General features: G+C 37.9%; 2 protein-coding genes, 1 long non-coding RNA gene and 1 pseudogene across 4 annotated transcripts; 2 read left to right on the top strand and 2 right to left on the bottom strand.

Annotated features, from left to right (window-relative positions):
- Window positions 1-34784: 34784 nt before the first annotated feature.
- Window positions 34785-208900, top strand: LOC110567207 (uncharacterized). The gene is made up of 5 exons (XR_002477654.2): window positions 34785-34875; window positions 89902-90049; window positions 95998-96145; window positions 150032-150275; window positions 208681-208900. It is a non-coding gene; the product is annotated as an uncharacterized LOC110567207 (long non-coding RNA).
- LOC105709491 (6-phosphogluconate dehydrogenase, decarboxylating-like) lies at window positions 124288-125843 on the bottom strand (annotated as a pseudogene).
- A 120-nt stretch (window positions 208901-209020) lies between the features above and the next one.
- Window positions 209021-226598, top strand: KRR1 (KRR1 small subunit processome component homolog). Of its 2 annotated transcripts, none has more exons than XM_021665945.2 (10): window positions 209021-209124; window positions 212181-212353; window positions 213136-213270; window positions 213446-213571; window positions 213655-213738; window positions 214713-214769; window positions 215858-216028; window positions 217794-217871; window positions 217967-218060; window positions 219749-226598. In XM_021665945.2, the coding sequence occupies exons 1-10, from the start codon at window positions 209079-209081 to the stop codon at window positions 219886-219888; spliced, it is 1104 nt and encodes a 367-aa protein (XP_021521620.1). In that variant the 5' UTR covers window positions 209021-209078; the 3' UTR covers window positions 219889-226598. The 2 variants fall into 2 exon arrangements, with proteins under 2 accessions (XP_021521620.1, XP_021521619.1); XM_021665944.2 differs by having other exon boundaries at window positions 209028-209163; window positions 219749-226597.
- Window positions 217596-240055, bottom strand: GLIPR1 (GLI pathogenesis related 1). Its single transcript, XM_012441408.3, has 6 exons — window positions 239655-240055; window positions 238613-238858; window positions 229779-229891; window positions 224227-224312; window positions 221002-221028; window positions 217596-220904 (listed from the first exon to the last, which is right to left on the bottom strand). The coding sequence occupies exons 1-6, from the start codon at window positions 239826-239828 to the stop codon at window positions 220750-220752; spliced, it is 801 nt and encodes a 266-aa protein (XP_012296831.1). The 5' UTR covers window positions 239829-240055; the 3' UTR covers window positions 217596-220749.
- Between the last annotated feature and the right edge of the window lie 3738 nt (window positions 240056-243793).

Genomic DNA, 243793 nt, shown 5'->3' on the forward strand with positions numbered 1-243793 from the left:
ACAAAAACAGAAATCATCAAAACATAACCTTTAATAAGGTGCCTTAGAAATAATTAAACTTGCGTTGTCTAATACAGTAGCCAGTAGCCACAAGTTTGTTTTAAATTTAAATTGGTTAAAATTAAATAAAAGTAAAAATCCAGTTCTTCAGTCATAATGCCTACATTTCACATATGCAATAGTGCTCAATATGGCTAGGGCTACCACAGAGGATAGTGCAGATATGGAACATTTCCTTCATTGCCGAGGGTCCTATTGGACAGTGCTGATCTAGACTAATCCCCTCCTGTTTTTAGTGCTAAAAACATACTTTTAAACTGAATTTAACTTTAGAGCTGGAGAATTTGAGGCCCACAGGAGTTAGTGATTTAGACAAGGTCACACAGGAACCTGAAAATGGCCCAAATTTCCTCACTTCCACAAGAGTGATCATTTTAGCACCTCATACCACTTAACTTTTATTTTTAATTCTGCTCTTCAATAAAAGAGGATTGGATACTCTAAGCTATCAAGTAATCAAACACTCATTTAGTTTTTTGTTTGTAATTCACACGTATATTTGAAGTTAGGCAGAGCTATAGTCCAAAAACTTTACGTCAAACAATATTGGTGTTGTCATGCTATAAAGACATGATGCAGAAGAGCTTGGAAGCATTGCAGTTTCTCTGCTCTGTTTCTTTTTACACATCCTTGTTCAAGCCACTCTACTCCATGCTGGGACCAGACCGTTTGTTCTTAGGTTAACAGAAAAACAGGCAGAGTTGCCTCCTCTTAAAGCATCTCTGGAGCACCAGGTGGGAAAGGGCTCAGATTTTTAAAGGTTGCTCAGTGGGGCTTTGAAAATTAAAGAGAGCCCAGAAGAGATGTGGAGAAAGCATGCAATTACATTTGAGAATGTGCGGCCTTTCCACTGGGTGCATTCTTGATGAGACAGCAAAGTGAGTTATTAAACAGTAGGCTGTCAATAAAGCTGAGACCCAGATTTGCCATGGATCAGCTGCAATGCCAAAAATTTAACCATCTAAAAAAAATCCCATGGGCAGATCCTTGGTGAACCCTTGGACCTGTTTGCATTACAAGCTTATAATCGTTATTTTTCTGAAAAGAAATAGAGAAAGGAGTAGATGTATATCAAAGAATTGCTGATGAAATGAAAGAATTCCTTGTCAAAATTATGCAGGGACATTTTGGAAGATCAATAATTTATAGCCTTTTTACTGGCTTCGGAGAAAAATGATCACTTCCACATTTGAATTTTAGTAAAACTTGTTTTTCCTGGATCTCCATTAAATTTCATCCAGTTTTTGGCAGAAATTGCTTTCCTGGACCCTACTGGAGTGCTGGCTGACAAGTTACATCTTCCATGGGGCCACAACTCCCTAACGAATTCTGGGAGAGCAGCCTATTTTTGTTACCAGACGCTGGAGGATGCGTGACATGTCATTAACCTTCAAAACTGGCTCTGCACAAGAGTATTGTCAACAGATGGTGACTCTGATTCTCTCTCTCTCTCTCTCCCCCATCCTTCCCTTCCTCCTCCATCCCCAGGATATCTTCTGGCACAGAATGCTCACTGGTTTCAAAGGGAAATTCATGTGTGACAGAGACATTGTGGAATGTAGAACAAAGACTGAAGCAAAATTCCTTATATTTATAATGGCGGACTATAGGAATTAAATGCACAGAGTAAACCATCAATAGTATTTATATGTGAAACCGGCATACACTTGTGATGAAATGGATATGTATGCTGAGAGGCAGGCTATTTAGTCTGGGTGCTGGCTGGAAGAGCTCAAAGCCAGCATTGGACTTAGAATTTTGGCCTAGCCATTGAATTCTTCAATCTCTCACTTTGCCTTCTCAGTTTTTATCAGTGGAAGTCAATAGTGATTAGGGCATTATTTATCAGTTACCCCAAAAAATGTATACTTGAAAAGAGAAAGTTAATTCATATATTATATTTAGCAAATATTTATAGGATGTTTACAATATACCAAGCACTATGCTAGGCTCTAGGAAGAAACCAGATGTAAAGCAAAGTGCCTTTCAGGAAGAGGCAGACCAGGAATCAGATGATTATAAAACAGCTTCTGAGAGCTTCCTATGGAAACACATATGAGGAAAGGAGAGGTCTACAACCCAGGATACCATGGGGTGCAGTTCCAAGGGCACAAAAAGCCATGCGGTAATCATATCACAGCGTCCCAGATCATCAATGTTATTTAACAGGAAGTTTAAACTATTTATCTTAAATATACATTACAGAGTAGAAATAAATTTTCCAATAAATTTCTTTTATTTAGCCTACGAATACCTGGTTCTTTCACCTTTCTCTTTTGTTGATCTTTTTTTTTTTTTGAGACGAACTTTCGCTCATGTTGCCCAGGCTTGAGTGCAGTGGCACGATCTCAGCTCACCGCAGCCTCCGCCTCCCAGGTTCAAGCTATTCTCCTGCCTCAGCCTCCCGAGTAGCTTGGATTACAGGTGCATATCACCACACCCAGCTAATTTTTGTATTTTTAGTAGAGATGGGGTTTCTCCATGTTGGTCAGGCTGGTCTTGAACTCCCGACCTCAGGTGATCTGCCTGCCTCAGCCTCCCAAAGTGCTGAGATTGCAGGCATGAACCACCATGCCCGGCCCACCTGTCTCTTGATGAAGCCTTCCAGGGAAAAGTGAGGACATAAGTATTGGCTTTTGTGTGGGAGTCCGTGAGGCCTCACAAGCCCTTTCAGTGCCACTTCGCCATTAGGGCTAGAGGAATCCACATCATACTATTTACATTCATGTGGCACCATGTGGTTTATAAAGGCATTTGATGAATTTTGCACCTCACGGTAAACAACTGTGCTATCCTGCTTTACTGATGAGGATATTGAAGTTCTATGAGATTAATCCATTTTGGTGAGTTGTTCAGAGTCACAGAGCTGATAAGTGGCAGAATCAGACTTCATCTCATTTTCTGACACCAAATCCATTATTCTTTCTCCTATAATGCGTTCTTTATCTTTCCAGTGATTAAAAATTAAAAGACTTAGGTAAAGGATCTCTAGTCTTTCTGGTGCATATCCATCTTCTTGCTGTTTGGGAATGGAAAGTGGAAGTGAGGAAGGTAGACTTTGGCAGATGCTGACAGTGAAGCTCTTGAGAGGCTGGGTGAGACAGAAGGCTCTGCTTGATATCCGAGAAAACTTAGGGAAAGGGGCATGGGAATTAATAAAGGTGAAACTTGGTTAAGTAGGGAGCACAGTGGCGACAAGTTAAGGATCTATCATGGGAGTTTTGGAGATCCGCCTGTCATTAGATTTTCGGTCTTTTGCTAGTTGTGCTTGACATAGATTATACTCTTCATTCTCTCATTGATGCCTCGTGACCTTAGACTTGCTGTTTTGACTTTTCCATCCATCAAAACGAAACTAGCTAATGTTGCAACATTTTGGAAGATAGAACATCAAGAGAATGTTTAAGATGTCCCATCTTCAATTAGGCATTCGAGAAATACCACAAACCATGCTGATGCTTCTTGGAAAACAAGTAGGGCTAAGCCACATATGTTACTTGGGAATGGTAAATTCCTGAATTGCTTATATATATATTTCACATGTAACCTCTGTCTTTAAACTAAACAAAGTATTTGCTTATAATAATTACAGATTTGATGAAAATCATACACCAGGATTCAAGATTTAAAAATTAAATGGCTGAGACAAAGAAATGACAAACTAAAGGAAGCCACAGTGGGCTGGCCAATTGTTCTTGGCAGGAAATGGATGACTCATCCTGAACATGTGCTTTCATTGCTGAGACAATGGGGCACAATGAAAATGTTCAACTTACTGAACAGTGTGGACATTTTCATCATCCGTTTGTAGGAGACTGATGAAATACAACTACAGATTAGTAAGAACCCCAAAGTAACCTATGCTTTTGTGTGAGAAAACTTTGATAAACATTAAGAAAAAGACATGGACTGTCAAAATAATCAATAGGTTTTCTATGCGCTAAAAGAGATGGTGTACGGCAGATCCCAGGAAAGTAGAGGTGGAGATATTCCAGAAGTTAGGAGAACATATTGCCAATAGGAGACATAATTTATTGCCAGGAAGGAGGAAATAGGATTAGTTGCTTGGGGACAAGTAAACAAGTATGTTTTGGTTGCCCGAGGATGGGACCATTTCTGAAGTCCTTCCTAACGTGACCCTGAAAGGCTCCTGTCTGGTAGTCTGTAAAATGTCTGACAGGTAGACAGGGAAAGGGTATTAAGTTGGTTTAACCTTCAAGAACTGGCCCAGAGTTCCTAAGCACTTAAAAGGACTGAGGGGCTGTGTGGGGGCAGGAATATATGGGAACTTTCTGTACCTTCTCCTTGATATTGCTGTGAACCTAAAACTGCCTTTAAAACATTGAATCTGTTTAAAAAACGCTTTGTTGACAAAGTATCAGTGATCAAGGGAGTCCTAGTTTGGCTAGCGGATGTGAACTGAAGCTCAGGTTTTATCCCTAACTGGCTCTGTAACCTGGGGTTAGTTTGCCTTTCTGGACCTGTTTCTATATCTATTAACGAGAAGCTTCCCTAGATTATCTTCAAGGCTTTTTCCACCTGGAAAATGCTATAATTCATGTGAGCAGAAATATACGTGTACATACAACAGTCCCAGAGGAGAGCACAGTTTTGCCAACAGATAGATACCTTGAGATACCCCAGGGAAATTTACACTCTGTTATTATAGATTTGCAATAGCAGGTGTGTTGTCAGGAGTGAAGCATGAGCTGAAGGAAATGATTATTGTGAGTGGGGGAAAGGGCATTTTATAAGCTGGGGCAGATTAATAATGAAGGTTGTGCTGGGGATTACTTTTTACTGTAACCTTAGCCATACTGCCCACGGGGAGATCCTAGATTTGCATTTTCTCATTTTGTTTGCTCAGTGAGAGCCCCCCTTTATCAAAGGACTGCTTCCTAAGTCCAGAATTCAGAATCGTAAAAGGAAAACTAAAGAGGTGGTTAACAGAGTCCTGCGGTTTGTTCTACAGCATGTGGACATTGCATAGCCTCCCCAAGTCTGCAAAAATGCAGGCAGAAGATGCCTTCTAAGTAAAGTATACTTGCCTTTTCCTGCATACGGCCCTGTGGACACAACAATGAATGATGCCAAGAAAAGGAGGCAGTGTAATATAACACCAGCGCAGAAGGAGATTTTAGCACACACATCCTTGCAGCAATCTTGGACCGGCTCTAAATGTTCTCTCAATTCATTCTCTCAAACATTAGAGCATCTGTTTGTGAGCCGGCAGAGCTTTTCATTCAGAATCATGACACTCTGCAGGCAGTTACACAGAAGAAAATCTTTTATCTCAGCTTTCAAAAAGCTCCATTAGGCAGATTCCTTTTCTTCTTTTCAGAACAGACCCCTGCTTATTTTGGAGGAGGTAGGTTCTTGACAAGCGCTCTTCCCAAATGCACTGCATTGTAATTCAACCTCCAGTAACTTGACCAGCTCTTTGACTTAATCAGATTGGAGGGAGGAGTCCTGCTGCCTGAGGCTCTTGGCCACAAAGGTGAATGTTGAGAGCAGTGCCTGCTGCACGCCTCTCAGCAGGTTCTCACCTCCCAGTGGCTTATTACAATTTTTGTGTTAGAGCTGCCTGAAGAGACCTACCTGTTAGCACAAGAAACAGATGTTGCCTCAAATCTCCAAGGTTTCAGAGTTTGAATACTGGTATTTGTGGCATTCATTTCACATTTCCTGGGATAGTCTTGATTCCAAATTATTTTTCTGAGTCTTTGATATTGAAAATGTACTTTTATAGATCAGTCATTCTCAAGCTTCAGGGCACATTAGAATCATCTGAGGGTACTTACTAAACAATAAAGATTCACATGCCCTGCTCTCAGAGATTCTGATTCAAAAGGCCTGAGGTGAGGGCAAATCTTTGAATTGTCACATACTCAGAGAGTAAAGTGCTCTCACCTTAAGTGCACAGTTCAGTGATGTATGTATCCATCTGTGTAACCACCACCCAGATGGTTACAGAGATGAAGCTGGAGAGCATTTCCAATAGCTCAGAATATTTCCTTGTGCCCCTTCCCAGGCCACCCATTCCCCCACCCTGCCCCCACCCCCATCACCACCATTCCTGCCATTCCAAGATGTCTGCTTTGTTTCTTTTGTTTTTTTTTTTTTTTCAGATGAAGTCTGGCCCTGCCTCACAGGCTGCAGTGCAATGACAGAATTTTGGCTCACTGCAACCTCTGCCTCCCAGGTTCAAGCGATTCTCTGCCTCAGCCTTCCGAGCAGCTGGGATTACAGGTATACGCCACCATGCCTGGCTACTTTTTTGTATCTTTAGTAGAGATGGGGTTTCACCATGTTGGCCAGGCTGATCTCGAACTCCTGACCTCGTGTTCCATCCGCCTTGACCTCCCAAAGTGCTGGGACTACAGGCATGAGCCACTGCACCTGGCCAGATGTCGCATTTTTAACCAGATTATGCTCAAGTGATCTGGATGCAGATGTTTTTCTTCATCTTTTGAAAATCAATGTCCAGGAAAAAAACCCACCTGCAAGTTTTGAAGCTGAAACTAGTAGCCTGTAATGGATAATCTTACCCGTGTCAAAGCAATCTGCTTGAGAGATTAGGGAAACTCCCAAACACAGGGGCTGCCAGCCATAGAAAGATGTGCCTGGAATGTGTCTGATGAAAAAAGCTACTGTGGTCCCATTCAACTGGATTGCAACTTGCCTGTGGTGATGCTGGGGTGTTTAGTAGTTCCTTATGGAAACAATCTTGAGTTTTAGTGTCTGTTAAGCACTACCACCCAGGTGTAGGAGTTTTGACTCCATAGAAGCTATCCTAGTTCTTCATCTAGAAACTCAGTTAATATTCTTTAAGCATCCTAATTAATTCCCATAACAACTCTATTAAGATAGATTTTTATTCCAGATAGCCAGTGTCAATTCTTTGGATAGGAGTATAATAATACTAAACATTTATTGAATGCTTCCTATTGCCACTGTACTAACTGCTTTGAAAGAATTCTTCATTTTCCTTCATCCTCACATTCAAAAGAGTAAACTGAACAATAGTAGGCTTTCCCAAGATCACCAGAGGTAGTAAATGAGATCTGAAGTCAACCTTAGTCTCACTCAGATCCTGATCTCTTAGCTCTGTGCTGGAATATTTCCCTAGAGAAATACAATTAATTTCTTTCTTGGCTTGGTGGAATCCTCTTGTCTTGCAATCATGCAACTTCCTTGGCTTTTATTTAAGCTTAAAAATGTATAATTTGGAGGTCTGAATACTCATGCTCATCAGAAGGCATAAACTCCTACTGCAAAATAACTTCTAACAACGCTTCATAAAATGGCATTTTGGTTTATATATCAGAATGTTGTGAGTTTGGTCAGTGTCTAACTGGGTGCCTAAAGGCCTGAATAGTTATATGTGCCATGGCAAAAATTAGTTTCAGAACTTGAAAACCCAAGGACAATAAGTTGCTCAATAATTTTACCATGGGATTAGCAGCAAGCCCAGCTTCATCTTCTAGGTAGCTCCCTATACTTCATGCCCTCCAGCCCCAAAAGAGTTCCTGTCTTAAAGGAGCTACACACTCCATTTTTCTTACTTTACCTAAAAATCCCAAAGAAGGAATGCAGGTTCAAGAGAAACATTTACTATTTCTTTACCTTTGTCATTAAGATGTATATACAATGATGTGAATATTAGTGTTTGAAGGTCTGGTCCCAATGTTTTATTGATTGTATCATACATTACAGTGGAAAAAAAAAATTGCCTCAGCGATGTTTTTCTAGGCAGGCCCAATTTCTTTCAGAAATGAGAGTGACAGGTGCCACAGTCTACATTCATGAACAATTTCATTTGCTTATTTATAGTAAGCAAAATTCAACTGTATTCCCATGAATGCCCTGACCAATACCAGTCTTCTTTAGCTTTGCAGACACAGTTGTGCACAGAACATACTTGGCACTTTTTAGATATGTTTATTATCCCTTACATGGAAGGAACAAAATGTACTTTTCATTTTAATACCTTCCCTTAGTTTTAATTTTGGGATCCATCCATGGATATGTCATTCATCAGTATAGAGGGCAGTTTGATCTCAATGACAGCAATAATTCCATAGTATGGGGATACTACTTCTCAAGAGTCTGTTCAGGTTAAGACAAATGCACTCTATGGTTTGTGAAACAATAGGGACTTAGGAGCTCTCATACCCACCTGGAATTTATTCAAGCATCTCTCTAACATTTCACTAGAATATATGCTCCATAAGTACAGGGATTTTTATCTTTGATGACTTTGTGTCCCTAGTACCCAATAAAAAATGCTCAATAAATAGTTAGTGAATGAATTGATTTATCCATCCATCCATCCATCCATCCATCCAGTCATCCATCTACCTATTCATCCATTGTTTACCACTCCACCTCAGCTAAGGTACCTGCATCTTTAGGTGCATGGAAAGAAAAATAACCTGCCTCTTCCAAGATGACTGGAAAGCAGCTCCCTGCTTCTTTAGTTCAAATAAGTACTCAAGTATATCAGACTGCTACATTTAAAAAAAAAAAAAAAGTCTTAGCCAGGCACAGCTCATGCCTATAATCCCAGCACTTTGGGAGGCTGAGGCGGGCAGACTGCCTGAACTCAGGAGTTCGAAACCACCCTGGGCAATGTGGTGAAACCCTGTCTCTACTAAAATAAAAAATTAGCTGGGCATGTGGCATGTACCTGTAATCCCAAATACTCAGAATTCTGAGACGGGAGACTCGCTTAAGCCCGGGAGGCAGAGGTTACAGTGAGTTGAGATTGTGCCACTGTACTCCAGCTTGGGCGACAGTGAGACTCTGTCTCAAAAAAAAAAACTTACCATCCTGCTGCCCAGGAAACTAAATTGGCATTTTTCTGATGTAGATCATTTAAGCGATTGCTCGTTTTTGCTTATTTGCCTAAAAACACTTTTTAATAAACTTTTGCTCAGCAGCTCCAGTTTATTCTTTTAATTCCAGCTTTTATTTATGGAAATACCAATCTATATTTATTCAATAATTGAGGGAATTGTAAAACATTTTATTAAGTACAAAAATACTTATTTTATATGTATGTATATAAAATATTTTTTAAAAATTAAGTTCCTGACTTAACTTTGATTTATTAATAGAAATAGGTAAGGAGGAACAGGGGCATTAATCCTTACAATGCCACATTTTCACTGAATGAGTAAGGTGAGTTGGATTAAAGGAAGCATGGAAAGATAATGACAGGGAGAACTCTCCTGCAGTTCAGTCTCATCCGGAATCCCCTGCCTGCTGAGTAGCAATGGTGGGGATGGAATTCCCGATCTGTAATTGTATCACTATCATGTCATAAACAAATAGAGAGAGCCAAACTAGCTGTTTCTGAGTCTCTGTGGGACAACTTTGATCATTAACCATCTCAACATTCGCCATACAACTTCAATTCCAGCACATCCTCTCTGGAATGTTTCTTTAAGAAAGCTCCTTGCCTGGGGGCTCTAGGATACCACTCTAATACATACCACCTTGTGTTGTTGAATCCTACACAGGCCTGTAAAATGCATATTCTCAGATATAATAATAATTCTGCTTAGAGTGATCCGGACGTGCCCAAGGCTAGACAAGGATGACGGGAGTTCAATGTCTCCGTGCCTTGACTGGTTGTCATTAAAGCCACAGTTACCACAGAAACTGGGAAATGCATAAATCCCAGATCTCATTTCCAAATCCCATGAGCTTCTCCTTCATGACTAGTGGAATTAATTATTCCAATCATTCAGATACATAATCTTACAGAACCTTGCAGCCATAGGTAGTCAAACTTCTTGCAAAGCCAAATCTTCATGAAGCCTTCAAGTTACTTACTATTGAGTGGTAAATGCTGCTAAAAATTCATGGCCTCATGTGTGGCAGAATTTGCAATATTTCATTTTATCATTACTCTGGGGTTTGGCTGTTAGATTAGAATGCACTGGGATATGTTATTCATGATGGCAGAGTAAATGCAATGAACTGGAAGATAGTAACATTATTACCATAAAATCCATTTTAGCATGCTGGCAAACATAGATGGCCTCGGTTTCATTTGACTGACTCTGTGGGGACTCTGTTCTCAGTGTGTGCAGATAAAAACATCTCCTCTGGGACTGGGTCATTTCCTTAGGACTCAGTTTCCATCTTCCATGGAAGGGCCACTGTGCCAGGCCCGGAGTCACATTTGGAGAGCTCAGATGCCACATGAGACTAGCTCAGGGCTCTAACCTGGCTTTCTATTTAAACTATCTGTGTAACTTCAGACAAGTGCCTTAACCTCTCTGAGCCTCTGTAAAATGAAGAGAACAATTGTACTCATATTTGACCCTTGAACTAGAAGGTTAAAGCTGCAGACCCTTGTGCAGTTGGAAATCCACGTATCACTTGACTCCCCAAAAGCTTAACTATCAATAGCTTATTGTTGACTGGAAGCTTTGCTAATAACATAAACTGTTTGTCCCAGAGAACCATAGATTAACACGTTATTTGTATGTTGTATGTATTATGTACTGTATTCTTACAATAAAGTAAGCTAGAGAAAAAAATGTTATTAAGAAAATCATAAGAAAGAAAAAAACATTTAGTATTTATTAAATGGAAGTAGGTCATCATAAAGGTCTTTATTATCATTGTTTTCAGGTTGATTGGGCTGAAGAGGAGGAAAAGGAGGTATTGGTGTGTGTTGATGTCTCAAGGGTGGTAGAGGCAGAAAAAAATCTATGTATAAGTGGACCTGCATGGTTAAAACCCTCATTGTTCAAAGCTCAACTGTTTTCACAGGATTAAATGAGATGATGCATTTTTCATGCAGGATACATTACCTGGAATTCAGGAAGTGCCCCAAAATATTAGTCATTATATCATTTTTCTTGTTCATTGAAGAATAGACTTGAAAGCGGAGTGAAAGTCTGGAGAAAAATGAAATATGAAGGCAATTTTGAGAAAGATATTTGACAAATTATCTTTATATTCATTCTTAGCCAATACTTACTGAGCAATTACTCTGTGCTATGCATTGCTCTTTGTGTCTGAAATATAGTAGTGGACAAAACAGATATTTCTGCCCTTGTAGAGCTTATGTTCTACTTGGGATAGGAAGTGGGTACAGAGTCCTTAATAAGCAATAAATAAATTATATAGGGAAGTTAGAGTGTAAATGTTATGAAAAAAGAAAAAAAAGTGAAATCAAGTAAGGGGAATTTGGAGCATTCAGGGATGAGGGGCAGGGCTAGATTAAATCTACCATTCTTATAACCAAAGTGTTACGGAATAACCCTGCCATTCAGACTGTGACTCCTTCAAATGATTGGATTTGTTTCTACTAATACTAACAGCATCAGACAAAAACCCAACATTGACTGAAAGCTTATTCTGTGCCTGGCACTGTTCTAAGAGCATCATGTTTAAGACCTTTTAGAATCCTTATAAAAGGTAGACGTTATTATTTTCTCCATACAGAAGAGGAATCTAAAGAACAGAGGAGTTAAGTAAATTGCCAAAGGTCACACAATTAATCAGCATCAGAGCTATGATTCAGCACCAGCATTGTTTACCACTAACCTATACCATCCTCACAAAGCATGAGTCGAAGTTAGAATGTAGACATCTCAAGATAAATTCAGGCTGCTTGGGCAACTCTGATTTTCAAAATAACAAAGGAGGGCCGGGCGCAGTGGCTCACGCTTGTAATCCCAGCACTTTGGGAGGCCGAGGCAGGTGGATCACGAGGTCAAGATCGAGACCATCCTGGTCAACATGGTGAAACCCTGTCTCTACTAAAAATACAAAAAATTAGCTGGGTATGGTGGCGCGTGCCTGTAATCCCAGGTACTCAGGAGGCTGAGGCAGGAGAATTGCCTGAACCCAGGAGGCGGAGGTTGCGGTGAGCCGAGATCGCGCCATTGCACTCCAGCCTGGGTAACAAGAGCGAAACTCCGTATAAAAAAAAAAAAAAAAAAAAAAAAAAAAAAAAAAAAAAAGGAAGCCTCATATCCAATCATATCTACATCCCTATTTTCCGAGTCTAAATACTTTTAAGATATGTTGTCATGAATTCATGTAATTGACTTACTTTAGTCATCTATTGATAGAGAAGATGAAAAATGATTACAAATGATGAAATGATTATAAAATCAGTAAATTTAAACAATTCATTTGTATTACTATTCCTCTCAACTGCTTCTATTTAGTTACTCAGAAAACAGACTTGTACTCTGCTTGTACTCTACTTGTACTTGTACATATGGATTTGGGAATTCTTTGCAGTAAATCAATTGTGCCCCCGGCTTTGTGACCCACAGGTAGGATGTTTAAAATAAACTCCTACTTGGATTTTTGTGGTTGTCTCTAAACTGAATATGGATAACAGAGTTCAATAGGAAGAGACAGGCAGATTTTATTTACTTATATATATATTTTCTTAAATGGCCACTGTTTTTATTAAACAGGAGATCTCAATTGAGAAGCTTTTGATTCAAAGCTTAATCAGCCCAGAGGACGTCTTACTAACAAATTTATAAGAAATAGCATAAGTGTATTGAGTTAAGGGCTAAGACTTTTAAGCAAGACTGATGAGTTATTGTGCCCTAATCACTTAATAGCTGGATAACCTCTATGAGCCTTAGATTATTTTTCTATGAAATGGGAGTTATCACTGTCCCCTCCACCACCACCATTATTATTGTCTCCTGGGATTGCGGTGAGAAGTAAATGAGATACTACAAGTAAAATACTCAGCTCCATACTGGCACCCCCTCAACATGCAGTGAACGTAGCAATCATTATTAATGCACAAATAGTCATTGACATTTTTAGCAGTTGCGTGAGAGATGGACTTGCAGAACAAGCAGAAAAGATAGAAGTGAGTAGCTGACTTTGATTATGACTTTTGGCATTAGATATAGCAAAACCTCAGGCAAGCAATGACCAAGTCTACTTTCACCCTCAAGCATTCTGAATAGGAAGAGAGACAAGAGTGATTTGCGGTAGAAAGAAAGTTTTTAAGAACGGAAAATGTCAGTTCTCTGATTAGAAGGAAAAGGAGGTAAAGGATATGCTAATTGGTGATGTGTATATGCAAAGAAGCCAAGGAAAACAGGAAAAAAGGAGCAAAAGAAAGAAGAAAAGGGGGAAAGAACCAGTAGGAAATAGAAGCTTTGAGGGTGGTAGGGTAGAGGCCGCTGGATGGCAGGCAGAAGGTGTCTGATGGTGGGAGAATGGAACAGGCAATGAAGGCAAAGATGACGGGCAGTGCTTCTGTTTGGCAGCTCTTTCATCAGTCATTATAGGAACAGGCACTAGGCATTTTCTACTCTAAAGGCTGGACAGTATCTGGTGGGAGAGGTAGAACACACCTTTGTAACAATAAGATGATTTTGTAATCCATGTTTATTATGAGCCAGATGTTTTCCTTATTTCACAAAGTGGATTCAATTTTATAAATGCAAAAACTAAAGCTTAGAGAGGTGAAGACTACTCAATAAATAAGTAGAAAAGATGGACTCCAGGATCTTCTGCATATTTCTTCCTGTTATAGTTTTTGAAGCTTCAAATTGTCAACTTGCTGGTATCAGAAACTGTCAACTGGAATAACTCATAATTGTGCCAGATAACTGGCATATTATGGATTTTCTTTAAAAAAGAAAAAGTACTGCTCTTTTTTTTTCTAATCGTAAATCAACTTTAAAAGAGTCAAAAAGGCATCAAGTGCTACAAATACGGCATTTCACAATTTTCAGTTAATTATAGATGGCATTTGCTTAACATTTAGGCAATTTGAAAAGGAATTATTGAGTATTAGCAGCATCAGCAGCAAAGGTTTTTGTAAGCTCCTGGAACCATGAGTCAAGGTAAATAAAAGTTCCTTGGTTAGAAAAGGGCATCAAAAAAGCCTTTGAAAGTAGTTCAACTTGACTTCGACTTATGATATCTTTGGGAACTTGCCCAGTTGCAAGATGGGGCTATTGAGACAGGAAATACACCTGACAGTACAAAGAAATTACAGGGTTCCAGTTAGATCCTCATAGAGAAAGGTTGAAACTATGGGAAGTTAACCACAGACTCTAAAGATAAATTAAGCAAAAGTTAGAATCGACTGGTGGTTTGAAATTCTCTAGCCCTTCCTATTAGTTCTTTATACAAAGGAATAGCCCACATAATAAACATATCCACTTTGAATATTACCTAGCAAGTTGTCTTGTATACATTTAAATAAAAACCTCAAATAGCTATAGTATTGAAGGGGTAGAATATGTGGCAAATATGTAAGTTCCACAACCCAACTTTTATCTTCCCTTTGTTCCCAGTTTTATTTTTCTGACATTAATCTTGAGTTCTATTTTTGTTGGCTAGACAAAAAGAACTGGGGGTTTGGTGGACAATGAGAGTGAGAAAGTAGAGCATTTGGAAAAATAGGTAGGAAGCGCTTGACCTCAAGTCCATCCTGCTCAGTTTTTCCTTCTGAGCAAAGCGCGCATCAGCGCCTGCACTCCCTAACTGATTTCAAAGCGATATTCTAAACATTTAGTTTTGAAATAACATCTTTCCTATTCCCCAGTGAAATAAGGCTGGGTCAGAGATGCTACAGCAGACTTCTTTTCTCTCTTCACATAGTTAGAAGAGCCAGACTTTCTCATAAGTAGATAATTCAGCTCTAGTGGTTGGCTTGATTCAATTAGTGATGGAGCGATCTTCAGTTTCCACATTCCAGGAGGAGGGGTTGCCCTTTTCACATTAAGACAACAGACTATGGTCCTGACTAGTTCCATCACTTGCTTCACTGTAATTAATGCGTGGGCCCAGATAGTGATCCTTGAGTAAGGAGTCAAATGCCCACAATACACAAATAAATTTGTCAAACTGACCTCTGGCCAGCAGAGAGCATCTGAGTGAGGAAATATTTAGCAGGTGTACATTTGCCAATCCCTAAATCAGGATGTTTCTTTTTTTTTTTGAGACAGAGTTTCGCTCTTGTTACCCAGGCTGGAGTGCAATGGCACGATCTCGGCTCACCGCAACCTACGTCTCCTGGGTTCAGGCAATTCTCCTGCCTCAGCCTCCCAAGTAGCTGGGACTACAGGTGTGTGCCACCACACCCAGCTAATTTTTGTATTTTTAGTAGAGACGGGGTTTCACCATGTTGACCAGGATGGTCTCGATCTCCTGACCTCACAATCCACCCATCTTGGCCTCCCAAAGTGCTGGGATTATAGGCGTGAGCCACCGCGCCCGGCCATGTGTTTCTTTAATAAGTAGGGGACTAATTCACTGAACTTGGTGCTTAATGTCTACAGACACATGTCTCATGTCCTTTGGGACATTGAAATCATTGCTAAACTATTGGGCTATCACAGATTCTTAGTGTCTTCTACCCTTTGTGTAGACAATAGCTATTCTTTGGATATACAGGAAATCAGTGACTCTTTTCAGCATTAGTAGATATCAGTGCTTGGGTAGCAACTCAAGGTAGGAAAATATAGCTAGACAACCATGCCACAGTGGAAGACGGGCCAGAGACAGGAAGTTAGGATGTGCAGGTCCCATCAGCATTTGGAATGCTTAACCAGACAACCAAGCTCCTTGGAGATCAACTGTTGGCTACAAATGTACGTGTGCGAATATATGTATTAAGAAGGAAAGGCAGGAAGTAAGGCTGTATGTTTTAGGCTATAGAACCTAAGAGCTTCAATATTAATTTCCAGAGCAGGTAACTAATAATAATAATTATTATTTTTTAAGTTTAAAGACACTGGCCTTATATGATCTGGGTGTGAAAAAGAACCCAGAACTCTTCTTGTACCCATTGTCAGAAAATCTAAGAAGGCCAGTGGTCTCCTTCAGAGATTAGCCCTTTTTTAGGGCAAAATACTGAGCCAGTATAATTGCAATCACCTGGAAATAAACTGCAAACAGAGCTGCTTTTGTTCCCAACTGAAATCTTGCAAAAGAGATGCATTACTTTGCTAGCTCCACTTCCAAAAAGGAAAACAGTCTTGTATATTTGCTGCACTGTTTTGTTGTAATTTTCTGAAAAATATCAATTGTGATTTTTATTAACATATAAAAATAAAAGCTAATGCCCTGCTGTACCCTCCATTCTATGAGGACATTCATCACTTGACCTTTTTCCATTAGCGTGAAAGCTAAAAAGAGAACAGACATTTCCAATCTAATAGACATTCTTTCTACTAGATCTAAAGTCTTAGCTCCTTTTCCTTTTTTTCAAAGGTCCTTCTCTGAAGTAACCTGTCACTTAAAAAAAATTCAAAATCTTATGCAGTTTATTCTGAACTCAGTATTTCTGAAGCAAATACTAATCATTTTTTTTTTTTTAGTGCTGCTGTATGTTATGGTCGAGTGGCCTATATCTTCTGTTGTATATCTCAAGCTGGACCAAGTTCACAGCACAGGGAACTCTGTGCCCCTACAGGAACAGAATGGGCACAGAGGGGAATAGAATCCCTGCAGGGGCAGCACAGAGAAGTATGTTTTCTTCATGAGCGCTGACGTTTATATCAGCCATTCTAAGCAGCTTTGCATCTGATAGAATCCACAGATGAAGTTCATGTTGTTTGTTACTCTGCCCGATATAAAAGGCTCTCTTTTGAATAGAATATGAAGCTAGTGGCTCTGACCTGCCAGCTATAGGGCACATGCTTGGACCTTGTTTTTCTGGCAGCGATAGCAAGTGTGCTGACTTGTGCTGTCTTAGTGGGTCCTGCCTGTGACCAACAGGGTGAGTTTCTGAGTTGGCTGTGTAGTGGACACTCTGCATTTTGGCTCTAGATCAGAGAAAAGTTGGGCAGTCTGGAGTCCTGACCCTAACCTCATTAGCACAGTGCTCCTGTCCATTGAAATAACTGCGCAGTGATTTCAACTTTAATTTGGTCCTAGTTCTGGGATGATTCCAACTCAGCTACTCAAGGCTGTAGAAAAACAAAATAATGAATGTTCTGAAATCTGCTGTTTTCTTTAACACGTCAAGCTCATTCTTGTCCGGCATAATATAGACACAGGCCCAGAATTTCCTCCTGACTTTCCTCTATCTTCCCTCTTTGTCCCTGCCTTTAAAAGGATATATAATAATTTTGCTATAGATGAAGGAACATGGAACTCCAAAATCAAAAAGACTTAGGTTTGAATTTCAGCTTTGCCATATATTGACTATGTAATTTTAGGTAAAAATTTCAATCACTTAGAGCCTCTATTTACACATTTGTAAAAATGGAACAAGTAGTATGGCATGAAGAAGAGAGAGTTTTAGAAGCAGAAGAAATGAGTTTAAATCTTAGAGCCTAAAAATACTAGTGCCCACTTCATTTGGTGATAATAAAGATAAGGCACCATCTCTGCATTGTGAATTTATAAGAGTTAATGGAATAAATGCACATAAGTTTCTAGTATTATGTGTAGTGTACAGCAAGGACAACACAGATATTAACTTCCTTGTTTATTCTGGGAATTTTTATAGAGGTCAAAAACCCCTTTGTTTTTCAGGAGTCAAGGACTTCTCATATTGTTGATAAGCTTTTTGAGCTGGAAGGCCAGAGTAGGTCATGACACATTTACTTGTATTGCTTAATGGAAGAGGATTCTACAGGGTGCATATAAAATCTCAAAGCTTAGAAAAATACACATAAGTAGTTTATGGATATTCTCTTTTAATACAGTGTTCGCTGTGCTATCCTCATCCACAATGTGTAGTTCCATGTGCTGTGCAAAATTACAATAAAAATGGGGCCAGCCTCGGTGGCTCATGCCTATAATCCCAGCACTTTGGGAGGCTAAAGTGGATGGATCACCTGAGGTCGGGAGTTCGAGACCTGCCTGGCCAACATGGTGAAACCTCGTTTCTACTAAAAATACAAAAATTAGCCAAGCATGGTGGCGGGCACTAGCAATTCTAGCTACTCGGGAGACTGAGGCAGGAGAATTGCTTGAACCCAGGAGGCAGAAGTTGCAGTGAGCTGAGATCACACCATTGCATTACACTCCAGCCTGAGTGACAAGAGCGAGACTCTGTCTCAAGAAAAAAAATTAAAAAAAGACAACGCAGCTTCTCCCATCAGTGTCTGCACAGGCATCCAATCCTGCCGCTGTGGTGCAATGGGGTGGTGCACCAGCCTGATAGCATCACTCTGGACCACCTCTCCTAGTCCACCAACTAACGCATTATTTAGTCACTTTAAAATTGCAAACATTTTCCTATGTTTCCAAACTTTATGGCCACTCTATGGTTAAATTCTAACATTTGATTAAGATAAAGGGCCTCCAGGGAGAACTTTATTCTGCTTTCCATATTGCACAAGTCACATGATTATAAGAACAGCCTACTTTCCTAGAGGTTTGTGGGAGCAGAGTCCATTCATGATCTTGTTTTCTGATAAAGCCACTAAAAGGACTTAACTGCTAAGAAATATTTTTCCCAATATATCCAATTTATACATAGTCATTTTCTTTTTGTTTTTCCCTAAGCTGATGAATTACTGAGCATTCTTATACATTCACTTTAATATTTAGAGGTTACATAGAAGAAGAAGAATGAAGAGACAATGAGAAAGGGTAGGGAAGTAGAAGAACCAAGAGAGTATGATGTTCCAGAACCAAGTGAAGACAGTGTTGCAGGAAGGAGAGCATGATCAGCTATGCCAGATACTGTTGACAGGTCAAGTAAATGAAGATTGAGAACTGAGTGTGTATTTGGTAACATGACTATCAGAGCCGATAATGAGGCAGTTATTAGTGTGGGGACCAAGAGACACACTGGAGTGAATTGAAGAGAAAAGACGATATTGATTATAGACAACTGTTTCAGCCGGGCCTGGTGGCTCACGCCTGTAATCCCAGCACTTTGTGAGACTGAGGCAGGTGAATCATCTGAGGTTAGGAGTTTGAGATCAGCCTGGCCGACATGGTGAAACTCCCTCTCTACTAAAAATACAAAAATTAGCCAGGCGTGGTGGTGGGCACCTGTAATCCCAGCTACTTGGGAGGCTGAGGCAAGAGAATCTCTTGAACCTGGGAGGCTGAGGTTGCAGTGAGCCGAGATCACGCCATTGCACTCCAGCCTGGGCAACAGAGTGAGTCTCCGACTCAAAAAAAACAAAACAAAACAGGCAACTGTCTTGAGTTTTGCTGTTCTTTTATTTATGTTGTTGTACTCAGTGTAAGGTAGTTTATGAAAATCATTATGTCTCTAGACATTCTGTTTGTGATATTAGAACTCACTTTATCTCTGACCTCTATTTTCTGTGATTATTGCATAAACCTAGAACAAATGGCTTCCAAGGCCCCTCCCAGTTGAATAATTCTGGTGAATTCCTTTTCCATGCACTTCCTGCCAGATGTTCTCATGACTGCTCTTATTTCCTTTATGCTTATGAAAGTGAGGCATAGTTTTTTACAAAATTACTTACGTGTATGTTATCAGAATGCAGCAGAGCAAAGCAAAGACCGCATAACTTGACACAGTCATGGCTAGAAAAGGAAACTTATCCAGGACGGATATTTTTAGTTGCCACTATTTTCTACCCTACTAAGCCTCATTATTTTAGGCTAGTTGGAAATGGGTAATCTGAGGGGCTGTTCTTCATAACAGCCTCACTTTTCACATGAGAAACCTACTTTAGAGAAAGCTTTTAAGATGTATCTTTATATACTTACTCAGGAGATGACCACTTTTATTTTTTCCAGGCAAAGAAAGTTCTTTCTTCGATTCCCTGAAAAATACTGTTAAGGAGGCTCATGTTATTGAGGGAAAAAACCCATATTCCCTTATTTATATTGTACTTGCTTCTCTACATTTCTGCAAACATTTCAATCTTTCTCCCCCTAGCATTTTTTACATCAGCCTTTCTAAATACAGTTCATAGTGTTCTGTTTTATGTCATTATAACCCTGACTGCTGTGTGGAAGTGGGTCCTGCAGTGCAGGAAGCCTGCTTATAATCAACAGATGGATCTGTTTTCTAGAAACTCTGCATTCCACAGCAGCCCCAGCATATATGATTCTTAAATAAACACTTTGTTTATTCCTCAAACAGAAGGCAGTCCAATCAACTAGTTTATCTTTCCAGCATTGCAAGAGGACTGCCATTCATTTTCCAACGTTTCCATTTTTTTTTAAGCTGCGGTTGTAAAAACTTGGTGTGCTTTGGGATGTGTCATCTCTTATTTCTTAAGGGTCAACTGGGCTAAGAGAGAGAAGGTCAACCTAAACAGTTCTTGGATTTCATTTCGGGAAATTCCAGGCCTCAGTTCAGCTTGTTCTATGCATGTCCACCTACCAAGGCTCGGCCCTCTGTTGTTGCAGCTGTTGCTGAGTACAGAGCTCATTTATCCCCAATCAGCTGGAGCTTCCTGTAAGTGTTGGATGCTTTTCCCTATTGCTACTCAATTGAGATTTCTTTTTTTTTTTTAACAAGATTTATTACAACAGTTCCAGCTACACAGGGCTCTGGAATACATACCTCCAAAGTTCAATGACTTTTCAAAACATAGATGCAACGCTAGTGGCAAACTATTAGAGATGTCAACTGCCTCCTTGGTGCAACCTCTACCATGTTGTAGGTGCCTCCATGCAGAATGGAGAAATGGAATGAGGAGTTTGAAGGAACACATGGAAAGTCTCTTTCAGTGTACCTCTCACCCCAACCATGCCATATTGGAATATACAAGACTGAAGGAGAATTCAGAGTCAGTTTTGACTCCAACTCCCTTGTTCTAAGAAGAATCTTAGTGATTTACCCAAGGTCATATGGCTGATTATGGCATTAGCCTCTTTTAATACTTTTGATACATATGATCTTGAAAAAAAATCTCGAAACGGTAGACAAGGAGTTCCTTTTCACAAAGAAATATTATTCTTGTAATTAATTTTCCTAGTGGCCTTGGATCATTGTGTTCAATGGCAATAGTTTTGTTTATTTTTGTTTTTGTTTTTTGAGATGGAGTCTCGCTCTGTCACCCAGGCTGGAGTGCAGTGGCACAACCTTGACTCACTGCAACCTCTGCCTCCCAGGTTCAAGTGATTCTCCTGTGATGGCAATAGTTTTAATATGGCCAATTCTTTCTGACCTTGTCCAAAGTCTGTATTTTGATAAGATAGAAATACGTATTTATAACATATCTGTATAAACAGTCATACACATGCATGTGCATTCTGCTTCTATCAATAGCTCTTTGTCTTAGGGATAGGAAATAAATGTGTCTGAATTTATTAAAAAGAAACACCATCAAAGTAGTAAAATAAACTAATTCACTGTATACTACATAAGGCATTTAAATTCTGATAATTCATGTCTGATGTAAGCAGTAAGAATATGAAATGGTACCCATTCATCCCTTTTCTTCATAAAAACGGGGGCAAAAATGATAATGTTCTAATATAAAGGAGAATGTCATTTAAAAATTCTAGTCTCATGTTTCACTCTTTCTACTCCCTTTGCCTGAAAACACGCAGAGCTCTTTGATACTCTTGAATTTGATTCTTTTGCTTTAAAAATGTCTGGCCAGTGTCATTCGCAAAGTACAGACTTCTGGAGGACTGTGGACTGAGTGCATAGCACAGCTCAGTCCTGAGCAGCAGCAAGCCACCATTCAGGAGCTCCCGAACGCTGCGTGAAGGGCCTTAATGTCATCCACCAGAAAACTAACGCCAAATAAGCGTTTGCCCTTTTGTTTAAAACAAACAAACAAACGATATATATGTATATCCACTAGTTTCTCAGGCCAGTCATTCTTCATTCTAACAAAAGTCGACCTCAATTTTGTTTTCATTATCCGTTAAAGACATTGGATTGTTAAACAGGTTTGGGCCAAAATCCATCAGCTGCATTTCTTTTAGCTTGTTGGCTAAGACCGTCCATAAGGAAGGATACTCACACTTGGCTGACATTTCCTCCCTAGGTCTCTACATCACATCAGTTTACTTGCCCGTGGTTAATAACATGCACTCTGGAGTCAGATTACACGGGTTGGAATTCAGGCTCTACATCTTGCTAGCGAGGCAAATTTGAGCTAATTATTCAAGCTATCTGAGCCTCATTTCCCACCCCTACCCACCATAGGATTTTTGGGAAGGTCATATGAGATAATCCACGGTGCAAATTAAAAATTCTATAAATAGTAACTATTACTATTATTACACATGAAATTAAGTATTTTTAACCTTCAGAGAGATGGAGAGGGTCAGATTACATAGATTTTCCAAAAAGTGCTCCTGAATGGAACTTCGGGCCTCAAGGCCAGCCCGCACAGGTGTTCAGAACTATTCCGTGAACCTGTCAGTCATGGAGTTGTTGTTCTCTCCTGTTCTCTTGTCCTTCAAAGGACTAAGAGGAAGGCCTATTGTTATTCATGGAAGGATATTCATTGGCCAGGGTATATCTGACCATAGCTTCTTATGGAACAAAAAAAATCATTCTTTGTTCATATTCTAACTTCCCCTCCAGGAAATACAACAACGTAATAGACAACCTTTTATAAGGAGAGTTCAGGCTAGATAAACAGATAAACAGAACTGTGCCTATTTTTTTCTTCTTCCTTTCTACCATTCTTGAGAATGTAAAGTAAGATTGTTGGATCTGGAGTTCCTGTTTCCCAGAGTAAATGCTCTCTGTATATTTGTAAAATTCATTCATGTCCCTTCTCAGCTGAGTTTTTTCCATTTTGTATTAGTTTCCTAGAACTTCATATACATTAAATCGTGTAGTAGATATTTTCTTACATCTAGCCCTCTTCAGACTGTTGGGGGAATTTTTTGTCAAGACTTACGCAGAGGTACCAAAATTTGTAATTTACAGTATATCTTTCTCTCCTTCCCCAGATGTCACTGCTAGATAGAACTACTGCTATTGAAAGACTGAAATGTGTGCAAATGAGTACTCAGGATACATTCTCCAGTAGACAAAATGATGACATTTTAGTTAGGTTTAGTTGAAGCATATCTATAGTATGTTTTTAGGTAAAGTTGAGGTTAATAGACTTCTATGAAACAATTTAGGACTCTAATAGTAATAGACAGTGGCCAGTGTCTATGATATAGGGAATAGGGAGTGTCAGCTAATCCAGCATGCCTGGGAAATGATTAGAAAGGTTCTGTGCACAGTGGCACCCCTGCATATCAACTGAGTTGTGGAGTTGTTCTTTCTTACTCAGCGTTCCTTGATTTTGAGTTTGAGTTTTTTCTCAAACATGTATACATCAGATATAATAGTATTTTAATTATACGCTTTAAAAATTATATAAACCAATGAACATAAGAGCAAAAAGAAAGTGGATTATTGATTTTATGTCAACTAAATTTAATGTTATGGACAGGCACAGCCAATTTAGTTGGCAAAACCTGTCTAGCTAGTTATAAATAAAGGTGTGTTAAAGGGAAAAACTGTATGGGAAAAATTGTAACAGTCTAGAATTTTGCACAATGATGGCTTTATATGTGTCCTTAAGCTTTCTTTCCACTTTAAAGGCAAAACAACTAGAAATGTGTGGGGCGGTTTACACAACAAAGACAAGAATACTCATGATCAAAGAAAAGATCATGCGCACGGTGGCTCATGCTTGTAATCCCAGCACTTTGGGAGGCTGAAGCGGGTGGATCACCTGAGATCTGGAGTTCAAGACCAGCCTGGTCAACATGGTGAAACCCTGTCTCTACTAAAATTACAAAAAAATTAGTTGGGTGTGGTGGCAGGTACCTGTTGTCCCAGATACTCAGGAGGCTGAATCAGGAGAATCACTTGAACCTGAGAGGCAGAGCTTGCAGTGAGCTGAGATTGTGCATTGCATTCCAGCCTAGGCAACAAGAGCAAAACTCCATCTCAAAAAAAAAAAAAAAAAAAAAAAACAGAAAAACAAAGAAAAGACTATGGTTAGTGAATGAAAAATTGGTAAATCTATGTTCATCTACATGTAAGTTTTTTTTAAACATTTCACTGCACAAAATTTTAAACATTTATGAAGTAAAGGGAGTGTAATTAACCTCCATATACCCATCACCCAGCTTCAATGATTTATCAACTTTCTGCCTTTTCTGTACTTCTATCCCCACTCCCCTACTCAATTAATCTCATAACATTTTTACAGTCCCTTCCCTTCCCTCCCCTTCCTTCCCCTCTCCTCCCCTCCCCTCCCCTCCCTTCCCTTCTTTTTTGAGGTGAAGTTTATATGCTTTGAAAGGTATGAGTCTTAGCTGTACAATTTTGACAAATGGATGTACCTATGTAATACACAACCTTATCACAACACTATGGAACATTTCCATCTTCCCATAAAATTCCCTCCTACTTCTTCCCAGAGAATCCCTCACCCCAGCTACCCAGATGGGACCACTTTTCTGCTTTTTTTTTTTTTTTTCATTTTAAATTAGTTTTCTAGGACTTCATATAAATGAAGTCACATAATGTGTACTCTTGTGTCTGGCCTTTTGCACAGCTTAATGTCTGCAAGAGTCATCTAGTGTCATGCTAGAGCCAGCTCAAACTAGGTTGAGAAAGCCAATTGTGTGCATCTATTCCCAAATGTACATGCAGTGACTTCAGTTTGGTAGCTTGAAATTGGCCATGGTGGGAATATTTGCCTCATGGAAATTGGCAAGTGCTATAAATCAGGGTTTCCCTACCCTAAAGAGCCAATAGTCAGCACATCACTGGATTCATTCATGTGGTTGGACTGAGTAGCATTTCTTTGTATAGGTACACTACAAATTGTGCATTGATATATCATATAGATTGTATTGATGTACATTTGTGCTGTTTCCCGTTTGGTGCTATTGTGAATAAAGTATGAACATTCTTGTATAAGTCTTTTTGTGGACTTATGTTTTCATGTTGTTGCATGTAACATGTTAATTTTAATTGGTTTATGCTACTCTGTTCTATTAATAGTCTTTATTTGTTGTAATATTTGTAAAAATTTTGAAGTTCTCAACTTTGGGTAATTATGAATGATGCTACTATGATCATTGTTGTATATGAATCATATGAATCCCAATGCATATTTACATACTTCTCTGCATCTGTGAGTATGTAATAGGGGATATTTCTTCATCGTTAGCAGACAACACCAGAATATCTTCTAAATGTACTTACTTACACTCCCATTCAGAATGCACAAGTATTCTCATTGTACCATATTCTTCTTTACTTCACTTCTTAATTTGAGCCATCCCATGTGTGTACAGTTGTTGATCAACAAAAGAGAATACCAGAAAGTGAATAACCCAGAAAGCAGTATACAGATGGGCAGTTTTCCACAGGTCCATTACATCCTAGGAAAGCACATAGAAACAGGAGGGGCCAGACATGAAGCTCTGGGATGGTTACCTTGACACTTGAAACTTTTAAGCCATATTGATTGGTGTTTTAGTTATTTATTCCTGCCCTAATAAATTACCCCAAAACTCAGTGGCCTACATAAACAACGATTTTAAGTTTTCTTATGACTTAAAAATTTCTTATAAATTAAGAACAGATTAGACTTTTTTTCTTTTGTAGTTTTGTCAATCATGCTTTATCTATTTTGAGGCAATGTTATTAGGTCCATAATAGTTTAGAATTGTTAAACATTCTTGGTCAGTTGCACTTTTGAAACTTTTATTACTGTGAAATGTGTCTTTTAATTTTTATAATGCATTTTGCCTTAAAAATGTATTTAATTAGGTATTAATATAGCTAAATTAGTTTCCTTTGGTTGAAGTCCTTTTGTTAATTTTTTTTATTCTTTTGTTTTATTTTTTTCTTGCCTTCTCCCCATTCTTTATTTAATTTTTTTCTATACTTTTGTTTAGATATGTCTCGTATATATAGCATATAGTTGCATTTTGTTTTTTTTAAGTCCAGTATAATAATTCATCTTTTGATTTGAACTTTAGTATTTATATTTAATATGATTCAGATCTGCTTGGATTTAAATCTATCGTCTTTTTATGTGCTTTTAGTTGTACTGACTTTTTTATTTCTTTTCCTCTCCTTTTAGATTAATAGTTTTTATTTTTCCATTTCCCTCATCCATCAGTTTAGATATATACTCTTTTAATGTCAACCTAAGGATTAGAAATGCATCCTTGACATATCAAAGTCTAATACTAATTGTTACTTTTAATCTATTGCCAAAATTTTAATAATCTTAGAGCATTTGAACGCCACTTACCACACCCCAAACTTAAATGCTACTTTGTTATTACCTTATATGATCCATTTTGAATACATTTACACACAAATTTACTATTTTATTTGCTATTTCTTCTTCTTCTTCCTCTCCTCCTCTCCCCCTCCTCCTCTTCTTCCTCTTCTTCTTCTTCATCATCTTCAACTTTTGCCTTTCATCTGGTTTCCTTTCCTTCCACCTAAAAATGCCTTTGGATATTTCCTTTCCAGCAGTATTAACCTACTGATAATGAATTCTCTCACTCACTCTTTATTTACCCCTAAATGTTTTTATTTTACTTTTACCAGAATTTTAAATTGGCATTTATGAGAATTCCAAGATCAAGTTGCTGGCCAGTTCAGTTTCTGGTGAGAGGTCCCTTCTTGGCTTATGGATAACTGCCTTCTCACTGTGACCTCACATGACGGAGAGAGAGAGCTCTGTTATCTTTTCCTTTTCTTACAAGGTCACCAGCCCTATTGGATTATGGCCCCACTCTTATGATCTCATTTAACCATATTCTCACAGGCCTCATGTGCAAGTACAGTCACACTGGAGATTAAGGCTTTAACATATGAATTTCAGGGGAATAAAAACATTCAGGTAACATTATATTGTAGCACTTTAAATATTCATCATCTCTGGTTTTTATTTAACCTGCTTGGGTTTGCAGGGTTTTTCAAATCTATGTCTAGAACATTCAGTTTTGGAATATTCTTAGCCATTATTCAAATATTGCTTCTGCCACATATATTTTCTGCTGTCTTTCTGGGACTATAATTTACACATAGTTTAGACCTTCTTATTCTATTCTCTACATCTTTTACCCTTGCTTCTGTATTTTTTTTATCTTTTTCTCTCTTTGTACTATATTCTAGATTGTTTCTTTGGATTTACATATCACTTCGTGAATTCTCTCTTCAGTTGCATCTAAGCTAGTATTAAACCCATCATTGAGTTCTTAATTTTGTTAGTTGTATTTTTTATTTCTAGAATTTCTATGTGTTCTTAAGAATGTAGTATGTCTTTTTAAAATTGTTTTCAGCTCTGTTGTAATTGAAATTCTTAATTATACCTTTATAAACTTAGTCATGGTCAACATAGTTATTTGAAAGTCTGTGTTTGATAACATCAGCATCTACAGGCCTTTTAAATATCCCGTTTTTTCTGTTGGTTCTCATTTATTTTATTTTATCCTTTTATATGCATGGATGATTTTTATTGTGAGACAGACAATATACTTACAAATTGCTTGTAGAAATTGAGACCTAGTATAATATCTTTCTCTAGAGATTATTTACTTTTGCTTCAACAGTTGCCTCTGTACACTAGTAATCTGATCACCTCAATTTAATTTCTGAGACTAAGAGAAATTGCACGTGTCAAGCTCTAAAGACACAGTACATGGGATGAAAGAAAAAGAAAGCTTAGCTGTTGTTCCAGTGATGAACAACTTCTGGTTCACGTTTATTCCCTGGATACAGTTCTTCAGAGTCCTAATCCAAAGTGCATGAGATTTATCCACACCTCTCTGTATTGTCAAGCAGGTTCTGGCCTCCAGCTTTTGTCTACTTATTCCTGGGATGCTGTTAAGAGCACACCTCACCCCCTCAGCCCCTCAGCAGCCTCTTCCAGTATTAGCCAGTGCCCCAGGGAAAGAGTAAGCCTAATTCTTGACCTTGCCTCTATTGATTTTCTTCTTCTTCAGGACCGTGGCCTGATAATTACTTACTATTTTGTTGAGCCTTCAATGCCTTTATAGCAGATTCTTATTTATATTATGTACAGGGTTATATGAATTAAAGACTTTATAATTACTGTAATTGAAAGTGCAGAGTTCTTCTAGCATCTAACTGTGTATTACATATGGTTGAAGAAAGAAATACATGTCCTTGAAAACCTCATAAGATGTTTAGGGATACAAAACATGTGATATAGATTTAAGGGAAGAGTACATATACATGATCTCTGAAGCTACAGAAGAAAGAAGTAGGGGTGGGCTGAAGGACTGGTTTATCTATGTGACCATGGTTGTCTTTCATCCTGTGTACAGTACTTGTCTGATCTCATTCACTGGCCATCGCTTTAGCTGCTGTTGCTAAGTCTGACCACTTTATCTCTTTTGAGCTTGACATGTACAAGCCTAGCTGCCTATTTAGATATTACCACCAGGTTTTTACAGGTCCTTCAAATGCAATATGTTTAAACCTATGCCCATTCTAGATTTTTCCTCCATTTAATGGTTTGTATTATTTTTTTTTATCTGTATGGTTCTACCCATGCTGCCCTACTAAACTTAATTAGGTCTAATAATTTGCAGATTTTCTAAGACATTTTTAAATGATCATGTCCTGAAAGTGTTAAACATTTATGTAAACTATTTTACTTGAAGATTGGGTAAGAAGTGTTTAGTGATACTAAAGCACACTCCTTTTTAAGCTATTCTGTGGGCTTCAATCTTGTTCAACTGTATATGTCTGTTTTGCACATAATTGTGGTAGAAACTTAATAATTTTATTATTTCATCTGAGGGTTATAATGTATTAAATATTCTTATTAAGAATTCTGGAAATAATTTTAATAATAAGTGATTACTTTTCTATTTTTTGAAATACCCATTTGTTGAACTATATACAATTATGAAATGCTAAGTAGTTGAAAAAATTTTAACAACATGGCTAAATATCCTTGATTATAATGCTAAGTGAAAAAGGCTAAAATCTATGCCTTCTATAATTACAGAGTTCTGTGTGTATGTTCATGGAAGAAAAGATGGAAAGAAATGCATCCAGTTTTTATGATTGATTTTTTTCTGGATGATGGGACTATGGAGATTTAAATACTTATTGTCATGTTTTCCAAATTTCTAAAACTGAACATATCTTAATTAATTAACTTAAACAGTACAAGAATAATACAAGTCTGTTGTAAAAAAGTGTATAAGTGCATAATGTAAAATGTGATAGTCCCTCATTCCCTTTCCTTTTTTATTTAGTCTTATTATCTTGAGATAATCACTATTATAAATGTTGAGCATATATTTCCAGGCCTTTATTTCTGTGTGTGTGTGTGTGTGTGTGTGTGTGTGTGTGTGTATGCATGTTTATCTTTCTGACAGAACAAGCCTTTTAATTCTTAGATTTACTTGAAAATGAGGATATATACTTCCCTTTTGAATTCAGAGATTAATTGAGAATACTGTAAAATGCTTGGTACAATGATTTCACTTGGACCAAAAAGTAAAGATAGAAAAAGCTGAGGCGTGGGGCTGAAGAGCAGATAATTCTATAATGAATTTTGCTGATTATTCACTGATGGATTCCAGGGTACAATCTGCACATTGGATGTAGAGCAAAATGGATTTAAACTGCAGGCTGAAACCCATGATTAGATAAACTAATCAGTTCATGAAAATTGCCATTAAAAATAAAATAGATAACAGCAGAATATATCTTATGTATTGGGATAATTATTGTGTGCAATGGTGCAATCTCGGCTCACAGCAACCTCTGCCTCCTGGGCTCAAGCGATTCTCCTACCTCAGCCTCCTGAGTAGCTTTGATTACAGGCATGTGCCACCACACCTGGCTAATTTTGTATTTCTAGCAGAGATGGGGTTTCTCCATGTTGGTCAGGCTGGTTTCAAACTCCCTACCTCAGGTGATCTGCCCACTTCAGCCTCCCAAAGTGCTGGGATTACAGGCGTAAGTCACCGCGCCCAGCTGATCTTGAACTTTTTAGACCTCATTCATACTACCTTAAAATTTGAGAATAATTACTGAAATGATTGCAAAAACTTGCTTGGCAAACCATGCCACCTAAATCTTACATTCAAATTTTGTTTTCAGTTTCTTGCTCCATCACTGGTGCCATGTTACGTCATAGCCTCAAGTTATATAGTTGTAAATAGGCAACAAACACATTCTTACTCCACTATTTTTAATTGGTGTGGCAAAAGGTCTGAAAGCATGGTAAACACGGCTATGCCACACCTCAGAGGCAAAGCCCCACCTTGGACCGAAGTCTTCCATCCATTCTCCTTGTGGTCTAGTCGGTACAGCCCAGAGTTCAGAAATGTACTGCTGAGGATGTTGTATTCTACAGGTTGTCTAGTAGGAGAGGGAGATGTATTCTTACACTCCTGACTGGGAAAGAAATGGAGTTTCCTGAGAATGATGAGGAATTATATATGTGGAGGAACAGCTGTATTCAAAGTTTCATTGACTCATATTCCTTTTCCTAAATGTATTCACTCAGCCCTCTATTTTTCTTTCTTTCTCTGTTTCTTTTTTTTTCTTTTTTTTTGAGACAGAGTATTGCTCTTGTCGCTGAGGCCAGAGTGCAATGGCTCGATCTCAGCTCACAGCAACCTCTGCCTCCCAGGTTCAAGCGATTTTCCTGCCTTAGCCTCCCGAGTAGCTGGGATTATAGCCATGCACCACTACGCCTGGTTAATTTTGTATTTTTAGTAGAGACAGGGTTTCTCCATGTTGGTCAGGCTGGTCTTGAACTCCTGACCTCAGGTGATCTGCCCACCACGCCCTCCCAAAGTTCTGAGATTACAGGCATGAGTCACCGCAGCCAGCCAGGCCCTCTATTTTGTTAGGCTACCTTCTGTAATGTTAGATCTGCAATCCCCTGCCCTTCCCTTTCCTTTCTCCTTGCTCATAATTTTTCTTTGTTCCATCTCACTTTCCTTCAATTCCAAATACACATTAATAAGGAAGGCTTTGTAAAGCAGGAGTCTCTGAGGTTAGCATAGACTGTTGACAATGTTATCGCACGTTCAGTTGTGTGCAAACATGCTTGGATAGCTGGAGCAGGGGGCGGAGGGTGTTCTAACAGAGCTTTATTTTCATAAAGGGTCAAAGAACCACTGGTGAAAAGAAGTTATCCTAACAGAAAAGATTGTTGGGGATCTGAAGTCTGGGCAAAGAACATGGGACTATGTCAAGTGTAGAGGCCATCTTTAGTTCAGCAGAATATTTGCCACTTAGCCGTCCTTTAGCTTTTGGCCACACCTAATGTATATGAAACACTAGCAAATATTTTTTTGTGGGACTCCTGTCTATAAAAACAATTCTTTAAAAAATGTATTGTAACATTTATGGGCTCATGTGAGGTGTAGTGATTTATCTTAATTGGTGAAAACCTAGAGAAGTACTTAGGTGTTTGCATATTGTCCAGTCACCGCACAAGAAGATTCTTTGAAGTGTTAAGGCATTGTCTCTTTCAGTTCAGATCCAGGAATTCTCTCTTTATATTCTTTACAGTCTACTTCTTGGCAATTTTATATCTCCCACTGTGAGAAAAAGCAGTGCTGTGATGACTCACTCTGCCATGACTCTTCAGGACTCAACTGTATAGAAATAGTATAGATCTTGCTTCTGCAATTCTCTACTACAACTTATTTAATGTTGATTACCTCATTACTCATAACAGTGTATCATCTTTCATACTGCCCTTAAAGAATGGTGTCCAGTGAATATTTCAAAGATTGATACTGAGTTTCATTGTTGATGAACAAAAATGCTAATCTCACCCAGAGCATGCAAGAACACCTGAGCAATAACTCTTTTATTCAGCATGTCAAATTTAATCATTAAGAAAGCAGATCTTCAAACCATGTCTTCTCTTGACCTTTGTAGGCTGTAATCACTACACTCCTAGAATGTGATCTCTTTCAGTATTGACTGCATCCCTGCCTTCCACACACTTTCACCAGTGGTGGGGGATGGAGCTGTGCTCTGGGCAGAGGGAGAAGAGTGGTACATTCACAGAGGTCTATCCTTCTTATGATATGTTCTCTCTGTCAACCTAGGTGAGTACTTTAAGTCCCCAATATGGCATCACTAAACGCAGAGTTAGGAAGAAATATATGCAATCTTGCAAGTTAGTATAAGCAGATGTAGCACACCACTGACTATCTGTGTTACCTAAGAATTACCTGAAAAATGCTGTGGTCTGCCCATGTTTTCATCAAGGGACGGGGAAGGACAATCCCCCAGATACTGAATAAATATATAAACAGCAGAAAGAACAAAACGAAATGGCTTTCTAATTTCTTACAAACCATAGTTGTTCAACATCATAGTTACACATTTGAAAAAAGAAAGCTGTTTTATTGCAGTGCCTTAAGGTGTTTTGAACATACAGATTTTACAGCAGGACAGTTCAAGAGGCATGAGGAATGTTTCTTTTCTCTATCTGTTGGAGCACTGAAGTGTGAGCTGAAGCAGACTAAGCCTGACTTGGAGAAATGGGGAGGACATGATTGACTGGAATTGTTCATGGAATTGGTTTGGCTGATTCTTATTGATTCTGTCATTTTTCCAGAAGCCATTACTACAGCTGTTGAAACAGGGGTAGAGAAACATGATAGGCACTAAGTGGTATCTAGGAGGTTAATATTGAGCATATTTAAAATAATCTCTGGAGATTCTGGAATTTTCTAAGAGGAATCTTAAGAAATGCTTTAGATTTTGTCTCACGCCTGTAATCCCAGCACTTTGGGAGGCCGAGGCGGGTGGATCACAAGGTCAAGAGATCAAGACCATCCTGGTCAACAGATCAAGACCATCCTGGTCAACATGGTGAAACCCCGTCTCTACTAAAAAATACAAAAATTAGCTGGGCATGGTGGTGCACGCCTGTAGTCTCAGCTACTCTGGAGGCTGAGGCAGGAGAATTGCTTGAACCCAGGAGGCAGAGATTGCAGTGAGCCGAGATTGCGCCACTGCACTCCAGCCTGGCGACTGGTGACAAATCAACTCTGTCTCAAACAAACAAACAAACAAACAAAAAAAACAAAGAAATGCTTTAGATTTTGTAACAGCTAATATTATAAATACTATAATGCTGGTGCTGACAGTGGTGACCCTGATCTACCCTGAAAAACTTGGCTTTTATTGTTTATTCTGCTGTATCTCATCATTAATTCCTACTTTGTATTCTTTATTTTAAGAATTGTTTTATTTTAGCATAGGGACAGTTATGCATTTTTATTCTTGGGGCCTATAACATTCAATGAACATCTTAAAAAGGTGATGATCATGTCTAGACCAAACCAAAGAAGAATAGGAACGTAAAAATGATAGTCTGTCCTCTTTTAGAGTTGTTGTGCTCAGAGGTGAAGTTTTCCCCTCACATAGCTAATACAAACTATGATTTGCATTATAAACTCCCTGCTACATGGGTTTCTAAGGGGTGGACCATCTTGACCTTTTAATTGTTATTGCTTTTCCTCAAATTACAATTATATTCTTAATCCCTGTCTGCTAACTGGCAATTTTCTAATAGAGTTTTCATTCTTCCGTATTTCATTAATTGCAACTTGTGTACCGTAGAATGATAGAATCTTCAGAACAGCACCTTACTAACTGGAAAGGTTATGAAATGCTAATGAGCTCTTTTAAATGGCTAACTCATTACAAGACTTTCCAGATTCCTTATTTTCTTTAATATTTCTTTATATTTTTAGACATTCTTCCTTGAAAAGTATTCTTCAAGATTATTTTAAATACTCTTGAAAAGAAATTAACATATTTGCTGCCCTTCTGTATGTTGAACATACTCACATAATTATTTTTTTATTTTTTTCAACAAACCCCGTGAGTAAGGCATTCCTACTCCTCTTCAGTAAAGGGAAACAAGGATTAAAAAAAAAAAATGTTATTGGCTCAAGGTCAATGGTGGAGCAATGATTTAAGTTCAAGTTTTCCATCTTCAAATCTTGTGTTCTTTCTTTTATAGAACTCAAAGGGCTACGTAAAAGGTTTACTGTGGGAAAAAAATAAATTGAAAAAAATTGTCACTAAGTAGCAATGGAAGGACGTTTCCCACTAAGGTGCCATTATTATCTGTCTTCATCGTTATTGTCTTATTTCACTTCTCTTCTACTTACTTCTTGCCTTTATTCCTTTAATCAGACTCAACATTGTTTATTTTCTTCTTCTTCTAATTTTATAAGAATCATTCAATTACACAGATAAAAGTATCTATAATCATTTATTATTATAATGATAATATATGATTTATATGATAATATTTAAAGGGAACCAGTTTACCAGTTCCTTTTCTATCGTCACTGGATTTTACACAATTTGAATTTAAGCATAATGGAAACAACACATTTAAGTGGCTTTTGTGTCATTTTCATTCATTTTTCAATGGGTTGCTCAAGATGCCCCTTTTACTGTTCAGCAGAATATTCTGTAGCTTTTTATTAACCCTCCATTGCACTCCTCCCTCAAATTGCCCAAGGATTCTGAGGTTTACTAATTGTTAGAGGTTAGACCCATTTACGAATAGAAGGTGAAATGAGAACTAAAGTCGGATCTGGCTACTAGAGGTCATTGCATCTGCCTCTGTCTCAGCGTTGTTTTAGACTATTCCACTAATCAGAATGCCCTACTTCTCCAGATTCTGAATGTTCTACATCTGGGCACAAGATTACAGTTCTTTCATTGTACCATCTCATGCTCAGTCATTGTTACTTAAGCAGACCACCGTGCTGCGGGGCTGGTGGCGATGAGCTTGCAGGTTCAGTTGTCAGTGTGAGAATGTGCCCTTTCCTATGACCTTCCAGATGAGGAACTGCTCAGATCACCAGCTGCTTCAGGTTACCAGTCCACACCTGTCTGTCTCACCTCTGATAACCTTGGTAAGATTTCCTGCCACTGGGACTGATTATTAGCATTTCTATGAATAGATATGGTACAACATTTCAGAATATTGACAATAACAATTATTTTTCATGATTTTTATTAAAGGTGCTAATTATTTCACATTAGTTGTTATTGTTTTAGGAAGTAGTTATTAAAATTATGTTTTTAATTTCCTGGTCATCTGTCGTCAATAAAGTAGTTATAATTTAAAGGCATGCAAGTTTCTTTTAGCTTAGTTGTCATATCTTGGTCATATATTTTAGCATATTTAGGTTTATGATCTTTATTTGTGAAATGAAGGAATTGAATTAAAATGGCACAATCTAGTTTAGCTTCCTTTTCTGCCTTAAATTCTACAGTAAAAATCATCTCATCATCTTATGTGTTACATAATAAATAAATGTTATAAAAAGTCAATATGTTATTGTGGATCATATCCTTACCAGTATTACCAAAAGTTCCATTTCCTTAGGCTAGCCCTGGATTTTATATATTATCCTGGGATGGTGATTATTAGTAGGCCCTTTCATTCTCAAAACTGTTCTAGTTTGGATGATAAATGATATGAGTATCTAAATTATTTGATTGTTTAAATATAATGTTAATGATAATTATATAAAATACATTTTAACTTTTTCCCACTTAACATGTAACATTTGCTGTTCAATTTTTTAAAATTTTATTAAAAAATTAAAAGATCTGAAATGTAAAATAATATCTATAATGTTTGGTTGGGGCCTAAATGTATATTAAAATGTAGATATGAATGTAACTGCTTGTGGCAACATCAACAAAACGGCTTATTTTATGTTTAGATTTCTTGCATTTCACTTTTAAAAACATGAAGTGTTTTATTTAAATAACTTTTATGTTTTTGTTCCTAAAATATGGGTTCAGAGAAAAGATTTAAGTTGTCATTTTTCTAGCCTATGCTCAAATAAAACATTTTCTTATGGATAATATTTAATCCCATTAGTCAAAAAACCCAAATTGCATATTATTGGCAAAATAGCTTCCCTTTTCACACTCTAAAAGTAGAAATAGAAATAGCATGATGTGCTGTATATGTATTTTGATTAGTTTAATGCAACTGGTAGGTTTGGTTAAAGAAACTCTTAAGGGAATTTATAGAATTATCTCCTTTATGTGTCTTATAAATTTTTATTTCAACATCAGTGTTCTTTTGCTTCCTGTCTTTAAACAATGATCTACCATAGATATAAATTAAACAATGAATAAGAACAAAAACAATTTAAAACTACATAATGGTCCAAACCACCATGGATGGTGTTCTGACGATGATACACAGGGTGAGGTCTGACTCATGAGCCACTGTCCGTGATGACTTGACATTCTCAAGAAGTATTCCCAAATGTTCTCACTGCATGCTGCTGCAGGCCCATGGCAGGGGTCCACACCACTGGCTCAGGTGTTAGTTGCTGCAGAATCTCTCTTCAGCTGACATTTTGCTACTGGACTGTCTCTGTCTCTGTGATAGCATCACTGCAGGCAGTTTCTCCAACCATAATTACTGCCGCCAAAGCCACCCTGGACCCGGGAAAGGGTAAACAACTCCACTGAACCTGCGCACTTCAGCAGTGGGCGTCTCCTTTTTCTTTAATTTCTCTTAGTAAAGCAGAGGCCAGGAGCCACATTTCATCATTTTAAGATTTTTAGGATTGGAGCATTTTAAAAACGATTGTTTGAGGATAATAGAAGGGAGGTACAACCTGTACAGAACATCTGAAAATTACTGCCTCTGTTTCAGATCCTTTGGGGGTTCCTCATCAGGCAGGTCCTTGCTTTACTGTGGGTTATTAGGGGCAGCTCACCCCATGCCCAGTCACTGGCACTGGCTGTTACAGTATTGAGGCTTCTGTGCTCATTAAGATGAGTCCTTCATCTAGAAAAGGGAGAGGTGCTCTGTTCTTGGGAACTGAGATATGTTTCCCAAGCCCTCCTTTCTCGTCTCAGGATTTACTTCCTTGTGGGGTGATTGACAACAGGAACATCAATTTTCTTTTAGGGAAACTTTATTTCCACCCACTGCAGTATCTAAAGATCCTGTGGCTGTACTATGTGCATTGGCTTCCTAGTGTCAGAGTAATGTGGTTTTAAATAACACCACTTTTGAGATGCTAAAAATTCAGTCCAGATGGGACTTGTTCAAACTCAGTTTCCGTTCATCAAAAAGGCAAACTGTTTTAAGATCTAGTCTTACCCATGAAAACTTTAATAATGGTAGATGTCTAGAACATGAGTTATTCACCCCCAAACATTTCAGTTTTCCATTGTTACATTGCCAAAAACTTTCTGGATATATATATATTTTAAAAAGAAGCCATTTGCATGTCCTTTTGTGGTAAAATATGAATTTGGTTAAAACTGGGTGATATTTACTTTAATTATCTTCAAAGTATGATGAATTTTTCATGTGTGGAACTGTGGTCCGATAAGTTTTTCGGAAACAACACTCCACTAGAGAGCATGGAATCTTAGAATCCATCCACTCCATTCTCCTTCTGGTACTCTACTTTCTTCTGTAACATCCCAGCTGACATGAGGTGTGAGCTGTGCTGTGCAAGGCTGTCCCATGTGAATACAGATGCAGACTCTGTGAGGGTAACTGAGGGAACTGTGAGCCCAGGGGAAGAAGAAAAACTTGTGGACATATGTGCAAAGAGCAGTTGTAATTATATTGCACTACCCAAACTCATGATCTGTAACTCCTTTGTGAATCAAAAGAATGTTATATGTATGTCAGACTTGCATTTCAGAAAGCAGAGGTCAAAATAATGAGTCCTGGGGAATGCAAACCTATGTTAAGAAAATGTGTAGAAAACTTAGGGCTAAAGGAGAAGACAAGTATGTTGGATCTAGGAAAAAATCCAAAAGAAGCCATCTAGGCTGGAGACAGACGGGGCGGGAGTTACAGAATGAAAGTGAAGTAATTCAGCTAGACCAGCTCCCAGCATGTCATCTGTCAGAGGAGCAGAAGGCCAGTAGGATTCAGGAGAACGTGCAATTCTGGGGGCTCCACTCCCTGAAATATCTCTGCATTTGCTTGCTTATGTTTCAAAATTTTCAGCAGCAAACATTTTCTATGACACGAGATAAAGAATGTAAAATCAAAGCATGGAATTCTGTTAGTCAAATGGTTTGTGAAAACCATTTTAGACCACTGTTACCTCTTTCACCTGGATTACAGGAACAAGCTCCTAATTGGTTCCCTAACTGGCATGAATGATTTTACTGGAGAATAATATTTATTCATGTCTTCCCTAATGAACCCTTTAACTTTCCTCCAGTTGCTTAAGATTGAGTTCAAGCCCTTGACACGGCTGCCAGCACTCAGTGAGATATGGCCCTGGTGGAGTGTTGTTTCCTAAGCCACGCCCACCTTTTTCCTCTGCTCCCCCTTCCACTAACTTCTTTCAGTTCTTTGAACAGGAAACGCTTTGTTTTTACTCCTTTGCATCAGTGGCTCCCTTAAAACCTTTTTTTTCCATTCCCTACCCTGCCCTATTTAGGTTTCAGCTTACAGTAATTTTCTCCAGGAGGTTTCCTGCTGACTTCCCCAGTGGGAGTTAGAGGCAGCCAGGCATGCTGTTCTCATCATAGCCCTTAGAGCACTGTACTGTAAGAGCCACTTCAGTTGTCTACGTCTTCTACTAGGTTGAGAGTTTCTTGGTCTTTCTTGTTTACCATTGTATCCACCGCACCTAGCATAGTTCTAGCTTGGATTAGGCACTTAATAAAAACCTGATGAATGGTCAGATAGATGAATGAAAGAAGGTTTTCCTTTTCTGACAAGAGAAAGTGGTGAACAGAATAGTTGGAAAAAAAATGTAGTGGCTAAAAATAAAGCAAACAGACTTTTCTTACCTTTGATCAGCTATATTTTTCTTAAAATAGGGGAAAAAACAAAAACAAAATACTGAGAAAGGTGTTTGCTGATTGGTTGATTTTAAATTTTGTCACCAATGAAAGCTTACTGCTACGGACCTGTTGCTTCTGTTTTCTTTTCTATTAATATCATGGGCTTTCTTTCTTTTTTTTTTACAAAGGAATTTGTTATAAAAAGAATATTATTTCAAGGTATCACTGTATAGAACCTGACATAACAAGTATTTGTAAATGGTAACATTCACTAGATATAAGCACTTAATCTCCAGAGTAGATAACATACATATATGTCGAAACCTAGAGGCCTGGGGTTTGGTCTTGCTTATATCATTAACCATGTAACTAGCACTAGGACATTAAACTTTCTATATTTAATTGCATTTAAGTAAATGCATCATCTTTAAAATAAACAGACACCAGCTGGGCATGGTGGCTCATGCCTGTAATCTCAGCACTTTGGGAGGCAAAGGCAGGCAAATCATAAGGTCAAGAGATCGAGACTATTTTGGCCAACATGATGAAACCCTATCTCTACTAAAAATACAAAAATTAGCTGGACATGGGGGTGCACGCCTGTAGTCCCAGCTACTTGGGAGGCTGAGGCAGGAGAATCGCTTGAACCCGGGAGGCAGAGGTTGCAGTGAGCCAAGATTGTGCCATTGCACTCCAGCCTGGCGACAAAGCGAGACTTCATCTCAAAAAAATAAATAAATAAAATAAAATAAAAACTGATGCCTTTTCTGACATCACACATGTGAAGATATAGTGAAATGACTTATTTAACAGTACTGTAAGCTACTCTATAAAACACAGGTACTAAGAAGTGTGATAGGAAGGGTAATGGCCCAGAAGTTAGGTTGCCAGTAGGTAGTCCCATTCATACTGATAATTACTACTTTTTCTCTATTGTCCTCTTGTTAGACAAAATAAAACATAAGATAAGAAAGTTATGCCGAGTGTTGTTTTGAGATTCCTTTTATCTTTTATCTTTTTTAAAATTATTATTATTTTAAGTTCTGGGATACATGTGCAGAATGTGCAGGCTTGCTACATAGGTATACATGTGCCATGGTGGTTTGCTGCACCCATTAACACATCATCTACATTAGGTATTTCTCATAATGCTATCCCTCCCCTAGCCCCCAATCTCCTGACAGGCCCCAGTGTGTGATGTTCCCCTCCCTGTGTCCATGTGTTCTCATTGTTCAACTCCCATTTACGAGTGAGAACATGTGGTGTTTGGTTTTCTGTTCCTGTGTTAGTTTGCTGAGAATGATGGTTTCCAATTTTATCCATGTTCCTGCAAAGGACATGAATGCATTCTATTTTATGACTGCATAGTATTCCATGGTATATTTTCTTTATCCAGTCAATCATTGATGGGCATTTGGGTTGGTTCCGAGTCTTTTCTGTTGTGAACAGTGCTGCAACAAACATACGCGTGCATGTGTCTCTGTAGTAGAATGATTTCTAATCCTTTGGGTATATACCCAGTAATGGGATTGCTGGGTCAAATGGTGTTTCTGGTTCTAGATCCTTGAGGAATCACCACACTGTCTTCCACAATGACTGAACTAATTTACACTCCCACCAACAGTGTAAAAGAGTTCCTATTTCTCCACATCCTCTCCAGCATCTGTTGTTTCCTGACTTTTTTAATGATCGCTATTCTAATGACATGAGATGATATCTCGTGGTTTTGATTTGCAATTCTCTAACAACCAGTGATGATAGCCTTTATCATTCTAGGAAATGAAATGAGTACTATATTCTGTAAATAATCCTATTAAATTCTTAAAGAATTTATTGCTGTTTAATCCATCCTTGTGTTTCATGTGTTGTTGTAGTTCAGTGACTGTTGTAGGAAATTTTTCTTCCTTCTTTTTCTATCTCAGTTATTTTGTGATTTTTTTTTCTAGATATGCACATTCTCTTTTGATATATCTGTACATTGTCTTAGAATGTTTAAAATCTACCCAGGAACCTATAATGGCTAACAGCTCTTTGAGTTTCCCTTCACAGCTATACAAGGTGTTTTTAGTAATTGTGCTCTATAGAGTTCAGCAGCTGTTTTGTTACCCAAAATATTTTTTTTTCTTTCTTGGCTTTTAAGTTAATGTTTGGTAGTCTATTCCCAAGTGCTCAGCCTGAAGGAGAGACAGTTTCTATTCTCCCTGCAAATGCTAAACAAACAAATGAACAAAATAGAACAAAACAAAAATTCCAATTAAACAGTCTGGAAGATTCTAGTTGAATGGTGGATATTAGCAAGACCAAGCTAGACCACCTGCCTTTATGCAATTTGTGGCTTTCTGTTCTTATGTAATACAAGGGATAGATGTCTGGCAAAACTAAAAGGACTTTAGAAAGTAGGGATGAAACACGATTCCTTCTGAGGGAGGTAAATCACTTCATTCAAGTACCAGCTTAGTTTCATTGCTGCATTTGAACCTCCAAAGAGAGACATGTGGAGCAGCTGATCCACAGTTGTACCTTTCATTGTTGGTTTATTAAGTGGCTTCTGTGTGTGTGTGTGTGCAATTTCATTCAGACAGTTAATCATTTCTTGAAGTATTTGTTCTTAGCTTTCTACAAATTGATAAGCATAGCTATAGGGAAATCTATGTGGACATTCTGTTTTTCAAAGGTTTGACAGTTCTTCTTTAATGAGTCCTCAGAGTATCTCAGGTTTCACTAATCTGTGTTTAACTAGAGGGGAAAAATTTGGGCAGTAAGCTACAATAACCTTCTGCCTCATAAAATGGAGAAAACCACTCAGGTGCTTAAGTAAGCCTCTTCCAAATACATAATATAATACATTCAGTCCAGAACAGGGTATGAGCCCTAAAGCATTATTCAAACATAGAAACAAAAATTGCTGTTGGAAGATAAAGAATTATCAGTGGATGGGTTTTTGCTTGCTGCTTTGACGTTGCTGTGACAGGCAGGAACAAAGGAAGAAATGATGCACTGAGCTGATGAAAACAAATTCCAGAAGCATTTATGACCAAGCTGTGTGTGGTTAGAGGAAAAGAATGAAACATAATTTTTCAAAGTTTCCAGAAGGGCTTGTGCATGCTGAAACATAACCAGAAACAATATAACATGCTCCAGGGGGAATCAGTGATGCAAGTGACATTCCCCATACAGACCTAGTTATTTACAAAAGCTATAAGATTGAAGGGCTCAGAAGCCTTTAAGATGTACAATGTTGTTACAGGAAAGGTGTCCTGGTTCAGACCCCCAGAGAGGGTTCTTGGATGTTGTGCAAGAAAGAATTCAGGGAAAGCCCATAATGTAAAGTGAAAGCAAGTTTATTAAGAAAGAAAAAAAATAAAAGAATGGCTACTCCATAGACAGAGCAGCCCTGAGGGCTGCTAATTACCTATTTTTATGGTTATTTCTGGATGATATGATGAACAAGGGGTGGATTACTCATACCTCCCCCTTTTGGACCACATAAAGTTCATTGCCTGTCAATGCCATGGCATTTGTAGGCTGTCATGGCACTGGTGGGAGTATAGCAGTGAGGATGACCAGAGGTCATTCTTGTTGCCATCTTGGTTTTGGTGGGTTTTGGTTGGCTTCTTTACTGCAACCTGTTTTATCAGCAACATCTTTATGACCTGTGCTGACCTCCTATCTCATCCCATGAATTAGAATGCCTTAACCTTCTGGGAATGCAGCCCAGTAGATCTAAGCCTTGTTTTACCCAGCTCCTATACAAGATGGAGTTACACTGGTTCACATGCTTCTGACAGTGTTGTATATAGAGTCAGTACAGCTTCAGGATTAAGAAACTAGACTCCAGAGTCAGACAGACACAGTTGATATCAAATCTTGCTTCCACTGACCATGCTCAACTTACTTGAAAATTTTGTGCCACAGTTTTCTTGTTAGTAAAATGGGATCATGATTAGCCCTTTATCATAGCATCGATTTGAGGAATTAGGTAATGCTTGTAAGACATTGGTAAGTATTCATTAGTGTGTGTCAACAAATGATGTCTATTATTGATACTGTTATCAACAAGATATTCTGGCTGTGGACTTTATGTAGTTCCAGAACATTTGGTCACACACTGAACATATCCAAAACTGTAGCCTGTTAAAGCCTAGAACTGGCTTAGAAATTGCATTTTCCAAAAAATTTAAACATTGCAGATTGTACTTTCCAAAGATGGATGCTACAATAGTTCCTATCCCACATGCTATGTGATAATGTGAACTTGCCACTTCTCCCATGAAGAGATGGGGTTTATATTTTCTCCACTTTGAATCTGTGACTACTTCAACCAATAGAGTATGGTGGGAGTGACACTATGTCACTTTAAAGGTGAGGTCCAAAAATGCTTTCACTTGGTACATACACTTAAATACTCCTTCTGGGAGTCCTGTCCGATTCCCCTGGGGCTGCCATGCTAAGAAGAAGCCAAGCCACACAGAGAAGCCACAGATGGGTGCTCAGCGTGGCAGTCTTAACCTTTGAGCCATTCCCTCTAAAACACCAGATATGAGTTATTAGTCTTCTCATCTGAGACCCCAGACCTCATGGCAGAGAGAAGCCAGCCCTAATGTCTCCTTTCCAAATTCCCAATCAATCCTTGAACATAATAAAATGCTTGTTTGAAGCCACCTAGTTTTCGGGTAATTTGTTATATAGCAAAGATAACTGGGATAGAAATTCTTCCTGGTCTGGCCAGTTCTCCCATCTATGGATTTTCCAACTTTTCTTGATCAAGTAATTAGCATATACCGTGGCCTTTTAATGCAAGTCACTGTGTTAGAACAGGGATAAGCCAACATAGTTAAACAGAAATATACACAAGGATTAAGAATACTTAGGAATTCTATGGTAAGGAGTGTGTAGCATAGAGTAATGCAGGCGTGACCATGGTATAAACTTAAAAGAGGCTGAGACAGTCTGGGAAGTCTTCATGGTAAAGAGGCTTGCATAGGGCCTTGGATAGGTGGTACTTGGATAAATAGAAAAGGGAGAAAATGAATTCCTGGCAAAAGTTTAAAAAAATATTTTGGAAAAGATTTGGGCATTGCATCTTGAAATCAGTCTGTTAATATATGACTATATCTGTCTTGCTTGCAAAATAATATTTACAAGAAAGAATGCTTTTAGATATGTTGCTAATTCTAAGAGAATTTACTTAGTGCTTTATATAGGTTGAATTATGTCAGTGGTGTCTTACATTGGACTAATTTCCATAGGATTGATCAGCAAACTTTGCCTCCTATGTAAACATAATTTACAACTTTATTAGAACACACAGAATTTTCAACTAATTCCAACAAATATAATGTCTTATAAATATTTATCATTTCAAAGTTATACATCAGTTGTCTTTAGAACTGTTAAATCACAAAATATATGGAAAAGCTCTTTGCCCTTTTTAGAAAACGTATTTAGATATCCAAATTTTAATGACAAGATAAAGCATAGATACAGCTATAACTTACATTTTATAAGTAAGGTATAAATATTGACAAAACACTGTCCTTTTTTTTTTTTTTTGGAAGAAAGAGAGAAAGAAAAAAAGAATGAAGGAGAGGAAGAAAAAGGAAGAGAAAGAGGGAGAGAGAATGGGAGTATTGCTTTATTGCCCAGGCTAGAATGCAGTCTAGAAATGGGTATTGAAAACCTCTTTTATGCCAATAATTATGCTTAACTATGGAGACAGGAAGGAATAAGGGAAGAAAATAACAAACAAGCAGCCAACCAATATTTCATTTAAACCTATGAAATGCTATGTGATTACTGAGGAGTGATTTACTTCCAATTATGTAGTCACTTTTGGAATAGGTGTGATGTGGTACTAATAAGAATGTATGTTTTGTGTATTTGAAGTGGAGAGTTCTATAAATGTTTATTAAGTTTACTTGTTCCAGGTCTGAGTTCAAGTCCTAGATGTCTTTGTTAATTTTCTGTCTCGTTGATCTGTCTAATATTGACAATGTGATGTTACAGTCTCCCACTATTATTGTGTGGGAGGCTAAGTCTCTTTATAAGTAACTTGTCTTATGTATCTGGGTGCTCCTGTATTGGGTGTGTGTATATGTAGGATCGTTAGCTCTTCTTGTTGCATTGATCCTTTTACCATTATGTAATGTCCTTCTTTGCCTCTTTTGATCTTTGTTGCTTTAAAGTCTATTTTATCAGAGGCGAGAATTGCAACTCCTGCTTTTTATTTATTTGTTTATTTTTGCTCTCTGTTTGGTTGGTAAATCTTCCTCCATCCCTTTGTTTTGAGTCTTTGTGTATCATTGCATGTGAGATGGGTCTGGATGCAGCATACCGATGGGTTTTGGCTTTTTATCCAATTTGAATAATAATATATATGAGTTTAATACTGCCATTTGATGCTAGCTGGCTGTTTTGCCCATTAGTTGGTGTAAATTTTTCATTGTGTTGATGCTCTTTACTTTTTGATATGTTTTTGGAAAGGCTGATACTGGTTGTTCCTTTATATGTGTAGTGCTTCTTTCAGAAGTTCTTGCAAAGCAAGTCTGGTGGTGGTGAAATCTCTAAGTACTTGCTTGTTTGCAAAAGATTTTATTTTTCCTTCGCTTGTAAAGCTTAGTTTGGCTGGATATGAAATTCTGGGTTGAAAGTTCTTTCCTTTAAGGATGTTGAATATTGGCCCCCACTCTTTTCTGGCTTGTAGGATTTCTGCTGAGAGATCTGCTGTAAGTCTGATAGGCTTCCCTTTATGGGTAACCTGACCTTTCTCTCTGGCTGCCCTTAGTATTTTCTCCTTCATTTCAACCCTAATGAATCTGACGATTATGTGCCTTGGGGTTGGTCTTCTTGAGGAATATCTTTGTGGTGTTCTCTGTATTACCTGGAGTTGAATATTACCCTGCCTTACTAGGTTGGGAAAGTTTTCCTGAATGATATCCTGAAGAGTATTTTCCAACTTGGATTCATTCTCTTCGTCACATTCAGGTACACCTATCAAACGTAGATTAGGTCTTTTCACATAGTCCCATATTTCTTGGAGACTTTGCTCATTCCTTTTTATCCTTTTTTCTCTAATCTTGTCTTCTTGTTTCACTTCATTAAGTTGGTCTTCGACACCTGATATCCTTTCTTCTGCTTGATCAATTCGACTGTTAAACTTGTGCGAAGATCTCGTGTTGTGTTTTTCAGCTCCATTAATTCACTTATATTCCTCTCTAAATTGTCTATTCTCGTTAGCATTTCGTCAAACCTTTTTTCAAAATTCTTAGTTTCTTTGCATTGGGTTAAAACAAATTCTTTTAATTCACAGAAATTTCTTATCATCCACCTTTTGAAACCTACTTCTGTTAATGGAATGCACTTGTTCTCCATCAGGCCTTGTTCCGTTGCTGATGAGGAACTGTGATCCCCTGTAGAGGGAGAGGCATTCTGATTTTGAGTATTCTCTGCCTTTTTAGGCTGGTTTCTTCCCTTCATTATATATTTATCTATCTGTCATCTTTATAATTACTGACTTTCTAATTAGGTCTGTGAGTGAACGTCCAACTTGTTGATTCCCAGCGCCGAAATCTGAGCAATCCACTGTGCCGGCCAAAACAGCAGTGTTAAGATTGATGGTGCTTTTCTGCCCAATATCTCCGGTCTGGCTCCCTTCGACTCTGCCTTCCTGGAGCTCCAAACAACATCGGCCAAAAGGGGATCCAGTCCCGCTCACTCTGCACCAAGAACTGCCGCGCCGAGGTGCCAGCAAAACCGCCGCACTGACCACAAGTGTCACCCTGGCCACCTGTGGGGCTCCTCCACTGGGAATCTCTTGGTCCGTGAGCAACAAAAATTCGTCTGAAAGTGTGGCATCCTCTCATTCTCTGCGCTTTCACTGGGAGCTACAATCCTGAGCTGCTAGTGATCAGCCATCTTGGATCTCTCTCCAAAACACTGTTCTTTAAAAAAAAATAAAATAAAATAAAGGAATGGCTAAACCAATCTTTTACATTTTTAAGGTCCCTGTGACAACTTCTCATTAAGTACCATAGAAATATATGTGCTCGCATTTTTTTTATGACAGAGGTTCGCTCTTCTCGCCTAGGCTGGAGTGCAATGGTGCAGTTTCAGCTCACTGCAACCTCCGCCTCCTGGGTTCAAGTGATTCTCCTGCCTCAGCCTCCTGAGTAGCTGGGACTACAGGCATACCCCACTAAGCCTGGCTAATTTTTGTTGTATTTTTGGAAGAGACAGTTTCACCATTGATGTCGAACTCCTGACCTCAGGTGATCCACCCACCTCAGCCTCCCAAAGTGCTGGGATTACAGATATGTAACACCACGCCCAGCCTGACTTGCATTTTAACTATAATTTTAAATTTTCTGCAATCTGTTTGAACATAATTAGTGGCTGGAGTGCATCACTACTTAAATAGTGAATTCTGCTGAACAGCTCAACTTCCTGCTCTTGCTTACATTGGGGTTTCCTATTTCCCAAGTCCTCTCTTTTGATCTTAGTCCTTCTCTTTGGATAGCATAGAATAAGACTCTCTCTCCTCCACGACAAGCATTCAATTGCTTGAGAGCGCAACTATACGACATCTGTGCCTTCTCTTTTGGCTAACAATTCCATGTCCTCTCATATGACCATCTTTTCAGAACCTTCTTTATCTTGATTGTCTTTTAAATTGTTTTCAGAATGACATTCTTAAAATGTTGCCTAGAACAAGTGAATGTTCTAGCTGTTGATAAGTGTCTTGATTATCAGATAGTAAATATTTAGCTCAATCTAAGTCTAACCACTGGGAAGTTATTCCTCTTTTTAATTTTGAAAAAAGGGTTTTATGACAATCACTTTGGTGATATAAAAATGTCCATCAGCTTGGATTCTGTGAGAACATCCCAAAATATATTGGAAATCCATATCCCTATATCCAAAGGAATCTTTGAAACTTTGGCATCATCCTAGATATTAGGTAGATTTTTGGGGGAAGGATTTTTGGCTGAAATGAGTCACTTACCTCCTCCTTAATCTAGAACTTTCTTTCTCAAGTAATCTAGAGTCTCTATTATGTGTGTGTGATATATGGTATACCTGGATTTGCCAATAGACAGATAGGCCAAGATAGGCCTGCAGTATCATCTTTGGTTATTCCAATGCCATAGCCACTAGCCCCATATGACCATTTAAGTTTGAAGTTAAATAAATTTAAATAAAATTCAAGTAAAAATTTAGTTCCTCCACTGCACCAGCCACATTTAAGTGCTCAGCAGTCACATGTGGCTAGTGACTACTATGCTGGTCAGCACAGATATAGATCATTTCCTTCATTGCGGAAAATTCCATTCCTGCCACCTAGATAAAAATAGAAAATGTGACCATTTCTGAATATTTAAAATGGAAAACAATATGATAAAAATGGATATTGGCATAAGCATAGATATTAAAAACATTAACTATTTTATTATTTTGTATAATGCCTAGTCCAATGTTTTACAAGGGAAGTCTATTGAATAAGACTTTAGGCTTTGTAGACAGGTTACCTTAGCTCAGGTTCTGCCTCCACCATTTTCTGTGTGATCTTACTCAAGTTATTTAACCTAGGCTTTGTTTCCTTAACTGTAAAATAGTTTTAATGAATTTCTTAAGATGATCACTAAACTCTAATGGAATAATGCTTGAAAAAGTATTTAGCACAATGTCTGACACGTATTAAGTTGTTAATATAAACATAAGGCATCATTGCAATTATTTAGAGAAATGTAGTTATTAGCTCCAAAGTACTAATTGCAGAATGTGTGCATAAACACTAACACAATACAATGCTTTATTAAATAAATTGGACTTGGTAAAAGCAAGCAGAAAGCACCTTTATTCTTCATTCCTATCACTTTAAACCTATTCTGCTGAATTGTTCTTCCCTTGCCTTAGGTGAAATTTCAGGCAGACTCTATAACTTTTCATGTTATAGTCAATCTCATTTCCAAGTTATAAAACAAGAGTAGGTGGGGTTTGGATAAAGAGAAAAGGAATAAGGAAGAATCCTTTGTAAAATATACAAACTTTAATGTGTAGTTCAATATGCAAGCTGTTCTCATTTTATTCATCCCATCTCAGTTCTGGCTAAAACTCTGCAATGGAAAAGTGGGCTTGGTGGTTTCTTTTATTATTCTTCTTAGTTTTTGCACTCCTTCCTTGTTGCCTCTGGATTCCCTGGGATTGGAGAGGGAAAAGATAGATGAGAAAAATTCAGACATTGAAAAGGTTTTCTCTAGCTTTCTTGGCTCTCCCCCTCTGCCAAGGCAGATATGCCAAAACTGGTTCATGGTGAGATTTTATGAGTTATTAGAAGAGCCCACAGCTGTGGCTTGTCCCTCTGCAGGTCCCTGACACAGGTGATACCTCCTAGAACTGGCCATTCACAGTTTCCTTTTAAGCCTCTCACTTCCAGTGACCCATGATCCTCAGACTTTTGTTTTTTTTAAAGAGTCTCACTGTCACCCAGGCTGGAGTGCAGTGGCATAATTGGGCTCGCTGCAGCCTCTGCCTCCTGTGTTCAAGCAATTCTCCTGCCTTAGCCTCCCAGGTAACTGGAATTACAGGCATGCACCATCATGCCTGGATAATTTTTATATTTTTGGTAGACACAGGGTTTCACCATATTGGCCAGGCTGGTCTCAAACTCCTGACCTCAAGTGATCCTCCCACCTTGGCCTCCCAAAGTGATGGGATGACAGGTGTGAGCCACTGCATCTGGCCTGCTCCTCAGGTTCTCTGTTGGTGTCACTTCATCTTTCCAGGTGGGCCTCTTGTTTAGGGTGGCTACAAATGTGAATAAAGTTCAGCTCTTTTCCATGGAATCCATACTTGGTTCTCAGAATACATATAATTTTGTCCCACCATTGGTGAGAGTACAGTTAATTTCCATTGTAGCCCTGTTTTTTCATTCCGTTCTCAAGGGTGTTGAATCAGTCTCTCATATTTACATTGTTTAGGTTTGAGTCACATACAACAGCTTGTGCCACCTAACTTCTAGGAGACACAGGTATAGTTCTGCCGGTAGGTTTCCAAAGCCTTCCTGATTTGGTGTGGTTGGTAGGGGAGCAGAAGCACTTCTTTCTCCTACACTAGTTTGTGCTGAGGGACTGCATAACCCACTGACAAGTCCCCAGAACATCTTCAACACTCATGTTCTTAGAGGTGATGAACCAAAACTCCATCTTTGTATGTGTCAGCAGCCCATATATCAAGATTTGCAGGGTCTTAGCTCTGAATTTATAATCTCCACTCTACAGTGTTTGGGCCTCTGCTAAAATTCTAAGACAATAAGAAAATCAGTTTAACGATCTGTTATAGTTGTTTTCATGGAACTTGTAAGATTGATATTTAAGTAGACAAAGTGGGAAACAGTCAGTTTTCAGGGTTCCAGGGGTCATCACTTTGTGCTCAGAGTATAGCTGTCAGCTAGTGATTTGCTGCATTTAGACAAGGAACAGGAGCAAAAGGCATATTTCAAGGGGGTCATCGACACTGCCTTGTGATAAGTGAATGGCTAGAGGGCTTCTTGGTAAACTGAAACCTTTTCACATCATAGCTTTTTCTGTGGCAACCTGTCTTTTACTGAAGCTACTCATGAACTCTGGCTTTTCATTTCCAGCACGGGTGTGAACATTCTTTTTTTTTTCAAGGCAGAGTCTCTTGCTCTGTCACCAAGGCCGGAGTAGAACGGTATAATCTTGGCTCATTGCAACCTGCATCTCCCAGGTTCAAGCGATTCTCCTACCTCAGCCTCCTGAGTAGTTGGGACTACAGGCACACACCATCACCACCAACTAACTTATGTAATTTTAATAGAGATGGGGTTTTGCCATGTTTGCCAGGCTGGTCTCAAGCTCATGACCTCAAGTGATCCACCCGCCTTGGCCTCCCAGTGTGCTAGGAGTATAGGCATGAGCCACCACTCCCAGCATTGGATATTCATCTTTGATTCACTGATCACACTGTGTATTAAAAGAAATGTTGCCAGGCATGGTGGCTCATGCCTGTAATCCTAGCACTTTGGGAAGCTGAGGCGGGCAGATCACAAGGTCAGGAGTTGGAGACAAGCCTGATCAACATGGTGAAACCCTGTCTCTACTAAAAATTAAAAAATTAGCCAGACGTGGTGGTGGGCACTTGTAATCTCAGCTACTCAGTAGGCCGAGGCAGGAGAATCACTTGAACCTGGGAGGCGGAGGCTGCAGTGAGCTGAGATCATGCCACTGTACTCCAGCCTGGGCGACAGAGTGAGACTCTGTCCCAAAAAAAAAAAAAAAAAAAAGAAAGAAATGTTGGTCCTTTGACAAAGGAAAATGACTGATTCTATCCCTCGCCATCACATAGCTACCAGATTTTAGAGTAAAGTATTCCAAAGTAATGCTTTGGGAGACACTCTCCCTGTCTGTGAGAGTGATGCCATGCACCACTGTCCTTGATTAACTATTTTTCATTTCCCCAAGATAGAGTTAGGTGAGTCTTCAAATTAATGACATTCTGTTCACACATAAAATTACCACCCAATTATTGATCTGCTTTCTTAATGCCCTTTCGACTAGCTAGAAACACTTAGAATTGGGCATTAAGATTGAAGAATTTACTTACAATTGTTTGAAAATCGTATGAAGAGAGATAGATGGTAATTCTTTTTGTAGGTAGGAATCCTGTTGAAATGATGATGGCAAGCATACTGGTGATGAGAGAGCAAGCCCAGAACATTCCTAGAAGCGCGTGGGAACACTTGGTATCTCCTCCAACCCTCTGCTTCAAATAAACAACTAGCTTTCCTTGGACCTATGGATAAGACTTTTCTTTAGGAATGAGCTGGGGAGCAGCTATCTGAATGAGTGATTTAATGATGTTACCCTGTTGGTATATATTCCCTATCTGTTGACTCATGCCAAAGATGCCACTAATAAAGCTTTATTCTTTCAGTTCTTCTTAAAATACAAAGTTCTCAGGATCTCAATTTTCTTACTTTTTAGCGTGATTATATTAGAATAGATGATCTATCAAAGTGGCTTTAATTCTGAAGTGTACAATTTTTTTTAAGCACTCCTGGGATTACTTCAGGCTGTAATCAGTTGAAAGTATTTAGTATATATTTGTTATTGAATGAATGCATTTACATCTTACTGCAAATAAATTCTAGGTCCATACTTAAAATCAGGCTTTACTATAAATGCATTGGTGTTATTGCAACTTGGAGACTAAGAACAAAAAAGACAAGCTTAGGCCAGATGCAGTGGTTCACACCTGTAATGCCAATACTTTGAGAGGCCGAAATGAGTGGATCACTTGAGGTCAGGAGTTCTAGACTACCCTGGCCAACATGGTGAAACCCTGTCTCTACTAAAAAATACAAAAATTAGCCCTGTGTGATGGCACATGCCTGTAGTCTCTGCTCCTTGGGAAGCTGAGGCAGGAGAATTATTTAAATCTGAGAGGTGGAGGTTGCAGTGATCTGAGATCGTGCCACTGTACTCCAGTCTGGGCAACAGAACGAGACTCCATTTAAAAGCAAAGCAAAAAAAAAAAAAAAGACAAGCTTTATCCACTTCATAGTTTTTCTATGGCTATGCCTACTCATGAACTTTGGAGAAGTTTTACCCAATAATCAACCATATGAAAGACAGAATAATCTACATGAGGAAAATCACTGAATGTTTATTTATGTATTAATTACCTTGATATATATTAGCCTTCTTTTTCTTTGATCATATTCAATACCTAGATCATCTGTATTTGGTTGCATAATGTAGCCTGAATTAAAGGAAAAAGGAAATATGAAAAAAATAGCATCTATTGAGGGTTTAATATAGTGCTAATCACTGTGCTAAACACCTCACATAGACATTTTCATTTAATCCCCACAATAATGCTATCAAATAGATACACTATTACCCCTTTTATAGATGAGGAAACAGAGACTCAAGGAAGTAATGTAACCTGCCGGAAGTCCCATACCTAGAGCCAGTATTATGGGATAGTTTAACTCTAGAACCAATAGCCACTATTGTAGAGGAAAAAAATCATTCATTGGGTGCTTATCATATGAGCTGCATATGTCATCTAACTCACACAGAGAAGAGAGTCATTTCTCTTCAAGCAACTGTAGGTGATATTTATAGTTCCAAGAATAGTTTAGATATATTCTAGAGTTCCACTTGGCTTCTGTGCAAGATAATCTTTTAATTTTGGAGGCCTTATTGGAAAGCATTTCCCAGAGATGATCCTGGAGTGGCCTGGTGAGATTAACCTGTGTTCAAGTCTTGGTTCTGTTGTTCAAATGTATGTAGATGTAGGCAGCATTCTATTTTATTCCTTTATCTATAAAATGGGACCGATGCTCATGGAGGTGTGGTGATTAATAGAGTTAATATATATACGCAGTGACCTATACAAGCATGGTGCAAATATGTAGTTTCAATAATAGTATAGGCAGAGATACTCAAGAGAAGACATTGTCATATCTTAGTACAATGACACATCTAGTTTGTATATCTGGACACCTTAGACGGGATCATCAGATCCTTGACCAAATAAGATGCTTGATAAAAGTTTGAAAATGAATTAAAAGATTGAACAAAGACCAAGGACACGTTATTTCTGGAGAAGTCTAAGATCGAATCCTTCTCCAGCAATCCAATAAATATATCTTGACAGATTATTTTGCATGACACTATTTCAGTACTAGGTTGCTTAGTAGTAATACAGAGATGGCCTCTGCATCTTTGCAGAAAAACTAGCTCAGAAAATGTCTTTCCAGAGGCGAGATGTCAAGGTTTCCATCTCAAAAGCCTGCTTCATTCTGGATTGTGCTCAACCATCATTCTTTCCTGTTTACCCTCAGCTCCAAAAGCTTGCAGCAGTGTTTCACAGTGGATTTTCCTTTGTGTGCTTACTGCACTTGATCCTGGAGAAGATCACTCTCCAGGACTTTTCCTAGTGTTCTAGCAATACAGGTCATCAGAAACCAGGTCTGAGTTTTAGACAAGACTGGTGGAATTTTTGATACCTCTCATTTATTTCTAAGAGAGGAAATGATCAGACCATCAAAAACCAAGGTCAATATTTAGAAATACTTTTTGCTTTTGGTTACTTCAAATATCCATGCCATCATGTAACACTAATGGTTAAAATTACTCCTTTTTCCTAATAAGGAACCCCTTTTGAGATTGGATGTTTATGCATATTTTGCAGAGGGTGTCTAGGAGAGACTCACCTAAGCTCCATAGCTGCTATGATTATGAATAGTTATGAGACTACTGCCATGCATCAGTGATGCACTCTACGACCCTCCACTCCTTCATGGTTGAATTTCAGTGGGTGGTTGTGGGACTCTTCTGCCTTAAGAGATCCTTTGCCAGAGCCTTAGGATTTCTCATCAGCCAAAATACTTTCAAAGTTTGAACTAAATTCACACAAAATTAAATGCTGCCTACTGGAACTATAATTGATTATCATGTGTCTTCTCTGCAGTGATTCTTCTCTGCTTTGAACGACTTTATGTCATTACCTTCTGAGGCTTTGCAAACCAAACGTATCATTTGTACAGAGCAATGTCAGGGCTTGGTAGCCTTGGACATTCAGAAGCAACTAACTGGTACTAGACTCTTGACTTCTAGTACATAATGGATCATTATGCAATCTACAATAAAGCCCAGAGTGCAAAATATAAATTTGAGCTTTTAAGATTTGAGCTCTCTAGCAAACACAGGTTTTCTAGAGAGAAAAGTATTTAAGATCTACTTACTGGCATCTCAGAGGTGAATCCATCTGTTTGCTGAGTGCATTGATCTCCACTGTGGTACCTTGGCATTTGCTTCACATGTTTCTTTTGATGTGCAAACCAAGCAGTAATCGCGTAATATTGATCTCCATCTTTTTTATACACCTAGGAGTGAACCCTTCCATTCATTTACTATTTTTGCATGCCTGCAATTATAATGCTTTGACATTTGGGTAAAAGTAAATGCTGCAGCAGAAATTATGTTAATGGTTTTCCATGATTTAAATATTTAATATTCTATATTTTCCATGCTTGAATGAGATTACATGAAAATATTCTATCTCTTTTAAATAATGTAATAGTGTAAAATTTCTTTTTGTTCTTGGCTATATTAGTTAATGTCTCATATATTTGACAAAGCCTAATTCTAAGAGTGATGAAATTTTTGATGCTTCTCCTTTATTTCTAAGAGAGGCAATATTGCATAGTAATTTAGAATGTGGACTCCATACTGGAGTTTGAATATTGGCTTTACCACTTAATAATGATGTGACCTCATTAATAAAATGGAAAAAATGATATTACCTCCCAGAGTTCATTGTTCTATAAACACTTGTTGAATGCCATCTGTGGGTCCATGTCAGAAAATTTGCTAACCACCCAGAATACAAAAGTGAATAACACCACATGGTCACTCTCTTTCTGGGATTTGCAGAATCTTACATGGGAATATTGTCTCCTGATCACCAGTTCACTTGGCTTTATTCTAAATTTAGTACTGAATTTACATTTGCTGAATTATTTAGTCTCTGGTAATCAATAACAAATTTGAATAAATGAATATGAACATACTAATTTATACAATGGGTTGGGAAATTTATAATGTATAAACATTAAATTTAAAAGGACACAAAGTTCAAAGCATAATGTGGGCTGTTAAATAGAAACAAATAAGCAAACAAAAGGATGGAAAGAAAAATGAATGTTGCAGGCAGAATAGGTAAAATGTAAGAGACTTGTATGGGGTATTTTGAGTGAGAGGAACTTTCAATTTAATATACAGAAAAATTATGAAGAAAGCATTCAGAAGAGTTGAGGTCTATGTTATCATGACAAAAATGAAAAACTAATATTCTTCTGATCTTAAGAGGCTGAAATTAAAAGAAAATTGCAGTAAAGAACAGAGAGAGTCTAAAAGTAAATCTTTGTATTTTAAGCAGTGCATTTGAAAATGAATAGAAATATGTGTTTGATGAAGTAAAAAATTAAAATAAGCATTTTATAAAATCAATTGCTTCATAAATTTGAAGTTAAAGAATATTAATCATTTTTTAAAAATGTATACAGCTCTTTTTTTTTTTTTTTTTGAGATGAAGTCTTACTCTGTTGCCCAGGCTGCAGTGTAGTGGCATGATCTTGGCTCACTGCAACCTCTGCCTCCCGGGTTCAAGCGATTCTCCTGCCTCAGCTTCCCAAGTAGCTGGCATTATGAGTACACGCCACCACGCCCAGCCAATTTTTTTTTTTTTTTTTTGTATTTTTAGTAGACACGGGGTTTCACCTTGTTGGTCAGGCTGGTCTCGAACTCCTGACCTCTTGATCCACCTGACTCGGCCTCCCAAAGTGCTGGGATTACAGGTGTGAGCCACTGTGTCTGGCCTATACAGCTCTTTAACAAAACTCTTCCCCTTTCTCCCAGTCTGGTCTCCACCAGATAAGTTGAATGATATAAAGATGGTTCCTGAATTCTTCAGATTTTGTACCATTTTATTATGTATATAAAAAATTATTTTAAAAAATAATTTAAAAAATCAAATAATAGGCCTCAAAGGGACTTACTTTAAAAATAATTCTGTTGATTGCATTATAAAGTAATTTTAGGTGAATCAAGGAACTTACCATTTAAAAATATTCCAAAGTGAATTATATTGACAAGTTAAATTTTAAGTGAATAAATTGTGTCCTATATACCTAAGGGTTAAAGGAGTAAACCACTAACCTCTTTTGAACATTAATCGGAGAATGATGACTATAAGTTGCAAATACTGTGCTATGTATATCTGCAACAATACATGTTGCAAATACGTTTGAAGGGTCTGTCTATTCTAGAAGCACTCTGCCTCTCTTGCTTCTGTGGAACTGTGCTGATAGGAAAGAGCCGAGCAATTTCAAACCCTCAGGGGACCTTAGGTTTCTTCCTCCACCGCCTCCTCCTCCTGCGTTGCACAGACATGCAGGCCTCACTAATTAGACTGCTTTTGCAGAATGGAAAGGCTGCGGCCTCCCAGATATCAATTACAAACCCTGGTTAGGACTGTGGCCTCTGCTGAACTCCATTAATTCTCCCAGCTGCTTAAGTATCATCAATCAAAAAAAAAAAAAAAAAAATCAAATCGTGACGCTGAATTGTAAACAGATTTTAGCTGGGAAGATGTGGGGATGGTGATGTGGTTGGATAGTTGGTGTCATAGGATTATGCGTTCTACAAGTGTAATTAGATGTACACAGTACAAAATTGAGAGACACAAGCTCAAAAACACTACTTGTTGATACTTTGAAAGTCTGGGGGGATGCTTGGTTATGTGTGTTTAAAATAGCTATGAAAGCACAAGTCCAGAGGATCTCAATACACTTTTTCGATTAGGCGAGGAAGATGGTAAATTTGTGTGCTTCTCTAAAGTAGTATATGAAAGACTATAAAATGAGCCATATCCTGCTAGGTGAGCAGAAAGCTTTTGAAACTCCTCGAGAATCTCTATGAAGAATTTTGTAACTAGCAGAGATTATGTAGAGAAAGCCTCCAGTGAAGATTAATTTCAAGATGTTCTTGAATGGATTTTCAAAGGGATTTCATGCTGGTAAATGTACCAAGTAAAAATTGTCTGTTCAAGTGCCATTTAAGCTACCCTAAATGAAATTACAAGCAGAAAGCTGTGTACAAATTAGACATAAATACGTATTTTGCAGCCATGTGGCCTTCTTCCAAACCCTGATGAATGAATGAGGATACTTCAAGCAAGTGGGGGGGGGTGGCGGGCGGGAAATGTAAGAATTTTTTCTGTACTGGAAAGAAATACAGAGAGTCACCACAATAGTCCACACATAGTAAAAATGCATACAATACTTTGTAGATGGCTTTAGTTTCTCAATTTCAATGATACATGGGTCTTCAAATTGCATTATAAAATGCAGTGAGCCATTTCAGAGCGACTCAATAGATAAGTAATCTTGAACGAACTGAGACATGATAAAAATACAGAAAGTTTTTACCTTTGGCCCAGTATTTAAAAGTATTAGATATGGAATGAGGAAGGTTTCAGAAAGGAAATTGAGACTGTATTATTTTTGGCATTGAGTCTGAATAATGTTTTAAAAAGTACCAACTCTTAGCCCTTTGCCCACAGTTCAAGGAGCTTCCCGATATGGAACAACCTACTTCTCCAGTTCTCTGTACCTGCATGTATCTTTTACCCTAAATGTGTCCTACCTGGAGTCAAAGAAATTGTTTATCATCTGTTGTACATGCCCACAATTCTCACCTCCATGTATTTGCTTATAAATGGTCCACTGTGTATCTTTATTTGCCCAACCTGCTTTTCAAGACACAATTCAATGCACTTCCACCACATATTCTTGATAGATCATCTCCAGCTATTCTTTGTGACTTAGCATGTAGCTTCTACCTTGTTTTAAATATTTGTGAGCACAACTTACCTACCTGTACTAGTCTTCTCGAGGAGAGGTCTTTCTCTGATTGATATTCCCAGCCTTTATATTAACTATAGCAACAATAATTGCACAAAACAGATTCTTAATAAATATTTGCTAAATGAATGCTTGAATTACAAATTAAAAGATTTGTTACAAAAAAGATTTGGGGGAAAAATGCAAGTGTATTATTAGTCCTAAATTAAATTAATTAGTTCTTGCTTTGTAAATATTACAACAAAATTTAGCAGCTTAAAACAGCACATATTTATTATCTTGCTGTTTCTGTGGGTCAGGAATACTGGCATGATTCTCTGAGTTAGAGTCCCTTGCAAGGCTGGAATCAATGTATCAACGTACTGGCAAGAACTGAGTTCTCATCTGAAGGCTCGAGTGTGAACGAGTGTGAAAGGCTATTAGACTGAGGGCCCGAGTTCCTTTCTGTCTATTGGTTAGAGACTATCTCAGTTTTTTGACACATGAGCTTTTCCAAATCACAGCTTTTTCATCAAAGCATACAAGCTGAGAAGGCAATAGAGAGTCTGTTAGCAAGACAGAAGTCATTGTCTGGGCGCAGTGGCTCACGCCTATAATCTCAGCACTTTGAGAGGCTAAGGCAGGTGGATCACCTGAGGTCAGGAGTTCGAGACCAGTCTGACCAATGTGGTGAAATCCCAGTCTCTACTAAAAATACAAAAATTAGCCAGGCATTGGGGCAAGAACCTGTAATCTCAGTTACTTGGGAAGCTGAGACAGGAGAATTGCTTGAACCAGGGAGGCAGAGGTTGCAGTGATCCGAGACTGTGCCACTACACTCCAGCCTGGGTGACAGAGTGAGACTCCATCTCAAAGCAAAAAAAAAAAGACAAGCTTTACCCATTTCATAGGCAGAAGTTGCAGTGATCTGAGATTGTGCCACTGCACTCCAGCCTGGGCAGCAATGAGACTCTGTCTCAAAAAAAAAAAGACAAAAGTCACGATCATGGAAGTGACATCCCACCTACCTTTGCCATATTCTGTTGGCTAGGAGTGAGTCAAAGTCCTACTCATATTCAAGTGGAGAGTATTAAACGATATAAACATGAGGAGGTGGAGATCAGTGGGGGCTGCCTTAGAAGCTCCCTACCACTTACAGAAAGGCTTCTTGCATACCATGCTCTTTAAGAGTTCTTTGTCTTTTCCTATCCTATAACTTACCTTGTATCAGACTTCTGAGTTTACAAAGCATGTCAATTATTTGAGGCCTAGATCAAGTGTTAGCTTCTAGTAAGGTCTTGGATTGTACATGTTGAGGTTAATTTCTCCTTTGATTATATATCCATAATGCTTTTTACATTTTTCATGAATTACATTTTATTTGAATTATTTAGGATAAATATGATCAGCTTGCCTTTACCTGCCATAATTATTTTCCTTATAGCCAGGAGTAAAAGCATATAACATCAAGATTAGCAAATTTCTTTTTTTTTTTTGAGACACAGTCTCACTCTGTCTCCCAGGCCGGAGTCCAGTGGCAAAATCCTGGCTCACTGCAACCTCCACCTCCTGGGTTCAAGCAATTCTCGTGCCTGGCCTCCTGAGTAGCTGGGATTACAGGCATGCACCACCATGCCCAGCTATTTTTTTTTTTTTTTTTTTGGTATTTTTAGTAGAGACCAGGTTTCACTGTGTTGGCCAGGCTGGTCTCAAACTTCTGACCTTAAATGATCCATCCCCCTCGGCTTCCTAAAGTGCTGGGATTGCAGGTGTGAGCCACTGCGCCTGGCCAGCAAATTTATTTCTGAAGTCCATGTCTCTTGCTAGCAAATAATACTATAGCTTGAATGAAAAGATAATAGATAATGGGTGATAAGTTTCAAAGAACCTACTAGAGCTGAAACATTTGTCTTATAATGTTTAGGATTAAAAGAGGTAACCCACGAGAGACATCTGGCACAGTGTCTGCATACAATGGTAGTCATTCGAGAGTTGACACCTTCCTTTTTACTTTTCTTTCCCCCACATCTTAACACCCTCATTTTATATACATTATTTGAAAATGCTGCTTGAACTATAATACTAGGATTTAAATCACTTATTTGATTATTCAGTGTCTTCAAACAATTATTGAGCATCTTCTAGTGTCATTAGAGATATAGACGTTAGAGATACAGCAAGAAAAAAATTGAAAAAAGTATCCTATCTTCTATTGGAGCTTGTATTAGGTTGGTGCAGAGGTTTTATTTCGAGGTGATGAAAATGTTTTGCAACTAGATAGAGGTCATGATTACACAACATGTGAATGTAATAAATTGATCTGACGTTCACTTTATAATGATTAATTTTTGTCGTGAATTTCGCCTCAATTATAAAAAAATATTAAGAATAAAAAATTCTGTTTTCTGAAAGAAAAAAGCTTACCTTCCATGTGAGTGATAATCATCTGGGCTTGAGATTATTGGGTTGAGGACTGTAGGTCAATTCTGGGCATGGGAGCAGGGGACTTCCTGACCATTGTTATGTTACAATGATTCCTTCATCTGAAATATAGGAGTCAGAGAAGTCTTCACAAGAAGAGCATGGCACAGCAAGGCTTAATTTGTTCTGTCCCCACAACGTAATCTGTATGAATTATAACCATGAATTCGAAGAGAATGAGACCGTTCTACAGTATTCATAATGTCTCAAGAAGTTCTATGGGTTTGCTCTTTTGTAATATGTCTATTGCCTACTACAAGCACACCTCATAGTTCCCTAAGTGGGAAAGGAAAGTCCATGTTTTTGCCACCACTGAAAATCATCTGAGATATAAAATGGGAGGTAAGTTGACATCAAGGAAGGATCCAATCATGTATTCAATGCTTGAAAATGGCAGTCTTCTGTCTATTGGCCCTTCTAGGATGAAGATAGTCTGAAAACTTTCCAGGAAGTTTAACAACAATGGAGAAGAGCTCTTTTATCATCAAAAGCCAAGAAAGCAATGCAGGTGATGACTTAATATCATCTTGCATATAAAACAAAGAGACTTTATAGAAAAACCCTACTCATGGATGCTTGTCTCTTAGAGTTCTAAACTTTTCACCCATTGAATTACAAAAGAAATCATTTATTACTTTTTGAACCTTATGTGGAAAAAGGACTCTACCTGATTTGGGGACCAAAATTCTCCTATAGTTATTTCCTTGTTAGTGTTCTTGGAAATTCCTTATTTAGAAAGTTCAGGTGGCTTCTAATTCCTGGCTGAGCTGAGATTTATGAAACAAAATAATCAAGATGAATCACAGATTTTAAGAAATAGAAAGTATGCAACTTCCTTCTTTTGGGGAGAGGATCCAGAAAATGAGGTTGCAAGAGGTTGACAGGCTTTTGCTGAAACAGAAGTGAAATAATGGCCAGAAACGTCCACTCTGTGGGTCTTGATGTCCCAGTAGACCACGAAGCCCAGAACTTGGGTCTCTTGATGTTCAATTTTTTTTTTTTTTTTTTGCCTGTTTAAATTGGGAGGAAATGAAAATATTTGAGAGGCGTAATGTCTTCTACACTATTTTAAAAAGCACAATTTTTTGTCCACAATTCAATAATATATTTCCTCAGATCATAGACCCATGCAGCTTTGAAATCTTTTCAGTGTTCACCCTGCCCAATGCTTTCTCTGTAATATCACTTCTCACATGCTGTTTCTTCTAAGAGGTTGTCTGACCTCTGCTTTAACCTTTGGAGGGACAGGAAACTCACCACCCCTTGAAGCAACACATTTTATTTGCATGTGTTTGTGCTTATATTCTCTCTCTCTTTCTTTCTGTTTCTCTCTATAGAGTGCCTATATTTTATAGTCTGCCTATGCATATATTTTATAGTCTGCTTTTTTGCAGTTGACATCCCACACATATTTTTCATATTGATACAAAGTCTTAATATGGTTGATATGGTCTGGCTGTGTCCCCACCCAAATCTCATCTCGTGAGATGAGAGGAATCCAGTGGTAGGTAATTGAATCATGGGGGCAGGTCTTTCCTGTGCTGTTCTCATGATAGTGAATAAGCCTCACAAGATCTGATGGTTTTATAAAGGGGAGTTATTCTGCACAAGCCCTCTTTTGTTTGCCGCCATGTGAGAAGTGCCTTTCACCTTCTGCCATGATTGTGAGGCTTCCTCAGCCATGTGGAACTGGGAGTTCCATTAAACCTCTTTCCTTTGTAAATTGCGTAGTCTTGGGTACGTCTTTATCAGCAGCATGAAAACAGACTAATACAATGATAATTGTAAAGGGCTTCATATATGATATAATTTCCCTCAAAAAATTTTATGCAAACATGACTTAAGTTTTTACTATTATAAGTAGAATTCAACCCTATTTTGGTTTGGGAAAGTTTGGTTATTAGATCATAAGGAGTTTAAGATTTAACTTTTACTCTTTAGCTTTAAATGTATATTCCAGAGTAACATTGAATAAATCAAATTCCTCTTCTACCAGACAGTTCTTTTCAGTGTTTTTTAAAAGCTATCATGTTCCTCTTAAAATGTGTCTTTTACAAGGTAAACATCCTCACCTCTTTGCATCATTCCTTACAAGTTGTAGTTTCCAGACCCTTCACAGGATTGTTTGTTCTCCTCTGGATAAGCTCCAATTTGTCAAAGCTCTTTGTAAAGTATGGTGCCAGAATTAATTACTGTAAAAACAGCCATAATAATAAACACTATTTATTGACTGCACACAATGTTCCAGGAACTGTGCTATAGACTTAGCTCCTTTAATCCTCACAAAACCCTCTAATATTGTATGCATTATTATCCTTGTATTTTTAGACAAGGAAACCAGTTTTAATACATCAGCTGACTTATCCAAGGTCACACAAGAAAGGAAGTAGCAAAGCTAGGATTAAAACACGCTTTGTGTTCTGAACCATTTTATAATGCTTCAGAATTTCCTGGTTATGCCAAATTTAGGGCTGAGATATCAAATTTATGTGAGAATACCTTAAGATTTCATTATCTTGTCTGTTAAATACTTTTCATACTTACGAAAAGTATGATAGAGCCCAGTTCTTCCAGAACAGACTTAAAAACATCAGTTTATCCATTTGTCAAATATTTGAGTGCCTACTTCATGCCAGGCACTATTTTAGGAGGTAACAATATTGAGATATGCAAAGTAGACAAAGTTCCTTCTTTCATAGGGCTGACATTCTGTTGAGAGAGACAGACATTCTGGAAGTAAACAAGTAAATAAAGATGATAATTTCAGATAGTGACAAATGATATAAAGAAAATAAGACAAAGTAATGTCCTATAAAGTGACAGTGTTAGGTTATAAGGGAGAGACAACATGAGATTTGGTGGCCAAGGGAGGCCTCTTGGAGGAGGTGACCTCTTGTCTTAGACTGAAATGATGAGAAGGAACCAATCATATAAAGATCTCTGGAAGGAACATCTAATTCTTAGGGAAGGGCAAGGGCAAAATGTGTAATGGGAAGCCTATGCCATGTTTTATGCAGGCAAGTGGACTGATCCAATTAATATTTTTAAAAGATGACATCACTACAGTGTAGAGAATGGGTTATAAATGGCAAGAATGAAAGCAGGGGAATGAGGAGGCTATGGCAATGGTCCTGGTAAGAAATGATGGTGGGTCTGATCACGTGGGAGCTGATCTAACTGTGACTCATATCAATGGGAAGACATGGATACATTCAGAAAAAATGAAGGAAAGGTGGACAAAATTCCTGGCATATTGAATGCAGTGGGGTGAGAGAGAGAGAGAGAGAAATTGATTTAACACTAGATTTAGAGGTAAGAGTGCTGTATATGATGTGTGCTAGGTATGGTATATACAGGCCATTTACATATATTAAGTGATTTCGTTCTCACAAGACTCCTATGATGTAGCTAGTATTCCTCCCAACCTATCTCTGACAAATCAAGATTTAGAGATGCTTAATAACTTGCCTTAGGTTATATAGGTAGTAAATTGGGAAGCCAAGATTTGAACCCAGGTGTGCCTGACATCAAAAGCAGTGCACATTTTTGTGTGACATAGCATTATCCCTGGAGCTCTGATAAAGATTGCATTTTGCCTCTAAGGTGCGATGGAATTCAAGAGTCTCACAGCAAAACATGTATGGAGTCACATGTGAGGACACGTTCTATTATCAACGGGCTTGACGTTGCCTGGCCTCTCTCTTGTTCCTTGAAGGACTATGTTTCAGTTCTGGAATCTCATGTCTAAGGGACGTAAGCACATTGGGTGGAGTGAGAAGTAAATGAAATGATTAAGCCGATGGAGAAAATGACTTCTGAGAAATGATTAAAAGATTGCAGCTTAGCTCAGCGATGACTAAAGAGGGCATCAGCCTATGAATATTTCGGGGGTGGAACCAGCAGGAAGGGGAGATTTTTCTGTAGAAAGTAGAAAGAAATTGCATGAAGGGACAGGCAGATAATACAGTTCAGTTCCTGAGTCTGCTCTTTATAATTTTGGTGGCTTATCATGACTTTATGTCTAAATTTTCTTATCTCAAAACAATGAGCTATGATTAAATGAAAAATAGGTAGTATCTCACTAGAAAGGCATCAAAATCCAAACAACACATTCTTTCATGCTTTTAACATTCATTTGATAAATATTTATTGACCTTGGCTGGGTATGGTGGCTCACGCCTGTAATCCCAGCACTTTGCGAGGCTGAGGTGGGTGAATCACGAGGTCAGGCGTTCAAGACCAGCCTGGCCAACATGGTGAAACCCCATCTCTACTAAAAATACAAAACTTAGCCAGGCATGCTGGCAGGTGCCTGTAATCCCAGCTACTCAGGAGGCTGAGGCAGGAGAATTGCTTGAACCCAGGAGGCAGGGGTTGTAGTTAGCCAAGATCGTGCCATTGCACTCCAGCCTGGGGGGAAAGAGTGAGACTTTGTCTCAAAAAATAAATAAATTAATTAATTAATTAAAAAAGGAAAAAATATATATATATATACCTCTACTTTACATAAGACACAGGAAAGGGGAGGATTTGGGGCCAAAATATGGACATCCATTTGAATATTCTTGTTTTGTAATAAAATATACATATTTTTATGAGATAACTAATATACGGACAATTCCTTCACAGTAATTGTCTAGCTGGGATCAGAATTATTCATGCACTGAAACATATCAGCTATTGTCGTATTCTGGAGTCTGGAGAGAAAGGGTAATACCAGTACCATGCATCCCTATTGCCTGAATACTGCTATACTCTGAAGAATGGGGAGGTTTAAGTTTCAAACACAGGCTAGTGATTTCCTTGCATTTGCCACAATGTGTGTTTGTCTGCACATTTGTTAGTGAAATAAGAGCACACACTGCTTGATAACACAGGGACAACTGTCCAATACATTGGACGCATTATCTTTCCATATACAGTATGAAAATTATATCTATCAGGCTGCAAAGTCAGAAAGCCTTGGTTTATCAGCTACATCTGGGCAGCATACAAAAGCTAAAGCCGCTGAGGGAAAGGCTTCTTGAAAAGCACACCTGTCCTTTTCAGGCATTTTTGAAGTATCATATTTGTTTTTGGATGATTTTGGCCTTCTGCCCTTGATTCTTTAGCACGTTTGGGAGGCTGTCCTGCAGCCTGAAGGTTAAAGAGAAATACAAGTGAATGTGTCATCTTAATGGGCTTTGAATGCACTCCCAAATGACACATTTTTTTTCTTTTCAGTCTTGCTTATAAAAGTTACACCTGCAAAAATGGGACTGAATCCAGTGAGGAAGGACATAACATTTTGCCTGAATGTGCAAAAAATGAGTGGGGTGTTGTCTGTATCCCTGCAGCTCTGAGCAGCCTAGTCGGTAAATGAGCATTTGTTTCCTGCACACCATCTTTGAGTTGAAAATGAGTCACACACTGGTGGAGCGAATAGTATTATCTTCTTTTGTCTAGCTCTGTATGCCTTTGTGGTTACTGAATTTGTCTTAATGGGAAGCTTGATTCTTTCTCTTTTTGAAGCAAACTATTAGAATTTATTTTTAATTTGGAATAAGATTACTTTAAATATATTTTTCTAGATTCATAGTTGGGGTCACAGCCAGTATATACAATTACAGAAAATTTCTATGGAGGAAAAAAAAAAAAAATCTCTCAGGTTCATGTAGTCATCTGGAAGCATAAACCAATTCCTAAATGTTTAAACTAATTTACTTTGAAATAATAATAAGTGTAACTTGTTGAATGTCTACTTTGTACCAGCCACTATGCTATGTGTTTTTAATAGATTATTCCTAATCCATATAACATGCCCAAAATGCAGGTATCATCAATAACCCCATACCTTTTTTTTTTTTTTTTGAGATAGAGTCTCGCTGGGTCGCCTAAGCTAGAGTGCAATGGCGCCATCTTGGCTCACCACAACCTCCTCTTCCTGAATTCGAGTGATTCTCTTGCCTCAGCCTGCCGAGTAGTTGAGATTACAGGCATGTGCTACCATGCCTGACTATTTTTTTAATTTTTACTAGAGATGAGGTTTCACCATGTTGACTAGGCTGGTCTTGAACTCCTGACCTCAGGTGATCTGCCTGCCTTGGCCTCCCAATATGCTGGGATTGCAGGCGTGAGCCACCTCACCTGGCCAATAACCCCTTTTTATAGCAAAGGAGAGCAAGGGTCAGAGCGATTAAGTAACTTGCCAGAAGGCATAGAGCTGATGAGCTAGGGAATTTGCATTCATCTCCATTTATGTCTAACTTCAGGGGCTGGGCCCCCTCCATTATGACATCCTACCTCTCTGAAAAGAGCATTTGATGACAAATTTGCCTCAATTCCTATTACGAAGAGGTAGGTCATAAAGTGAAAAGACCAACAATAATTTCCTTTTATCTTTCTAAGAAACTGATTTCATAGGTTAGAAAATACTTTCAGACTTCCCTGGATGTGCAAAGAGGCTCAGGTGCACTTGGATACTGGAGTAGTTTTTATGACTAGGGGACCCTGATTCCAGTTTTGTTTTATCCAGCTCTGCATGGCCTTGATCTTGAGACTCCCAGGTCCCAGATATCTGAGAGTATTCTGAGGCATACACTTATGAATTCTTACTCCATTACTGTGTTTTTAAAGAGATGGAGGGATAGCTCATGGATGAGGCTTGCACAAAGATTTTCAGACTGCTGGAAGAAGGAACAAAGACACCAGAGCAGATAAATTTAATGGAAAAAGTAAAAAGAGAAATTTATCATAAGGAAAACATCCAAAAAGTGTCAGCCAAGGCTGTGATATCTGAAATTATTGCTGGACTATCTGCAATTATAAATCAGTATTTCAGATAATCTGGCATACGAGGGCCCCAAACTAAGAGTCACGGTTTCAATGATTAAAGTCGGTTTCAGACATTTTATGAATGAGGATTTCCTTTTGAAAACTAGAGAGGAATCAAGGGGGCCACCTTCTAAGGAACTTACCATTTAAATTCTAGATTTTCATTAAGTTTTATTGATTTATTTATTTACCTACTTATTTACTTACTTACTTTGAGACAGAGTCACATTCTGTCACTCAGGCTGGCATGCAGTGATGCAATCTCAGCTCACTGCAATCTCCTCCTCCCAGGTTCAAGCTGTTCTCCTGCCATGGCCAGTTTTTTTCATTTTTAGTAGAGACAGGGTTTTACCATTTTGGCCAGGCTGGTCTTGAACTCTTGACCTCAAGTGATCCACCTATTTCAACCTCCCAAAGTGCTGGGATTACACGCATGAGCCACCACACCTGGCCCATTGAACCTTATCTTTCTGCTCTGTGAGCTGTTTCATGTTCACACAAAGGGGCCTTGTGGAGCCACCGAGGATGTGGGGCAAATGCCTGTTTGCAGAATTGTTGAAGAGTAGCATCTCCAGTTAGAGTATATCATACATCTCTGATTTTGATTGGTCCATATGGATATTAATTTGGATTATAGACATTTTTCTTAACTAATTATAGAACATCAAGGCAAAAGAAAACCGCCTTTGACAAGGCACATTTCTCAAAGAAAGTTGTTCACGACCATGTCATTCTGTGGCAAGCTCTGCCTGCTGTGTAGATTACTTAGCAATCTGGCTTTCTCATATCTATCACCCCTGGTTGCTCCAGGTGCAAACTGGAGAGAACTTCCCTTTACCTGTTCTTCTATTTTTACAACGTGGCATTCACTTGCCCTAGCTCCTATATCTGATTAAGGAGCGGACACCAGGCCAGCACAGCAAGCTGATGCAATGGGTAGAGCGTCTGCTCACCAGGAAATGAAAGAATTTCTTTTCATAACTGTCAGACGAGAGAAGGGAAGGGCCATGCTCAGCTGGTCCTAGCCCATTCCTGTATGGCTGGTCACACCCTCCTTGCAGATGGCAAGGCCTACTCTCTTCCTCATCCGCCACATCTACCTACCTTCCTAAAGTGCTTCTTTAGAGGTACTTCTAAAAATACTTGTGTAGTGTTCATTGGCTACACCAGCCACCTCTGACCTTTTACTTCCCTGGTGTCTCCAGCATGTTTTGCTAGGTTCTGTTCTCAATGAACACCTACCTGATCACTTTGAAGGTTGTCTCAGTTAGAATGCATCCAGTTACCTTATCAGAAAACACAATTTAAACTGGCTCAAGCCATAAAAGATTTATTGGCTCACATAACTGGAAATATAGGTGTCAGGACTGGGTTGATCCAGTCACACAATTGCATCACCAAGGACTTGGTTTCTGTCCTTTTCTCTGATACTCAGTGGTGAGTAATGCAGCTCTGTGTTAAAGCTGCTGTGCTCTTGTCCCAGCACGGCGGCCAACAGCTCCCAGGTCTACATCCGCTGCCCGAAGAACCAGTTACTATTTACCCCAAAGCTGCAGGCAAATCCTCCCTCCTGCCTTGCAGCCCAAATATTTATCTTGGGCCAGGTGGGAAAAATACTCTGATTTTGTCAGGCCCTAAGAGCATGCTTCATGTTTGGAGCCGGGGTGGAGGTCAGCATCCCCTGTGCTCTTGGTTTGCCTCAATGACAAAAATGTAGGTAAGAAAGGGGGTCTGGGTCTTGGCAAATCAACCTCAAGGTCTGTTTAATTAGTCAAGTGTAATCATTTGCCTATCCTACCCTGCAGATTCAAAACTCTCCATCTCTAGGATTAATTTCAGCCCTGTCTGGATATATAAGAAGATCTGTCTTCACATTAAGTTTGGGTCTACTTGAAAGTGGTTTGATTTCTGTTGCCACATACTGATTCTCATACAGGGATCTGCTTCTTGGTAACACTCATCCCTCGTCTACTCATCTGGGTTTCTTAGACTTCTCTATGACATGACTCTGATAACTTCATGCCTACTACGTGAATCACCTGGAGGGCTGCGGGACCACGTTTAAAATACAAGAATCAGTCCTTAAGGAGACAAGATTTTTAAAAATTCACTGTTTTCTGGAAATAGTTAGAAATTGAGGTGTTATAAAGGAGAATATATTCCAAAATCACACTGAACTGACAGAGGTATGCTGGAATCAGCTCATACTGGCTTATGAGAGCTGATCATTGAATTTTCAAGACTTTGTGAGCTGGTTGTTAAACACAGCCCTCATTAAATATTGTAGTATATAAATTTACAATTAAACAAATTATGTTCAAGGTAAAGTTAATAAAGATCCAAACTCATCATTTCCTAATTATTTTGCTACATTTTACTGTATGCTCTTGACTATTTTCATCCATTGTTTGTCTATGATAGAAGTAATATACAAGGGGATGCTACTATACAACCCTTTCAACTCTATTCAGTGACATCATGTTAGTAGTATTTCCATGGAGTATACACCATAGATCTTGGTAGACACTATCAATCAGAGTTTTTTCCGTATAAAATAATTACTAGCACATTCCTGGCTGGTTTTTAAATGTAAAATGAGAATGATAACTATAAGTGCATTATTAGCTTTGTATGAGGTTATAATAATGTGATTCATATAAGAAGCCTGGCTCGAGGCAAATCAGTTTGGCTATGACTATGTCCTTCCCTGCCTTGTTAATAAGAGCATATTAAATAGCATATTATCTTAGGGCAATATTAAATATCATATCATCCTATCAGGGCAATCCTTAGAAGTAGGAAGTAATATTGCATTGTGCTATCAGTACATTTAGAGGAAGAGATGAAGCCCTGTGGGGCATGGGATAGAATGACGTTGTTACTTGACTCTTGCATATGGCAAATGTGCCTCATCCTCCAGCCCCCAGACTCTGGGAAGGTCCTTGTATCACATCAATTTGCTCAGGGTTTTCTGCTGAGCCTTCATCTGTCTCTACCTTTCTCTCCTGTTTTCCTCTTCCACTTTTTGCTTCCAGTACTTTCTAGGGGTGGCCTCTCCCTTGGTCTTCAGAGATCATTGAGGTACTTGCTCGGGGTGGAGATCATTATTACCTCAGTGATCTCTGAAGACCAAGGAGAGGCCACCCCTAGTCTTTTATCTTCCCTTTTTGAGCGCGAACTGCCATCTCTCTGATACCAATGTGGTTCCTGCTTTTATACCACACCACTATAGTTTATTTCTGTGCCACCTGACACCGTTCCAACTTTTCATCTTTCTTCTCTCAGCTTCATTTTTCTTTTTCCGTTTTTGTCCCCATTGTCTTATAGACACCTCTTTCAAAGCAGAAACCATTTTGAAAAACCATTTCCCTGCTTGGCCAATGACTAATTTGAAACTCTTAAACCCCTACTATATACCTATATACAGAACACATGTACTTGATACTTATTCAGAATGAAGAAGCAATTTGTGGCAAGAGTTACAATATAGAGATATAAGAGCTAGAGAAGAGGTTACATCTCAGAGGGGGTGGTGAGGGGAAGGCACAAAAGGTCAAGAATAACCCCACTTATTTGCAGTTTTGGGATCTTTCTGGGTGCCTGGCAATGCTGATGGACAGATAACTGAAATTTTAGTTCATACAATGCCCTATGTATCCCAAATTATTTCTTAGACATCTAATTTCTTTAACTGTATTGTATTGTAATTTCATTAAGCACTTTACTCCTAAGGAGCACATGTGTTTAAAGGCAGCTCAGTGCCTCATCGATAAAAAGTTTGCATCAAATGCTTATTGAACAAAAGAATAAACAATCCATGACTTGAGCTGAGGTTCACATAACCTCTATTGAGGAAAATCCTAATTGTATTTTTAGAGATGCATAGAAATTCAGGAGTGAAAAATATCTTAGGCATTATTTGGTTTAGTAATTCCCAAATCTGGGATATATTATAATTGAATAGGGGTGTGTTGAGATGGGTTATTTTTAGAATGTAGACTCCTGACCTCTTCCCCAGACCAACTGAATTAGAATCTGTGTGTTTTGGGAACTAGAATCCTTGTGTTTTGGAAACTGTGTTCTAGCATTTACCAGGCCCCACTGCTTCTGCTGGGCTGTCAGGTTTTGGATCCACAAATGAAGTCTGACTTCATCTAGTCTCTGACAATTAATTTTTTTCTCCATAAGATTGTAATAATAACACATCTGCAAACATAATATGTTTTCTCGGTGTCCCCAAAGCTCCAGCAATCTGGGATTATCTTTGTTCTTAGTGGCAAAGGGAAATGACTTGTACCCCCTCCTCACATTTATGTGAGTGCCTAAAGGGAGATGGGTTTGTTTGAATCTTTCCATGCTTGAAATTTTTCCTTCTAACTCTCCAAGCTCGAATTATCCCTCAAGCTTGCAGGGCCATTCTCTTTCTCCCATTCTGCTGGTCACTGCTAATAAAAAATCACTAGAAAGGGTGTTTGTAAAAGTTTGGGGAGGCCAGGCACTTTGAGAAAAAATGGTTTATGCCTGTAATCCCAGCACTTTGAGAAGACAAGGTGGGCAGATTATGAGGTCAGGGGATTGAGATCATCCTGGCTAACACAGTGAAACCCCGTCTCTACTAAAAATACAAAAAATTAGCTGGGCGTGCTGGCACGTGCCTGTAGTCCCAGCTACTCAGGAGGCTGAGGCAGGAGAATCACTTGAGCCCGGGAGGTGGAGATTCCAGTGAGCCGAGATCGTGCCATTGCACTCCAGCCTGGGTGCCAGAGCAAGACTCCATCTCAAAAAAATAAATAAATAAATAAAATAAAAGTTTGAGGAAAACTATTTAACAAGTATGTACTGAGAATCATTCTGTGCCAGACAATGAGCAGACAATAAATGTAAGTTCCTCACAATCCAAAACAAAACAAAGCAAAACAAACATGATCCTTATCATCATGAAGTGTACAGTCAACTGAGGCTGATGCAGATATTATTAACCCAATAGTTACTGAAAACATGTACAAAACCTCAGATGATGCAGATGAAGCATCCAGAGTTGTTATAAAGGAGAGATACAGGGTGCAATAAAAGTAACAGTAAGAATTGACCTCTTTGACACTTAAGAAATGGCTTCCTCAAAGAAGTGATAACTAACCTGAAAGCCATCTACAGAAACAGCACGTGAAAAGTTTTGTGACGGGGAGGGTGGGAATTAAAAAAAGAGCTGTATGATGTACCTCAGAGAGAAAGTAGGAATGTGGTACAGGATGGGGCTGGTGAGGAGGATGAGCCTGCAAAAGAGACAGGAAAGGCTGGAGGCAATCTGAGATGGGATAGCTACAGAAGAGCCAAGCAAGGAGAAAACTCAAGGAGGAGCTGATCAATAAACCAAATGCTGGAGGGTCAAATAAATAAAGTGAGCTCTGAATAATTCTCATCGGATTTAGCGTCTTCAGGTCATTAATAACCTACAGAGCCAGGGCTGTTTTTGATGGTGTGCTGGAGATGAAAGTCAGATTGAAGCAGGTTGTGAGATGGATGTGTAGGGAGAACATGGAAAAAGAAAAAGAAAAAAAAAAAAAACCATAGTGGTTTTGAGATCCTTAACTGTGAAGGAGAGGAGGAAGATAAAGTGATGGCAGGGAAAGAGTGAAGTTGAAGGAACTTTTTAAAGATTGAAGTGCTGCTTATTTTATTTTATTTTACTTTATTTTGTTTTTCGAGATAGAATCTCACTGTGTCTCCCAGGCTGGAGTGCAGTGGCGTGATCTCGGCTCACTGCAACCTCTGCCTTCACGGTTCAAGCGATTCTTCTGCCTAAGTCTCCCGAGTAGGTGGGACTACAGGTGTGTGCCAGCACGTCTGGCTAATTTTTTTGTATTTTTAGTAGAGACGGGGTTTCACCATGTTAGCCAGGATGAGCTCATCTGGCTATCTTCTGACCTCATGAGCCACCCATCTCGGCCTCCCAAAGTTCTTAGCTCTTATTCGAAAGCTAATAGAAAGGTCCCAAATGGGAAAAGTTAAAGACACAAAAAGGAGGAGTGGTCAACACCAAAGTTACTGCAGTGGCGGAGCAGATGGAAGGATTGGCTCTGGAAAGCAAGCAGACAGCATCTTCACTGTAAAGTAGCAGAGGAGGTGATTGTGGGAGCAGAGAAGTAGGTAGGCAGCCAAGCCCAGCACACACCTTAAACCTCAGGATGGGACTGCTCTGTCCTAGAGCCTACCAGCCCCTGCTGCCTTGGGGAACTTCTTGTATCCAACTTTCTTTCCAGTTCCCACCTGCTGGTGTGCTGCTCATAAACACCACAGCCCTTCTTCTTTCTCATTTGCTCCTTCTGTCTTGTCTTTCCCTTCCTCCAGTCTTCTCCCCCTTCACCTTCTCTCCTTTCTTCATGTCTTTCCTCTTCTCATGCCTTTCTTTTTAGTTTTTGTGTCACTAATCCCTTTTCTTCCATGCTTCCCAGGAAGACTCATAACCCGTCACAACATGTAACATGTAGAAAAATGCAGTACCCTCTGTATTTAGCCCCGGTCCTTCCGATGGTGCCTGGCAAGCCCAGCCTTTTTCCACCAAAAGGTTCAAGGTCCAAGATCATATTTTATCTTAATAGAGCTGAGCCATGCCTCTCCCCAAGAAAGCAAAACTTCCTCTTTTCTTCTATTTATTTTAATAAAATTTATCCTTCCCAGTGTACTCACCTTACAGAGTTGCTGTAATGATAGTCAGAATATTTAAGTTGTGCGGTAAATCACTTCCCATTTTTAAATGGCATAATAAAATCATTTTGCCACATCATCCTCTCATAAATTACCCTAAAACAAGAAAAATGATCAAGAAAAGTAGAAATTTCATCTTTAATAAAACTAAGAGACAGCTATAACCCTGAACCACAATATATAAAAGTATACAGCAGATGGAAGGGTGATGATATGCAGTATCTGATTCACTTTCAATATTTGCATTTAGTTAAGTAACAATCTGAAAGCTTTTCTCTAAGCTATGGACCTATATTTTATTTATATCAGTAAAACTAACGGGTCTATTTAAACAGTTTTTCCAAAATAAGGGTTAGTCTGTTCAGATATAAAACCAGCTTTTATGTCTTAAGAGCTAGAAAATCTCTTGCTTTTTTGGTGATGGTAGCTTTTTATGGCAAACAATCTTCCAGGTTTCTAAAAATATCTTAGGGTTTGGTTTTAAAACACAGGGGCCCGGCCGGGCGCGGTGGCTCATGCTTGTAATCCCAGCACTTTGGGAGGCCAAGGCAGGCGGATCACGAGGTCAAGAGATCAAGACCATTCTGGTCAACATGGTGAAATCCTGTCTCTACTAAAAATACAAAAAATTAGCTGGGCATGGTGGCGCGTACCTGTAGTCCCAGCTACTTGGGAGGCTGAGGAAGGAGAATTGCCTGAACCCAGGAGGCGGAGGTTGCGGTAAGCCGAGATCATGCCATTGCACTCCAGCCTGGGTAACAAGAGAGAAACTCTGTCTCAAGAAAAAAAAAAAAACAGGGGCCCTATTTTTTCTTTTTCTTTTTTCCTGTTTTTTTTTTTTTTTTTTTTTTTTTTTTGAGATAGAGTCTTGCTTTGTTGCCTGGGCTGGAGTGCAGTGGCATGATCTTTGCTCACTACAACCTCCGCCTCTCGAGTTCGAGCGATTCTCCTGCCTCAGCCTCCTGAGTAGATGGGATTACAGACTCGCGCCACCATGCCCAACTAATTATTGTATTTTTAGTAGAGATGGGGTTTCACCATGTTGGCCAGACTGGTCTTGAACTCCTGACCTTGTGATCTGCCCACCTCGGCCTCCTAAAGTGCTGGGATTACAGGTGTGAGCCACTGTGCCCAGCAAGGGCCCTATTTTTTCTAAATACTCTGGATAATTCCCCGTTTAGAATGAGTCATCCACAAGATCATAACTCTTTCTTTGGTTTGTTTCTTAATATGAGAATGGAAAGCTTCCTGATGTCAAATACACTGTCCACAGACAATCAGATATTACATGTTTACCTTTTGGGTTAAATAAAGTAATTCAAGGGAAACATGGGCTTGACAACCCTAAGATTCTGCCTGACTTTTTCATCACTAGTGCCATTGGACATTTTTAGCTCAGGCATTGTACTTCTGTGGCACTTTTCACTGAGCTGATAACACAGTGAGGGAAGTGCCAAGTTGGCTTCATGTATAGGACATTTAGGAATTGTCTATTGAGGGAGTTTAATTGGTCTTCCCTGGCGTAACACAAGTCAGGGCAAGATGTTCTTACTCCTACATAATGAATATTGATACAGGAAGATGACTGATAAGTGATTCCACTACTCACCCCACAACCCAGTACTTGCCATAAAAAAGGTAAAGCCGACGTCCAGATACTCAGAACAAGGAGAGCTGCATGATTCACTCTCCTTTTGCTTTGTTTGTATATTAACAGTAATAAAAGAAGTTGAAGAATAGTTTTCCCTCACAGAGTTCCCTCCTGCAAAATAAACATGTGGACAAAATTATTTCTGATCTGCACCAAGCCTCTCTGATCACCCTCAGAGGGAGCTCCGCATGAGAACATTTGCAGAATATTTGATAACTAACTGTGCTGTGGTTTGCAGATATGTGGTGCGTATCCAAGCAAGAAAATTTAGCCTTTGCACTCTGGGAATTGACTGACCTAATTAGTCAATTCAGACCTTTCATCATGAGAAAACAATTTATGCCTCTCTCAGCCCCATTTATGGTTAATGGGACAAATGAGAAAACAGGAGATCAAGGTAAAGAAGGAGAATGAATTGAGCTGGGACATAAATTTCAGTTACCACTTTGGACTAATTAAGGGATAAGGCTGGTTTGAAACAGTGAAAATTCTAATTAAGGGACAATTTTAAAGAAATATAATGTTACTTTCAAACATGAATAATTACCATCAATAATGGTTGAAAACAGGCAGAGGTCATCCCAGGCCTATTTGGAAGAACAGGAAAGGTTGTTTTCAAATTTGTACATTGCTTGCAGAAACCACTGCTGAAGGGCTTGGACTACTTTGCATTCTTTAAAAGGTTATCAATAATAATGTGGACTCTCTTTTTGTGGCAACCAGAAGTTAACTTCTTCACTCCATTTATTTATTCATTCAACAGATATTTTTGGAGAACCTTTTAAATATCAGTATACAGAACTGAACAAAAAAGAAAAGAATCTTGTCCTTCATGGAGCTTTGAGAGAAGTAGGCAATACGCAAGTACATCATTAAAATGTATAGCATGTCAGATGCTGTTGAGTGATAGGGAGAACATAAACTGAGTGGGAGGAGAATAAGAACTAGTGGGAGGGGTAAAGAGACGTGGGATGGGTAAAGAGACAGGGCTGGGTTGCAGTTTCAAATAGCACGCTTGAAATAGGCTTTTTGGAGAAAGTTGTATTTGAGTAAAAACCTGAAGGCCATTGGGAAGCAAGCCATGAATTCACGGGAGAATAAGTATTTCAAGTAGAGGGAAGAGCCAATGCAAAGGCCCTGAGGCAGGAACACTTTGGGCAAGGACCAGAGGTAGTAAGAAGACTGGTGTGGATGGAGTAGAGTGAATCAGGAAGAGAGTTTTATGGATGAGAGAGGAAATCGGTAGAAATGGGGCAATCAGATTGCACAGGGCTGTCTAGGGGATTATAAAGACTTCACTGATGCTTCAGACCACAGAGGTATATGCATTAAGAAGTATAGCTTATGACTTTTTCTAAGTTAAAAGTTGGATTTGATCAAAGTCACTAGCCTTCGGGTAGTCTCAAACATGCTAAGGTGACTCCTAAAGTAACTACTTAAATAGCAGGTGATGAGAATTGCTCTGAATGTCTAAAGTTGCAGATCTCATTCCCAGTCAAAATTGCTAGTGAAAAGTAACCTAACTGACAAAGAATGATCAGAGAGGCTTGGTGCAGATCAGCAAGAATTTTGTCCACGTGTTTATTATGCAGGAGGGAACTCTGTGAGGGAAAACTATTCTTCAACTTCTTTTATTACTATTAATATACAAACAAAGCAAAAGAAGAGTGAATCATGCAGCTCTCCTTGTTCTGAGTATCTGGACGTCGGCTTTACCTTTTTTATGGCAAGTACTGGGTTGTGGGCTAAGGGGTGGAATCACTTATCACTCATCTTCCTGTATCAATATTCATTATGTAGGAGTAAGAACATCTTGCCCTTACTTGTATTTCTCCCCAAAGAAAAGCAGCATTTAACTATGGGAATGTTTAGAATTAGTATAAAAATGCTTAGAGGAATCAGAACCATAGTATTTATATTATGTTTAGAATTTATGCATAATTAGTATTACATATATCATTTCAAATATCTAACAGAATAGATTTTGGTGAATATTTCTAAGGTTATATATAGCACTAGAATATTAAAACAATCTAGTTGCACCATGTAAAGTTAATTTGATTTATCTGAATTTGGTATTTTGCAAGGGTCTATCATTCAGATATTTTATCTTAAAAGAAAATACAATGTATTAAATTTATAAACAATGTTTGCATATTGAAAACATTTAGGTTACCAAGTTTATAAGTGGAAATCAGCTGGTATTATTCAAATCTCTTATAACAAGCAGTTGTAAATTTGCTAGATTTTTAAATTAGAATAAGAAGCTGAACATAAAAACTCAAGGAAGAATTCAATTTCACCATCTGTAACTTTAATAAATGGTTATTAATAAAGTATATCGAATCATCTTTTCTGCACACAAAACTACCCTTAATTGTACCAGAATGCTTAAGTTTATCAGCAGTCGTTTACTGTGTTGTTTCTAAAACTCCATTTTCTTGCCTTGTTCCTTTCACTGCACTTTTTCCCACTCACACACCTTCAGCTGCGACATGTATTTTAATGAAATTACTATTTAGAAAAGAAAAGATTTCATGTAGGATCCTGAAAAATTTCTGGGTGCACCTAGAGGGAATTGTGCAGCAGTATTCATACTGTCTTTTATGCCGTTGGGTGGGTTTTCCTTTGTTAATAATTGTTCTTCTGGAAAACTGGAATGCAGCCCAGGCAGAATTAATTTACAAGATTACAAGTTATACATATCTCTTCCGGAGCAATTGGTCTTCCATTACACACCTAATTTCCTAAAATTTATCATTTTATAGCAAGAAATGTACCTTGTATGATAAAGAACATTGTGCTCCAGCTTGTGTCAGGCTAATGAGATATGAATTAAAGGATAATATGTATTCACCTGAATTAATTAGATAACTATGTTGCTCCGTTTGAGGGGAGGCATTTTTAAACAGTCTTGAAAATTACATTATAATCTACATCTTGAATTTCTGTTTTTGGTGCTCTTTGAAGCAAATCACTCCTTGTGGTGACTCACTCACTCTGTATACTTCTGGATCTTCAGCCATGTTTGGGCCAAACTTCAGAGCTTTTAGGATCTGGCTTTAAGAATGAAACAGGCCCCTAGAGTTTGTTTGCTTATACATATTTATTTTTTCTCCCCAAACATATTAAGCAAGAAAAGAATTGTAAACATTTAGAAAGATTAGCTTAAATAATGCTTGAAGACTTATACATTTAGCTTTTATATACATCTTCTTTTATTATGCTGCTTATTCTTTTTCTTTTATTTTTTATTTATTTATTTATTTTTGAGATGGAGTTTCGCTCTTGTTACCCAGGCTGGAGTGCAATGGCATGATCTCGGCTTACCGCAACCTCCGCCTCCTGGTTTCAGGCAATTCTCCTGCCTCAGCCTCCTGAGTAGCTGGGATTACAGGCACGCGCCACCATGCCCAGCTAATTTTTTGTATTTTTAGTAGAGATGGGGTTTCACCATGTTGACCAGGATGGTCTCTATCTCTTGACCTCGTGATCCACCTGCCTCGGCCTCCCAAAGTGCTGGGATTACAGGCGTGAGCCACCGCGCCCGGCCCGCTTATTCCTTATATAATTCATCAGTTCATGATTTTTGACATTACAATTTTATGGCTTTTTGGTTTTTTTATATATGTGTGTGTAGCGGGGAGTTTTCTGTAATAGCACATGTTTTTGCTAATATCTGCAGGGGGAACTGGAGAAGATGCCACCAAATGGAGAAATCACTACCTTAATGCATGCCAGTGAAATAAAACTCGAGAAACTACATGCACAGCAATGATAAAATGCTGTCAATTACTTGTTAGATCATTTTTTTGAGGAAAAAAAGGTTTGATAAAATTGAATGTTTTTTGTAATTGGAGTGAAAAGGTTTGGTCTTTCCTAAGTTTTACCTAGGCTTCTTCAAGAGGGCTTCCTGGCACCATCAACATTTTCACCCCGCAAAGGGCATTTCTTATGCTCCAAGCCCTCCAAATCCTGTCCCTGTCCCAACCTCCTCCTTTCCCAGCTCAGTAAGAGTGTTTCTCTCATAATTCCATGGAAACTTGTGCCTATCTCTATTCTGATACATCACAATATGTCAATATTGAAATATTTATTTTTCTTACTTCTCCACTAGATTAGATCCTTGAAGACAAGATATATTATACATATAACATGATAAAAATTATCAACAAGTGAAGGCTGTTGTGATAGGCTACGTGGAATGGAGGAGAAGGCAATCAAGAGCCGAAATATCAGGGATAGAGCAACAGAAATGAGAGAGGGTTCTATTGTGGCAAAGTGTGAGATATTCCTAGAAGGCTCAGGGTATCTGAATATAGCAAAGGACCAAGAAGCTTGATGAAAATTTACCAGGGTCAGTCAAGAATTTCTGTGAGCGATGGAAGTAAAAGTCACAATTTCTACTGATTTAAATGCAACACAATCCCAAGACTGGACTACCAAGGAGTTAATTTGCAGGGGGAATCATATGTGTCACACAGAGATCTTTGTTCCTGTTTTGCAAGATCTCAGTGCCTAGTGCAATGAAAAGCTTATAGTAGATGCTCAATTAATACTATTGATTGAATGTTGAATCGAAAGCTTTGTGCCATTCTCTGCTTTGCATGGGCTTATTTTTGTTCCTTGGAGTGGATGTTCCCCTTATAGGCTGTATATTCTGGCTTTGTAGTAAATATTAAGTGAAAATTAACTGTTATTAACCGTCTGTTCAAGAAATTTGTACAAATGATATTGAAGTTGCTTAACAAGCATTTTTTTCACTTGTTTTGAGGCATTTGAAGTTCGCATTTGTGTCAGCAGACCAAAGAGTTAAAAGTAATGCAAAACCATTTTATTATTAGACAAAGTGATTGAAATTGTGAATCCCTGGATGTTAATTTCATATTATTTTCCTTTTTACTATCTATACATCATCTAACATTTACTGATATGATTCTCTTTTCTATGTATTAGCAAATATTTTAGTGCTAGGAGGCAGGGGGAGAAAAAGTTTTGTAGACTAGTTGGTTGAAGGTCCATGCAGTCAAGAGAGAATCTTTAGGGTAACAGACAATGTGAGGAGTATGTACTCTCTGGAAGCACTTCTGGAGGCTTTCTTTAATTTGGCACAAATAGGGTCATTCATCCTTCCTTAACTGCTCTGACCATGCCAGCTACTCTGATTCTCACAGCTAAAATAGCTCAGTGGGAAAAGAGGGGGTGGTGACAAGGGCACCACAAGTGGAAATGACATAAAGGAAAGAGATTGCAGCGGAGGAGGGAGACATTGATGGGGTTATATGAAGCTAGGAAGAGAGATATGGAAAATAAACATAGCTATCTAAGCCCTCTGCTCTATAATTACAAGAATTAGCCTTAGAGCAAATGGTCAACTCTCTATTTACCCACTAATGGCCTTCTATAATGACCTCAAGGCCTCACCTTCACACTCTCAAGCTGTTTCCAGGCTACTGATAGGTTGGAGCCAGATAGATTGTAGAGAATTTGTGCCAGAGAATTTTCTAAAGTCAAATGCAAGTGCTTTGAGATTTTTCTTTTGCTTTATTTAAGTTGTCTCTTTTTCTCCTTTCCTGTGTGGTTAATTAAATATTGTCTCCACATTCCTGTTATAATCTGAAAGTTTCCTTACTATTCTCACTTTGAATTCTCTAATTCATAATCTCCCTGATACTTAAAGCTAAGGCTTGGAAAAAGTTTCAAAAGACTTCTGGTTTATTTTTTTTTTCCCTAGCAACTTCTGGCATATTGCATTTGGTATTACATCTTAAACGTTCAAAAAATGCTATAATAAAAATTGATCATGAGAGACACATTCATAATTCTAATATCATAATACTTTAATTTTTATTAAGAGCTCTTTCACTAGACCTTATTTTAGATGTACCCTAAATTCTTTGGGGCTTGAAGCTGGCAGTAGATTGCTAGTTCGGGGGACAATTACAGGAGCTCTTTAGAAAGTCATTAGATCTGAAAGGTTGTAATGTGTTTATGGTAGAACTGATAAATGGTCAGTCGGTTAGGATCATTTAGATCTGTTTATTTTACACTGTGATCTGTGGAGCTAGTGTCCAAGGAGACCCTGGGGAAGCAGGGTGAGGCTTCTAAGAAAAGACCACTGGGCAGGGTTTGATACCACCTCCCGTGTCCACCCATACCACAACTCCTATTTTTATCTGTTTTTAAATGTTAGGCTTTCATATAAATTTATTTTGAATAAAGTACCTCATGGCTTAACAAGTTGAAAGCCCCTAATATAAATGACTGGAGTAGCTCGAATATAACGATGTATCGAATCCATTTATTTGAGGCATTCAATAATCTCTGGCATTCTAATACTCTGGCATTCTAATAGCTAAAGGAGAAAACTGGACACATTTTGCTTTATGGTTAGATTTTAATCTAAATACCTGAGAACTTTACTTTTTCTTCCAAATGTTCATATAATTTGGGCATATGGATTTACAATAGCAGCACTTAGAAAAGCTTTTCTTCCTAGATCCTTTCGGTGATGATTTGAATATACTGCAGGGAGGGCACTATAGATATCTTCATAATTGAATCTGTTGGGATGTTTTCAACTGCAAATGATAAAAAGTTGAAACCTGGCTGGTCCAGGTAATTTGTGGATTCACATTCCTAAACTCAGCAGAGGTAAAGGTGGTTTGGGAATGAGTTCGGTGCCTCATTATCAGGTGGGTTCATCTCTAAAAGGTGGAAATGGTTTTAGACATTCATCTAACTTTCTCAACAACTCTGATAGAAAATACAGTTTCCCAACAATTAGGAAAATAATCTCAATTTTCATTCTTATTGGCTCTGAACATGCATGTCTCTGAAGCAGCAAGACTGACACTATTCAATTATATACCCAGTCCTGGGAGTTTGGGGTGTGGTTAGTCCCATCTAAAACAGAGATTGAGAATGGATGCCAGGTGGCTTACCCAAAGGGAAATTAGAATATTGTTGACAAAAGGTGAAAATCGTGGCAGAATGACAAATATAACAAATGTTCATTTCAGTTATGCATGACTTTTTGTTCTAAACAGCTATGTTTTCAATCAGCATTAAAAATTTGAGATAGTAACCTGCTTTTCTGTTCAAAGGTCTTTAAAAAAAGCAGAGTAAAAACAAAATACTACATTAAAAGAACTAAATCAAAATATAAAAAACTGAAGAAAGCTTTAGTCATAATTTGGTTCTCTGTCTTTTTCCTTCCATTTTTCCTCTGGGTAAACACATGAAAGGCACATTTCTGATGGGTTGAGAGGTAGGAGAGCCTGATTGGGAAATTAACTATTTAATTGCATAAGCCATGAAAATATCTTCTTTCTTCAGTCTTCCTGCTTTTTTCATACAAAGAAGAAACAGAAAAATGAATTTCAATAGTGACAGCCCAAGTGTTTCTTTTTCAGCAGTAGCCCTCTCTCCCTTTTCAGCTTCTTCTCTTTGCTGCTCCTTTTGATTCTACAAAAGACCTTGCCCAGGTTACCATTGGGATCAAGAAAATTAGGAAATCTTGCATAGAGGCGAGAAATGGCAAATGGGCATTCTAGCCTGTGGGATTATCTACATTATTGTAGAGGAAGGCGTCTTATGCCTCTTTGGGAAGAAAATTCCACAAGAGCAGCAGGAAGAGACTGTAATCTCATGACAGCCTGCTTGGGCTTTCCCATTATTTGTAATATAAATTCTCATATAAAGTAGACATTGGTATTTTTAAACTATTATCTGCCACTGTTTCTTGATTTTGTGCCCATGCCTGGGTGTCAACCTTCTCTGGGTCTTTAATTTCAAACCCTATGTCCCTGTATTTGGGAATCTCCCCCAAATTATGAATAACTTTCTTCTTTGGGCCTGACCCAAAGTTGACTGTATTAAATGCCACAAAATGAAAATGTCTGGATACCAAAGAGAGAAATAAGTCAAATGGTTAAACATTAAATTCCCTATTAAAAATAATTCTTATATCATTGTTATCAGTTTTGTATCTGAACATGGGAAACTACGTGTTGAAACCATACTGGGCCCCGAGGTGGTATTTTGATTCATGTTGGGGCACATAAACTAAAAGGACTGCCATAGTTTTCAGTTTAGTCTCTGCAGGAATATCTGGGCATCTACTATAGCCCCTGGAGGGAGGGTCCTTGCCCTTTCCACTCCATCCCAGAGCTCTGAGTGCAAATGTTGTGGCCGATAATAAAAACTACCAGATCCCCTGCAGGAATAATTGTATTAGCCCATGTGTAGACAAGGGCACAGTCTTAGATGCTTCAACAAAGGGATAGACCTTATTTTTTATTTTTAGTTTTTTGAGACAGAGTCTTGCTTTGTCACCCAGGCTAGAGTACTGTGGTGAAGTCTCTGCTCACTGCAGCCTCTGCTTCCTGGGTTCAAGCAATTCTCCTGCGTTAGCCTCCCGAGTAGTTGGGATTATAGGCACCTGCCACCACGCCCAGCCTGATTTTTGTATTTTTAGTAGAGACAGGGTTTCACCATGTTGGCCAGGCTGGTCTCGAACTCCTTATCTCAAGTGATCCACCTACCTCTACCTCCCAAAGTGTTGGGATTACAGGCCTGAACCACTGAGCCAGGCCAAAGGGATATACTTTAAATAGTTTAGTAAGACATGATTCCATAAGTGATGATGGAATCTCTGAAACAAAAGTGTGGAGTTTTCATATATTACAGAACAGTATTATCCAATCGACATGTAATGTGTAAAATTTAAAATTTTTATGGTGCCATATTTTTTTAAAAGTTAGAAAACAGATGAATTATGTTGCTATTTTATTTAACTACCATGTAAAAATAATATAAATTATATCATTTCAGCATATAATCAATATAAAACTTATTAATGAGTTGTTCCCCTCCAAACTAAACATTCAAAATCTGTTGTGAATTTAATTCTTACAGCTAATCTCAATTTGGACTAGCCAACCTTCAAGGGCTCAGTAGCCACATGTCACTAACGGCAATAAGTTGCTAATCTTGGATGGTGGAGTTATATAGTCCCTGAGAGTAAATATACAGAAATTCTTACATCTCAGGATGCAGTGATCTTTAGCATGACTTGCTTAAAAATAATGGTCACAAATTATTATTCTGTTCTCAAAAGAAGTCATTAAATATCAGGTTGATAGGACAATCAAGCTTCAAAGTTGAGCAGGGATGTATAGTTTTTTCCATAGATCTCCTATAACTTCTTTCAATACTTTGTTCATATTATTTTTACTTTGTTTTGTCTTGGGCTTTAAACCAATCTGATACCAAAACCATGTACTTATTTTTTTTTTCCTAAAATGAGACAGCATTACCTAAGTAATTTCAACTAATTTTTAAAAATGGACCGTAATTATTATTTTTAGATCTGCGTGCCCGTTTTCTTAGATATTATTAAAGAAACAGCTATGGGAGGTGAGAAAGAGCATGTCTATTTCTATTCCAGAAATATTTCAATTGTTGCCCTCATGGTGGATAAGATTATGATCAATTAGTCAGAATGCAAGCTACATGAAACCATGTGATAAATTGTTCCTCAATTAGAAAGTTGGTTTGCCTCCTTATTAACTTGCTGATTTTCCTTCTTCTTCTTCTAGCCTTCCTTCCTGATAGATATTTTTATTGTGGGTATTATAATATCAAACTTACATTTTAATTTTACAGAAAGGGCACATTATAGTAATAAGCTATTGGAAATACACACACACACACACACACACACATGCACACACTTAGATAATACATTGTGGTACAAAAGTTTTGTTAAATAACTGTTTTCATTTTCATTTTAAAATCTCAGTTTGTACCAGGGAGTAACCACTGAACAGTACCTGAATAGAAGTTAACAATGGTTTTAAGTGAAAATATAAATTACCTTTACTATAATTATTTTGCCTTTTGGAAATGCTTAACAAGATTACGGATTTTATTATCCAAGAATAAAATAAAAAATTATGGAATTTATTATCTAACATTGACACATGACATCTCTTGGAGTTGCCTGTCATTGGTGGATGCCTGGATTAATGTTATATTGCTGCATAACACGTTACCACCAGCTTAGTGGCTTAAAACTTAGCTTATTATCTTATAGTTTTGTTGGTTGGAATTCTGGGCAGGATATAACTAGGTTTGCTGTTTGGGGTCCTGTAAGGCTAAAATTAAGGTGTCACCTGGGGCTGGGGTCTTATCTGAGGCTTAGGACCCTCTTCCAAGCTCATGGGGTCATTAGCAGAATTTATTTCCCTGCAGCTGTAGAATGTGTGGATGTTGTGTCTTTAAGACCAGCAGGAAAATTCTCTTATCCTTCAAACCTCCTCTCAGAAAGGGCACATTGCCTTTTAAAGGTTCATCTGGTTAGGTCAAGCCCACCAAGGATAATCACCCTTTTGATTAACTCAAAGTAAACTATTTAGGGCCATTAATTACATCTACAAAATCCCTTTTGCCGTATAACTAAGCTTGGATATAACATCGGGGAGTGGAGATCGTGGAAGATCTTAAATTTTGCCTACCAAATTTTCCACATGCTTTGAACAGCCTCTATTCATTTGATACGTCTTCACATTGTGAGCTCTGTTTTCCAAGGGTAGTTTGGAAAGAAAAAAAAATCTGCATTCTCAGACTCCCTTGTGGCTAAGCTGCAGATGTGTAACTATGGCTTTGTAAGTTGGAGGCAGAAGTGGGACTTACCGTGGAGGTGAACTGTGGGAAGAAACAGATTAAGAATGATTCATTCCTTTTGCTATTGTGGGGGTGGTGGTGGCCGTGGTAACTTCCTGCTCAGACCAGTTCTTTGGTGTGGTTCTGAGGAATGGTTCCGGGGGGAGTAATCTTGAGACTATTCCTCAGCCCACCTAACAATTCTCTGAGCTGTATAATATCTTTCAATAAATTCATTTTCTACCTACCCTAGCTACAGTAATACCACAGTAGATTGTGGTGCTTACAAAATAGCCCCATCTGGTACAACTCCTAATATGCCTTGTATATACTTTATGACTCTGGAGGAAATAATGTCTTTCTAATAAGATGAAATTCAATTAAAGCATTTTCCCTGCTTAGAAAAAATGGCTGTGGTTTATTAAAGGAGCAATTTGATGTCTATTCCTTCTCTATTATTATTTTATTTGCATTTTCTGGAACAGGATTAGTTATAATGTACTTATGTTTTCATAAAACTGATGTGAAAATAATTATGCCTGAATTACATGCATTCCTTAAATATGATCTAGTTATCACCTCATTTAATATTACCTTCTTTCCCTCAATTGCAACAAAGCCATTAAGAGATATAAATAAATCATTATTACTTGATTTTCAGATAGATGCTCTTGCTATTGAGTTTGAGATATTAGAAAATCTTAGTTGACTATAATTTTTCTTGAAATGTTCTTCCCATTAAAGCATTTGACTTTTTTGGTTACTGTTGACTGTTAACAACAAGCTAATTGTTCATGCTAAATAATTGTGAGAAACTCTTTTCTACCTAATTTTCAAAATTCTAAACAAGCTGCATTTTTACTACTCTTGCCATTTTTTTTCTTTAGGTGTATGTTGTATGACTAATTACATTCTAAACTCCAGGGGAAAAGGTATATGAATGCCTGCAGAGTATTTTGTAAACAAATATTGACTAGGCAAAACATACCATATTTTCTTTCCTATGCTTTCAAACTGATTGTATTTTGCTGTTTTTATTTTATGTCTACCATGGTAATATTTTTAATGAGTATCATATGCCCAAACTTCCTTTTTATGGAAAATGACTTATTCCTGATGATAAATAATCTTGTCTTTAAAAACACACACACACACACACACACAAGACACACTCATTATTAAATATTTTGTACCTGAAAGTCAGTCTGTGATTTAGTGCTTAAATTGTTTAATAAATGATAAAATGCTTTGCAGATTGGCCTCAATATAAGGCAAATAGTGATTTTTCAATGATCTTTGTTCAGCTCTAGTGTTTCCTTCATACCAGTAAACTCACACTCTGCTTAACCGAGTTTTGCATCCTGGTACTCCGGCTAGCTCACTGAGCGGCAGTGTGGCATAGCGGATATTCTTTTGGCTTTCAGTTTTCTCATCTCTAAAATGAGGCTGCAGATTCTATGATTCTAAAATTTATCTACAAATGGTCATTATTTATGTAAAGTAATGTTAGTAGCTTTATTAAAGATATCGTTTTTATCATGACATCATTTATCATTATTTTTTCAAATGTAGTTTCTACCGAGAATCTCTACTATTCTACTATGTTTTCTTCTGTCTTATTTTATACTCAGGAAACATTTTAACTAGCGTATGTGTACATATGTGTGTGCATATGTGTACTTTTAGTGCTTTCCCTGTGGAGCTGTGTGAGCGATATCATCAAGCGGATCTTAGGGTTAATGACAGTTGTTTAATACAATTACTATATTTTACAAGTGATCAGTTTCATTTAACAAAGTGCTAGTAAACCACAGGGTTTGCACCATTTTTGAACCAGCTCCAGTCACTAGCCAATTCATAGAAATAAGGGTATATCTCTGGAATGGAGAGAGAAACTTATTTTACCTAAATGTTTCATTGGATGAATATTTCCTGTTCCCAAAGAACATTTTTTTTTTTTTGGATACTTTAATGATTGCCAACATTCTTTTAAATTTTCAATTCCAAATTATTAGGACATTCCATTGACAGGGCTAAGTGTCAGTGGGTCCTGAACTATAAAAAAAGAAATATTCATAAGCTTGGTATTTCCTGAATGTTTAAAAATCCAGGATCATTTATAAGGTAGCATCAATTAGGATTTGTTGGTGGTAAGCAACAGAAATTAACTTTTTACTAAATAAATTGAACTTATTAGAAAGACTGAATAGCTCAGAGAAGTAAAAGAAAAGCTTTAAGAACCAGCCTGGGCTGGGTGCTGTGGCTCATGCCTGTAATCCCAGCACTCTGGGAGGCCAAGGCTGGTTGATCACTTGAAGTCAGGAGTTTGAGTCCAGCCTGGCCAGCATAGCAAAACCCCATCTCTACTAAAAATACAAAAGTTAACTGGGTATGGTGGCACATGCTTGTAATCCCAGCTACTCTGGAGGCTGAGGCAGGAGAATTGCTTGAACCTGGGGGGCAGAGGTTGCAGTGTGTCAAGATCTTGCCACTGCGCTCCAGCCTGGCTGACAGAGTGAGACTCTGTCTCCAAAAAAAAAAAAAGATCCAGACTGAAGAAATGGAAGGAAACAAAGCAGTGCAGGGCATCTAGACGCAGGGATACCAATTATCTTAAGTGTTAAAGATGCACTGGGGATGAACTGGTTCCAAACATTCCAGTTGTGCAAACAGGTGTTCAATCAGTGCCCATTCCGATTCCTTCTTTCTTCTTTCACTATTGGAAGTTAGGAAATAAAAATACTGAATTTCCTAGTCTCCCAGTTAGAGGTGTCTATGGGACACAGTTACAGCCTTTGGCAGAATTTTCCCAACCTACACTTTCTAACTTCTTTTTATCTAGAAGGTAAAAGTGATGCCTCGAGCTGAATGACCAACCTATGACCATTAGAACTATAAGCACATAGTAAAGATGGTGGTGCAGGAAAATAGAAGGGGTGTGCCTCTCTGGTAACATCAATGAGCTGCACACCTGTCCTGGCCTACTGTCCCCAAAATTATTATTTTGGACCTAAAATCCCTTACTCAATTAAGCTGCTGAGTTGTGGTGGTTTTTTGTTTCTGTAATTAAACACAATTTTAACTGACTGTCTTTTTCAAGTTTGTATTCTGATTGACTTAATTTAGGTTATAACTGCAACCCTTGGCCAGGGGAGTCCTGGGTGCTATCGTTTTTATCAGTCTCACTGTGGCAGAAACAGCTAGATGGGCTTCTTGTCCATTTCCTGTATTTGTGAGCATGGTCAGACCACATTTCTAATCTCTTTTTCTCATTAGGTATAGTCATGAGACTGACATCCTGTCCTTAGAATACGAGCAGAAATGATATATGCCAGTTCCTGATGTGCCCTATAGAAATCTTCCCTACATGTTCATATTCTTTTCTGTTTCCAGAAGAACAAATTGAAGACGATTCCTAGATGACATTGCTAATTGTGTTTTGTGATGGAGAAGTTACAAGATGGAAGGAACCAGGGTCTTTGAGTCCTCTGAACTGCTCGAAGGAGAAAAGCCACACCAGAAATACTCATTGGACCTTTATGTGAGCAAGAAATCATTTAAAAAAATGTTTTTGAGGCAACTGAAATTTTGGGCACTATATATTACAGCAACTAGCATTACCTTAACTCATACACCCACTAAGGCTGTGTGAAGTTGGGGGAGAAGGAGCTCCTCTGGAAATATGAAGGTGTCATTACCATAAGAAAGAAAATAAACGATGGGCAGGCAAGCATCACGGCCGTCCACCACAGCAGCCCCTGTAATGATCCACTGGACACCTTATTTGCACATCAATTTATGAGGCATTAATGGGGGCTGTGGTAGCCTGAATAGTGGCCTCCCAAAGATGTCCATGTCCTAATCCCAGAAATCTATAAATATATTACCTTATATGGCAAAGGGGAATTAAGGTAGCAAATAGAATTAAGGTTGCTAATCAGACAATCTTAAAATAAGATTGTTCTGGATTACCCAGATGATATGTAACTATAAGGGACCTTAAAATGGAAGAGAGAGGCAAGGAGGAGGTCAGAGTGATTCCTCATGGGAAGGACTTCCCTGGCCTATTCTAGTTTTGAAAATAGAAAGAAGGCAGCTGCAAGTCAAGGAATGTGCATGGTCTCCAGAAGCTGGAAAAGGCAAGGAAATAGATCCCACCTAGACCCTACAGAAAGGAATGCAGGGCCCGGCGCGGTGGCTCACGCCTGTAATCCCAGCACTTTGGGAGGCTGAGACGGGTGGATCACGAAGTCAAGAGATGGAGACCATCCTGGTCAACATGGTGAAACCCCGTCTCTACTAAAAGTACATAAAATTAGCTGGGCATGGTGGCGCGTTCCTGTAATCCCAGCTACTCAGGAGGCTGAGGCAGGAGAATTGCCTGAACCCAGGAGGCGGAGGTTGCGGTGAGCCGAGATCATGCCATTGCACTCCAGCCTGGGTAACAAGAGCGAAACTCTGTCTCCAAAAAAAAAAAAAGAAAAAAAGAAAGGAATGCAACAATGCAGTGCAGTCCTGCTGGTGTCTTGATTTTAGCCAATACCTTGATTTTAACCTGATAAGACCTGTCACTTCTGGCTTGCAGAACATAAGATGGTACATTTATATTGTTCTAAGCCATTGTGTTTGTGACAATTTGATACAGCAGTATTAGGAAACAAATCCAGGGACCTAGGCATTTAACATTTAATGGGAATATGCCATTAAAGACATGTATCCTTTCTTAAAAGGAGAGAGTGAAGAAAATACACAATTTCAAAATGCACTTAATTGAAGGGTGGAAGTGTGTGGGATGGGAGGGGGTGGGGAATGTTGGAAGTAAGAAACGCAGGGAGAACAAAAAGATTTCCAGGCGGAAGAGTGATCTAGATAAAAGCCCAGAAGTAAGAGAGAAGCTTAAAAATTTATGCAAGTCATTCTAATTAACAAAAAGACAGAATTTGAGAACAGATGATGTTTGAGAGTTGAACAGGGCTAAGATCTCTGGTAAATCCACCAGGAGCTTTGACTTTTTACAGACAATGGAAAGTCCTTGAAGGGTTAGAAAATGAAGAGACATGACTTGATCCATTTTAGAAGGAGTCTGATTTCAATGTGAATGATGTATTAAGGGGATGAATCTCAAAGCAGAAAGGCCATTCAGGAGGTTGCCACAGAACCTTGGGCAAGTGATGGTAGGAATCTGGCATAGCACAATGATAGTAAGAGTGAAAAGTAGATGGATTTCAGAAATAATAGAGTAGAGCCTATAGACTAGATAGTTTCCTTTGCTTGGGCGACAGTGTGAAAGGTGATGTGATTTATCCAGCTAGAAATACAGGAGGAGAAGGAGGTAGGTGTAAGGAGAAAGAGTGGGGAAATAATGTGTTTATGGTTTTACTTTATCATCATCATCCTCATCCTCATCATTGTAACAACACTTACAACAATACGATATCAGCTGAAACTATGCTGTCATGTATGTATCTGTTTATGTGGTCACTGTCAGCAAACTCCACAAGGGCAAAGGACTTCATCTTATTCCCTAGAACCTGGGAACGCTACACACAAGTTCCTTCACTCAATAACATTAGAGGTTCTATTTAGTACCCAAGTACAACCAAGACCTCTCTGGGAATTGCCTGGTGGTTAGCTGGGGCAGGGAGAGCTCATGACACTCAGGAGACAAGAGAAGGCTTACTCACACTCAGCAGGAAGAAGGTCATTCTGTGGTCATAACTTAGTAAACTTCAAAGATGCTGTTTGAAAGGGGTGCTGATGGAATACATTTTAAAAGGATTACTGTCTGTATGCAGTAAAACATGAAGGGGATGTTTTGTTGATTTCAACTTTTTTCTCAAACTGCTGAAAAGCAGCATTGTCTTGTGTGGAGGGGCTGCATTTTCTCATCAGTTTCTAGTGCCTAGAAAAGTGCCTGGAACGTGGTGGGTGCTCAGGCAATATTTGTTTATTTTTGTTCTAAGGACGAATTCTTACGGCACTGTTTTGAGGTTTTAATTATTCTGACTTTAAGAATGAAAAAACAGGCGGAGAAATCCCACAATTCAAATTCGAATCTGTCTGACTACAAAGCCCGTTATTTTAATCATTCTATTACTGCATTTGAGGGATCTATGGAACATCCAAGTGGTAATATCTAGTAGATAATTGAAAATATGGGTCTGAGTTCAAAACAAAGATCTAGCCTATAGATGTGCTTTTCAAAACCATTGGCATTTAAATGGCATTTGGCACTAAGTGAGTAAAATAATGTTACCAAGGAAGTGACTTTCAAAGGTACTGTCTACAGTCAGGAGTAGAATGTTTTTGTTTATAGAGACTCACTACACACACACACACACACACACACACACGCACACACGTGTAGTCTCCTTTTACAATAACTACCCTTATTAAACGTAATAAATTCTGCTGTTTTCAGTTCCATGTTCTTCTAGGCAATTCTATTTCATTTAAAAATGCTGCTTGCAACCCATGAGACTGATTACATGAGCCATCAGTAGGTCATTCTCTGCAGTTTGAAAAGCACTGCCTTTAGTAATCTGTAGTAAAGAAGCCATGGACTGGCAACCCATTCACCCTTTCTGGTGTGGAGATGTGTTCTCTTTGGCATGCTATTTCTGGCACGTAGATATGTTATCCTCAAGCAAATTTTTAAATATCAGAGATTTCAGATGAAAGCCTGAATTTCAGATTCTCTTGAGAAATAGAAAAAATTTTGCTAATGGTGATATTACCTATTGGCTGACACTGGCTGAAGCTGAGAAACAGCTGCTTCCTGCTTTCCATAGACAACCACTCCTTATCTCTCTGACATTGAATACCGGCTGCCATTTAAGATTGTGCTTGTATTTGTTTTCTGTTGTGGTGGTGGTTTTGTTTTTCTAAGAGGAAAGGTATTTCTTTACTATATCAAAGATGGAAAAACTGAAGAGTAAGAGAGCCACATAATTTTTCTTTCCTACCACCTGCTTCATTTATTCATGTTATCTATGGATCTCTGTTATCAATTCGGTTTGTGAGCCACAGTCTAGAGTGTTAAAGAGAGAACCAAAGACGGGAGGCCGGCAATTCCCACAAGAAAAGAGAGAAAAGAGCCCTAGAAAGATACTGAAAAGGAATTCCCGGAGGGTTTACAGAAAATCCATAAGAATAGGACACCAGGGATTAACAGCATCCTGTTTAGGCTTTATGGTATTTTTAATGGAAAAGGCATTTGTTGATCTACTTGGCAAAAACTATCAAAGAAGATTCTCTTCTCTTTAGATGATTCACCTCAGTATCTGACCCCCAATATCAGGAAGATACATAAATAAAGGATTTTAGCAATGGAGACCTGTATTAATGTGCTAAGGCTTAATAAAAATGTTATCATGTCACATTAATAAGGTGAAGGTGAAGGCATGGGCAGATTTGGTGTCTGGTGAGGACCCACTTCTGGTTTATAGATGGCACCTTCTCACTGTGTCCTCACAGGGTAGAAAGTACCAGGGGTCTCTCTTGGGCCTTTTTTATAAGGGCACTAATTTTGTCCATGAGTGTTCCATGATCTAATCAGCTCACAAAAGTTCTACCTCTGAATCTCATCACTTATGGGTTAAAATTTCAACATAAAAATTTGGGGTGTGGGAATCACAAACATTCAGATCATAATAGCATGTAAGATGAGTTGAAGTCCTAGGACAGAGGCTCTGAGAGAAGGAGTTAGTTTGCATAAAAAAATCATTTACAATCAGCATTAACCAAGGGTACTCTTTATAGTGCCTGGAATAATATATCATTTGAATAAATTGGTGGTCTTCGATTTTGATTGCACCACAAAAGAATCAAAAGTTGCTCAAGAATTAACAACTGAATATCACCTTAGACAAATTGCAGGAGGAAAATAAAATAAGCTCTGCTACAATTTTCAAAAAACTAGTAAACTTTTAACACAAAAATAATTTCAAAAGATTTTCACCTTATTATTAGTCTTTTTTGTTTAAAAATAAAGGAAGGAGAAGAAACAAAAAGAAAAGATAGACTATTTTCGCCTAAATGTCATTCTTAGAAGCAGAGAAGTGTTTACTTTTCTTTTGTTCTTTCAAATCCTAGGAGAGCAATACAAGCTGGAGCTTCTCTGCCTTTTCATCTGCCAGGAAACAGCACACAAAGGCAAGGCTTCTCTTAGCAGGGCAGAGACATTTGTTTTCTCTTTTTCTATTCCCTGTTGAGCTGAGCCTTTAAAAAGAAATCTACCCACTGTGCTTCTATTGTGTTGTAAGCCCCATGGCTTATGTTTATTCTTTATATATCACATTTTCCATGTTTTGCCATGTTAGCAAGTTAAAATGAATTCGTATTTTGAAGTGTTCACAAGTGTAAAATCTATAATTCTTTGGTTATGAATAAAGGTTGAGCTGCTAAAATATCATAAAGAGAAATTTGCCTAGAATTAATTTATGTAAAATACTCTGTGTGTTAAGTAGCCAGCCATAGCACATAAACTAATCAAATCTCCAGGACCTGAGATTTTACAATGATTAAGATAATGCTTATAGGTAATACATTATAATGAGAATTTTATTTTCCTATGGAAGATTGGTCAAGTAACAGGAAAAAATTGCCAACATGATATATGGGGCAAAAATGACTTACTAGTATTCGTCAGTCTAAACAGGGTCACTTTCCTACCTCAAAGTCATCAATCAAATAAATCCTTCTTCCCCGTAGAGGGAGATCAACTAGTTTTTAGATGAAGCCTTTCCATTGTGAAGCAGTCAGCCAAGAGGAAAGGAAAGGGTCCAGAAACTGAGAGATGCTTGTACTTAAGTTAAGTTGGCAGAAGAAGACAGAATGAGAGAATGAGGAGCGATGCATGTTTAGAGAACTGAACAAGAGATAAATAAATAGTAGCAGCTGTGGTCTGGATGTGTCCCCTCCAAAATACGGGTGTTAAACCATAATGGGCAATGTAATGGTGTTAAGGGACCTTTAAGAGGTGATTAGGTCAATAAGCATTGTTTCTCTTGTGAACGGGATGAAGGCCCTAATAAAAGAGGCTTCGTTAATGCTTTGGCTCCCTTACCCTTCAGCCTTCCACCATGTGAGGACAACGCATTTCTCCCCTTGAAGGTGCCATCTTGGAAACAGAGCAGAGCTCACCAGATGACCAAATCTGTCAACACCTTGATCTTGGACTTCCTAGCCTCCTGCACTGTGAGAAAATAAATGCCTGTTTTTCACAAATTAGCCAATCTCAAGTATTTTTGTTACAGCATCACAAAACTAAGAGAGTAGGTCTTGTAATTAGAATGGATGTGGCTTTCAATTGCAATAGGGTCTTACTACTTACATAACAATACTATTGATATTTTACATGTATTTTGCATACCTTTCATTTGAGACCTACTCGTGTATTATCCTATATGATCCTCAGAAAAACTTGGTTAGGAAGTAGTGGAAGGATCTATTAATAATAATAATTTTGTTATTATTCTCATTTTCTAGATAAAGGAACCGAGGCTTAGAGACCTGCCCATAGTTGTTTAGTAAGAAAATGCAACATCTGGGTCTAGGGTCCAAATCTATCTCTGCAGTGAAGAGGAACTCATACAAGAGATCTACATAATTACAAATTCTTGGCCTTGCAGTGGAGGTAAGTCTTTTTATCAGCCTTTCAAAGCTGCCTGTAGATACCTAGGCATCTATAGGATTTTATAGAGATCGTTAGGATTTTATTGAACTCCTCATATTTGATGGCACTAATTTTAGCCAATCATGAGATTGTGGTCATGTTTCTGTAACTCTTTATTAACTCAGCAAATATCATAGAGGAAATTAGAAGATATTTAATATATGATTGTTGAATAAATGAAAAGATCAGTGACAATCATAGCAAGATCAATGTATTTCTAGGTCATAGCTAATGAAAAAATATAAAAATCAATGATGTGCTTTTCACATTTTATGATTTTATGGTGACAAGACCTATTTTTTATTACAAAAACCTCAAAGGCCAGACGCTGTTTTCTTTTTCTTAATAATTTAACCTCAAGTAGGGTTGTGGACATGTGGCCAAGACTGTTGCTGCAGGGAAACTTAAGCATAGAGAAAAGGAAATAAAGCAGCAAGGATAATGAGAGTTCAGCCTGGTGGTGAGAAGCACCAGCAGACAGCAGCAGCTATGGCAATGGCAACAGCAGTGGAGTGTCCAGTGGCCACGACTAGGAGGGCTAAAGGCAGCATTGTTCTAGCCAGACTTTTCCTTAGTGTTATTTCAGTTGTGGTTCTGGCCTTCTAAGGGCTTTGTTCCTCCCCATTTTCCAAGGCTCTTTCTCCAGTTATTCTGGCTATTCTGTAAGCCACTTGATATCCTTTTGTTTTAGTTAGGATTCTCCAGAGAAACAACCAATAGAACATGCATATGTACAGAGATCAAGTATTTAGTAGAGGGCATTGGCTCACATGACTGTGGAGTCTGGAAAGTCTCAAGATCTGCAGAACAAGTCGATAAGCTGGAGACCTGAGAGATCCCATGGTGTAGTTCCAGTCTAAAGCCTGGCAGGTGCGGGACCCAGGAAGAACCAATGTTTCTGTTCAAGTTTCAAAAAAGGAAAAAAGTCAATATCTAGTTCAAATGCAGTCAGGAAAGCAGAATTTTCTCTTATTCCAGGGAGGTCAGCCTTTTCATTCTATTTAGACCTTTCTTCAACCAACTGAATGATTGCCACTGAAATCAGGGCAATCTGTTTTACTCAGTCTACCAATTTAAATGTTAACCTCATCTAAAACTACCATTATAGAAACACTCAGAATAATGTTTGACCCAATATCTGGGTACCCAGTAACCCAATCAAGTTGACACATAAAATTAAACATATTTTCAGTAGGTACTTTTCTGCTCCAATTCACTAGAGTTAGTTTCTGTTGCTTGTAAATAAAAAACTTCAGTTGATTAGTTGCACAGATGAATGTTCATATAAAAAATATTTACCAACTGAACATTATGTGTTAATCACTATCCTAGATGTTAAGAATACTGCAGTACAATCAACAAGATATTTGCCTTCCTGGCAATTAAATTTTAGTGAAGAGTAGAAAACAATAAACAAGAAAATAAATGAATGAAATAATGCCAGCCAGTAATAAGTCATATGGGAACAACAATGGCTGGCCTACGGAAGATAATGAAGGAGCAGGGGTGTTCAACTTTGGATTAGAAAGTTAGAAGATCTCTTTGAAAAGATGATATTTGAGCCAAGACCTGCATGCAGATAAAGAAGGCAGATGTGGTACAGTCTAGGAGCAACGCATTCCTGGTGGAGGGAACAGCAAGGCCAAGGTCCTGCAGTGGGGATGAACTTGGTGTGATTCAGCAACAGTAAAAAGGAGAGCGTGGTTACAGCCCAGTGAGGAAAGGGTTAGTAGAACAAGATGAAGTCAGATGTGGAAGAGGTTCAGATTTTATTCTAATTACGATTGGCTGCCATTTGAGTGTTTTAACTAAGGAAGGAAGAGGATCTGATTTGCATTTTGTAAAGATGGCTCTGGTGCTCTGTGGAGAATAGATTATAAAATGGCAGGAGTGTAAGCCTGCAGAACTGTTGGGTTCCTGTTACAGGAGTCCAGGTGAGAAAAGACAAAGGATTTTTTTTTCAAGGCCTCTAAGTTGTGCTAGATGGGGAAGTTTAGCAGAGATGAGGTGAAAAAAGCATATGCCTTGAGCTGCTTATCTTATGCCTCTAGAAAAACAGTTTATATTAATCAAGGGCACCATGAGCCAGGGCCACCATGTAAATGCTTGAGTAAACACTTCCATTTCCAATCGAGAAGGTCAAAGCAGTTTCTGTGTTCAATTTTGTGTGATTTTCCATTCCATTCAGCTGAAAAGAATAAGCTGACAGGCATCACTGCTCAATTTTTCAGCTTTGTGTTGAAGAGAAATAAAACGTTATGCCCAAAAAAGCAAAATTCATTTTCCTTACACTGATATATTTTCTTTGTTTATTCAAGGACTCATGACAAAGAATGTTTGCTTGAGATAATAAAAATATAGGCCAGTACAAAGTCATTGTACAAACTGTTCTCTTAATCTAGATTATTTATGTATGAATGTATAGTTCTGTTTTGTGTATATTTAAACAAGCCAGATATTTTGGAAACATGGTGCCTAGTGTTCCTTTAAAGAACTTAAGTTCTTTGCTATCAACACAGTAAAATCAATAAAAATTTATCAACATCAAATACTGATTACATATCACTATTTATTGACTCTATTTATACCTCTGAAACTATTTCTAATTTTAAATAAAATTAGAACATACAAGAACAGTTTATGTAACAGTTCAATGAGAAGTGTTCTAATTTTGCCTTTCACAACAACATGGACATTTTTGTCCTTTACAAATTCCTGATAGGGAAGATAATGGGTAACTAGAGTTCATCTAATTAATAAATTGACTCACTTTAGTCATCTCCACATACAACTGATTTGACTTTTAAATGAAATGATTCGTAAGATTAGTCAAATAATTGTCAATTCAGGTAACATTCTTGTTCAGTCCTCTTTGAATAAATAATTTCCTGTCTTTATTAATTATGAAAGAAGATGTATTTTTGAATTTAGCTATACCAAATGTCATTTTAAATTCACCTTACATGGATAAGACCTTATGGAATCAAGTTTTAATTGATCGTAGTGGAAATACTGGCAACATTAACTTGATCTTAGGCAAAAGATTAAAGCTGAGCAATCAAAAGATAAGATCTAGGTATCAGTAATGGAACGTGGTGAAACTTTTATGGAAAATCTACTCTATGTTTGACATTGTGCCAGGCCCATTAAGTATGTAAGCTCATCAGTTTCAGACAAGGGTCATGCAAGGAAGGGTATTTCACCTGTAGGTAAGAAAGCTCCAAATATGATATGTTTAATAGGTAGTTAAATCAAGACTATGTTTAGGCTCGGTGTGGTAGCTCATGCCTGTAATCTCAGCACTTTGGGAGGCTGAGGCAGGTGAATCACTTGAGCCCAGGAGTTCAAGACCAGCCTGGGCAACATGGCAAAACCCTGTCTCTGAAAAAAAAATAAAGTGCAAAATTAGCCAGGTGTGGTAGTGCATGCCTATGGTCCCAGCTACTGGGAAGGCTGAGCTGGGAGGCCTGAGCCTGAGGAGGTCAAGGCTGCAGTGAGCCATGATCACCTCACTGTACTCCAGCCTGGGTGACAGAGTAAGACCCTATTTAAGAAAAAAAAAATCTATGTGTATTCAGCTCCAAATAGTTTGTGTTTTTTACTTATTCTTCTTAATTATCTTTCAATGTTTCCTAAAGTGATGTTAGTTTTTCCATTCATTCTATTTAACCTCTATTCTAGTTATAACCCCTACACCATAGATAAGTTTATCAGATCCTTAAAAAGACTTTTTTTCTTTTGGTTATAAAGTGATATATACTCACAGAAAACTTGGGGAAAACAAAGGAATTAAAAAAATCACATATGTTCTTAGCTACATAAAAATTATGTCGCTCTGTATTAGTCCATTCTCATGCTGCTAATAAAGACATACCCAAGACTGGGTAATTTATAAAGGAAAGAGGTTTGCTTGACTCATGGTTTCTCAGGAATGGGGAGGCCTCAGGAAACTTAACAATCATGGTGGAAGGGAATGCAAACACATCCTTCTTCACATGGCAGCAGCAAGAAGTGCTGAGCAAAAGGGGGAAAAACCCCTTATAAAATCATCAGATCTCGTGAGAACTCACTCACTATCACGAGGACAGCATGAGGGTAACCACACCTGGGATTAAATTACCTCCCATCAGGTCCCTCCCACAACACATGGGGATTATGGGAATTACAATTCAAGATGATATTTGTGGGGGAGACACAGCCAAACCATATGAACCTCTATCAATGTTTTGATGTCTTTAATCTTAATCTTCAGTGTTTTTCATATAAAGTTGGGATCATGTTTCACCTCTAGTTTTGTATTCCACTATGCATGTATAATATTGCGCCATTATCTTTTTTGTAGGTTGCTAAATATTCTTTGAATTATTTGAATTCTTTGTGTTACTTACATGATGCAAACCACTCTTTTGAATGAATATATTAGGATATACTTAATCATTCTCCCACATGTGAATATTATAATTTTAATTCTTATTTTTAATCATGTTGTAATAGACATCCCTATTTGCCCATATTTCTGATTATTTGCTAGTCACATTCTTATAAGTAGAATAAGTGTATTTAAAATATACATTTTAAATGGCTTTTGATGCATCTTGCCAGATTTCTCTGGTTGCTCTCTATAAAAGTTTTAACAATTTGTTTCCTTACTAGTCTTCAATGCACTACACTCACAAAGTTATTGCAAATTTGAGAAGCAGAACTGGCATCTAATTATGGTTTTAATTTGAATTTGTAGCTAGTAGTGCAGTTGGATCTTTTTTAATATGTCCATTTGTATTTTGCATTTCTTCTGCAGCTAGGCCCTCCATGTCCTTTGGTTTTTTCCCTGTGAATTTGATATGGAGAATGTTTGTTCCCTCTTTGTTCATTTTTTAAGGGTTTTAATAAGATTGGGATAACCTAGTTTTGAAAGTTTGGTGGAACTCGCCTTGTAAATTTATTTCAGCTCACTTATTCTTTGAATGTAGATTTTTAAATGCTTAGCCAACTTAACAGTTACAATACAAAGTATTTTTTGGCGAGTCAGTATTGGGAGGTTATATTTTTCTAAGGGTTTATCAGTTTCATCTAAGGTTTACATTTTATTGACATAGAGTTGAACACACATTATTTGGTTTTGATGATGGCTCCGTTTTAGGTAGGCTGATCAGTCGCATTGTTGTTGATCGTTTGTTTTATTTTACTTTTTGACTACCAAAAAAAAAAATTATGTTCCAATCAAGTTTCTCTTAAATTATTTCTTTTTTTTTTTTGATATAATATTAAATAGACATTTACCGTGGTGTTTGAGGAAAGAGCTTGTCCCATGCTTTTCTAGAGTACACAGAGGTGGATAGCTCCATCTTTGAGGAACTTGGCTCTGAGGATATGTGGATTATTACTCTGCAACTCTCTCACTCTCAGCAAAGGTGGAGGAGTGCTCCAAGAGTGGTTAGAAACTTGGGCCTTAAATGTAAATTGAAAAAAGCATGTTTTCAACATTATTACTTACGTTATTCAAAGCCTGTACCTCATTTATTTTTACTACTCTGTCTAAAATGGACTGACAATGGAATGAAGTATCTTACTATAATTATCTGTCAATTTCTTTGTGAATCTCTAAAAATTTCTATTTATTTCTAATGGTATAGCATTATATTAATAAGCTCATAAAATTGTGTGGCGACCTAATTTTAAGTTTAGAGGTAAAAGAATGTGCTGGAAGTTTAATAATTTATCTAGAATCCAATAATGACACTTTTTTTTTTTTTAGACAGAGTCTCTATTACTCAGGCTGGAGTGCAGTGGTACAATTATGGCTCACTGCAGCCTCTACCTCCCCACACTCAGGTGAACCTCCCACCTCAGCCTCCTGAGTAGCTGGGACTACAGGCATGTACCACCACACCCATCTAATTTTTATATTTTTTGTAGAGACAGGGTTTCACCGTGTTACCCAGACGGGTCTCAAACTTCTGGGCCCAATTATCTGTATGTCTCGGCCTTCCAAAATGCTGGGATTATAGGCATGGGCCACCGTGCCTGGCCTACCGATAATGATACAATTAAAAGCAATTTCCTCTGAACTTTTGATTCATGCTCTTTCTTATATTTACTTCTCATTGCCCTTGCTACTTTTTAAACTTTTGTTTTACTTTTTGTTTTGTAGGAATTTAAGTAGGTAATTTGTGGACACTGTAAGACATGCTCTTTATTTAGCTACAAGTTCCTTTTATCTAATACTTACTGAAGTGATCAATGCCACCTGGATATACACCGAAGACTTTTTCTGTCTTGCTGCCCATCATTATATCACCCCTAAAATCTTTAAGATTCCTCCTCATTTCCCCCTAACTCAGTCATAGTAAGACTGAACACTCCACCTACATTCTTCTTGCTGATGCCTCCCATCTCCCAGGGTACTCGTCTCCAATATAGATAGGGTTTAGGCTCCCTAGGAGGTGTTAGTAAACATTCTTTTGAGGAGTAGGGGAAAATGCTAGGACTACTAATTATGTTTATTTTTTTAACCTCACCTAAATTGTTTTTTGTTTATGCTTTATAGTGTTTATGATATAATTACAGTAGTACAGGTATAATTTACTAATAAATAAACACCTGCTTATTGAGTGAACTGAATCTGTTGGGGTGTGCTACAGACCTGGTGATTTGTATGCAGGAAGTTTATTGGGGAATGCTCTTAGGATCAGCGCCTCAGGGGTGTCAAAAGGGCAGGATCGCATCATGGTTCTCAACTGGGAGGGTTTGGAACCCCAGGATGTATTCAGTAACATCTGGAGACATACTGGCATCTAGTGGATAGAGACAAGGACACTGCTAAATACCCTGTAATATGCAGGGTGGCCAACGAAACAGAACCATCCAGCTCAAAATGTCAGCAGTGCTAATTTTGAGAAACCCTGGGGTAAAAGGATAAGCTGAGTGGCAGTCACAGCAAAGGCCTCATTTCATTCCATGGGGATCTCTGGAGTCAGGTGAGCCCTTCACAGTGTTCTACATGGGCCAGTCATGGGATACAGGAAGGAGGCGTGACCTCAGAAATGTGGTTGTCTTTGGCTTCAGACAACCCTGAGAATGCTAAGAGCAGACAGCTGCCAACACCCGTGATACTGGAGAAATGAGAGCTTCAGCCCTGAAAAGGTTATGGAGGGAGACTGGGTGGAAAACCACAGGGGAGATCATTAACCAGCTTTATTTCTCTCTCACTAATGTCTTTAAGTTTTTTCTAAATGTTATTTTTAATTGACAAATAATAATTTTGTATATTACGGAATACAAAGTGATATTTTGATCTATGTTTACATTGCGAAATGATTAAATCAAACCAATTAACAGATTCATCACCTCCCATACTTACTGTTTGTTTATGGTGTAAACGGGTAAAGTCTGCTCTCTGAGCAATTTTGAAATACGTAGTGCATTATTATTTACTATAGTCATCATTCTATGATGTGATCACTAAAGCTTATTCCTTTTGCCTAATTGTCTAAGTTTTGTTGAACCTTGGCTTCATCTTCCCCTTTTGCTTTACCACCAATGAATCTCATTGCTGCTTAGGGCAATTTCAGGCATAAGAAAACATTCCATTTTCAAGCCTTCCAAACTCTAGCTCAATTTATTTTAGAATGTTAATCCCTCATTCGGTGCAAAACTTCCCTTTCTCTTTACTCAAATCTATTCTTGGGTGGGAAACTGGTGATGGACAAAGGAGCACATGAGCTTTCTTTTATTTTTCTTATTTTGACTTCCTTTCCCACATACTCTGCTAAATGTAGGGCAAAGGGCAGGAGGGGATGTAAAAGGGTGAAAAGGTTTTGTGGCCATAGTGTAGAGGTTGTTGATCCGGTAATTATCACCTCTCTGTTAATTTTTTTACCATTTCCCTTTCTACTGGTTCATTTTCCTTTGTCCACTAAGGTACTTACAAATCCTTTCAGTTTTAACAGATACACACCAAGAAATAAAATGGTGGCATCATCCTTCCTTGCTATCATTGTGCCTTTTTCTTTTTCTTTTTTTTTTTTTTTTGAGACAGAGTTTCACTTGTTGCCCAGGCTGGAGTGCAATGGTGCTATCTCGGCTCACTGCAACCTCCTGGGTTCAAGTGATTCTCCTGCCTCAGCCTCCCGCATCGTGCCTTTTTCTTTCTTTCCCTCCAAAGTGGAGTAGGCGGGACTCACTGTCCTTGCTTCCTGTTATCTGCTTATCTTTAACTCGTGACTTCTGGCTCTTCAACTTCTCCCTACGACTTCCCTGAAACTTCTTCTAAAGGCTGTATATTACCTGTAACTATCAAATGTTAAAGCTTTTTTCCCCTCATTCCATTTGATCTTTTTGCAGCATTTTAAAACGAATTGACAGACTCTTTCATCTGCTTCTTTCATTTTTTAACTTTTCTCCACTATGAAATAATGCAGAAAGAAAAGTAGACAAAATTTAAAATACATAACTCAGTGATTACAGAGAAAACTCATGTGATTGTCACCTACCGCATGAATGTGTGCATTCCTTATATCCTAGAAGCCACCTCATGCAGCTTTCCAATCACTACCAATTCAAAAATAGCCACTACGCTAATTACTATGCTAATTACTTCTTTGATTTTCTTTATAGTTTTCCACCAAAGAATGCGTTTCTAGCACTATAATTTGATTTTGCCTATTTTTAAAAGCAATATAAATGCCTGCAATATATATTCTTCTGTGTATGGCTTCTTTTGATCAACATTATGTTTGTGAGACTAATTATTTCTGTCATGTGTATCTTGGATTAATTCCTTTTTACTGCTGTATACTATTCAATTTCATGAATATATCACATATATCCATTCTATTGTAGATGAACATTGGAGATGTTTCTAAATTTTGCCTATTTCCAGTAATATTGCTACAACCTTTCTTGTATACACCTTTGGCTAAACGCTGTATGCATTTATATTGGGTATATATCTAGGAGTAGAAGTAGGGAGTCATTGATTTTTGCATATTTTTAAATTTAGTGGACAATGGCAAATAGTATTCCAAAGTGGTTGTACCAGTTTATACTCTTGTCAGCATTATTAGAGTTTCAATTGTTTCATATCCTTGCAAACATCTGGTATTTTCAGTCTTCTTAATATAACCATTATAATGGTTTCACAATGTGATACTAATTGTGTTTCCTTAATGACTGATGAGGTCGAGCCTTTCTTTGTGTGTTTACAGGCCATTTAGATATCTTATTCTGTGAAATGCCTGTTTAAGTCTTTGCCCACTTTTTTGTTGTGTTGCCTGTTCTTTCTCTTATTGATTTGAAGAGATTTTTAAAAAACATTCTTTGGATTCAACCTCTTTGTTAGTTGTGTGTTTTGCAAACATCATCTCCAATTCCCATGTTCTTAAAGTGTCTTGATGAAAAGAAGTTATCTATCTAACTGCAATCCAAATTTTTCATCTTTTCCTACACAATTAGAAACTGGTTTTTGTTTCCTGTTTAAGACTAGCCTAGATGATGAAAATATTCTATTATGTTTTTCTCTAGAAAGTTTATTTTTCTGTCTGTCGTATTTATATCTAAGTTCTACTTGGAATGGCCTTTTGTGTAGAGTAGGAGGCAGGTAATTAAGATTCTATTCTGTTTCCAAACGGATATCCAGTCTTCCCAGAATCATTTATTCAAAATACTGAATTTTCCTCACTGTTCTTTAGTGGTTACTGTATTGTATATCAAGTTTCTATATAAACAATGGTCTTTTTCTTTTGTATTATATTCTGTTGGTATAGTTGTCTATATTTTTCTTACTTACTGTCTAATAAGTCTTGATATGCGGTATAGCAAATCATCCTACCTTGTTTCTCTTCTTAAAGAGTATATTGATGATTTTTGGTCCATTGCCATTTTCATTACAATTTTATAATCAGCTTGTCATGTTCCACAGAAAGTCATGTTATTTTGATTGAAGAAAACATATTTTTGCAATGTTGGAAGTTGCATTCATACACAATGTATCTCTCTCTCTTTATGCCATTCTAAATTTATCTCAATTAAGTTTTGTAGTTTTCTGCAAGAAAGTCTTGAGTATCTTATTCAAAGAAAGTTGATACTTTTATTTTTATTTTTAAAAATGTTTAAGTTTTTGTGGGTTCATGGTGGGTGTATATATTTAAGGGGTACATGAGATATTTCGATACAGGCATATAGTGTGTAGTAATCACATCATCAAGATAAATGGAGTACCCATCCCCTCAAGCATTTATCTTTGTGTTACAAAGAATCCAATTATACTCTTTTAGTTATTTTAAAATGTTTAATAAATTATTGTTGACTATAGTCACCCTGTTGGACAAATACTAGATCTTATTCATTCTCTCTAACGATATTTTCATACTCGTTAGCTATCCCCACTTCCCCCTACCTTCCCTCACCCTCCACAACAACTACCCTTCCCACTGTCTGGTAACCGTAGTTCTACTCCTTATCTCTGTGAGTTCAAATGTTTTAATTTTTAGCTCCCACAAATAAGTGAGAACATGCAAAGCTTGTCTTTCTGTGCCTGGCTTATTTCACTTAACATAATGACCTCCAGTTCCATCCATGCTGTTACAAATGACAGGATTTCATTCTTTTTTATGGCTAAATACTATTCCATTGTGTGTGTGTGTATATATATATATATATCACATTTTAAAAAATTAACTTATTTTATATTTGGAAATATATGTGAAAGTTTTATTTTATATAGGTAAACAGGTGTCACAAGGGTTTGCTGTACATATTATTACATCACCCAGCTATTAAGCCCAATACCCAATAGTTATCTTTTTGGCTCCTCTCCCTCCTCCCACTCATCCCCCTTAAGTAGACCCCAGTGTCTGTTGTTTCCTTATTTGAGTTCATTAGTTCTTATTATTTAACACTCACTTGTAAGTAAGAACGTGCATTATTTAGTTTTCTGTTCCTGTATTAATTTGCTAAGGATAATAGCTTCTAGCTCCATCCATGTTCCCGCAAAAGACACGATCTCATTCTTTTTTATGGCTACATGGTATTCCATGGTGTATATGTACCACATTTTCTTTATCTAGTCTATCATTGAATGGCATTTAGGTTGCTTCCATGACCTTGATATTGTGCATAGTGCTGCAATGAACATTTGCATGAATATATCTTTATAATGGAATTATTTAATTATTTCAATTGGTTTCTGGGGAACAGGTTGTGTTTGATTACATGAATAAGTTTTTCAGTAGTGATTTCTGAGATTTTGGTGCACCCATAACCCAAGCAGTGTACACTTTACCCAATGTATAGTCTTTATCCCTCACATCCCTGCCACTATTTCCCCCGAGTTTCCAAAGTACATTGTATCATTCTTATGCCTTTGCATTCTCATAGCTTAGCTCCCGCTTATGAGTGAGAACATTCAATGTTTGGTTTTCCATTTCTGAGTTACTTCACTTAGAATAATGGTCTCCAATTTCTTCCAGGTTGCTGTCAGTGCCATTATTTTGTTCCTTTTTAAGGTTGAGTAGTATTCCATGGTATATATACCACAGTTTCTTTATCCACTCATTGATTGATGGACACTTAAGCTAGTTTCAGATTTTTACAATTGCAAATTGTGCTGCTATAAACATGGGTGTGCAGGTATCTTTTTTGTATAATGACTTATTTTCCTCTGGGTAGATACCCAGCAGTGGAATTTCTGGATCAAATGGTAGTTCTACTTTTAGTTCTTTCACGAATCTCCACACTGTTTTCCATAGTGGTTGTACTAGTTTACATTCTCACCAGCAGTGTAAAAGTGTTCCCCTTTCACCACATCCATGCCAATATCTATTAGTTTTTGATTTTTTGATTATGGCCATTCTTTCAGGAGTAAGGTCATATCACATTATGGTTTTGATTTGCATTTCCCTGATAATTAGTGACATTAAGCATTTTTTTCATTTGTTTGTTGACCATTTGTATATCTTCTTTTGAGAATTGTCTATTCGTGTTCTTAGCCCACTTTTGATGGGATTTTTTTTCCTGACTTGTTTGAGGTCCTTTTAGATTCTGAATATTAGTTCTTTGTCAGATGTGCAGATTGCAGATTTTCTCCCACTCTGCGTGTTGCCTGTTTATTCTGCTGATTGTTTCTTTTGCTGTGCAGAAGCTTTTTAGTTTAACTAAGTCTCAGCTACTTATCTTTGTTTCTGTTTGTTTGTTTTTTGGAGATGGAGTCTTACTCTGTCACCCAGGCTGGAGTGCAGTGGTGTGGTCTCAGCTCACTGCAACTTCCACCTCCTGGGTTCAAGTGATTCTCCTGCCTCAGTCTCCCGAGTAGCTGGGATTACAGGTGTTCACCACCACACCCACCTAATTTTGTATTTTTAGTAGAGATGGGGTTTCACGATGTTAGCCAGGCTGGTCTTGAACTTCTGACCTCAGGTGATCCATCCATCTTGGCCTCCCAAAATGTTAGGATTACAGGCATGAGCCACTTTGCCTGGGCTTATCTTTGTTTTTGTTGCATTTGCTTTTGGGTTCTTGGTCATAAAGTCTTTGCCTAAGCCAATGTCTAGAAGGATTTTTCCAATGCTATCTTCTAGAATTTTTATAGTTTCAGGTCTTAGATTTAAGTCTTTGATCCATCTTGCATTGATTTTTATATAAGGTGAGAGATGAGGATCCAGTTTTGTTCATCTACATGTGGCTTGCTAATTATCCCAGTACCATTTGTTGAATAGGGCGTCCTTTCCCCACTTTATGTTTTGGTTTGCTTTGTTGAAGATCAGTTGACTGTAAATATTTGACTTCATTTCTGGGTTTTCTATTATGTTCCATTGGTCTCTATGCTTGTTTTTATACCAGTACCATGTTGTTTGGATGACTATGGCCTTATAGTACAGTTTGAAGTAGAGTAATGTGATACCTCCAGATTTGTTCTTTTTGCTTAGTCTTGCTTTGGCTTTGCAGGCTTTTTTGATTCCATATACGTTTCAGGATTGTTTTTCCCTAGTTCTGTGAAGCATGACAGTGGTATTTTGATGGGAATTTCATTTAATTTGTATATCGCTTTTGGCAGTCTGGTCATTTTTACAAAATTGACTCTACCCATCCATGATCATGGAATGTGTTTCCATTTATTTCCACTTATGATTTATTTCTGCAGTATTTCACAGTTGTCCTTGTAGAATCCTTTCACCTCCTTAGTTAGATATATTCCTAAGTATTTTATTTTATTTTATTTTTGCAGCTATTGTAAAAGGGGTTGAGTTCTTGATTTGATTTTCAGCTTGGTTGCTGTTGGTGTATAGCAGAGCTACTGATTTTTGTACATTAATTTTGTATCCTGAAACTTTGCTGAATTCATTTACCAGTTCTAGGAGCTTTTTGGATGAGTCTTCATGGTTTTCTAGGTATACAATCATGTCATCAGCAAACAGTGACAATATGACTTCCTCTTTATTAACTTGGATGTCCTTTATTTCTTTCTCTTGTCTGATTGCTCTGGCTAGGACTTCTAGTACTATGTTGAATAGAAGTGGTGAAAGTAGGCATCCTTGCTGTGTTCCAGTTCTCAGGGGGAGTGCTTTCAACTTTTCCCTTTTAGTATAATGTTGGTTGTGGGTTTGTCATAGATAGCTTTTGTTGCCTTTGGGTATGTCCCTTCTATGCCAATTTTATTGAGGGTTTTAATCTTAAAGGAATGTTGGATTGTGTCAGGTCTTTTTTTGCATCTATTGAGATGATCATGTGATTTTTGGTTTTAATTCTGTTTATGTGGTGCATCACATTTATTGACTTGCATGTGTTAAACCATCCCTGCATCCCTAGTATGAAACCCACTTGATCATGGTGGATTATCTTTTTAATATGCTGTTGAATTTGGTTAGCTAGTATTTTCTTGAGGATTTTTGCATCTATCTTCATTGGTCTGTAGTTTTCTTTTTTTGTTATGTACTCTCCTGGTTTTGATATTAGAATGATACCAGCTTCATAGAATGATTTAGGGAATGTTCCCTCTTTCTCTGTCTTCTGGAATAGTGTCAATAGGATTGGTACAAATTCTTTGACTATCTGATAGAATTCAGCTGTGAATCATCTGGTCCTGGAATTTTTTTCTTGGTAACTTTTAAATTACCATTTCAATCTTCCTGCTTGTTATTAGTCTGTTTAGAGCTTCTAGTTCTTTACCTGGTTTAATCTAGGAGGGTTGTATATTTCCAGGAATTTATCCATCTCCTCTAGGTTTTCTAGTTTATGCGTGAAAAGGTGTTCACAGTAGCTTTGAATAATCTCTTGTATTTCTGTGGTATTGGTTGTAATATCTCCCATTTTGTTTCTAAGTGAGCTTATTTGGATCTTCTCTCTTCTTGGTTAGTCTTGCTAATGGTCTTTTAATTTTATTTATCATTTCGAAGAACCAGCTTTTTGTTTCATTTATCTTTTGTATAGTTTTTTTATTGTTTCAAGTTCCTTTAGTTCTGCTCTGATCTTGGTTATTTCTTTTCTTCTGCTGGGTTTGGGTTTGGTTTGTTCTTGTTTCTCTAGTTTTTTGAGGTATGAACTTAGATTGTCTATTTGTGTTCTTTCAGATCTTTTGATACAGGCGTTTAATGCTTGCTATGAACTTTCCTCTTAGCACTGCTTTTGCTGTATCCCAGAGGCTTTGATAGGTTGTCTCACTATTACCATTCAGCTCAAAGAATATTATAGCTTCCATCTTGATTTCATTGTTGACCCAAAAATCATTCAGGAACAGGTTATTCAATTTCCATGTATTTACATGGTTTTGAGGGTGCCTTTTGGAGTTGATTTTCAATTTTGTTTCATTTAATTTGAATGATTTGAGAAAATATTTGCTATAATTTCAATTTTCTTAAATGTGTTAAGACATGTTTTGTGGCCTATCATATGGTCTATCTTGGAAAATGTTCCATGTACTGATTAATACAATGTATATTCTGGAGTTGGGTCGAATGTTCTGTGAATATCTGTTAAGTTCATTTGTTCTAGGGTATAGTTTAAGTTCATTGTTTATTTGCTGACGTCCTGTCTTGATGATCTATCTAGTGCTGTCAGTGGAGTATTAAAGTCCTCCACTATTATTGCCGTCTGTCTCATTTCTTAGGTCTAGTAGTAATTGTTTTATACATTTGGGAGTTCCAGCATTAGGTGCATATATATTTAGGACTGTGATATTTTACTGTTGGACTAGTCCTTTTATCATTATATAATGTCATTCTTTGTCTTTTTTAACTGCTGTTGCTTTAAAGTCTGCTTTTTCTGATGTAAGAATAGCTTCTCTTGCTCACTTTTGGTGTCCATTTGCATGGAATATTTTTTTCCACCTGTTTACCTTAAGTTTATATGATTCCTTATCAGTCAGGTGAGCCTCAAAGACAGCAGATACTTGATTGGTGAAATTTTAATCCATTCTGCCATTCTGTATTTTTTAAGTGGAACATTTAGGCCATTTACCTTCAATGTCGGTATTTAGATGTGAGGAATTATTCTATTCATTGTGCTATTTGTTGCCTGAATAACATGTTATTTTTTTCCCCTTGTGTTATTGTTTTATATGTCCTGTGAGGTTTATGTTTTAAGGAGACTTTATTTTGGTGTATATTGAGGATTTGTTTCAAGATGTAGAGCTCCTTCCAGCAGTTTTTGTAGTGCTGGCTTGGTGTTGGCAAATTCTCTCAGCATTTATTTGTCTGAGAAAGACTGTATCTTTTCTTCATTTATGAAGCTTAGTTTCACTGGATACAAAATTCTTGGCTGATAATTGTTTTGTTTAAGGAGGCAAAGTTATGACCATAATCCCTTCTAACTTGTAGGGTTTCTGCTGGGAAATCTGCTGTTAATTTGATATGTTTTCCTTTATAGGTTACCCGATGCTTTGGCCTCATAGCTCTTAAGATTCTTTTTTTCATCTTGACTTTAGATAACATAATGTCTATATGCCTGGACAATAATTTTTTTTGCAATTAATTTCCCAGATGTTCTTTGAGCTTCTTATGTTTGAATATCTAGATCTCTAGCAAGGCTGGGGAAGTTTTTCTTGATTATTACCTCAAATACATTTTCCATACTTTTAGATTTCTCTTCTTCAGGAACACCAATTTTTCTTAGATTTGACTGTTTAACATAATCCCAAACTTCTTGGAGGCTTTGCTCATTTTTAAAAATTATTTTTGCTTTGTCTTTTTTGGGTTGGGTTAATTCAAGAGCCTTGTCTTTGAGCTCTGAAGTTCATTCTTCTACTTGTTCAATACTATTGCTGAGACTTTCTAGTGTATTTTGTATTTCTCTAAGTATGTCCTTCATTTCCAGAAGTTTTTTTAAATTTAATGTTATTTATTTCACTGGAGATTTTTTTCATTCACGTCCTATATAATGTTTTTGATTTCTCTAAGTTGGACTTTACCTTTCTCTGGTGCCTTCTGATTAGCTTAGTAGTCAACCTTCTGATTTTTTTTTCTGGCAATTCAGAGAGATTTTGTCTTAGTTTTGATCCATTGTCGGTGAGCTAGTGTGATCATTTGGGGTTGTTAAAGAACCTTGGTTTTTTTTATATTACCAGATTTGTTTTTCTGATTTCTTCTCATTTGGGTAGACTATGTCAGTGGGAAGATCTGGGACTCAAGGGCTGCTATTTAAATTCTTTCGTCCTGATGGCCGAATAGGAACAGCTCTAGAGTGCAGTTCCCAGCAAGAAGAATGAAGAGGGTGAGTGATCACTGCATTTCCAAATGAGTTTTTACTGCTCACAGAACAGGAGATTCCCAGGCTGAAAAGCGCCACGAGTTTCCAGCACAGCTGTTTCAGCTGGCGCTGTAGGTCTCTGCACAAAAACTCGCACAAATCTGGGTGGCCGTTTCAACAGGTGCCTGGAGTGCCTGGGATGCAGAGCCCCCCATTCAACTGAAAAAAAGGGTGCTGAAACAGGGAGCCAGGCAATCTGGCTCAGTGGGTACCCCCCCTCAACAAAGACCAGCAATCTGAAACACTCTGGATTGAGAGTTTCACAACAAGTGCAGCTGGACCTGGGACAGTCCAGCTCAGTGAGGGGAAGGGCGTCAGCCATTACTGAGGCAATCCGCCATTACTGAGGCAGTCCACCATTACTGAGGCAGTCCACCATTACTGAGGCAGTCCACCATTACTGAGGCAGTCCACCATTACTGATGCACTTCTAACAGGAAGTTCACACAGCAGCTGGCAGTTCAGTAACACCTCTGCTGGCAGACTGTAGCTAGACTACCACCTTGTGGGGCAGGGCATCTCTGAAAAAAGGCAGCAGCATGTCAGGAACTTATAAATAAAGCCCCACCTTCCCAGGACAGAGCACCTGGGGGAAAAGGCATTTATCAGTTCTGCTGCAACAGACTTAAACATACCTGCCCAGAAGTTCTAAATGGAACAACAGAGCTCCCAGCTCAGCACTTGAGCTCCTATAAGGGACAGACTTGTCTCGTCAAGCAGCTCCCTGACCCCCATATATCCAAAGAGACACTCATAAAGGAGAGCTCAGGCTGACATCTGGTGGATATCCTTCTGGGACGAAGATAACAGAAGAAAAAACTGGCAAAAACCCTTACTGTTCTGCAGACCCCATGGGTGATCCCCAGGCAAGCAGGGTCTGGAGTGGACTTCCTGCAGTCCTACAGCAGAGGGGCCTGATGGTTAGAAGGAAAACTAAGAAACAGAAAGAAATAACTTCAGCATCAACAAAAAGGATGTCCACTCAGAGCCCCCTCCGAAAGTCACCAACTACAAAGACCACAAGTAGATAAATCCACAAAGATGGGAAGAAACCAGCACAAAAAGGATGAAAGCACCCAAAACTAGAACACTTCTGCTCCTCCAAGGGATCACAACTCCTCACCAGGAAGGGAGCAAAGCTGGATACAGAATGAGTCTGATGAATTGACAGAAACAGGCTTCAGAAGGTGGGTAATAACAAACTTTTCTGAGGTAAAAGAACATGTTCTTACCCAATGCAAAGAAACAAGAACCTTGAAAAAAGATTAGATGAAATGCTAACAAGAATAAACAACTTAGAGAAGAATATAAATGACCTGATGGAGCTGAAAAACACAAGAGAACTTTGCGAGGCATACACAAATTTCAATAGCTGAATTGACCAAGCAGAAGAAAGGATATCAGAGATTGAAGATCAACTCAATGAAATAAAATGAGAAAGAAAGATTAGAGAAATAAGAGTGAAAAGAAATGAACAAAGTCTCCAAGAAATATGGGATTATGTGAAAAGACCTAATCTACATTTAATAGGTGTACCTGAATGTGATGGAGAGAATGAATCCAAGCTGGAAAACACTCTTCAGGATATTATCCAGGAGAACTTCCCCAACCTAGCAGGGCAGGCCAATATGCAAGTCCAGGAAATACAGAGAACACCACAAAGATTTTCCTCAAGAAGAGCAACCCCAAGGCACATAATCCTCAGATTCACCAGGGTCGAAATGAGGAAAAAATGCTAAGGGCAGCCAGAGAGAAAGGTCGGGTTACCTGCAAAAGGAAGCCCATCAGACTCACAGCAGATCTCTCAGCAGAAACCCTACAAGCCAGAAGAGAGTGGGGTCCACTATTCAACATCATTAAAGAAAGAAACTTCAACCTAGAACCACTGCTCAAGAAAATAAGAGAGAACACAAACAGATGGAAAAACATTCCATGCTCATGGTTAGGAAGAATCAATATTGTGAAAATGGCCATACTGCCCAAAGTAATTTACAGATTCAATGCTATCCCCATCAAGCTACCTATGATCTTCTTCACAGAACTGTAAAAAAACACCTTAAATTTCATATGGAACCAAAAGAGAGCCCACATAGCCAAGACAATCCTAAGCAAAAAGAATAAAGCTGGAAGCAACATGCTACCTGACTTCAAACTATACTACAAGGCTACAGTAATCAAAACAGCCTGGTACTGGTGCCAAAACAGAGATATAGACCAATGGAACAGAACAGAGGCCTTGGAAGCAATGCCACACATCTACAGCCATCTGATGTTTGACAAACCTGTACTAAAAATACAAAAATTAGCTAGGCGTGGTGGCACACCTCTGTCATCCCAGTTACTTGGGAAGCTGAGGCAAAAGAATTGCTCAAACCCAGGAGGCAGAGTTTGCAGTGAGCCAAGATCACGCCATTGCATTACAGCCTCCAGCTTTAGTGACAGAGCAAGATTCCATTTTAAAAAAAGAGAAAGATACTGAAGCAGGAGCGGTCGCAAGAGACAGACCTCTTGGACACTGAACTAGGAAGGAAGGGGTGATTTATTTTGGCTGGAAGCAAGGTGGTGTAGCTGCCTAATGGCAAAGCTCATCTAACAAAGAGAAGCCCTGCCTTTATATAGGCTTACAACTCTAGAAATTAGACATGAAAGGGTCTTGGGTTTACAGCTTTAGAAATTACATGTGAAAGGATCTTGGGTTCATGGAGTAGGTGTGGGGTATGTGGCTTAGGTGAGAATTTGATCTTGTTTAGGTAAAAACAATGCCTTCTGGAAAGATTCGTCCATACCATGCCTGCCATTTGTAGAAGAGACTGTGGTACTCAGAAGAGGTCTTATATTCACCCTGGCTGGCGGCGCCAGCTGGTCCCCCTTCTGGCTGACTTCTAGCTTCTCCTTTTGAGATGCAATGCAGAAGGCTGAAGAGGATTAAGGGTCTCCTTCCTCAATACAATGCATAATTTAAAAATAAAATGTCTTTATCAGTTTATGGACTAAGTTATGCTGGTATCATAAAATGAATTGAGATTCTTCCCTGCTCTCTCTTTTCTGAAATAATGTATTTCAGAATGTTATCATTTTTTTCTTAAATATTTGTTAGAATTCATCAACGAAACCATGTGGGCCTGGAACAGTCTCTGAAGAAAGAGTTTGATAATGATTTTAGTTTTCCTTAATAGATATAGGACACTTCAGATTTTTATCTTGTGTCATTTTTTGTACTTTTCTTGTTTAAAAAAAAGTTCATTTCATCTGAATTGGTCAATTTGTTGGCATAAAACTGTTAATAACATACCCTCATTATCCTATTAATGTCTATTCTATCTTAGTAATAACCACTCTTGTTTGCAATAGTGACATCCTTACCTGTTTTTTCTTAAATTACTATAGCTAGGGCTTATAAATCTTTTTTATCTTTTCAAAGAACCAACTTTTGGCTGTGTTTTTCTATCATTTTTCTCTTTCATGGATTTCTTCTCTTAACTTTATTATTTTCTTCCTTCTGTATACTTTTCTTGTGCTTTCTCTTTTTATAATTTCTCAAGGGAGATCTTTAGTCATTGATTTTAGACCTTTCTTTTATTGTGATAGAATTATTTAAAGCCATACATTTCCCTGTAAGTACTGTTTTAGTTGCATTCTGCAGATTTTGGTATGTTGTGATTTTTAGTTGTTGTTATTCAATTCAAAGTATATTCCAATTCTTATTACAAGTTCTTTGTCCCCTAGCTTATTTAGCATTGTGTTAATTTTCATATTTTAGGGAGTTTTCCAGACACATTATTGTTTTCTAATTCATTTTCCTTTGTGGTCAGAGAACATACTCCATGTAATTTCAATCCTCTTGAAATAAACTTGCCTTATTTTATAGCTCAGAATACAGTTCCTTTATGAACATACCATGTGTACTTTAAATGAATGTGTATTCAGCTGATTCTGGATGTACTGTTCTATAAATGGCAATTAGAATAAGATGATTAATAATGTTGTTCAATTATCTTATGTGTTTATGGATTGTATGCTTAGTTATGTTATTGCTAAGAGTGGGATGGGAAGTCTTCAACTATGTTCTTGGAGTTATTTCTTCTTTTACTTTTGTCAATCTTTGTTTCATGTATTTTGTTGTCTTGTTATTAGATGCATATACATTTATGATTTTTTGTTTGTTTGTTTGTTTGTTTTTGTTTTTTAAGATGGGGTTTCACCATGTTGGTCTGGCTGGTCTTGAACTCCTGACCCTCAGGTGATCTGCCTGCCTTGGCCTCCAAAGTGCTTGGATTACAGGCGTGAGCCACCGTGCCCAGCACATTTATGATTGTTATATCTTCCTGATGGATTGACACTTTTATCAGATCAAATTGCCTTGTTTATCTCTGATAACACTTCCTGTCTTAAGTCTACTTTACTTGATATTAAATAGCCACTTCAGCCTTTCTGTTTGCATGCCATCTCTGTTTCCATTTAATTTCAACCTATCTACATCATCATATTTAAAATGGATCTCATATGGACAGAAAATAGTTGAGCTTTGCTTTGTTTTTAATTAATTCTAAAAGTTTCTGCCTTTTAAGTGGAGTTAAAAGGATTGGAGTGCATGAGTACACTATCCATACAACTGGAATGTATGAATTTTTAATATTTAATGTAATTGATAGGGTTAGATTAGGTCTGCAATATTATTATTTGTTTTCTGTATATCAATCTCTATATATTTTTCTTTCCTTTGTTTCTTTTTTCTTTTAGCTTATTTAAATAATTTTTAGAATTACATTTTAATTCACCCATTGCTTTTTAGCTGTCTCCTTGCATTAAATTTTAGTAGTTGCTGTAAGAATTAAAATATATATCGTTAACTTTTCATAGCATAGTTAAAATAAATTTGCCAATTCACATTAATGTAACAATTTTTATAGCAATGGGGATATTTCATTTATCATCACCTTACTCAGTCTTTTATGCTATGGTTTTCATATGTATTACATATATCTGTATCTATCTATCCATACTAAATTCCATAAGACTATGTCTTAATTTTTGCTTTAAACAGTCAGGTGTATTTTAAAGAAATTAGAGGAAACACTGATTTTTAAAATGTATCCACATATTTACCTATATAGCCAATCAGTTGCTGAGTCCTTTTGAGTCTTTCTTTTTAAATGTCTCCTATGACTTTATTTTTCTCTTTACTCCTATTGTCTTATTTGTCCCTATAATAACCCCATGACTAGACCAGGCTTATTAACTAATCACTTTTCCTTCAGACTTTTTTGTTTTTGTTTTTTTGAGACAGGGTCTCTGTCATTCAGGCTGGAGTGCAATGACATGATCAAGGCTGACTGCAGCCTCGACCTCCTGGGCTCAAGTGATTCTGCCACCTTAGCCTCCCAAGTTGCTGGGACTACAGGCACACAGTACCATGCCCAGCTAATTTTTATATTTTCAGTAAAGACAGGGTTTTGCCATGTTGCCCAGGCTGGTGTTGAACTCCTGGGCTCAATCGATCCACCCACCTCAGTCTCCCAAAGTGCTGTGATTACAGGTGTGAGCCTCTACACCTGGCCCACCTCCATTCAGACTTTCTATTATCAAATCCTCTCACCCAAAGATTGTGAAGGGGAAGTGGGGAGAAAAGGAAATGCAATGAAGAGTCCCTGAGGGTCAAAATGTATAAGTTACCTCAATAAATTGCCAGAAAATAGAGCCTGTCTTAGACAGTTTCATATTCTATGCATTGTCTTGTACGATGCCTTTCACAAAGAAGGCACTCGATGAATATTTATTAGATTGTTGAATGAACAAAGAAGCTGTTTTATTCTAACTCATAATGAGGGAGAACCTGTGTTGCTGAGACAAAGTTATCACTCTGCAAACTGATAATGACAACGAACAAGAGATGCAGTTAATGATGCATTATTGCTTGTCAGTGAAAACACATAAGTAACAAACAAACAAATCTCTTTTACTTTGTGCATAAAATAAAGAATGATTATAGCCAGTTAAGAGAATCCTATTGGAAAGGGGATGAAAAATTATGAATCTTCCAGAAACTTGTCCATCATATCATACCGTACCAATTACAAGGCAGTTTAATTTCAGAATGAAGAGAGGTAAAAAATAATTTGTATTTAAGACGTTAAATTTATCACGTAGTATTATTGCCATAAACATCATGTCAGCTTATGAATGTCTCCAAATACTAGTTTTATTTTCTAAAAGATGCCAACTGAGATACTACTTAGTATTTCCTTTCTTTTCTTTTTCCTGTTCTGCTTTTCATTTTCTTTTTGTGGAAGCAGGTACATTTTATACTCATCAGCTGCTGAACTTGTAAATTGACAGGAGATTTCTTAAAATGACAAATAGTAAGGGGTCTCAGATTATTTCAACAGCTGGATTTCTACAGTAACTATAACCTGCTAAAAAAAACAATCTATGTGTCACTAAAGAGAAAAGAAGTACGGTTTAATTAAAACTGGCTCAGGACAGAAACATTAATGAACTGCAGTTCCAGAGCAGAACAGAATTCAGGACCCAAAATTCCTGAGGGAACTTTCAATAGTAAGGATGCAATTATCTGAACTGCCTGCTCAGGAGAGCAAACTTGTTTTGATAATGCCATGTGCTGTTTCCCAGGGCGTAATGATTTGGCAGAGGAATAACCTGGCAGAGTGCATTGAAAATAGTTGCTTTATAGTTACGTTGTTACTTTCTACACATCGTGTAATGAGGTAATACCTGATCTGCAAAAATTAATCATGCATCCAGAGAGTCCTGTATCAAATGTCACATGAATGAAATCTCTACTCAGTAGATAGAGCCTAGTCACAAACTCCTCTTGGTAGCTGAGTTCAAAATTCAGTTTTGGATACAAGAAACCAAATTTGCCTTTAAGTCTACATTGCTATTTTTATTAGATCAAAATGGAAACTTTTAATCTGCTGAAAGGGCATGGCCGCATGCTGACCCCCACTGTGTCCTGAATGGATTTGAGGGGTGACTGGAGGTTGTGTGATTCTGTGGGGACGCTTTACAGAATCCAGTTGCATTTATACTGTTAATCAAATCCTCTATGTTAGTTTTCTATTGCTGCTGTAGCAAATTACAACACATTTAGTAGTATAACACACAAGTTTCATATTTTATAATTATGGAGGTCAGAAGTAAAAAAATGGGTCCACGGGGCTGCCTAGGAGGTGCTAGGTAAGAATCCATTTTCTTGCCTATTTCAGTTTTTAGAGGCTACCTCCACTCCTTGGCTCAAGGCCTCTTTTGTCTTCCAAGCCAGCAGGGTAGCGTCTTCTTTCCTCTCTGAACTCTGCTTCCCGCTCCTTTTCTTCTTTCCATGTCTCTGACCTACCTACCTCTCTGTTATAAGAACCCTTGTGAATACCCAGATAATTCAGGATAATCTTCCTATCTCAAGATACTTAATCACATCTACAGGGTCTCTTTAACCATGTATGTAACATATGTACAAGTTCTGGGGATTTGGATGTGGATATCTTTGGGAGGGCTATTATTCAACCTACCATACATCTCCCAAATAGTCAAGGTCCTCTAGAGAAAAAAAAATTAGAGAGACATTTACTATGAGGATTTGGCTGACATGATTATGGAGGCTGAGAAGTCTCCCATCTCAGCCCCCAGCACATGATCCCCTGTAAGCTGGGGACCCAGGAGAGTTGATAGTGTAGTTCCAGCCTGAATCCAAAGGTCTGAGAATCAGGAGAGCCAGTAGTGTAAGTTCCAGTCTTAAAGCAGGCAGTATTGAGACTCAGGGGTCTATTTTTCATTTCAAGTTCAAAACCAGGAAAAGATCAATGTCTCAGCTCATGCAGTCAGGCAGGAGATGTTCCCTCTTATTCAGTCTTTCTGTTCTACTCAGGTCTTTAACTGATTGGATGAGGCCCACCCACATTAGAGAAAGCAATCTGCTTTATTCAGTCTGTGGATTCAAAGTTAATCTCATCCAGAAACACCTTCACAGACACACCCAGAATAATGTTGGACCAAATATCTGGGCATCTTATACCCTAATCAAGTTGACACCTAAAATTAACCATCACAAGGGCAGAAAGATTTGCAGTAGAAATTGGCTACCTTAAGGTACCAAGGTTCAGTGATACTTGCCACTTTCCTGATGCTGGGATAGCTTATCCAGTGTGTTGTGCTCAGCTATGAGTTTCACAAAAACCCCACAGAGTAGCTTATACGAATTAAGGAGTATGTCTGGCTCATATAAGATGACTCCAAGCACAGACAGTCCATACTGTCATTTTCTCTTCTTTTCCTTCCTTCTCTGCCATCCTTAGGGGTGGCTGATGCACCTGAGGTATCCCTTCAGGATTTCAGTCAGGAAAAAGAACAGAAAGGGAAGCACCAATAGTCTTTCATTTATATCCCATTCACCAGAACCAAGTAACAGGACCACCTGGGGACCCCAGGGATTCAGGGATATAAGGAGGATTTCACTTTCTTGTTTCTGCAGGGCAGGAAAGCAAACATGAAAGGGTAAAGTCAGCAACTCAAGTGTCCTACAACAACCAAGAATTCGAAGCCTTCACCTTCTCTCCTTATCACTCAGTGACTGAATAAGACCAGCTGTCTTATTGTTTAAAAAATATGTCCCTTTGCTCACCTGATTTTTTATCTGAATTCCCAATAGGCAAATAAAAATAACCATAGTGTGTTTATGCATCACCAAAATAACAAAGATTTTAAAAACAAAATTGTTTAAACACACCCAAGTAATAGTTAGGGTTGTAGTTTTCTTCCAAGCAAATTGATTTTTTAAAGTTGATTTGTTTTAATTAAAGAGACTGAATTAAGTTATCACTCTGCAGGATAGTCTCTGGTATGTTGGTGTGTAGGTTCACATCACGTCCTCATCACAATGGCCGCAGATCCAGGGCAGCCATCATGCCCTACATGTCTCCATGGTGCCTGTCTCCTGTTGACAGGTTGAGTCAAACCCTGTTCTCCTCTGTGTACCCACTCCTTGACTCATCTAAGAATGAACAACTGATGAAAATGGCCAGTTTTTTGCCTAGGAATTTTAAAATTGAAACAGAAAGAGTATGTTTAGTTTCTTCCTGAATGACTGAATTCTAACACACAGAATCAGGGAGCTACTGTTCTCCATGTTTTGTATGTTGACTGGGAGCAGAGAAAGTTAGTCCTCAGAGAGAGAAAAAACCAAACAATGAAATGGAAAATGGAAGGGCAGAATGCAGCATGGACAAAACCTGAATCATTCTAGGTTATTCTTGGAGCCCAGCCACTTTCCTCGGCTTGCCTTGGTTACTGACCTTTAGTCATTGTAAGAATACTGGGGTTAGTTCAATGTAATGTTCTGCTAGTTATAGTTAGACATAACTCTATAAAATGTAGGATTATTGCCTATGCATAAAAATTATGTCTTTAAAAGGACCAGGCATGGTGGCTCACGCCTGTAATTCCAGCCCTTTGGTAGGCCAGGGCAGGTGGATCACCTAGGGTAAGGAGTTCAAGACCAGCCTGGCCAACATGGTGAAAATTCGTCTTTACTAAAAATACAAAAATTAGCCCAGCACAGTGGTGGGCACCTGTAGTCCCAGTTACTAGGGAGGTGGAGGCAGTAACAATCACTTGAACCTGGGAGACGGAGGTTGTAGTGAACGGAGATTGTGCCACTGCACTCCAGCCTGGGAGACAGAGTGAGACTTGTCTCAAAAAAATAAAATAATAAAATAAACCATGGCCACTATTTGCATTAAGTATTTCTAAACTTTAATTAGTAAATGATGGTGTAAAGGTAAGCCTAGGATTATAAAGCCTTTTTGTTTTTGTAAAGCCGAGATCGCACCATTGCGCTCCAGCTGGGTGATAGAGTAAGACTCCATCTCAAAAAAAAAAAAAAAAAAAAAAAAAAAAATTCTGTAAAAGGATTACTTCTGTTACAACAGAGGAAATTACTTTGATTAACTGAAAGGCATAATTAAAACCTCTGGCCTGTAATTAATCAAATTGTAGCCTTTTTTCTTCATCAATTTCTAATGCATCATACAGTATAACAAAATATGATGAAGTATTTGAAATAGCCATAGTAAAATTCAGAATATATACATAAAATCTAGATGAGTGCCATACATCAAGAAGGAAACATGAAATATTTTACAGAAATTAAATGTATTCATTTTACACTTTATTTAAAATGTCTGGGATAGACTAGAGAGCGCTTTTGTATAATATAGAGAGATTTATTACTATGGGAAGGTTTGGTTTCAGATTTGCTAAATTTGAAAATTAAGATAATGCCATATTTATATTTCTTATAGGAAACCATCATTTAATATTTGATGCAAAAATCATTTTATCCACTTTACTCTTAATATGTTATTTTAAGGTGCTGAAATCTGACAACTCTGACAGCAATGATCTTATTTAAAATATAACTATACCATAAAGCACTAAATCCGGGGTCTGTGGTGGTGAGAGATTGTACCATGTAACGTTACACTGCTAATTCATAACGTTTCTTTGTAAAACTGCAAGCAGAGCCATCTCAAGCATCTTGTTAATGAGCCTTATCCTGCCTCCCCTGGGAATGCAGATGGGGTTTGCTTGTAGCCCTTCTGGAGGCAAATAAAGAAATAGAACTTACTAGGTTATAAACCCAGATGAAATCCTCATATGAAAAGATTCTCATTTGTGCCATCTGTTCAGGCTGAGCTGGAGATGAAATATAAGGTGTCACTGGCACAATCCCTAGAGGACTGTCACCAAGTGATCTTCCTTCGAATTTGTCTTCAACTTATCACAAGCTGCTTTAATTCCTTTCCAGTATGTTCACCATAATGTCATCTGTCTTCAGTTTCCCCTTGGTTTTTAAATACATCCGTGATACAGCTGACTAGCTCTTTCCTTGAAATGTGTATCTCTGCCATGAAATGTTCTTGACACCCTTTCAGAATTTTTTTAATAAAATGTAACTCATATTGAGCAAAGGAAAAAGGGAATTCAGCTGCATAATAGAAAGATTCTAGTTTGGTCAAATTGTAACAATAGTTTTCCTATTTATGAGAAAGGCGCCTCACTAGTCCACAGGGAGCACTTGGGAACGACTGCTTCAAGGGGTTGGTTCTCACTCTCGTGCACATTATCAGCTCCTGGTAAGTCCCAAGAGACAAGGGCAGAGGGCATGATGGTTCTCACAGAGCTACTTTATAAATAAACTCTATGTGACTTTTCTGGGAGTCTCTTAAATCCCTTTATTTTAAAAAATCTGAGCACAAAATAGAACAAAGGACCAGTAAGTGGTGTTTTGTGGTTGGGTGATACATGAAACGTCCTGGACTATGGAGTTGTGAAGGGTAACAGAAACAGCATGATTAGGCATTATGTGAAGAGTGTGACACACTGCCACCATGGCCTGTCCAATTGGTGTGGGTAAACTGTCCCAGTTTTTCTAAGCATTCATAGGTGTGAGTCCTGAAGTTATCCCACTGAGTCTGGATGAGGTTGGCTGGGAGCATCTCGTGTCTGTATCCACCACAGTAGGAGAAAGCAGTGGTGAAACAGGGCACAGGAATGCTGGCTTGGACTCCAGTTCTGACCACCTGCCACCAGCAGTCCTGGCAGTTTTCAGCAGCCAGCTTAAAGAGGTTGTCTAATAGTAGGTTCTTAACTTCTGGGTGTTGATGAAATGCATCCTTTATCTTTCCTAGAAATACACTTCTGATGATGCAGCCTCCCTCCTCCACATCAGGGCAATACCACCATAATTGAGGGTCCAGCCAAATTCAGTGGCTACCTATCTTAGCAGCCTAAAGCCTTGGGCATAATAAATGGTCTTGAAGCATAGAGGTCATTCTGAATGTCTTCCAGGAATGATATCTTATCACCATCAAACTAGAACTTTTGGGGAACTTTCAGCTTTTTGCTAGCTTGAATTCTTTTATCCTTCAGAGATGATAAGCACTGAGCAAAGACAGCTTTTCCAGTGAGGGTGACAGGAATGCCGTCTTCCAGGGTGGAGATGGTGGTCCACTTCCTGGTGCCCTTTGGTCCTGTGCTGTCCCTAATCTTTGACAGCAGGCATTTGCCATCAGTATCTTAGAATATTGGCTGTGATTTCCATCAAGAATGAATTGAGCTCTGTCTTATTCCATTCCTCAAAGGTCTGTGCCATCTTGTTTTGATTTCAATCAAGAATGAGTCAAGCTCTGTCTTATCCCAGTCCTCAAAATCCTGTGCCATCTTGTTTTGCTCCATGCCTAGCACATGGTAACCATCAAGTGGTAAGCCCCAGAGATCAACTGCATATCCCCACACTCTATCCCATTGTACGCCATCTTTACAAAGTGTTCTGCTCCCTCCTCTCCCACCCAGTCAGAGCAAAGTTCTTCAGATCTTTCTTTTGCAGTGATGCCTTGGAAGACTGTCTTCATATGGAGCCAGCTTCTTTGTTCCCTCCTGGCATGAGTTATAGGCCATCCTGGGGATCCTTTTCCTCCACCACTAACTTTGTTCTCCACACATAAAATTCCCTTGGCCTTGTGGTCTCTACATCGTCTTGTGGCATCCCTATATTCAGAATTTCCTCCATCAATGATGATGTCACCAGTGTGCAGCAATGGTATTAGTTTGTTTATGAACCCATCAACAGCTTGACCAGCCTTCACAAGAAAGATGATCCACCCAAGGCCTTTTCAACTTGGAGACCATCTCCTTCAAGGACTGAACACCAACATCTTTGGTTCCCTTTGCCTCATTGCCCAAGGAATCATCAACTTGGAGACTGGACTATTAAAAGCAAAGGCCATGAAATCATGGTCAGAGACTGGACTATTAAAAGCACAGGCCATGAAATCATGGTCATTCATGCTCAAAATTAAGTTCTGGCCCATGACAACCAGTCCAGTTGTGCAATGCCAGCTTGGGCCATGGTGACAGCGGCAGACAGGGTAGAACTGGAGTGAGCAAAATGTGGAGGGCTCATGGCTCACAGGCAAGTGAAGGATATACCAGCTGCCAGAATTTTGTCTTTTTAGATGACTCTTTTTCCTCCCCCATCTGCTAAATAGAAATATTTTTGAAACTTTTATCCTTAGCCGTCATCAGAAGCTTAATCTCTATAATTTCTCCCATGAAGAATACTTCTTCAGTTTTGGTGACATCTTTGTGCCAATTCCCAAATCCTCCCTTGAGTTTTTTTTCCTATTCTCCCACAGGCCAACTTGACACCTCCAACTGGACTGGCCCTTCAAATTTAATAAACTGCAAACCTCACATATCTCTGAGCCGCAAACATTTATCTTTCTGACTTTCCTTTGCTATTAATGGCAATGCTATATTCACAGTCTCATAGGTTTCAAAAGGAAATACCTTTGATTTTGCCTTCTGTTTCTCTTCTCCTTGTTCTGGTTAGGTTTATTTATTTATTTATTTATTTCAATGTTGCCCCCATTTGTTTCTTCCTTCTTATTTTGCCACCATTATGTGGCCCTTATAACACTACATTTGGACTCTGGCAGTTGTTAGGGGGATGTCCTTTTGCTCCATGACTGCTCACTGCTGCCAGTGAGGCTGAAGCTGCAGTTGTACGTCGGTTGCCATGGCACTGCTCCATAACCCAGCCACTAAAAGGCAGATGCACTATAAGGCTTTCCAAGTCCAAGAAATGAGTCCCAGGAGATTTTTCCTTGACAAAATCCCATGCTTACTCTAGCATAACACTTCAGAGGCCAGATGCAGAAAACAATAGAGAGAACTTCTTGGTGTTGCTGGCCTTCTGCAAGGCAGAGGCTTTGCTGCCGTCTTGCAAATTGACCATAAATCAGACTAAATGTTTTTTAGTGGATAGGGGGTGGTTCTAATGGGATGAAGACACAAGTTACTTAATAGTCTTTAGAGATAGTCTACTATTTTTTGCTTTTCTGTCTACCTAAGTTTTTAAATATCACTTTTCAGAGATCTTTGGTGGGTAGGTAATGATTATTTGTAAGCTGAACAGATTACTGTATGATTATTTATAAGATTATTAAGTACTATAAGATATTTATTACTTATAATAAACAATATATTATTAAATAGATATAGCCAGGCATGGTGGCTCATGCCTGTAATCCCAGCACTTTGGGAGGCCAAGGTGGACGGGTCACTTGAGGTCAGGAGTTTAAGACCAGCCTGGCCAACGTGGTGAAACTCCATCTCTACTAAAAATACAAAAATTATTTGGATGTGGTGGCACACACCTGTAATTGCAGCTACTTGGGAGGCTGAGGCAGGAAAATCACTTGAACGTGGGAGGCAGAGGATCCAGTGAGCTGAGATCACACCACTGCACTCCAGCCTGGACAGAAGAGCAAGATACTGTCTCAAAAAAAAAAAAAAAAATATATATATATATATATATATAAAATAAATAATTAATAAACACTCATTCTTTATGAGATTATTTATAGAATGAATTATAAAGAAATTTTTGCATTCCTTCTATTCTTTGTACTATCTGTATTGGATAAGAATAACTTATCAGATGGTTCTTAACCTACCAAATAAAACAGGCATTGGCACATCTTATTAATAGCAACAGTCAATTCTTGAATATATTCTAAAGTTATCACTGTGGAGCATGCCCTTCCGAAATAAAAAAGGATGAGTTCATGTCCTTTTCAGGGACATGGATGAAGCTGGAAACCATCATTCTCAGCAAACTGACACAGGAACAGAAAACCAAACACCGCATGTTCTCACTCATAAGTGGGTGTTGAACAATGAGAACACATGGACAGAGGGAGGGAAACATCACACACCGGGGCCTGTCGGGGGTGGGAGGACTAGGGGAGGGCTAGCAGTGGATTGGGGGATTGGGGAGGGATAACATTAGGAGAAATACCTAATGTAGATGACGGAGGGATGGATGCAGCAAACCACTATGGTACATGTATACCTAAGTAACAAACCTGCACATTCTGCACATGTATCCTAAAACTTAAAGTATAATTTTTTTAAAAAAGAATAAATGAATAGCAAAAATAAAAAAGAAATTAAGCAGAGCTAAACAATTTCTGGTATTCATTTTGTTTACACACTTAATCCTATAGCTTTCTGTCTGATAAACCTTCTTCTGTATCTTCTAATTCTAAGGTTTGTCTAGGAATTGAAAGTTAAGTCTTAATTATTGAATTAGGTTATACATTTTTATTTACGAAACAAACACATCTACAAAAACCATGCTAATTATGGGTGCTAGCATTTGTGAGATGTAAATAGGAGCTCCATTAATTCAGAAATTTTAGTATTTCTTTCATGCAATAGTAAAATTTATTCCTTTTTCAAAATTCTGCTTAAGACACATTTTCAGTTGTTCAGATGAATCTAACTAATCATTTTAACATCTTGAAAAGCACACTGATTAGCAAAGTAAAGCTTAGGCTTAAAATCTTAGCTAGGAGAATTTCTCTTTTCCATTGTAAAATACCTTTTTAAAAATTGGTATAAACGAATTATGTACAAATGAAATTTTATTACATGCATAGATTGTGTAGTGGTTAATTCAGCACTTTAGGGTATCCATCACCCAGATAATGTACATTGTACCCACTAATTTCTCATTATTCCCCCTATAAAATACCCTTCCCTATATTTGATTATTTAAAAAAATCTAAATGTGGCCAGGCACAGTGGCTCATGCCTGTAATCTCAGCATTTTTGGAGGCCAAGGTAGGCAGGTCATGAGGTCAGGAGTTCAAGACCAGCCTGGCCAACATAGTGAAACCCCATCTCTACTAAAAAAATACAAAAATTATCCAGGTGTAGTGGCAGGTACCTGTAGTCCCAGCTACTTGGGAGGCTGAGGCAGGAGAATTGTTTGAACCCAGAAGGCAGAAGTTGCAGTGAGCCAAGACTGCACCATTGCACTCTAGCCTGGGCAACAAAGCAAGACTCTGTCTCAAATTAAAAAAAAGAATCTGAATGTATCTCACAATCAATGTCAAATGAAATTTGCTGCCACCAGGGAGAAGGTAAGTTGATAAGTAGTTGTCAATGACTAAACACATGCAAATTTAACAGGTGTACAGGCTATTAATCACCTCAATTAAGAGCCTTATATTCATAGCATCACATTCTGGTAAAGTTTTAATGAAATGCATATCTCTGTCATGTGATCATGTAATTTTTTTTATGGCTGCACAGTATTCCATGGCGTATATGTACCACATTTTCTTTATCCAGTCTGTTACTGATGGTCATTAGGTTGATTCTGTGTCTTTGCTATTGTGAATAGTACTACAGTGAACATATGTGTGCATGTATCTTTATGGCAGAATGACTTATATTTCTCTGGGTATATACCCATTAATTCTCATTTGCTGGACCAAATGGTAGTTCTGTTTTTAGCTCTTTGCAGAATCACCATACTGCTTTCCACAATGGTTGAACTAATTTACACTCCCACCAACAGTGTATAAGTGACAGCTCTTCTAAAGAAGACATACATGTGCCTAGCAAACATATAAAAAAAATGCTTAACATCACTAATCATTAGAGAAGTGCAAATCAAAACCACAATGAGATACCATCTCATACCAACCAAAATGGCTATTATTAAAAACTAAAAAAATAATAGTTGCTGGGAAGGTGGTAGAGAAAAGGGAACACTTATACACTGCTTGTGGGAATGTAAATTAATTTAACCATTGTGGAAAGCAGTAAGGCAACTTCTCAAATAACTTAAATCGGAACTAGCATTTGGCCCAGCAATCCCTTTACTGGATATGTATCTGAAGGAATATAAATCATTCTACCATAAAGATACATGCACACATGTGTTCATCACAGTACTAATCACAGTAGCAAAGACGTGAAATCAACATAAAAGCCCATCAACGGTAGGCTGGATAAAGAAAATTTGATATATATACACCATGGAATACCACTTAGTCATAAAAAAGAATGAGATCATGTCCTTTGCAGCAACATGGATAGAACTGGAAGCCATTATCCTAAGCAAACAGAAGGAACAGAAAATCAAACACTACATGTTTTCACTTATGAGTAAGAAGAAGGGAGAAATAGAGACTTTTTGAAGGTGGAGGAAGGGAGGAGGGAGAGGATAAAAAAGCTACTTATCACTCCTGGAACCAGTGGCAGTGAGGTGAGTTGAGAATCCAGTGGTCCAGCAGCCAACATCCATGATGGCAGTGTCAGCAGTGTATATCACATGGCAGTAGGGCGCAGCTTTGTGCCATAAGCAGATATTCCTGTCAGGGCCTTGTCTGTGTTCTCCTCTGGATAGGCCCCCAATTTCCATTCAGTTTTTAAAGCTTGATTCTCCAGCATTTTCATTACATCAATAAAATTCTTCTGTTTTTCCAAGAAGTTATTTTCATCTTAAATTAGCCAGGATTAGTTTCAGTGGTTTGCAAGCAAGAGGGCTGATTTCTTCAGGACTGGAAGGGGAAGATAGGCGAACTCTTCTGAGTTATATGTGGGGATTGGAATTTGAAATAAAATGTGAACAACTATCTCACCTCCCCTATTTCAGGGATTGCTGCTCTGACCATCAGGTGTTGTTTTCAAGCTAGGGATTCTGGAGTGAGGAGGAGAAAGGCAGAGGAGACGGAAATGACAGCAACCTAGATGATACTTATTTGGCATTCAATGGATTTACATTTCCTTAAAGTAAAGTATTTGTACTTTGTCTTTCACAATGTTTTATTATGCCCTTCCCCCACCCTGTGCATTCTTCCCCAGATTCTTCTCAAGTCCTCTTCCTCCTTGTCATCCTTGTCCAGCTCAAATGCCCCTTCCTCAGAGATGCCCTTTCTTACCACCTAAAGTCATTTCTCACGTTTCTATCTCTCACAAGTCCCATTTTATTTTCTCAATAGCACTGACCGTCCCAGATCTATCTAATTATTGTTTGTGTGTTTAAATCCCCCAGTCCTGTACCCTATCTTGTCTCCAGCTGTATCCCCAATGCCTCAGACAGACATAGCATGAAGTGAATATATTTTGGATGGATGGCCAGTGGATGAAGTCCAAACTTCTTAGCCTTTTAAATACTCTTCATACTTTCAAAATCACTGAAACTCATGTGTTTTTATATTCTTGTCATGTGGAGATTATTGGGGGAGGAGGAGTATGGACTATGTGTTTAGTTGGACAATAATCCACAATTTCTAAAGGCAGAGTCTTAAAAATTAAAGTAATATGCTATCTTATTATCTATAAGTTTAATTCTGTTAATATCAAGGAACTATCAAGGAACTTTTGAAAGAAGTTGAACTGTACAGAAAACCTAGTATATGACACTGGTCCCTTTCTCACAAACATGTTTTAATTTGATGCCAATAAAATATCTTCATATAAGTAATATAAAAATTGTTTTCTGAGCATATTCTGGGTATCATGTACTAGGTCCATTGCTGGAGAATTAGTTGTGAATAAGGTTAAACAGTCTTTGTGCTTGGGGTGCTGAAAATTTTGTGAAGGATCCAGGTAAGGAAACTATTCAAAACATATGTGATAAGTGATATGACAGATCAGTCCAGAGTGCCACAGGAACATACAGGAGTGGTGCTTACCAGAGGTTGGAATGGAAGGTGGTGATGGGTAGGGAGGCTGAGATCTTCTGGTGAGTTAGCTGAGAAGAGGGAAGAAGCAGGAGGGATGATGCAAGGGTGTAAAAATGAACCTGATGAAAAGGTCAGGCTGGAGCAGCACATGCTGACCACATCACACACACAGAACCAAGATCAGTTCACCGGTCCTGGGCCCCAGGTGTCAGACACAGCCTGTTTCCTCTAGTTGAGTTCCTCTACTGTCATTCCAACCCTTGGGTATATAAATCGTCTCAATCAATGCACAACCTACATTTCACTTCTTCCAGGAAACCTTTCCTGATCTTTCAGATGGAAGAGGCTACTCTCTCCTTTGAACTCCTGTTGTTTATTGCTTACTTAGAGGCTGTCCCAGATGGCCACGCAGGTTGTGCACTGCACAACTTATCCAAGCATGTGTGGCGGCTAGCTCTACCTACACATAGGTACTTATTAACACATCATTATCTTTCCTGCTAGTCTTTAAGCAACTCGAGGGCACTTTCCATTGGCTTTTTCTGTATTTCTTTTTGTGCCAAAAACACTTCATTGGATTAGTAATCCAGTTGTCTCTATCAGTATGAATTTGGAATGTCAGTGATATATTAGTTCAGTGAGAAACACAGAGAAAACCTATATATATATTTTGGAAAATGGTGAGAATTTGTTAAAGGTGTGTCCTGAATGGTATTTAGATGTGGTGGGAGTGAGAGACTGATCCTGCCCTGCCATGAAGCTCGGTTCAGCTCCTTTCTTTTTAAATTTTGAAATTCACTTTGTGTTATCTCGTGACTATTTTATGACTTCAAAGGACTCACAAGAACTCAGTCTGTTGAATTTACCATTGAGTACCCATTGTTGTTTTCTTTCTCTTTTCTGTTCTTCTTATTTTTAACAGCATGACAGTCATTTGAACTGTCCATCTGTTAACCAGAAGGCCAACCTGATTTCAACTTTTAACTGCTTTCCTAATAGCTATGTTGAAAAACTCTTACATCTTACTACCATCTGGTGCCACTAGCCTCTGAAATCTTTTAGACAGCCTGTGCTAAAGGGTGTGAGTGTGTTGAAAGACATATTCAGGAATTTTCTTTTATTGAAATCGCCTTCAGTAACTCAGAAGAGTTTGGTTTGTATCCCCACCGTGATTTTATTAAATTCACTTAGACCGTAAGGGTTATAGCTGTTTTAGATGGTGTCTATACTCCATAGAATTCTACTTTTCCCTCCTGGCTTTTTCACACACATACAGTTTCAAAACCAAAACCCCTTCTAACTCTCTTTATCTATCTTGGGGATTTGAGAGGCTCCAGGAAACATCCCCCTACCCTCCCACAAAATGATATCATTTTAGGGCTGGGAATTCCCACTTCTAGTTGATCTTTGAGGTTGCATCCCTGAAGGCAACTGTGAAAACACAAATGTAATCTAAAAGCAGCATCAAGTTAAGCCCAGAGAGCTTCAATTACTTCATTAAGGGGCACATGGCTGAGGAACGAGAAGCAGCACAATTTATTACTGATGGAAAGAAGGCAAAGGAAGTGAGTGTTGCCAGATGGTCTCAATGAAGGCTCTTGGCATAAAATAAAAATGTGTAGAAAGATATGTACCCAATATTGGAATCTTAACAGTTATCAACATTACATTTTACAGTTGCCAATCAATTATATAACACCGATCAACCTAAAATGTTTTTTCTTTTTTCCTAAGTAGCTACATTTTTAAAAAATTATAGATTTTCTTTCTTACTGATTTGGAATTAAATCTGCTGCATTCATAGAGAGACGGGCTACTCCGGATGCAACAAATCCCCTCTACTTCAGCAGTGCTCTGAAATTGCAACAATATGCAATTGATTTGACCACATTTGAAGAGGTGGTATCTGGGCTGAAAGGGAGAAAACTTACGATGAATGGTAAATTATCAAGACATGCTCTTACTGTAATTTTAGGGAATATCTTTTCCAAGGAAACAAATATCTAACAAAGGACAAAATCACCCAGATTTGGATTTGGATTTTTTGAGAGTTTATTCATATATGCAAGTATAGAGACACTGCTTGACTAAATTTGAAGCAAGATTTCACAGTGAGAAGAGCTGCTATATTTTCTGTCTTACCAAGAGTAGTGATTCATCAGATTTCGTAGAATTAGCCCAAATCAGAACATGACAAATGAATTTTCAATAGGAGAGCACTCTGTTTATTTAAAGGCCGTATGTATACATTCAGCATTTCAGAGGTAAATGCTTTAGATTATTGAACTGCTAAGTAGATCTCCTTTTTAGAATGACAAACTTAGTATCAATTTCTTTTCTCAAAATATTTTATTTCAACAAATCTTTCTCTTTCTTTCTTTCTTTCTCTCTCTCTCTCTCTCTCTCTCTCTCTCTCTCTCTCTTTCTTAGTAAAGATGAGATTTCACTGTGTTAGCCAGGATGGTCTCGATCTCGTGACCTCATGCTCCGCCTGCCTTGGCCTCCCAAAGTGCTGAGATTACAGGCATGAGCCACAACGCCTGGCCCACAAATCTTTTTCTTAAGTCTTTATGCACTGTAATGTGCCAGACGCTGTTCTGGGTTCTATATATGACACCAAAACATGGTACCTATTTATATAGTCAGAAAGATTATCCAAGGAAGAAACAAAGGTGATGAATGAAATGAGAATTTTAACACTAAAGATATTTAAATCTTTTTTGATAAAGTTACCCAATCATCTTATATTTTATGGGAATCAGAAAGATAATACTGATCTGAATTATGTGTTGATAAAAGAGAAATATTCAGTTTAACTGTGCACTCCTGTCCCACCTGGTTGGTGAACCACATTAACGCGAATGGGGAACCATGTCTTGTCTAGCTGCTCTGTACAGAGACACCCTTACTGAGGTGCCAGTAAGACTAACATCCAAACAGCAAATTGGTCTAGAAACATGGGGCTGGCATAGCAAGTAAGTAAGACAGCCTTCTCCTGTAAAAGTAAGTCTGTCCCTAAGGCATGTCAGAGAGTGAAAATAATGTAATTTGCTTAATTAGAAAAGTGAAATTTTATTAATTTTTTTCCCTGGTCGGAAACCTCTGATACCAAATGTCCAGATCATTATGAGGTACTTGCCCAACCTAAGTGAAATGTAGATAAAAATTGTGCATCAACCACCTGGCTATCTGTGTTGTTTATAGTCTTGAGCATCTAGGGAATGAATAAATTTACAATGTGCCCAAAAAAGGTGACATCTCATGGTGGGCACAGACAATGAAGAGAGATTTAAATAGAGAACTTAAAGACCAATGTGACCTACTTCACATTTTTAGTTGGGGTTTGCCCTGAATTCATTCTAACTACCTTTCAATCATTGAGCAGTTCTCAGAAATACTGAGTGTAGAGGAAACAAACTGTGAAATTTGGCTAGAAACATAGGGTTGTGAAAAGGGAGTAGTAGCCAGAAAAATAATTTGGTATCTTAACAGAAGGGTCTGTATGGCCAGTCAAGTTATTTGGACCTTATTCATTTATTGATTCAGTGAATATTTATTAAGCATTCATTATGTGTCAGGAGCTGTTTGGAGGAGTGAAAACTCAGCATTAAACAAGACAAGGGTAGAGAGAAAAAAATCAACAAGGAAACCAACAAGAAAATATCAGGTGGTGGTAAGAGCTATGAGGGAAAAACAATGGACAGTGATTGAGATGACGGGACTGATGGGACTTCTTGGTGGTCAAGGAAGACCTCTCTAAGTAGGTGACATTTAGGCTGAGACTCTGATGACAAGAAGCAAGCATCCATAAGGACGTCCAGGGAGAGGGAACAGGCTGTAAAGTGGGAAGTGGTTGTATGACTCGAGAATAATGATTAAGGGGGAAGGATAGTTGGAATGATGAGGTCAAGTGAGGTAGGCAGCAGATCAATTTACGGAAGGTCTCTTAGGCCATAGTAATGAGTTTGTATGTTTCCCTAAATGCAATGGAAGGTTTTAATGAGGGATGTGATAAGATATGATTGACAGATTTTTTTTTAAGTTCATTTTACTCCTGTATGCGAAAAATAGATTTGAGATGGGCAAGACTAGAAGCAGGGAGACCAGTTTTTGGTAATTAACAAGGATATTTTCATAAGCAAATGAGAGGGGCTGGTACCTTGGACAAGGAAGATAGAAAGTGGAGCAAAGAGACAGATTTTGGATATATTTTGAAGGCAGATCTGATAGGACGTGTTTATGAAGGTTACAAGGGAAAGAGAGGAATTAAAAATGACTCCTGAGTTTTTGGTTAATGACCGGGGGGAGACTGGGGTTGAGCAGATTTGATGGGAGTCCAGAGTTCTCTGAGTGATGGCGAGCCACTTAGGTTTCATTTATTTGACGTTAGATTGGAAAATGATGAAAGTTGCACTTTCAGGAGATGACACGTATCTGTGAGATTGTGTGTGGAAGGATCAGGGATGTAGTTCTAGTCTTAATTCTAACATTAGTTAACAATGTGACAGTAAAAGTTACATTTTGTTTTTCTCAATATCGTTCATGATTGTTTATTAAAGCTTTGTAAGTACCAGAAACTAGGCAAGGAGTTGTGAATAGCAAGATGAATGAGAAATTTCCTAGTGGAGGAGCTTGCACTATACCTGTCATTAGCAAGATCACATCTGACTCTAACACCAAGTTTCATTTTTTACAGTCATGTTTCTGGCGCAAGACCAAAGTAGAATGGGATTAACAAAATTGGAATGCTTATTTCTGCCTGGGAGTCTTTTGAGTGGGCTAGGAAGAGGAAGGATTTGTTCAAACTACTTAAAGTTACCCCAGGATCCCTCTGCGTGCTAATTAGATGTTGATATGGTTTGGCTGTGTCCCCACCCAAATCTCATCTTGAATTATAGCTCTCGTAATTCCCACGTGTTGTGGGAGGTACCTGATAGGACATAATTGAATTGTGGTGGCGGGTTCCTTCAGACTGTTCTCTTAGTAGTGAATAAGTCTCACGAGATCTGATGATTTCATAAGGGGCTTCCCTTTTCACTTGGCTTTCATTCTCTCTCTTTGCCGGCCACCACGCAAGATGTCCTGTTGCTCTTCTTTCGTCTTCCACTATGACTGTGAGGCCTCCCCAGCCATGTTGAACTGTGAGTCAGTGAAACCTCTTTTTCTTTATAAATTACCCAGTCTCAGGTGTGTCTTTATCAGCAGTGTGAAAACGGACTATTATAGATGTGGTCTATATACTCCTCACCATTCTCTAAATACATTTTAATTTTTCCTATCTTCTCCACAGTTGTTTCCTTTTTAGGTCGTCAACTATTACTAGGGGGAGGGACATTATTATATAAATTATCAACAGATGAGACACTGCGATGCATAGGGATGTTAAGCCACTTTGTGGGCAGAGGAAATATTCTGAAGAAGGCCACAGGGTATGGTGAGAAACAGAGTATCTGATATAAAAACTACTTCCGGTAAAGCCAACTTCATTTCTTTCTGTGACTCATCAGTTTGTATTTTAAAAGGCCCAGAGCTTTGCCATCAAAGATCTGAAATCATTCATCTCTAGTCCAGAGCCAAGCATAGTAAAGAATGGGTACTCAAGAAAGGTTTACTCTTTGTTTTGGGGGTTGGCAAACCTTATTTGTTGTGGTTGCTGTTGTTCGATTATGACACTAAAACTAAGACAACTGAATAGAAAGCAAAAATTAGAAAGGGTAATGGGAGAAAGCCATTAATCTTTGGCTTTTCTTGTCCCCAGAACCCTTAGGTCATTTTCTTCACTTTTCAGTCCTTCAAATTGTTACTCCTTTGATGTGAACAGATTCCTCAGGGCATAACTGAAAGCTGGCAGATGTCTACTCCCCTTTGGATAGATGAAAAAAAGCAACAAGGCCAACTGCAGGAGCACATTATAGGCAGAAGGGCTGCTGTAAGCCAAGGCAAAGAGGTGCCTGTAGGTCCCACATTGCTCAGAGGAAGGTGATGTTTTAAAGGAACCATTCCCACCTGATCTAGATCGAAGGCTACATATTATTATTCATTATCCAATTCCGTTTTCCATATTTACTTTTATTTCCCCAGAAACCCTTTATTTTCTGCCTAAACAGGAGACATTAGAGAGGAAGGCAGCAACCAAGGCAGACAAATCTGACAAAATAGTACCAGGCCAAGGATGAATGGCAACATGCAACAATATTTCAGGTGTTTCAGTGTGGTTTTTCAATTATTATTATTATTTTTCTCTTCAATGTTTTTAGGTGTTTTAGTGCATATAAATGAGGCTGTTCTAGGAAACTCACAACAAAATTCTGACCAAAGAGCATCTATCAGGGCATACTGCCAAAGGTTCTATCGGGGATCCCAATAGCTCTCAAACTTGCCCTCCATGGTGTCAATGGAAGAAAGGTCTTATAGGGAAAGAGAAAATGAAAAACCGGAGGCAATGGCTCCTCGTTGAAAGAGACCACACCAAGAGCAAAAAAAAAATCTCTCAAATCTAGACTGGCCTCACATCTCATACATGAGCTGAGAGTGGAACCGCTCACCTGCAGGAAAGAACCCAGGAAGCAGGAACTGTGCTATGGTGTTATCTTGCTTGGTCATCACGTTCCTGCTTTTATAAGTGACTCTGTGCTCACTTACTTTTTCTTCTCCATTCCTCAAGTAAAAACACTGAAGTAAGCATGATTTCTTTTTCCTTCCTTATCAGTTTTCAAAAGAAACACATCTTTAAAACTCTTGAAATGTTTATAAGGATTCCTTGTGCAATGAAGGGAAAATAGAAAATACAGATAAAGATATACATATCTTAAAATCACATTATCTCACTTCTCAAAAATAACTATTAATACTTTGAGTATTTGTAAGGAATTTCTGTTCTGACACCTTTCTTTCAAGGAAATAAGAGAAAAAAAAATCACCTGTCCTTTTCAACATGTACATACACATAGAGGCATTAATGTATATGTGCTCATCTATGAACTGCTTTTCTCACTTAGCAAGAGATCAGTTAATGTTTTTAAGGCTGATTGTAAAATCTTGAAATAAATTTATCCACGTTAAATTTCAACTTTTCTCAAAAATTTTCCAAATGGTCTTGAGAGTTTCCTGGGGCATCTCTATGAATTCTAAAAACAATCTTCTCTGCTATTTTCATCTGTCTTCTTCATTGCTTTGTCCTATTCCTATTAACAGCACAAATGTGGCTATGTCTTCCTCCCCCCACATCCCTTTCCAGCAACAGCATCTTTGCTGCTGCTGATGGCATCTGATGTCTGGGAAAATGTTCCTGATGCTTAGTACCTGAGATATAGTAGTCTCCCCTTATCTGCAGGGGATACATTCTAAGACCCCCCCAGTGGGTATCTGAAACCTTGGATAGGACAGGACCCAATTGCCATCCATTGGAACACATTTCTGTTCATGTCTTTTACCTACAAATTTAATTCCTTTTTCATCTTAACTAAGCACTTACTGTACACGGTGATAAATTTTTGCAGTGTGAGGTACATCAGCAAAACTAGTACAAATTTATTTTTCCTTCTTTACAATTTCCTGGATAGACGATTTGTTCTTATTATAGATCTTATTAACCTCTGCATTTGATTTTGTTTCTTTCCTTATTAAGTCAAGAATTTTCAACTTTCCACTCAAAGGAAGCACTTCACAGCTTCCCGTTGGCATATGTGAATTGCTAGCATCGCAACTCTTGCACTTTGGGGCCATTATTAAGTAAAATAAGGGTCACTTGAATGCAAGCACTGTGTACAACAGTTTTGATCTAATCACTGAGATGGCTACTAAGTGACTAATGGGCTGGTGGCATGTATAGCATGAAAACACTGGAAAAAGAGATGATTCACACCCCAGGCAGGATGGAAAATGGCGCACAGTGTAAAATTTATGAGTTGCTTATTTTTGGAATTTTTCCATTTAATATCTTTAGACTGTTATTGACCATGAATAACAGAAAGCACCAAAAGCTAAACTGGGGGTCGGGTGACTATGTATATATATCTGCACTAAGTGCCATGTCCTAGTCTTATTAATGTCATTGAAACTAACAGAGGAGGTTTTTTTTTTTTCACTCTTAATGTATCTGATTTTTTTTTTGTCCTTTATTCTTTTTATCGAAGCTTCCCCTTTCCCTAGAACTTGTGCATTCATCTGCTCATTCGGTCAACAAATACATGAACTAGGTGTTAGGAACAAAGTAGAGAGCAAGACAGACATGGTGCCTGGCCTCCTGAAACTGATAAAACAAAAACTTCAGCTGAATTAAATTGAAAGGGGTTTGCTTGACCAATGAACGATTCACGAATTGGGTGGCCTTCCCAGCCAGAGCAGGCTCAGGGACTCCAGCGCAGCCAAGTTGCGGAAGAATATTTATGGACTTAGAAAGGAAAGTGGCATATAGAGAATGGAAGTGAGGTACAGAAACAGCTGGATTAGTTATAGCTCGATGTTTGCCTTATTTGAACACGGTTTGAACATTTGGCTACATTTGATTGGTCCAAACTCGGTGACTGGCACAAGTGCGGGCTACAACCTGTTTATACCTCTATTTGTTATAGTTCATGATGTACAAAGAAGCCCTTAGGCCAAACTTAAAAATGTAAGGAGGCAGCTTTAGGCTAAACTGAACGGAGCCTATAGACAAGTAGAAGAAACAGCCATTAGCTGGTAAACACACCAACAAATGTGTGTTTTACTACGAAGGAAGACTGCAGATGCTATATGGAAGAATAATAAAGCACTACTGTGGATTTGAGGAGGCTGCCCTCTGGAAATGAGTCCGTGGGTGCTGGGAAAATCATAACCTGAGAATCAAGTACCATCTTGTCTGAAAATCATTTCCACCCTGGTGCTCTAGCCCATTTTCCTAGAGCTCACCTTCTGGACCCAGCTTCATCTCTTCCAGTGTGCTTTTTCTCCAAGATTCCTTGTCCTTCGATGAGTTGTGCAAGCTGTTCTCCCAAATCTAATTTTTCAGAATCTTAAAATAAACTCTGTTTTCAAACACAGTTTCAAGTCAATTCATTTTTATATACCTTGATGTACAGTGAGAGATAGAAATAGTTTCAAAGTGGCAATTCCTCAAGGATCTAGAACTAGAAATACCCTTTGACCCAGAAATCCCATTATTGGGTATATATCCAAAGGATTATAAAACATTCAATTATAAAAATACATGCACATGTATGTTTATTGCAGCACTGTTTACAATAGCAAAGACTTGGAACCAACCCAAATGCCCATCAATGATAGACTAGATAAAGAAAATGTGGCACATATACATTATGGAATACTATGCAGCCATAAAAAAGGATGAGTTCATGTCCTTTGCAGGGACATGTATGAAACGGAAAACCATCATTCTCAGCAAACTGACACAAGAACAGAAAACCAAACACCACATGTTCTCATAAGTGGGTGCTGAACAATGAGAACACATGGACACAGGAAGGGGAACATCACACACCAGGACCTGTTGGGGGGTGGAGGGGCTAGGGGAGGGATAGCAGTGGGTAGGGGGATTGAGGAGGCATAACATTAGGAGAAATATCTAATGTAGATGATGGGGGGATGGATGCAGCAAACCACCATGGCCTGTGTATACCTATGTAACAAACCTGCATGATCTGCACATGTACCCCAGAACTTAAAGTATATTAAAAAAGAAATAGCTTCTCAATAAAGAAAATCTAATTATCCAGTCTAGAAAATATTTATAATCAAAGAAACTGCTTGATGAGATATTTATTTGTTAGAGTGTTGCTTTTGTTTTGCTTGAGACAGGGTCTCACTCTGTTGCGGAGGCCGGAGTGCAGTGGCACAATCAGAGCTCACTGCAGCCTCCACGTCCCAGGCTCAAGCAGCCCTCCCACCCCAGTCTCCCAAGTAGCTGAGACCACAGGCATGTGCCACCATACCCAGCTAACTTTTGTATTTTTGGTAGAGACAGAGTTTTGCCATGTTGCCCAGGCTCTGTTAGAGCGCTTATACTACTCAGTGTTCCTATGCAATACAAGGTTCATATGATAGCTTTCACAACTGTAAAAGAATAATAGGTTAGAAAGAAAAATAACTTTTTCCTTAAACAGGTTTCCTTTTGTCCTTTGAATAATAGAGTTTTCACATGAGGGACAGAGGAAGACAGAGAAAGATGGGGAGAGGGAGGGAGAGAGCTCACAAAGCCTGCTCCCTGAGAGAGAGAGAGAAAGAGACAGAGACAGAAAGGAAGAGAGCACTAAATGATTATAGCATTTTAAGTACCAAGGTTCTTAGCGCTCCTCAGCTTTTTCTGGCTTAATGACCTAATATGAATGAGATAAAGTTATACTCCACTACCTTTACTTTTATGGAGTTAGGCAAATGTCTCCTCCATTTTTTTCAGCGATTTCATTTTGCTTTAATGACATTTCTCTCTCCTCTCCTTCTCTATACACAGACCGGGTGACAGGGACTGATAATGGGTAATGAGTTGTTTCATAATAGAAGTTTATGATAATGTTAGGCTCATAAAGACTTCCCCCATTCACAGGAGCCATTTATGTAAATACATGAAGAAATTATAGGTCTGCCATGTCTTAGGAGAACAGCACCTGGAAGCCTGATGCTTCAAAACAGCTTTTAGGTTCCTGAGTATAACTTCTGTGCAGAAATAAAAGGATGTGCATACACAGCTCAGTAAGTTGTCAGTGGCATGTCACGAATTAGAGCATCGCTCAAGAGGCTGTTTCGCTTCTCGTTATAAAATCTGCGATTGTTTGTTTGTTTTTTTTTTGAGACAGGGTCCTGCTCTGTTGCCCAGGCTGGAGTGCAGTGATGCGATCTCAGCTCACTGCAACCTCCACCTCTGTGGTTCAAGCAATTCCCTTGTCTCAGCCTCCTGAGTAGCTGGGATTACAGGTGTGTACCATCAAGTGCAGCTAATTTTTCTTTTTTTTTTTTGTATTTTTAGTAGAGACAAGGTTTCACCATGTTGGTCAAACTGGTCTTGAACTCCTGAGCTTAGGCAATCTGCCTGCCTCGGCCTCCCAAAGTGCTGGGATTACAGGCATGAACCACCACACCCACCCCTCCTGTAATTGTTTTTTTTACCATGGCACTTTATGATCTTAAATCATCAAGCTACTTCCAAAAAAAAATCTTATGAAACTATTTTTTCCTGTAATCCCAGCTACTTGGGAGACTGAAGTAGGAGAATTGCTTGAATATGGGAGGCAGAGGTTGCAGTGCGCTGAGATTACGCCACTGCACTCCAGCCTGAAACTACTTTTTTTCCTCAAACTACTTCGGATATAATTTCCTGTTTCTCAGGAGGCACTTCTTATGGTTTAAGTTACCTAAAATATTACCTTGTTATATGATTGGATTGTGCCACATTGTTGAATTTCTCATGTGCTTTCCCAGGCTTGCTCCTGCAGTGGTAGTGGAGTGAGGAGCCAAAAAAGGGGCCAGGGGCTGGGGTGCAGAAGAAGGTGATGTAAATACCTGTGCCAACCTGAAGCAGCCCCTTCAGTTCTAAGTTTATAATCCTTCAGCTGGGCAAGATGTTGCTTCAAGAACACTCTTGTATCCTTGCCAGAACAGCACGTTCTTTACCCTGCTCCTCTGAAAGTATAAGTCTATATTTAAGGCAATAATTATGTGGATTGTCAGTCTTTCATCAACAAGAGAGATGACATTAAGACTCACTGTGGTAATATTACTATTCCAGCATATGTAAAGCCTCGTGAAAAAGACTATATACTGCTTAAGCAAAATTTTGCCTTTCACACACAAAAAATTCCTCTGATTGTTCAATCAGTTGGTATTGTGGAAACCTGGAACCTCTTTATGAAATGCAGCATTCCCAAATGGACTTAAAATTGATCATTTTGCAGACATAATGGCAAGTGTATTTCATCAGAAATAATAATGGCTATATGATGAATTGATTATTTGTTCTCTGCCACACAATCATGCCATCTATGTGGTCTTTCTTAATCCTTACAGTGCCCTGTGAGTAAAGAAGCTGTTATTATTCTTGTATTGTAGGTGGAGAAGCTGAGGTTAGAAAGGTGAAGTCACATGTTCAATTTCATGTGCCTAGAAAGTGGTGGAGCCAGGATGTGACCTCTGTTCTGTGTGATCACAAAGCTCATGCCCTAATCACTAACTTCAACCTTACAGAATTCACATTAAAGGACCGATTTTGAAAATGAGTTGGTTGGCTCAAAAGTGAAAATGTTGCTGAAGTAAGAATATGGTAGAATTTTCTTTCAGAAACTTTCAGAAAGTATTCATACTTGCTATAAACTGAATGTTTGTGTTTCCCCCAAATATATATGTTAAAACTTAATCCCCAATATAATGGCATTTGTGGGTGAAGCCTTTGGGAGTTCAGGGTGAGGAGGAGCCTCATTGAATGAGATCAGTGTCATTATAAAAGAGACTTCAAAGAGCTCCTTTACCTTTTCCACCATGTGAGGACACAGCAAGAAGACAGCGGTGTCTACAAACTAGGAAGCAGGCCCTCACCACTCAGTCTGCCTGTGCCTTGATCTTGAACTTTCCAGCCTCCTGAACTGTAAAAAATAAGTGTCTGTTGTTTAAGCCACCTTCAACAACAGGTCTATGACATTTTTTTTGTTATAGCTGCCCAAATAGACTAAGACAATGCTCATTAACTTTCTGCCTGGTATACATACATTGGTTAGAAGATAAGTACGGTATGCAGTTTATATTTTGCCAGTTTTTTTCTTTAAAGCAAATACTTCATGATTCTCACCCTGGAAAAAAAAATGGCTTGAGATGAGCAAGAATCCAGGTCACCGTTAAAATGCCTGAGCACTTTTTAGCTATTTTTAAGTTAAGATATTTTTGTATGAACACAATGATATAACTAGAATGTATTCAATAGCCATAAGAGCTGAAAAATCTCACAGTGCTTCTAGGAGAAAACTTTCATCATTACCACCATTTTGTGTGCTAAAGAACAGGCATATTAAAATATTTCAGTACTGATTATAAAATAATGACAAACATTAAGCATTTAATATGTGCCAGATACTCAATATGTGCCAGACCTTTTTTTCCACATAACTCTACAAACTAGATACTTCCATTTAACAGATGAGAAATTTGAGACAGAAAGTCACATAACTTCCCCTAGCTCATATGAAGTGTCGGAGTTGCGATGAAAGGCAGGCATCAAGTAAAACCTCTAGAATTCGCACTCCTGATCAGTCTGTAACATGGCCTCTTCTTCTATATATGCTTCTGTATTTGCATATTAAACAGACCACATGTTGCTATTATGTTTAAATTGCATATTACATGTATTTTCTGGAGTCACTTTCCATGGTGACTAAAATTCATAATGGCGGCTATGGCTCAAATTTCTTTCTTTTTTTGTTCTCAGAGTTTCACTCTGTTGCCCAGGCTGGAGTGTAGTGGTGCCATCTCAGGTCACTGCAACCTCCTCCTCCCAGGTTCAAGTGATCCTCATGCCTCAGCAGCCCAAATAGCTGGAATTATAGGCATGAGCCACCATGCCTGGATAATGTTTGTATTTTTAGTAGAGACAGGGTTTCCCCATACTGGCCAGGCTGGTCTGAAACTCCTGACCTCCAAGTAATCTGCCCACCTCAGCTTTCCAAAGTGTTGAGATTACAGATGTGAGTCACTGCACCCAGTTCAAATTTCTGTAATTATCTGATTTATTCAGTAGCATTTTTTGGGTTTTATTTCTTTTAGAACAGAATTATTATGATACCATACTTTTTCAGTTCATTCATTAATTTATCCAGCGTGTTCTGCATGTGCTAGCTGTGACACACTCTACTAGGCCTTTGAGGGAGTTACAAAGATTATTACTGCTTTCAGCAACCCACAAGTTGAGGGAGAAGGCAGTGTGATGGAGTAAGGCACAGCACAGGATAAAGAAAGACAGTAACATAGGTGAGAATTAAGCGTTTAGAAGTTGAAAGATGGGATTCAGTTTTATCAGAATGGGGTCAGGAAAGACTTGTGAAGGAGATACCATTAAGGATGTCCTAAAGGATGAATCTTTGCTATCAGGGATGTTCCATTTGGAAGGGACCTCAGGGACACTGTGCTTAATTCTGTCATCATAAAGGAGCGAATGCTGAGGACCAGAAACGCTGAGTGATTTTCCAAGGTCACACTCTCCCATCTGTAACCTCTACTTCAATTTCAAACCTGAATGCTTGTTTAATGCTTTCTAAAAATAGTGTTGACAGATTTGTCCGAGTTTAGTACCAGTTACCTGACTCACATCTTAAGGATACTCTCAAGAACCAAATAAAATAAAATAAGATGTAGTAATTAGTAAAAAATCATTAAGGAAAAGTAATGCTGACTAGTCAACTCTAATGCAGAGTCTGACAGACAGAGTGCCAAGTCAGGCTTGGAAGAGAGGAGGAAGTAGCAGATGGAGTTTTATGCTAGTAATGACAGCAGGTGGGAAACAGGTAATAGCAAACAGATGGGCCCCGTGGTATATAAAGACCACCAGCATCACACTTTCTAGTGCTTTGTTCCCAAATAGTAGGAAGATTCAATTCATTTCTTGTAAAAATCTTATTGAACACAAACTGATTATTAGGTGTAAAGTTAGGTATCACAGAGGGACAGTTTAAAAATAAAGCTGTTACTATACTGAAGCTCAAGAAAAGTAGGAAATACAAATACAAAAAAAGAACAGTAGAATACAAAACAGCACAAATAAATGCTACAAGAGAAACGAAGTGTTGGAAGAGTCTGGTCTGTAAGGGTAAAGGAGTCAGAAAGCAAAAGGAAAGGTTCCCAAGAAAGGCTCAGAAGCAGGTAAATAAATGCCAGAAAGGATTGGCTTGTGAATGGCACAGCATTGCGAGACAAGCCAACATGTGTCATGGAAGAGTGGGATAATTAGGTGGTCCAGCCCCTAAACATCACTGTCTGGCTTGGAACAAGACACTTAAACCCTCTCACCTTCCATTTCTTTATTTCTAAAATGAGATAGTTTCTATAACCCCTTCCAGGTTTAGGAGTTAGTAATCTGTAATACAGAATCTTCTTAAATTTCTTAGACTAGTATTTTCCAAAGTATGAGGTGTGTGCTGCCAGTGAAATGGAGATTTTAAAGAGTACATATGTAATATTTATGTTAGTAATTACATAATTTTTAGTAAGGTTTTCTCCTATTTAAAGCAAGTGATAGTGATTTTCATTTTTGTAATGTTAGAAGTTTTCTTTAAAATTTTTAAGTAAAAAATGTGTATCAAGTTATAGAAAAAATTTAAGTATTTCCATTGATGTGTGACATTTTTCAATTCATACATGTTTTCTGTGCATACTATAACATAGCTGTGCTTGTTTTGCTATCATTGATGGATTCATTCACTGAACAAATATTTATGGAGTACCATCCATGTGTCCTGCTCTAGGCAGCATTGACAATCTGGTAAACAAAACAAACAAAAATCTCTGCCCTGTGGAGCCACCATTCTTGTAAAGTGATATTGATGATAACAGCAAACATGATAAATAAGTATATAGGGTATTAGTAGGTTGTAAGTCCTAGAAAAAAATAGGGCAAGACAGGAGGACTGTGAGGGCTAAGAGGTATGTGATAGGTGAGATGGTCAAGTAGTCTCTTTAGGAAGGAGCTATTTTATCAAAAATTTCAAAGAGATGAGGGAATGAACCATGTGAGTATTTTAGGGGAGGAATAATATTACACTTTACTCACCATTGAGTAAAACTGATGTTCCTACACCCTGGGCTTCCATATGCCCATCTTTATTAGGGTAGAAACATTAGAACAAAGCTTAAATTCATGGTGACATCACTTTGCCAGGAAACACAGAAAAAAGAGTATCTTTTCTTTGAAGGGGAGGGGAGAAGGGAGGAGATAGAGTTTAATTTGAGACACAATTTGAAATGCTAGAGGGACATCTTATGGAGAAAGCCAACAAGCCGATGGATAGATGGAGATGATATTTGGAATTTGATGTAGATTTTGAAGTCATTTTTATAGCTTTTATATTTAAAACTGCGATATTGCCTAGAAAAAGGTAAAACAGAAACTTAGCAACCCCTTACTTCTGTAAAAGATGGGAGAGTGGACAGAGATGGAGGAAACTAACTTGTACTGTGTGCCAGGCCCCAAGCTAGCAAGGCAGTTTGCATACACAGTACATTGATTGCACAAGAGGTAGGCAATCAAAATGTAATAAACATGTTTATTTTTCAAGTTTTCTAGAAGAGGTGACAGAAGATAGTGGTGGGCAAATCTGTGATCTCTAAAGTAAGAGGCTGGATGTGATGGCTCACATCTGTAATCCCAGCATTTTAGGAGGCCAAGGCAGGAGGGTCGCTTGAGTCCAGGAATTTGCCAGCCTGTGCAATGCAAGGATTCCCCTATCTCTACAAATAATAATAATAAAAGTTAGCCTGGCATGGTGGCATTCACCTGTAGGCCTTGGGAAGCTTAGGTGGGAGAATCACTTGAGCTCAGAAGTTTGAGGCTTCAGTGAGCTATGATCAACTGCATTCTAGCCCAGGTGACAAAGCAAGACCCTGCCTCTAAATAGTAATAATAAAGTGAGAAAGACCTGGGTCCAAATATCCATGGTGGAGCTTTAGGTGACTGACTAACTTCTCTGAGCTGACTTCTTCCTCTAGAGCACAAGGCCGGTGACAGTAACTGCATCACTGGGTTGTTGTGAGACAATGTGTGTCAAATCTCCTGCTACATAGTAAGACCTCAGTAAATGCTGGTGATTCATTTAAAGTAAAATAAAAAGATAATATGGTAGCTTACAATAACAAATGAACTGATTTTTATGGCTGTGTTATTTTAAAACCATGAGATATTTGAGAATTTTTATTTTCATACTAGCAATGAAGAAAATTCAGTTAAACAAGAACTTCCAGAATTAAACAAGTTTTTCTTACTTTTTCAATTATTAAAAAATTCTAGTGGGATCAGTTATATTTTTGAAATTTGATTGGTTTTAAAAATTAAAAATCCCTTTAGACTTTGGCTGTTCTCTCCAGAAAAATACATATAAGTATACTAAAAAAATTTTCCAAAATTTGGAAATAAAGCAAAATGACAGCTATAGCATTCCCAAGTGTTGATTGAGCAGTGTCCAACCAGCCTGACTAAGGTGTTCATCTGATTTTTGGGATATAGCTTTGCCTGATTACTGTTTACTATTCATTAGAGCCCAAATTATAAAGTTACGTCTTAATTTGTATAAATTTCATAAGATGACAATTATTTTTGTCCAGATGAGATGCCAATGATTTATTTCTAAAAAGATGATCATAAGTAAAATTTATTTTTGTCACGTAGCTTTGAATCTAATTTAGCAATCATATTCCACCATTCTTTCTTATACTCTCATCAGTCTCCAGTATCCTTCTTTGAACTATTTTTGACTTCTCGCTGGATCCTCATTAATTAAATTAAGTAAATCTTTGCCATACTATGCTTCACTATGAATTTGTATGAGAGTTATATTTGTAACTTCTTTGTTGTTATTTAAGAGAGAATCTCACTATGTTGCCCAGGCTGGAATGCAGTGGTGTGATCTCAGCTCACTGCAACCTCCGCCTCCTGGGTTCCAGCTATTCTCCTGCTTCAGCCTCCCAAGTAATGGCAATTACAGGAGCACGCCACCATGCCCAGCTAATTTTTTGTGTTTTTAGTAGAGACAGGGTTTTACCACGTTGGGCAGGCTGGTTTTGAACTCCTGACCTCAAGTAATCCACTTGCCTCAGCCTCCCAAAGTGCAAGGATTACAGGTATGAACTGTACCTGGCCATACATTTAAAACTTTAAAAAAATCATACTTTAATATATAATGTATCAGGGTTTAAGCAAAACCATACATACTTATTAGGTTATACAGTTATTAAAATATACATTTATAGTCTATTTTTAGTATATTTAATATATAAGTATATATTTTAATAACTATATATCACATATGCATATATTTATATGCATATCTATGCATGTAATATGTATTATGTATTATATATGTAAATATATATTTACATGTAAATATATACTTATATATAAATATATATTTGCTTACATATAAATATATATTTACTTATATATAAATATATATTTACTTATATATACAATTAAGAAATATGTATTTCTTATTTTCCCATTTTCAGTTCTTATAAGTTTCAATTAAGAAATATGTATTTCCTTGTAATCCCAGCACTTTGGGAGGCCGAGGCGGGTGGATCACGAGGTCGAGAGATCGAGACCATCCTGGTCAACATTGTGAAACCCCGTCTCTACTAATACAAAAAAATTAGCTGGGCACGGTGGCGCGTGCCTGTAATCCCAGCTACTCAGGAGGCTGAGGCAGGAGAATTGCCTGGACCCAGGAGGCGGAGGTTGCGGTGAGCCGAGATCGCGCCATTGCACTCCAGCCTGGGTAACAAGAGCGAGACTCCGTCTCAAAAAAAAAAAAAAAAAAAAAAAAAAAAAAAGAAATATGTATTTCTTAATTGTTATTTGTCTTTACAGTGCTTTGGAAACTGCTGAAGAGGTGTGAGTTTGGATAATTTCTCGCCTGGTGCTGGCACCTGAAGTCCACAGACAGTTGAGCAAAGAAGATGGATGGGAAAGAGAGGAAGCAAAGACAAGCTGAATGAAGGAGAAACTGGTACCTTCCATCATGGAGCTAAATATGCATCTGGTCCAGGATTCGGGGAAGTCGATCCAGCAGGAGGATCTGGCAGGAGTCCAGCTGCTGCCTCTCACCAACAAGGTAAGCTTGTGGATAAGACAACATGCATGAGTTCCAACAGTGCCTGGAGCCCTGCATCCATCTTCCAAGCATAAAATAACAAGATGGCTACTGCTTCACTTCCACTTTCTACATCTTACGCAAAATGTCCCTTGAGGGCCACACTGTCCGAGAAATCTGCAGAAAAGACATATGGAAGATAGAGTTCTAACGTAGCCAAGTTGATACAATACACTTCTATCACACAGTATTTATCAGAAGATTTGGTGAGGGATGGCGGGGGTACACAGATGTCCTAAACCCCGTTGATAGATAGCCTAGGGGTTTATAAGCCTTGGATTATTAAAAATCCCTTTTCTAGTGTTCATGATAATAGGAATGGCATCAATGACTCAATTAAGAAAACACCACCTTCTGAATTTAGGTTTATCTGTGTCAATGAGTTTTAATAGCTGGAAAAATTTGTATTTTAGTTACCTTTCTAATTTTCTCTTTACTTGAGAGCCTGTCAGTCTGCTCTAAGTATTAAGGAGTCATAAAATTCTTAACAATGCCTTTTTAAAATATGTTTTATTTTCTAATTTTTCAAGCAAATGCACATATTATTAAAAATGTATATGCCCCTGCCTTTAGTCATAAATAAAATCCATGAGTGCTTTTTCCTTGAAATCAAATGTATCAGGTAATTTTAAGCCATGGAATTGTGTTAAAGTTATTGCCATTCATTTTGAATTTTTAAACTTATTGGGCACTGGGTGCCTCTTCATTCTTACCCTAGCTTTTTAGTTTTGCCCTTATGACTCTTTAGAGTTAATAGAAAACTTTTCAGTTAGATTGTCTCTTGATCTTTTGACCAGTCTTCAACTTCATAGAAAGTAGGTAGCCCCTGCCCATCTGCTTACTGACACAACGAAAAGCCTTTCTATTACTAGATGCTATCTAGTGCTGGATAATAACAGCTGAAATATTGGGAGCTTTATGCAGTGCTACTTTATTGCTATGGGAACTTAGACAACTCTCTTTCCTGAAAACTGTTTTCATAAAAAATTGCTTCATAGTGAACATTTTTCCATTGTCAGATGGTTCTCAAAATCTTACATCTTGTAATGGAATGTGATTATACAAGCTTATGTAAACATTGATAAAAAGAAAAAGAAGTATTTTTCTTTGTACCCATTTTCCAATTTGTACCTAAGATGCTTTCTGGTATTACATCATGGAGGCAAAAAATACAGCAATTCATAGAAATATAGTATGAGGGCAAAAAGTGATTTGAGATATTTAAAACCATATTCACTCAAAAATTATGTCCATTAAGAAAATAATTCTTACAGCTATTTTGTTAGAAAGTAAACAAGACTTCTTAGGTTCTGGCCTTATGATCTAAACAGAAAATTTATTTCATGTATCTTTTCTGTACAATTACATTTGTAATTTCTTAATTTTCATAGAAAATAACCTCATTTTAATTAATGGTCTTGTGGACTTATGCATAGCATAGTGCCCTAAAATAGACAATACTCAATAAACACTTGCTGCATGAGAAAGGATGAAACAAATGAATACATAAATTTATGATGCTGTATTTGTCTGATTATCATCAACACTCTAATTTCTTTTTCTTGTTGTTTTTCTTTTTGTTTTTTTGACGAAGTCTCACTTTGTCACCCAGACTGGAGTGCAGTGGCACTGTCTCAGCTCACTGCAACCTCTACCTCCTGGGTTCAAGTGATTCTCCTGCGTCAGCCTCCTGAGTTGGTGGGATTACAGGTATGCACCACCACACCCAGCTAATTTTTGTACTTTTTTAGTAGAGACAGGGATTCACCATGTTCGTCAGGCTGGTCTTGAACTCCTGACCTTGTGATCTGTCCGCCTCAGCCTCCCAAAGTGCTGGGATTACAGGTGTGAGCCACCACGCCTGGCCTCAGCCCTCTAATTTCTAACATCAATTAATATATTTACTCTGAAAGCACCCCCTGTAAACTGAGGTATAACTTCATTTCTACCTCAATGTGGTGCACACTGTTGATACTGAGAGATGCGATGTAACCAGGTCACTGTGGCAAGTCTGTAGGATCCCACAAACCACATGGAGTCCAGAAGTTCTGTCCCATTCTCAGGAGACTTCTCTAACTAAGGAAAACCAAAATCATGTTATTGCCATTGCTGATGGTCCCAACTGCCCCTGAGGACTGCTCTTTGCTGTCTTACCCTCAATTTAAACCTCTATATTGAGCACCAACCTGTGCTCTCCATCTTAAAATCCCGTTAAAAATCTAATTCATTCTTTGGCTTTCACATAAAACAACTTACGTTACTGTAGGGAGCCAGCCCTATGTCACCAGTGGGTACCCCATGTTTGGTGGCGACCAAGGAATGAGAAAAATAAAGATTAAGAGAGATAGTGGGACCAGGGGACCATCACTCATTACTTTGGAGGAGGCAGTGAAGGCCCTGAGCTCTGATCATCCACCACACTATTTATTGGTTATAATCACTTTGATCTCTACAGAGTAGGGGTGGAGTAATGGCGGGGAGTGGGTGATGTGACGGTGGAGTGAATCAGTGAGTCAGAACCAAATCAGTGAGCCATAACTGGTGTGTCATCCTAAGGACTGATAACAGTGGCGGTTTGGGAGTTTCACAAAACAAGAACATGTGGTTATCTTTAGCCTATTATCTATGTGCAGCTGATGGAACATGGGCCTTACAAGGAGCCTACAAGTCTGGCTACGTCATAGTGCTACGAAGGGGTTTTATGTCCTTGAGCACAATGTTTATGGTAACAGAGCCAAGGTCACTCTGCACCGGAACATGAGGCGTGGAGAGGCCTTCCTCCTCAGAGGCCTCCTGAGGCCTTCCACAGTTTGTGGTTCCTTGTTTATATGTTACTCATAACCAATTTATGTAGGCACTCTGTAAGTCCTTTGTCCTTTGCTGCTTTTCCCAAAATGTACACACTCAAGCATCAGTTTGCAACACACTCTGAAATATCGTCCTGTGTTTTGCTAATCTCTAGACTTCTGTACAAGTCTACCTAGGAGGAACTAGACAGAATTAGCTCTACAAAAACTAGGAAGGAGTTATCATCTGCCTTGTGCACATTTCCCTCTTTCCGTCTTATCTTCCACCATGCCCTTTTTTCAAACTATAAAAACTCACATTTCCTTGACTATATGGTTATATTTTTCAAATGCGTGTGTGTGTATGGTAATGTTCCACCTCCATACACACACACGCCCACACATACACATTCACAGAATATATAGTTATATTTTTCATGTGTGTGTGTGGATGGTAATGCTCCCCCTCCACACACATACACATACTTGCAGACACACACACACATGCACAGAATATATAGTTATTTTTTTCAGGTGTATGTATGTGTGTGGATGGTAATGTCTCCCCTTTGTACATACACACACACGTGCACACATGCACAGATGCACACTTAGCTTTCAGTGGCTTCCATTCCTCTTAAGATAAAGGCCAGATCTTAATAAGGCCTCCATACCTCTTCATGCCCTTGTCCCATACTAGTGTCTCTATCTTCTCCCCATTGTCTCTGCCATCCATCTACACTGCATCTTTCAGTTTCAAGAATAAGCCATGCTCACTCCTGCCAGGAGAAGGGCCTTTGAATATACTGCTTTAAAAATAATTTGTGTTACAATACACATAACCGACAATTCACCATTTTAACAGTTTTAATGTGGACAACTCAGTGGCATTTGTGTACAGTCACAATGTTGTATAACTATCACCACAATCAAGTTCCAGAGCGTTTCATCATCCCCAAAGAAAATCCACACCTACTAAACAGTCACTTTTCATTCCCTCCTACTCCCAGGGCCTGGCAACCACTTATCTGACTTCTGCCTTTGTGGATTTTCTATCTCTATCTCTATGGACATTTCATATAAATGGAATGATATAATCCATGGCTTTTTTTGCCTGGTTTCTTTCACTTGACACAGTGTGATGTTCATCCATGTTGTAGCATTTATTGATTTCTTTTTATGACTAAGTCACATTCCATTTTATGGATATTGAGTATACTGTAAACTTGCTCAGAATGAGTTTCCATCCTTCTCTTCAGCTAGCTGTCTCCTGGTCATCCTTCAACAGTCAGCTCAATGATGACTTCCTCATTGGACTTTCTGAGACCCTGGCCTAGATGAAGTCACAGGCTTTTTTAGGCCTAGCTTTCTCTTCTGCATAGCTCTTCTTTCAATCTGTAATTAAACACCCATTTAGGAGTTATTTGATTAATGGCTGTCTCCCCAACTAGAATCTAAGATCCATAAGGTAAGAAAGCATGTCTATGTTAGTTCTATATTGTATTCCCAATGGCTTTTAGAGGGCCTGGTACATAAATAAATTTTTGTCAAATAAATATTGTTGAAATTATTTCCTAGGAAGAAATAAATAATTGGCAGTCGCTTAATGTTCTTTCATTCCCAGTGGTATTGTGAGTTTGAATAGAAATAGGGCTGTCATAGAGAAGTTTCATGGCAGAATTTCCCTGGCAGGGAATAAAGGCTAGATTGTTTTGTAGGAGAGACTTCTTCCTCCTCCTGAATTGCACCACCCAATGCCTATGCCACCTGAAAGATTAGTTCTTGAGTCGCCATTTCATTCACTGTAACTATGTACTGCTTCCATTTTATCTGAACTGAAAAACAGGCATATTTGGTTCTATTTACATTCTTATTTCATCACTAGAAAAGTAGGGATCTGCTATAAGTAATTATCCCTCATCCATCTTTCATCTCCAATACTTATAACGTAAGCCTGATTGAAATTTGATGGGATTCTTTGATGTCAGTAACTGAAGGATGCTTTTATTTGTAAATGGGGATTGTAATTGTATGTTGGAATGTACCCTTCATTAACTCAATGACGCTGTCTTTTCCCAATCTTTTCCTGATATTTGTAATGGGTTTAAAAGTAGTCTTTCCTCTTTCATGCCCTTACGTTACCTCATACATAAACCATATCCTTTGTGCAAGTGTTTGCAGTCTACACAATGCTGTCCTGTTTTGGAGTAATTATATCTGGAAAACTGCCAGTCATTATGTTCTTAAACTGATGGCAAATTCTTCTCTAGTATTTACAGACAGATGACAATTAAATTGAGGCCCTGATACAGTAAAAGCACAATTTAACAAATTTATTTGGTGGCAGCATTTTTATTTAAATTTTGTTTAATTACTCATGAGAAAAATTTTCTCCAGAATGATAGTTTTATGCTATAAATGAGCTGCCTGATATTTTTCTCAATTAGACATCAGATTAAGGGATAGTTGTGCCAAGTGAATTGTATCATTTGCATGTAGAATTACTATTATTTTAGTTTTTGTTTATTGTCCAGTTGATTATGTCAACCCAAAGAAAATTGGATATTTTTGTTCCAGGTAGAGCTGAAGTCTTCTAATAGTTTTTTTTCCCCCAGGTGGGGTCAGTGGGGCTAGATATGGATAAAGTTAATCCTAACTTTAGGCTATTCTCTGAAGGTTGAGCTGCCAACATGTAATGGCTAAACATAAATACATTTCAAGAAACCTAAAAAACATCACAAGTGGTCTGTAGCCTCAAGGATTGTCAATAGCCTAATTAATTCTACTAATGTAGTAAATTAAAGAGAGATTATTGGCTAGAGAGGCCTTGTTGGAAATGGAATGCCAGAGGCAAACATTGGTAATTTAGATCTTGGTATTCAAGACTGACTCACATCTTGGTATAGTCAGCTTAGTAATCAGTTCCCAATTGTGTAGATAGCTATTGGAGTCTCATATGGTATGTTTTTAAATAATACACAAAATCTCATATGTTCTGATCATAACTTGGCATCTCATGAATCTTATCTTTATGTGAATAGTAAGAGAATGTGCTAGTCAGGTTAACATGATTGCCCATTCATCTTGGGTGTTATAATTCTCATTTTATAAATATAAAGATTTTTCTGTTTTTATATACAGCTTTGCGATGTTTGAGAGAAAGAGAAGGATATAATCTAACTGGACCAACTTTGGAATGTAGACCAGTTTAAAGTTTTGAGCTTGTGAGATTGAGAACCAGGGCCTAAACACTGATGAATTCACCAAGACAAAAGCCAACCTGTAGGCATCTCTCTGCTCCTGAGAGGAGTCAGCTGTCTCTGCTCACACAACACTGTCTCTCTTACTGTAGGTCTTCTTTGAATTTATTTAATTTATTCTTTCACTAATTTCTGTAAGGAGATAGACCTGATAGGAATCATACATACACACAAAAACTAAACGAAACAAAAAGTCCTTAGAATTCAAGGATTCCAAGTTAGAATATTCTTCCTGCCTCTGTCAAATGACATTAGACAAATGACTTTTTTTCCTTCAATTTCTTCATCTCTTTAAACTGGAGATGCTACCTATATTTTGTTTTGTTTTGAATATTAAATGAAAACTTTTAAAAATGTTAGCCTAATGTGGGACTGACGTGGAGTAACCCTCAATTATTCATCTGCCTGGCTTTCATTTTATTTATTTATTTATTTATTTTTGAGACAGAGTCTCTCTCTATGGCCCAGGCTGGAGTGCAGTGGCACAATCTTGGCTTACTACAAACTCAGCCTCCCAGGTTCAAGTGATTCTCCTGCCTCAGCCTCTTGAGTAGCTGGGATTATGGGTGACCACCACCACGACTGGCTAATTTCTGTATTTTTTGGTAGAAACGAGGTTTCACCAAGTTGGCCAGGCTGGTCTCAAACTCCTAGCCTCCAGTGATCCACCCGCCTTGGTCTCTCAAATTGCTGGAATTACAGGCTTGAGCCACCAAAAAAAGTTGACAGTTATATCCAGTACTTTGTTTTAGAAAGGTATGACTATAGAATTATATTTGTAAACTCTGATTTTTTTGTTCCTAGAAGAAAAATATAAACGAGCACATATATTGGTCACTGGATGTTCCCTCCTGTCTAGACTTAGAAAATTAGGGGATTTCTGCTGTCTGTGGCACTGCAGCCTAGACAAGTATAGAAACAGCCTCAGAGTTGGGGCATGTGCCAGGAATCTCCTGACTCTGCAACACTGTGAGCATATAAGAAAAAAATACAAAAACACACAGATGATCACATTCTCACATTCAGTTCTGGCATATGGCTTTTGAATAAGCCTGTCATCTATTTAATATTTGGTCTTTTAATATCTAGTTTTCTAGTTCTGTTCCCTGAGTAGACCATTAGCAGATCAACATCCTCCTAAGATGCCTGTCTTTCAGGCTTTGGCTAGCACACAATGGTTTTTAAACCCATTCTTAACATATCACCCCATGCTTAGGAAAGAATAACTCATTTCCATTTACTGTAATAGGATAACCCGTGAAAAGACCTATTTAGAGCTGCACGTCAGATACTTTCATTTGCTCAAAGTGGCCTTTCATGCAGGAACGTTTTTTTTTTTATGAAGGTGGAGTGTTCTTCAATGTTGATGTTGGAAGACTCCAAAAGTGAGGTCTGCGGCTTTTATAATTATGCAGGATTTTAGTATAAACCAACAGGCAGATCTTAGCTAAATCTGCCCCACAGAAAACTGTCTCCAGCCAAACACCCAATTTAAAGGTCAGTGTAAATGCTAAGATTATTAAGCAATAGCAGTTGAAGAAAGACATTCAGCTATGATGGAAGGACTCTTGCAGGGTGAAAAAAAAGATTGTTTATGTACTGTTCCTCCACTTCTTCCCAGAAAAGATTTCTTAAGCTTCCTCCTTTTTCATGCCAGGGCTTTATTGTCTCACATTGTCCTGAAAAAAAAAACTGAATTTTTCAAGGGTCACACATCCTTGAAATTTGGGGTTTTAAATTCACTAACTGGGCTCTTGTAAGGAAGAATGCCAGATTCCCTCATTATCTTAATGGCTTCCCTCCGCTGCTGGGCATGGGCCTTGTTACAGCTTGGAGTTTCTTTGGAGACTGTGCAGGTGACTTTTTTAAGTTCAGGTGCACAGTGTGCAAGTCATGTGTAGAGCACATTCCAACAAAGAGCCTCAACTGCTCCACTGACTTCCCCATGCACACTCTTGGAGTTATTTCCACTGATAAAAACAGAATAGAGCAAGTACCAAATCAAACCATCAAACCATTGACTATACCTACTGAATGTCAGAGAACATGCTATTTATTACATACATAGCGTGTATTAGCTAAGATGATACTCTTTAGCTAACAAACAACACGTTTCTTTCATCTCAACCCCACACCTGCTCAAGAGGTCTCTGGGGCTGTGCCCTCATTTCCTGTTGCTGCTGTTTTCATATCTTTAGTTTCAGTACTTCCGCATCTCTTAAGTGACTCTATGTGGTACCTGTGTGTGTGTATGTGAGCATGTATGTTTTTTCTCTCTCTCCCTCTCTCTCTCTCTCTCTCTCTCTGTCCCTCTCTCTCTCTCTTATCATCTCTTTATATTTCAGCACAGATTCCAAAGCAATTCTCTTATGGGCATATTCTCCTGGATCTCCCAAACTGAAGACAGTATCATTCATTCTCTCCCAAATATTCCTTGCTTCTTATGTTACATGCCTCAGTATAGGACACTGTCATTCAGTCATCATGTTTGCCTTCTTCCCCTTTCACTCTTCAAATCCCATTTCTGACCACCTTATCTGTTCCCCAGGGTATCATCACATTGCCCAATTTATTTCCACTGGGACATTTAGCACTGATTTATGCTATTGAGTTAATTTCTTATTTACTTTGTTTCATCTGTCTCTTTCCTCTAGAATATAAGCCCCAAGAAGGTAGAGTTATTTTCTGTGTTATTCCCAGCTGTGAATCTAGAACAATGCCTTGAACATGGGAGTTACTTGATAAAAATTTATTAAATACATGAATGAATGAAAAACTATCTCATTGATGCTATGGCCTTAATGTCTTGCAAATCACTTTTTAAAATCGTGGCTGTTGCCACCCTAGTTAGAGCCAGTATATTTCTCATGTCTGTGACTGCAGTAGCCTCCTAGCAGTTCTTCTTGCTTCCACTCTCACCCTTCTCTAAATCGTTATCTGCCTGGCAGCCTGAAGTCTTTCTATACTGGAAATTGTCTCCTGTCATTGGTCTCCTTAAAATTCTTAAGTAGCTTCCCATTACAATCTGCTTTGCAAACTTTTCCACAAGCATTTCCCCTAATGGCAAAGGAGAAAGCAGCCCTGGGATCTGAAGTTACCTGTCACAAGTACAGAATATCTTAGGAGGTTCATGATTTATCTTACAAATGTATGCAGATTTTGCACTCCAGTTCTTTAGTAATAAATATTTTAAATTACTCACCATTTAGCAAAAACAATGCTGCAGGAAGATATTTCTTGTTTATCCTGTGGTTTTGGAATATGGCCACCATGATATCAAGTCTGAGAAATGCAAAAGCAGGTTAAGAGCAGATAAATTTATTTGATACACAAAGCCCTTCCAAACCTGGTACCTGATTCTCTCTCCCTTCTCACCTTTTGCCATTCTCTCACACCCACCTTCCCCAGCCTGACTCATGTCAATGCCCCCCTCCCCTCCAAGACTGCTTTAGGTCTCCCTTCTCTGTTCGCCTTCAGGACCTTGTGCCTTGTCACCTGTACATGATCAGTCCTTATTGTTCATCTCTGTGTCTGTAGCATTAACCTGAAGAAAGAAGATGTGTTGTGTTCATTATTACCCAAACCTGGTCCAGTGCCTGGTATATCTCAAGCACACAATAAACACCGGTGGAATGAATTAGTGAATGAGTAAATGGATTACCAATTATTCCAAGTAAGTGCTCATTTGAAGCTTTAAGGACCCTGATATCTGAGATTAAGTAATATTCTATTTCAATAGCCTTCCCTGCTCTGTTACTCCATCCTTCCCTATACATACATGTAAAAAGAGAAATTTATTTAGGTTTGATTTTATTGACCAAGGACTGAGAACCGCGATAATGTCTAGGACCAAAGCACTGATTAAAATTTACTTAAGAGACATGTAAAGTTCAAAGAATGATCCTTTCCCCTGGAAACTGGAAGGGATTTTTGAAAGCACAAGGACTCCCTAGCTTGAAGCAGCAATTGAAAAATAGGTCTTTGGTGACATCATCCTTTCTGATCTAGAAGCTATCAACTGTAATCTACAAAGGTTTCAGAGGAAAGTTGAGCCCACGTTTAAGAAGATACTCAACCGTCATAGAGAATCATAACTCATCTACCCACCTATTTTTTCTGTGTCTGACATTTGCTATAAAATGATGTCACCGGGACTGTAACGTCTAGTCAGCCAGGCTACTTGAATGATGTGATGAGCTAGTTTTAGGGTTATATGTGTCATTAAAAAAAAAAACAAAAAACCTTTCCCAGTGGAGTACAAGTAGTGGAGCCTCCATAACTGCAAAGTCTCTAAGAATGGTTTTGGCTGAAGTCAAACATCCTCTGCATTTGATAAAACTTTTGGTTGTGCATGACAGATGCTCAACAAAAAAGTTTTGCAGATGGAATCTTTCTACGGAGGGAAGTGGTTTGCTCTTATTAAAAAGTCTGAATGGACCAGAGAGAGAAAGAAGAGGAAAAGGAAGCCACAGAAAATGCTCTGGCTGCAAGGCCATTCCCTAGGCACCTGACAACATAGAGCTGTTGGCAGAGGGTTGAAGGTAAGCAGCTGAGTCCCGTCCTCTGAGAGCTTCTAGGCCCCAACTGACTCACACATGTGATTAAACACCACTTGGTCAACTATACAAGTATTGAACCACGACCAAAGTAGGTTTTGTAAAGTGGATTCAAATTAAAATGCAAGTCAATAAAGTAAGAGTAAATCACTCCTTCCCAGTGCAGTATGGAATACAATCGAGACATCTTCTTTTCAATTGGTTAACAATGGATCCTTCCTGAAAAATCTGACCCTTCACTGGCTTAGAAAGTATTCTTTTTTATTTATCAGACATGATTTGGGGAATGTTTAACACATAGGACTCATGATTTAGAGTGTTTGCAAATTTCGTTAGGGTTTCCCGTCAAGACAGCCTAAAAGGAAGCATTGCATATTTTATTAATTAATTAGTCATAATGAATTCTTTATTTCTGGTGTTGGCAAAGGCTGAAGCAGCCTGTTTGGCTATTGTTACACAGCCTGGTTTGCAGGCATTTCCTCCTGAGATTGCCAAGGGCAGCTGCCATAGGGTCACAGCAGTTCCTTCAGCCGGTACTGCCCCTTTCCCAGACACACATCTCTCCTTTCAACCCACAAGTGAGGATACAGCAGAGTGAGCCTGGGCAGGAGCTTCAGCCCAAACACAGACAGAACACCTTGTTTTTAATGTGACCTTTTCAGATGAGTTTTTTTTAAGTGTTCTATAGCTGAAAAGGTTTTGGAAAACTACTCAATAAGTAGAAGATAGACGGATTGATAGTATATACAGAATATTATATTCGACAAAAGCTGCTGCTTCCCCATAAGGCTTTATGAATTTCAACTCCTCTTTCATCAACACCAAATACTAAAGATATTACTTTGTACTGGCGTGGCATGGTGGCTCACGCCTATAATCCCAACACTTTGGGAGGCTGAGGTGGGTGGATCGTTTGAAGTCAGGTGTTTGAGACCAGGCTGGCCAACATGTTGAAACACTGTCTCTACTAAAAATGTACAGATTAGCTGGGTGTATAGGCTGTTGCCTGTAATCCCAGCTACTTGGGAGGCTGAGGCAGAGAATTTCTTGAACCTGGGAGGCGGAGGTTGCAGTGAGCGAAGATCACACCACTGAATCACTCCAGCCTAGACAATAGAGGAAGGCTTGGTCTCAAAAGAAAAAAGAAAAAAAAATTACTTCCTACTAAAATTTTTTTTAAAATGGCTCCCAGATAACTAGTGTCTGTTCTTCTAAATTAGGGGTTGTGCTTGAATTTACTAAATTTATATGTATATTTCAGATGAATTAGCCTGAAAATCTGTTTCTATCAATACTGTACAAGTGACTTTCACTAATTTATTTTGAGAAGGAAATTAAAACCCGTGACCATGACATGTAAATTCATTGAAATTAAATGCAAATAAATCCAGTCTTGTTATGGTCTTTTGTTTCAAGACTGAGGTTATTGACAGACACGTAAGGTTGAGAATCCATTTCCCAAACACTTTGATTGACAGGCAAGACAACACAACAGCAGAGAGCTGGCTGCCTGTTTAAAAGCCATGCTTCAAATACAGGCTAAATTGATAGAATTGACTGCTCCATTTTTCTGCTTTCTGGAGAGAAGGTAACCCTCTGCCTTCTATTTGCAGGATATTAATTTTAAGTACCTGCAAAATGAAGTTGTTATAAGCTAAGATGCCCAAAAACTCCAGTTATCGCCAAGGCTATACAGGAATCAAAGCCAGGCATTTGGAGTAGATGCTGAGATCATGTCTCCCTCACACCTCTGCAGAAAGCAGCTACCTGCAATCCTGCCAGGACCATTCTGGAGGCAAGGTTATCCTTTTTATTTGTAAAAGGTCTAGTAAAGTATACAACAGTTTATTCTTTTCCTTTTAAATGGCAATTTACATACATATAGACTTGAATACTTCATAATTGACTTTCTTTTAAAATATGTGAATACTTTCTAAGAAATGCTTCAATTTAAAAAATACTTTATGAATATGAGTTTAATATTCATTTCCTTTGACTTCTTTCATCGGAACTTCTTTCTTCCCACCATTCCTTTTTCTTCTTAGCTAAACCATCAATCAAATGACTCTCCTGCTATTTTACATTTTGCTGATAAGCAGTTCCTGTAATTAATAACCTTATCTTTCTATGTATGAAAAAAACAAATTTAATGCATTTTAATAAGGAGGTTGAAAGGACAAGGAGACATTTTATTGCTGTGTTGATTTTGATAAGACTAGAAATAACCTGGTTGGCTGGTGACTGGATATTGATGTTGGTTGCATTTGTGCACACATTTTTTGTTACTCTTGATGTTTGTACTTCGGTATGTCTTATAAATGTATTTCTGAACAGGTATGCAATATAGATTTCTTTAATAAGCAAATCTCATTGAATAATGTGATGATTTTAAGCCACTTTAGCTTTGTATCTGATTCTAGTCTTGTGTTTGCAGTTTTCAGCTGACCAACCGACAGGGCTGAGTCAAATCAGAAGATTTGACTTTAAGAGTAGCTCCTCCGAAAAACTACTCTTAGCCCAAGGAAAACATCCTAATTGCTATTTCCTTATTTATATATGGAGGTGGAGCACCAGGAGACTACCTAAAAGAGCTCAAAAATCTCCTCCAGATCCAGTATTCTATAATTGCAGCTAATTCATTTTTTTTTAAGTCCATTAAAAAATATCCTGTGTTAAGGTTTTAAAGTTGAAGATCTTTGGAATGTGAATAATCAGGTCTCTATGGGGGCCAGAATTTTGTACATCCCAAATGAAGGCTGAATAAAGCCTATTTCTTTGAAATTAGTGAAGTTTATGAGATCATGAAGGGTCCATAACAGAAAGAGCTCTGTGATGGTCATCAGGGTTGTTCCTACCCTTATTTCCTATCCACCCACACACTAATCCTATGATGTGGTTGCATCTGTAATTTCATCCTGCAAAGAGGAAAACTGTGTTGTACAGAATGGTTAGTTGTCATGGGCAGGGCTGTACAGGGTCACACAGCTACAGAGGGCTGAACAAAATTCTTGATATTCTAGACTGTGGTGATTTTTGTTAGAAATCTTGGGTCACACCACTTGGGAGGCTGAAGTGGGCGAATCACGAGGTCAGGAGTTCAAGACCAATCTGGCCAACATAGTGAAACCCCATCTCTACTAAAAATACAAAAAAGTAGCTGGGTGTGGTGGTGTGTGCTTGTAATCCCAGCTATTCAGGAGGCTGAGGCAGGAAAATCACGTGAACCCGGGAGGCACAGGTTGCAGTGAGCCAATATCGCGCCATTGCACTCCAGCCCAGGTGACAGTGAGAGACTTTGTCTCAAAAAAAAAAAAAAGAAAGAAAGAAAGAAAAAGGAAATCTTGGGGTCATGGTCCCCAGGACTGTGTCCTCAAGTCAGGGGCAGAAAATGAATAGGAGTGAATATCTCGTACTGCTCTGATAGGGCTGTTCTCCCGCTAGGAGAGGGGATAGTTGACTGAGTGTCAGGGCATCTTCACTACACTGTAAGCTTTTATAGTGCTGAGTATATTCATTTATCCTTCAGGGCAGGGAAAAGATTTAAAATTGGTGTAATCTGCTGTAGTACCCAGGACTCTGCTGGGCTTCCCAATATTTTTCAATCCTGTGACACCGTAGGCACTCAATGTAAACAGTAGATGAGGGAAACAGTGGAAGTAGAAAGAGGTCAGATGTGAGAATGGGGAAGGAGAGGATACTACACCCATCTCAGTTCAATAAAACAGAGCCCCTTCCACTGGGTAATTGGTGAATCATCTGGGCTGACTCCAGGAACAATAAGTCTTGGATTTGGTGCCCTTCAATGAACTCTGTCTTTAGTCTCTCATATACCTCCTCTTCCCCACTCCCACCAGCCCCTTTTGAAAAGTATGAATGCAGAGTTAATCCCTCAGGGTCCCAATAGTCCTTGTTCAAGTAAAGGTCAAGGCCAAGGACTGTCTTTAATTGCGGCTTAAGGAAACAATGCCTCCCTTTTGACAGTCTATGTAGTTAGTGGTGCTCTTGCTCAAAGATTGATGCAGGTAACCAAAACGGGCTTTCTATAGTATTTAAATCCATCTTCAAACACCGCTAACCACTTCCTCTCCAATACTCATTTCCTGCTTCCAACGATAAAACTTAACCATCAAATAACATTACATATATGTTTTGGACTTTGTATTTTATACCCTACAACATGTATGACTTAACAGTCATACTGATGAGGGACTGTTATACTGATAAGTTTTTCATCACAGTAAATTCTAATGATAATCAAACCAAAACAAAGATTAATTTTCTGAGCATTTGGTCACAGCTTCAACAAAAATTCAAGAGCTTATTGTAAAAGAATTTTACCTGCATTTATAAGAATGTCTTCTTCCACTCATTCTTTGGCAATTCTGATTAGTAAATTGTACTGGCATTTCTCTTTCTCTGTGCTCAGCAAGTTAAGACAGCAGCATCACTGATTTCTGCTTCATGTTAGAACAGACATATTTATTTCTCTTATTTTTTCTGCCAAAGAAATAAAATCTTTATGTGCTTTGCACGTGGGTTAGCGGAGCTAACAATGGGGTGATTGTTCCACTCTTGATGCTGCCTAATCTTGGAGGTAAGGTCTGTTCCTCTTTCAAGCACTGTCCTCTAGTGTGGAAAATAAATATTAGCACTTTTACAACAAGCATTGCTGCCTAAGAACTGCTGCTTGATAAGTGCGTGCCTTCCACTAACCCACTCAGTGCTTTTCCTGGGAAGGTACTGACTCTTTTAACTACATGAGTTAAAGTAATTCTTAGTGAGATAATTCCTGACAACACATTCACCTTTACCTAACAGTGTTAGGTCATCAGAAACCACTGAATAGATAAAGGAAGTGGGCTTGTAATACAGCATAGATCCATGAGCATTGTGATAAAGTGCAAACCGAAAAAAAAAAAAGAAAGAAAAGTTACAGTGCATCTATTTTTAAAAATTAGTATTTCCCAGCACTTTGGGAGGCCAAGATGGGTGGATCATGAGGTCAGGAGTTCAAGACCAGCCTGGACAAGATGGTGAAACCTTGTCTCTACTAAAAATACAAAAATTAGCCAGGTGTGGTGGCAGGCGCCTATAATTCCAGCTACTCGGGAGGCTGAGGCAGAGAATTGCTTGAACTCGAGGCAGAGATTGCAGTGAGCCAAGATCGTACCACTGCACTCCAGCCTGGGCAAGAGGGCAAGACTCTGTCTCAAAAAAATAATTAGTATTTCAAAAAGAGTGCTGGCTAGGAGAGGTGGTTCACGCCTGTAATCCCAGCACTTTGGGAGGCCAAGGCGGGCAGGTTACCTGAGGTCAGGAATTTGAGACCATCTTGGCCAACATGGCAAAACCCCGTCTCTATTAAAATACAAAAAAATTAGGTAGGCGTAGTGGTGGGCGCCTGTAATCCCAGCTATTTGGGCAACTGAGGCAGGAGAATTGCTAGAACCTGAGAGGCAGAGGTTGCAGTGAGCCAAGATCATGCCACTGTACTCCAGTCTAGGCCACAGAGCAAGACTGTCTTAAAAAAAAAGTGCTATCATTTTTGACCAATTGGCTATTCTCAAATTAATTTCTGTGTGAAGCACACATATACATTTGTTTGAATTCACGTATAATTCAATTCTGACTGGCTGTTTAATGGGATAGTTCTGACTATTCACATTTTCCAGACACATATCTCTTAGTTTCATTTAGTATAATGCTTGGCTTTGAAATCATAAGTGATAATTCAACAATGTCTACCAGTTAAGATTTTAGGGCACTAAGTTCGAATAGACCTGGGTTAAGCATTCATTGGTTAGTTGGCCTTTCTAAATTTGTTTCCTTTGCGGTAAATGGAGATCATAGTAGTGCTTTCTTTCCTTAAAGGATTTAATTATGAACCTATGAGATGAGGCTTGAAAAATATTTAACATAGCATCTGGATCTTCACAAACACCAAATAAATATTAGAAATTCTTTTTTATATTTTTGTAATTTTTTTTGACATGGCCTCTAGAAAACTTTCTCCCCACCAACCAAGCCCCAAATGACATTCTTCTAATAAAATGTATGGTAGACTAATTAAATTCATTGCAGAGTTCACTTGTATTAGTTCCTTTTACTACATTTGAAAAAGTCTTTGCTCATTGTGTACATTCAGCTGGACTCATGCTTCCTAGCTTCCATGGCATTTTTGTGTTTGACACCTCCTTAGGGGACAGTTCCATATCAGGTGTCATTTTACACTAAGAAGCCAAATTTTGTGGCTCCTTACATACACTCGAAAGTATGAACACAGCCAAGCTGACTGTTACTGTTGTCAGCTCCCAAAATAGCAATCCGACCTCCATGCCAAAAAGAGCATAAGCCACAGACTTGTAAAAGGGGTACTTCGGGGAAGCTAAGGTTAGGAGATAATCTGCAAAACACTCATACCTTTCATTCCTTCATAGATTATATCTAATGCCCTTCAAGGTTATAAAAATAGTTTACAGAGCATCTCTACCATAAACTGCTCTGCCCTTCCATAAACCAAGCCAGTTGTGTAGCTGGGAATGTTTCTGCAAGACAACAATGGCCGATGGGAGATTCAGCATAGCCAAAACCTTGATACAAACCCTCTGCTTTTCTCTGAATGGTGTCCTTGGAGTTCTTGCTCAGCGTCCTGTGAAAGGAGCTGAAGCTGCTGCCACCTGATCCTGGTGTTTCATTACTGCCTGTCCCTGACCTGTGAGTTGACAATTCACTGCTCTTTCCCTTACAAACAAAGCTCAGGTCTCCCTTGGGCTAGAGAAGGATGATGGTCGAGGTTAGAATGGGGGTCAAAAATCAACAGAAGAATCCAATTACTTCTTTGTCGAAGCAAACCAAGCACAGATTCTCCAAAGTTGGGTAAACAGACCCATGTGGAAGGTGGGGAAACCTGAGTGGAAAGCAAAAGGAAGGAGAAAATGAGGCAAATAACCTCCCAACATGTTTCTCATAACTAACAGCCTGGCACAATTTAGAGAAATATCAAAGTTGACTATTGCACTTATTAGAGCTAGTGAGTTTCAAAGGTAAATGGAGAACTAAAAGTAGCCTTCCTAATGTATTAATTCTTACAAAAAAAACTTAAGGCCTTCATGTATTCTGGTGGGCATGCAGCACATTCATGGAAACTAAACTCTTACTGCCACATATGTTTTTATTGTTAAAAAACAAAGTGAGAACAGGCTAATACCTCAAGCTTTCCTCAAACAAATGGTTGGACTAGTTCAGATGGTTCTCAAGAGTAATTGCACTTCCTTGGACATTGCAGGCAGGACTATTCTAGAAGACAAATCCACTTTGAATCAGTAAAGTTTTCTATAGAGCAAAAGTAGTTATGAATGTTGGCAAAGGACTAGTTTTAAAGAATCATCACAAATCTTTTATTAAAAATCTCTAATAAGGAGGAATAATAGTGATTCCGACAATGTTTTTTTCTTAAGGTGACAAATGAATTGTTGACAGGATAGTGAACTTCATTCGTAGTTATTTAAATTAACATTGTAAAGTTTTCTTTACACTGATAGCTTATAATTTAATTGTGCTCACAACAAGTATTTTCTCAAGGACATATTAAGTGCTGAAAATAAAGCAAGGTATTTTTGTTAGAGTGGATCAATAAGAGAAAGAATCGTTCTTTAAAAAATATCTTCTGAAGATAGATGAAGGAATAATGCATCATGTTGAATTATTTAAGTATGGAATGCACTCAAATGTCATTTGATGCTTCTAATCTAGTGAGAGATGTTGGATGCGAAAGGTAGTAAAATACCTGTGTGTACATACATAAAGCCCAGCGTTCAACAAATAGCACTTCTCTGCCTCATGAATGTCTGTCATCTCTGATGAAAAATGTAGAGAGAAGGCAATAAACTGCAAATTTTATGACTACAATTTCCATGCTTGGGGCAGCCTCCTTATCAGATCACATCCTGTCTGAGCGATAGAATGAAGCATTTGGGTACATGAAGTCATGCAGCAGGTGAACCCAGGTAAAATGTAACATAGCTATTTATAGCTGTGATTTCAGAACCCTTTGCTGGTATCCTCTTAAACTGGCCTTTGTGATATTATAATAAGATGGGAATAGGATTTCACCAAATTTAGAAGCTCTCATAGTTGTTGGCTTCTTCTGAGGATGCATGAAGCTTCTTCTTGAGGTGGTTGACTTCTGAGGTTGCATGAAACTTGTGTTGCCGTTAGGTTTCAGAGAGCCATTTAAGGTGTACGGCTAAAAATGTATCTTGCAGAAGTGAAGCTAGGATGCACAATTCAAGAGGCAGCTCCTCCTACATTTACACTATTCACTCAGCCAGCAAGTATTTATTGAATGCCTACTATGTGCCAGTTACTGCTCTAAGTTGTGGAGATACTACAGTGAATAAAACAAAAACAAGTATCTTTGCCCTCATAGACTCATGTTACATTATCGTTGTTTAAATAAAATAACATCCTCCCTTCAAACACACACATCCTATTAGGTAATTTCCACACTGTATTGCCAAACTGTATGTGGCTTAGGTAGGAATGCATTTGGTTACGAGTTAGAAAAAAATTGACCAATCGTGGTTTAAACAAATAGGGCTCTCCCTTTTCACTTGGCATAAAGTCTGCATGCAGACAGTCAGGAGGCTTATGCAACAGCTCAACTGTGTCATGGGGGATTTAGTTTTTTTCTGTCTTAATACTTTGCCATGCATAGCATGACGGTTGTTTGTCATAGCTATAGGATGGTTGCTATAACCCCTGGCACTATGTCTGTACTCACAGCAGGGAGAAAGGGTCATGAGTGTCTAGTTTTTATTTAATGAGGAAAATGAAATTTTCACAAAACTTTGCCTAATATATTTCAATTATGTGTCATAGATAAGACTGTACCACATGACTACCCACATCTGCAAGAGAGGCTGAGAAAGTGAATATATAGTATTTATAGGCTCGATAGTGAAGGTAATCAAGAAAAGAACAGGGTTGGAAATGGGTGTTAAGTTAGCTAATCTAGAGTGTGGTTTACATTGATTACAAAAACAAAACAAAACAAAATAGAAAATCCAATGTCATTTAAACATAAGACTGGTTCATTTTTACATCTGTTAATTTTCTTAATGAGTGACTGAATGTATGAATGCCTTGTCAAAGTACACAATGTCCTGTAAAAGCCTGAATAATTGAATAAATGAATGAATGTTCTAATGCAACTGGCACAGGCAAAAGATTTTCTAAAACTCTACATGGACAATTGTTTTGGCTATTTTGACTATTTCAATTGCTTATTTCAGTAAAAATTTTCAACAAACCTCTTAATTATTATCAAAGTTAGCATGCTTTAAAAAGTTCAATTCAATAATCATTTATTAAACAATGACTATAAGCAAAATGCTAATCCTGAGAGTTGCGAAGAAAAAATAAGACAATATTCCTGTGTCAAAAGGTAAATGCTCAAAAAGAAACAGATAAGCAGAGTTGCACACAGTGGGACACCTAACTCTGCCTGGGGGAATCAGAAAAGTTTTATAAAGAGTTGTGTATGTGCTTTTCTGTTGCGCGTGCAGAAGGGGATGAAACAGAAAAGGAAGAAGAGGAAAGAGACAGATATGGGCTTTTTCAGGCAAAGGAATAGCATGTGAATGTCACAAAGGCATGTGAGTACACGTTATGTAAGGGAGACATTTTGATATAGCTGTGTGGCATGGTACAAAGTTAATGAATGCCAGAATCACGCATACTTGAGTTTGAATCCCAGTTTAGGTTCTTTTTTGTTGTGAGACCTAGTACGCTCCTGAATGTCTCAGCTTCTGCATCTCTAAAATGGGGATAAAATATCCATTTACTTGCATTGTAGGGAATTTGGAGGATAAAATGCCAGGATACATGCCCATGAGCTATGATGCCTGACACAAAGATGATATCATGTCTGTATCTGTTGTTATCATTATCCTCATAATTACCAAGGCTAGAATGTTGTGTTTTGAGAGTAGTGGGAGACAAAGAAGGAAAGGTCAGCAAGTGTAGGTCATGAAGAACACATGGCAAGGTGTTACTAATATATTACAAAATATAGCTACAAATTTCTTACAACCCTGTAGACATACTCCTTTGCCATGTAATGTTGCCGTTACTTCCTTCAAGAGATAAATCTCTTTCTCCAACATCTTGAATCTGGGCTGGTCTTTTTTCTTTTTCTTTTTCCTTTTCTTGACACAGAGTCTTGCTCTGTTGCCCAGGCTGGAGTGCAGTGGCACGATCTCGGCTCACTACAACGTCCACCTTCTGGGTTCAAGAGATTCTCCTGCCTCAGTTTCCTGAGTAGCTGGGACTACAGGCATGAACCACAACGCCCAGCTAATTTTTGTATTTTTAGTAGAGATGGGGTTTCACTATGTTGGCCAGGCTGGTCTTGAACTTCTGACCTCATGTTCTGCCCACCTCTGTCTCCCAAAGTGCTGGGATTACAGGCATAAGTCACCATGCCTGGCCTCAGGCTGGTCTTGTGATTTGTTCTGACGAATAAAATGTGGCGGAGGTGACATTGCGCAATTTATGAGCTGAAATCTCAAGAGGCGTTTGCAGCTTTCAGTTTTACTCTCTCAAAATCCAGCTGCCTTATGAGAAGATCCCAGCCAGCCTGCTGGAGAGTCCATAAGGAAGGGAACTGAGGCACACTAGCTGAAAGCCCTACTCAACTGCCATCTGGGGCCAGCTAGCCACTGGCTGAACTGTCACCTGACCACAAAATACATAAGTAAGCGCAGCAGTACTCCAGAGAGCGGGACAAGATGTCTCAGCTGATCTCTTCTTCAACTGCCAAACCCAGAATTATAAGCAAATACATGGTGACTGTTTTAAGCCACTGAGTTTTGATGTTTTTTAATATGGCAATAAATAAGGAGAAGCAGAACAAGTTTTACTTTATCCAGGAGATAAGAAATAATCTTTGAAAGATTTTTAACAAGGTAATGACCTCAACAGATCTTTATTTTAGTAATTTCACCCAAATGCTCACATAAAGGGTACACTGGATAATGTTACTGAAAGCAAGCAGAGAAGATAGAAGACATTTGAAGTAATAGTTAAGTAAAACTTGATGAAGATCTGGGAGATGATGGAATAGCAAGAACAAAGCTACTTGCCTGAATGAGCGATCTCAGATATAATGCCCTGAACACTTCATTGAATGCTCTGTAGAATCCTTCCTAAAATTCTTAATACTTTTTGAACAAGGAGTATGCAGTTTTACTTTGCACAGGGCCCCGAAAATTATGTAGCTGGTTCCAGGGAAGGAATGCACAGAAACTAAGCCCCAGGCCTGACATATTAGAAGGTAGAAAGGATCTGACTCAGTATGTTCTTGGTTGTGGCAGCTTTGAATTTTATAGCCATGGAGAGTCTCAGGTTTGTGAATGTTTGGATCTCTCAGTGGCTCAAGCTTTGATTACTCTGATGCTAAAATCAATGGCAATTCCACACAACAGAAATGCCAAGAATAAGAAAAGCATTTTCAATCTTCTCTTTCCTAAGAGCTACCTGAGTGGTCTTGAATGAGTCAACCTTCTCCAGCTTCCTCATTCATGAAGTAGAGTGCTAATCTTGTCCCTACACAGCTCACAGGATTGTGACAATTAAGCAGACATGTGAATGAAGCACTTTAAATTCCCCACAAAGGAATGCATTCAACTAAATAGAGGGACTAAAAATAATTCTATTAACAACTGTAATCCACAGGCAGTGTCCTCAGCTCAGGTCCTTCTGAGGTGGCTATGGCTGCATGCTGTTTAGAATTCTCTGAATCAAAATGCCTAACACTTTTCTGAGAGCAAAAGCGAAGATGATAAATAGATAACCATTTGATTGGGTTTGCTGTGTGTTTATATGTTATAAACTCCTTTTCCTTTTTATTTATTTACATTCTCATAATTTAAATTTTCTGCATGTATTCAATCATCAAGCATTTATTGAGCGTATTTTTATGTATGGGGCACCATGCTATGGGCTAGAAAAGAGGAACCAGAAGGGGCCCCTGCCTTCAAGGAACTCATAGTGTATAAATTGGAGACTGATACAAATAAACAACTAGAAAGTAATGTGCCAGTGTTAAAAAAAGAAAAAAAGTCATAAGCTAAGTGTTAGTGGAACACAGAAAGAAACCATTTATAGTCTGGAGGGACAGGGAGAATAAAGACTTCTCTGAAGAAGTAACATTGAATTTTTAGGATTTCATTTTGACATGTTAAGAAAAAACAGAATCAATGTGGAATGAGTTTCCAAGATTGAAAAATAAGTCCAAAATTTGAAAATAACCTTACACTGATAATGCTGCATACATAGGGGCATCCTTTTCTTTTCTTTTTCCTTTTTTTTTAAATCACCATGCTTCTGACTTGCTGTAATACTGATTTGGCAGTTCAACTAATCTCAATGAATATTTATAGTCCCTAAACCTTCTGAGCCTGTTTCTTTTGAAAATAAGAGATTTAGAAATAATACACAAGGTTGTTTTAAGATACAAATTTGAACAGATTTTTAAATGACTACATCAGAACTCACACTTGTGAAAATGTCAGAAATTTGAATATGGCTCTTGTGGGAGACTATATTCATATGCCAATGGTGTTAACATTGTTCAAAGCACTTTTTTGCAAGCATACTTTAGAACTGACTTAATGATTTGAGGATTTGATGGAATAAGGGAACAACCCAAGGAATGGGAAAAATTTCTCTCTGGGATAAGAGATCCCCTTGGAGACAGAAAAATCGGAGTTTGCATCAGAGTATATATGCTCTCTCTCTCTCTTTCTGGCTCTCTCTCTCTCTCTGTCTCTGTCTCTCTCTCTGTCTCTGTTTCTCTGTCTCTCTCTCCCTCAGGTTCTTTATCTTAAGTTAGGCTTGGCTGTACCTACCCAACCTAGTCTAAATAATTGCAAGTAGGTCCAAAAAGTAAGGTTATGTGAAATTGTAACCATAAACCATAATATACATATCTTCCTTTGAGTATAAACTTGATTTTGGATCTGAGGCAAAAGTCATACAAAGTATTGTCAGGTAAATAAGGTGAATACTATTTTGGGTCATAAATGAGGAATGATTTTTTTTCTTCAGTTTGTATATAGATTCCAAAGGTAACGCAACAGGATGACTTAAGAAGTGAAAGGACTTCCTTGTTAGTCTGAAGACATGGTATCCCAGCTGGGCATGTTGGCTCATGCTTGTAATCCCAACACTTCGGGAGGCCAAGGCAAGAGGATTGCTTGAGCCCAGGAGTTTGAGACCAGCCTGGACAACATAGGGAGACCCTTTTTCTACCAAAAATAAAAATTAGCCAGACGTGGTGGTGTGAGACTATAGTTTTAGCTACTTGGGAGGCTGAGGTTAGAAGATCACCTGAGTATAGGATGTCAAGGCTACAGTGAGCCATGATTGCACCACTGCACTCCAGCCTGGGCAACAGAGTGAGACCTTGTTAAAAAATAAAAATTGAAGACATGGTATCCCAAGATGACTGCTTTTGAAACACTGCCAATTTAAAAACAATTGTAGCACCAATACTAGAGTCATGACTTATAAGATGTGTTTTGTATATTATTTTGAAAAATTATCAATGATAGAGATCAGTATCATAAGTCATTTTTACAAAGGAGTGAGCTACTCTAAAAAGCTCAATGATGCATGTATATGGACTTTACCATTTAATAAGTGCTTTGTACAAATTGTCTCATTCGCACCTAATCACAACACTGTGAGATATGTTTTAGTTTTATTCTCAGTTTACAGATGAGGAAATTGAGGATTATCTGAAAAATTATACTGGGCCAGTTGCTAAACTTCCTGAGCCTTAAATTAGCCATAAGGCAGTGTTTCAGCCCCACAAAGCCCGAATCTGAAGTCCTTCCGTGCTTATTCACATATTTAGACTACCAGATATCTTCATTTCACTGATGAATTTATTAAAGCTATGTCAAATTCCTCTGGATGTCTGGAACTGTCCCAACAGCTGTGTCTTCTCACCTCCTCAGAATGATCTGGCTTTATGACATGTTTAAACTCATTTCTTTGTGTCTGTGTCTTGGAAAGGGGCTGTTTCCCACCCTAAGGGTTCATCTGGTGCTCACGTGGCATAATGAGTAATGGACTCTTTTCCCCTTTTTTGAAGGTCTGTGGCATGGCTAGAAACAGGTTTGACTTGTTCATTCCCAACCTCTTTCTTCAATTGTGCTTAAGCTCTGGCCTTGAAATGAGGCACCTCTTAGTGCTCATGCTGCATGATAAATAGTCAGGGAGGCAGGGTTCCTAATGGACTCTTGGGCCCCCACTGCAATCCCTCTCTATGGTTTGCTAGCCACACCTATAACTCTCTCGTCTTTTCCATCTTCCTTCTCTTCTTCCTTTTGTCACACACTCTAAGTGTCCACAGATGTCAAGTGTAGAAAAAGACACGTGGTGTTAATGCTTTAGTACTGGCACAAGGGTACTTCCTGGAGAAGATACGGCCTCTCACAGAGTTGCTTTGCAGGCTGCCCATCTGTATTTATCACTGCCTAGTGCTGATTCTTGATTCAAATAGCTTGACAACTTTTCAGCTGGCATGATGCCACCCAAGATATCAGTCAACGGGGCCATCTAGCTGTATCAAGTGCGGCTGTTAAGGGCAGGAATCCTAGCCAGGAATTTCTAAGCTGCTGTCTGTGAAGAGGTTCTATGCATTCTGGCTGGGGAAAACTTCCAAAAATAAAAAACTAGATATGGAGGCCATTTGTTTGGACTTTGTAGATGAGTTATTAGTCACTGGGGAAAGGGAAAGGACAGCAGAGGAGAGAGCATGAAATTAAATCTAATTAATCACTCTGACAAGGCAGAGGGAGAACCAAGCCCACTCTTCCCAGAACAATTGTTGGAAACCTAGGAAATGAAAAAAAAAAAGCATTTAGTCTTACTAAATTTTATATATTTCTTCAGAAATTGGAAAGCACAGATGAAAATAAGTATGTGAAAGTAAACACTTTAGTCATCTGAGGAGTATGTCCACACTTTCTTAGAATTTAGATGGAATTGGGTCAAAGTGAAATGCTTCTTTCTCAATATTTGTAATTTACTTTTTCCACATGATGTTTGCTAATTTAAATTTTCTTGTTGAAGGAGCAAATCCACTGATCTTCTAAGTCAGGGCTGTGAGTGACTTTGAGGTCTGTGAAGTCTCTCATCGGGGCATGAGGGGACCTGATACATGTCTTTGTTAAGAGCATGGGCTCTTGAGCCAAATAAAACTGGAATTAATCCTTGTCCCCTCACTAGAAAAATTGTTTTCCTTCTCTATGTGTGTTTCTTCATCTATTAAAAAAGGCTACTAGTGATTCAAGTCCATAAGATTATTGTGAAGAACAAATAAGAAATTATACAAAGAGCTTCCTGGCATTAATAAGTTCTCAACAAATATTAATGAACGTAAAATCAATCCACCATATAAATGACTCACATAGCATAGGAGATTTTGTGTTTGCCTTGTCTAAATATTCTTGTGGCTTTTTATGCCTATTTTTTTTTTTCCTGGTCTCCCTAGGGTGTGCTGACATCACCTCGTGCTGCCTTGTGAAAGCAGTTGTTACATTATTTCTTTAAATCCAGATCTGGTTGTTAAATACTGCCAACATTAAAAAAAAGATAAAAGAAACATACAATTTCTGGGTGCAGTGGCTCATCCCTGTAATCCCAGCACTTTGGGAGGTTGAGACGGGTGGATCATGAGGTCAAGAGTTCAAGAACAGCCTGGCCAATATGGTGAAACCCTATCTCTACTGAAAAAAAATATGAAAATTAGCCGGGCCTGGTGGCGTGCCTTTAGTCCCAGCTATTCAGGAGGCTGAGGCAGGAGAATAGCTTGAACCCTGGAGGTGGAGGTTGCAGTGAGCCAAGATCGTGCCACTGCACTCCAGCCTGGGTGACACAGCAAGACTCCATCTCAACAAAAAAAAGAAAGAAAGAAAGAAACATACAATTAAATAAGTTATATTTGAACCAAAGTTGATCATTGAACCTCTGGTCAATCACCAAATAAAAATAATGTAAGGTCACCAAATGTGCCATAAAAGTGCATGAAGCAAGATATATTTCCTACCAGAGAGTAAAAGATCCCTTTTGTTTATATAAAGGTTCATAAAGAACAAATCAAGACTAAGATTGATAAGCCAGTTTGTAATTTTATGTCTATTCAATAGGCTTTCTTTATAAATAACTAAATATATCTTATAAACTCCAAAACTTTTTGAAGTTGAGGCTTGTCTTAATTTTAGTTTGAATGAGTAAAAGAATATATCTCTAGTAAACAGAGGAAAATGGAAATTTCAAGTTTTTTTCTACTCAATGCTTTATAATAAATTAGAGTACTGGGGTATAAGTAAGAGAGCTAATTAACATTCATCAAGTTATATTTGATTACACCTATTCTCTTCCTTTCTAGTTGACTTACCTTTCTGGTTCCACAGGTTCTTTTCAGTTTAGGCTCCTCGAGATCTTTTATCCTTGCAACCCACCCCTCCCCACTAATCCAGAAAGAACCACAAGGATGAGTTAGAAGGAAGGAAGGAAAACAAAGGAATGCTTTGCAATTTTCTAACTAATCACTTATTTCTTATTTCCTTCTCTCTGAGACGTTAGGATAAATTTTACAGAAGTGCTGTGAATACTCTTATAAAAGTATGACTGTGTCTTCTAAATGCATTTAAATGATAAATGCAGTAGAACTTTAAAAGGTAGACACAAAGTCATGCAGATCCAAGGTGGTTTAAAATAAAATAAACTGGTAAAGAGCCATGCAATGGTAACATGTCATACAACTTTAGCGTGATAACAGAAGATGTAGAGGCTTACCCCTTTTCGTTCATGTCCTATGGTTAGTTCATAACTTGAAGAATCAAGATGCAAATCATGTCCATAAAAATTTCTCCAAGCATGAAAAGCAGGTTGTGAAAGAAAAGCAGGTTGTAAAACACTAGAAATTTGGTATAAATAAAAATTCAACCAGCTTCCAACATGTAAATTTTTTCATAGCAGATTGAGGGGAGCATCTTTAATTGATAATCGCTGGTGCTTATGGAATTAGAGCAGGGATAACCACTTGTACCTTGCAGACATTAATTATTCTGTTCTGATCTGATTAGAAAATCATAAGCGTGTCCTTTTATAAACACAAGGATTACACAGCAGCCAGTAACTAGTCTCAATGGGGATGTCCAGTGAAAAGCAGTAGAAAGAATGAAGGATTTTGCTATCATTTCTGCTTGTTAAGTTGCCATCTCAAAGTCCCCATATTTGTATTTTTTTGCTTTGCACAAAAAGTAGATAAACTGTAATGGCTTCAAATACATCAGTTGTTCTAAGCATAAAAAGTAAAGTATTGTAATAAAAGCATCCAATTGAACAAATTCTCACTCTAATTCCCTTTAATTTTGTCTTTCTACTTTCACCTTAAAACACACACATGCACACACACGCACACACACTCTCTCTCTCTCTTTCTCTCTCTTACATCAGATGCTTCTCTCCTTTATGATTTCTCTGACTTCATTCCTATTTCCTCACAACTCTCTTCTATTTTAAAATGAAGCTTCTGGCCCTATAAAATGTAAATTTGGCTTCCTATTTTTATGACTTCCCTGTAAATTTAGTGCAGCAACTCAAATGGAGGCACTCAAAGTTTCAGAAGAAAATCAGAGCAGGAAAAGCCCTTAAAGTTGTGTAGTACTCTTCACTTTAATGTAAATATAAAAATGGGCCAGGTGTGGTGGCTCACACGTGTAATCCCAGCACTTTGGGAGACTGAAGCAGGCGAATCACCAGAGGTCAGGAGTTCAAGACCAGCCTGACTGACATGGAGAAACCCCTTCTCTACTAAAAATACAAAATTAGCTGGGTGTGGTGGCACATGCCTGTAATCCCAGCTACTTGGGAAGCTGAGGCAGGAGAATTGCTTGAACCTGGGAGGCGAAGGTTGCAGTGAGCTAAGATTGTGCCATTGCACTCCAGCCTGGGCAAAAACAAGGCATTTCTTTCCTTCTTGCCTCAAAAAAGTCTGGTATAGAGAAGGACCTTTAACTATAAATTTAATGAGATTTTTTCAATTAAGTATTTCAAAACTTGGGTTGCTATGGGCAGCCATAAGAAATCTATGCTTCACAACTTTGGCAAAGTCTCAGGATACAAAATCAACGTGCAGAAATCACAAGCATTCCTATACACCAATAACAGATAAACCGAGAGCCAAATCATGAGCAAACTCCCATTTACAATTGCTACAAAGAGAATAAAATACCTAGGAATACAACTAACAAAGGATGTAAAAGTTCTCTTCAAGGAGAACTACAAATCACTGCTCCAGGAAATAAGAGAGGATACAAACAGATGGAAAAACATTCCATGCTCATGGTTAGGAAGAATCAATATTGTGAAAAATGGCCATACTGCCCAAAGTAATTTATAGATTCAATGCTATCCCCATCAAGCTACCTATGACCTTCTTCACAGAACTGGAAAAAAAAAAGAAACACTTTAAACTTCATATGGAACCAAAAGAGAGCCCGCATAGCTAGGACAATCCTAAGCAAAAAGAACAAAGCTGAAAGCATCACGCTACCTGACTTCAAACTACACTACAAGGCTACAGTAATCAAAACAGCATAGTACTGGTACCAAAACAGAGATATAGACCAATGGAACAAAACAGAGGCCTCAGAGGCAATGCCACACATCTACAACCATCTGATCTTTGACAAACCAGACAAAAACAAGCAATGGGGAAAGGAGTCCCTGTTTAATAAATGGTGTTGGGAAAACTGGCTAGCCATATGCAGGAAGCTGAAACTGGATCCCTTCCTTACACCTTATACAAAAATTAACTCCAGATGGATTAAAGATTTAAACATAAGAACTAACACCATAAAAACCCTAGAAGAAAACCTAGGCAATACCATTCAGGACATAGGCAAGGACTTCATGACTAAAACACCAAAAGCATTGGCAACAAAAGCCAAAATAGACAAATGGGATCTAATTAAACTCCAGAGCTTCTGCACAGCAAAAGAAACAATCATTAGAGTGAAGTGGCAACCAACAGAATGGGAAAAAATTTTTTACAGTCTACCCATCTAACAAAGGGCTAATATCCAGAATCTACAAAGAACTAAAGCAGATTTCTAAGAAATAAACCCATTCAAAAGTGGGTGAATGATATGAACAGACACTTTTTAAAAGAAGACATATATGTGGCCGAAAAACATGAAAAAATGCTCATCATCACTGGTCATTAGAGAAATGCAAATCAAAATTACATTGAGATACCATGTCACATTGGTTAGAATGGCAAGCATTAAAAAATCTGGACACAACAGATGCTGGAGAGGATGTGGAGAAAAAGGAACACTTTTACACTGTTGGTGGGAGTGTAAATTAGCTCAACAATTGTGGAAGGCAGTGTGGTGATTCCTCAAGGACCTAGAAATAGAAATTCTATTTGACCCAGCAATCCCATTACTGGGTATATACCCAAAGGATCATAAATCACTCTATTATAAAGACACATGCACAAGTATGTCCTTTGCGGTGCTGTTTATGATAGCAAAGACCTGGAACCACCCCAGATGCCCATGAATGATAGACTGGACAAAGAAAACGTGGCACATATATACCATGGAATACTATGCAGCCATAAAAAATGACAAGTTTGTGTCCTTTGTAGAGACATGGATGAATCTAGAAACCATCATTCTCAGCAAACTAACAGAAGAACAGAAAACCAAACACTGCATGTTTTCTCTCATAGGCGGGTGATGAACAATGAGAACACTTGGGCACAGGGAAGGGAACAACACTCACAGGGCTGGGTGGAGGGGTGGGGAGGTGGGAGGGGAGGGACAGCAGTGGGGCAGGGAGGATGGGGAGGGATAACACTGGGAGAAATGCCTGATGTAGGCGACCGGCGGTGGGGGTGGGGGGATGGAGACAGCAAACCACCATGGCATGTATGTACCTATGCACCCATCCTGCAGGATGCAGGATGTGCACGTGTACACCAGAGCCCAAAATACAATTAAAAAAAAATCTGTGCTTCAAACTCAGGTTTCGTGGTCCAGTATCCAGTCTCCTGTTTCTGGTTGACTCTCTCTAATCCTCATGTACAGTTTCAGTCTGTTTCATGTTATTTTAAAAGGATTGCTCAGCAACTTCATACTTAAATATGAAGGATTGGAGTGCAGTGGTGTGATCTTCGCTCACTGCAACCTCTGCTGACCAGGCTCAAGTGATCCTACCACCTTACCTTCCCTAGTAACTGGGACAGCAAGCGTGTGCCACCAGTCCCAACTAATTTTTCTTTTTCCTTCTTTTCTTTCTGTATTTCAAAAAAAAAAAAAGGGTTTCATCATGTTGGCCAGGCTGGTCTTGAACTCCTGAGCTCAGGTGATCCACCCACCTTGGCCTCCCAAAGTGCTGGGATTATAGGTGTGAACCACTGTGCCCAGCCAAAAATTACTTATTTTTAATGTTATCTTTTTTATGACTCAATAAATGCTTCCAGTAAAAAGTTTAATTTATACAACATTTAGGGAATAAAATTAGGGATCCAGTTGACCTCTGGTATCTAATTTAATTCCATAAAAGTTTCTAATATATGGAAGCTGAGAATATCTTTAGAAAGGCGTATCCCAAAGGAATCTTGGAAACATCGAAAATCATAATCATGTCCCATTTATTGTACCTTGGATCTGTTATAAGAAGGAAGTTTCAATTAAACTATTTTTTGCTGTTTCCTTTAATAGCAAGATTATGAGTTCTGTTAAGATTTTCTCTAATAACCTATCTTATACTTTTTCTTAAGAAAATACTTTTTTCCTTTAATTATTAAGCCATGCTAATCAGATCTGTTTTACTCCACCTGAGTATACAACAGCAATGTTGCCTTCATTCAGTAAGCTCTGAGCTGTAGAGTCTACTGTGAATCCCCTTCAAATGAGTCATCAGTTTCCTCTCTTACCACGTCATAGATTTACTAAATGTTTTGTCTTCATATGTGTCATTGGTTTAAGCAACTTCAGTTCATTTCACTGACTTCTTGTCTGACTTTTCTGTCTTTCGTGAACTAGAACAGAATGTCTTCCTAGGCAGAGAAACACTGAGAACTTAGTAAACAACAAAACCAAATAAACAAACAAAGGCTGTGATTAGGCTCTGACTGAGTGGTGTTTTGCATTCATGAACAACATTGCTAGTATTTTGAAGAACATGAGCTCTTAAAAACACTGTATCAGAAATACTGCAACAGAAGTACTGCATTAGAGTCATCCTCGTATATACTCTTTAGCTCCTCCCAATCCTCTTTCTTGTTATGCTTTTCCTCCCGTAATTTTGCTTAATATGGTCTAAAATGTTCTTAGAGTTTTATATGACTAAACTAAGAAATTCATGGACATGCTTGAGCCTTATGAAAGATGGAGATGGTTGAGAGGTCAAAGGAATTTTTTACTCATTTAGAGAAACAAAAAAGTTCTTTAGACAATGATCCATCAAGTCATAGTGTGATTCTCTTAAAAATGGTTCATGTTAAAGATTTCTTTAGCAGTTACTACATATCAAATGGGTGCTGATAAAATGTCCCCTGTCTAGTGAACAGCTGTTATTATTGGTTAAGCTGATTGAAACAAGAGAGAATTATAGCCAGCTGCAAAACACATTCAGGAGTGGTGAGAGAAACTGGCAGCTGTTATTCCACTTGCTATAAATATTTTTAATTAAAATTTGTCTCCTGGTTTTTAATTTGCGTAATAGCAGGAATTTTTAGTTAGTTACTTCGGCATAAAGGTATGTCTGTCTCTTTAAAAAGAGCTTTTTAGTTCTTCCATTAACAATGACTTAACAATGGCAGCACCCTGCTGGCTGATAGAAAAATGAGCTGCGTGATAAAACTTTCATTCTTGTCTGGAACCATATTTATCCAGTGGCATTTTGCATTCATGAACAAGATTGCTAGTATCTTGAGGAATTTGCTTTCTTAAGAAACACCAGAGATACTGCATCAAAGTTATCCTTGTGTATACTCTTTAGCTCCTCCCTACTCCTTTTCCTGTTATGTTTTTGAATTTCATAATTTTCCTGTTACGTTTTTGAATTTGAATATGTTGTTTACTTTTAATAGTTGCATTTTCATACAAAAGTTTCTGCTATGGATGGTGAATTCTTATAAAGAGTGAAGATAGTAAATAGAATTAACTTCAAAGTATGTAAATGGGACCACCATTAGCAATGAAACGCGCGCACGCGCGCGCACACACACACACACACACACACACAGCTCCATACATTTTCAGACTGAAATTCTGCTCTTTTGGCTTATAGGACTCTCCTTCCACTCTTGATAGTCCACTTTAATCTCATCATCTATTTGCTTCTCAAACACAGATACTATCTAGAGTTTATACTTAACCACGATTTATATATTAATGATGGAAAAAAAAATCTCATTCTCTACCCCTACCTGCTCACCTAAGCACTGTGCTTGTGTATCTTGTTCCCAAAGGCACTTAAAACTCATTAATTTCCTCATGTCTGCTTCTCCTTCCATCTTCCTTGTCTCAGTTAATGGCACCACTATCCACTACATCACTGAAGCCAGAAGTCTTGGAGTCACCTGAAACTTCTTTTTTCCTATCATATTCTTTACTAAATGTTATGGTCTCTAAGCCCTAATGATTTACTTCCTAAATATTTATCAGTTATGTTTCCTACATCTCCAATTCTATTGTGACAACCCTTTATCTGTACTGATTCTTCCTTAGGATATTAAAATAGCCTCCTAACTAGTATCCCTATCCCTATATTCAACCCTTCAAATTTATCATCCACCTAAAATGATCTGACTATATCATGACTTCCTTGCTTAAACTTCTTTGATGGCTGTCAATCATCTTCCAAATAAAGTTTGAAATTGTTAGCATGGAATACAAGGCCCTGGCCTCATACTATTTCTTTTGCCACTCCCTACTTCGTAGGCTGAATGATACTGAATTGTCTTAGTTTGTCACACATCATCCTTTGGAAATGCAGCTCAAACATCTATCAGAATCTAATATTCTGTTTACGTGTTTGATTGTACAATTCTTTGATCAAGGACAGTTCTTGTTTCCTCTAGCAACTGGCCTGCACACACTTAAATGATTCATAATATAAAAAGAATTTTGAATAATAAAATTAGATCAGTATTCTTGGGAGTTTTATTAGACAATTGTGGAAATGAGAATTTTAAAAAGCACCCATTCATTTTATTTTAGTGAGATGGACACTTTGTTAATGAAAGTGGGAGAAGATTTTATCTTTTACTTAAAAATGTTATTCAGCCAAAACCATTTATTCTCCTGTAAAATAATGACATGTTGGAATTACTCCTTATTGATTTAATTAATTTCCGTCCAGTGACATAAGACTTATGCTTTAGATATCTTCATAAAATGAATAGCTATTATGATGTATCATCAATATATCTATTGTTACAATTGAAATACTCTTTAAAACACAATTCTTACGAAGAAGCTTGATTTGAGTCTTTCTTAGTTGAGAAACCAGAAACTAGAGATGAATCCAAGGATCTAGATACAGTAAGTAATAAGCATGTGGATGAAAATTTGTTTGATTATATAAGTTGACTGAACACTATAGGAAAAATACAAAAAGCTTCCCAAAAAGGAATGTTCAATATAATCTAAGTTTTTCTGTATTCGTGAATTAATCAAACTTCTTAGTTCTGTCAATTATGTGGCCCAACCTAGTATTGAACCCCTCTTATCACAAATAGGTAGAAATGCTATATAAAATATAGCCTAATAAACAGACAAGTCTGGGTGTGTGCACACCTCTCCCTACACCTGCCCCTCACATGTAAATAGCTGATTTTAAAAAATTAAAAGGGAAATCTTAAATAATCATCAGAAGGAAAAAAAAAAAAAACCCTACTACCAGTGTAATAGCCTTGTAATCTGATATCTCATTGGATCCTTCATTGGCAGTTAGGGCCAGGTAATACCCATGATAGGACAGCAAGTTTGGTTTTGGGTTGTGAACTAAAATTCTGTAACTGAGATGCCTGTACACACATATGGAACATTGTTAAGGCTGCGAGATGAGTCACAAGAAAGCTTATCTTAGCCTAAGCTGAGTGAAAAAAGTTCCACTGGAAAATCTATGTACAGATATGGAATCCGAATGTATATTACTAGTTTTGTGTAGGATTCCTTAATTGAAAAATAACCAACAGTGTGATTCTGAACATTGTTAAACAATAAGTACTTTTAGGTAACCAGCAGAAACAAATGTAAAAATGCTTTGTACCGATAGTTCAAAAAATAGAATACTTTGGAATCCCACACTAGAAAAATAATCTTCAGCTAAAAATTAGCTTACAATTTACAAAAAGTTACTAACTACACAAAGAACATTTATTAGGTAAAGTTAGTAGAGACAACCATTTGGAGGATTAATACTCTATAAAACCTTGGCTAATAGAACAATCTGAAAAAGACTATAAAATAAATATATTTGATGTATTAAAGAGATAAAAGAACTAGAAACCAAGAAGAATAAGATCCTGAAAATAGGACAGACAAATGTGAACAAGAATCAAATAAAAATGATAGAAATGATACAGCTAAAAAGGGAAATAGTAAAAGAAACCTCTAAGGAAATGGCTTAAAATGAAGCATAAAAACATATAGAAATAGCAAATACTGAAAAGTGGTTAAGAGAAATGGAGTACAGAATAAGATAAACAAAACCCTAACAAGAATTTCAAAGGGAGAAAAGAAAGAGTGGGGAAGAGATGATATGTAAGGAGACAATTGATGAAGATTTTTAGTACTAATGGAAATACATGAGTTTGCAGCCTGAAAACACACAGGTGCTAAGTAGAATAAGGAAAACAAAATCCACATATAGACACATTGTAGCAAAACTACAAAATGTCAAAGACAAAGAGAACATTTTAAAAGCGGCAAGAGTAAAATCAAAGATTACCTACAGAGGAAGAATTATTAAATCAGTAGCCATGCTGTAATCAGCAATGATAAAGGAAGGAAGACAAGTGAATACTATCCATAACATGCTGAAAAAGTATGAACCTAGAATTTTATACACAAAAAATTTCTTTGAGTGAGAATAAAATAAAAACAGATATATTTCAGGAGGTAATGATTTGGATCCATAGCAGAAGAGTGTCAGTAGTGAGCAAAGAAATTTACAAACTTGTAATTAGAACTAAATAGGCGCTGACATAAAAATAAACAAATATGTATGTATTCATGCATGTGTTTTGTTAATTTGTGGATATTTAAAAACAATGTTTGATATTTCTTTTTCTTTCTTTTTTTTTTTTTTTTGAGACAGTCTCCTTCTGTCACCTAGGCTGGAGTGCAGTGGCACAATCTTGGCTCACTGCAACCTCCACCTCCTGGGTTCAAGTGATTCTCCTGCCCCAGACTCTCAAGTAGCTGGGATTACAGACACATGCCACCATGCCCTGCTAATTGTTTTGTATTTTTAGTGTAGACGGGGTTTCACCATGTCAGCCAGGATGGTCTTGATCTCCTGACCTTGTGATCCACCTGCCTTGCCTTTCCAAAGTGCTGGGATTATAGGTGTGAGCCACCATGCCTGGCCTGATATTTCTATTCAACATTATATTCAGTGTTCAGGACAGCATGACAAGAAAAGGTAATAAAAGGTTAAGGACTTGAAAGAAAGAAAAACTATAGTGATACAGAAACTCTGTAATTATGTAAAAACCTCATGAAAATCTATAGACAAATTAATAAAATTAATGAGTATCCTGAATGCTTGCTACATATTTTATATATATATATATATACACACACATATATATATGTCAATTACATTCCTAACTACGATAACAGAAAATGTAATTGTACAATATATCACTTAATATAAGAAATAAGTTGTTAGGGGTCTAGGAATACATCTATTAATAAAAATGGGCAGAAGTGTATGAAACATAATGGAAAGAAGGCTTAAATAAGTGGAAAGATGACATATTTATGGATATAAAAACTCAGTATCATGTCAATCTTGCCAAATTAATGTTAAATTCACTGTGATCACACAAATCCCAACACAAAATCTCAATCCCAACATCCCAAAGACATGTATATATGTGTATAACTTCAGAACTGATTTTAAACATTTAATTAAGAAGCAAAGGAGCAAGAATTTCTTATGCAATTTTTAAAAAGACAAGATGTAGAAAATCTCACTACTATATTTCAGTATGTATTATTTTTAAAAAGCATAGTGTTAGTATGGAAATAGGTAAGTAAACCAGTAAAACAGACTAGAAAGCCCATATATGGAAACTTAATCTATGACTGAGGAAGCATTGCAAAACCATGGGAAAGGACAATTTAATCAATAGTCCTGATACAATTGTTTTTTTAATTTGGAAATAGTACACTTTGATTCCTACTTTACACTATGCACAAAAATCAATTTGAAGTGAATTAAGACAAAAATGTAAAAATAACATCTTGATAGCCTAAGAAAAATGAGAATATTTTATGATCATACTTTGTGAAGAGAAAAAATAATTAAACAAGATACATAAATCTTGAATCATAAAAAAGATATTTACAAGTTAGATTTATGAAAATTTTAAATGTCTATTCATCAAAGGAAACTATAAAAAATAAAAACTACATACTAGAAGAAGTTATTTGCAATACAATGGGATACATTCTGTGATTTTCAGATTGATAGAATTTGAAGGCTAAAAACTGAATGTTGGTGAGGATGTGGAGAAAAGAGAATACTTATTTACAGCACAAAATTGACAGTTTATAAAAGATGAATATTCGACTATGACCCAGTCGCTTAATTTCTAAGTATATTTTCCAGAGAAATCTTACACATTGCAGAATACATGTACAGAAGAGTTCATTGCTTTCATTACAGTAGCAAAAACAATAATTAAAAGTATCTATAACAATACAACATAAGCGTACATTTATATAATGTTAGAAGTTAAATGAGTGAGAGCTGTGTGTACCAAGATGTATAAATCTCAATAATATAAAGTACAAAGCATGTTGAAAAATATGCTCAATATACCACATTTATCAATTAAAACCAACATAAAACAATACTGTATGATATTAGGGGGCATGCATATGTAATAAAAATGTAAAAGTATGCATGGGAAAGATACTCTCCACTCTCAAGATAGTGATAGTAATTGGGCCTGAAAGATTAGGAATTCTGAAAAAAAAAAAAAAAAAAGACAAAATGTTATTGTAGATACTGGGTACTAAGTGACTTTTGTTTCTATGGTTTTCCATATGCTTAAAATATTTCATAACTAAACAAAATCTAAATAGGCATTCAATTTAAAATAAATATATGCACATGCATATGATTAATTGGAGGATTTTTAAAAACAATTCACAATACCTTCTAGTCAACATTATATTGGATTTTTTTTTAAGAAAAGAATGGAAAAATTATTCTTAAAAAAAAAGTCTTATGCCTTAATCTGGTCACCCAAATGTTAAGGCTATACTTGGCAAATAACTTTGATCCCTAGAAGGATGAAACAAATTATGTTTTCAGCTCTGGCACACACCTGTATCTTTATGTAGTAGTCTCTCTAAAATGATTTGGGTACCAAAGATGAACTGGATGGAAATGAAAATTGGTGGTGGGTAAATCTGGTCTCCTAATAAATTGAATTACTGAAAACGTTGAAGAATACAGATGTAACTAATTGATATCAGCAAATTCGGCATAAAGCCCAGCCAGGGCTGTGGATGGCTCAGTGAAATTTATGCTTGGATAGATTTCAGTTTACATTTTTTGTTTTAATGAGAATGCAGAAGAGGACCTAAACAGGATCAATGCAGTGATTTTTGTCTCTCTGGGTCACACTTTGGTGCCCCTTATTTGACATTCAGACCAGCAGCATGAATGCATGTTAAAGAGCCTGCCTACTAAGCACTGATAGCTTTTCCTATTCATTCCCCTAAGCCAGGTTTAGGAGCTTCTTTTTATGGAGGTGGCAGAACTGCTTCAAGAGTGCTAATGAGGCTGAAATGGTTCTCTGCTTTGTAGCACAAGCCTCTCAGGCCCTGTAGATCTCCTACTGTGCAGCTCATGTCTCTCTCACACCACCTGGCAAAGAAAGTTCCAAGCCACCTGGTTTTCCTTACTCCCTCCTCTCTGCTCAGGTTTACTTCTGTGATAGTACCTACCACCCAGAACACAGTATGTGTCTTTGGAGTTCTATATTTATGGATTTGAGGCTCCTTTAGGGCAAGAACTATGTCTCTGACATTATGCAGGTAATTTGCACATTGTAGACCTACAATGTGTAAACCCAAAAGTATCTGAGACAGGTTTCAATCAATTTAGAAGTTTACTTTGCCAAGGTTAAGGACATACCTGGAAGAAGAAAACATGGAATCACAGAAACAATTTGTGATCTGTGCCTTTCTCCAAAGATGAATTTGAGGCTTCAATATTTAAAGGCGTAAAAGTGGGCTGGAGAGAAATAAGGGTATAGTTACCCATATGTTCCAAGAAAATAGGAGCAGGTAGGGGAATAGTCAATTATGTATTCATCTTGTGGCACTTTACATAAGATAAGGTGAACATAGAGTGGCTACCTGTGGAGTTCTTTAACCTTTTTTCTGTAGCTGTTTGCTTAGGAACAAAAGGAAAGGCAGCTTCTTGCATGACTCTGTTTAATTTTTCCTTTTAATTTAATTTTTCAGTTTTAATTTTTTCTTTTTGGCATAGTGAATTGAGGTCCTGAGTTTTAATTTTCCTTTCACAAATGTTTGTGGGAAAATGTATCTGCTGCATGGATACTATTTGGATACTCTAACAAAGAAATTTTGGGATTGTTGGCAGCAGTGAATTCATACAGGACTGCAGCAACCTCACTTCTTGCCCCCTCAGAAGAAACAATCGTCTAAGGAGCATAGGCAGAGGGAGAGACTGAGGCAAGTTTTAAAGCAAGTGTGAAAGTTCATTAAAAAGTTTTAGAGCAGGAATGAAAGGAAGTAAAATCCACTTGGAGGAGGGTCAAGCAGGCAACTTAAGAGATTCAAGCACCCAGTTTTACCTTTGACTTGGTGTTTTATAGATTGGCATTCTACATGTGCAGTGGCCTGCCAGCATTTTGGAGGGGCCACACGCAGTGTGTTTACTGCAATTGTATGCATGCTCACTTGAGGCATTTTTTTCCTTATCAGTCAAGTGTTCCTAGATAAAGGTTATATATGAGTTAAACTCTGCCATTTTGCCTCTTAGTATGCATGCTTGAACCCACTTGCCCAGCTTCTGAGATCTTATTGGGAAGCTGCTGACCACCAGCTTTGGGTGTTTTTCATGTATTGGGAGACTGCCTTTCCCTGGCACCAGGGGTGTGACCAATTAGTATTTTAGAGAGACAGTTTAACAACTACCTAACCATCACCTGATGGTCACCTGACATTCCTGGATGGTGAGGGGACTCTTTCCTGCCCTGTTCATGTCTGCCTAACTACCTACATTAACAGGATTACATATTAAATAGTCTTTGTCAATTCCAATTTAGTATCCTGGGCTGTGCGCTCATACGCACACACACACACACACACACACACACACACACACGTGAACACATTTTTAAACTATTTTTTAAATATATTGATGTTCTATTTGTCCCTAAATCAATGCAGCATTCTATATTGCTTTTTAAAAATATTCTAGGCCAGGTACAGTGGCTCACGCCTGTAATCCCAGCACTTTGGGAGGCCAAGGTGGGTGGATCACCTGAGGTCGAGAGTTTGAGACCAGCCTGACCAACATGTAGAAACCCTATCTCTACTAAAAATACAAAATTAGCCTGGCCTGGTGACGCATGCCTGTAATCTCAGTTATTCAGGAGGCTGAGGCAGGAGAATCACTTGAACACAGCGGGGCGGAGGTTGCAGTGAGCTGAGATCGTGCCATTGCACTCCAGTCTGGGAAACAAGAGTGAAACTCCGGGTCAAAAAAAAAAAATCTAAATTGTGATAATGCTTTTTTATTTAAGGGGAAAAATAAATTTTGGAATTAGCTAAGAGTTCATTTCCATCACATGGAAAATCTCAAGTCTGCCAAATTTCTAGTTAAAGTGCATGAGTTGGAGAAAACATTTAAGAATATTTGATATGTTTATACCAATCTAAGATTGCTTATCTCTGGACTACTTTACATGAAAGAAAATAATCTTCTAGGTAGTTTAAGCTGCAGCTCTTTTAGTTTGTTTTGTTATTTGTAACCAGGCAAAACTAATGAAATGAATAACAGATATAGTACCTAAGAATGTGTCAAATATCAACAAGGTGGCAGACATCAACTTTTTATCTAACCTGAAGTTTAGAAAACTGCAGTTCAGTGTCTTCAGGAGTTTCTTGATTCCACCTGTTCAGTAGTGAGAGAACCTGAAATCATTGTTTCATTGTCTCTATTTGCAAGAGTTTGTGTATCCCCAAGCCTGCCTAAGGGAAATCAGGGACATATGTTGAGTTCCCTTCTCTGATGAGTTTACATTTTTATTTATAGTTATGTTTTTGTGTTTATGGGCAATACATGCCAGTCAACTACAGCATATAAGTGCTGTGGAAGGGCTATTGTTGATCAAATCGCTCTTTAGAAGACAAACATATTAATCTGCTATTAATACAGTGCCTAGATTCTATCTGTGGGGTCTGCAGAAACACAAAATTGGCTTCTTGAGACTTGAAATTTGTTTCTTGTCTGGTTCTGCTTTTCCCTGCTTGAACATGTTAGATTTTAGCACATAGTTCATATGGTTTAAATTTAATTCCTACACCATTGTTATACTACTTGAACAAAACAAACGAATTGAATAAACAGCAAAGAGAACCCAGGCAATTGAGGTCTTTTCAAAATGCTAGTTACACTGTAGATAAAAACAAGTTCTAAGAGTTCAGAAGTTAGTATACAGAGACACTGGGTACTTTATGCTCTAAATATAGCTCTTATATTGGCCCCTCATAAATGTAAAGTAATAAAGAGTTGCCTAAGGGATTTTCTTTATCTCCTTTCATAGCATTCACATACTTGTTTGTTTAACAAATGTTTGTTAAGCACCTATATGTGCCAAACACTGTGCTTGACACTGGGCAAAAATATTTCTTGCCTTCAAGGTGCCTCAAGGACTCCAAGAAGTCTAGTAGGCTTACATATCATCTATTAGAATACACTACTGATGACTTTTTATCCATAAAGACCCACATAACTTAAACACAGGTAAAGAACTGTAATACCAACCAAAAATGAAACATAAACAAACCTTCAAGGTAAAGCTTCTGCCACAATAATTGTAACTGATAACATTTACTGGAAATAACTGATTCCAATAGATACAGTTTTAGGGGGTAATTATTGTTATTAGTTCTTTTTACAAACAAGGAAACTGAACGTTACTGAAGTTCCATAACTTGTCAAAATTGTGCTGCCAGTAAGGGTTTAAAAAGTGTAGCCAGTTAGTCTGACTCTAGAGCCTAGAGTGGTGATATTTTCTGTTTAATAAGACACGATGAACCTCTCACATTCCCAAAACATTTAAATATTGGAGGAATGTTTTCTTCAGAGTGGGAACTTTTATTTAATATGCCCCATGATAAGTAGCTTGAGATAGCCTTGCATTTTTTAAAGCAAATATTTTCATCTTAGACTCTATCCTTCTGAATGAGGTACAGCACCTCGCCTTCGAATTCAGAGTGGTCACAATGCTGAGCTTCTCAAAATTAAAAGCATTTTAATTTTGTCAATACAGGTAGGGGCTGGCAGCTTTGTTTCCATTACTTTGAATATTCTAATATTTATCAACCAAAATCTTATACCTAGAAGATAAAATACCGTGAAATAACAAGGATGATCTTATACAACCCAAAGAAGTATGATGATATTCTGATCAATTTTAGGCTACTTCCAAGTACACCAAAATCACCCTGAAGTTTCTATATATGAGCTTCCTGTATACAATCTGTATTATTATTGCAAGTTGATCAGTTAGAATTAAATTCATTGTGACAAACAAAAATCCAGTAAACATTTAAATATCAGGTTTAATGAAGATTGTTCAAAGCTGAGGCAGCTTCTCTAATAGGTCATCAAAGAACCAAGTTCATTTTCTTTCTGTTCCATCAAGTTCACCAATGACTTTCCTCCTCACAGTTTCATGATGGCTGCTATATTTCCAGCCATCACATGCCTGTTCCAAACAGGAAGAATGAGAAAAGCAAAGCAACAGGAAGCCCTTTTAGTTTCTAGGGACTTCTGCTACATCTGATAGGCCAGAATGGAGCTATCATGACCTGAAAGAGAGGCTGAGAGTTAAGCATTTCCATTTTCTGGCAGCAATAAAAGAGGAAAACAAGAAAGGAGTTAGAAAATATATTGAAAGAGCCATACTACAGCATCTACTACAGAAGTCACTTGCGTCTTTGCTTCAGAAACCATGGAAAACATAGGCAGGTTTCTATTTCTCTGTTTATGTGACTCATCCCCTTATTTTGGTAATGAAAGGCTAACAAGAATACTTTGGGGTTCTTGTCCATCTACATCATGACTTAAGGGAGAAAAATGAGAGGATACAAACTTCTGAGGCAGCATCTTTAGGGCACATGACAGCTCACTATGAATCAGAAGAGAATAGTACCCCTACCCAGCTTGATACACACATGGAAAAGGGGCCTTTGGGAAATAGACAGTAAGACCCTATGGGATTCCACAAGGACTTTCTTCCTAGTGTATTTCCAGTAGAGGTGAGTGAGCATCTCAGGTTCTGAAATCCAGCTTCACTGCTGGCACTCTAGGGATGGTCAAAGACATAACTATTGTCTGCACTTAGTCATTAACAAGCCGTCAAATTATTCTTGCAGAGAACATGCCATTGGAATATGCTTTTGGGATTGGGAAGATTTGAAAGGATTCTAGCCCCTTGTCACTGAAAGGGACTTTGGAACTCATTTATTTCCATTCCTTTTACTTCTATCCAAGGAAACCAAAGCCCTGGAAATTAAGTCATTTGCAGTGGGTTACGAAGATGAGGATCTCTTTGGTATCATTTTCTACCAGTTGGAGGAAGTAGGAACATTCCTATAACATGTTTCCGTGGCACTACGTGCTTCCCATATGTAACACTTGACTGCAAACATCTGTTTAGCTCTGCTTTTTAGTTTACCGTAGTTAGTATCTCCCTCCATCTCTACATTGCAAGTTCATATGCAGGTTATGAACAATGTCTGTCTCATTAAATGCAGTATTTGTAGGGCCCAGTACACTTTGGGGAACAGAGAAGGCACTTGATATATTTTTGTGGAACAAATAAATAAAGACTAGATGGTTTAAGAGATGCTAGCCAACATCTGATAGAGATGGTAATTTTTGTTTCAAATTACCAGCATCTCTAAGGCAATTGTTATTTAGGTCATCTGCAGAAATTGGGTGAAGAGCCAATTCAACATTCCACTAAGAAAACATTTTTCTACCCGTACCATTCCTGACCCCCTCATTACACACTTTTCGAGGACTAAGAATCATTTAAGCCCCTCCTGTGTGTAAATCTGTGAGTGAAGGGAAATAAAGATATTTTCAGTAACATGTTCCACTATCTGGGAAGACATTGGTTACGTGACACTGATATAAACCCAGTAATTCTGGGTGGGGATTGAACCAAACACATGCTTTTAAGTTGAGAGCTAAAGAAATTGTAACAGTATCTGTCATAATAAATCCCAAGGAATCTTCACTGAGCTGTTTAGAGTGATATGGAATGTGTAACCAGTTCATATTCTCCATTTTGTACCGTATATCCACTGGAGTTCAATGATAAAAACGCCGTGTTTTATTTTCGGCATATCTGTAGGATCGTTGTTTATCTTGTTTTTACCAGCTTACTTCTGTGGGATGGTCTCAGTGTTTCTAAGATTATGGTGATAATGTTATCTCTAATTTTATTCCAAATAAAGTTGCTATTTGGATGACTGAGGGCTAGAGAATGCCCTCAGGTTGCCTGGTTAGAAGGGCATGCAAGTAGTTGAAAATCTTTCAGTTATTTGTTAGCCAAGGTAAGAATGCATTTTAGAAAGAGGAATCACTTGTTGTCACTATTTATAAATCTATTTACTTTTAGGTTCATTGAAGGATGAGGCACCCTAGAATTAGGACTGATACAGATTTTGAAAGATCAGATGGTTATTTTAAGACATTTTGAGAGCAGATAACACTCTCCCTAGAAGTTAAAAAAGAAGAGGTTGGAATCTTCTTAAAGGCTATAATTTCTACCACTTAAAGGGAATATTCTATAAACTGCATATTAGCATTATGTTTCCTGTGAAATTATAGTCTAAGCAAATGGCTCTTGATGTTAAGCTGATTGTCCTAACCAAAATATTATCTCATTATCATTCATTTTTAAACACTGGTGCATCCAACCCCTATGTGTTCTGATCTTGCCAAATAAATGCTATTTATTTGGTGTCGTTTTCTACTAGTTGGAGGAAGTAGGAACAATTCATGCCAAGAATTATAATTATAATATCATCGAATTTTATTAAATTCTGTATCAATAATTCCTCATCTACCTAGTCCACAAATATGTGACCAACATAAAAAATGGCAAAAACTTTTAATTTATGTGATTTATTTCCTTTCTCTACCCTATTACCTTTAATTGAAGACAAATTTATTGTAAAATTTCTACTGGGGGTCTTTGTAGGCAAGGACATTTAACTTATTTCATTAGTATCATTTGGACTTTTCAGTGAGTTTTTCATGAATAGACATTGTAAGAGTAGGTCTTCTGGCATTAGACCTTTAGATTGTAAAATAAGTCAAGTTTGCTCTTTCTTTCTTCTGTCCTTCTGCCGCTTTTCCACTAATAAACTTCAACTACCACATAATTATTTTAAAATTAATATTATTAAGTTTTTAAAGTGGTAGCTTTTGGTAAATTATAATAGATACATAGGCATTGCAAGTTAATGTTGGCCAAATAAGAAATTTGTCTTAGAAGAAAGCAAAATTTAAAAAGTCAGTATTTAAATAAAAATACATTCAAATTGAATTCTAACAGGAATGATCTTCACTTTTCTCAGATTTTATCTAAAGGCAAATAAACTCCATAAGGGAAAGATTACATTTGCAGGCATAAATATGTGTGTGTGTGTGTGTGTGTGTCTATACTTGCGTGTATATATATATATACACACATGTATATATATGTGTGCATATATACTTATATATATGTGTACATATATACACATATATATCATCTGTAGGCATACAAATGTATGTATACATGTATATATGTATGCCTACAAATGATTGAAATTAAAATATATACAAATATAACTAATATATATACATGTGTATATATATGCATTACACACACACACACACATACACACACACACGCACACACACACAGTGTTGCCAGCATTACCTAGTAACAGCTAAGTGTCTATTCTAATTTATCAAGAGTCCTCATTTTGAAAACTTAGTATTAATTTTAAAGTAACAATGTAGTGGTTGAGAGTAATTAAGTAACTCGACCAAGGTCACACTGCTAGCAGGTTGCTTAGCTGGGTTTTGAATGCAGACACTGGTCTCTTTATCTGACATTCACTTATTTAACAAATATTTATTAAGCATGTACTATGGGCAGGATATTGTGTGAGATGATAAATAAGCAAAGAAATTAAGACAGAATTTCCTCTTTTTTTTTCTTTTACTTTAAGTTCTGGGATACATGTGCAGAATGTGCAGGTTTGTTACATAGGTATACATGTGCCATGGTGGTTTGCTGCACCCATCAACCCGTCATCTACATTAGGTATTTCTCCTAATGCTATCCCTCCCCCAGCTCTCCACCCCCTGACAAGACCCAGTGTGTGATTGCTCCCCTCCCTGTGTCCATGTGTTCTCATTGTTCAACTCCTACTTATGAGTAAGAACATGCGGTGATTGGTGTTCTGTTCCTGTGTTAGTTTGCTGAGAATGATGGTTTCCAGCTTCATCTATGTCCCTGCAAAAGACATGAACTCATCCTTTTTTATGGCTGCATAGTATTGCATGGTGTATATGTGCCACATTTTCTTTACCAGTCTATCATTGATGAGCATTTGGGTTGGTTCCAAGTCTTTGCTATTGTGAATAGTGCTGCAGTAAACATATGTGTGCAAATTTCTTTATAGTGGAATGATTTATAATCCTTTGGGTATATACCCTCTTTCAAGGAAGTCATTGCTAATTTCAAAAGAATGTGGAAGGGTCTTAACAGAAGATTCATGGGATATCACAGAGAACCATGCTATGTTTGTGAAAGAAGAGTGGTTTTTCCAATTCTCTTATGAAAAATACTCTTTCTTCAGAATAAAATAAGTAACTGAAGCCTTGCAGAAATCTAGGACTGTAAAATATCTAGCTCCTTGATTCTCTCTCTTAATTCAAACTTATTTTCATTTTGAGAAATATTTTCAACTTCTATTTTAAATTCAGGAGCTACATGTACAGGTTTGTTAGATGGATGTATTTTGTGATGCTGAGGTTTGGAATATGATTGATCCCATCGCCTAGGTACTGAAAATAGTACCCAGTAGTTAGTTTTTCAAACTGATTGTCCTTCTAGCAGTCTCAAGTGTCTATTGTTGCCATCTTATGTCCATTAGTACCCAGTGTTTAGCTCCTACTGGTAAGTGACGACATGTGGTATTTGGTTTTCTTTTCCTTCATTAATTTGCTTGGGATAATGGCCTCCAGCTGCATCTGTGTTGCTGCAAAGGACATAATTTTGTTCTGTATAATGACTGCGTAGTATTCCATAGCATGTATGTACCAGATTTTATTATTTAATCTACCCTTGCAACTACAAAAATTGACAAGTGAGACCCGATTAAACTAAAGAGCTCTGTACAGCAAAAGAAACTATCAACAGAGTAAACACAGAACCTACAGAATGGGATAACATATTCACAAACTATTCACAAAGGTCTAATATCCAGAATCTATGAAGAACTTAAACAATTCAACAAGCAAAAACAAAAGAGTCCCCATTCAAAAGAGACCAAAAGACATGAACAGACACTTCTTAAAAGAAGATATGCAAGCGGCCAACAAACATACGAAAAAATGCTCAACATCACTAATCATCAGAGAAATGCAAATCAAAGCCACAATGAGATATCATCTCACACCAGACTGGCTATTATTAAAAAGTCAAAAAACAACTGATGCTGGTGAGGCTATGGAAAAAAGGGGGACACTTACACACTGCTGGTGGGAATGTCAATTAGTTCAGCCACTGTGAAAAGCAGTTTGGCGATTTCTCAAAGGACTTAAAACAGAACTGCCATTTGACCCAGCAATTCCATTACTCAAAGGAAAATAAATTGTCCTACCAAAAAGGCATATGCACTCATATGTGCATCACAGCGCTATTCACAATAGTGAAGTCATGGAATCAATCAACATGTCCATCAAACTTATTTTCTTTGAGCACATCAATGGCTCTGCCTTAGGTACTGCGTTAATAGACAACCTGTGGGCCAGCAAAGTACCTGTACCTCCAGTGCTAGCTCGTACCATTTTTACCTCCCTCAAAGCTAATAAGGTAGGAGAAAAAAAACCTGCCTCATCAGATCAGTTTCAGTGTTAACAAAGCTAAGACTCAAAGTAAGACTCAAAATGGGAAAGCCCCGCCCACACCATGAATTGTGTTTACTCAAACTAAGAAACTGCGAATTAGGTTACAGATAACTAAACTGTATTGCAATCTCAGGGTGAACATTTTCTTTCTTTTTTTTCTGTTGTTTATTGCTGATACATTGTGGGGAACCATTAGAAAGACTCTGATAAAGCTATCATGTTACCTTTCCCCAGATTAATTGTATTATCACCAGCTGAAATTGTCTTTTTGCTTTGGTTCTTGTTATTTGTCTTCCCCAATTAGGATATAAGCACTGTGAGATCAGGGACCTTATCTCTCTCATTTAGCCCTAAGATGTTCCTCAACTTATGATGGGATCGTGTCCTGATAAACCCATCATAAGTTAGAAAATATAATCTGAATTCAAAAAGTACTTAATATACCTAGCCTATGGAACATCAGAACTTAGCCTAGCCTATCTTAAATGTGCTCAGACACTTCTATTGGCTTGCAGCTGGGAAAAGTCACCTAACACAAAGCCTATGTTATAATAAAGTGTTTGATGTCTCATGCAATTTATTGAATACTGTACTGAAAGTGAAAAACAGAATGGCTCTCCAATTTATGATGGTTAGACTTAAATTTTTCAACTTTCTGGGTACCATCAGAAAATCTAACCATCATAGTTTGGAGACTTTCTATGTATAGTAAGCAATACATTTATTCAAAAAATATTTGAGCATATTCTGCACGAGTGAACAAAGAAAGGTTAACTGCTCTATCTTAATAGGACTTTTATAAAACTAAAATTTGTATCCTCTAAAAAGGAGTTACCCTTTCCATTGTATCAAATTCTTACTGTTTTCTCCTTATTTCATTTCTCTGAAGAAATGCTCTTCTTCATTTAGCAAACAGAGGAGATCAAGAGATATATGACCCTATTTTAAATGTTGATAGGTGTTTCAAATATCTATTACTGTATATGAAACATGCCAGAACATAATGGCTTAAAAACAATCTGGACTGAACTGTTCTTTTTCTCCACGTGGTATCTACTGAAGCTGAAATGTCTAAAATTGCTTCTTCACTCACTCATGTCCAGAACCTCAGTTGGGGTGACTGGAATATCCAAGAGCTGGTCAGGCATGTTTCTGTCCCTCTTTTTACATGGCTAGCGTGGGCTTTCTCATAGTGAGAGGGGTTCAGAGTATTTGAACTGCTTATCCTGCAGCTTTCTTCCAAGATAGAGGAAGCAGAAGCTGCCAGTCTTTCTAAAAGCTTGACTTAGAATTAGCAGAGTCATAGCCACAGTATTCTATTGATCTAAACAAGTCACAGGGCCAGGCCAGATTAAAGGGGGTAGACTCACTCTCCTGGTGTGAGGAGTAACATGCATATCGAGGAAGGAAGCTATCAATGGTGGCTATCTTTGGAGATAATATGCCACAATAATGAGATGGTTATTCTCAAACCGCCTGTCTTGGAAATGCTGTAACTCTGTCCCAGTCTGTGCCAGGCAGGGATGATGAACAAAGCAGTATGTGAAGTAAGCTGCTATTGCACCCTTCTTGTGCCTAACTTGATGTGACTGACACATTGACATTACTTTATTGCTTTGGTGTGGCAACAGCTCCAGCTAAGCCACCACTGCCAGACACTTGCCCATCTGTCCTAAAATATGACTAATTATCATTATAATGATTCTTCAGCTTTATTAAACTCCTGTCTTCTGCAAAATCAAATGATATTTGTGAAGTTTTTTTCATTAATTATCACAGCATCCCTGCTGTGAGCTTAAAAGAGGTAGGTGTATTCTTATTTTAGAAATGCAGAAGGTGCAACGAAATGAAACTCTAGGAAGGCTAACCAGTATCACACAGCTGGTCCTCTAGAATGAAGGAAAGAGGCTGTATGTGTGTGTGTGTGTGTGTGTGTGTGTGTGTGTGTGTCAGAGAGAGAAAAAAATATTTCAGGGAAAAAAGAAAGGAGAGTCATCAAAATTTTTTCTTTTCTCTTCCAATGTTATATGGCAATCATTTAAATGTTTCAACATACTAAAGGTTTCCAGAAGCAACAAACTTCTGATATAATCAAAGGCTTTGAGTTGTCCCCTAAGAAAAATATTGCAAAGAGATTTAACCTCTATCAGAATTAATTTCTTTTTCCCTTCTTTCTAGCTATGTGTCCTTGGACAAGACCCTGACCCTCATGCATTGGGATAGGCATAAGTTTCAAAGCTTCATTATATAGATTAGGTGAAAAGGCATGTAGCACATATGTATAATAAGTTGTTCATAATAGGCACCCAATAAATAGGAATAGTTGTTATAATAAGTTTTGTGGTCTTAGGAATGTTAACATACTAGTTGAAATAAAAAAGATAAGAAAGAGCTTTCTTTATTTGTACCTAGTGACTTTCAGAAATAGCAGCATTAATTAATAGCTTCTTGGCACAATAGGGTGACTATAGTCAATAATAACTTAATTGTACATTTTTAAATAATTTAAATAGTGTAATTGGATTGTTTGTAACTCAGATGATAAGCGCTCAAGGGAATGGAAACCCCATTCTCCATGATGTGCTTATTTCACATTGCATGCCTGTACCAACACATCTCATGTACCTCCATAAATATATACACCTATGTACTCACAAAAATTAAAAAAAATAAAAATAACTGATTTGTATGTTATTAACTGCAGCTGCGTTTGTACAGTAAGACCTAGCCTGTGTGAGCTTGAACAAGTAAGCTAATGCCTATGGGCATTTGTATACTCATCTCAGGCAACAGAGCAAATGGTCCCTAAGAATTTTTGCATCGCATATCTGAGTTGTAGAGAAATAGAAAAAGCCATCCATCATTTGTGACCATTTGCCCTCTAGTGGCGGGAACCAGAGAAAACTATTCCTACTGAGAAAAAGTTTCATGTCTATATCCCCACCAAAGCATTTATTTTGATAAATGCTTACATTTGCTTCAATATTGTGTTAGTTATGTCTATGTAAAAATTATCCCCCAAATTAGCCACTTAAACATTTGTACAGTTTCTGAGGGTCAGGAATTCGTGAGCAGCTCAGCTGGGAGCTTGCAGCTTGGGGTCTCTCAGGAGGCTGCAAATTAGGTAGGGCTGCCGTCATCAGACAGCTTGACTGAACTACATGAGCTGCTTCCAAACTCTCTCACGCGGCTGTTGACAGGTTTCAGTTCCTTACCACAGGGATCTCTCCACAGGGCTGCTCACAACATGACAGCTGGCTTTCCCCAGAATGAGTGATCCCAGAGAGAGAGAGAGAGAGAGAGAGAGAGAGAGAGAGAGAATGCAACAAAGATGGAAGCTACAATGTCTTTTATAAACTAATTTCAAAAGTTATTTACCATGGATGAATGAACTAGCATTACATGGATTCAAGATGAATATATCTAAAAACAAAATATTCCACATAAAAAGCAAGTTTTATAAGTACATGCAGCTTAATATATATATAATTTTGTATATATAATATACATATGTATTTTATGAATGTAACTAATATAAAATAGTTATATAATAATTATACACATGTTTATTAAGTATAAGGTACAATATGTCATCTAAAATATGTAAAGCCTACTTTATCTTGTTTAAAGATTGTATGTGTGTATGTGTGTGTGTGTAGTAGCCATAAAAACAAAAATATGAATGGAGTTGATAAATATCAAACTAAACGTAAGTGATCACCTGGGACTTTTGATGTAACTCTTCAGAAAAAGAAACTCTTCTTCTGTTGAGAATGTGTATCCTACAACTGCTGATAGATGTAGAAGGGGGACAGAGAGAGAGAGAGAGAGAGAGAGAGAGAGAGAGAGAGAGAGAGAGACATGCCAGTGACTGAGAGAGGGCATGACTGTCATTATGACACAATTGAGTTCCTAGATGCAGTATTTAGGTTATAGGACTATAAATCCTCTTTTTTACTTAAGTTACTTTCGGTTTCTATGACTTGCAGTCAAAGGAGTCTTGAGAAGTATAGTTCCATGCAACTACTTAATCATACTGAAATTGTAACTGTAGAAGAAGGCATATACTTATTTATTAAAGGTAAAGAGTCCTTCCATCCCCTCTGTTTTCCCTGGGGAACTCTAAGAGCAGGGCACTCTGGTGCTTATAAGATCAGATTCAGGCTTCTGAGATGCTCCTCTCACATTGCTTTAAGGAAAGATCCCCTAAACTGGTAGCCTGGTCCTCTAGGGATTCTATGGAAGAGTGCTATTACGTATATGCAAAAATGTGCTCTTCTGGGGAAAGAGTCCAGATTTTATCACATAGTAAAGGGAATGGTAAACAAAAAGAGGTTAAAATCACTGTTGGATGATAAAGTATTACGTTAAAGCCTGCATTTACATACCTCCCAGTGTCAGGTAGCTAGATTTTTAAATTAGACTATTTGAAACAATGAAGAAGCAATGCCACCATCTTATTAACATCATGAAATCACTTTTAAAAATATAAATCTATTAAATGTTTAAAATACTTTACTCAAAATGTTCATTTTATTACGGGCCATCTGCAGTTACTGCCATCTGAAAGATGGGAAAGGCATATAGCTTCAACAAATGACTAAAGATTTGCTTTCCAGAAAAGTTCAAATGTTCTCCCAGTGTTATGTTTACAAATAAAATACTGTAATTTGTTTTTCTATTAGCATAAAATAGTAAGTCTCAGCAGTATCAATATATTTCACATGCCACTAATTAAATCCTGAATATTCATGCATGCATTAAAGAGCCTTCTGTTGCTATGGTGGAAACTCATATCATGAAATGTATTTCAGCTTTCCTTTAGGGGGAAGAGTGTTCTAACTGAAAATTATATCAAAGCTAGTCTTTATCAATGAGAATAATCACAAAGAGAAAGATGGAAGATTGCCTGTAAGTTGTAGGAGAGGCTAGATTCCCAATGAAAATGTGAATGTTTCATTGGCTTGGGGCTGGAAGAGACTAACATTCAGGCAGTAATGAGTGTCTTTCGACCCAAAGTATCCACTGTATGTACAAATCCCAATGTTTGTTCAGGTCATGAGGCAACAGAATTCCACAATGATATGGTGGAGGAAAATGGAGATCTGTCCACAGAGGAGCCCAGCATAATAATGAACAGCCATCTGGAAACTTTGGCTTTTGATGCCAAGCTAGTTTTGCCCTAAATAGGCTGATTTTTTTAAAAGTGGAAAATAACTTTGCTTTCATGGCATGCTTGGTTAGGCAGCACTTACTGGTTCTTTAAAGTAGAATAACAGCAACTGAGAACACCTTTAGGCCAGAGTGTCTCAACCTTGGCACTATTGATATTTTGGGTTCGATGATTCTTTGTTGTTGGGGGGCTGCAAATTCTCAGGACCTACTAGACTATTATAAAGTGAGAGTGGGGCCACCCCTCCATGTGATTGTGAGGCTGGTTAAAGTTTGAGGAACAGTAATCTAACCCAAATCTCATTTTACAATAAAAGAAACCAGTTGGTTAAGTCTTACCTAAGATTGAATGTCTGGATACAAGCCAAAACAGTACATCATATCTTATTTTTCACAGAATTTACTAAGTGTGGCCTTGGCAAAAGAGGTGAGTTTCCTGTAAAGATATTTCATCCAGGTGCTGACTACAGGAAACATTCTGCTGCACAGCAGAAAACATTTCAAGACTGACTCTGAATGTATCTTAAATCTGGTCTCTCTCCTAGATTCCAAGAGTTCTTGGGTTTCATGCAGAACAATTCACTTGTATCAACACATTATTTTTCTAAAGATAGGCTAATAATATAATTATAATAATTTTATGACTGATTATATATAATTAGTTTACAGTTAGACTACATTATTTGTGTGTGTGTGCTTGACTAGATACCTATTTCATTATGAAATCACTTGGAGTTAGAAGAGGGCTTACTTTTACAGCCACAGGTATTATTACTGTTATTGATGTTGTTAGATATATTAATTTAGAATTTCAAACTTTTCCATGAAGTCGTCTCGATGAAAAGCAACTAATGTATGTTAGAAAATAAAAAGTGGCTATGTAGCCATAAAAAAGAATGAGATCATGACTTTTAAGAGAACATGAATGGAGCTGGAGGCTCCATTCTCACATATAACTGAGAGCTAAATAATAAGAACTCATGAATATAAAGAAGGGAACAACAGACACTGGGGCCTCCTTGAGGGTGGAGGGTGAGAGGAGAGGAGCAGAAAAAATAACTATTGGGTACTAGGTTTAGTATCTGGGTGATGAAATAATCTGTACAACAGACCCTCATGACATGAGTTTATCTGTATAACAAACTGGCATATGTACCCCTGAACCTAAAATAAAATTTAAAAAAAGAAAATAAAAATGTGTCAACCCTATGTATTTGAAAAATCCTATCTAGATTATTTAAAAAACAAAATAAAGTTTGCAAGAAAGTAGATCACTGTGCAAAATTACTTTTTATCTGTAATAAGTGAGTGTAGAAATGTTAAAAATAAACCACATTTATTTGCCATTTTCCGTTTGCTTTAATAAGAGATAATGCATTCTCCAAGGACATTGTAAAATCACAACCTTACTCTTTCTTTCCCCTCTACCCTCTGGTTACTGTGAGAATTAAGGTCTCTAATTCCAAAGGAGAGTTGTGTGAGGCCAATTTGTGCTTTCCATGGGAAAGTGAATAAGCAGGGTAAGAACAGGTGGAGCACATTTCCCACAGGAAGATGATGGTGGCTGCATGTGGGTATAGATTGCTTAAGAGGACAAAGAGGCCAGGTGCAGTGGCTCATGCCTGTAATCCCAGCACTTTGGGAGGCTGAGGCGAGTGGATCCTGAGGTCAGGAGTTCAAGACCAGCCTGGTCAAGACGGTGAAACCCCATCTCTACTAAAAATACAAAAATTAGTGGGCATGGTGGCGGGCGCCTGTAATCCCAGCTACTCGGGAGGCTGAGGCAGAGAATTGCTTGAACCGGGAGGCAGAGATTGCAGTGAGCTGAGATCGTGCCACTGCACTCCAGCCTGGATGACAAAGCAAGACTCTGTCTCAAAAAAAAAAAAAAAAAAGGTCAAAATAGGGAGAAGTCACAGTCAAAAAGGGCCTAAAAGGGCCTGCCTATAATCCCAGCACTTTGGAATGCTGAGGTGAGTAGCTCACCTGACATCAAGAGTTCAAGACCAGCATGGCCTATATGGCAAAACCTCATCTCTACTAAAAATAGAAAAATTAGCTGGACATGATGGTAGGCACCTGTAGTCCAGCTGCTTGGGAGGCTGAGGCAGGAGAATTGCTTGAACCTGGGATGCAGAGATTGCAGTGTCTCGAGATCATACCACTGCCCTACAGCAACGTCAATAGAGTGAGACTCCCGTCTTGAAAAATAAAAAATAAAAAAGGGCTGAGACCCAAGGACTTTCCCAGTCTAGTCTAGATTTGTGTCAAGAAACCCTTTAGAGATGTCAATTTTTCTTTCCCCTTTTAGTGTCATTTGAGTACATATTCTATTTATTTACATATTTATATTCAGATTCCCAAAGATGTTAAAGAAAAATGATGTATATTGTGATTGACTTACAATCATATTGCTATTTAATTGCCATACTTTGAAATGTCTCTATACTGAGAGGTAACATAACATAGTCAACATTTTGATGACCATCTTTTCATGCAGGTGCACACACACACACACACACACACACAGAGATAGTTTTATGTAAATAGGATCATATTATACATGCTATGTTATCATGGACATCTTCTTTTGTCTTTTTGCCTAGTTTCATCTTCTTTTCTAATCACTTTCATCTCTAAGTTAGCCAGTCTTAAAAGCTTAAGGTGTATCCGTCCCAATTCTTGTTCATTGTACAATCACATACAAATTCATATAATCATATATTATGTTCAGCACATAGAATATAACCAAATATTTAGAACAGCGTCTTGAACGTTATATGTGCTCAATAAATATTTGTTGGATGAATTGTCTTAGAAAAGTGGAATCACATTTTATATATATATGTGTGTGTGTGTATGTGTATGTGTATATATATGTTTATGTATCTGGGTTTTATTGCTCAATAGTCTATGTAATTTTTTATATAGATTTAATTATTAAAAATGGTTGTATAATAGCTCATGGTTATGAAGGTAACATCAACTTATTTAACTATATCCCTAATTGATAGTTAAAATGCTTTTACTTTTGCCAGTGTAAACAATAATAGCTAACACCTATTGAGTGTTTATCATATGCTAAGTTTTTTTTTTTTTTCCACTTTACGTGTATTAAACTACTGAAGGGTTAGGCTATTCTCCCCATTTTAGGAAACTGAGCAGGTGTGGGTAAGAAACTTGCCCGAGGCTATACAGCCAGTAGGTGGCAAACTAGTCAGTATGGCTCCAAAGTATATTTCACTGAACTACTTCTATAGAAGGTAGTAATCAACACTATTGTACAAACACTTTAATTGAATGGTCCTTTATTTCTATTCAATAGTTTATCTGTCGTAGAATTACTGCAGAACCATGTGTATTTATATTGCTAAATTGCTCTGCAAAAAGGCAGCAACAGTTTACATTTGCACCAGCAGTGTATGAGTGTTCTTTCGTCTAGCAGTATTATTTTTTTAAAAATGTATTTATTATTTTCTTTTTTTTTTCAATCTGGTGGGTGAGAAGTGATATTCCATTGTTAAGTCTGTATACTTTGTAGACAGTAGTAAGGTTGAACATTATATGTTTGTCACTCATTTGGATTTGCTCCACTAAAAATTGTTGTATTTGGGCCCTCCAGAAAAACAAAACCAGTAAATGTGTGTGTGTGTGTGTGTGTATTTTATTTTTATTTATTTTAAAAATTGGCTCACACATTTATGGAGGCTGGTACATACAAAATCTGCAGGGTAGGCTGGCAGGCTGCAGGCTGCAGGCTCAGAGATAAGACAATGCTGCAATTCAAGTCCAAGGGACTTGTGCTGCATAATTCTTCTTTCTCAGGGGAGGTCAGTCTTTTTTTTCTATTCAGGTTTTCAATTGATTGGATGAGGATTACCCACAGTATAGAGGAAAATCTGCCTTACTCAAAGTTCACTGATTTGAATGTTAATCTCATCCAAAAGCACTCCCACAGAAACATCCATAATAATGTTGGACCAAATATCTGGATTACATTACCCAGTGAAGTTGACACTTAAAATTAACCATCACAAATATCTACTAATATATTTTCCTTATTTTTCTATTGAATTGCTTACATCTTTTTATCACCTTGAATATTATTGTAATCAACCAATTAAATGTTTTGTGAATATTTTCCCCATCTCTCTTATATCTTTTATTTTTCTTACACTATTTTTAATCATTTTAAATTTTAAATTATTATTTTGAATACTTTATAATCAGTGAGTCACTGAAATTGAGATGAAAATTTGGACACCATCATTTTGACCAACACTTTTGAGTTTCTAGTCTTCTAAGATGATTTTAAGAGATTTTTCAATATTTATTTTCAATATGTATTCAATAAATATAATATTTAGTTATTAGTCAATATTTATTTATTTGAAATCGTTCTTTCAATTCTAATGAATTTTTGGAAGATGTTGAAATTAGATCATCCTTTTCCAAAGAAAGGAATCTAGAGCACACAGTTCTCACACGTGGAAACTATTGTTTAGAGGTTTTAAAAGTTTAAACCATTCATATGTAATATTGATTGCAATGTTTAATTCTTAGAAGAACTAGTTGAATTTATTTTGGAATTTATTTATTCCATACCATATTTATTTTTAAAAATTTTCTTCGAAATTGCTTAAAACATAGTCTAAGCAAATTGTTGAAATATTGTTCTTATTTTATCTGTCAATTTTAATTTTTATTAAGTATATATAGGTACTATTTCCTTAAGTATATAAAGCCAACATATTTTTCCCAATAAATAGTAGCTATTCCTGTCACTTCCTGCAGTGAAACCCATATACATTGTATTCTCGTATTTTTATTTCCTCCCGATATCTAGTGCATATTTGGCCATCATATAAATATTCATCGAAAGAATAAAGGACATCCATGACAGCCTGGTCGCACTCTGCAGTCCGGTGGTCCAGGTTACAACGTGAGGCCACGAGGAAACTACGGATTACTATCCAATTTGCCTATACCGCTTGCTAAACTACAATTCCCAGTACGCAAACTCCATGGTTGCACTGCATCCTGGTAGAAAGTTTCCGGCTCTTCAATTGGCCAAGTAAGAGAAGCTGTGGGTTGGGCAAAAATGAGGGCCTTAGCGCACGCACGCACGGAGACTGCGCAGGTCTCCTCGTCTGAGTTCCGCGGAACTCATTTTGAGTGTGGGCATATTAGCAGGTAGGACTTAAAAACAGTTACACATCCGGTGCCACCGGAAGCAGTTTGAAAATGGCGTCTTCCTCGCTGGAGCGGCCTGAAAAAGCTGCTGGAAAAAGTGAGTTTCGTAACCAGAAGCTGAAGCCGGAAAACCAAGGTGATGTTGTGTAGGAACCGAATCCTGGGGTTTGTGGACGTTGAGTTGCGGTGTTTCTTTCGTTGCTTGTTGACTTATAAAACCACCTGGAGCCTGTTCTGTGTAGTTGAGTAACTGAATTGCTGATGATTAAGATTGTTGGCCGGGCCCACAGGAACGACTAGCCGATATGGTGTCACCCAAGTGTTCCTAACTATTGCTTTTGCTGAAGGGTCCCCCAAGCGAAGCTGTTGCGGAATACGTCTTCTGTAAAAGGATGAGGGTTGAGAAAATGCCCAGGGCGCTGCGGAACCTGGTAGCGCGCGGGTGGCTGAAAGTCATTGACGGAATGAGAAATAGAGTGAGGTGGAGTCATGATATACTGGTGTGGACCCTGATAATGGAGTGAGATGTGGGGAAAGGAGCTGACATGCCCTTAGCTCTAGTTTGTCAGTAAAGAAATTTTAAAAGATTTATCAATTATTCCTGCGTCATGTTGCTAAAATATTAGACGACACAGTTCTTACTCTTTAGATTGTGCTACCTTTCAGTTAACTCCTGCGTTATAGTCTGGTTTTACCCATTTTCTTCAGTATGAGTGACAGAGAAGTCAGAGAAATAGGCTGGGGACCTGCTCAACCGAGCTATAGGAAGTGTTAAAAACATTGAACTCTCAATTTAGATACATTGGGAAAGTAGTAAAAGTTTTTTTTGTTGTGGCTCATTAAGTGATTATGTAATGCAAATAGCAGAGGATACAAGTTATATACAGTTTAAATAATAAAAACATGCAAGAACCTAGCATTCAGACTACTAAGTAGAAAAGAGCAAGCATTACTATACCCCTCAAACCCTTATGTACACCTCTTAGGTCATATTCTCTTTTCCAGAATCAGAAGTAACCACTCTGAATTGTATTATATTCTGTTTCTCTTCTTGTTGTCACGAAGTGGCTTAATTTTGCGTCTTTTTCAATTTTATACATCAAGGTGGACTGTATGCATTTTTCTGTGTCTTCTTAGATTTAGCTTTGTTTTTCAAACAGGGTGATACCTGTAGGTGTAGTTTTAGTCTTTTCACTGTTACGTGGTGTTTCCTTGAATGAATATACCCCAATTTATTTTTTCATTTTACTGTTGGTGGACATTTGGATTGTTCACATTGCTTACAATTATAAACAATACTGCTTAAACATCGTGGTACATGTCTTCTGGTTGACACGTTAAAGGGTTTCTCTAGGTTATGAACATAGGATTGGAATCACTGAAGTGTAGGGTGTAAGTAATGCTAACTTTTTTTTCCAAAGGGGTTGTGTCAGTTTTGTCCCCACTAGCAGTGAATGAAAGTTCTCATTGCCTTCCATTCGTACGAATACATGATACTATCCGAATTTTGAATTTCTGTCATTTTGGTAGGTATGAAATGGTATCTGGTTGTAGTTTTAATTTGCATTTTCTGATCACCTATGAGGTTGCATATCTTTTCACGTATTTTGGGGCTATTTGTACTTTCTTAACTGTGAAACTCCCTGTTTGTCAGTTTTTTTTTCTGATTTTGGAGTGAGGAGTTTTAAAAAACTGATCCATAGCCTTTGAAGATTTTAAATTGGATAGGGACTTGGTCAGGTAAGCATTGTAAGTAACCAGTTGCGGTGGCTCATGCCTGTAATCCCAGCACTTTGGAAAGCTGAGGTGGGCAGATTGCTTGAGCCCTAGAGACCAGCCTGGGCAGCATGGCAAACCATTTCTCTACAAAAAAAAAAAATACAAAAATTAGCTGGACATGGAGGCATATGCCTGTAGAACCAGCTAGTTGTGAGGCTGAGGCAAGAGGATCAGATTGCTTGAGTCCAAGAGGTCCAGGCTGCAGTAAGCTGGGTTGGAGCTACTGTATTCTAGCCTGGGTGACAGAGTGAGGCCCTGTCTCTAAAATACACATACACACACACATAAAATATGTAAGTAATCACTTTTGTAGAATGAGTTCTTTAAAGGATATTGGAGAGTGAATGGTATATGAAGACTAGCCAATTGTCTGTGATTTGAACCAGAAATAGCAAAGTGGATGTGAGTATATGCAGAAAGTTAAGCTGTCTGAAGTTGATAACATAGGCTAATGACCTGCTTTTCAGACTTTACTGTGCTTAAGAGTCTCCTGTTGAGCATGGTAAAACAGACTCTGTCCCTCATCCCAGAGATTCTGATTCAGTAGGCCTGCGGTGGGGCCCAAGAATTGCATTTCTAACAGACTTAGAGTTTATGCTGATACTGCAAGTCTATAGATCTTACCTTTGAGTATAACTGAATTAGAGTATAGCTGTTGAATTTCAGGGGTTCTTAAAATTCAGTACCAGGAGTTTTTAAAATAAATGATTCAGGAGATAATTTATGACCCTTAGGAGGCATTTTCTTTTAGTGAAAGGAGTCCTAGGCTGAGTCAGCTTTGTGTTCGCTTAGGCAAGTTACTTAGCCTTTTCATACTGTCTTCTATAAAATGGTAATAATAATACAGATTCGTTCTAAATTCTATAGTTATGATGAAAGGCATATGGAAATAAGGCTCTGAAAACACTTAGGAAAACCTAGAATTACCAGTGATTATTAACTGAAAGTATAAACTAGAATCCTCTTTCAGAAGTCTTACACAAACACACACACCCAGGTTCCATCCACTCCAGGAAAGTCAGAAAGATTAATTGTATTTAAAATAATAGACAAAATGGCATTCAAATCTTCATGATGAAGTATATGTTTCTTGAGTACTCACTATCTGCCTGGCATATGCCAACTAGAGTGAAGAGCGTTTCTGTTTTTAAGGAACTTTGTCTTCTGAGGCAACTGAAATGTGTACAGATAATTTTAATATAGTGAGTTGATGATAATGACAGAGGAATGTTCTTTGACTCTTAAGTAATATAAAAAGCAGGGGAAGAGGAAATGCAAGGATTATTAGAAGGCTTGTGAATATGTGCATAGGGTGTTCATAAAGTGTCCAAAAGACAGTTAAAATGTGATGTGTAACTTTTTTCCTTTCTATAGATGAATCAGAACTCCTTACTGTTCCTGATGGTTGGAAGGAACCAGCTTTTTCCAAAGAGGACAATCCCAGAGGACTCTTGGAGGAGAGCAGTTTTGCAACTTTGTTCCCCAAATACAGAGAAGCTTACTTGAAAGAGTGTTGGCCATTGGTGCAGAAAGCCTTAAATGAACATGTATGTGTATCTTATATTAACACATTTATTTTAGACTTTGCTTTTGCTTATGCCTTTTAAGTAAGTGTATGTATGCTGATGTATTTTTTTTAATGGTGCTAACATAGCTGGTTACTTTGGTTCCTTTGGTATTTTAAATAATTTAGGTAAGTCTTGTTTCTACCTAATGACCATTTGTTTTTAATTTTATGTTGAAATATTCTTGAGATTATGCTCACAAGTGAGAAAATAGCATTTTAATTTGCTTTATTGAAATCTGTTTTTTTCCGATTGAAAGTTAATGCTTAAGTTTTCTAATCATTGCTTTTTTTCTGAACCTATGAGAATTTGCTTTTAATTTGTATTTAGTCCGATAATCAGCTAGAAAAAAGTTTGAAAGGGAAAGTCAATTCTTACCAATAGAGCAGATAGTAGACTGGAGCTGGGTCCAGAATAGGGAAGCTGTACAGCTTTACATTTTTACTTTAGTTGGATTTTAAGTATGGCCTCATTTGGTTGATTTATAATTTTAAAATTAGAGGCAATCTATATTCCAACGCTTACAAAGTATTCTAAAACCAAGTGTAAATGGTTTCAACTGCTCCAGTTTCTTATAGTTCGTAAAGTATGAAAGTAATTGAGTATTCATTATTTATGCTTAATTACCTAGCTTCTTCAAGGAATTAATTGATAGAAATTGAGAGGTGACAGAAATTAATAGGTTGGTTAGGATAGGCTTTATGATTATCTAAAATAAACTCATTTTTAGACAACTGCGTGTTTGTTCTTCCTTCTTTTTGTAGCATGTTAATGCAACCCTGGACCTGATTGAGGGCAGTATGACTGTTTGTACTACGAAGAAGACTTTTGATCCATATATCATCATCAGGGCCAGAGATCTGATAAAACTGTTAGCAAGGAGTGTTTCATTTGAACAGGTAAATCTAGAATTAGAGACTTTGCTTTATTTGCATCTGTGTAAACCTATAGCATCCCATCTTTTCCTCCTTCCCTTCCACTGTCAAGTTTTCATGTTTGTGCTTAATGTTAGTGTGGGCTTGGAAAATAAATGTGATAGTAAAAAAATTTTTTTTTTTTTTTTTTTTTCAAAAGGCAGTACGAATTCTTCAGGATGATGTTGCATGTGACATCATTAAAATAGGTTCTTTAGTAAGGAATAAAGAAAGATTTGTAAAACGAAGACAACGGCTTATTGGTCCCAAAGGATCTACATTGAAGGTACTTGTTACTAGTGGAAAAGTTGAGTCTTTTCCTTATTAATTTTTCAGAATAATGAATTTTAACTTGTTCTTTTGATACAGGCATTGGAACTCTTAACTAATTGTTATATTATGGTTCAGGGAAACACAGTTTCAGCCATTGGACCTTTTAGTGGCTTAAAAGAGGTGAGAACTATGTATTATCTTCAATTCATTTTCAGCAGAGAATAAATGATTTGGTTATAATATAGTTTATTGGATAATATATTGCTTTATAATTTTATTTTTTTTAGAATATACTTTGTTTGATTTGCCATTAGTAAATACTTTTTATGTCATGTGATTCAAGGGAATCAATTCTGGACCCTAACATGTTATGGCCAATCTTTGGCAACTATGGAGACATCCGTTTCTGAATTAGAAGGTCTGCATACCATCACTCCTCCCACTATAAAATTTAAATGGGCATGTAAGATCTTCATTAGGTAGCACTTATGAAAAACATGATGTAGTCACATGTGCTCAAATGATGGGAAAACTGAGCAAAAATCCAGTTATTTGCAGTAGTGTATACAGCCAGTAGAGGTCACACTCTGAAAACTTTTCAAGATGTATTTTCTTATGTTTGAATTTTAGTATAGTGTTTAATAACTTTTCACGAACATTTAACTTTTCAAATTAAATGTGGTGAGAAAATCTGTGGAGCAAATGCTATTTCTGTTGACTCCTTTTGGTACTATTACTGTCTGGATCTGGCTTGTGAGGTTGTGCTTCCATTCCAGGGCCTTTAATAGTAAACCTGTTGGCCTCGTTTCTCACAAATTATCTGCTCTTTTCTCATGGAGCAGTAATTAAGTATATTGAATAATTTTATAAAGTCTTTATATTATTTCTTACATTAGAGTCTTGAGGTATATGGTTTTATCTTCATATCACAGATGGGAAAGCTGGAACAGGAAAGTGACTTTCCTGTATGTAGCGGCAGTCCTTGTGTTCCAGCCCTCCTCCTCCTCAATCACATTGTTCTAGAGTGTCGTGTCAGTTAAAGGAACTACTGTGTTTAATTTGTTACCCATTACCTGATTGGATATTTTGTGTTATTAATCCTCTTGTTAGCTCATTAAAATCCTTGTGACTAATTTGTTTTTTGCAAATTTCAGGTTAGAAAAGTAGTCCTAGATACCATGAAGAATATTCATCCAATTTATAACATTAAAGTGAGTATAACTTTACCAGTGGTTGTCATACTTCTTTTAGCTACAGAAACCTTTTTTGAAATTAAATGTGTTATGAAATTCTAAAGCACAACCATATAAAGCAGAGCTATTTTGGGTAAATGAGGGGTAGAATTCAGCTGACTTAACTCTAGCCCAGTTTTGTAGATACTTCCTTGGAAGCTTAGGTCTCTGAAGCACAGTGTGAAAACTACTGAAGGGGATACTGTAATGTGTTATATAATTCTAATCAGCGTAAATAAGCTTCACAGAATTTGTTGTATCTCATATCAATCCAGTTTTCTTAGATTATGAACCCATGTATTTAAAGATACAATCTTTCAGAATTCTGCCTTTTTCTAGTAAATAAAATCTAGAACATCTCACGTTACATTTGCATTAAAACTTTTTTAAATTTAATACTCAAATTGTAGACCCTTTGAGAGAGGTCTGTTATATCACTGTGTACAGAGTTTGATTATGCTTGGAAATGTAACCGTGGCATAAAGAACTATTTTATGATGGGTTTGTTGAGCAATCCGCTTAAATTTGATGAACTTGTTAGAAAGTCACTGTTAGGGTGAAAGTGATTTTAAGTTACGTTGGGACATTGCAGATAAAAACAAAGCTATGTGTCTGAATCTCAGTTTGCATTCTCTGATGTTCCAAGGTCTGAAATTTAAATGGAATAGGGAAATCTGAGAATATTGGTTTTCTGTAATCATGAGAACATGTACTTTTGTCTTTTTCTATATTTCACTTGCTACTGAAAACTTCCTGCTTTCAGGGAACAGCTAATTAAGAACGCTCCCTGCTTTTATCAGTTGAATTTTAAACGTTTTAATGAAATAAGGGTTGAAAAGTTGTCAGTTTTATTTTCATCTCATTTTAACAATTCTGCGTTTTGTAATTAAATTTCTAAGTTTTCTAATACTTGGTTAATTTTACATGTTTCAGATGACCTTTTTGCTTATGTAATTGGTTTAATTTCACTAAAACTAGGAACTGTATTTATAAAAGCAATATTTATGTCTTAATTTGACAAATGTGTGACTTTTGAACATAATTTTTACTTTGTTGCATGACTAAAGAGCTTAATGATTAAAAGAGAGTTGGCAAAAGATTCTGAATTACGATCACAAAGTTGGGAGAGATTTTTGCCACAGTTCAAACATAAAAATGTGAATAAACGCAAGGAACCAAAGAAGAAAACTGTTAAGAAAGAATATACGCCATTCCCACCACCACAGCCAGAAAGTCAGGTTAGTACTAAATGTTGAACTTTATATGAAGGAGAATCTATTTTAATCTATTTGGTCAGAAAAGTTATTGAAGGTATTTCAGGTGGAGTGTATATTTTGCATGAGAGGTATAATAAACTGAGGGCAAGTGTAAATAGGCATATTTTGAGCTGAGTGCAGAGGGGTGGGGAGTGTGGCCTTCACATTGATTGTAAACTGCATCCAGGTGGTGTCCTGTAGCCACTGTGAATGTTCAGTGGATAAAAGTTCAACAGTTTAGCCTGAAGTACTCTTTACTCTGGTTTGGCAACAGTCTTGTGACTGTGTGCTCTATGATTGTTCTAGTTCCGAAATCTTAAATTGTAACACCCACCCTTTTTCTAAGTTATGATTCCCTTCCATTTTGTCAGCTGTCCTCTGCTTCATTTCCTTTCCCAACGTGACCAAAGTTTTTTTCGTTCTTGCCCATCTGTGTTTTCATTCATGCCTCTTTTTACTTCTGTCACACCTTCCCAGCAAAACTCTAAAACTTGGATCAGTCTAAAAACTTGACCTCTTCCCTGTAACGTGGCTACCAAACTAAGTTAAAGTTTTATCTTTGGATTAAATTCATTCAAAATCCATGTTTCCTCTGAATTCTGTCAGTGCCCTCCCAGGTTTAGCAGATGACATTGCATTTTATTGAAATATTTGAGACCACCAGATAAGAACCCGTTTCCTCTTCTCTTACGTATGGTTTTATTCCATCTGCATCAACCTTTTGTATGTGTTCTTTGAATTCCATCTTCACCTGTCTCCTGGTGGCTCTTGCTTCATTATTCCCTCCCTTGGCTCTATCCTAAAGCCTTCCCACATCTTTTTCTCCACAACCGTGTTAGGAGCCTTTCAGGGAAGGTTTGATGATAGGTCAGAAGGGGAAAATGATGATCATAGTGAAAAAACAATGGAAGTGTTGGATCATGGAGGAAATTGATAGCAATTGGGGGAAGTGGAGTGATGCAGTCATTAAATCATGCTTCCATTACACCACCCTTATTTCTTATGGCCCTTTCTTGGAGTTAGTATCTTTCTAATCTAGCTGTATAAGCTAGATTAGAAACAGTGATGTCTCAGTTGACTTGTTCTTACACGTATTCATTATGTGACTGGGTAAGTTGTTTATCCCATTCGTACTTAAGTTTCTTAAATGAGTGAGCAATTGTAAAGAGCTTAGAACATTGCCTTAGATATAATGCTATGTAAGTGGGAGACAGGTCAGTTATACACATTTTACGTGTTGGCTGTATATTGAATGAACAAGCTGTTGCTTTCTCTAATTAGTTACCAATTCCTGACAGTTCTTGCTTTCATTCTGCATGTCACTACCTTTATTCCAGGCTCTCATCTATTCTTCATTCCTTTCCATTAAAATTATGCTTTGGTCTTTTCAGTCTTCTCAGAAACCTAGTCATTTCTAAATCTTATCCGCCCTCCTTTGCCTAGCATTCAAGTTTCCCCAAAACACTCCCTGCAGTTTCTTCACACAATCTTCTCAAACAGTGACCTTCCATACCACCTGAACTACTCTGGGTTGTATTCCATGGAGGTGCTTTCCTACCTTCAGGCTTTTGTGTATGTATTCCCCTCAGCTTAGACTCTATATCCTTTATGTCACTACCATTTTTATTAATAAATCAGAGTTTGACCTCATCAGTTTTACCCTAAAGATATTGTGACTTCCTTATCACATGACTTGTCCACTACATTATTTCTAATGTAATTTAATTGTAAATACCGTTTTCAACAGATTGATAAAGAATTGGCTAGTGGTGAATACTTTTTGAAGGCGAATCAGAAGAAGCGGCAGAAAATGGAAGCAATAAAGGTAAGACACTTTATGCGTAGCTCACAACATTAATAGCAACTTTCATAGGTACTCAGATTATTTAAATATGTTTAATGTATTTATTATTTATGTAGGCTAAACAAGCAGAAGCCATCAGTAAGAGACAAGAGGAAAGAAACAAAGCATTTATTCCACCTAAAGAAAAACCAGTTGTGAAACCTAAGAAAGGTAGTGCTTTCTATGTTGTAAAAGTGTTTATTAACCATGAAAAGTAAACCCACAGTGAATTTGTCTGAGTCTCTTTAAGTGTTGAGTAAAGAAATAACTACCTTTTCATCAGTTCTCTTAGCATTTCATTAATTACTAATCCTAAGGACCAGGGATGACTGAGATAATTTATAATTTAGAGGCAGCTAGTGCCTATTTCAGTGCAAACTGGATTGACAGTCCTCGCCTGACCTCTGGTCCGTGCTTGGAAAAGACTCTTTGTTCTGAAAGATAAAAACTCAGAGCAGCCAGTGCATCTTTTGTAAAAATAAAAGTAATGGAAGCAAGAAGATCCCTGAGCACTGCTGTCATGCCTCTCATAGAGGGATTGTGATATTGGCTTAAAGTTTGGTTTCTATATTAATAACATGGATTTCTCATCACCTTGGATTAAAGGATGCTGACAGGTCTTGTCTAGGAGCTATTAGTGTGGAAGCGACTGCAGTTTTTGCCATTTAAAAACCATAGTCAGTTTCACACTAACCTAGTACTTAAAAAACACTAAGAGAGAACACTCCATGCCTTTCCTTCATTTCTAGTCTCACTCTGATGCATCCTCTTCTGCATTTACTTTCCCTGTGGTAACACTTGTCTTCTTCCTAAAGTAACCCTCCAAAGTGAACAGTGACACACTGAGGGGAGAGGGCTCACCAGCAATATTGTACATAGACTTAGTCAGAAACAGATATAACATTATTTTAATATCTTACATTGCTTCTTAATACTTGGAAATACTGTATTCTATCCTAGATTATTGATTATATAAAAGATAAAAATGTCCTAAGTATTATAATTTCTAGTCTGTACAACCTGTCAGTTGAGTGCTTTGAAAGGTACTCAGTAGCTACTTAACCTTTGTCTATAATGATTAAGAATGTAGTTTCTCCACACAGTGGAGGCTTTAAATATCCATGCTTCTCAGGTTGCTGGGTAGTTTGTACATTATGACGTCTTACTTTTTTATACTGTGATACTGTACTTTAAATGGTAAGAAAAACTTGCATTCTTTTTCACTGCTTCCTTTCTCTATTTTGTTCACACTTTTGGCATTAGATACTTGGATTCTATAAAGGGGACCTCCAAATACTCCCAAATTATTGTCTTTATTACCAAAATCTTGTTAAATAAAGTACGACTATCAGGTATTCATTGAATTAATATTTGGAAAACTAAGTTTTTGTTTTAGTATTAGAGAAAGTAGATTTTGACCTTTAGCTTATGGTTAGCTGATTAAAATAATTTAAAATTACATGTAGCCCTTCTAGTTTCAATAAGTAAGTTTAATGTGCAAGATGGAAAATAGGACTCAAAAGTTCTAAAATATGGAAAAGAATGTAAGTAAAATAATTTAGTCTCAAGTAGGATTTAAGGAAATAATAGTCTTAATAATTGAATCTAGTAATTGGTTCCAACATGCCATTTTTATGTATACTTGTACTAATGTATATTGTATATTTAAAGTATTTTATGATTTGTTTTCTCTTGATTTGTTTTCTCTTAACTCGTTTAGGCAGGTGTTTTTATATTTCTTTCAATTATAAGAGTACTCTGAAGTTATTGCCTTAAACATAAATTGTTTTACTTTGTAAAATAGAAGTATTGCATGTATTATAGAAGTATTACATGTATTGTGATTTTACTTTGTCTAGCTGCTACTGAAACTAAAATTGATGTGGCCAGCATCAAGGAAAAGGTTAAGAAAGCAAAGAATAAGAAACTAGGAGCTCTTACTGCTGAAGAAATTGCACTTAAGATGGAATCAGATGAAAAGAAAAGGAAAAAAAAGTAACATACACAAAACTCCTTGACTAGAACTATCATCTCCTTTTGTAAAGGATTTTGAGATACGAGGCATTAATTAGTTGCCTTATTTGTGAGAAATTATCTGAGTTTTTTTTTTTGTGATTGTTCATAGAACAGTGTTCTTTATACATTATTGTATTTTTTTTGAAAATTTTATACTATAACGTGGTATGTATGTCTTTGTATACATTATGACCATTGTGATTATCCATTAAATCCAGTGACTGATGCCATTGATCAAATATAATGATGTCTCAGTATTTGGTGCTCCCTTTCTAATGATAAGAAGTAAATATTTAGGTTTATCCCTTTTGAAATTTGGATCAATCCTTTAAACAATCTGCAAGCAGAAAATTAAGGCCTCTGAAATAATCCCCTAGTTACTCCTGTTTTCTCAATCTGGGTAAGTGGTAAATTAATTAGAGACACATCAGATTGCAAGAAAACAGGGAAAACTAGATATTTAGAGTCGAAGCAGCATGTAAACAGTAATAATGATGTTTTTAACTAATGAAGGATACTGGAATTACTAAGAATCACTAAAAAAGTGCTACTGTACCTTGCTCATTTTGCAGATTTGGAAGCTGAAACACAGGTTAGGTTACTTACTGGACGTCCACATGTGGCAACCTGCAAATAATGCTTATTTATAGAAAAGTGGGAAGTAAAGATGATTGTATCTGATAGAGTTAGGAAGTTTCTTCTTTCGAGTAAGAGTATTGCTGCAACATATTTTTTTTTTCTGAAATGTTTTAAAATAGAAATACACCTAATTGTTATTGGTTAAAAAAAAGCCATATGTGAATAAAGTTTTTTTTGTTTGTTTTTTTTTTTAACTTAGATCACATTAGTCCAAAAGAACTAAATTAGGATACTTGTGCTGTATCAAAATGGTAATTATAACAGACAGCAACAGAATTACTGAATTAACAATGAGAAAGAGAGAAGTATATCTATTACGTGGATATATGGCCCAGCCTGGATACACAACAGAGTAGTAACCTGTGAAAAAAACATAGAATATTCTCTTAGACACTGTTCTTCATAATGCACTGACAGAATTCACATAGCTCTTTATAAACAAGATTGATGTACATACGTTTGACTTTGTCTCGCTGTTGGTTAACTGTAAGGTTAGGGAGAAGAAAAAAAATTAAAAGGGTAGGTATAGGTGAGGGTTTATTTTAAAAAGCTAAGTCTTTAATTATAACCATTAACTTGCAACTAACTTGGTATTTTTAAATTGATTTTTTATGTAAAATTTTATAAAAAGGAAACTATACCATTACTATAAATGGAAAATCATTTTATACATCATAACCAGCGGTAATAAAATTTAAAATATTAGAAATCATGTGAGAAATTTATTAAAATATATTTCTAAAACTAAGTTCCTTCTTGAGAAGAATGATACTGTTTATGATGAGTACACAGTGAAAAGACAGTAACATCTCTCTCATCCAGTCTAGTATATCATGAAATCATCATTATGATGTTTGGCTATCAAAAGTTATTAGTTACTCCCCTCCTTTCACTGAGCTTTATTCAGATTTTGACATTCAGAGCACTGGGAAGAAATAAATTCCACAACTGCCTTTAGCCTTCTGGATATTTTCTTTTATGAAATAGAAACCTTTTCCACACCAGTTCTGCAGCAGTCACTTCTAATCATGGTAGAAGCCATCAAGAAGCTGGTCCTCTGGGGACTTGTGAGCCTTCCTGGTCTTTATATCTGGGAGTGGCTTTGTCTGTGGTGAATTACTGTAAAGATGCTACCCTCATTTTCTTGGCAGTTATGTCCATGAAATCAAGAGTGTGATGTTCTACTTATTTTTTCTTATACTTTTAAATGTTCAGTATTCAACTATTGAAACAAATGTGCATCTGTGCACTAGCTAAAATCATCTTAGGTACCACAAGCATGCCCAGCACATTTTGTAAAGCAGTCCTGATTTGGCCTCCAGGGGTATTTATTGAACTACCAGCAGTGTCTAGGAGACCACAAAGGAATTTATGTTCCTGTGCTTGCCATAATTTGTCAAAGGTGGAATCTGTTAAATAAAAGCTTCTACCCTCTAAACTTTACCTTCATCAGACCTTACAAAAGGTGAAATGGTTATTCGTAAGTTTTTTTAGTCACAAGTCTTATTCAATATTAGTGCTGAGAATACTTTCAAATAAGTCTGCACTTACATGAAAACAAATTACATAAATCTAGCTTTGGCCGGGTGCGGTGGCTCACGCCTGTAATCCCAGCACTTTTGAGAGGCCGAGGCGGGCAGATCACAAGGTCAGAAGTTTGAGACCAGCCTAGCCAATATGGTAAAACCCTGTCTTTACTAAAAATACAGAAATTAGCTGGGTATGGTGGCATGCACCTGTAGTCCCAGTTATTTGGGAGGCTGAGGCAGGAGAATCAATTGAACCCGGGAGCAGAGGTTGCAGTGAGCTGAAATCATACCACTGTACTCCAGCCTGGGCAACAGAGTGAAACTCCGTCTCAAAAAAGAAAAAAAAAATCTAGCTTTGAGAATGGAAAATTAGTGACAAGATCAATCTGTAAGATGTTGAGCTCTTATCTGAAGTAAATGGGTAATGAGTTTCACATCTTATAAATACCATGCAAGTTAGCATGTGTTTTCTCAAGAGTCCAAAGGTTTTCATTATTGGACTACAGCTTTAATCTTCTACATGTTATTCCCCAAGATTAGAGATCATCTCAAGTTAGATTGCCAAAGATCAAAAGCTAAAACCAGTGGTATTTTTGTCACTGTGGTAGTGGTGGTGGTAGTGGTATTACTAATTACAGAGATTTTTAAAGGGAAAGTTATTTTTTTTCATTGGATTGTTGCGTTGAAAAAATGGCAGACACTTGCCCAGTCACAGTGGTAGAACTGGAAATTGCACTGAAGCTTGGCATACTGGTTTTAAAACCCATGGTTTTAACCCTTATGTATACTGCTTATCTTGGAAGAAATAGATATGTTTTTAAGTGCTACAGCACTGTAAAAGAATTCAGTGAATATGTTGATACCTCGATATTAGCTGCATTGTGGCTACATGTTACTGAGTTTTCTTCACAAGAGTGCTATGAGTGAAATAAAGCATGATTGGACTGAGAGACAAATGGCTCAAAAAACTTTGAAAAAGTCTATTATATGTAAAGATAAGTATTCAACATTAAATTTGGGAAGGAGGAGAACAAGCAGTTTAATATGTAGAATTTTAATTTTAGGCCTGGAAAGGACCTTAGAACTAACGTGAGCAATGGAACGCTTTTTTTTCCAAACAAAATTTGATGCAGTGAAACTTGGCCCACTCTGTCCTTCCTCAATTCTAAGCACCCTACTCTAGCCCAGCTGCTCTGATTTCAGTTTGTTACAGATGTGGACATAAAAGTACCACAGGATTGCACAGCTGTAGTAGCTTAATTGAAGTTTCCCCTTCACACCATGGTAAAAATAAAAACATACTGGTATGGAAGAGCTTGTGTCTGGAACAAGAACCAGAAATAAAATTTTGGTCAATTACTAATATTCCAAAATCACAAAGCAGAATTTTGCTTGGATTTTTAGTAAAACATCCTTGGAAATCTATCTGCATGCAGCTTCTATACTTTTTCATCCTATTTTTATTTCTTTGAGACAGAGTCTCACTCTGTTGCCCAGGCTGGAGTGCAGTGGCACAATCTCTGCTCACTGCAACCTCCGCCTCCCTGGCTCAAGCAATTCTCCTGCCTCAGCCTCCTGCCTAGCTGGGAATACAGGCACCCACCACCACACCCAGCTCATTTTTGTGTTAGTAGAGATGAGGTTTTACCCATGCTGGCCAGGCTGGTTTTGAACTTCTGACCTCAAATGATTCACCTGCCTTGGCCTCCCAAAGTTCTGGGATTACAGGCATGAGCCACCGCACATGGCCTGTTGCAGCTTTAATTCATTTGTTTAGTTCTACAGATGTAGATTCAAACCCTGAGTGCCTTGGGCAGGTAGGACTACAGAATGCAGAATCTGTTTGGATGACCTGTTATACTTATTTTTGATCTTGCTGAAATAAGCAAATCTTAGGAACATTAGTCTATAGCTTCTAACATACTTTTTCTTTGTTTGACCAATTAGAACTAAATAAAAAGAATGTGATTTTCACATTTAAGTTTATCTTACGCATATTCCTAGAAGAGTAAGCCATTGGTTTAATTGATACTTGATGCCAGTTTCCTTGAAGACAGTCGTTAGGATAAAACAAATGGTTTCATTTTTAATTCTGTAGAAAGTTACAAGTTACTATTATGTTATTCTATTGGTAGACTGTTCCTTTTACTCACCACAGAGATTGTCCAAACACTTGTCATTATTGGGGCAGGCACTGCAGGTGGCTCCTTTCTTATATGGCCAAGTTGGGTAATTGCCTCTGTAAAGTAGAAGGAGGATGTCCATTAGGAGTTTTTAGGTTTTTTAATATTGCAATTTACTACGAATACCCATTAGGAGTTTTTAGGTTTTTTAATATTGCAATTTACTATGAATCCTTAACTAAATCCAGAAGAATAGTAGAAATGAAGTACAAAGGTTCAGAGAGTTGATCATAGAAGTGATGACAGGAAAGCAGAAATGGAAGGCTGCTAATATTCGCGGAGTTCATTCTATGTACCTATGTCTACAAACCTGTTTTAATCTGTATTCCATTCAACTGTGACAACAAATAACTGGGAGGAAGTTACTGTTTTACAGATAAGGAGACAAAAGATGCAAGAAATTAGTAACTTGCCTTTAATAGCAATTTATACATTTCAGAGTCAGAGGAAACCTAGATTTCACTCCAGAGCTGTGCTCCCTCCTTCTCTTTACCTACCCTCTGGCATATATGATTACTGCCGTTCAAAAAACCGTCCATCTTAGAAAAGCTATGGTGACCCACATTCAATCTTGTCAGTTGGTCAATCCTCCAGTTTTCACTGGATAGGAGCCATTTGGCTGGAATAAGTACCTTCCAAAAAAAATAATAAATATGGCATGGGGGAATTTCTAAAGTGAAAATTGTTTTCACATACAAGATGTGATATGACTAATAGCTACTAATTAGTGAGCACTCACCATGTGCTTGTCTTTGTTCTAAACACCCTTGAATGAAACAATCTTCACAAAAACCCTATGAAGAAGTTAGTATTGTCTGTCTATCCCCATTATATAGCTAGAGGCTGAGGCACAGAGTATAAGTAATTGACCAAGGTCACAGACTAGAAGTGAAATAATATCCAAGCACTTTAAATCCCCATAAATATCCTCATAGTAGTAAGAGTCGTCAGAGGCTGCACATTTATCTCAATGAACCTGCCATTGCACTAATCTTTTTTGGAACCCTGCTTTTGGAAAAAGTTCTAAACTTTTTTGTGTAATTGTACCCTTCGGCAGCCTGGTGAAGCCTATGGGCTCTTTCTCAACGTAGTTTGTTATTAAATGCATAAAATACATAGGATTATAAAGGAAACCAATTAAATTGAAATAATTACCAAGCTGTTTAAAACTAGATTTGTGTTACAATAATATGTGTTTCCCTATTAAGGTCTAGAAAGGGGCTATTTTCAAAGTAGTGATGAACATAAACTATATTTTGAGATCTCTGCAGCAACTGGAATGTATAAAAATATCTGATATTTACAAAGATGATACTGCTAACTCAAAGTCACATTTATTGCTAATATGATGGTGGAGTGTTGTCTTCATTCATAAAGAAAGGAAATGTTATTTTTAATAGAGGTTAAAGAAAGATAAAACATTTTTTCTAATCAAAGTTTATGGTCCTCCTCTCCCCAGTACTCTACAATTACCTCCAAAGTTGAGAACTCTCACCTTAGACACACAACTTTATAATGACACCTTATTTCCAACCCCAAATATATGTTTTTATCTCATTTTGCTCCAGATTTTAAGTTGCTTCAGAAATTTGTCTTGGGCTTACTCTACACCATGGAAAAAAAAGGTAAAAATTCTGATAGCAATTACAAAATATGTCCAAAACAGTCATTAATCATTGGAATGTCTTTCACTGTTAATAAGCACAGTATTTATTAAGTGGTTTAAGTTCTAGAATGGTTTTAATAAAATCATTTATGATACTTAGTTGTGCATTCCAAACTGTAAAGGAAAGGGTAAAACATGCTACTTAAAAATAAGCTAAAAACCAAGACAGTTGTGAGGTTGATGGAAATGGTTGAATTCATCTTGGGAGAAACATGCTGCTGGCAAGGCTTGATTTGTCTAGAAGGGAGTCATTAAGACAGTGGGACCTGAAGTATTCAGCCCAATAAAGCAGCAAGACATTTCAATGATTTCCCAGGTAGCTTGAGAGAGAAGAGGGTTGGCTGTGGTACCCTGGAGAAGAGAGAAAACAGATATTTGAAGAAAAAGATAAGGGCTGGGTGCGGTGGCTCACACCTGTAATCCCAGCACTTTGGGAGGCCACGGCGGGTAAATCATGAGGTCAGGAGTTCGAGACCAGCCTGGCCGACATGGTGAAATGCTGTCTCTACTAAAATTACAAAATTTAGCCAGGCGTGGTGGTAGGTGCCTGTAGTCCCAGCTACAGCTACTCAGGAGGCTAAGGTAGGAGAATCACTTGAACCTGGGAGGCAGAGGTTGCAGTCGGCCAAACCACGCCACTGACTCCAGCCTGGGTGACGGAGAGAGACTCTATCTCAAAAAAAAAAGGAAAAGAAAAAAGAAAAATACAAATATGAGTAAGGGTCCCTAAGGCAGTGATGGCCTAAGCACACTGGTACTATCTTGAGGTCAAAGTTTTTTCCTCTTTTGTGCTGTAATCCTCTCCTCTGCTAATTCACTCTGAGTACAGATCTGTAACACACCATACCCTTGTTCAGTGGTGCCCAGGGGAAATGAAGAGTGTGTTACAGGCAACTGGAGGATTAAGCATCCCTGACCCCATTCTGAGGTATCCTCAGAAATACTGGGGAGGATACTGGACTTCCTAAGTTTATGTAAAATGGGGGCCTACAACTTTTTCTTTGTATCTAGAAAGAAAATAACACCTCAGAAGGCAGAGGGAAATGAGGACAATCCTAAGTGGTCTCTTGTGTTTTACCTTTTATGCTCCTCTAATCCATTTTCCACCCTGACTGATCTCCAAATTTAAAGGTCTCGTCACTCCCCTGCTTAATATACTTGGATGGCTTCTTATGTAAACTTTGCCGTGATCTGAAAGTTCCTGCTAGATCGGCACTGCCTTCCTCCCCGCCATTTCATCTGTTCAATGCATGCGGGGCACCGGTCTCCGCGGTTTAACCTTGCCAAACTTTTCTTCACAGAGTCTTGCTGTTCTTTTCTCTACCGGACAGCTGTTCCAGAAGTTCTTATGTCTGATTCCTTCTCATTCTTCATGCCTAAGCTTAAATACATCACACGAAGCTCTTCCCTGATTATTCTAAATAGGGGCTTTGCCTACTGATAGTTTCTATTACAGTATTATTTATATTTTCTTAATTGCCCCTATAATGATGCAGTTATTTTACTTGTATTTTTACTATCTGTTTGCCTCATAAATATTACTCTCATAAAGGCAGAGACTGCCTTGTTCTCCTTTGGAGCTCAGTAAACAAGTATTTGTTGAATAAATGAATATTTGAAGTTAATCTTTATGGAAGCATTTTAACTTTGGTTATAAGATTAACAATTTAATATTGTTTATAACTCTGAAGATAAGTGAGTCTAAAGCAGGGAAATTCACATTTGCACTTTAATATAGCGAATAAAAATAATAAATACTTATAAAACATTCACCATTGCCAGGCATTACATATAATATACCTGGTATTTTATGAAGCTTTCTCTTGTAACTTTCACAGTTACTCTAAGTGGTAGGTGCTGTTATCCTGGTCTATTGGATATTAAATTGAGATTTGGAGTTAACTAACTTGTCCAGGGTCACAGAGTAAATTAACTGTATCTTAACCATTAAAAATGTCATATGAGGTCAGGTGTGGTGGCTCATGCCTATAATCCCAGCACTCTGGGAGGCTGAGGCAGGTGGATCACTTGAGCCCAGGAGTTGGACACCAGCCTGGGCAATGTGGCAAAACCCTGTCTCTACAAAAAATTAGCTGGGCATAGTGGTGTGTGCCTGTAGTCTCAGGTACTAGGAAGGCTGAGTTGGGAGGATCGCTTGAGCCTGGGAGATTGAGGCTGCAGTGAATCATAAGCGAGCCACTGTACTCTAGCCTGAGTGACAGAACTAGAGACCATGCCTAAAAAAAAAAAAAAAAAAAAAAAGTAATAAAAAGTTACCACTGACTGAATCATGGCTTTGTCTACTTTTTTCTGGGTTTTCTTTATTTTCCAACTCTAGGATATTAAGTCAAAGCTGTCATCTTCTGAATGACACTCGGTTTGTCTCCTCCTTCATACCTACAACACTCAATCAGAATATATAGCATGTCTTCTGCATGTTATGTCAGGGAGAGATGAGTTTCTTTCAACCAATCTCCAGGAATCCAAACAAAATTCAAAAGCAACAAATTAAAGATCATCATATATATTGCATAGGGTTAAGAAGCTTTAAAATGTAAACAACTATTATAAATAAGAAAATCATTCTAGAAAAATGGGCAGCTCCCATGGTTCACACAAAAAGGAATATAAACACGTGAAGAAATGTATAATTACTAATAATCACAGAGATGCAAAACAAATGAAATGCCATTTCCATCAAATTAGAAAATACTAAGAAATTATAATACCTAAATACAAATTGATGTAATGGTGCAATGTAATTTAGCAATATGTATTTAAAAATAAAACAAAAATGGTCATACTCTTTACAGGCTAGTATCATCTCAAGGAATTGTAGGGAAATAGAAGTGACTGCAGATATATACACAAGGTTGTTCATCATATTCATATATTAAAAGAAAATATAGTGAACAATCAATGCTTCAATAGGATAGACTGTTGTGCTACCATCGAGAGCATGGACTCTGGAGCCAGAGAGCCAGATCAAAGTCCAGCAATGATACTCACTAACTGTAGGACTTTGGGCAGGTTACTCACCCTGTGCATGGCTTGCTGTTCTCATTTGCCACACAGGGGTAGTAACAGGACCCCTCACATAAGCTTTTAATGAAGATTAAGCTAATATATGTGAAGCACTTTAACAGTGCTATGTTCATTGTAAGCATTATATAAACATAATTTATCATTGCTTTTATGATTAAAATCACTTAAAATTTTGATAAGGGGAAAAATGTTCATAGCACAGTTTTAAGTGAAAAATAGAAAATGTGTATTTTCAATATGATCAGTTTTCTAAACATAGGTATGACCCAAGCACACATATATAAGTTGAAAAAAAGGAGGAGGAAGGTGTTTTCCCTGTTCCTAAAGTGGGAACTGTATCTGTTTTAAAAACAACTGTCAAAAGTAAATGAAATAGGTTATATAAGTTGAGGAATTAAATTGTTTTGTTTTGAAAATTGCATAAAATTGCTAAGTTTTTCATAAACCAATAAATATAGCATGAGTTCTTCCACTTTGTTGTATTATTACCATATACAATTTATGTCTCTGACAAACATTTTAGTCTTACCACTCTTAAAAATATGTGCATATGTATTTATGCAGTATATATAAAGGACATATGTACACACACACACACACACACACACACACACACACTCTCTCTCTCTCTCTCTCAATCCAAGAAAAATGTACGAGAATGTTAATGAAGTATATCTCTGGGCAGAAGAATTAAGGGTTATGTTACTTTTTTCTTTATACTTTATCATCCAGATTTTCTATAATGAAGAGGAATACTTCTAAAATCATATTTTTGTTGTTCTGTGGGAGGGGCAGATTCTCAGGCACTTACCCTGGTCCGTAGTTGCATACAAAATGTGCTCCATTGGAAAGACTGTCAAAGCCAGAAACTCTAGGGCAAAATTGAACTGCACAACCAACTTTGTAACTATCTGCCCAAACAACCTGAAAAGAAATAAGGCTTTTTAACAGAGAGAAACAATAAGATAAATATTTGGGTATGATTAGGTCTTCATAAACATGGTGAGGTATATCCACTCCAGTTAGAGTGGTTAAAACTCAGGAAGTTTTAGACGCTCAGAAATCAGCTGGATAGACCTGTAGTTACTAATAAGACCTCCAGTTACAATTATTGTTGTTTGTGTGTGTATGAAATAAACATAAACAATAAGATAATTTTTGACAGTACAATGAAGAAATAAAGCAGGATAATGCGATAGAGAGTGACTGCTGTTGAGGTGGTGCTCATTTAACTTGGGTGCTCAGGGAAGACATCTCTGAATAGAAGGCATTTGAACTGAGAATTGGACGATGAGGATGCAGCACTCGGGACAAACATTCAGGAAACTTAAACAATGGAGGAAGAGCATTCCAAGCAGAGGGAATACCAGGGAGAAAGGCCCTGAGATGGAATTTGCTTGGCATGCTAGAGCGGCAGGAAGAAAGCAAGCAAAGCCGAGATCTGATGAGCTGGGGAAGAGTTGTAAGCAATGAAGTCAAAGGCAGAGAAACAGACTGCGGAGATTCTTGTGAGTGGTATGTTCTTTTTCCTGTCTTGGAAAGATCACTTTGGTGGTTATGAAGTAAATGGACTGAGAAGAGCAAGGGAAACAGGAAGAAGGTAATTTTGAAGGCTGTTTCAATGGTACAAGAATGAGAAGATAGTGACTCACACTTGGATAAGGCCAGTGGAGTTCCTGAGAATCAGGTTCATGACTCAGCTTAGAAGTAAAGCTAAAGGATTTGCTTTTGTTTTGAGTGCAGGGTAAGAAGGGAAAAATACAGTTTTGGTTTGGGGCCTGAGCAACATTTACTGAGATGCAAAAACCTAGGGAAGGAGAAGGGTAGGTGGGAGCATGGGCAAGGGGTTCAGAACATGTTGATTTTCAGATGCCTATGGGACATGGAGTGAAGATTGACTTGGCTGCTGCAGTCCAGAGGATGGGGTAATGCTAGACATGTCAATCTGGAAGACGTGGGAGAAGACTAGATTACACCGGCAAATATAACAAAGTGAATGAGCGCCTGGGATAATGCAAGCAAACACAAAACCCGCCAGCAAAACAGACAGAGAGGAGTGGTCAGTGTTGTAGGAGGGAAACCAAGAACAGAGCAACCTGTGCTGTTACATGGGATCCAGCACTCAAAAGAGCTCCATGCCTGGTTTAGATCAGTGCTGTCGCATATCTTAGCACCTTGAGTGGTGCTTTTCCCTTGCTTTCCGAACAAAAGGTTCCACATTTTCATTTTGCACTGGGATCCACAAATTCAATTATATAGCTCATCATGACCAAGAGTATTTGGTGTCACAAAAGGCTAAAGAAGAAAGAATTTAAAGGTGGACACAGCCAGCAATTAAATGTACTCCTTTTTAAAGCATATCAAATTATATTTTAAATTATTTTTTTACTCAAAAGTTTTTGAGCAATTTTGTAGAACTGTGCTAAATACAGGGGACACAAAAATGAATGAGCTAGAACCAGTGGGTACCTTCACAAAACTTAGAAAAAAGCAGTCATGAAACTCATCAGGCAAGGGTTTTGACAGCCGTGAAGGGGAAGTGGAGGGTGCTAAGGGCATGGATGGCTCGGGGCCCTTCTCTGAAGAAATGAGGTGAAGCTGGAGCTGGGATGAGCTGGTTTGGAGTCTTCCAGCAGAGGGCAACATCCTATGTGAACCCAGGGTGGGACTGACCCATGACCCATTCACCCAACTGAAAGAAAAGCCAGTGTTTACATGGACACAGGGAGGGGAGCACTACACACTGGGGTCTGTTGGGGGGAAACAGGGTAGGGACAGCGGAGGGTAGGGAGTTGGGGAGAGAGAGCATGGGGAGAAATGCCAGGTATAGGTGAAGCGGAGGAAGGCAGCAAATCACACTGCCACGTATGCACCTATGCAACAATCTTGCATGTTCTTCACATGTACCCCAAAACCTAAAATGCAATAAAAATAAAAATAAAAATAAAAAAAGAAAAGCCAGTGTGGCTGCAGAAAATGAAGAAATGAAATTTACTTTAAAAATAAATGAAATTCACTCCCTGTATTTTTTTTTTTTTTTTTGAGATGGACTTTTGCTCTTGTTGCCCAGGCTGGAGTGCAATGGTGTGATCTTGGCTCACTGCAACCTCCACCTCCCAGGTTCAAGCAATTCTCCTGCCTCAGGCTCCCAAGTAGCTGGGATTACAGGCATGAGCAGCATAAGCACCATGCCCGGCTAATCTTGTAATTTTAGTAGAGATGGGGTTTCACCATGTTGGTAAGGCTGGTCTTAAACTCCTGACCTCAGGTGATCTGCCTGCCTCAGTTTCCCAAAGTGTTGGGACTACAGGCGTGAGTCACCATGCCCAGCCCTAGGAACCTGAAACTTGAATAGCATCTTGAATAGGGGCTGAGTAAAATGGGGCCGAGACCTACTGGTCTGCATTCCCAGATGGTTAGATATTCTAAGTCACAGGGGATATAGGAGGTCAGCACAAGATACAGGTCAAAGACCTTGCTGATATAACAGGTTGCAGTAAGGAAGCCAGCTAAAACCCACCAAAACCAAGATGGCGATGAGTACGACCTCTGGTGTCCTCACTGCTACACTCCCACCAGCGCCATGACAGTTTACAAATGCCGTAGCAACATCAGGAGGTTACCCTCTATGGTCTACAAAGGGGAGGCATGAATAACCTACCCCTTATTTAGCATATGATAAAGAAATAACCATAAAATAGGACAACCAGCAGCCCTAGCCATAGAGCTACTCTACAGAGCAGTCCTGAGGGCTGCTGGTTGCCCAATTTTATGGTTATATTCCTTTATACATTTTTTTTTTTGAGACGGAGTTTTGCTCTTGTTGCCCAGGCTGGAGTACAATTCACCACAACCTCCACCTCCCAGTTTCAAGTGATTCTCCTGCCTCAGCCTCAGGAGTAGCTGGGATTACAAGCATGTACCACCATGCCCAGCTAATTTTTGTACTTTTAGTATAAATGAAGTTTCTCTCTGTTGGCCAGGCTGGTCTCTAACTCCTGACCTCAGGTGATCTGCCCGCCTCGACCTCCCAAAGTGTTGGGATTATAGGCATGAGCCCCTGTGCCTGGCCTACTCCTTTACTTTCTTAATAAACTTACCTTCACTTTATGGACTCACCCTGAATTATTTCTTTTTTTTTGAGACGGAGTTTCGCTCTTGTTACCCAGGCTGGAGTGCAATGGTGCGATCTCAGCTCACCGCAACCTCCGCCTCCTGGGTTCAGGCAATTCTCCTGCCTCAGCCTCCCGAGTAGCTGGGATTACAGGCACACGCCACCACGCCCAGCTAATTTTTTGTATTTTTAGTAGAGACGGGGTTTCACCATGTTGACCAGGATGGTCTCGATCTCTTGACCTCGTGATCCACCTGCCTCAGCCTCCCAAAGTGCTGGGATTATAGGCGTGAGCCACCATGCCCGGCCCTCACCCTGAATTATTTCTTGCGTGAGATTTAAGAACGCTCTCTTGGGGTTTGGATCCCGACCCCTTTCCTGTAACACCTGGAAGGAGAGTAGGAAGTGAGGGAAGAGGGGAGCTGAGGTTGGAGTCTCAGCTTCTCCAAGATTTAAAGGTGTGGTAGAGGTGGGGACATGACTAGGGAGATGGTGGGCAGAGTGTGGGCTGCCTTCTCCTTGGTTTGACAACTGGAGAGGGTACCCTCCTTGGGCAAGGGAGAGTGTACTTCCCTACTCCATGATCTGAAAGAGGTACTCCCTAGAAACATTTCTTTATCCCCAGTAATCTCCTGCAGGGAACTCCAGCCCAGGAACTCCAGCTGGGATAGGCAATGAAGCAGCTTGGGCCTCTGTCTCACTGAGAAAACACAGCTTTATAAGGGCTGTTAATCCTCAGGTTTGATCCTTAAACTTCTACTTTCTAATCGGTTTTATTTTTAAAATTTCTTAATTTTATTCACGTATCTCGAAGTGATTTTACCTGGGGTGCTCTGTTTAAAATGCAGATTGTGGGCTCATCTCAGACCCCCTGAATGCCATTCACTGGAGTCGCTTTTGGAATCTGCATTGTCACAAGTTCCTCAGCTGATTCCTACGCATGCTAACTGCGTTCAGTGTTGTCTCTCTTTTTACTATCACCTTGGCTCATTTTATATTTTTATCCTTTGGTCTTTGAGCACTTTCTTCCTTAGTGTTGTTATATCAAAAGTATTCTTAACCTTTGGATCTCTTCCACATTTTAATACTTTTTCCCCAGAAGAGTGCAGATGTTAGTTACCATTCATTTTATGTTTCAGTTGGCCTCTTTTTTAAAAGTTAGGTTTATTAGGGTATAATAAACATACAGTAACATTTAAGATTTTTAGGTGTACCTTTCTACAAATTTTGACAAAAGAATACAGTTGTGTAGCCACTACCACATTCAAGATATAGAATATTTTTATTGTCCAAGAAAATTCCCCTTGTACCGCTTCGTGCTCAACCCCCATCCCCAGACCCCAGCAATCATTGATCTGTTTCTGTAGTTTTGCCTTTTCCAGAATGTTATACGAATGGAATCAGTCTAAATACAGCTTTTGAATCTGGCTTCTTTCACTTAGTAAACATGTGTTGTATTCATTAGTAGTCACTGCTTTTTATTGATGAGTAATATTTATTGCATGGATGTACCATAGTTTTATCTATCTCTCCAAGTTGGTCTCTGTTTAAAAGCCTCATGGGCACTCTGGTTTTGGGTTAAACTTGTGGGCTTTGGAGCCACAAAGGGTTGAGTTCATATTCAAGCTTGGCCACTTACAGTGTGACACTGGCCTTAGGTTTCTTATCTATTAAATGAGGATTATAACAATACCAACTCCATAGGCCTATTTTGAAGTTTTAAATAAGCTTCTAGAACATAGCAAGCACTCAGCAAACGTTCTTGTTTCATTTCTTTACCACTATGTTTCTTCTCTTAAAAATTCTTAATATGTTAATTGTTTTTTACCAGGCAGCTTTCTGTTGTATGTTTTTTCTTTTACTATAGTAAACAAAAACCATAATTATAATAAGAGCTACTCATTATTGAGAACTTAGGTGTACCATTAAGCATTTTACAAGTGACATCATGCTTAATCCTTATTAAAACTCAGTAAATGTTATTGCACTTATTTTTATAGATAAAAGATTGGAACCTAATTCTGCCTGACCATGAAGTACTGTGAGGACAGTCCATACCCTCAGCAAGATGCTTTCAGAGTGTTTTCTCTTTTAGCAAGCTCTCCAGAACTGGGAACCACTCTCTATATCTTTCTTACAAAATCACTGCATCTGGGGAACCCAGAGGGGAGGAAGATGTCTCCCTTATAGGCCCACAACCCCTTCCCACCATCTTACCCTTTCAATTCTCTGTATGAGCTCATCTGTTTCATTATCAGGAGTATGGTAACATTGTAACATATACGAAACCTGCTACAGAAATTTTGAAACATGTCACATTTCCATGGTTCTATGAGAGTGTAAAAATAAAAATATCAAGAGGGTGGGAGGAGGCAGGGAGAGAAAAGCTAAAATAAAATCAGTAGTGCCATCTAGTGGGCAGTCTTGGCACTATCAAACCCAAGTAATCTGCTACCCTGCCTATTTTATTCAAACTATTTCCAAACTTTATAAAGCAGAACTGTCATAGCAACAGAATGTCAAGTTGGAATAATCTTCCATTTTATACACCGGAGTTTTCCCTCAATGCCAGTCTATCTCTAGTGAAGTCAAAGCTAAAGTGTTGAATGAACACATCAAGAAATATCATACATTTTGTGAGGAGATAATGGGTCTGAATCTATTTTCTTTATTCTGTACAACCTCCCATGATCAGCCAAAATCTGCGAATAGCTTGATTTTTGAAGAGAAGCTGAGGATAAGTAGGAGGTTATAGTATCCACTTCAAGTAACTGTCCAGCATGAATTTAACACAGCAATGGAGAAGTTTTGAGTCCCCCAGGAAGATTTCTTGTCAGGATGAAAATGGAGTGTTTTACGTAGCTATCAGATCCCTCCTCCATTATAATTGCTGGAAAACCAGCTCACTTAAGGGATCTACCCTTCGTTCAATGCCTACTAAATATTAGCATTTTATTAGATAATTTACCCACATTTTATTATTTAAGCCTTCTAATATATCTAATATCTGAATCTCAACTCTTCCTCTTCCTAGCTAAATGAAATCAGGGAAATAACCTCTCTAAGCCTGTTTATACACCTATGGGTAATAACATCTCCTTAACAGATTTGTGGTGATAATTGAATGAGGTCTTCAATGTAGAGAGCCCAACATTACGCCCATTTAAAAAGTGGTTGCTGCTGCTCTATCTTCCCAGTCCAGGGGGTTCTTAGACCTTCTCCCCATGATGAATGTCCCTCTTCTAAAGCGGGGGTAGAATGTAGTGGTCTCTTAAAGAGGATCACTCCTGAGCAGAGGTTGCAGTGAGCCGAGATTGCGCCACTGCACTCCAGCCTGGTGACAGAGTGAGACTCTGTCTCAAAAAAAAAAAGAGGATGACTCCTATTAGGATCACTCAGCTTGGGTTTTAATATCTGTATGTATGGGACTGGGTTTTAGAAAATGAGTTTTCTCATGACCAAAATATTAGCCCTTCTTTTCTCCCTTAGACATGAGGGGAAATTTTGCAAGTAAGCTCAGTTAATTTTGGAAGGGCCATCTGTGAAACCTCAGGTACATATGACATAAACTCAAGTTTTCTCTTCTTTCAGTTTCCTGGAATGATGAACATGGAGTGTTTTAACTTGTGTACCGAGCATGGTTTAGGAGTCTGCTGTCAGTTTTACAGTCGTTTGACCTCTATGTATTTGGCATGCTGAGCTGCCTGCTATTCATCTAAACTACCAGGCTCATTCACACACGTTGCATACCTTCCACACCTTGCTGAGAATTCTCTTCCCTTCCCTTTTCATCTGACAAACTCCCACTCAGTTTTCTAGTACCAGTTCATGTGTCTCCTGCTGTGTGAAGCTTTACACTTCCTTTTGGCTGGGTGAGTTGCTCTGTCCTCCTTGTTCACATGGCACTTTGTCAGCTTCTCTAAATTGCACTAGCCAAACACTGTCATAATCCATTTACACGTAAGTCTCTCCCCAAAGGTCAATTCCAGCTGTATTTCTCCTCCTTCCTTGGATCATTCCCTATTTCTCCTCACTTCCACTTCTCTAAGATTGTACCTCAATAAAATGTTAGCTCATAAACGATTGTCTCAGGCTTTGTTTTCTAAGAATCTGGACTAAGACAAACCACCAGTGCCTGGTACAGGTAGAAGCTTAAACACTGACTCATAAATGGAAGTAGCACCCTCAAACTGACAAGTATTTCTGAGTATTTAAATACCACAATGCATAATGGTACCAAGTACCACTTGTAGGGAATCTAAATTTAGCTTTCTTCTCACCCAGGTTTTGTTGGAATCTAAGGAAACTTACTTTCTGGTTAAATTTATTTGTAAATGTATATGAAAACTGTTGGTTTATGAGATAAATTTAGGAGAAATTTTATTTGTATTTCCAAAAAAGAGACCGATCCTAGAGATGATTTGATAGCTTTGCTTGCAACAATCTTGAGATGAAAATTTCACTAAAGTCAGTCACTTTACTCTTACAATACTAATCTTTTGTAACTGCACCAAACTTGGTTCATCTGTAACACCATAAATGAGATCACAGGCTTTGTAAGGCTGAGCTGGAGTGAGAGTTTTTCTAACAACATGTTGCTCTTTAAAACCACCTAATATTTCAATGTAACTGCCTTGATAGAAACGTTTTTGCCTTCATACCTCATTTCAACAGATTTTTGTGCCCCCCAAAAAAATAGTCAGTTATAGGTTAAGTATGGTAAGTTACCAGTTTGACAAGGATGGCCAGGAAATGAAAGTAAATAAACAAAATGTGGCCAGGAGAGGAAGGCAGCACCGGAAGACGATTATGACAGATGCTACCTAGGAGTTGTTTCCATCACGCTGCAAACTTGAGGGAGGGTTAGGGAGCCAGAATCAGCTTGAGTAAAAATAAAAATAAAAGTAAAACTCAATGGGTGGCTCTGACTGTGGCTACTGGGACTAATAATGTGGATTCTGGGGGCAGAATACCCTTAGAACGGTTCATATAAGTTTACACATTGGTGTCTCTGTTGGGCTGGGACTGACTTTTTCTGCCTCCTTGGGTGGCAAAGTACATGGCGCACAGTGGGTGGCACATAGTAGGTTTTCAGTCAATGCTTGAGAGAATGAGAGGTTGTGGAAGCATCAGTTCTTACTGTTTCTTTCAATTTTATAGGCCCCAAAAAATAGCCTCAAATTCCATTTAAAACTTGTGCCAGATGGAACCTGAAAATCCATTCACTCATAAGGTTTGATTTCTACAAATAAAGTCGTATGGGAGAACAGCTGCTATAGGAATTCTTCAAAGCCTGTCCATGTTGGTGGGCCTCACATATTACCTATTATGTGTTTAGTTCACACAACTAAACTTTTCAAGTAATATTTTCTGTTACTGGAGTCTGTTCTATTTATTATTTTTAAAGTAAGTTTGTAACTCCCTTATAATTACAGACATACTAGCATACTATATATTTCTGAACCACATAGTACAATTTTCTCCTCACACTGGAAAAGACAGTTTCAAGAAAATATAGGGCAGACCCTTACCTGAGTGTAGTGGCCACAGACTTTCGTGCATTTCCGAGTCTTGAAGTCATAGTCCTGGATTTCGTCATACCAGTTTGTGATGGCGGAAGACACAGAAAAGAGGGACAGAGACCCAGTCCAAATGTTTTCTCCCAGCGAAGTGAAGTTTGGGTGCAGCTTGTGGGGTGGTTTCAGCCGTGTATTATGTGAAAACTGGCAATTTCTGGCCCATGCTTTTGCTATTTGGGCTAGTGCTGGGTCCCAAGTCTGCAAAAAGAGACATTAAATAATAGGGGGGTCAGATATTAATCAATAGGGGGCTCATCTAAAATGTAACTGGGATGAGTACAGTGGGAATCTGAATGGAAAATGAGGTGAGGTAAGAAAAGAGAAGATACCGCTGCATACAAGTCCTCTGCAAAATATGGTCTTCAAGCACGGAGTAGGGCTGGTAGGAAACATGATGATTTAGTTTCATGGAATTTAGAATCTAAGTGAGGAAAACTGACATTTCACAGAAGGCCAGTTATGGGCAAAATAGTGTGTGCTGTGTTTCACAGCATTAGTTAATAACCACAATAGCCCATATCCTAAGAAGTTCAGAAAGGTTAAAAACCAGCTTAAAGTCACGGATCTGAAATTCAATCTCAAGTCTCACTGAATCAAAATCCCATCCTTTCCCCCGGTGCCATGCTGCCTTCCTGAGCAACTCAGTACTTTGTCAGAAACAAAAACAGTCAATTTAGAGGCAAAAACCCCCAAACAAACAAAATCACAAAAATTAACAGGGAAGAAAATAACAAAAAGAGAAGTAAAATCTATTGAAAACCAGAGAACAGAAGTGTCCAAAACGAGAAGTGAAATGTGCTGTGGCTCTTGCTTATGACAACGGTTGAGGAGAGAGCTGAACTGGATTCGCTATGACCACAGATTGTGAATTTACTGCACACATTAATCACAATGAAAAAAAATCATTCAGGATTACCGAGGCATTAACACCAAAGTCAATACACATTAGTTGTTTCTGACTGACTTATGTCATGAATAATGATATTTTCCTTACCATGTATAGCATATCACCGGCTGTTGGTTTCACCTCTGAACGGAACTTGTTATGAATTCGAACGCAGTCTTTGATGAAATCTTCATTTTCGATATCTGGCAAAATGTTTTCTGTGTGTGAATAACTGGAGACAAAAGAAACCATCCAGGCTACTGTAGCAAGCGTGACGCGCATGCTTTGTGTGCTGGCATGGAGCCTTCGGAGGCTGCAGTCCAGAGCCGCCACCGTTTCTGAGAGTGTGATTGCCTTTCTGAGTGCTCAGCCCGCAGCTTTACAAAGCTAGCTGACTTCAGCTTTGAGAAAACAGAAAGAGCATGAGTTCATCACTAGTTTTAAGAAACGGGTTTCTCCATATATGGTTTGCAGCTCACTTTGTGTTCTTAACCCTGTCTTTTCAGTGGTTTTCAGTGACACAGCATCTATTGCAACACAGCTTTTTAAGAGGCTGTGTCAGACTTCCTTTTGAGTTGCAGGGTATTTCCAAAGAAAATTCTGAAGTCTCCAGGAATAATAGTTTCCAATTTTTAATGGAGGTTGTGGTGATAAAATGAAAACATATCTCTTACTTCTATAAATGCCTTGCAAAATGCTTTCAGAAATCTCTTTCTTTTCAGAGTCATATCAACACACAGTGGTTGGAATATCTGATTAACATCATAAACTTGACCTAGAATTCATTCACAATGGTCGAAACATGTAAGCGTGTGTGTGTGTGTGTGTGTGTGTGTGTGTGTTCAGGCAAAGAGAAAGTTGAGGGGATAGAGGGAGGTGGGGGGAGGGAGGAAGAGAGACAGAGACAGAGAGAGACAGAGAGAGAGACAGAGAGAGAGAGAGAGAGACAGAGAGAGAGAGAGAACAGATCTCAATTTCAGATTTTAGTTTCTGTTCCTAACTAGCTGTAAGACCTTGGACAAGATACTAAACTCTCTAAACCTCAGCTACCTATTGAATGAGGAGGCTATGGGGTCTTTTCTACTTCCTTAATTATAGAGATTTGGCAGAATCAAATGAACTAGCTAATATTAAATTCTTGCCTTGTATATTCACCTTAGTAATACAGAAATAAAAATACAGTCACTGGCCCCAAGGAGCTCACTGTGGGAAGAGCTGTGATATGGTGGTGACAAGAGTGGTTACAACAGGGACTGTTGGAGATCTAGATATAAGAAAGCACAGGGAGATAAGGACACACAAGAGCATACTTAACCCCTTCTGGAAAGGTCAGAGAGAGCCTCCTACATACAGCAGGTGAGGCCTTTGCTGAGGCTAGAATCAGCTAGGTGCTGATCAAGTGAAAAAAGGCTGGAGAGAAGAAGGGAATTGGAGGAACAGGAACTATTATATACCTAGTTGTGAAGTTGAAAACATGGTGTTATGGCAAGAATAGAGCAAGAACCTCTCCATGTTGTCTCCCTCTGTAAATATGGTCTTCAAGTACTGATGCTGACTGGTGATACCTGGTCTCATGGAATTCAGAACCCAAATGATGCTTTCATGCCTCTTGGGGGAGGGAAGTAAGAGTCAGATCAGGAAGGATTTCTCAATTCTGTTAATGATTTTTGATTTTATCACCAAAGTAATGGGAAGTTATTGGAGGATTTTAGCTGTGTGTGGGGTTTAGACCTGGTTTTAGAAAACACCTATATTTTAGAAAATTAAGAGATATGGAAAATGGAATGAGGTGGGGAAATATTTCTAATGCAAACAAAAAGTTAAGAAACATTTCAGGCACAACTGTGGCCCCAGTGACTCAGAAAGTTGAGGTGGGAGTATAGCTTGATCTCCAAAATTTGAGGCGAGGCTGTGGAGAGCAATAGTTATGTCTCTGTAATCCAGCCTGGGTGACAGAGCGAGACCCCATTATTAAAAACAAATAAAAAGAAACCATTATAGAACCATAAGGCAGAATTACTATTCACACACACACACACACACACACACACACACACAGCCTTAAAATACTCATATATAATTTCAAATTTTGTCCAGGCTGCCTAATTTCTACTGGCATCTCTTTACATTATAGCAACGAGAGATAAGCAGTTTCTTACCCAGGTCTCATAGGCAACTTTTTGATCAGTGTAGTAACAATAAACTTTCTCCAGTGTGCAGTGGTAACCATGTCCAAGGCCTGCTTCTCAATTTCTTCTAGGTCTCTGTGAGATGAACTGAGTTTTGAACACAATAACAAGAAATATGAGACCCCACAAGCAAGCAAATTCAGTGGTGTTCTGTGGTTGCTTGTGTAATCCCTGTTATACAACTCCCAAGAATAACCAATGTTATCTTGGTGTTGAAATGATTTAATTTTTTTTTCTCTAATTTCCTGACAATAATCAGCAAAAGGGTAAGTCTACCATCACAGAAATGATTTTTGTGTTATTGTGCAGACCAGGTTAGCTCCTTAGAGCCACAACTCTAAAACTTTTCAATTCACACTATATGTTTGCAACAAAAGCCCACAGAAGTGGTTTGCCACAGAACAGGAACTTTTACCTGGAAGCAAATGTAAGCCTTCACTTCTTAGAAGGCTTTGAACTTTGCTGTGAGTGTTTCCACTTCTTAACCTGAGTTTTCACCATGATCTCTTTGATAATTATGCATATGTGTTAAGAGAGAGAGATTGGTTTTTAGTGCTTATCACTGCATGGTAGCATTTTAAAATATTTTTTAACTTTTTTATTCTTTTCTGTATATTTTTTTATTTACAGTGAGAATAGACTATCTTTCATAGTCATAAAATAAACCACAGTTATTTTGGAGAGTCATGGGATCTTTAAAATCATGCACAAATTCACACATATATATAGCCTGATAAACTCATGCATAGATGAAAGACTAAAGGAATAGCGGCAATTTCAGTATTGTGGGTAACACTGCATGATAGACTATGTCTCTCTATCCCAGCATGTTTTGCTGAAGTGTCTTATAAAAAGCAACAGTGTGTGTAGCTGGAGATAATCATTTACATTATGTGGAAAAAACTCAACCTTGCCATACTGTTCTAAATATATTCATTTACATACATGATGAGTTTTATTTCTAGGGGAGAAATGATACAGAATTTTCTATAATCCCTTACTTTCCGATTGGATTTCATAAACATTTAGGCTCCAAAACCTCTAACCCCCTATTCTATTGGGGCTATGTGTTGGATGTGGAGATGGACAAAGATAAAGGATTCAGAAAGAGAAAGGGACTATGGTATTTATTAAGCAAACGCATCACTGTTATATTATTGTGTGATAATACTTTAATTTGGTATAAACTAGTTTTACACATGTAACAATGTACAAGTTAACTATAATCCATGTTATAGAAGCAGTTAACTAGAGCTGAAGTACTCTAATCAGGAATTCACGGTCCAAAGGTGATCTTAACACTTCAGATATGGTTATGCCTGTAGCTGTTGAGAGCACAAGTTCATTAGCCTGTCTGGGTTCAAATCAAATACTCTATACTAGGTGTATGAATCGGCATTTTGTCTTTCTGTTCCTTAGTTTTCTTATCTGTAAAATAGGAATAGTAGTATTTCCTTCGCTGGATTGATAAACAAATTTAAATAAGAAGTTATTTGTAAAAACAGACTAGGGAGTACCTGACACAGAGCAAGTACTATATATACTATTATTATTACTTTCCTTTTATTACTCTAGGTATGCATAAGTACATTCCATACTGATACGGTTTGGCTGTGTCCCCACCCAAATCTCATCTTGAATTGTAGCTCCCATAATTCCCATGTGTTGTGGGAGGGACCCTGTGAGAGATAATTGAATCATGGGGGCAGTTTCCCCCATACTGTTGTCATGGTAGTGAATAAGTCTCATGAGATCTGATGGTTTTATAAGGGTTTTGCCTTTTCTCTTGGCTCTCATTCTCTTGCTTGCTGCCATATAAGATGTGCCTTTCACCTTCTGCTATGATTGTGAGGCCTCCCCAGCCATGCAGAACTGTGAGTCCATGAAACCTCTTTTTCTTTATAAATTACCCAGTCTTGGGTATGACTTTATCAGCAGCATGAAAATGGACTAATACACATATATACAGTTGAGGCTATGTTTAACCTAGAACACTTTCATATTTATAGCATTACATTTTGATAAGAGAATAAGATCAAGTTAGGAAAAAATGTATCT

Source organism: Aotus nancymaae, unplaced genomic scaffold (genome assembly GCF_030222135.1).
Source record: "Aotus nancymaae isolate 86718 unplaced genomic scaffold, 86718_ANA_hifiasm-v0.15.2.pri h1tg000016l, whole genome shotgun sequence".
Taxonomy (NCBI): domain Eukaryota; kingdom Metazoa; phylum Chordata; class Mammalia; order Primates; family Aotidae; genus Aotus; species Aotus nancymaae.

Coding starts and splice junctions, on each gene's coding strand:
- KRR1 (XM_021665944.2), top strand. CDS start 209,079: ATGGCGTCTTCCTCGCTGGAGCGGCCTGAAAAAGCTGCTGGAAAAAGT. Junction 212,354..213,135: donor AGAAAGCCTTAAATGAACAT/GTATGTGTATCT, acceptor TTCTTTTTGTAG/CATGTTAATGCAACCCTGGA. Junction 216,029..217,793: donor CACCACAGCCAGAAAGTCAG/GTTAGTACTAAA, acceptor CGTTTTCAACAG/ATTGATAAAGAATTGGCTAG.
- GLIPR1 (XM_012441408.3), bottom strand. CDS start 239,828: ATGCGCGTCACGCTTGCTACAGTAGCCTGGATGGTTTCTTTTGTCTCC. Junction 238,859..239,654: donor CCGGTGATATGCTATACATG/GTAAGGAAAATA, acceptor CTCTTTTTGCAG/ACTTGGGACCCAGCACTAGC. Junction 220,905..221,001: donor ACAGCGAGACAAAGTCAAAC/GTATGTACATCA, acceptor TTTTTTTCACAG/GTTACTACTCTGTTGTGTAT.